This window comes from Bos taurus, chromosome 8, assembly GCF_002263795.3.
Source record: "Bos taurus isolate L1 Dominette 01449 registration number 42190680 breed Hereford chromosome 8, ARS-UCD2.0, whole genome shotgun sequence".
In the NCBI taxonomy this organism is placed as follows: domain Eukaryota; kingdom Metazoa; phylum Chordata; class Mammalia; order Artiodactyla; family Bovidae; genus Bos; species Bos taurus.
Window position 1 is genome coordinate 74,578,543 of NC_037335.1, and position 270,873 is coordinate 74,849,415.

Below are 270,873 nucleotides of genomic sequence, written 5' to 3' on the forward strand. Positions count from 1 at the left end.
TGTCCTATACAAGAGATTTAAATCAGGAGTTCACAACCTCCGGGATCTAATGCCTGGTGATCTTGGTACTGAAAGGTATGTGGGCCCAGCTGCTTGCCTCTCAAAAGCCAATAAACAAGCCAGATTGGTGGAAAGGAAAGTTTGTTTTATTTCAGATGCCAGCAATTGGTGGGGGAGAGTGGACACCTGTTTCAAGGGCGACTCCCCCAACCCCGCATGACAAGCAGGGGGTGAGAGCTTTTGTGGACAGAGTGGCAGGGGGCTACATGCAGAAACAGCATAGTCAGCTCTAAGAGCCACCTTCAAATTGGTTGTCGATGGTCTCACCGGCATCCTCTTGGTTGTTTTAGGTACACGACTTGATGGACATGAGTTTGAGTAAACTCCGGGAGTTGGTGATGGACAGGGAGGCCTGGCGTGCTGTGATTCATGCGGTCGCAGAGTCGGACACAACTGAGCGACTGAACTGAACTGAACTGAATCTTCAGTTTCAGGGTCTATTTGTTACCATTTCTCTGTGGTCATTTCACGGAATTGTGGCAGCTTATGTCATGGCTACAGTCTGGTCATCATGCAAGTAACTTCTCCACCTGGTGTTTTAGTATCTATAAGACAGCTCATAGGACATGGCTCAGAATATTATCTGTGGCCCTTGAGAAAGAACTAAAGATCTTTGACTATGTTTAATGACTCATTATCATTATTTGGTCTCCTTTGACTATTTGCCTTTGTTTTCACACGTTCTCACTTCTCTGATTAAACTTATTCTTTGACTAAAGTTTTCCAGACAAAAGGCAGGCAGAGGACTTGGTAGGACAAGGACCATATTGTCCTGTTCTGTTCCAATTTGAGATAGAGCTGATGTAATAATAATAGAAATAAAGTGTCCAATAAATGTAATGCACTTGAATTATCCTGAAACCATCTCCCCCGCCACTGCCGGGTCTGTGGAAAAACTCTTCCATAAAACTGGTCCCTACTGCCAAAAATGTTGGGGACTGCTGATTTAAATCACCTCTTTAATGTGTTCCTCATTCAGGACACCTGTGCTCCTCCCTGAGGGTGTATTTCTGTCTCACTTCTGCTCTAAATAAACAAACTGTTTCTCTGTGTGCTCTCCCACATATTATGCTGTGTCTCTAATAATAAACTTTGTAACTGTTTGTGGAGTTTTTGCCTCCTTGAAACTTTCTTGCTTTCAAACCAGGAAAGAGTTAGGGCTACTTGGCTTCTTCCAAAGATGGAGAAGCTCTATACAGTCAGCAAAAACAAGACCGGGAGCTGACTGTGGCTCAGATCATGAGCTCCTTATTGCCAAATTCAGACTGAAATTGAAGAAAGTAGGGAAAACCACTAGACCATTCAGGTATGACCTAAATCAAATCCCTTATGACTATACAGTGGAAGCGAGAAATAGATTTAAGAGACTAGATCTGATAGACAGACTGCCTGATGAACTATGGACGGAGGTTCGTGACATTGTACAGGAGACAGGGATCAAGACCATCCCCAATTATGGCAGCTATAGCCTTATGATAAAAAAATTTTTTTATAAAAAAAAAAAAAAAAGACCATCCCCAAGAAAAAGAAATGCAAAAAAATAAAATGGTGTCTGAGGAGGCCTTAAAAATAGCTGTGAAAAGAAGGGAAGCAAAAAGCAAAGGAGAAAAGGAAATATATAAGCATCTGAATGCAGAGTTCCGAAGAATAGCAAGTAGAGATAAGAAAGCCTTCCTCAGCAATCAATGCAAAGAAATAGAGGAAAACAATAGAATGGGAAAGACTAGAGATCTCTTCAAGAAAATTAGAGATACCAAGGGAATATTTCATGCAAAGATGGGCTCGATAAAGGACAGAAATGGTATGGACTTAACAGAAGCAGAAGATATTAAGAAGAGGTGGCAAGAATACACAGAAGAAATGTACAAAAAAGAGCTTCACGACCCAGATAATCACGATGGTGTGATCACTCACCTAGAGCCAGACATCCTGGAATGTGAAGTCAAGTGGGCCTTAGGAAGCATCACTATGAACAAAGCTAGTGGAGGTGATGGAATTCCAGTGGAGCTATTTCAAATCCTGGAAGATGATGCTGTGAAAGTGCTGCACTCAGTATGCCAGCAAATTTGGAAAACTCAGCAGTGGTCACAGGACTGGAAAAGGTCAGTTTTCATTCCAATCCCAAAGAAAGGCAATGCCAAAGAATGCTCAAACTACTGCACAATTGCACTCATCTCACACTCTAGTAAAGTGATGCTTAAAATTCTCCAAGCCAGGCTTCAGCAATACATGAACCGTGAACTTCCAGATGTTCAAGCTGGTTTTAGAAAAGGCAGAAGAACCAGAGATCAAATTGCCAACATCTGCTGGATCATGGAAAAAGCAAGAGAGTTCCAGAAAAACATCTATTTCTGCTTTATTGACTATACCAAAGCCTTTGACTGTGTGGATCACAATAAACTGTGGAAAATTCTGAAAGAGATGGGAATACCAGACCACCTGACCTGCCTCTTGAGAAATCTGTATGCAGGTCAGGAAGCAACAGTTAGAACTGGACATGGAACAACAGACTGGTTCCAAATAGGAAAAGGAGTCCGTCAAGGCTGTATATTGTCACCATGCTTATTTAACTTATATGCAGAGTACATCATGAGAAACGCTGGGCTGGATGAAGCACAAGCTGGAATCAAGATTGCTGGGAGAAATATCAATAACCTCAGATATGCAGATGGCACCACCCTTATGGCAGAAAGTGAAGAGGAACTCAAAAGCCTCTTGATGAAAGTGAAAGAGGAGAGTGAAAAAGTTGGCTTAAAGCTCAACATTCAGAAAACTAAGATCATGGCATCTGGTCCCATCACTTCGTGAGAAATAGATGGGGAAACAGTGGAAACAGTGTCAGACTTTATTTTTCTGGGCTCCAAAATCACTGCAGATGGTGATTGCAGCCATGAAATTAAAAGACGCCCCAATGTTCATCGCAGCACTGTTTATAATAGCCAGGACATGGAAGCAACCTAGATGTCCATCAGCAGATGAATGGATAAGAAAGCTGTGGTACATATACACAATGGAGTATTACTCAGCCATAAAAAAGAATACATTTGAATCAGTTCTAATGAGGTGGATGAAACTGGAGCCTATTATACAGAGTGAAGTAAGCCAGAAAGAAAAACACCAATACAGTATACTAACACATATATATGGAATTTAGAAAGATGGTAACAATAACCCTGTGTACAAGACAGCAAAAGAGACACTGATGTATAGAACAATCTTATGGACTCTGTGAGAGAGGGAGAGGGTGGGAAGATTTGGGAGAATGGCATTGAAGCATGTATAATATCATGTGTGAAACGAGTCGCCAGTCCAGGTTCGATGCATGATACTGGATGCTTGGGGCTGGTGCACTGGGACGACCCAGAGGGATGGTATGGGGAGGGAGGAGGGAGGAGGGTTCAGGATGGGGAACACATGTATACCTGTGGCGGATTCATTTCGATATTTGGCAAAACTAACACAATATTGTAAAGTTTAAAAATAAAATAAAATTAAAAAAAAAAAGACGCTTATACTCCTTGGAAGAAAAGTTATGACCAACCTAGACAGCATATTAAAAAGTAGAGACATTACTTTGTCAACAAAGGTCCGTCTAGTCAAGGCTATGGTGTTTCCAGTGGTCATGTATGGATGTGAGAGTTGGACTGTGAAGAAAGCTGAGCGCCAAAGAATTGATGCTTTTGAACTGTGGTGTTGGAGAAGACTCTTGAGAGTCCCTTGGACTGCAAGGAGATCCGACCAGTCCATCCTAAAGGAGATGAGTCTTGGGTGTTCATTGGAGGGACTAATGTTGAAGCTGAAACTCCAATACTTTGGCCACCTGATGCGAAGAGCTGACTCGTTTGAAAAGACCCTGATGCTGGGAAAGATTGAGGGCAGGAAGGGAAGGGGACAACAGAGGATGAGATGGTTGGATGGCATCACTGACTCAATGGACATGGTTTTGGGTGGACTCTGGAAGTTGGTGATGGACAGGGAGGCCTGGCGTGCTGCAGTTCATGGGGTCGCAAAGAGTCGGACACGACTGAGTGACTGAACTGAACTGAACTTTGCTTCTAGCTTCTAGCCCCTGGTAGTCTAGTGGTTAAGGTTTCTGGTTTTCATCCAGGTTGCTGCTGCTGCTGCTGCTGCTAAGTCTCTTCAGTCGTGTCCGACTCTGTGCGACCCCATAGACGGCAGCCCACCAGACTCCCCCTATCCCTGGGTTTCACCAGGCAAGAACACTGGAGTGGGTTGCCATTTCCTTCTCCAATGCATGAAAGTGAAAAGTGAAAGTGAAGTCGCTCAGTCGTATCCGACTCCTAGCAACCCCATGGACTGCAGCCCACCAGGCTCCTCTGTCCATGGGACTCTCCAGGCTTACCCAGGTTCAATTCCTGGGCAGGGAGTTAAAAACCTCTCTTCAGGACCCCTCACAGCTATCTTTCCAAGATCAAAGCTAGATGCTTCTGCCACTGCCAAGGCTGGAAGCAAGTTCCACCTCACACGGCTGTCACTTCAGCTTGCTCATTCCCTTACCCAACAGGCGAGCACATTGACTGGCACCACCCAAGTCACGTGATCAGTGGGAGGACAGCCTGACTACTGTGGTGTTTGTGTAAAATTCAAAATGTGAGAGATACCAAAATAGAGAGATGTTTGAAGAACATTGTGCATCTCTGACTGACAGATGTCCACTTTGGGGCAGAATTTTCTAAAGGTAGCAAGAGTTTATAGGTGTTGGCAGTCCAAAAAATGACAAATAAGAAAAAACAACTTAAATTTTAAAAAAGTCTGGCAGCTTTCAAAATACAAGTTTTACACTTCTATTAAGCTTATTTTTATTATTTTATTCTTTTTGATGCTTTTATAAATGGAATTGTTTTTTACATTTTGTTTTCATATTTTTCACTGCTAGTGTATAGAAATACAGTTGACTATTTTATATTGACCCTATGTCCTGCAACTTGTTCAGCTTATTAGTTCTAACAGTTTTTAGTGGATTTCTGTTTTTAAGAACATGTCTTCTGAAAATAAATACAGTTATATTTCTTGCTTAAAAAAAAAAAAAAAAAAAAACAAGTAGCTAACATCACTATTCCCAATGTCATTTTTCTCATTGCCCCACAAGCAACTGGCAACTCCTTAATTCATCATTACACTAAAAATGGAAACTTTTTGTTTCTATTTTTGATCTGTTTTATTTCCCACTTGATCCCAAGTGCTGAGAAAGTACCTGGCACACAGCAGGTACTTGATACGTATTTCTTGAACGAATAAAAGAGATTCATTTGCTGCACTGAAGAAAGACCAACCTTCAGGTGAAATGAGGGCTTAGAAAACACTTGAGACAGTTTTGAGCGTGATTCAAACACCTACAGCAGGAGAAACAGCACTGTGACCCTCTCTCTCAACTATTAGGAATTAAGCAGGGTTTTAAAATAGGGTTGGAGGATTTCTCTGGTGGTCCAATGGGTGAGAATCATCCTGCCAATGCAGGGGCCATGGACTCAATCCCTGGTCCACGCATATCCCACATGTCATTGAGCAACTAAGCCCATGCACCACAACTATTGAGCCTGTGCTCTAAAGCCCTCAAACCACAACTACTGAAGCCTGTGGGCCTAGAGCCCGTACTCCACAGCAAGAGAAGCCACCGTGATGAGAAGCCTGCACCCTACAATGATGAGTAGCCCCTGATGACTGCAATGAAGACCCACTGCAGCCAAAACTAAATAAAAATAAATAAGTCTTTAAAATAGAGTTGGAAGACCAATGTCCGACAGCAGGTGGGGAAGGGGTTGCAGGGGCAGGAAATCCAAAATAAAATCTGATAAGCTCATTACAAATTGAGTGATTGATAGCAGGTGTAATTTCTGAATTTTCACTACTACACTGGCCATGTTTTATGATCCCAGTGCTATCACCTCAAACATATTTATAAATATTAAGATTAGTAGACATAAGAGTTAGGATTTACATCTCAAAAAGGTATACCATTTCCATTGTCCACCTGAGTGAACTCGCAACTTCCTATATCTTGTGTGGCAGAAAACAGAGGGGGACAATGACCTATGAGAAAAAGTGGAACACAGAGAAATGCAATTGAGATCTCTCATCTTTCCCTAAGCAATTCATCCAGGAAGTCCTGTAAGGTATTATAAAATAGTCCAGATCAAATCAGTCTCCTAGTTTACAGCCCTGGAATAAACAAAGGGTCACAATTTCGTCTTCAGCAAAGATGATTCCCACCTAAAGTGGGGTCTCATATTCTAACTTTCTTATTTTTTTTTCTCAAAGGGGGTTTTATAAAATCTAATTCTGTTGATGTGACCTTCCTCTTCACTTCGCTGCATTTCACAAACACATATGTGTATTCCTAAACAGTACTGCATCAGTCAGGCAACAGAAATCACTCTAGTTAATTTAAATAGCAAGAGATTGAATACAGGAAATTAGGAACCTGTAGAATCTTTGGGGAAAAAAAATGGCAGAATGAGCTCCAGACAGGGCCTTTAAGAAAGCAATAACATATGATATTCCTCTTTCTCTGTCTGAACTACTTCATTCAGTATAACAATCTCTAGGCCCATCCACGTCACTACATATGGCATTATTTCATTATTTCTACAGCTGAGTAATATTCCGTTGTAATGTGAAATAAAATATTTCCTGCCATATTGGTGGTTAAGAAATGTCACAGCTATCCATGACCCTGGCCCTCCAAATGTGAGTTTCTGAACCATGTTGACAAGTGCTCAAGTTCCTACATGAGGAACGATAATCATCAGTGATTATCGCAATCCAGTGTGAGCTGCAAGGTCTTAAGGAAATTCAAGAAAGAGAAAAATGTCACTGTGCAGGATGCTGCCCCCAGATAGCTGAGATGCATATGAAAGGAATGACTTCAATAATCCCATAGTCTTGCATCTTTCCATGCATAGAAGAACGCTAAATTCCTTAACTTGATATCTGGTTTTCCTTACTTCATAATAATCTCTAATGTTCAGACTGCCTGCTCCCTATGTTGCAAACTTGTATATAGCCTGATTCCCTCTCCTGCCAATTCAGAGCAGTTTTCTCATGGCTACTGAAATGATATCTCCCAGGCTTGGAGTCCTTAACATCCCCACCAAATAAAATAAGTCTACTTTCAGGTTGTGATTAATTTTTTTGTTGACGGTGTGTATGTACCATATCTTCTTTATCCACTCTTCTGTCGATGGACACTTAGGTTGCTTCCATATCTGGGCTATTATAAACAGTGCTGTAGTTAACTTTAGGGTGCATGTATACTTTCAGACCATGTTTTTCTGCAGATATATGCCCAGGAGTGAGCCTACAGGATCACATAAATGGGAAAAGAATTTGAATAAGGATACATGTATCAGTTACACAATATGTATAGCTGAATCACTTCTCTGTACATCTGAAACTATCATAACATTGTTAATCGACTCTACTCCAAAATAAAATAAAAAGCCAATATTCTAGAGAGATAAATTGTGTATGTTGTCACTCAAATGTTCATGGTTAATTAATTTATATAACGATGATTAATAAAAAAGACTTTATTTACTTAAAAAATAGAAAGACTCCCAGAAAAACACCACCACTGAACTGAAAGCTGTCACCTCTGCCCCAGTCAGCCAGCCTCCACTGGGATTAAGTTCAAGGACACACTTAGCTGGGAACCAGAGATATGTAAGCCGCTCCAAGTTTCTTAGATTGAGCAACTGCCTGATCGGAAATACCCTTTAGTAAGACCAAGAGGTACATGACATTGTACAGGAGACAGGGATCAAGACCATCCCCATGGAAAAGAAATGCAAAAAAGCAAAATGGCTGTCTGGGGAGGGCTTATAAATAGCTGTGAAAAGAAGAGAAGTGAAAAGCAAAGGAGAAAAGGAAAAATATAAGCATCTGAATGCAGAGTTCCGAAGAATAGCAAGGAGAGATAAGAAAGCCTTCCTCAGCAATCAATGCAAAGAAATAGAGGAAAACAATAGAATGGGAAAGACTAGAGATCTCTTCAAGAAAATTAGAGATACCAAGAGAACATTTCATGCAAAGATGGGCTCGATAAAGGACAGAAATGGTATGGACCTAACAGAAGCAGAAGATATTAAGAAGACGTGGCAAGAATACACAGAAGAAATGTGCAAAAAAGAGCTTCATGACCCAGATAATCACGATGGTGTGATCACTCACCTAGAGCCAGACATCCTGGAATGTGAAGTCAAGTGGGCCTTAGGAAGCATCACTATGAACAAAGCTAGAGGAGGTGATGGAATTCCAGTGGAGCTATTTCAAATCCTGGAAGATGATGCTGTGAAAGTGTTGCACTCAGTATGCCAGCAAATTTGGAAAACTCAGCAGTGGTCACAGGACTGCAAAAGGTCAGTTTTCATTCCAATCCCAAAGAAAGGCAATGCCAAAGAATGCTCAAACTACTGCACAATTGCACTCATCTCACACACTAATAAAGTAATGCTCCAAATTCTCCAAGCCAGGCTTCAGCAATACATGAACCGTGAACTTCCAGTTGTTCAAGCTGGTTTTAGAAAAGGCAGAAGAACCAGAGATCAAATTGCCAACATCTGCTGGATCATCGAAAAAGCAAGAGAGTTCCAGAAAAACATGGTTTTATTGACTATGCCAAAGCCTTTGACTGTGTGGATCATAATCAACTGTGGAAAATTCCTCAGGAGATGGGAATACCAGACCACCTGACCTGCCTCTTGAGAAACCTGTATGCAGGTCAGGAAGCAGCAGTTAGAACTGGACATGGAACAACAGACTGGTTCCAAATAGGAAAAGGAGTCCGTCAAGGCTGTATATTGTCACCATGCTTATTTAACTTATATGCAGAGTACATCATGAGAAACGCTGGGCTGGATGAAGCACAAGCTGGAATCAAGATTTCTGGGAGAAATATCAATAATCTCAGCTATGCAGATGACACCACCCTTATGGCAGAAAGTGAAGAGGAACTAAAAAGCCTCTTGATGAAAGTGAAAGAGGAGAGTGAAAAAGTTGGCTTAAAGCTCAACATTCAGAAAACTAAGATCATAGCATCTGGTCCCATCACTTCATGGGAAATAGATGGGGAAACAGTGGAAACTGTGTCAGACTTTATTTTTCTGGGCTCCAAAATCACTGCAGATGGTGATTTCAGCCATGAAATTAAAAGACACGTACTCCTTGGAAGGAAAGTTATGACCAACTTAGATAGCATATTGAAAAGCAGAGACATTACTTTGTCAACAAAGGTCTGTCTAGTCAAGGCTATGGTGTTTCCAGTGGTCATGTATGGATGTGAGAGTTGGACTGTGAAGAAAGCTGAGTGCCGAAGAATTGATGCTTTTGAACTGTGGTGTTGGAGAAGACTCTTGAGAGTCCCTTGGACTGCAAGGAGATCCGACCAGTCCATCCTAAAGGAGATCAGTCCTGTTCATTGCAGGGACTAATGTTGAAGCTGAAACTCCAAGACTTTGGCCACCTGATGCGAAGAGCTGACTCGTTTGAAAAGACCCTAACGCTGGGAGGGATTGGGGGCAGGAGGAGAAGGGGATGACAGAGGATGAGATGGCTGGATGGCATCACCGACTCGATGGACATGAGTTTGAGTGAACTCCAGGGGTTGGTGATGGACAGCGAGGCCTGGCGTGCTGCGATTCATGGGGTCACAAAGAGTCAGACATGACTGAGTGACTGGACTGAACTGAACTGAAGACCAGGAGCAGACTTGGGAGGTGTGAATGCAGCAAGAACTCTGTTTCAATCATTAGAAATTCAAGATGCCTATGAGATATTCATGAGGAGGTATTGAATAGAAAATTGCATGTGCATATGTGGAGACCACAGAGAAGTCTAAATTGTAGATTTCAATTTAAGAGGTTTTAAACTACATAAGTCAGGCAGCCATTTTCTTTCCTTTTTTCGACTCAATTTTACTTCTGAGATCACCAACTTTTTAAAAAATTTTTCTGATGTGGATCACTTTTAAAGTCTTTTAGTGAATTTATGACAGTATTGCTTTTATTTTATGTTTTGATTTTATGGCCCCAGGCTTCCTGACCAGGGATGGAACCTGCACCCCCTGCATTGGGAGGTGAAGTCTTAAGCACTGGACCATCAGGGAAGTCCCTAAGATCATCAACTTCTTGAGTGACTACTGTATTTATTCACTTTAACTCTGGCTCAGTCTTCAAACCTAGGGTCTTTGAGCATGCATCCTAAGTTGCTTCATTTGTGTCCAATTCTTTGCAACCCTCCCTGTGGACTGTAGGCCCCCAAGCTCCTCTGTCCATGGGATTCTCTAGGCAAGAATACTGGAGTGGGTTGCCATGCCTGCCTCCAGGGAATCTTCCTAATCCAGGGATCGAACCCACATCTCAGCAAGTTGGAACATTAGGCCAGGTGTATGCTTTAACTCACAGAACTTACTACAAAGGCACAGAGAATCCAACAACCCATTAGTAAGCTCAACTCGGACACTCCTAAGGTTTAGGTTTTCCAAAAACACAAATGAGCCAAGAGTATAGTTTAAAATGAAGTTCAAACATTTTAAGGCAGCATTAGCATAAAAAGAATGTACAAAGGAGTAATCATAGTTCAAATGTGTGTCTTTTGAAGGAAATCAACCCTGAATACTCTTTGGAAGGACTGATGCTGAAGCTGAAGTTCCAATACTTTGGCTACCTCATGCGAAGAACTTACTCATTCGAAAAGACCCTGATGCTAAAGATTGAAGGCAAAAGGAGAAGGGGGAGGCAGAGGATGAGATGGTTAGACAGCAACACTGATTCAGTGGACATGAATTTGAGCAAACTCCAGGAGATCATGAAGGACAGGGAAGCCTGGCATGCTGCAGTCCATGGGGTCGCAAAGAGTTAGACACGACTGAGAGACTGAACAACAACGTCTTCTAAACCTCATTCCACAAGAGGCTGGGGTGGATGTATTCTGTTGGCATACCATACATGAGGCATTCTATTTTATTCTAGAATTACATTTTGCCTTGACAAACAAGTGTGACTAGAGGCACATGGTCAGGATAGTGAGGAAATCTGTATGTACTTAATCTAGAAAATTAGGGACACAAATCTATTATTTTTTTAGATATTCCAACTGAGATGAATATGCTGCTAAGTCACTTCAGTCGTGCCCGACTCTGTGCGACCCCAAAGACGGCAGCCCACCAGGCTCCCCTGTCCCTGGGATTCTCCAGACAAGAACACTGGAGTGGGTTGCCATTTCCTTCTCCAATGCATGCAAGTGAAAAGGGAAAGGGAAGTCGCTCAGTCATGTCCAACTCTTCTCGACCCCATGGACTGCAGCCTACCAGGCTCCTCCATCCATGGGATTTTCCAGGCAAGAGTACTGGAGTGGGGTGCCATCGCCTTCTCCGGAGATGAATATAGAAGATCCAAATATTGAATGAAGAAAGATTTGGCAACACACACACACTCTCTCTCTCTCTTTCTCTCTCAAAGGTTCTGTGGCCTCTGGCTTTTTCTCAGGTCCCCATCTTCACCCAGACTGGAAAGTCTGACAAGTACACTTTAAGCCTGTCAGCCTGTTCCCTGGCCTGGGTCCATCTTTTCAAGCAGCCACTGCTCCGGCCTGAGGCTTCTTGTTTAATCGCTCAGTCAAGTTCGATTCTTTTGTAACCCCATGGATTGTAGCCCGCCAGGCTCCTCTGTCCATGGGATTCTCCAGGCAAGAATACTGGAGTGGGTTGCCATTTCCTTCTCCAGGGGATCTTCTTAGGAATTTCGTTTTGGGGACAGAAGATGATGCATTCAGAAGCGAGATTCCAGCCCCAGATGCAGGCGCGAGGAGGCAAGGAGATGGAATCCGGGCCTCGGACGATGCTGCTGCTGCTGCTAAGTCGCTTCAGTCATGTCTGACTCTGTGCGACTCCACAGACGGCAGCCCACCAGGCTCCCGCGTCCCTGGGATTCTCCAGGCAAGAACACTGGAGTGGGTTGCCATTTCCTTCTCCAATGCGTGAAAGTGAAAAGTGAAAGTGAAGTCGCTCAGTCGGGTGCGGGTACATCAAAGGAGGGCTCATAGGACCTCCTGGCGACCCCAGCGGGGACCAGGACAGGGGGCGGGCGGAGATGGGTGGCAATAAAGTTTGGCACGGGGGGGCGTGGCTGAGGCGGGGCATGGGGGCGTGTTGGAGTGGCGGGGCCGGGGTCAGGGGACGTGGCGGAGGTGGGGCGTGGTCAAGCGCAAGTCAAGGGGCGGAGCGGAGGTGAGTCGCGGTCGAATCTGGTACAGGGGGTCGTGGCGGAGGCCGGGGCAGGGGCGGGGCCAGGGTCAGGGCAGGGGGCGGGGTGGAGGTGTGTCCAGTCTGAAGGCAGGGGGTGGGGCCGAGGCTCGGGCTGGAGCGGGGCCGAGCTCGAGTTAGGTAACCTTGGTGGCCTGCTGCTCCAGTCTGGCCGCCCGGTTTTCGTGCATCTTGCTTCGCTTGATTTCTGGTTGAAAGATCGCCATGGCGCTGCGTGCGGCCGTGTTCGAACTGGGCGGGATCCTGACTCTGCCTTCGGCCACCAGTTTCTGGGATCGCGCCGAGGAGGAGCTGGCGCTGCCCGGGTAAGGGACCCCGCATCGCTGCCAGTGCTCAGAAGCCTGCGTGGTTTGGTCCGGGCGGGTGGGGCGCCACTCCTTGGAGAAGTTGCTTTTCGAGACTCGCGGTTCTGATTTCAGATTGCTGTAGGGCGAGAGCGCTGGGTGGAAGGTTAGAACAATTATTCGGCCCTCAAATACCAGTGTGTGTAAGTAGATCCACTGTCTTTCTAAATGCTGAGTGTTTAAAGCTCTCTAAGGACTCCAATGGCAACCCACTCCAGTACTCTTGCCTGGGAAATCCCATGGACGGCGGAGCCTGGTAGGCTGCAGTCCATGGGGTCGCGAAGAGTCGGACACGACTAAGCGACTTCATTTTCACTTTTCACTTTCGTGCACTGGAGAAGGAAATGGCAACCCACTCCAGTATTCTTGCCTGGAGAATCCCAGGGACGGGAGCCTGGTGGGCTGCCGTCTGTGGGGTAGCACAGAGTCGGACACGACTGACGTGACTTAGCATCAGCAGAAGGACTCCAAAATTGACCTTTATATTGAAATCTCTTCTTAAAGTCAGAGAAATTACTCCCTGAGGTGTCTGCTGCCCACTTACTTCTCTGTAATGGAATGGGCTCGGGTTTTCCTTGTGGCTCAGCTGGTAAAGAATCCGTCCGCAATGAGGGAGACCCGGGTTCGAGCCCTGGGTTAGGAAGATCCCCTGGAGAGGGAAAGGCTACCCCCTCCAGCATTCTGGCTTAGAGAATTCCATGGACTGTATAGTCCATGAGGTCGCAAAGACTCAGACACGACTCAGCGACCTTCACTTCAGAGAGCTGCGCTGAAGGTTTTTAGAGGAAAACGTCGTGTTCCTGCACAATGTTAACAGCAAAGCAGAAACAGCCCCCAAACCTAACTACTGGGAAATGGTCAACTAGGAAGCATAACCAGTAACCGGAATGTTCAGGATGAGATTTCAGTGACATCAGAACATATCTATTATAATAAGTGCAGAAAAACAAACCCACCAGAATGTACAACTGTTTATACAGCATGGAAACTATGGAAAAACTATTTCAACTATGGAAAAACAGCTACCTGTTGAAGATGCCTGAAAGAAATGTTCCAAAATATCCCTGTGGCTGCACCAATTTACATTCCAGTCAATAGTGCAGGCAGGTTTATCATTCTCCACATCCTTGCCAAACATGTTATTGCTTGCCATTCTAACAGATGTGAGGTTGTATCTCACTGTAGTTTTGATTGCCTTTTCTTGAAGTCCTTTTAACCATGGTATTGTTTCACTTTTTTTACCCTGTAAGTTGTATTATTATTTTTTTAAAAGACATTAAAAGAGAGTAAGGTATGTCGTATGTTTATACCTGTGACCTCATCAGTGGGGGAGAGAACATGACTTGTGAATGTGCAAGTCACAAGAATACTTGTCAGTATACCAGTGCATATACTTGAGAGTATATCTGTGAGTGTACAGGTCACCAGTAGTCAAGTTTACAAATGTACAACATTTCAGAGTTCAGAGTGCTAACCATTACACAATGGAACCCACAAATGTACAGAATTTCAAACAGCACTGGACTTTGAGTCCCACCTAGGTTAAAATCTCAGTTCTAATACTTAGCGTTGGGCCTAATACTTGCTTAACCTGACTTATTCAACTCAACTGAGACCTTAGTCTTAAAATAAGAAAATACCTCCCCTCAAATTTCTGTATGGGTTAAATTAGATGACACGTAAGATAGGTGGGCCACTGTGTTCCTGATCCATTTTTTATTTATTCAGTTCTCATGCACAGGGAGAAGGCAATGGCACCCCACTCCAGTACTCTTGCCTGGAAAATCCCATGGACAGAGGAGCCTGGTAGGCTGCAGTCCATGGGGTCGCTAATAGTCGGACACGACTGAGCAACTTCACTTTCCCTTTTCACTTTCATGCATTGGAGAAGGAAATGGCAACCCACTCCAGTGTTCTTGCCTGGAGAATCCCAGGGACAGGGGAGCCTGGTGGGCTGCCGTCTATGGGGTCGCACAGAGTCGGACAGGACTGAAGCGACTTAGCAGCAGCAGCAGCATGCACAGGGAGAGCAATGTACTGGGATATTCTGTTCATCCAGTGTGGCACTGACTCACACACTATCTCTGTGACCATGGTGAGGATTGTTCCCAGTAGTCACAAAACAGTATAGCAAAGCTAGCTGACCCCGGAAGTCAGAGTCCATGACTTTGACCTTATTAGCCTGTGGACAGAAAATGAAAGTGCCTCTTCACTTTTCCTTGTTCCTCTCCACATCCCAGACATCATCATAGTTGATACATAAATCATTTAGGCAAAACCCAGGGTTTTATTTGTTTATTTTATAATCTTTTGGCAGCAAAATCTTACCTGGCTTCATTTGGTGTCAAATCTGACCTGAACAAGCATGAAGTTATTTATCACCGTTATCTCTCCTACTACTGTAAATAATCACCTGTGCATGTGCGTGTGTTCTCAGTCATGTCTGACTCTTTTGTGACCCCATGGACTGCAGCCCATCAAGCTCCTCTGTCCATGGGATTCTCCAGGTGAGAATATTGCAGTGGGTTGCCATGTCCTCCTCCAGGGGATCTTCCCGATCCAAGGATTAAACCGGCATCTCCTGCTTTTTCTTCGTTGGCAGGTGGATTCTTTACCACTTGAGCCACCTGGGAAACCTCAAATAGTCACACCTTTCACTATAAATATCTTCATGAATTTGATTACACAGGCTGCCACAGCCTCCTGGAGATGTTACTTAATATATGGTATATTCCCCATTTTACCTTTATAGTCTGAAAAATGCAGACACGTTTATGAATACATTGGTTGGTAGGTAGGTAGGTTGGTAGACAGGTATGTTTAAAACAAACAGAATTCTAGTACATGTATTGTTCTAGGTTTTAACTTTTTATTTAATTTTTTAACTTTTTATTTAATTTTAACCATTTTATTTCATTCAACAGTTGGATGTCTTTTTGTTTACATAGACCTACTTTTCTCTTTTTAACCACTCCATAGTATTCCACAATATGGAAGTTCCATAATTTATTTAACCATTTTCCCCTGTTGGTGGACATTTATTTGTTAGTGGTCACTATTACAAATAATGTCACTATCATATTTTCATAGAGTAGTTTTCTAAAAGTGGAGTTGCCAAGTAAAAGCAAGTAGTATTTACATTTAAAATATTGACTGATTCTGCCAAGCTATTCTCCAGAACATGCTGTACCTGCCCTGACAATGCTTGAGTAGGCCAGCCCAGATCCTCCCTAAGGTGGACATGACTCTCCTGAACTTTTGCCAGACATAGAGGGAAAAACATTATCCTGTATCAGTCTGCATTTTCCTCTCTGCTATTCATTTTTATTGGTCATCTGTATTTTTTTCCCTTGGTGTTTACCTTTTTATACCATTTGCCCTTTTTTGCATTTGATTATCACTTTCTTCTTGATTTCTAGGAACTTTTTATTTCTACCATGATGTTTTATGTTTTTTACTTACCATCTCTTCTGCTACTTCTTTTTTAAAAAATATTTATTTATTTGATTGTGCCATGGCATGTGGGATCTAGTTCCCTGACCAGGGATTGAACCCGGCCCCTGGCAGTGAAAGCTTCAAGTCCTAACCACTGGACCACCAGGGAGTTCCTGAAATTATTATTTTTTTTAAATCTTTTAAGGCTATCTTTTGTGTAATTTCAGTGGTATTTTAGACAGAGAGAGAAACAGATAAGTGCCCAGAGTGATGTCTTGGCACAATCCCCTCTTTCAATAGAATCAAGGCTGCAAAGAACAAAGCGCTTGATTTAAGAGTCTTAAGAATTGCAATTCGGGAGAAACAAATTTGGGTAAAACCGAGAGTGTTTTGGGGAAGAGAAAGAGTCAAGGGCTTATTAAGGCAAAAGCCACGAGGCTGTGCTCTGATTCAAGAAACGAAATAGTTGCCCTTTGGGGAAGGAACCTAGTACGTATCCTGAGTTTCTGGCAGGTATTCTGATGTCTCCTAGGACAGTACATAGGACAATACATGCTCTCACCCAGACTGAGACGTACATAAGTCATGTGTCCTCGGCAGCCTCCTGGCTCCATTCCAGACCGCTCGTTCATTATCATTATTGCTCGGTCATTCAGTCATGTCCGACTCTTTGCAACCCCATGGACTGCAGCATGCCAGGCTTCCCTGTCCTTCACCATCTCCTGGAGTTTGCTCAAATTCATGTTCATTGATTCAGTGATGGTATCCAACCATCTCAATCTTGGTTGCCTACTTCTCCTCCTATCCTCAGTCTTTCCCAGCATCAGGGTCTCTTCTGGTTTTCCTTTCACTCTATTGTAATCCGTGCATAACCTTGTGTGCCTTATAACTCTACTGCGTAAATGTTTGTGCCCTTTGTCAGTATAAAAGTTCTCAGTAGGTATACAATTTTTCTAAAGCAGTTGTATCAAATCCTGCTCCTACCAGAAATATAAGAGAGTTCTAGTTTCTCCACCTTGTCATTAGTACTTGATGTCATTCTGTTTAAATTTAGCAAATCTGGTGGGTTTATGGTGTTATCTCATGGTTCATTTGTATGTTTTTTTAGCCCTTGGATTTAAAAAAAAATTTTTTTTTTAATTTTTACAATGTTGTGTTGGTTTCTGCCATACAACAACTCAACTCAAATCAGAAATAATTATACTTGTATGCTCTCCCTCTTGAGCCTCCCTCCCTTACCCCCATCCCACAGAGTGAAATAAGTCAGAAAGATGAAAACAAATGCATATTTATGCCCAAATGTGGAATCTGGAAAAATGGTACTGACGAACCTATTTGCAGGGAAGGAATGGCAACACAGATGTAGAGAATGGACTTGTAGACATGGAGGAGGAAGGAGAGAGTGGGACGAATAGAGAAAGTAGCATCAACATATATACACTATTATGTGTAAAGTGGATAGTTAGTGAGAATTTGCTATATCACACAGGGAGCCTGGCCTGGTGCTTTGTCACCATGGCTTTAATTCATGTTTTTCTGATGAATGATGATGTTGAGCTTCTTATTAGGTGCTTACTGGCCATTTGATAATTCTCTTGAATGAGACAGTTGTTTGTTGTAATTTCTTTTAAACCATTTCTTTGCTCTTCTCAGGATTTTTTGATCTATCTTTAAGTTAACTGGAAGTCTTTCTTGTATTTTTTTTTCTTCCAGGAAAGGCATGATGGCAAACTACTATATTAGTTTTCCCTGCCTGAACCTGGTTTGTGTGGGTCTCAGCTTACCAATAACCAGTGTTCTGTTTGGGCCAGTCCTTGAGGTTCTTTTTGTGATTACAAGACATCCTTCAGCAGTAGCCATTGGGGAACTTTGAAAAAAATAAAGATTCTATTACTTATGGGACCTGGAAATTGCACAGCACACCTGGGGCCACATAGTGAGGATATGAGGAGACTGAGAGCACGTGGGCCTGAGTTCTGCTTTTATCAGGGTTCAGGATGTGGGCCATGGTTTCATGGGCTCACTCTTTATTGGTGAATTTCAAACAAGAGCGGGAATTTAAAGCATGGAAATAGAACAAATACCCCATTTGATCAGTTATGAAAATCAACCAAGATCTCTAAAACAAAGGTGCCTCCTTGGGCATAAAATAAGTTTTCTGGCAATAGACTTGGGGGGCATTCTTTCTTGCCATCTTTTTATCTCAGTGTCTAGTGTGTATTACTCCACCATTTTCTCACATTTAAAGCTGCAAGCATAAAAGGCTGTTGTCAGTCTGAATTGTTCTTCTTTTGTGTATAGTCTGTTTTTCTTTTTTGCCCAAAATGTTGTCTGTTAGACTTTCTTATCCCAAGAATTGAAACACTTCCCCACCCTCTATCTGCTGTGGTTATTTTTTCATTAATTTTGACTGGTGAACACTTTTTTTTTGGTGAACACCTTTGATTTAAGAACTCAGATTTTTCTTTAGCCTGGAAACATCTTCTCCTATTTTTCCTTTGACTATTGCTTTTTGATCTTTCCTTCTATGATTCTTATTGTTTATTGAAGGAATTTGGCCTCCATGGGCCTTATCTTTTTGTACATTAATTCTTTTTTTAAACTTTTTTTAAACATTGAAGTATAATTACAATGTTGTGTTAGCTTCTATTGTACAACATAGTGAGTCAGTTCTGTGTATAAATATATCCCCTCCCTCTTGGACCTCCTTTCTCATCCCCCACCTCTCTAGATCATCACAGAGCACCAAGTTGACCTCCCTGCTTGCACATTCATTTTAATTGCTTCATCATTTTACTCTTTGTCCTCGGAAATCTTGTTGGGTCTTTTGATTCACTAATTTCATTTCTGTGATAGCCATTTCACTGTTCCCTGCTTTTATTAAGCAACCTTAAAATTTGAAAGTCATACTTTCCAGTGCCAACAACTTATCTCCAATTGCTTCTCTGAGACACCAATAAAAATACTGCCTCCTTTTGTTTTATAGAGTTATCAACCTCTCCTTCCTGTACAGCTACATTCTTCCTTCAATTCCTCTTCTTTTACCTACCCCCAATGTCAGGCAGCAAAATCAATTTTCCCTGTACTTTTCCATCTCACTCATCCAGTGTGTAATAGTTATTTGTTTATTTGTTGCCTCACTTGTTCCCCTAGGAGCTCCCTAAGAATATATCCATATTTTTTCATTTTTCTATCACAGCACCAGACACAATGCCCTGATGCCTTAGGTCCTCAATGAAAGATTGTTGAGTTGAACTGTGTGTTGTTTCTTCAAAGTGGGTGGCAGCTAAGAAGGGCACAAGGGATCTTTTCGAGGTGATGCACCATGTCGTGCTTAGTAATTCAGTCATGTCTGACTGTTTGTGACCCCATGAACCCTAGCCCACCTCTGTCCATGGGGATTCTCCAGGCAAGAATACTGGAGTGGGTTGCCATGCCCTCCTCCAAGGGATCTTCCCAACCCAGGGATCAAACCCAGATCTTCCCCATTGCAGGTGTATTCTTTACCATCTGAGCCACCAGGGAAGATAGAAATGTTCTAAACTGCAACACAGTGATGTTTGCGCACCACTACAAAAATTACTACAAGTCATTGACTTGTACACTGAAAACTTGTGAGTTTGAGGACATGTAAGTATAATTTAATAAAGTTATATCTGAAAAAAGACAACCAATGGCAAAGATGTGCCAAAGCCATTGTTGATGTTAGAAAACTGAACAAGGCTATAAATAGTAGGGATATTTTTTTTAATATTATGTCTTAATGTTAATCACTGTTACCTGCAAGAGGATTCGTTGGGTAAAAGGTTGTTGACTTATCAGATATGAAACTCCCAGATGTCTGTCCTCTTAACATGGAATGTTAAATATTAATACTTTCAACTGGGTTGCCAATTCCATTCCATTCTAAGTTTTTGCCTAGAGCCCTATACTAAGAAGGACTATAAATCAATGTCTGAATGCAGTGGTATAGGATGTGACAGGTTAGAAAATCGGCCAGGAATTTGAGGGAACAGAGTTGTATCTGCCATCTGCTACCTGTCTGATGTCACCCAGCCTGCCATGGGAGGTGAGAAATTATCAAGAAAGTGGAATGGAACCTTTTGTTTTGTAATGTAGGAATGTAAGAGGGTAATGGCCTGGTCTCTCTCTGTCTGCCTCTCCTCTGGGCCACATACACAGGATGACCATGAACCAGTGTATTAATCAGCTAGGGTTACTGTAAAGAAGGACTACAAACTGGGTGTTTTCAACAGCAATTCCAGGAGCTAGAAGTCCACCATCGAGGTGTCTGTCCCCTGCCTGCTGCTGTGATGAAGTCATTGAAATGTTCCCAATGTTTCTTTGTGTCTTGCAGAGGCTTTCTGAGTAAAGCTTTCCTGAGAGGAGGCCCGGATGGTCCTAGCATCCGTGTGATGAAAGGAGAGATCACATTCTCCCAGGTGCAGTGACGTCTCATAGACCCCCTTGAGGAGATGTTCTGTGCCTACACCCATCTTCCCCTGCTACCCATAAGCTCCGTGAGGGCAGGACGTCTTCTGCCTCATCCATTTACCCCTTATAACACTTAACTCACAAGACTGGTGTGGAGACATTTCAGGCTGGTTTACTGTCTCTTTGAGCCAAACAGAGGGGCATGCCTCGGTGACTAGGAGATTCCCCAAGCCCTTGAAGATGTGTGCCAGGGAATTACAGCAGCCAGAGTAGCTTTTTTTCCCTCTTAAGCTGTAGTTAAATACACATCACATGAAATTTACCACCGTGATCATTTTTAAGTATACAATGCAGTAATGTTATGTATATTCATGTTAGGTAACCAAATCCACCATCCATCTCCAGAACTGTTTTTAAAAAAATTTTTAAGTTAATATGTTGTATTTTCTTTCTTTCTTTCTTTCTTTTTCAGTCACATGGAATGTGGGATCTTAGTTCCCCCACCAGGGATTGACCCTGCACTCTGTGCTGTGGAAACTCAGAGTCTTATCCATTGGACCACCAAGAAAGTCCCAGAATTCTTTTTATCTTCAAAAACTGAAACTCTATACCCATTAAACAGCAACTTCCCAGCCCTCCTTACCCCCAGCCCCTGGCAACCACTATTAAATTTTCCATGTATTTGGCTACTCTAGATACTTTATATGGGCTTCCTTGGTGGCTCAGATGGTAAAGAATCTGCCTGCCTATGCAGAAGACCCGGGTTGCATCCCTGGGTCGGAAAGATCCCCTGAAGGAGGAAATGGCAACCCACTCCAGTATTCTTGCCTGGAGAATCCCATGCATAGAGAGAGGTGCCTTGTAGGCTACATTCCCTGGGGTCACAAAGAATAGGACACAACTGAAGTAACTAACACTCATGCAATATTTGTCCTCTTGTGACTGGCGTATTTCACTTTGCATGAAGTCTTCAAGTTTCATCCATACTGTAGCATGTGTCACCATTTCCTTCTTTCTAAGGCTGAATGGTATTCCACTGTATGGATAGATCACACTCTGTTTATCCATTCATCTTTCAAAGGATGTTTGGGTTGCTTTCTCCTTTTAGTTATCGTGAACAGTGCTGCTATGAACATGAGTGTACAAATATCTGTTTGAAACCTTGCTTTCAGTTTTTCTGGGTATACATCCAGAAATGGGATGGCTAGATCATAGGGCAGTTTCACTTTTTAATTTTTTGAGGAACCACCATATGATTTTCCATAGTGGCTGCACCATTTTACATTTCTGTGCAACACACCCAAGGTTACCAGTATTTCCATATCCTTGCCAACTTATTATTTTCGTGTTTTTTTGTTGTTTTTTTTTTAATGGTAGTCGTCCTTAGAGTAGTTGTTTTCAGGCCAAGCCACTGGGTCAGAGGCAGTTTTGCTAATTAATAACTATGTGATGGGTGGACTTTGGAATCTAGGGACAGAATGTGGGTCACGGCTCCCACATACAGATGTGTGAGCACACCAAGTCACAGAAGCTCTCAAAGTCAGTTTTGCCATCTATAAAATGAGACAAATAACACTGTCCATCTCCTAGGTTGTTATGAAGATTGAAAAGTGCTTAGCACAGTGCTTGTCATGTAATAAGTGCTTAAGAAATAGTGGTTATTATTATTACTACAACCTTAACTTTTTAAATTTGTGCATGCTCAGTCGCTTTGGTCGTGTCCAACTCTTTTGTGACCCTATGGGCTGTAGCCCACCAGGCTTCTCTGTCCATGGGATTTCCCAGGGAAGAATAATGGAGTGGCTTGACATTTCCTCCTCCAGGGTAATCTTCCCATCCCAGGGATCAAACTCAAGTCTCCTGTTGTGCTGCCATTTTAAAAAAATGCCACAGACTAGGTGACTTAAACAACAAAAATTGATTTTCTCAGAGGTCTAGAGGTAGAAGCCCAGGATCAAGGTGTCAGCAGGGCTGGTTTCTCCTGAGGCCTCTCTCATTTGCTTGCAAATGGCCTCCTTTTCCCTGTCCAGACACATTGGTCCCTTTGTGTGTATCTGTGTCCTGATCTCCTGTTCTTTAAAGGACACCCATCAGATTGGATTAGGGCCCCCGGTGACCTCATTTTACCTTAGGGAAGTGAGTGAGTGAAAGTCACTCAGTTGTGTCTGACTTTTGGTGACCCCATGCACTGTAGTCCGCCAGGCTCCTCTGTCTGTGGGATTCTCCAGGCAAGAATATTGGAGTGGGTTGCCATTCCCTTCTCCAGGGGATCTTCCCAACCCTGGAATCAAACCCAGGTCTCTCGCATTGCAAGTGGATTCTTTACCATCTGAGCTACCTTAATAATTCTATAAAGACCCTCTCACCAACGACATCACATTCCAAGGTCCTAGGATTTAGGACTTCAACATGAATTTGGAGGAAACAAAAGTAGGCTCATAATAGGGATGTTTGAGTAGTTTCCAACTGGGAGCTCTTGGGAATATCACTGTTAGAACACTTTGGCTCATGTCTTTTGACATGTGTAGACAATTTCCACTGAGTATGTGTACAGGACCCTAATGCTGAGAAAAGACCCTGATGCTGGGAAAGATTGAGGGCAGAAGGAGAAGGGGGTGGCAGAGAATGAGATAGTTGGATGGCATCACCAACTAAATGGACGTGAGTTTGAGCAAACTCCAGGAGATAGTGAAGGACAGGGAAGCTCAGTGTACTGCAGTCTGTGGGTCTGCAAAGAGTCGGACATGACTGAGTACGAACAATAATGTGTCCAGGAACAGATCTGGTGGATCACAGGCAATGCGTGTCTTCAGATTAAGTACGTGCTGCCCAAAGCTTTCCCAAGTGGTTGTACCGACTGACAGTCCCTCATCAATTCACTTTTGCAGTGGGTGCCATTCATGGAAGAAGACTGCAGGAAGTGCTCCAAGGACTGTGGAATCTGCCTCCCAGAGAATTTCTCTATAAAGCAAATCTTTGAGAAGATACTTTCATCAAGAAAGATCAACTACCCCATGCTTCAGGCAGCTGTCACTCTCAAACAGAAGGGTAAGGATTCAATACTGGCCATTCTCTGACCTAATTGCAACGGAACTGTTGGGAAGGTCAGGTTGTAGTATGTTGAAATGTGGTTGGAGATCAGGAATTTTCTGGGCCTAGATGGAAAGCTGTTCTTCAAACACAGCTTCAAAGTAAGTTTTAGGAAATGGCCAAAATCAGCACTATCAGAATACCTGTAAGAAAGAATTTTGTTTAATTAGCAATTTATGCTTCATGAGCAAAATTCTCCCCCTACCATGGTACCAGTAATGACCTGAATGACCCAACCTCTTATCACAGTGATTAGAAAACAAAGCCTTTTTATTTTGTTTTGTTTTGATTGTGCCATGAAACACAGAAGATCTAAGTTCCCCAACCAGAAATCAAACCCACACCCCCTGCAGTGGAAGCCCATAGTCTTAACCACTGGACCACCAAGGAAGTCCCAAAAACAAGACCTTTTAAGCAACCATGATTTTCTCAACCTCTTCATGTCACAGTGGTTGAGCTATATGAGCTGGCTGACATGGGTTCAAGTGGTGTCAAATAGTCTAGGACATGCGGTCATGTCCACTCAATAGGCATTTACTTATTTATCACAGAAATTTTAACTGTTAATTACAAAGATGATTTAAAATATGGAGAAATGCTTTAAACAGGAGGTTAAATAATAAAAGCAGAATGGTAAAAGTGTCAGAACACTAAGATTACACTTATGTAAAAATGCAGTTGGGTATAAAGAAGGAAAGGGCTTCCCAGGTGGCACTAGTGATAAAGAACCCACCTGCCAGTGCAGAAGACTTGGGTTTGATCACTGGGTCAGGATGATTCCCTGGAGGGAAAGCATGGCAACCCACTCCAGTATTCTTGCCTGGAGAATCCCATGGACAGAGGAGCCTGGAGGGCTACAGTCCATAGGGTGGCAAAGAGTCAGACACAACTGAACACACACACACACACACAAACAAACAACACACACACTAACAAAGTTTGCAGTAACGTGGACTGGGAGGAGGGTGGAGGGTTGGAGTGGCAGTCAGAAGGTGGGATTCTAGGCCTTGCTTGGCTCTTCCTGTACTGTGTGGCTCTGGGCAGGGTAGAATTTGTCTGAGCTTTCATTTTCCTGTTGGTAAAGGTGGGATGGTAAGGCCTACCCTGCCTGCCCCAAAGGCGTAAGGATCAAAGGGGCTGATGAAAGTTAAAACACTTTGATCAGATGAGCTGACAAATGTCACAACTTCTTGCTCTGCAATTGCAAGGAATGAAGGGATGTATCATCTCCATCCAAAAGCCCTTGGTACACACCACTAGCTGGCTCTCATGTCTGCATCAGAAGGGGCGGATGGGTAAAGATGGTGCTTTTCCAACTTGTCAGTTGAGAAGCCGAGCATCAGGAGATTGATATAAGTGAGCAGAAACCTGTTTGGCCCCATCTTTGGGGCCCCCTCAGTGGGACACCCTGAGCTTCGCAGAGCAAAGTTCTGTAGCTGGCCGATTCATTGGCACCTTCTTGCTTAGGATTTACAACCTGCATCCTCACCAACACTTGGCTGGATGACAGCACAGAGAGAGGCAGCCTGGCCCAGGTGTTGTGTGAGCTCAAGCCACACTTTGATTTCCTGATTGAGTCATGCCAGATTGGAATGGTCAAGCCTGACCCTCAGATCTACAAGTTTGTGCTGGACACCTTGAAGATCAGCCCCAGTGAGGTATGTGGACACTGCCTTTCGATGGAAAAGAATGTTCTAGAGTGATTGCAATCAAGAAAAATTGAGGGACCTTCCCTAGAGAGTCCAATGGTTAAGAATCTGCCTTCCAATGCAGGGGACACAGGTTCAGTGATGTGGGGTAACTAAGCCCGAACACCCCAGTGGAGAGATCCAGGGTACCACAACTAAGACTTGATGCAGCCAAATAAACAAATTTTAAAAACATTAAAGAGGTGTGGACAGGTAGGGGACACCTGGGACTTGGCAGAGTGGTCCAGTGTCCAGTGGCAGGAGCGACTTCTCCCAGGCCAGGACTTCTAAAGGGTTTTCACCTGCCCCTTCAGCCTAGGAAGTTCTACCAGAGATGGCCCTCTGGTTGACCTCTGTGCCTCTTGCAGGACCTTGGTTAAAACAGGCATTATTGTCCAGACCCTTCAGAATGGCTTCCCAGGTGGCACTGGTGGTGAAGAACCCACCTGCCAATGCAGTGAGACGTCAGAGATGCGGGTTCAATCCCTTGGTTGGGAAGATACCCTGGAGAGCTTGGTTAAAACAGCTGCCAGACCAGCTGCCTGCATTTACCTATAAAGAAACATAGACCCTGGGAGACTTTCCCAAAACCACAGGCTAGTCAGTGTCACCCAACCAAAGGCTGTACAGGAAGGGGATCCAATACTGCAGGAGTCTCCTTGTAGGCACCCCCGCACCCCTAAATCCTGCCTTCGTGCCATCTCTAGATTATTTGGTCTGAAATGTTGTTTTTGTTGTATTTCACTACTCTATTCTCCACAAACGTGATTGGACCAAGACAAATTCCTCTCTGACACTTTCCTGTTGGCCCCTTTCACCCATAAGCTGTTTGTTTGACACACGGACTCTCTAGTTGTGGTGTGAGAGCTCAGCAGTTGCAGAGTCAGGCTTAGTTGCTTTACAGCATGTGGGATCTTAGTTCCCTGACCAGGGATCTAACCAGTGTCCCCTGCATTGCAAGGCAGATTCTCAACCACTGGACCACCAGGGAAGTGCCAAAGGATCTTTTTTTTTTTTTTTTTAAATTTAGATCTGATCTATTCAGAATTTATATAGAGAATAAGTGAAAGAAGGAATAACTTTTCTTCCCCCCAAACAGTTGAAATATTTAATCTTTTAAGTAATCCTTTTCCTTACCAACTGGGCATGACAATTTTATTAGAAACTAAATTCTCATTTGAGTCTCATATGAGTCTATTCCTAGACTCTTCTATTTCATTAATATGTTTATTCTTTTCTAGAACAAAACTTTTTCTTTTTATACCTTTTATAGCTTCATATTTTATGAAACCTTTTATTATATGACCTTATTATAGGTCTATTCCAAACATTTTTTTGGAGGGAGTCTATTCATACATGTTGATTTTCCTAGATGAATTTTAAGTTTCATCTAGTAAGTTTATATGCATCTTTCATCTTCTTACAGTTTCAGATTCAGGGAACATGTGTATCTAACTATGTGTTTATATGTATGCTTACATAATTAAATTAATTACAAAATTTATTTTAAGAGTGAACAGTTACATGGAGAGAAAAATACTCAATATTTTATCAATCTTATCATGAGATTACTAATCCTTTTTTTTTCTTTTAAGATTTTTTTATATGGACCGTTTTTAGTCTTTATTGAATTTGTTACATTGCTTCTGTTTTACGTTTTGGTTTTTTGGCTGAGACGCTTGTGGGATCTTAGACCCCTGACCAGGGATAGAACCCACACCCCCTGCGTTGGAAGGCAAAGTCTTAACCACTGGACTGTCAGGGAAGTCCTGAGATTACTAATTCTTAACCTCAGTCACTGTCCACATTGTAGCATATTTCAGGCTAATGGCCCTCGTGCTTCAGTTTTGCTTTGATCAAACTAACGCTACCATCCATGCTCTTTGCATTCAGGTGGTTTTCTTAGATAACTTCGAAACTAATCTGAAGCCGGCCCATGAGATGGGGATGGTCACCATTTTCGTCCACGACACTGATGCAGCCCTGAAGGAGCTAGAGAAAGTAACCGGGGTGCAGGTAACTTTCCAGCTGTGCCGAGTCGGATTTCCAGTCACTTGCCTATGTTCAGCCATGCTCAGCAAAACACACAGAGTTCCAGGCGAGGACCTCCTGGGTGGAAGACTGTTACCCTTCCTGTAACCAGCATGATGTCTGTGACAAACTTCCTAGTTCCTTCTCTGCAATCAGTGAACAGGGAACGGATGCTCGGAGAGCAAGAATCTATATTGGTCAGAGGCAGGGGACCAAGACTAGAGCCAGGCCCTCAGAGTCACATATTCAGAGTAAATACTAAGAGTGTCACTGCTGGGTCCTCCCCTGAGGTGGTCAGGAGCCCTGTTCTTCTCTCATCTGCCTGGTGATGCTACTGGCACTCAGGCATAGTGGTTTAGTTCCACCTGGGCCACACCCTCTTGGTAGTCAGAGGGAAGGCTCCAGAGTTAACCTGTTCCTCTCTCAGGAGGCAGGGAGGCCCACCAAGATGCTGCTGGGGGCTGCTAGGGGTTAGCCTGCTCTGCCAGAGAGGAGGTATCTTTTGTTCTTTTAAAAATAAACTTATTTATTTAGCTGTATCAAGTCTTAGTTGCCATACACGTTCTTTCTGACACTTAATACCACCAAATGTGTGAAGGTTTTTCCCCACATCAAGCAGTTCTCTGCTGTTGGGCTCCTTCAATGGACCGGAACCTGGTGGTCCAGAGTCAATGACAAGAAAGTGAAAGAAGGAAAGAGGCTAATATTCCCTGGGTTTGCAGCTGGCCTTCACGCTCCAGGGAATAAGCCAGAAATAGAGAGAGAGATGGGAATACCAGACCACCTGACCTGCCTCTTAAGAAATCTGTATTCAGGTCAGGAAGCAACAGTTAGAACTGGACATGGAACAACAGACTGGTTCCAAATAGGAAAAGGAGTCCATCAAGGCTGTATATTGTCACCCTGCTTATTTAACTTATATGCAGAATACATCATGAGAAACGCTGGACTGGAAGAAACACAAGCTGGAATCAAGATTGCCGGGAGAAATATCAATAACCTCAGATATGCAGATGACACCACCCTTATGGCAGAAAGTGAAGAGGAACTAAAGAGCCTCTTGATGAAAGTGAAAGTGGGAGTAAAAAGTTGGCTTAAAGCCAAACGAAGATCATGGCATCTGGTCCCATCACTTCATGGGAAATAGATGGGGAAACAGTGTCAGACTTTATTTTTTTGGGCTCCAAAATCACTGCAGATGGTGATTGCAGCCATGAAATTAAAAGACGCTTACTCCTTGGAAGGAAAGTTATGACCAACCTAGATAGCATATTAAAAAGCAGAGACATTACTTTGCCAACAAAGGTCTGGCTAGTCAAGGCTGTGGTTTTTCCTGTGGTCATGTATCGATGTGAGAGTTGGACTGTGAACAAGACTGAGCGCCAAAGAATTGATGCTTTTGAACTGTGGTGTTGGAGAAGACTCTGGAGAGTCCCTTGGACTGCAAGGAGATCCAACCAGTCCATTCTGAAGGAGATCAGCCCTGGGATTTCTTTGGAAGGAATGATGCTAAAGCTGAAACTCCAGTACTTTGGCCACCTCAGGTGAAGAGTGGACTCATTGGAAAAGACTCTGATGCTGGGAGGGATCGGGGGCAGGAGGAGAAGGGGACGACAGAGGATGAGATGGCTGGATGGCATCACTGACTTGATGGACGTGAGTCTGAGTCAACTCTGGAAGTTGGTGATGGACAGAGAGGCCTGGTGTGCTGCGATTCATGGGTTCACAAAGAGTCGGACATGACTGAGTGACTGAACTGAACTGAACTGAGAGAGAGAGAGAGAAGGAAGGACACGGGGACCCAAGTCTGATGAAACAAGGGTGCGTTATTGAATTCTGTGTGACTATATATACCATATTACAAGGTAGCTTCTTCAGATAAAGATCAAAAGACCAGGCCTTACAAGTTACCAAGGAAACAAAGAGCAGTAGAAGCCATAAGGCCAAAAGGCAATCCATATCAAGAGGGTCGTAGATAATCCCTTTCACTGCCGGGGTCCAGCCCTGGTGGATCCAGGGAATTCGAAGCGGGGACGGCATTGGCAAGGATCAGGAAACAACTGCTTAATTAAACTTTAAGGATATAAAGAGTAATGGAATAAGGATAGCTCAGTGAGGAAATTCAGTGGAGAAAAGAGGCTGAAATAAGGATAGCTCAGTGAGGAAATTCAGTGGAGAAAAGAGGCTGAATAATTCAGCCAGAAGGTAAGAGAAAGAACGACATGGTGAGACCAAGTTTCAGTGAACAAGGCCCGCACTTTAATTTCCAAAGTAGTTTGTATACCTTAAGTTATGCATAGAGGATAATGGCGGAAGGGGTAGAGTCATGCAGCAAGCCAGGCTTTCTTCCTGCAAACTTATCATATGCAAAAGCTTAGGTGATTTGCATCATCTTCTGGCCCAGAGGCCTGTTAACATTTTAAGATCCTTTCTTCAGAAAACTTAATTTTCTCTAAAGGTGGTAAGTCAAGCGCCACCCTCCAAAAGCATTAGATAGCAAAGGTGTGGTGGGCTATAACAAGAAAAAGAATTAACTCAAGGGTCCCAGGTTACAAACATTAAAGCTACTATTTACACCAATTATATTAATCAATACACTGCCAGGGACACAGCAGGTAAGGGATATGGAAACTTAGCAGCAAACATTGGCCCAAAAAGTGAAAATCCCTTCACCAATACAATTTCTAATCAATCTTTTAACTGCTCAAAGGAATCTGTATTTAGACAGTTTAGAACATCTCATGCCTCTCACAGTTTGGAGGCTCTGAGCAATCACATGTGGCCAGAAAAACCTATTCAGGCAGGCTAGAGGATTTCCAAAGGAGTTTGTAGGTTAAACACTGTCACACCCAGGAATTATTAACTGAGCTGTAAGCTAACTCTTTTTTCAGAGAGAGGTAGTGGGGGACATCCCTCCGAAAAGTCAGAGGTGTAGGTGAAAGCACAAAGCAGAAAGTAGGCAGACTCTGGTTTTGGGGGTAGATGCTCGAGAATTTCCAGGGGGACTCCTGAAGCTCGATCCCGCCTTTGCGTATGCCGAGCCTCCTTCCTTCCATGACCTTTGTCATGGGCAGAGTTCCTCACGCTGGCTCCTGGCAGTGATAGAATTCCAGTTGAGCTATTCCAGATCCTGAAAGATGATGCTGTGGAAAGTGCTGCACTCAATATGCAATATGCCGGCTCCCAGCATATTGCATATTGAGTGCATATTGCATATTGAGTGCATATTGCATAGTCCAAGCAGTAAACAGTCTAAGCAACATCCAAAAATCCTTTTCAGGAGGCAGGATGAAAGCCCAAGTTTGTTGGCTGACGTTTATGCATAATTCCCCTGGGCCCAGGCACAAGGGAAGGAGGTCATAGCCTAAAGAAATGTTAATTCTTTTTCCCTCCTCGCTAGAGTGTGAGGTCCCTTGCACATTCCAGGGAAGGGGTATCTGGGTAGAGCCACTGGTTGATATGGTTGGTCCTTTCTCCATCCATTCTGCGACCTGCAATAAAAGGGGGTTGGGTAAACCCAGTAACTATGATTTGTTAATCCAGCTAGAGTGGGGGTCGTGCAGGCCAACAGATCAAGCATAGCGATAAGAAGGTTTTCAGGACCTGAGGCATTCCCTGTGGAGAAACCAGATTTTCATCTTGATTAGTAAGGGTTTTTATCTGTCCCCAAGAGGGGCGGTCATAAAGTTGATGTCGCCCAGGGCAGTGCTTCCTGGAGATCTTTAAAGCCGACAGGGCCCGTATTGGAATTTCTTCCTCCTCGGGTTTTTGTTGTTTTGTCTCCATTTTGAATGCCGGGGTCCCCCTTAGGTCAAATTTTCCGAAGAGGGAGCCATGTGAGTTCGTTGGATCCATCTGGGGAAATACAAGCATAGCCCTTTCCCTGTAAGATTAATTTCCCAGATTTCCATTGTTTATTGAACCCGTCTTGATACCAAATGGGCAGAGGAAGAGAAGTGTCCTTCAGGTCCTCGAAATGTTTTTTAGCTCTTATCAAGATACCTCTTTGTGGTAAGTGTGAAAAACTTAAAACAAATAAAGCTGTATTAACAATAGTTATAGGTTTAGGGAATATCTATGTTGGAATCTAGTAGAGTCTGCTTTAGAAAGGGAAGATAGCAATGTTCCAGTGTACTCCCCTGTTGGGATCCTTTAATGGACTGGAACCTGGTGGTCTGGAGTCGATGATAAGAAAGTAAAGGAGAGAGAAAAAGGCTGATATTCCTTGGTTTACACAGAAAACCAATAAAGCTCCTGACATGGGGCTTGCGCTGTTCACGAAGGCACCTGGCGCCCTCTCGATGGGGTGAAGGCACAGAGCGCCTTCTTGAGAGGGTCTTAGAAGCCTGGGTGGGAAAGTGAACACAACAGGCTTCTGCGCTCCAGACAATTAGCCTGAGAGAGAGATAGAAAGAAAGACACGGGGACCCAAGTTCTGATGGAGCAAAGGTGTTTTATTCAACACTGTGTGAGTATTTATACTGTCTTACAAGGTAGCTATTTTCAGCAGAGCTAAAATCAAAACTTACAGGTTATCGAGGAAACATGAAGTCATCCATATGAAAGAGAGAGGGTTGTAAATAATCACTTTTATGGTATGGTTCATAAAAAGGGTCTTAAATAGTTACTTATCACCGTATGGAAAAACTAACGAAGGAAATGCATGCATTCCTAAGCCCCCGGGAGTAGTTTGCTACTCCACTTAATTCCTGAATATTCAGGAATTAATAAGGGACAGAGGACAGATCCAAAACAGCACACAGGAAGCCTCCTGTTAAATGCTTCCTGACAATTCCCCCTATTTTATTTTATTTGTAAAAAAGGGCCTGACCAGTTGAGTTTGTTTAGTATTAACCAACCTTATAGAAAGGCAACGATAAACAACAAATATAATTACCAAGACAATCAGCAAAGTTATAGTTCCAGACCCGATGCTGTGGGTAATTCTTTGCCTATGGCTATAACAAAAGGAAGTGGGACACAGGCCTATATAAGATATGACTGATTATAGCAAAAGAAATAGTTACTATGACCATGACTGTTCCCTGTGAAATGTCCGGTCCAAGTTCCAAGTTGTTCGGTGCTCACAGCAAGTTTCCAAATGTCCCATTGTTCAGGCCCACTCTGTTTATCGAGGATAATCCTAGGACGAGGTGGGGCTAATCCACCGTCAAGCCACCCAAGAAGTCCTATGTCATGGTAATGCTCCATCGTAGTGTCAGTGACCCTCCATGTCACTTGCGTAACAGTCACACACCATGCTGTTAACCTCTTCTGAGCAACTGGATCACCACTTATCATGGGGTCCCCAATCAACAATTGTATGATTAGCCACAAACATTAATTTTCCTGATTTGGCTTGACATTTGTCCCAACGAACAGGAGTATATGTAAAGTTCTTATAAGTAAACCTTTTGCGTAATGTTCTTTGTTCTTTCCCTAACTCTTTCCCTAACACTTTCCCTAAAGTCTCAATAGTATAAACTTGGTTCACAGACAAAGAAAGGGCAGTAAATAGTCCAAGCAACGTCTGAAAATTTTTGGGGGGAGGCAGGACAAAAGCCCAAGTTTGTTGGCTGACGTTTATGCATAATTCCCCTGGGCCCAGGCACAAGGGAAGGACTTCATAGCCTAAAGAAATGTTAATTAGTTTTCCCTCCTCCCCAAAGTGAGGGCCCTTTCACATTCCAGGCTTATTGGTGGAGTCATTGGTTGATATGATTGGTCCTTTCTCCGTCCATTTTACGTCCTGCAATAAAGGGCAGTTGGGTAAGTAAGCCCAGTTAAGTCTGATTAGTTAATCCGGCTCAACCAGGGGTCGCGCAGACCAACTGAGGTTTTCAGGACTACGAGGCATTTCCTGTTCAAAGACCAAGTTTTTAGCTCGATTAGTAAGAGTTTTTATTTGTCCCCAAGTGGGGAGATCATATGGTTGATGCCGCTGAGGGCGGTGCTTCCTGGAGATCTTTACAGCCGCCATGGCCCGTATTCGAATTTCTTCCTCCTGGTGTCCATGTTGTGCCGTCTCCATTTTGAAGGCCATGGGCCCCCTTGAGTCGAATCTTTTGAAGGGGAAGCCATGTGGGTTCGTTTGATCCATCTGGGGAAATTCAAGCATACCACTTTCCCTGTAAGATTAGTTTCCCAGATTTCCATTATTTCGTTAACCCGTCTTGGTACCAAATGGGCAGAGGAAGAGGAGTGTCCTCAATTCCTCAAAATGCCTTTCTGTTCTCGTTAAGATATCTCCCTGTGGTAAGTTTAAAAATTTTAAAACAAATAAAGCTGTATTAACAATAGTTATACGTTTAGAAAATATCTTATATTGGAATCTGGTAAAGTCTGCTTTAGATAAGGAAGACAGTAGCGTTCCTGTGTATTCCCTCTTTTTTATTATTTTTTTTATTTGTAACTTTAGTGTGTGATGTGTTCGTTCAACTATGTCTTGTGTCTGTGGATTATAAGGAATACCTGTAATATGTTTAAAGAAAAAGATTGTAAAAATTGTTTAAAGTGTCTAGCAATATAGGCAGGGCCATTATCTGTTTTTCTAGAACTAGGAGTTCCCATTACAGCAAAACAAGTTAATAAGTGGGTTATAACGTGTTGTGTAACCTCACCACGAAGAGGTGTGACCCAAATAAAAGAAGAATTCGTGTCGATACAGACATGCAAGGAAGAAGATGGAGAAAGTTCAGGGCAATGAGTTACATCCATTTGCCGTAATTCATTAGGTTGCAAACCGTGAGGATTAATACCTTGTGCGATGGGTCGAAGATGTAGGGGTCTTCATCTACCAGTAGAGCAATTACTAATAATTTCGTTAGCTTGGTGTTATGGGATTTTCCATAGCTGGTGTAGGGAGCCAGCATTGTTATGCAACAGAGCATGCTGTTCCTCTGGAGTAGCAAAGGAAACCAGTTTATCAGCTTGTTCATTACCATAGTCACGGGGCTAGGAAGACAAGAATGTGCTCCAATATGTGTAATATAAATGGGAGAATTGCAGTTTCTAACAACAGATTGTAGTTCGAAAAAGAGTTGTTGAATAATAGGTTGATTGGAGTTTATGGTGGAGGTTTCTATATTTTTTAATACAAAAACAGACTATAAAGAGTCAGACTATATTAATGGGGTAAGGATGTAGGCAAACAACTTGAATAAGAGCATATAATTCATTTTGTTGAGCAGAATGAAATTTAGTATAAAAGACTTTATATTCCTTAAGAGACTAAAATGAAGCTTTGGCATTTTTAGTCCCATCTATACAAAAAACCTCAGGCTATGGTATAGGCTGTGAGCTGATAATGCAAGAAATAATACATTCAGCATTTTTGAAGAAATTCCACAGCTTACCAGAAGGATAATGAAATGAAACTTCTCCAAAATATTCCAGAAAAGCTATTTGGAATCGGTAGAAGTTTGTAATGCATTCTCAAATTGAGATTTATTGATAAGTATTACAATTTTATGAGGATCAGAGCCAATTAGAGTTTTAGTCCTATTTCTTCCATTGATAATGATTAGAACAATTAAATCAAGGTAGGGTGTAAGTGACTTTATTCCCCTAAAATGGGTATAGATCCATTCTACTGGGTGTTCTTGATGGGCAAGAAGTCCTGTGGGACAATGAAGAGAGGGGAGTACAAATAATTTTAGAGGTAAATCTAGTTTAAGGTGAGTAAGAAATTGTTTTTGTAATTTACTTTGCACTAAATACAGTTCCTCTCGTGTCTCTTGAGAAGGTGAAGAAGGGCTATTTAAATCAGGACCTCCTTTTAAAGTATTAAATAGGTTATTCAGTTCATAATTAGCAATGTCTAAAGAAGGCCTGTACACATGGACATCACCAGATGGTCAACACCAAAACCAGATTGATTATATTCTTTGCAGCCAAAGATGGAGAAGCTCTATACAGTCAGCAAAAACAAGACCGGGAGGTGACTGTGGCTCAGATCATGAGCTCCTTATTGCCAAATTCAGACTGAAATTGAAGAAAGTAGGGAAAACCACTAGACCATTCTGGTATGACCTAAATCAAATCCCTTATGACTATACAGTGGAAGTGAGAAATAGATTTAAGGGCCTAGATCTGATAGACAGAGTGCCTGATCAACTATGGATGGAGCTTCGTGACATTGTACAGGAGACAGGGATCAAGATCATCCTCATGGAAAAGAAATGCAAAAAAGTAAAATGGCTGTCTGGGGAGGCCTTACAAATAGCTGTGAAAAGAAGAGAAGTGAAAAGCAAAGGAGAAAAGGAAAGACATAAGCATCTGAATGCACAGTTCCAAAGAATAGCAAGAAGAGATAAGAAAGCCTTCCTCAGGGATCAGTGCGAAGAAATAGAGGAAAACAACAGAATGGGAAAGACTAGAGATCTCTTCAAGAAAATTAGAGATACCAAGGGAACATTTCATGCAAAGATGGGCTCAATAAAGGACAGAAATGGTATAGACCTAACAGAAGCAGAAGATACTAAGAAGAGGTGGCAAGAATACACAGAAGAACTGTACAGAAAAGAGCTTCACGACCCAGATAATCACGATGGTGTGATCACTCACCTAAAGCCAGACATCCTGGAATGTGAAGTCAAGTGGGCCTTAGGAAGCATCACTATGAACAAAGCTAGTGGAGGTGATGGAACTCCAGTTGACCTATTTCAAATCCTGGAAGATGATGCTGTGAAAGTGCTGTACTCAATATGCCCGCAAATTTGGAAAACTCAGCAGTGGCCACAGGACTGGAAAAGGTCTGTTTTCATTCCAATCTCAAAGAAAGGCAATGCCAAAGAATGCTCAAACTACCACACAATTGCACTCATCTCACACGCTAGTAAAGTAATGCTTAAAATTCTCCAAGCCAGGCTTCAGCAATACGTGAACCATGAACTTCCAGATGTTCAAGCTGGTTTTAGAAAAGGCAAAGGAACCAGAGATCAAATTGCCAACATCCGCTGGATCATGGAAAAAGCAAGAGAGTTCCAGAAAAACATCTATTTCTGCTTTATTGACTCTGCCAAAGCCTTTGACTGTGTGGACCACAATAAACTATGGAAAATTCTGAAAGAGATGGGAATACCAGACCACCTGACCTGCCTCTTGAGAAACCTATATGCAGGTCAGGAAGCAACAGTTAGAACTGGACATGAAACAACAGACTGGTTCCAAATCGGGAAGGGAGTCCGTCAAGGCTGTATATTGTCACCCTGCTTATTTAACTTATATGCAGAGTACATCAAGAGAAATGCTGGGCTGGATGAAGCACAAGCTGGAATCAAGATTGCAGGGAGAAAAATCAATAACCTCAGATATGCAGATGACACCACCCTTATGGCAGAAAATGAAGAGGAACTAAAAAGCCTCTTGATGAAAGTGAAAGAGGAAAGTGAAAATGTTGACCTAAAGCTCAACATTCAGAAAACTAAGATCATGGCATCTGGTCCCATCCCTTCATGGGAAATAGATGGGGAAACAGTGGAAACAGTGTCAGACTTTATTTTTTGGGCTCCAAAATCACTGCAGATGGTGATTGCAGCCATGAAATTAAAAGACACTTACTCCTTGGAAGAAAAGTTATGACCAACATAGTTAGCATATTGAAAAGCAGAGACATTACTTTGCCAACAAAGGTCTGGCTAGTCAAGGCTATGGTTTTTCCTGTGGTCATGTATCGATGTGAGAGTTGGACTGTGAACAAGGCTGAGCACCAAAGAATTGATGCTTTTGAACTGTGGTGTTGGAGAAGACTCTGGAGAGTCCCTTGGACTGCAAGGAGATCCAACCAGTCCATCCTGAAGGAGATCAACCCTGGGTGTTCTTTGGAGGGAATGATGATAAAGCTGAAGCTCCAGTACTTTGGCCACCTCATGCGAAGAGTTGACTCATTGGAAAAGAGTCTGATGCTGGGAGGGATCGGGGGCAGGAGGAAAAGGGGACGACAGAGGATGAGGTGGCTGGATGGCATCACCGACTCAATGGACGTGAGTGTGAGTGAACCCAGGAGTTGGTGATGGACAAGGAGGCCTGGCGTGCTGTGATTCATGGGGTCGCAAAGAGTCAGACACGACTGAGCAACTGAACTGAACTGAAAGAGGGTCTAATCCAATTTATATCACCTAAGGGTTTCTGACGGAGAAGGCGATGGCACCCCACTCCAGTACTCTTGCCTGGAAAATCCTATGGACAGTGGAGCCTGGTAGGCTGCAGTCCATGGGGTCGTGAAGAGTCGGACACGACTGAGCGACTTCACTTTCACTTTTCACTTTCATGCATTGGAGAAGGAAATGGCAACCCACTCCAGTGTTCTTGCCTGGAGAATCCCAGGGATGGGGGAGCCTGGTGGGCTGCCGTCTATGGGGTCACACAGAGTCGGACACGACTGAAGTGACTTAGCAGCAGCAGCAGCAAGGGTTTCTGAAAATCATTTAAGGTTATCAGTATGAATCTGAGTTAGTTGGGTAGTAATATGTTGTCTATTAACAACAAATCCTAAGTAATGATAAGGTGTAGAGGCTTAAATTTTTTCAGGGGCAATAATTAATCCAGAGTATAAGCATTGTTGAGCTGTATCAAACATACGTTGAGTTTCTAAAACAGATGGAACCGAAAACAATATATCATTCATGTAAAGGATAACAGGGCTTCCCCGGTGGCTCAGACGGTAAAGTGTCTGGCTGCAATGCAGGAGACTCGGGTTCAGTTCCTGGGTCGGGAATATGCCCTGGAGAAGGAAATGGCAATCCACTCCAGCGCTCTTGCCCGGAAAATCCCATGGACGGAGGAGCCTGATAGGCTACAGTCCATGGGGTCGCAAGTCAGGAAATTGTTTTCTCACAGGCTCAAGGGCTTTAGCTACGTAGTACTGACGCATAGTGGGAGTTCATCATTCCTTGAGGCAATACAGTCCATTGGTATCGTTTATGAAGCCTGATATGATTGGGATAAAGGAGAGAGAAAGTGAATCTCATAGAGGTATATTAAAAAAGCAATCTTGCAAATCAATAATAATAATGTGCCAATTTTGAGGAATAGTGGTAGGTGATGGGATTCCTGGTTGTAATGCACCCATAGGTTTCATAGTAGCAATAACTTTTCTAAAGTCTGTTAAGAGACGCCAGTTTTTAGATTTCTTTTTTATAACAAAAATATAACTTGGAGAGTTCCAAGGAGAGTAATATTCCTCAATATGTTTCAATTCTAATTGTGTATCTATAAGTTCTTTAGCAGCCTGTTCTCTTTCATAAGAGGCCACTGCTCTGTCCAAATGGGCTCATCATTCTTCCAAGTTATTTTAATAATTGTATTATTTGTTAAATGAGCAGTGGCCCCTCGGAAAAATGTGGACTGTATATCTGAGTTTGCCATTGCATAAGTAAGTCCCTTCCTATTAGATTAAGGGGTGCATCTATCACATAAGGTTTTAATGTTGCAGTTTGACCTTCTGGTCCCTCACATGGGTAGATTTGAACACTTTGATGAACTTCTTGTACTTTGATTTGAGAAATTCCTGCAATTTGGCAAGAGATTTTTTGTATAGGCCAGGATTTGGGCCATAAATGTTTGGATATAATAGTAATATCAGATCCAATATCAAGGAGACCAGAAAATCTTTTACTGTTAATTTTGATATTTATATTTGGTCGGGCATATTCAGATACCAATGATGTCCATAAAGATTGTTTTTGATCTGTACTGCCGAATCCGCCTGTCCGTACATCATTAGAGGAGTTAATAGAAATGTAGGGTAAAAGAAGTAATTGAACAATTTTGTCCCCCCTTTTGAATTGCCATAAAATCTTAGATGACATCATAATTTGAATTTCTCCTTTATAATCTGAATCGATTACTCCAGGGTGAACAGTTAATTAATTCCTTTAGAAGTCAAACTAGATCGGCTGAGTAAAAGACCGAAGATTTGTGGGGGCAGACTTTTGGAGGTTTTTTATTAGCTTACTTAAGACAATCCCTTTTTAAATAGTTATTGTCCCCGCATGTAAAATATCCCCCATTTCCCTTTTTAAAGCAAGCAGCCATTGTTTCAGCTAGCATTTGCATTTTTTGAGTTTCTGATGCTAGATTGTGACAAGCCTTCAAATAATCAATAATAGTCCTTGTCTCACGAACTGGGGCTATAGCCTTTTGACATCCCTGATTTGCATTTTCATAAGCAAGTAGTTTCTCAAGTTGCCTTTTAGCTTCTTCTCTGATTACAGTACGGGAAATAGCAGTTTCTAATCTAGCTAAAAAAATCAGCATAAGTTTCATTAGGTCCTTGTAATATTTTAGTGTAGCTACCTGTAGGCTCCCCTTGAGGAGTAATTCCATCCCAAGCTTCAAGAGCCACTGTTTTTAATTATTCATGCAAGAAAGGTGGGCATTGTATTTGAGCTTCTATAGCGTCAAATTGTCCAGTGCCAGTTAACATTTCAAAAGTAATTTGGTTTGGGGGAGTGCCAGCTCGAGTGTTTTTGTTAGCATGATCTCTGGCTATATCTTAAAACCACATTGTCCACTGAAGATATTCTCCTGGTTTAAGGAGAGCTTTTATTAAAGTTGACCAATCATAGGGAATAAAGGTTCCAGTAGAAGACACCATAGCATTTAGAATTTTTCTAGTAAAAGGTGAATGTGGGCCATACATATTTACAGCCTTTTTCATTTGTTGCATGTGAGAAAAGTTAATACCCTCATATTGAGATATTGTTTGCCTTTGAGCATTTGCATTTCCTAAAACTGGGAAGGCAGAAAAAACCATCGGCTTCAGAGACATGTGATTGCAAAGCCAGCAAATCAGAGTGCCTCTGTCGCAAAGGAGAGTGAGTAGGTAGCAATTTTTTGCAAATATGAATTTGTGCTAAGGACATATCATTATTATCCAGAAAAGTATTGCCAGTTTTGGTGTCACAAAGTGTCTCAGGAGAGTCGTCAGAAGCATTAAGTTCTAGAAAAAGAGAGACTTTTGGATTCGCGCCTGTTGGCAGAGGAGGAGCATTTGGAGCAGCCGGGGCAGGGCTTGTAGGAAAATTCTGAAATATTTTATGTTGTTCTAATTGGGCCTTTTGTAAAATTTCATCATCTAATTCATATTAATGTAATAAGCGTTCTGTCTGTTGTCGAATATCGGGAGGGCTAGAATTGCCTTGAAATGGCAGATTACAGCTTTAATGAGAGCCCACAGGGGCCAGAAATCAATTGGAATGTTTTTTCCCCGTCTAGCGGCTTGTTCAACATTCTCTTTGACCCAGTGCCAAATTTCTAAATCAAAACTGCCTTCATCAGGGAACCAGGGATTATGTTCAACTATTGTTTGAAGGCAAGCCTCTACTCATTGGCACAAAACCGAAAGTCCCTGAACTTTAAATAGATGATGAAGTAGAGTAGAAAAGTGAGGGGGGCTTTCCAGCCGTTTGACCCATGTCTTTGTACTTACCGGCCTCAATAGGCCCTGAGTCACTCTGTCCGAAGTACCGCATATACCAGGCCCCTGTTCTGGGCGCCACTTGTTGGGGTCCTTCAGTGGACCAGAACCTGGTGGTCCAGAGTCGACGATAAGAAAATGAAAGAAGGAAAGAGGGTAATATTCCCTGGGTTATGCAGCTGGCCTTCACACTCCAGGGAATAAGACAGAAAGAGAGAGAGAGAGAAGGAAGGGCACAGGGACCCAAGTCTGATGGAACAAGTGTGCTTCATTGAATTTTGTGTGAGTATATATACCATATTACAAGATAGCTTCTTCAGATAAAGATCAAAAGACCGGGCTTTACCGGGAGTTACCAAGGAAACAAAGAGCAGTAGAGGCCATAAGGCCAAAAGGCAATCCATATCAAAAGAGGGTCGTAGATAATCCCTTTCACCATATGGAAAAGCTAATGAAGGAAATCCTATGCAAGAATCCCATCTCTTTGACCTCAGTCCTGGGAGTGGCTTGCCACTCCTCTCGCTCCTATTAGGAACTGATAAGGAACAGAGGGTTCAAGAGAGATAGGAAACAGCACACAGGAATCCTACTGTTGAACATTTCCTGACACTCTGCCACATGAGCCGGTGGCCTTCAGTTTAGCTTAGTTCTGACACCATCTACCTGGAGAGGGTATCAGAGCTCACAGGTTAAGGGCTCAGTCTGACAAGACTGACCCCTCGACTTCAGATGCCAACCCCACATTGAAGTCGTCACCTGTGCTTCCAACTGATTGGCTATAAATTGGAGCGTCTCAGAACCCCACCCCCCGAATCTATTAACTTGTTACAGTGGCTCACAGAACTCAGGGAAGCACTTTTGTTTACCTGTTTATAAAGTGTTATTCGGGCTTTCCTGGTGGCTCAGTCGGGAAAGAATCTGCCTGCAATGCAGGAGGCCCAGGTTCGATCCCTGGGTTGGGAAGATCCCCTGGAGAACCCTAACCCTAACCAGTTTATAAAAGAATTTAATAAAGGACACAGATGAACAGCCAGATGAAGGGAGGCACAGGGCAAGATCTGGGAGGGTCCCAAGCACAGGAGCCTCTGTCTCCCTGGAGTTGTGGCATGTTACCCTTTCAGTGTGGATTTCACCAGCCTAGAAGGTCTCTGAACTCCATGCTTCTGGAGTTGGGTGGATGTTCATGGAGACTTCCTCATGTAGGCACGATCAATTATTAACTTCACTTCCAGCCCTTCCTCCCTCCCTCCCCTTCCAGACATTGTGGGGAAGTGGGAGGTGGCTGAAAATCCCAAGCTTCTAATCCTGGCTTTGTCTTTCTGGTGACCAGCCTCCACCCAGGAACCCACCCAGAGTCACCTCATTAGAACAAAAGATGCTCTGAGCACTCTTCAGTTCAGTCCAGTTCAGTCGCTCAGTCGTGTCAGACTCTTTGTGATGCCATGGACTGTAGCATGCCAGGCCTCCCTGTTCATCATCAACTCCCGCAGTTTACTCAAACTCACGTTCACTGGCTTCCCTAGTGGCTCAGATGGTAAAAGCGTCTGCCTACGACGCGGGAGACCCGGGTTCGATCCCTGGGTTGGGAATATCCCTGGAGAAGGAAATGGCAACCCACTCCAGTATTCTTGCCTGGAAAATCCCATAGATGAAGGAGCTGATAGGCTACAGTCCATGGGGCCGCAAAAAGTCGGACACGACTGAGCGACTTCACTTCACTTCACTTCATGTTCATTGAGTCAGTGATGCCATCCAACCATCTCATTCTCTGTCATCCCCTTCTCCTCCTGCCCTCAGTCTTTCCCAGCATCAGGATCTTTTCCAGTGAGTCAGTTCTTCGCATCAGGTGGCCAAAGTATTGGAGTTTCAGCTTCAACATCAGTCCTTCCAATGAACATTCAGGACTGGTTTCCTTTAGGATGAACTGGTTGGATCTCCTTGCAGTCCAAGGGACTTGCAAGAGTCTTCTCCAACACCATAGTTCAAAAGCATCAATTCTTCAGCACTCAGCTTTCTTCACAGTCCAACTCTCACATCCATACATGACCACTGGAAAAACCATAACCTTGACTAGAGGGACCTTTGTTGGCAAAGTAATGTCTCTGCTTTTTAATATGCTATCTAGGTTGGTCATAACTTTCCTTCCAAGGAGTAAGTGTCTTTTTATTTCATGGCTGTAATCACCATCTTCAGTGGTTTTGGAGCCCAAGAAAATAAAGTCTGCCACTGTTTCCATTGTTTCCCCATCTATTTGCCATGAAGTGATGGGACCAGATGCCATGATCTTCGTTTTCTGAATGTTGAGCTTTAAGCCAACTTTTTCACTCTCCTCTTTCACTTTCATCAAGAGGCTTTTGAGTTCCTCTTCACTTTCTGCCATAAGGGTGGTGTCATCTGCATATCTGAGGTTATTGATATTTGTCCTGGCAATCTTGATTCCGGCTTGTGCTTCTTCCAGCCCAGCATTTCTCATGATGTACTCTGCATATAAGTTAAATAAGCATGGTGACAATATACAGTCTTGACATACTTCTTTCCTATTTGGAACCAGTCAGTTGTTCCATGTCCAGTTCTAACTGTTGCCTCCTGACCTGCATACAGATCTCTCAAGAGGCAGGTCAGGTAGTCTGGTATTCCTATCTCTTCCAGAATTTTCCAATTTATTGTGATCCACAGAGTCAAAGGCTTTGGCATAGTCAATAAAGCAGAAATAGATGTTTTTCTGGAACTCTCTTGCTTTTTCAATGAGCACTGTTACTACTTAAGAATTTACAAGGGCTTCATGAGCTCTGTGCCAGGCAGAGACTGAGATATATTAATATATTTTCTAATCTCTTACACAGTCATTGTAGATCTTCAATAATAGTGGTGCCTCCTTTGCACAAAGCATGTGGTGAAAACAAAGCCAGACCACAGTGGTGCCTTGAGGGGTCTTTTGGGGGAAGTTAAGTGGCTCAGTAGTAAAGAACCCACCTGCCAATGCAGGAGACTCAGGTCCATCCCTGGGTCTAGAATATCCCCTGGAGAAGGAAATGGCAACCCACTCCAGTTTTCTTGCCTGGAGAATCCCATGGACTCGGAGGAGGCTGGTGGGCCACAGTCCATAGTATCGCAGAGTCAGAGACAATTGAAGCAACTTAGCATAGCACACACAGCACAATGACTTCACAACGTTAGAGCATCTCTCCCAAGCTTGATTTGTCTTTCCGAAAGCCCAGAAGCCTTGTGCAGCAGAGAAGGAAGCGCCAAACCTGGGATTAGAGTGGCCACTTGCTGCTCCCACTTACGAGATTTATCCCCTCATCACATCTGAGCCACACACACCGGCCTTATTATAATAGGGAAAGTAAACTATGTCCCACTTGTCCTCCTAAGAGGCATGGGGAAGGTGTAAGGAAAAATGCTAATCACTCCTTTTTAAAGAGGGAAGTGCCTCTTATCTGTCAGAAAGGCTATGGGAATCAGTCATGAGTGGGCTTTATAAGCTGGACAAAAACATGGGAGAACCATGTGTGTGGAGGAAATCCCCACCTTCCCCACCCATGGAATCAGGGAGACAGCCCCTAGTGTGTGATCTGGGAAGTTGGGGACACATTAGAAAAAGGACTCCAGGGTACACTGGCCCTGGGGGCTGTCTTGACTCCCTCATCACTGTCAGAGGCACCCAGCTGCCCATCCCTGTCACCTCACCCTGGGTCCTTTCTGAACACTGCATAGGTGGAGACCCACCAGTCTCACCCTCTACAGATTCCCAGGCAGACTCTTCCATTTTTAAAAGGAGGTCAGTTTCACAGTCTACTTCCTCCATTATTTGCATGTGGATTTTCACAGGTCTGGTGGTCAGACCACGCTCTTCTTCTTTTATTTTTCATGCATTTTAAAAATCTTTTCCATGAGCTTCCTGATGGCTGAGCGGTAAAGAATCCTCTTGCAATCCAGGTGATGCAGGTTCGATTCCTGGTCTGGGAAGATCCCCTAGAGAAGGAAATGGCAACCCACTCTAGTAGCCTTGCCTGGGAAATCCCATGGACAGAGGAGCCTAGTGGGTTACAGTCCATGGGATCGCAAAAGAGTCAGACACAACTTAGCGACTACACAACAGCATTGAATATAGTTCCCTGTGCTCTATAGTAGGGCCTTATTGTTTATTGTCTGAGTCTGTTTCTCTTTCACAGATAGGTTCATTTGTGTGTATTTTAGAGTCTACCTATAAGTGACAATATGGTATTTGTCTTTTCTCTTTCTGAGTTGCTTCTCTCAGTATGATCACCTCTAGTTGCATGGGCCATACTCTTTTGTCTGCTACCCATTGGCCAGAACTCAGTTATCAGACTCCACTGACCCAAGGGGAAATGGAGGGAGTGAAGCCTGGCTATGACCCGAGGGGAGAGGGGGCCAGTAGGTCAGTCACCTCATCAGCTCAGGAGTCCATGGCACAACTTGGGGCTGTCTTGCAATACTTTGTGTGAACTCAGAGGTCTTGTGGACAGAAGCAGAGCCATCTCCCTTACTGTGTGTCTCTTACTTTCAGCTTCTCCAAACCTCAGCCCCCCAGCCCATCTCATGTGATCCAAGCACCATGACCCATGGATACGTGCCCATAAAGGTGAGTCCATGCGCTCTCGCTGTCAGCCGAGTCCTCTCCAACCAGCCCATGTACATTTGTGAAATCTCCTGGGGAGCTGCACACCCACCATTTATAGGGAAAAGGCCTTTCCCACAAGCATCCACCTTCCCTGGTGGCTCAGTGGTAAAGAATCCACCTGCCAATACAAGAGATATGGATTCGATCCCTGGATCAGGAAGATCCCCTGGAGAAGGAAATGGCAACGCACTCCAGTATTTTTGCTTGGGAAATCCCAAGGACAGGGGAGCATGGTGGGCTATAGAGTCCATGGGGTCAAAAAAGATTGGACATGACTTAGCAACTAAACAACAACACAACAAAAGCATCATTCCTCAAAACTTGACAACAGATGTGGGCCAGTGTGATCAGACTCCCACCAAACAACAGGCCATGTGGGGGCCTTGCTTGGCCTGCACATCCTGTGTGTCTGGCACTTAATTTCATTATTTCATCTGGCGGGTGTGATTGGGGCCTTCCTTTGTGTCAGGCATGAGCCAGATATGAAGGGTGCAGGGAGGCACCAGACCTGTCCTGGGGAAAATGCAGGGAAAAGAAAAAGAGGGAGATGGCCAGTTTTAAGCCCAGGGATCAGAGCTACGGCAAGACCAAGGCCATGTGCAGAGGGGCCCTGACTTCCGACCCAGTTGGCATACAGGACAGGGCTTTGGGACATCTACTCAGGTTCATTTTGGGATCTTTCTTCATTTGGCACTGTTACTACTTAAACTATAAAAGCAAGTATAGCTATGGGTTAGCTGACACACAACAAAAAAAACCCCAACAGTTGCTTTGGAGCCGGAAAGAACCAGTTAGAATCCTGCATTGGCACTTACTAAGTCTACACATATGTGTACATTTCTTAATGTCCTGAACCTCAGTATACACAGCTATGTGATGTGACGGTGCTAATACCTGGTCTTGGTGTTGTTGTAAGGATTAACTGAAATATCCTGTGTTGATCATGGGGTGTTGTGCCTCATGCTCCACAAAGAAGAGAGCTGAGGACAAAGAGAGCAGGTGTCCTGAGCTGTGCGGGTCTGGGACCTGGGTGTGTGTGGGGGGGTGCCTGATGTCCTGGAGGAGAGCCACAGGGATATTCAGGGAGCATTGCTGTTTGCTCGGCACCTCAAGAAACAACCTAGATGAATGGAGGTCTTCCATGACCTCGGGACTTGTGCGGTCTGCAGTCTGCCAGGAAAATATTTCCCATGGTGACATCACAGGATATGGCCCTACTGGCAGTGACTCAGGTACTCAGAATGGGTGCTATGGGGATGGAGAAAGTGACTATAATGTAATTGCTGGGGATAAGGCTCAGTGGCGAAGCAGGCATCAGAGAATGAGTGGGATTTGAACAGTGAGAAAGGGCGTTTCTGGTGAGCATCAGTGAGTGCGGTCCTGGGTACTCCTGGAGTGGTGAAGGTTTCATAAGCTCCCTCCAGACCTCATCTCTAATACTGAATCAGCATGAGGGCCTCCTTGCCTGGGGCTGGGGTCTGGGCTGTGACCCTGCGTCTCCAACCCAGTGGACAGTGTTTGTTCTCACAATCCTCCTGATGTTTGCATATCCAGCCAGTTTCAATAGATTCCTATTTGACCTTGAAGGAGTGTGATTCAGAGCTGCCTAACCACCTCCTCTGGCCTCACCCCAAACTTAAGGACTGGGGTAGTGGCCTCTGGGGATCCTAGGCTCTGAGGGTACTGTTGCCTTGATGCCAGTGAAACTCAAAGTGGGCTAATAATAGATCTCCGATTTCTGGCTTAATGACAGTTGTGTTAACAAGTTGTTCAAAGGATGGGAAAGTGCAGGTGTTTGCTGAGCTACTCAGCTGAAAGAACAAACCTTTTAGTTAAGATCCATTAAGAACAGAGGGCGGTTAGGATCATTTGACTGAACAAAAGCACTGTAATATTTTTCAATATAAAGGAGTATAGAATTTAAAGTTCAATTCCTGGAAAAGGAAATGGCAACCCACTCCAGTATTCTTGCCCGGGAAAATCGCATAGACAGAGGAGCCTGGTGTGCTATAGTCCATGGGGTCGCCAAAGAGTCCAATGACTTAGCGACTAAATAACAATTTTACATGCAAAAGTCAAGTTTTACAAATTAAAGTATATTGCTGCTGCTAAGTCACTTCAGTCGTGTCCGACTCTGTGCGACCCCATAGATGGCAGCCCACCAGGCTCCCCCATCCCTGGGATTCTCCAGGCAAGAACACTGGAGTGGGTTGCCATTTCCTTCTCCAATGCATGAAAGTGAAAAGTGAAAGTGAAGTCGCTCAGTCGTGTCCGACTCTTAGCGACCCCATGCATATTAACTGTTGCCTAAACAAAAAAGTTCAATTCCCTTTCTTTGCCAAGTACTGAAGGAAAGACTATAGAACATATTCTGATTTAAAAAAAAAAAACAACAACAACTATTGTCCATGAAATAGTTTGTGAAACATCAGCCTGATATTTTCTTGAGCAAAATAGCTCATTGGGAATTATGAGTGAAACTTCCAGTTTGGAATGCCCACCCTGGAGTTGTATGACCTGCAGTGAAATAGAGTCATTCCAAGTAGATTTCCATAAGATGGAGCTTATTTTTTTTTTTCATTTATTTCCATTAGAAATTTAAAGATATGTATTTTGAGGAGAAAATAGGGTGCTTTGACTATATATTGCTTTAGCTCTTTTGCTTAGACCCTGCTGTAATGGTCAGGGTAGGCTCGATGCTGTAATAAGTAGCCCCACACTTCCAGTGGCTTGACTCCCAAGTTTGTTTCTGTCTGGCAGCGAAATCCGTTGTGGTTTGGGAATGGGCTCTCTCCTCACAGTCATTCAAGCACCCAGGCTTCTTCTTTTTGCAGGTTCTTCCTTCCTCACAGTCCAGTCCATTCGGGTACAGATAGAAAAAGCGAGGGGGAACCAGGTGCGAGAGAGGTTTATGGCCCAGATGGAACTCAGGGCTCTTGCACTCAGGCAGCACTGGCTAAGTCACACGGCCACACCCACTGCAACGAGGTTGGGAGAGGCCTGGAAAATGTCAGCAGAAGCCAAGGAGTAGAGAAGAAGGTGGATTTTCAGCCCGAGCAGTCTTAGGCACACCTGTGTAGTCCACCAAAGACCAGAAGTATAGCAGAGCTGGGGAAAAAAATTCACATTCAAGAGACAAACGGCTTTTAACGTAACAATCACGGTGTTCTGCACCTTCATCTGAATATTATGCCCTGCACGAGAGCAGCCCCCAGTTTACTTTATTTTTAATTAATTAATTGATTTCATTTTTGTTTATGCTGGGTCTTTGTTGCGGTTCGAGGGCTTTCTTTAGTTGCAGCAAGCAGGGGGCTACTCTGTAGTTGTGGTGCTCAGGCTTCTTGTTGCCATGGCTTCTCTTATTGCAGAGCATGGACTCTAGGGTGCACGGCCTTCAGTAGCTGCAGCTCTTGGGCTCCAGAGTGCAGGCTCATTAGTTGTGGTGCACGGGTTTAGTTGCCCCGTGGCATGTGGGATCCTCCCAACCTCGGATGGAGCTGGTGTCCCTTGCATTGCAAGTAGGATTGTTAAGCACTAGACCACCAGGAAAGCCCCAGCCCCTAGTTTAAAATATGCAATACATATGGTACCAGAAACCCTGACAGGATATGAGGGCCTTTTAGGGAGGAAAGCAAAATCAGTTTGTTTTCCAACGTTCACTTCAATTCAGTTCAGTTCAGTCACTCAGTCATGTCCAACTCTTTGCGACCCCATTAGCCACCGCAGGCCAGGCCTCCCTGTCCATCACCAACTCCTGGAGCCTACCCAAACTCATGTCCATTGAGTCAGTGATGCCATCCAACCATCTCATCCTCTGTTGTGCCCTTTTCCTCCTGCCGTCAATCTTTCCCAGCATCAGGGTCTTTTCAAATGAGTCAGCTCTTCACATCAGGTGGCCAAAGTATTGGAGTTTCAACTTCAACATCAGTTCTTCCAATGAACACCCAGGACTGACCTCCTTTAGGATGGACTGGGTGGATCTCCTTGCAGTCCAAGGGACTCTCAAGAGTCTTCTCCAACGCCACAGTTCAAAAGCATCAATTCTTCGGCCCTCAGCTTTCCTTATATTCCAACTCTCACATCCATACATGACTACTGGAAAAATCTTAGCCTTGACTAGACGGACCTTTGTTGGCAAAGTAATGTCTCTGCTTTTGAATATGCTGTCTAGGTTGGTCATAACTTTTCTTCCAAGGAGTAAGTGTCTTTTAATTTCATGGCTGCAATCACCATCTGCAGTGATTTTGGAGCCTAGAAAAATAAAATCAGCCACTGTTTCCCCATCTATTTGCCATGAAGTGATGGGACCAGATGCCATGATCTTAGTTTTCTGAATGTTGAGCTTTAAGCCAAATTTTTCACTCTCCTGTCTCACTTTCATCAAGAGGCTCTTTAGTTCTTCTTCATTTTCTGCCATAAAGGTGGTGTTATCTGCATATCTGAGGTTATTGATTTTCTCCCTGCAATCTTGATTCCAGCTTGTGCTTCATCCAGCCCAGCGTTTCTCATGATGTACTCTGCATATAAGTTAAATAAGCATGGTAACAATATACAGCCTTGACGTACTTCTTTTCCTATTTGGAACCAGTCCCCAGTTCTAACTGTTGCTTCCTGACAGGTTTCTCAAGAGGCAGGTCAGGTGCTCTAGTATTCCCATCTCTTTCAGAATTTTCCACAGTTTTTTGTGATCCTCATAGTCAAAGGCTTTGGCATAGTCAATAAAGCAGAAATAGATGTTTTTCTGGAACTCTCTTGCTTTTTCGATGATCCAGCAGATGTTGGCAATTTGATCTCTGGTTCCTCTGCCTTTTCTAAAACCAGCTTGAACATCTGGAAGTTCACGGTTCATGTATTGCTGAAGCCTGGGTTGGAGAGGTTTGAACATTACTTTACTAGCGTGTGGATGAGTGTAATTGTGCGGTAGTTTGAGCATTCTTTGGCATTTCCTTTCTTTGGGATTGACATTATGATCTTCTTTTCATGCTTTTCTTGTTCCAGTGAAGCTGCCTATTTCTGTTGCACAGTTTGACCATTTGTCTCTTCTCAGACATTTTCTTCTAACATTGGGGGTTTTCGCTGAGAAAGCCAGGCCAGGCGCAAGTGATCTGGCAGCATACTGAAATGGCCGTGTGGTCTTGGGAAGAGGTGTTGGTTCCCTCTGGCCTGCAGGCTGTGATCACTCCCTGTTCCCCTCTCTCTTCTACAGCCAGGGGTACGTCTGCATTTTGTGGAGCTGGGCTCTGGCCCTGTCGTGTGCCTCTGCCATGGATTTCCTGAGAGTTGGTTCTCTTGGAGGTATCAGGTAAGGGAAACTGGGAGAAACACCACGGTCAGGTGAGGGGAGGGAAGCATCTAGACAGTGTGACCCAGCCTTGGCTATCGTTAAGAAGCTGACACCTTGCTGTGGAGCATCGTCTCCCAAGGATGACCGTGATATCTCTGAAATATTGGGGTTGGAGATGGCTTCACAGCTCAGAGCTGTGCTAGTTCCTATAATCTCTTTGCAGATTACATAAAGGTCGACTTCCTCAAGATGCTTTATGCCACCTGCTAGGAAGTGTCTGTAGTGATTATAAAAATCTGCAAGGTCTTTACTAGGAAAGCTACTCTCTCTCGTGTCGCAGTAGATGCAGTGTACAAACCCTACCACCATCCATGGCAGCCCCATCCCAGTGAGATTCCAACCCCATGGCAAGGATTCCAGGTAGTATCATGTGGCACTTAGAATCAAGCCATTTATAAGAAGCAAAGAGGGAGTGTCCAAAAAATACTAATGAGACCACACCAGAGGGGTTCTGAAATGTTTGTGCTCTAGATCCCTGCTCTGGCCCAGGCAGGTTTCCGGGTCCTAGCTGTGGACATGAAAGGCTACGGAGAGTCATCTGCTCCTCCTGGTGAGTTAGCTGTTTTACAGCTGTTCCTGTGTGAGTCATGCCCTCTGACTGTCTGAGCTCTCCAACTGTACTGTCTTCCCCTGGTCTCATGTCAGAGCAGGCAGCCCTTCCAGGAGGTCTGACTTACCCCATCCCCTCCCAGTTCCTGCAGTGTCCATGTCTGTGCACTTTGGGCCCCAGATGACTCTGGTCCTCATACTCTGAATGAATATAAGAAACTCAGCCGTCTGTGCCCCCAAGGGAGTCTCCTGTGAGTCAGTGAGGGTATAAAGTGTAATTGGTACCATCTAGCTTTTTCCAGAGAAGGCAATGGCACCCCACTCCAGTACTCTTGCCTGGAAAATCCCATGGATGGAGGAGCCTGGTGGACCCCGCAGTCCATGGGGTCGCTAAGAGTCCGACAAGACTCAGCAACTTCACTTTCACTTTTCACTTTCCTACATTGGAGAAGGAAATGGCAACCCACTCCAGTGTTCTTGCCTGGAGAATCCCAGGAACGAGGGAGCTTCGTGGGCTGCCGTCTATGGGGTCGCACAGAGTCGGACACGACTGAAGCGACTTGGCAGCAGCAGCAGCAGCTTCTTTTTCAGAGAAGGCAATGGCACCCCACTCTAGTACTCTTGCCTGGAAAATCCCATGGACGAAGGAGCCTGGTAGGCCGAAGTCCATGGGGTCGCAAAGAGTCGGACATGACTGAGCGACTTCCCTTTCACTTTCATGCATTGGAGAAGGAAATGGCAACCCACTCCAGTGTTCTTGCCTGGAGAATCCCAGGGACGGGGGAGCCTGGTGCCGTCTCTGGGGTCACACAGAGTCGGACATGACTGAAGCGACTTAGCAGCAGCAGCTTCTTTTTTCAGCTTGCAGAACTGAATCTCTGGACCATTAACCAGTGACTCCCCATTCTCCCTCCCCTCAGTTTCCATCAAGCTCCCTTCTGCTCTCTGATTCTATAAACTTCACCAGGTACCTCATCTAAGTGGATCATACAGTATCTATCCTTTTGTAATTGACTTATTTCACTTAGCATAATGTCTTCAGGGTTCATCCATGTTATACCCTGTATCACAATTTCCTTCCTTTTTAAGGGTGAATAATATTCCATTGTGGGAGGCTCAGTAGATCAGTGATAAAAGAATATGCCTGACAATGCAGGAGCCTCAGGAGATGCAGGTTTGACTCTTGGGTGGGGGAGATCTCCTAGATGAGGGCATGGCAGCCCACACTAGTATTCTTTCCAGAATAATCCCATGGACAGAGGAGCCTGGCGGGCTACAGTTCACAGGGTTACAAAGAGTCGGACACCACTGAGGGACTGAACACACACACACACAATATTTTGTTGTATGAATAGACCACAGTTTGTTTATACATGCATCCATTGATGGACACTGGGATGGCTTCACCTTTTGGCTATTGTGAATAATGCTGCAATTAACACGGGTGTACAAATATCTCTTTGCATCCCTTCTGTCAGTTCTTTGGCATATATACCCAGAAGTGGAATTGCTGAATCATACCGTAATTTGCAGGCCAGATTCTTACTTAACCCGGCATCTATGGGCCCTAGTGGGAGCCCATCCGAGGATGTCAGGGCCTGTGAACCCTTGAGACCACATGTGGGTTTATGAGCATTTCCCCTGGGAAGGGAGGAATCCATTATATTTTTAAGATTTTTTTTAATTAGGGCAATTTTTAAAGTCTTTGTTGAATTTGTTACAACACTGCTTCTGTTTTATGTTTTTGGTTTTTTGGCCACAAGGCATGTGGGATCTTGGCTCCCTGACCAGATATCTAACCTGCACCCCCTGCATTGAAAGGCAAAGTCTTAAGCACTGGATTGCCCAAGAGTGCATTGTCTTTATCAGTGTCAGAGGGTTCCTCAGCCCCCAACCTTTAAGAATGCCATGTGGAGGAGGGAATGAGAAGCAGTCAGGTGTGCAGCAGAGTTGCTGGTCCCTCTGTCGTCAAGGATGCTCTTAGCAGCTTAGTGAGCCCAGGCAGTGGCTCACCACCCCTTTCCTGAGCTGCTGCAGCCACATTCACATCAGCCCTGCTATGCTGAGTTGGAAACCCGCTGACATGGGCTGGGGCTCTTAGGCACTCAGGGGCCACCTCCAGGCCACTCAGCCTATCATGGCAAGAGTGTGCCTCTATGATTGTTCCCTAAATGTCATCATGTCAACTCAGCCTCAGCTTACTACCTCTTGAATGACACAGAAGCATTTTAGATAAAAGGAAGGATTCAGCTCTTTCTGCCGCCATCTTGGTTCCGCGTTCCCCGCACAAAATGCCTGGTGAAGCCACAGACACCGTCCCTGCTACAGAGCAGAAGTTGGCCACAGCCCCAGGCTGAGACAGGGTCTGGAACAGAATCTGATAGTGATGAATCAGTCCCAGAACTTGAGGAACAGGATTCTACACAGGCAACCACACAACAAGCTCAGCTGGCAGCAGCAGCTGAAATCGATGAAGAACCAGTCAGTAAAGCAAAACAGAGCCGGAGTGAAAAGAAGGCACGGAAGGCTATGTCCAAACTGGGTCTTCGACAGGTTACAGGGGTTACTAGAGTCACTATCCGGAAATCTAAGAATATCCTTTTTGTCATCACAAAACCAGATGTGTACAAGAGCCCAGGTTCAGATACCTACATTGTTTTGGGGGAAGCCAAGACTGAGGATTTATCTCAGCAAGCACAGTTAGCAGCTGCTGAGAAATTCAAAGTTCAAGGTGAAGCTGTCTCAAACATCCAAGAAAACACACAGACTCCAACTGTACAAGAGGAGAGTGAAGAGGAAGAGGTTGATGAAACAGGTGTGGAAGTTAAGAACATAGAATTGGTTATGTCACAAGCAAATGTGTCCAGAGCAAAGGCAGTCAGAGCCCTGAAGAACAACAGTAATGATATTGTAAATGCTATTATGGAATTAACAATGTAACCATCTGAAAAGAGGACCTTTTTTTGGTGTTTCAAAAGAGTAACTGCAGCTGGGTTTGAAATTTGTACTGTTTCTATCATTAATAAAGTTATGGCTTCTTGTTGGATGAACTAAAAAAAAAAAAAGGAAGGACTCAGTCCAGATATTCAGGAAAGATGTCTAAGGGTATTTTCTTTAATTATTTAAGTGTTTATTTTCATTCATCTCTATTGTAATCTTCCCTGAATCCCTTGTACAGACTGTATCAATCTAATCATGTAATAAGATACGTTTTTTTTTGCTAAGGGGCCTTTTTAGTTTGTTGGTAACTGGGAGGGATTGGGGGCAGGAGGAGAAGGGGATGACAGAGGATGAGGTGGCTGGATGGCATCACCAACTCAATGGACATGAGTTTGGGTAAACTCCAGGAGTGGGTGATGGACAGGGAGGTCTGGCGTGCTGCGATTCATGGGGTTGCAAAGAGTCGGACATGACTGAGAGACTGAACTGAACTGAATTTTTAATCACACAAATTAAATTAAATTAAATGTTTCTTTTATTTATAATTGCAGAAATAGAAGAATATTCCTTGGAAGTGTTAAGCAAGGTAAGAAGGGTCTTTGGGTAACATCTGTAACTTATTTTCCATCCTGTGTTTTCATTGATAAAAGACAGAAGTGTGATTTAAGTCCTAAGAATGCAGCATTTCACAACATTTGGGTATAAGTTCTTTCTGAAGGTTGAAATATTTTGAAATAATAGCCAACATTTACTGTATATCAAGTAGGTTTTCCCAGGTGGTGCTAGTGGCAAAGAACCTACCTACCAAAGCTGGCGACGTAAGAGATGCTGGTTGGAATTCAGGGTTGGGAAGTTTCCCTGGAGAAGGACATAGCAACCCACTCCAGTATTCTTGCCTGGAGAATCCCATGGACAGAGGAGCCTGGCAGGCTATAGTCCATAGGGTTGCAAAGAGTCATGACTGAAGCAACTCAGCATGCACGCACACCCTGTATATCAAGTATTTTTCTAAGTGTTTGATGGAAAAGGAAATTGAGTACAAGGAGTCATATAATTTGCCTGAGGTCAACAGTTTTAGAGCCAGGTTTGAATTCTATAGTAGCTCCCCTGCTCCTGCTCTTAACTGCTCCACCATATCAACTTTCTATCCTGAGAATTTTAAAAAATCACTTTATTTTGGTAAAGACATTTTGGTCAGACCCTGGGAGTGGGTGTGTGGACTGGAGACTGCAGTGGTCTTCCTATTCTAAGGCATAAGCACCATTAGGAGGGGGACCCTCATCTCAGAGCTTGCTCCCAAACCTCCATCAGCCCTAGAGCAAAAGCAAAGGCTGGAGGGACCGGGAGGAAGAAACAGCCTCCTGTGTGGCCTGGAAACTGGTGATGCCACTGATTATGCTAAAATTACAAATGCTTATTACTGGCAGGATGAGGGGACTGTGGCCTGCCCAGGTATAAGCCTACCTGTCATACAGAAAAAGTACACTTAGTGAGTTTTCCAGTGGATAGTTATCTGGGTAGACCCCTGAGAATATGTATGGATCCAGGACCTTCCTTCTGGAAATGATTTCCCCAGGACCAGAGATCCTTCAGGGAACTGTGAGAATGATGCTGTTTCTTGTTAGAAATGAAGTGGTCCCAGGAACAGCACAGGATTCTGGCTGCCCTGGAATTAGTGACCCTGACTTCACTCTAGCCTGTGAACAGCCTCTGTAAGTTGCCAAAAAGCAAAGCCCATGCTCTGAGTTGCTTCCAAAGCAGAGTTGTGGACTCGGCAAACAGTGCCCGTGCTCAGGCAAGTCTGAGGAACCAGTCTGAGAACCCATAAATTAAGGGAATGATAAAGAAAGAAGGAAGTGGAGAGATGCTATGAATAAAACTTTAGTGCTGAGGGAGTGGTATGGACAGTATCAGCTAGGAGGAGAAGGTAAAGGGGTTCCTGTGTTTATTTCATTTCCCACATTCCTCCTTAATCACTTTTCTTGCTGATGGGGGACTCAGTTCACCCCAGTCACTGTAGCTGGACCACAGTTCTGCACCCTTCACCCCTTGGAGATGCTCTTACATCAGACAGTCTGTTGGTTCCTCATCGGGAACCTCATGGGTGCTGCCACTTTGCACGTCATGGAGTTTCTGGGAATCTCTCAGCTAAATTCCCCATTAGTGTATGCATTAGTCGGCTCGAGCTTACATGACAAGACACCACAGACCAGAGGGCTTAAACCACAGAAATGTATTTCTCCTCTTTCTTGAGGCTGAAAGTCTGGGATCTGGTTCCAGTAGGCTCAAGTTCTCGTGAGGGACCCCCTGGCCTGCAGGTGACTGCCGTCTTGCTGTGTCTTCACATGGCAGGGAGAGAGAACAACTCTGGGGCTATTCTTATAAGAACACTAATCTTACTGGCCCAGGGCCCCACCCTTATGGGCTCCGTATATGCAGCTCTGTAGACTTACTGTACTGAGCAGAGGCCCTTTGTGTTGGCTCAGGCAGAGATGGTGTGACAAGTTACCTGGGAGTCTTTTTGGAGGAGCGGGGCTGAGAAACAGGAAGCCATAGTTGTTTTCCCTTTTATATTGGATTAAGGCTCATCCTAATGATCCCATTTAACTTCATCACTTTTTAAATGACTCTACTTTCAGATATTTAATACAGCCATATTCTGGGTTAGGGGAATTTGGGGATGGGATTGTGGTTGGGGAGGACACAATTCAGACTGTAAAAAAGGCAAACACAGTAATTCTAATCTTCAAACTGCTGAGTTGGATGGCTACAGTTCTGATTTTGCTGTGTGCTTTCTTTCTTAGGACATGATCACCTTCCTGGATAAGTTGGTAAGTTAATTATCTTGAACTGATCTCTTTGGAGAATTCTGTTTGGGGCTGGGCAGTTAAAGAAAAGATATAATCCTAGAAGATGTCATCTGTCAGAGCTCTCAAGGGAGTGGCACAGGCCAGGGAAGTGGGGGTGGTGGGTGGGAAGGGACCACAAAGACAGGTTTGGAGAATACACAGATGAATTTGTTTTGCTTCTTGTTTTATGAAAAGCATCTTCCGAAGGATAGGATATCTTTGTTGGCTTTAAGCCAGGTGGAGAGGCTTAGTGCCAAGTTAAGAAGTTTGGAAAATATCCTAATATTCCCACAGTGCTTCCCAGGTGGCTCCGTGGTAAGGGATCCGCCTGCCAATGCAGGGGATGTGGGTTTGACCCCTGAGTCAGAAAGATCCCCTGGAGAAGGAAAATGACAGTCTACTCCAGTATTCTTGCCTGGGAAATCCCATGGACAGAGGAGTCTGGCAGGCTACAGCCCATGGGGTCACAAAAGAGTTGGACATGACTTAGCAACTGAACAACAATATTACACAACTTTTTAAAAGTTACACCCCTTTTGAAATATTTAAAATCTAATGCCTTCATTTAACGTGGTTTAGAATGTTTGAGTGTATAATGAGGCTCAAGGTCTATTGGAGGTCGAACCTTTGCCATCTTGGGCCTAGTACATTCTAACAGATTTTTGTGATATCCTGATCTTAATGGTTGTATCATTCTTTTAATGATTGTGTCCTGCCCACTTCCTTCCAGTGAGGCTGGGAAGGATCTGAAGGCCCTAAATGTGATCAGTAGGTAGGATAGAGGAGGGAGCCCAATTTTAGGTTGGGGGCTGTGTGCATGCTAAGTCACTTTGGTAGTGTCCAACTCTTTGCAACACTATGGACTAGCCCACCAGGCTCCTCTGTCCATGGGATTTTCCAGGCAAGAATACTGGAGTGGGTTGCCATGCCCTCCTTCAGGGGATCTTCCTGACCCAGGGAAGCATCTCTTATGTCTCCTGCATTGTCAGGTGGATTCTTTACCACTAGCACCACCTGGGAAGTCCTTAGGCTGGGGGACCTGGGTCTGACCTCCACCTGGGACCTCCACCACTTATCATCCGTGCAGCATGGGCAAGTCTCTTGACCACTGTGAACCATCTTTCATTTGCAAAATGTGCGTTAGAAGACAAAGAGCCTGTGACACAGTAGGTCTTCCATGGAAGGGAGTGTGGTCATTCGTGGTTACAGCAGCAGAGAAGAGGAAGTTCCAGGGAGAAATCAGGAGATATAAGATGCTTTTGAGGCTCTCCTGGCTACTTAGGGGAGAGAAGATCCCAAAAGAATGGGGAACAGAATAATAACCACTCAGTGTGAGATGAGCACAGGAGGGGAGGGGAGTCATTCTAACTTTAAGACAAATAGGAGGAAAGAAGGTGAAAAAAATTTTGATTGGAGAGAAGGTAGAGAGGGAATTCATGGCCAGTGGCCTCAGTCTTCCAAGAAGATTTAAAAGGCCAATTGTTTGTATGGCAGGTCTGTGGGGCCCACACGTGGGGACAGAGGTTTCAAGACAGTGGACATTGGAAGTAGTTGCTATGGTTGGACCTCAAGGGAGAACCAGGCCTTCAGCTCTCAGCACCTATCCCCCATCCCAGGAACCTGCTCACACTCTTCCCCTTTCTTTGTCCTCCTAGGGCATCTCTCAGGCTGTGTTCATTGGCCACGACTGGGGCGGCATGCTGGTGTGGACCATCGCTCTCTTCCACCCCGAGAGAGTGAGGTAATTAGGCAATGGGCATCAAGAGTTAGGGTCAGACCGGACTTGAATTCCCTAAAATCCTTTCTCAGGTCTTGAGTTCCAGAAAACATCTTGAAAATGGTAGGTTGTTATCTGAGAAGGTAAAACCTTATTCCCTTAGCTCACTGGTGTGTGAGTAGAATTGAAAAAATTTTTCACAACTTGAGTGTTGTAAGTTTTATTTGCAGCAAAGTGAGGACTGCAGCCTGGAGACAGTGACTTGGATAGCTCTGAGAAACTGCTCTGAGGAGGTGAGCGGGGGCCAGGTTGTATAGCAGTTTTGCAGCAGATGGCAGATGTATGGCAGAAACCAGCATCATATTGTCAAGCAAGTATCTTCCAATAATTTTTTTTAAGTTGATTGTTAATTAAAGAAAACGAGATATCTCAAGTTAAGGGAATTGAGCACTTTCCCATGTATGGAAAGATGCTTCCCATGTATGGGAAGATGCAAGAGTCTGGGCTCACTGAAACCATGCCTTTGACGTGCACTTCAGCTGTCTGAGGCCAGCATGCTGTGTTTTTACATCCTGAGTTTTCTCAGGGCTCAACTTAGGGAGTAGCTTCAGTCTGATGGCTCCTAGATGGTAGGTATTCTTTCTTTCCTGAGTTCCTGAGTTCAGGGCTTACCTGCTCACTTTGGAGGGCTGCAGTTGCTGATGACTGCGACATCCTTTGTTTACTGATATGGCAGAAAATATTCCATTTCTTAATAGGGACAGTTTAATGAGCTAATGTCTTAGGCACCAGGCCTGTCCCAGTCACCAGTAATGCAGGGAATAATGCAGCACCCTAGTAGCCAGAATGCAGGACAATGAGGGTGGGCTTTGAGGGGAGTGGGTGAGGTAGCAGGGATGTCAGCTTCATAGAATTGAGGACCAGGAAAGACTTTAGCCCTGGTTGGAGTCAGAAAATGCAGCTTTCGATTTTGCCCTAAACTGGCTGTGTGACAACTCACTTCACACATTAGGCCCTGGTTTCTTCAACCACAAAGTGGTGATTGCCACTCCTGCCCAACTCTTCCAGGGCTTCCCAGGTGGCTCTGTGGTAGAGAATCTGCCTGATAATATAGGAGCTGCAGGAGACACAGGTTCAGTCCCTGGGCTGGCAAGATCCCCTGGGGGAAGAAATGGCAACCCACCCCAGTATTCTTGTCTGGAGAATCCCATGGACAGAGGAGCCTGGAGGGCTATAGTCCAGGGGGTTGCAAAGAGCTGGCACAACTAAATGACTGAACACATACACACACACATGGCTACTTCCCCTGCAAAATGCTGTACAGAAGTCAGGTTGGAGTGATATTTCATGATCATGATCACATCACTCATAATTGTTTTGAGAATGGCATTTCAGGGCACCCATGGGAGCTTTCAGATGACCTGTTTTGAACCTGGAGGGTCAGATGGTCTTTGTGGCCACACACCACTTGAGTTGGTAACTGCAGTTAAAGCCTGTCTGACCTCCCATTTCAGCCTTCTATCTTAGCAAATTAACTAAAACATTATCCTTAGGAGTCCTCTGTGTTTCCCTAACTAACCCAATTACTTTTTGTTTGGCAGACTTTATACAAATGGAAACACTTGAGAAATTTTAAAAATGTTTATGCTCAGTTCAACCCCAGTTCAAACGGTTGGGTGATCTCAAAGACCAGAAAAAAATCAAACATTTCCTAAAATAGTTTTTAAGTTTTTGTGCTCTGTTCTTCTGATCTCTTTAGCTTCTCTCTCTGTTTTTTCTCTCTCATTCAAAAGCAAGGTAAGAAATCAGCTCTCAAGAATCAGTTTCACCAAAAAGTTACTCTGCAGACCATGTTAGGGGCTTCTTCTTCTTCTTTTTTTATTTATTGGACTGCACCGGGCCTTAGTTGTGACTTAGTTGCCCTCAGCACGTGGGGTCCTAGTTCCCCGACCAGGGATTGAACCCACAGACCCTGCATTGGAAAGCAGACTCTTAACCACTGGGTCACCAGGGAAGTCCCTGGATGCTTCTTGAAGGGAACAAAAAGAAATAGAGCAACAACATATGGTCTCCACATTGCTGTTCTATTAAACTTAGTCTCTCTCTCTTTGTCTCTTTCTCTCCTGTGAGAATTTTAAAAGATTTAACATGAGCCAAGTGAAATTTTGTGCATAATAACATCAGATCTGAAACACGCAGGCGTGCTCTGGTTTCCTGTTTCTTTTCTCCCTGTGCTGTTTCCACCATGTCTGCTGTTGGTTCTGGGGTAGTAGCTTCTCCTCCATCTGCTCTCATCAAATCAGCCCTGTTACCTTATTCCTGGGAGGTTGTAAGGGAGCTGAGACCCTCTCAGGGTCTCACATCTCTGGGTCTCCAGAGAATAGGACTGCGCATCTCTGGGTCTGGGAGCATCTTTTATTAAAAAATATTGTTGATAGCACTGATCTCTGCCTTTCTATTCAGACAATGAGTGAAGGAAAAAGAAAAGGTAACATTTGATGTGGAATATTTCTTTGAATCATGGTTTTGCCATTCTACTCAAATAAGCTTTGAGGACCTATTTAAAATAAGGATGTACTCCCTTGTTTGTTTTATATCCTTTCTAAAGATGCTGCTGCCAGGAGGCTATGGTTCAGCTTTTTCTAATCTTAATGCAGTTTATATGTACTAAGTAGTCTTTAAGTATTTACGTGCTATCATCTCATTTAGTGATGGTTTTTTAATATGGAATAAATAGTGTGTCAAGGTGATTAAAAAGAAAACCCCATTCTGTCCAAAGTATTTAGTAAAAGTTATAGTTTCTTGACTTGTGACTTAAATAGCACTTAAAATGGGTTCACTATGGTATCATTAGAAACCTATAGGCATAAATATAACTTATTTGTACCATCATATCAGATCAGTCGCTCAGTCATGTCCGACTCTTTGCGACCCCATGAATTGCAGCATGCCAGGCCTCCCTGTCCATCACCAACTCCCAGAGTTCACCGAGACTCACGTCCATCGAGTCAGAGATGCCATCCAGCCATCTCATCCTCTGTCGTCCCCTTCTCCTCCTGCCCCCAATCCCTCCCAGCATCAGAGTCTTTTCCAATGAGATTTGTACCATAACTTGCACTAATAATGGCTATTGAACCTTTGAAATGTGGCCAGTTTGAATTGAGATTACTATAAGTAGAAAATGCCTTCCAGATTCCAAAGACTTAGTATGAAAAAAAGAATGTAAAATAGCTTCTTAATAATTCTTAATATTGATTACATATTAAAATTATTAATATTTTGATATATTAGGTTAAATATTAACGTTTCAGTTAACATTAAATTAAAATTAATATCAAATTAATTAATATTAAATAATGTTTAAAATTAACCTCACATATTCCTCTTTACTGGTTTTAATTTGGCTACTGTGCTGTGCTTAGTTAGTCAGTCATGTCCAATTCTTTGTGACCCTGTGGACTGTAGCCTGCCAGGCTCCTATATCCATGGGGATTCTCCAGGCAAGAATATTGGAGTGGGTTGCCATCCCCTCCTCCAGGGGAATCTTCCCAACCCAGGAATTGAACCCAGGTCTCCTGCACTGCAGGCTACTAGAAAATTTTAATCATGTATGGTTTGAATTATATTTCTATTGGCTGGTATGGAGTAAGCCTTACCAGTCTTTCCTCTGATTATTTCTTTTGCCCTGATTATCCCATTGCTCCTATTTTATATATAAAATATGTATATTTTTTATATATCTGTTTTTTAATAATTTCATATATCTGGTTTTTTTTAATGGGATTTTTTTAAACTGTTTATTTGGCGGGCGTGGGTCATGCCTAGTGGCATGTGGGTTGTTAGCTCCCTGACCAGGGGTCACACCCACACCCCTTGCATTGGAAGCACAGAGCTTTAACCAGTGGACCACCAAGAGAATCCCCTATATATCTGTTTCTTTCATAGGAAGTTTCCCCAAGGTAAGAGTGGGATATGGAATTCTTGCCAACCAGTCAAGCTAACTGTATTCCTGGCCAACTTCTGTTAGTTCTGCATTCATGGGGTCTTTCAAATTCACGCTCTCTTTTATTCCTATGGGAAGCCTAGTAATTCAGTTGGTAAAGAATCTGCCTGTAATGCAGGAGACCCAGGTTTGATCCCTGGGTGAGGAAGATTCCCTGAAGAAGAAAATGGCAACCCACTCCAATATTCCTCCCTGGGAACTCCCATGGACAGAGGAGCCTGGCTGGCTACAGTCCATGGGATTGCAAAGAATCAGACACGACTGAGCACACATGCATGTATCTGTCTAGGCTTCCTATTAGACCATAGTAAGCTCCTGGAGTATTGGTTTTATGTTTTCTCTCCCCTAGTATGTGGCATGGAATTGCACTCAACACAGAGGAAACAGTGAGTGAAGGAAGGAAGGAAATATGACTGTGTTTTTAAAATCTAGAGAAAGATTATGCTATGCACTTATTCTAATCAAGATAGATATACTGCATGTAACATACATGAGGGCATGCTTGTGTGCATGTCTTTGTCGAAGGCAAGTAGGTGAGAAATACTGCAGTTATGGTTGCTGGGGAGAAGGGATAGTTAGGAACTTTGGGAAGGTCGTGTACACACTGCTATATTTAAAATGTATAACCAACAAGAACCTACTGTACAGCACAGGGAACTCTGCTCAATGTTATGCAGCAGCCTGGATGGGAGGGGAATTTGGGGGAAAATGGATGCCTGTATATGTAAGGCTGAGCCCCTTTGCTGTCCACCTGACACTACCGCAACATTGTTAATTGGTCATACCTCAATAAAAAATGTCTTTGGTTTTGTATTGGGGTATATAAAATAAATAAAAATTAAATTTAAAAAAAAAGCACTGGACTGGAAAGTCAAGAAGGGTGGTTTAGTTTTAGGTCCTGTTGTCTATGCACTGCTGAAGTAAGATCATGTATGTGGCACTCCCCCACTCCGATCTACGTTTTGATACATAAGATCCTTTCTGGTCCTTGCAGACTGTCTTCTTATGGGGTCTGTGTCTTGACACCTCTTCTTCCCACAGGGCAGTGGCCAGTTTGAATACTCCCTTCATGCCGTCAAATCCCAAAGTGTCCACCATGGAGATCATCAAGGCCACCCCCACCTTCAATTACCAGCTCTACTTCCAGGAACCAGTAAGTTCAGGGCCCTGCCAGCCCACCGAGGGTTTTGTTCTTTCTCCTTCCTCCCTCCTTCTCCCTGATGGTCTGATCTGTGTCTGCCCTCTTGAGTTTTCTGTGGCTTCAGTGAGAAAGGTGTTTCACAAGAAGGCTTAGGTGAAGCTGAGCTCAGCTGGTCCTTCCTGAGTGATGGCAATTCTGCATGTGTGTGTGTGTGTGTGTATTTGGGATGTTGATGGAACAGCAGTGTGGTGGATGGGGTTCTCCTGCTTCTCTGAAATGGGGAAGCAGGGGGCTTGAGCATTCGTTTGGAGCCACCTCTTCTTAGTTCTCTGGCTAAGCAGCTGGTGAAACTCACCTCTAGTTGTGAACACCTCCTGGCTTCCTGCCTGGGACCTGATATTTCTGTGTACTGAGGAGTGATGTTTGTAGTTACAAACAGCACTGGAGCCTAAAAGATGGAGCCCCTGCAGATGTCCTTTGAGAGATGTGGGAGGCTTCTAGGTATCACCTGTGTGCCTCAAAGCCTAGGATGCCTTTCAGAGTTGCCTCCCAGGGTTTGGGTGCTGTGTGATCCATGTGGCTGCTTTCCACCTGTCCCTGGATTCCCTGAAAGCAACATCGTCCAGCCGGCCTGCCCCCCTGAAGCTGCCCTCATCTGATCCTTCTCCGTTTGTGGGCTCTGCACTCTGATGCCCAGCTATGTCTGGGTAATTCCAGAAAGGATAAAAATGCTCCCTAACACTCCAAAGAGAGAAGGATGGATCGAGTCTATTGATAAAGATCATGACAGCATCTCACCACATCTATCATCCAGCCTTTGCCTGTCTGCTACTCATGTGTGTGTGTTTGTGTGCGCGCGTGTGCGTGTGTGCGCTCAGTCACTAAGTTGTATCCGACTGTTTGCAACCCTATGGACTATAGCCTGTCAGGCTCCTCTGTCCATCAGATTTCCCAGGCAAGGAAACTGGAGTGGGTTGCCATTCCCTTCTCCAGGGGATCTTCCTGACCCAAGGATCTAACCCACGTCTCCTGGATCAGGCAGATCCCCTGGAGTTAGAAATGGCAACCCACTCCAGTATCCTTGCCTGGGAAATTCCGTGGACAGAGGAGCCTGGCAGACTACAGTCCGTGGGGTTCCAGAGGGAGACACAACTGAACATGCGCACACGCATGCAGTATCCCATTGTGTATTTGGCTCATGCATTCTTCCCTTGATGGACGCTTGGGTTGCAACTCCTGCTGTTTGGGTGCCTATTGGGCCAGGTAGTTCTGTTTGCATCATCACGTGGCCTTCTCTCCCATCTCTTCAGCTGAGCTGGCTCGAGGAGTCTTTCTCAGTGGCCAGAGACCAGATCCTCGACTGGGTCAGGATGCTGACCTTGCCTTGTTTGTCTTCAAAGCCCTCACACCTCCTCTTCAGCCACACTCAGAGGGAATTTGGACTTTATCTGTGCATCCTGTGCATCCAAGCAGGGAGGGGAGGGGCAACCCAGGATAAGCTCAAGGTCAGAGTGACCTCAGGGGAGGGGGAACGATGCTTACTAATAGCAGCCATTGTAGAGCAATGATTTTTGTTTCAAAGGTTATTACAGTCATTGTGGAAAAAATCAGTACCTTTATTGTTCTGTGGTCACTGTTTGGGGCTGGCTTTGTTCTTAAGGACAAAGCTTCTTGGCAGGGAAGTGTTCTATATTCAAATTAGTGATCTGACTACTAGAAGACCAGACTGAGTGAATTCGGTATCTGGGCCTGGTAGGATGGGCCCCAAGCTGGGTCTTAAGGAGAAACCATGGTGGCTGATGAGTCCCTCCAGCCTGTATACTCCCTGCTCAGTGAGGAAATGGACAAGCCCTGTATGCTTCTGTCTCTACACTCAGTTTTCTTATTTGAAAAAGGTGGGTCTGGTTGGATAGTTTTCATCCAGGTGATAGCTTTAAAGATAAGCTGAATTCAGGCCAATAAATAAAACACAGCATAAAGCAAGTCTTTGATTCAGGGGTGGGCACTGGGAGCCCTGGGCTTCCCATGTGGCACTAGAGGTAAAGAACCTGCCTGCCAGTGCAGGAGATGTAAGAGACTCAGGTTTGAACCCTGGGTCAGGAAGATCCCCTGGAGGAGGGCAAGGCAACGCACTCCAGTATTCTTGCCTGGAGAATCCCATGGACAGAGGAGCCTGGCGGGCTACCATCATAGGGTTGCAAAGAGTTGGACACGACTGAGTGACTCAGCATGCATGCAGGCACTGGGAGCCCCTCTTTCCCACCCTTTACCTACCCTGCACCACCACCACCACCCTCCTATCTCCCTACCACAGCTGCCACCTCTCTCCAGCCTGCAGGTGGCGTCTGTGAGCTCTCAGGTGTCCAGACTCCTGTCCCCAGCCCTCCCACCTCAAGTTCTTCGGAGCACCTCGAAATGTAGCTTAGACAAACGCCACGTTGAGATCCAGCTCTTTGAACTGTTAGCCAACATGTACTGTTCTGTCCTGGGAACTCGCCAAGTCTGGTGGAAACTCAAATCAAAAGCTGTGTTTTTCTTCTCAGGGAAGGGATTATAACCTTCACCTTTTTGTAGGAGGAAAAGGAGGAGGAGGAGAAGGCAGTGGCAGCTCAGGACAGCAAAGACAAATAGAATCTAGGTGACTTCAGTACGACCTGTTCCATTTGTTTTTAATCTTAAGATTCTGACCCTGGGGACATCTCAGCACGTCCAGTGTGTCCTGTTAACCCTGCCCTCTCCCAACCCCAACACTGCTTCCTCTTTATTTCTCCTTAGCAATGTATTTATATTTTATTTCTTTGGAGAAGATTTCATGGTGCCCAGGGGTGTCCATGTGTGTGTGTGTAAAACCATAGCTATGGGCAAATTTCAAGCACCAAACACACTTTCAGGTGTTTAACCAGCTGAGAAACTAGGGAATAGAGATAAAATGTGGGGGAAAATAATAGGTAATTAAGAGAGATGGTTTTGAGATAGAAGGAAGGAACCTTGACATCCACATCCACATTACTATCTACATCCACATTACCCTTGATGTTTAGAATCTTTCTTAATCCCTGATGCTGCTGCTGCTGCTAAGTCGCTTCAGTCATGTCCGACTCTGTGACCCCATAGACGGCAGCCCCCCAGGCTCCCCCATCCCTGGGATTCTCCAGGCAAGAACACTGGAGTGGGTTGCCATTTCCTTCTCCAATGCATGCAAGTGAAAAGGGAAAGTGAAGTCGCTCAGTCGTGTCCAACTCTTCTCGACCCCATGGACTGCAGCCTACCAGGCTCCTCCGTCCATGGGATTTTCCAGGCAAGAGTACTGCAGTGGGGTGCTATCGCCTTCTCCGTCTTAATCTCTAGAACACAGTAATTCCTTGAGCTACAGAGACTGCTTGTGGTTTGTTACATCATTTATTCTTTAGGTATTTCATGCTTGCTATCTGAAAAAAAAGTACCGAGTTGTCTAAAATAAAAAGTCAGATCCCGCTTCACTTCTGTAGAACTAGCTACTATGAATAGCTTGATGAGTATTTCCCAGATGTTTTAAAACTATGCTTTTAAGTGTACTTAAGCATATTGTTGTTCCCTCTCTCAGTCATGTACGACTCTTTGTGACCCCATGGACTGCAACACTCCAGGCTCCACTGTCCTTCACTATCTCCCGAAGTTTGCTCAAACTCATGTCCATTGAGTCAGTGATGCCAGTGATGCCATCCAACCATCTCGTTCTCTATTGCTCCCTTCTCCTCCTGTCCTGAATCTTTCCCAGCATCAGGGTCTTTTCCAGTGAGTCATCTCTTCCCATCAGGTGACCAAAGTATTGGAGCTTCAGTGTCAATCCTTCCAGTGAATATTCAGGGTTGATTTCCTTTAGGATTGACTGGTTTGATCTCCTCGCTGTCCGAGGGACTCTCAAGAGTCTTTTCCATCACCACAGTTCGAAAGCATCAATTCTTTGGCGCTCAGCCTACTTTATGGTCCAACTCTCACATCTGTACTTGACTAGTAGAAAAACTATACAGACCTTTGTTGGCAAAGTAATGCCTCTGGTTTTCAGTACATTGTCTGGGTTTGTCCACCATGGAAGTCCCAGAAATGCAAAATCTTATTCGAGTCAAAGTGAGGACTGTAATCCAGAAACAGTCTCTCAGAAAATTCTGAGAACTGTCCTACTGATTAGAGGTCTAGACACAGTTACACTTTTTGAGACAGAGGGCTGTATATTAAATGATGTCTTATCAACAGTTTACACAATCTAGTGAGTCATCATGGTTCATCGTGGCCCCTTACAAGGTCAAGGTTTTCTTTTAAGGAGTTGTCTTGTTGATGTGAGAAGAATGTTGTTCTTTATGGTTGAGCAGGTATTTCTGCTGATGGGGGTTTGTTCCATGTCTAATGCAGATACACAGTGCACAGTGTTGGGGGAGAGGAGGCTGAAAGTCACAGAAAAAAATTTTATGTCTAAATTATTCTTGTCCTGCCATCAGTTCAGTTCAGTTCAGTCGCTCAGTCGTGTCCGACTCTTTGCGACCCCATCAACTGCAGCACGCCAGGCCTCCCTGTCCATCGCCAACTCCAGGAGTCCACCCAAACCCATGTCCATCGAGTCGGTGATGCCATCCAACCATCTCATCCTCTGTCATCCCCTTCTCCTGCTCTCAATCTTTCCCAGCATCAGAGTCTTTCAAATGAGTCAGCTCTTCGCATCAGGTGGCCAAAGTATTGGAGTTTCAGCTTCAACATCAGTCCTTCCAATGAACACCCAGGACTGACCTCCTTTAGGATGGACTGGGTGGATCTCCTTGCAGTCCAAGGGACTCTCACGAGTCTTCTCCAACACCACAGTTCAAAAGCATCCATTCTTCGGCACTCAGCTCTCTTTATAGTCCAACTCTCACATCCATACATGACCACTGGAAAAACCATAGCCTTGACTAGACAGACCTTTGTTGGCAAAGTAATGTCTCTGCTTTTCAATATGCTGTCCAGGTTGGTCATAACTTTTCTTCCAAGGAGTAAGCGTCTTTTAATTTCATAGCTGCAATCACCATCTGCAGTGATTTTGGAGCCCAGAAAAATAAAATCAGCCACTGTTTCCACTGTTTCCCCATCGATTTGCCATGAAGTGATGGGGTCGGATGCCATGATCTTAGTTTTCTGAATGTTGAGTTTTAAGCCAACTTTTTCACTCTCCTCTTTCACTTTTATCAAGAAGCTCTTTAGTTCTTCTTCACTTCCTGCCATAAAATCTGCATTTTCTTTCACTTTCTTTGGTGAATAGGAGCTTACAGTAGAGGGCAAAAAAATAAAAGCCACAATCCATGTGGTCATTTAGAAGACATTCCCACCAAAGACAATTCTTATGCAATCAAATAACTTTTAACTGTTAGGTAGTTAGAATAGGAAAAAGGAGTCCAAAATGGTGGTGGCTAAAAGACAAAGAAAGGGAAAAGCCCTTGAAAATGGAACAAAAGAAAATCCAAGTCACTTTTAACTATGGAGGTAATAATAACAACAATAATAATCACCATTTATTGGCATCTCTCCTACGTATACTCTTCCAGGCATGATCAGAAACAGGCATTATCTCCTGTTATCCTTATAAAACTCCCATTTTACAGATGAGGAAACTGAGGCTCTGGAAGATTAAGTTGCCCAGTTAATAAGGAGAAGTAGTGGGGCTGCCCTGGTGGCTCAGACAGATAAGAATCTGCCTGCAATACAGGAGACCCAAATTCTATCCCTGGATTGGGAAGATCCACTGGAGAGGGGAATGGCAACCCACTCCAGTGTTCTTGCCTGGAGAACTGCACAGACAGAGGAGCCTGGAGGGCTACAGTCCATGGGGTTGCAAACAGTTGGACCCAACTAAGTGATTAGCACTTGCAGTGGGGCTTGAAACCTTGTTTGTTAGATTCCAAAGTTCATCCTTTAATTCTTCTGATCAGGAGCACAAAGGGAGGAGCCCCATACAGTGGACTAACAGGAGGCTTGTCATTGGTCTGTGGGACTTAAAAATAGAGTAACACCTTTTGTAAATTACAGAGAGCCCGAGAATATCAACAGACCACACCACCAGAGTACAAATGCTCTTATCTCCCCTTCTGGCCCTCACCTTTGTCCTCATCACCCCTGTTGATCTGATATGCTTTCATGTGGGTGGACAGACTTATTTACCTTTGTGTTCTCTTTGATTTTCTGGTTGACCCTTTTGATATTCATTTGCTCTTTTACGGACTGTTTGAGCTCTGCAGCCTGTCCAGACCTCTGACCCCGTGGAGATTCCTCCACATGCTGAGACATATCCCAAGCTCATGAACACCAAGCTGTTTCCCAGATGGGGGCTGTTCACAATAAATAAGAATGATGGGGCTTCCCTACTGGCTCAGTGGTAAAGAATCCACTTGCCAATGCAGGAGACACAGGTTCGACCCTGATCCAGGAAGATCCCACATGCTGCAGAGCAGCTAAGCGCATGGGCCACAACTACTGACCCAGCACTTTAGAGCCTGGGAGCCGCAACTGCTGAACCCACATGCTGCAAGCGTGGAAGCTTGGGCGCCCTAGAGCCTGTGCTCCACACAAGAGAAGCCACCACGATGAGAAGCCTATACACTGCCACAGGAGAGTAGCCTCTGGGGGCTTGTCGCAACTAGAGAAAAGCCTGAGCAGCAATGAAGACCCAGCACAGTCAAAAATAAAATAAATAAATAAGAGAGCAAAGAAACCAATAAAAAGAAAAAAGAAGAAGAAGAAGAATGATGACCTGTGGTAACATGCGGGGCCTTTATTGAGCACATAAAATGCACTGCCTTCCATGGCTATTTCTGGCCCCAACATTCATCACATCACTGAAGGCCACGATTGATTCTCCATCGTGATGGAATCCTATGCTTGTCAAAGGATTGTGATTAACATGCCAACATTGCTTTCATCAGAAAACCTCAAACTGCTGACGCAGCGCTGCTTGATGATAAATGTTTCCTTGCCTGTAGTGCCGCTCTCTTGTAAATCCAGAGCTCTCATGATATGCAACCTACAGAATAAACAAGTGCAGGGTAGCAGGACCTCTTTAAGTGTGCAGGGTCTGAGGGCCACCAGCACCCTTTGCCAGCTTGGCTTACAGGACCCTCCTCTTAAAACAGAGCAGGACCCTATTAGGGTCCTTGCCCCAAGCCCACCCATATCATCTGCCAGCCTTTTGTCTGTGGAAAACTGTAGTCAGAGAATAAGTTTAATCAGACAAGTAAGAAACAGTTAAAACAAAGGAAAAGAGTCAAAAGAAACCAAATAACAGTAATGTACTCATTAAGCATAGTTGAGGACCTTTAGTTCTTTCTCAAGGGCTATAGATAATATTCTGAGTCATCTCCTGTTAAGTTGTCTTGTAGATACTGAAATCCCAGGTTGAAGATGTTAACTACATGATGACCAAACTATAGCCATGACATAAGCTGCCACAATTCCAAGAACTGAGCTCAAAGAAATGGAAACAAATGGACCCTGGAACTGACTGTACCTAAAACAATCAAGATGATGCTGGTTGGACCACCGATGACCAATTTGAAAGGTGACTGTCAGAGCTGACTGTGCTGTTTCTGCATATAGTTCCCCCACCTTCTGTCTATAAAAGCTCTTGCCCACTGGTTGCCAGTGGGGGTGGGGGAGTCAGCCTTTGGACAGACATCTGCCACCCTCCCTCTCCAGTTGTCAACATCTGAAATGAAGCAAACTTTCCTTTCCACCAATCTGGCCTGTTTATTGGCTTTTGAGCAGCAAGCAGCCAGACCCCACACCCTCCTTTCGGCAACACTCTCTGGGAATGTTACTAGCAGGAGACGAATAAACCTTTCACCACATCCAGTTTCTGGTCCATCCAGGACCAGTCACAGATGCCCCCCGGAGTGGATGTTTTCCTGCTTTCTCAGGGTGGACCACGGAGAGCACATGAAAGACCCTGTAGGATCCAGGAAGAGCAGAGCTGTTTTATTGTGATGAGGGATGTGGGGCTTCAAGGAGAAGGCAGGGTTTGGTACAGGGTTTGATTTGGCCTGGAAATGACCAAAGAATCAGATATGGATGAAAGAGTCCAAGGTACAACTTGACCTCCCATGTGGCGGGAAGAACTGGGAGCACAAATGATATGCATCCCAGCTCCTTAGCCAAAGACACCTTACTGTCCTGTTCTTGGGGAGACAACCTGGGTCCAAATCAAAGGAGTTGGTTTTGACGTTACCATGGCAATTCGAGACCCGTGGATGGAACCGCCCTTGGCTTCTAGGCCTCCTCCAAACCCTCCTCTTCCCCTCACCACCCTTCAGCCCCCAACACTTCATTCCTGCCCCAGTCTATAATAATAAAGTGATTATTATAAGAACTACATTCTCGTTGTAAAAATTTAGAATAAGAGAAAAAAAGTGATAGCCATAAACCTATCTCCCAGGTTCAGGGTGGGGTGGAGGGGACCTCTGTCAGAATCTCATATTTTATTTGAAGCTTTAAAAAAAAATGTTTTCAATATGAAAATTCAAAATCATGCACTTCTGACGAATCTTGGGCTGAATGGGACAGAGGTCATGGGCTTCTTGCTTTGGGTCAGATAGGTTTCCGAGATCTCTGCCGCATCTTTCATTTTGCTTTCTTGATTGTTTTAGGGAGTGGCTGAGGCTGAACTGGAAAAGAACCTGAGTCGGACTTTCAAAAGCTTCTTCAGATCAAATGATGAGGTGAGGAATGCGGGGCGTGGGGTGGGTTTTCAGCAGAAAGTGGGAGCTGCAGGGGTGCAGGTCCCCAGATGCCTCCCGCGGGAGGATGCGGGGATGGGAGGATGGGGGTGTCAGGGTCTGGCAGTTAGCAACTGGCCTTCTTTTCTTTGACTTCTGTGGTCAGGGTGATTGGGGTCCTCACTCCCACTGGTCCCTTCATTATAATGGGGAAAGGTCTGGTCCTGACTGAAACACACCAGGAAGGCTTTGAAACATATGTATATATAGATGAGATGGTTGGATGGCATCACCGACTTGATGGACATGAGTTTGAGCAAGCTCTAGGAGCTGGTCAAACAGGGTTGGTCAGACAGGGAAGCCTAGTGTGCTACAGTCCACAGGGTCTCAAAGAGTCGGACACGACTGAGTAACTGAACTGAACTGATCATAATGGTGACAGTTAAGAAATTATTACCATTATCATTTTCATATGCATGATTGCTTATGAAGGTACAGAATGAGTTGATGCTTCTAACTCTTTTCTGGAGCAACGCAAGAGCCCAGACTGCTTTATCGTGGTAATCCCACTGTCCCGTCTTATGTGTTAGGAGTCACTGTTGCTTTGCCTGGTCAGTGCCTGCTCAGATGTCCCGATTTTTGCCAGTTTCTTTGCTGAGTACTTCTGGCACCTCACTCTTTGATATTCAGTTCAGTTTCTTTCTTCCTGAAGTACCTTCTTTTGTAGTTTTTTCAATAAGTTTGTTAGGAATAAACTCATCATATTTTGGCCTAGAAAATATCTTTATTTTGCTCTTAGGCCCGAGGAACAGTTTATCAGAGCATTCTAGGTTGACAATTATTTTCTTCTAGAAACTTCTATCACTGATTGTAAGAAATCGGTCTCAAGTCTACCTTCTGTGTATTATTTGTCTTTTAGTCATGTCTGATCCACAGTTTAACCCATCTTTGAGGTTTTAATTTCAGTGAACAGTTTTTTTTTTTTTTTTAATTTTTGAAAGTTGTATTTGATTATTTTTCAAAGCATTCAGATCTCTGTCCATAGAGTCTTGGTTCTAGTCTTGTTGTTCTGTTCCTTCTTCTATCTTAGTCTGACTCCACGTGACCCCATGGTCTGTCCATGGAATTCTCCAGGCAAGAATACTGGAGAGGGTTGCCATTGCCTTCTCCAGGGGATCTTCCCCACCTGGGTATTGAATCTGGGTCTCCTGCACTACAGGCAAATTCTTTACTATCTGAGCCACCAGGGAAGCCACATTAATCATCTTAAGCATACTCATTTTTTCTTCTCTCTCTGTTCAGGTTCTATTAGTATTCTTGAAGAGTCTTGTTTACTGTCTGCTTTGCTTTCTGTCTCTTGCAGTGGGGCCTTATTGTGTATGTGGGGGTAGTGGAGAGAGTTCCATAATTTTGGTTTGCGAGCTCATCTTCAGTAGCACTTAATCTGCTCCAACCTGCTTCAGATGACATGGAGGAAATGCCCTTCCTGGGTGGTCCAGCATTTATTGCTCCTGCCAGGCCTCCTGGTAGAATTTACCAGCCCAGGCTCCCTTTCGCTACTGTAGTGTTTTACATCACTTACTGGGGCTTTCCAGATCTCACAGTGTGGATTCAAACTCAAATACATGCAAAGGCAGACTTGTAGCTGTGAATTCCTAGGGAAGTGTTTTTAGCATCTTCTTAGTATCAAACTGAATAGACAGCTCCCTTGATTTCTCTCTATCATGATGGGTGGGTTTTTCCTGCTGCTGCTGCTAAGTCACTTCAGTTGTATCCAACTCTGTGGGACCCCAGGCTCCTCTGACCACGGGATTCTCTAGGCAAGAATACTGGAGTGGGTTGCCATTTCCTTCTCCAGGTTTTTCCTAGTCCACCCTTTAACTGATGACCCCAGATTAACTCTGTGGATGGTGGGGACAATCTCATTTTTAACTTCCCATCTGCCATAGACCTAAGGCCTAATCTCTTGTTCCTATTGGTTGGTACACCCAGGTTTTTACGTTACCAAGACCTGCAAGCACCCAGGAGCAGCTGTAACCTGGAGCTTGCTGGGAGCTGTCTCTACTCTGACCACTCAGGACCCGCCTAGCAATCCTGGGCATTTAGAATATTTGTGTGGTCTGCTGGCACTCACAGGGCTTTTAGATGCCCTGTTCATACGTATTTCCTTTGCTTGACCCATGACGTTGTTTCTAACTTTTCTCCCTCCAGACTTTCATCACAGTGAGCAGAACCTGTGAAATGGGTAAGAGACATTCTCAGGAGGGAAGGGAAACAGGAGGGGCCATGGCAGGAACCAGATGAACGTTTAATGATTGTTTCTCCATCTGCCGGCTGCGGGCAGAAGCAGTCACCTGCCAGCCTGAACTCTGACATGCTTAACATAGAACCTCTGCTGGTGAATCACATTTACCCTGACCCAGGGTGACCATGAGGCCCCAGCTTCCGTTTACCCACAGAGTTTTAGAGCCAAGAGCTTGGAGAACTCTCAGAGCTTGTCAAAGCATCCTCTACTGATTAGGACAGAGACCCAAGATAGAACCTGACCTCTGTATGGTCACCTGGTCCAGGTAAGGAGGAAATCAGGCCACACCCCAGCCAGGTCACTTCTGTCACAATTCCCTGGCCTCCCCTCCATCAAGCTCTGTTCCAACAGCCCCTGTTCTCTCTCCCAGTTTGGAAATAAGCAAGGAGCCAGAGCCAGAAGCAGACCAAGTGCTCATCCCCTCAGCTTCTGGATCCAGCACTGTTTCCAGAGAACCTTGCTTGACTCCAAGCCTGTGACTTTGCCATGATTCCCTTGTATTTTGTATTAATGATGATGATGGCTACCACTTGTTTGAGCACCTACTCTGTGCATCAGACACTGGGCTAGCCCTTTTTAGATATATTGTTTATCATCCTCATGACATCCCTGAAAACTCTCACTATTATCTCTGTTCTACAGATGAGAAAAATGAGTCTTACAAGAGTGCCAGAGTTTGTCCAAAGTGGCCAGGCTGGGGTTAAACTCCTGTCACTGGTCAGGAACACCTCTCCCTTCCCTCCCTTCACCCCTTTACTCATTCACATGGTCACTGATTCATTCCTTCATTCCTCAAACATTTAAAGTGTACACTTGGTGTAAAAGCAGGAGCAGGTATCCAAACCCATGGGAAAGCGTCTTTGCCCTCAGGGAGTCCCAGTCTGTTTTTTAAAATTTATTTATTTTTAACTGGAGGATGATTGCTTTACAATATTGTGCTGACTTCTGCCATATAGTCTCTTAAGGAGGCAAAGAGCACCCTAATAAGACAAGGAGAGGTGGTGGAGGGTCTCAAGAGACACCAAAGTGTTGTAACTCAGACATCTGACCCCGGGGAGGGGCTGGCGGTGAAGAACAATGGAAAGGGGATGGTGAAGAAACAAGTGGCTTTTTGCAGGAGGACTCCTTGTGAACACCCCAGAGGAGCCCACCCTCAGCAAGATGGTCACTGAGGAGGACATCCAGTTCTATGTGCAGGAGTTCAAGAAGTCTGGTTTCAGGTAAAGAGGACAGCACCCCGAACGCAGGAGAGAGAAGGTGGGCAGACAGCTTCTTCTACTCACACGGTGCAGGGCGAAGCCCGGAGATCCTCCAGCTCATCAGCCCTCTTGAATGTCTGGCTAGCCTCTGCTTGAATGCTTCCAGTGTCAGGAGGCTCTTTACTGACGACGCTCAGTCTGCTCTAGTTTGGAGAGTTTAGTTTGTTCTCCCTTATGCTTAGGAGTCCCTTCAGAGCACACGTTTTTAGCTTTTTTTCAGTCGTGATCTCAGTGAGGATCAGAAGACAGTTCTGAGTTCTTACTTCAAAAGAACACAAAAACCCACGTAAACTCAAAACTGCATACATATTTCTGAAGTGGGTAGCAATTTAGGAGCCTCAGACTGGGGCATAGATGTGCTATAGAAAGGAGCGTAGAAGGCTATCTGCTCCAGCCCCTCCTCTCACAGGAGGGAAACTTAGAAGCCCCGAAGTATTAGAAGCCCACTCCAGGACTCTTGCCCAGAAAATCCTCTGGACAGAGGAGCCTGGCAGCCTATGGTCCATGGGGTCTCAAAGAGCCGGACACAATTGAGCACACCACCCACACACACTTGGGGCTTCCCTGGTGGCTTAGTGGTAAGGAATCTGCCTGCAATGCAGGAGACTCAGGAGACATGGGTTTGATCCCTGGGTCAGGAAAATACCCTGGAGGAGGGCATGGCAACCTACTCCAGTCTTCTTGCTGGGAGAATCCCGTGGACAGAGGAGCCTGGCTACCGTCCATGGAGACAACTGAAACGTGCATGCTGAAAGGACACGTGGCTTGTCTAGGGTCTTTCCAGGCCTCGTTTACACTGGAGAAGTCTCAAGGGCCCAACAGCACCAACCGCTACTGTGCCTGAGGACTGGGAGAATGTTCCAGGCACAGCCCTGGGGCCACCCTGCTAGTCCAGTGGAGACGCCTCAGCAACACTCACTGGTGTCCCATTAGGAGGAAGCATCTCCTCGTATCCCTTTTCTGTGGGTTTCCTGGGGTAGGGGGAGTGGCTCTGGCTGGTGAGGCCACTAAACCAAGTTCCCCACCCTCTTCTGAGACAGCCCTGGGAGGAAGCGGAGAGTCCTGTGGGGCTGGCTTCTCTGTGTCCCCTAATGCTGGTTTCAGAGAGTGCCAGCTCCCAGTCCAGGGCCATGCCTGCACCAGGCTGTGCTCCACAAAGCCTGGCAGGCATATAGGGCACCAGGGCGTGACTCCTAGGCTGTGTTCTCGACCCCCTGCCAGAATCTTGGCTCTTCCTGGGAAGACTGGCTCTACGCCAAGCTGGTTGCTGGTGGGGTCTGTAACACAAACATCTACTAAAAGCTTTCCTTTTGTTATTTCCCAATCTGCCCCTCCCAGGGGGCCTCTAAACTGGTACCGAAACATGGACAAGAACTGGGAGTGGGGCTTCAAAGGCTCAGGGAGGAAGGTGAGTCCCACCCTGTTCTCTCCCAAGTCACCCTCGGGGCATCCATGGACACCACTTAGCTGGTCAGAGTTAGGGGTGGACAGACTGCCAGCTGCTCTGGGAAGCACCTCCACTGCAGAGTTTCTTCTTGGGACCTCTGTGTGGCTGCTTCTCTTGGAATGGCAGAGGGTGGGGCAGGGGGACAGGGGTCTGCCAGGTGACTTCACCCAGGTCTCCCAGTGGTGTCCCGGCTCAGGGTGCAGGTGGTCCAGGGCAACCCCCAGAGATCACAAGGTTGAAGCCCCCAGCTCACAGAAGGAGCATCATGTGCTTTCTGAGAGACAAGAGAGATAGGGCTTTAAGCCCTGGGTGTGTCACCTTGACCAAGTCAGCCTGAGTCTCAGTTTCCTCATTTGTCAAGCAGAAGACAGGTTTCCAATCTCCAGGTCAGCAAACGGAGTAATGGGGTCCCAGGTTTACACTCAGAGCATTAAAAATCTAAGGGAAATTGCATTTTCACCTTCCCCCGCTCATTCGGTAACCCCAGCCATCTCCTTGATTCAGGTGAAAATGAACATCCTCCATGTGCCAGGAACTGTACTAGACTTTGGGGCACCAGATGAATAAAACAAGGGCGGTCCAAACCTCTCGGGATCAGGTATTCAGTCAGGAGAACATGAAACATAGTAAAGAGCAGGTGGGGCAGGGATTTGCCTGGTGTTCCAGCGGCTGACTCCATGCTCCCAAATGCAGGCACCCAGGTTTGATCCCTGGCTAGGGAACTAGATCCCACATGCTGCAGCTACAAGTTCACATGTCACAACTAAATATCTGGGCTTCCCTGGTTTCTCAGATGGTAAAGAATCTGCCTGCAATGCAGGAGACCTGGGTTCTATCCCTGGGTCTGGAAGATCCCCTGGAGGAGCATGGCAACCTGCCATGCTTGCCTGGAGAATCCCATGAACAGAGGAGCTTACCAGTTTGCTGTTCATGGGGCTGCAGAAAGTCAGACTCGACTGAGCACATGTAACTAAAGATCCCATGTACTGCAACTAAGACCTGACAGCCAAATAAATAAAATTTAAAAAAAGAAAAAAGAACAGGATGGGCAGAAACTGCCTTGTAATCCCTGTGTGACCTTGGGCAAGGCACTTACCCACTCTGTTCTCTGTGGCTGCTTAAGATGGAAATGGCAAGAGTGGTGCCTTCCTCAGGATCTGTGTAAGGATACAGTGGGTTGATGCATATGAAATGCTGAGCTAGAACAATGCTTGATACATAGTAGTGGCTTAATTAATGCTCTTGAGCCAATCATCACTCTACTCTGTGATGGACAAAACCCCAGTGTGATCGGTAGATTCTCTCATAGCGTGAGGGATGAAGATGAGGTCTTTAGGGAGGTGAAGCCCAGGGATCTGAGGTTGGGGACCCCTTCTTCTGAGGTTTCCTTCCAGCTCTTCTCTCCCACCTCCTTCTACACCTCTACTATGCCTTCACATTTTCCCTTGGAACACTGTGGAGGGCGTCCCTCCACATCCCCCCACAGCAGCCTCAGGATTCATTTCAGCCACAAAGCCACCCCTGGGTCTTCACTCCTCAGAGGAGGGGGAGCAGTGAGAAGCACACAGCTCTGCATTGTAGGTAAAAAAAAAATAGTGCAAATTCCTTAACCAGAGACAATGAACACTGTCTGGAAGTTGTAATGGTGGCGTGAGAACAAGAATAAAGAGGGGCTCTCTCGATCTGGCAGTGCCCCATTTATCAGAGGACAAAAGTGAAGTCATTTTGCTGCCTCGAATGTCATGCTGGTCACCATGTTGGCTGCCCTTCTAAAGCATCCGTTCAATTCAAAGAAAAGAAATATTGATCTCCACCTATCCGAGGGCATCTTCCTCCTTCCTGGTGCCATTTGATTGGTTCCAGAAATATCAGTCCCTGGAGCAGACCACATGCATGTATTACACACACATACACGGAACCTGAGTGGTCACTACATGCCCAAATCCATCCAATTGAGAAAAACACAGTCTTTTCCTTCTCTGTGTCTCTTTTACTTTCACACAAAACACTGTCTTCTTTTTCAAAACAAACAAAATTATTTATTTATTTATTTGACTGGACCAGGTCTTAGGTGCGACATGTGGGGTCTAGTTCCCCAATCAGGGATCGAACCCAAGCCCTCTGTATCGGAAGCAGAGAGTTTTATCCACTGGACTGCCTGGGAAGTCCCCAAAACACTTTCTTTCTGACACTTACTACCACCAAATGTGTGGAGGTTTTTCCCCACACCAAGCAGTTCTCTGCCACACGAGCTAGGTGACCTACAATTTAACTTATTCTGACACTATCTACCTGGAGAGGGTATCAGAGCTCACAGGTTAAGGGCTCAGTCTGACAAGACTGACCCCTCGACTTCAGATGCCAGCCCCACATTGAAGTCGTCACCTGTGCTTCCAACTGATTGGCTATAAATTGGAGGGTCTCAGAACCCCACCCCCCGGATCTATTAACTTGTTACAGTGGCTCACAGAACTCAGGGAAGCACTTTTGTTTACCTGTTTATAAAGTGTTATTCGGGCTTTCCTGGTGGCTCAGTCGGGAAAGAATCTGCCTGCAATGCAGGAGGCCCAGGTTTGATCCCTGGGTTGGGAAGATCCCCTGGAGAACCCTAACCCTAACCAGTTTATAAAAGAATTTAATAAAGGACACAGATGAACAGCCAGATGAAGGGAGGCACAGGGCAAGATCTGGGAGGGTCCCGAGCACAGGAGCCTCTGTCTCCCTGGAGTTGTGGCATATTACCCTTTCAGTGTGGATTTCACCAGCCTAGAAGGTCTCTGAACTCCATGCTCCTGGAGTTGGGTGGATGTTCATGGAGACTTCCTCATGTAGGCACGATCAATTATTAACTTCACTTCCAGCCCTTCCTTCCTCCCTCCCCTTCCAGACATTGTGGGGAAGGGGGAAGTGGCTGAAAATCCCAAGCTTCTAATCCTGGCTTTGTCTTTCTGGTGATGAGCTCCCACCCAGGAACCCACCCAGAGTCACCTCATTAGAACAAAAGATGCTCTGAGAATGCTTACTACTTAGGAATTTACAAGGGCTTCAGGAGCTCTGTGTCAGGCACCAGGGGCAGAGGCCGAGATATATTAATACATTTTCTAATCTCTTACACAGTCATTGTAGATCTTCAATAATAGTGGTGCCTCCTTCGCACAAAGCATGTGGTGAAAACAAAGCCAGACCACAGTAGTGCTCTGAGGGGTCTTTTGGGGGGAGTTAAGAGAGGCTCGGTAGTAAAGAACCCGCCTGCCAATGCAGGAGACTCAGGTTCTATCCCTGGGTCAGGAAGATCCCTGGGAGGAGGGCATGACAACCCACTCCAGTTTTTTTGCCTGGAGAATCCCATGGACAGAGGAGCCTGGCTGGCTACAGTCCATGGGGTCACAAAATAATCAGACACGACTTGGCGACTAAACAAGTGGAGGAAGCTACAGGGCGTGAAAATAACATTTCCTTTCCCAGGTGATGGGGGAGCCCAAGCGTGAAAATCGCTTCTACTTCCTGTTAATTTCTCCCCAGATCCTGATTCCAGCCCTGATGGTCACCGCGGAGAAGGACTTGGTGCTCACTCCTGAGATGTCCAAGCATATGGAGGACTGGGTAAGGGAACAGTCCTGCTAGGGGTCATCGGGGCTTCCTGGCAGAGGTCTCAGGTGTCCCAGAGGATGCAGAGTGGGATGTTCAGGGAAACCACTTGCTTAATAAGTCCTTCCTCCACAGTGAGATAGTCACCTTTGGGGAGTAGCAATTAAGACCTCCTTTCCACCACCCTGCTGCAGTCTCTCATCACTCACTCTTTCATCTCATGGGCTTTTACAGTGCACTGAGACGCATTGGGACAGTGCTAGGTACCAGGGAGGTAAAGATGAAGAAGGTACGGAGCCCGCCATGCAGGAGCTCATGGCCAGCCGTTAATGCGGTACCCAAGAGGCTTGGGAGGATAGGGGCACAGCTGGGAGCAGGGGCTTCACAGAAATGCTGACCACCACTTCTGGGCTTGAGGAACTCTTAAGGCTTGCCTGGCAGAGAGAGAATGGGAGACGAGATGGGGTGTTGAGAGGTGAGGGTAGATGAAAGAGCTCAGAGCATGGTAGGAACCCGATAGGCATCAGGGTCTCCCTGAGCCTGCTAGGAGCTGCTGAGCTGCATGGACCTAAGCGCATGGAGCCCACTGAAGTGGAATTGTTGTTGTTGTTCAGTCGCTAAGTGGCGTCCGACTCTTTGTGACCTCATGGATTGCCACATGTCAGGCTTACCTATCACCACCTCCAGGAGTTTGTTCAAACTTATGTCCATTGAGTCAGTGATGCCATCCAACCATCTCATCCTCTGTCATCCCCTTCTCCTGCCTTCAATCTTTCCCAGCATCAGGGTCTTTTCCAATCTTTCCCAGCATCTAGTTTTTCACATCAGGTGGCCAAGGTATTGGAGCTTCAGCTTAAGCACCAGTCCTTTCAATGAATATTCAGGGTTGATTTCTGGGGATTGACTGGTTTGATCTCTTTGCTGTCCAAGAGACTCTCAAGAGTCAAAGCTGTGATTTGGAAGTGTTCTCTGACAAAAGCTTGGAGGTTGGTGGGAACTGGGAGGTCTTGAGTGGGGTCACCATGACTGCTCAAGTATTGGGGCTGGATACTGAGAGCATTCGCCTGCACTTGGCCGTGGCTTTGTTAGCATCATCTCGTGCGACAGAGAGACTGTGTTTCAAGGGCTGCTGCAAAGGACGCCCTTTGTGGACTGTGGAACCAGTCAAGAAAGGGCTGTGACCTACTTTGGGGGTTCAGGTGCCAAAGAGAGGCGGAACAGCCCTGCACGGAGACCACCAGGGAGGAGGGAGGCAGCCTGGGGAGGGGACAAGATCATGGCTGCAGGGCAAGAGTCAACCAAGCTTGACTTGGCCTTTTCCAGGTAGCGAATGGACCAAGTCCTAATGGTTCTGAAGGGAGGCAGTCTGTTGTGATGAGTATGGGTCAGCCTGAATTTGAGTCTTAGCTCAGCCACTTTCTGTGTGGCTTTGGGCCAGTCACCTAGCTTCTTTTCTGAGCCTTCAAGTTACCCAGAGGATCATGGTCAAGGTTAAATGGTGCAGTGTGTTTAGAGCACCTAATACATAGTAGGAACTTGAGCAGTGGTCATTCCTTTTGTAAATAATGTGGGGTTTTCAGCAGGGTGGCCTGTGGAGAGCAGAAAACTTGCCTTCTGCCATTTACTTTTCTGGGTGGGATTTTCTTCCAGATTCCCCACCTGAAAAGGGGACACATTAAGGATTGTGGACACTGGACACAGATGGAGAAGTAAGGAGATGGGGGTCCCTGGGTGGGGGACAGCAGGGCTCCCTGTTCACCTCCAATGAGCTGCTCGCTTCGTCACCCCTACCTTCCCGCGAGCCAGGTGAGTGGGTGGAGACAAATGGGAATTGCCTTCTGTTCCCTTTCCAGGCCCACTGAGTTGAATCGGATCCTCATTGAGTGGCTGGAGACTGACGCCCGGGACCTGCCGGTGGTCTCAAAGCTTTAGGGTGTGATGTGTCAGCTGCCAGCAGGCATTCTGACCTCTTCATCTGCTGGGGAACTGCTCTGGTACCCACATGAAGCTTTACATGTGTCTTTCAAAACCAGCAGCATCATTCAGAAGGGGTTTGCAGCCAAGAATGCTTTTCTTTCAATGAAATGAGTCAAGTCTGACCTAATTTTAGATATGGGAAAAATCACGTGTGATTAATTCTCTGGGTACAAAGGCATCAATTTGTCTCTAAGGGTGGTTAGTGTTCTGTGGAGGACAGAATGAGATGATCAGGGGGTGATTTCTCTTTAACGGATCAATTCACTATTTTGATTATGCAGAATCAGCAATTGCGACGCTTTTCAGCAGAGATGAGAGCTCCTTTATTCAATAAAGCAAAGGCAATGATGATACTGCTGTTTTCATTCTTGGGAGGAAGGCAGGGTAACTGTGAATCCAGTTCCCTCTGCACTTGTGTCTGCAAGACTCTGCATGGCCTAGAACAACGCTGTCGGGTAGAACTTTCTGATGTTATAAAAATAATCTGTGCTGTCGGATAGAGGGGCCACCAGCCAGCCACACTTAGCCTTTCACCCTGTCTCCCTGCTCCCCTGGCATCGGTGTCCTCAGTAACTTATGCTCACCTCCCTCGCTGCTCTTCCTGCAGGGCAGTCTTGTGGACAAGGTGGTGTCACCAGGCTGAATTCTGATGAATATAAATTAACTAGGAAAAAAAATGGCATGTGTATCTAGGTATATGTAGAAAGCAAGGGATAGGTTAGAAATGTTAGCAGCTATCATGCTTCTTTTAAAAAAAAATATTTATTTTTATTTATTTGGCTATGGCTGATCTTAGTTGTGGCGCACAGGATCTTTAGTTGCAGCATATGAACTCTTTGTTGCAGCATATGGGATCTAGCTTCCTGACCATGGGTTAAACCCAGGCCCCCTGCATTGGGAGCATGAAGTCTTAGCCACTGGACCCCCAGGGAAGTCCCAGAAGCTCATTTTTAAGTACTTCTGTGTGCCTGGAGCCCCATACAGACCATCTCTTATTCTTCCCATTTAGCAGATTAGGAAAACTGAGGGTCGGATAACTTGCCCAAGGTCACTGGGCTACTGTGGGACAGAGCCTAGATTCAGACACATGGTATCTGGTTCTTCAAGCAGAGCTCCTTCCAGCAAAAGCTCTTCTCTTTTCTAAATCTGGAGTCAGACTACCCAGATCAAACTCTGCTGGGCCACCGATCACAGTGTGACCTCAAGAAAGGGTTTCCTCTGCCTCAGCTTCCTCTGTTAAAAAAAAGGACATTAATAGCACTAAACTCTTAGTGGTTGTGTTGTGGAATGTGGAGTCACAAAACACATCTTGGAGGACACTCAAGACAGCAGAGTACAGTTTGTTACTCCAGCGGGTCCAAGGGCAATCAGACTTCAACTACAATCTCCATTTGCCATCTATAGGGAGGGAAGGAAACCTGGTTTTTGTTAGCAATGCTTTCCTCATTCTTGAGCAGAATTCAGGCCCAGTTCACATCCTTTCTTTAAGAAGTATGACAGGCTTTAAGATGGAGTCTCTCCTGCTTTCTTCATAGTGACCCCAACAGTTGTATTAAATGACTGAATACATGCAGGACCCCTGGAGCAGTGCCTGGCACAGAGAAAGTGTTCCAAGCATTAACTGTAAGTTTTCCGTTTTTAATTCTTAAAGAGATGGGAATACCTTACTACCTTACCTGCCTCCTGAGAAATCTGTATGCAGGTCAAGAAGCAACGATTAGAACCAGACATGGAACAATGGACTCGTTCAAAATTGGGAAAGGAGTACATCAAGGCTGTATATTGTCACCTTGCTTGTTTAACTTATGTGCAGAGTACATCATGCTGGGTTGGATGAAACACAAGCTGGAATCAAGATTGCTGGGAGAAATATCAATAACCTCAGGTATGCAGATAACACCACCCTTATGGCAGAAAGTGAACAGGAACTAAAGAGCCTCTTGATGAAAGTTAAAAAGGAGAGTGGAAAGTCTGGCTTAAAACTCAGCATTCAGAAAACTAAGATCATGGCATCTGGTCCCATCACTCTATGGCATATAGATGGGGAAACAATGGAAACAGTGACAGACTTTATTTTCTTGGGCTCCAAAATCACTGCAGATGGTGACTGCAGCCATGAAATTAAAAGACACTTGCTCCTTGGAAGAAAAGCCATGACAAACCTGGAGAGCATATTAAAAAACAGAGGCAATACTTTGCTGACAAAGGTCCATATAGTCAAAGCTATGGTTTTTCCAGTAGTCATGTATGGATGTGAGAGTTGGACTGTAAAGAAAGCTGAGCCCTCAAGAATTGATGCTTTTGAACTGTGGTGTTGGAGAAGACTCTTAAGAGTCCCTTGGACAGCAAGGAGATCCAACCAGTCCATCCTAAAGGAAAGCAATCCTTAATATTCATTGGAAGGACTGATGCTGTAGCTGAAGCTCCAGTACTTTGGCCACCTGATACGAAGAGCTGACTCATTAGAAAAGACGCTGATGCTGAAAAAGATTGAAGGCAGGAGGAGAAGGGGACAACAGAGGATGAAATGGTTGGATGGCATCACCAACTCAACAGACATGAACGTGAGCAAGCTCTGGGAGTTCGTGAAGGACAGGGCAACCTGGGGTGCTGCAGTCCATGGGGTCGCAGAGAGTCTGACACGACTGAGCCACTGAACTGAACTTTCCAGTTTATCCCAGGACAAGGTTTCTGAGGACTTTAAACTCCCAACCACTCCACCACCAGCTCCTCTCTTTTGGATCTGAGAATTAAAGGACTCATTTCAAATGCAAATGTGTGCCCCAGGGGGATGACTACAAAATCCAGATAACATTATTTCACTGTGTCCAGGCTTATTTGTCAGGGAGCAGTTGCTAGAAGAAAGTGAAAGTGAAGTCGCTCAGTCGTGTCCGACTCTTTGCCACCCCATAGCCCACCAGGCTCCTCCATCCATGGAATTTTCCAGGCAAGAATACTGGAGTAGGTTGCCATTTCCTTCTCCAGGGGATCTTCCCAAACCAGGGATCGAACCCAGGTCTCCAGCCTTGCAGGCAGACGCTTCACTGTCTGAGACACCAGGGAAGCCCAGTCACTGGAAAGAAAAATCTTAAAACATCTTTCATCAGAAAAAACACAAGTAGGCAAACCTCTTCAACCGGTTTGCGTTTCCAGAATTCTACGCAGAAATCTCCGTAAACTATTCAAAATGTTCAGAAATCTCTTTTGGCAAATAAGGGCCAGATGAATCAAGTCCATAGCACTGCAACACAAATATCACCAGTCGTACAAGACTGCAGGTCATTTAAAAAAATATTGCTTCATCGGGAAAAAGTTTTTAGGTCATTCCCAAAAATACTTTTCAGAGGCCATGTTAAGTACAACTTGTTTGATGTATGTTCAAACTGCTTTGATTTTTTTAAAATGTTATTTTTATTTCGGACTGCTGCTGCTGCTAAGTCGCTTCAGTCGTGTCCGACTCTGTGCGACCCCAAGGACTGAAGCCTACCAGGCTACTCCGTCCATGGGATTCTCCAGGCAAGAACACTGGAGTGGGTTGCCATTTCCTTCTCCAATGCATGAAAGTGGAAAGTGAAAGTGAAGTCGCTCAGTCGTGTCTGACTTAGCGACCCCATGGACTGCAGCCTACCAGGTTCCTCCATCCATGGGATTTTCTGGGCAACAGTACTGGAGTGGGGTGCCATTGCCTTCTCCCTTATTTCAGACTACGAAGGCATAAATAACAAAGTGTCTTTACCTCTGCGGAGGGAGCTAGTGCCCACTCATGTCCAACTCTTTTGGGACCCCATGGATTGTGGCCTGCCAAGCTCCTCTGTCCATGGGATTTCCCAGGCAAGAATACTATAGTGTGTTGCCATTTCCTTCTCCAGGAGACTTTCCCGATCGAGGGATCAAACCTGCATCTCCTACGTTGGCAGGAGGGTTCTTTACCACTGAGCCACCTAGTGAGCCTTTTAAAAGAAGCATGGCAGACCCCACATTCTCTATGACACCCACATCCCACTGGGGGCAGGAATGCCACACTCACTCACAGGCACTGTCCTCACACCCAGTGACTGTCAACTAGCAGTGTCCAAGGTTTCCAGGAGAAATGTCTTCTAAAAGTGGGTCTATTTAGAATATGCAACAAAAAGCTATTTTTGTCTCTCTTGGAGCATAATGAAGCCATGGTTTTAGGCCTGGCAGTGATTCTAAGGCCCACTGTTCACACTGATGTTAACATGAACACAAATTAAAACCAAACAATGGTTAAAATATGTAGGTCAGAGAAGAAAATATATAGATCAGAAGCTCAAAGATTTTAGAAACAAGAATTGGAGATTTCCCTGGTGGTCCAATGGTTGAGATTTCGTCTTCCAATGCAGGGGCTGGTAGTCTGATCCCTGATCCAGGACTAAGATCCCACATGCCTCGGGGCCAAAAACCAAAATGTAAAACAGAAGCAATATTGCAACACATTCAATAAAGACTTTAAAGATGATCCACACCAAAAAAAAAAAAAAAAAGGAAGAAAGAAAAAGAAAAGAAACAAGAGTTGCGTGGAAAACATCCTAACTCGCTATTCAAAGGAACACAGCAGGCCACAAATGATAAAATACTTTCTTAGCAATTGGGAAGTTTCTCCCCGATGTTAGCTAAATACACTTTGTCTAATTTCCATCCATATTTCCATATTTCAGATGTTGGGTGCATAGGCGTTTGCCCGCTGTCAGAAGAGTAAAAACTCCAACTGCAATGCGGGAGACTCAGGTTCTATCCCTGGGTTGGGAAGGTCCCCTAGAGAAGGAAATGGTTACCCACACCAGTATTCTTCCCCAGAGAATCCCATGGACAGAGGAGTCTGGTGGGCTACAGTCCATGGGATCGCAAAGAGTCAGATATGACTGAGCAACTAACATTTCTCTTTTCACTTTCAGTGCTGTGTAGATGGTGCCATTTAGATAAAATTTATTAAAAGAGAATGAGCTGGCTGAGCAGGTCAAGGAAGTAGTATCTGCCAATCAGAAATCATTAAACACTCTTCCAGATGTTCACGGTGTTTCAAAGAAAAGTGTTAAGTTGTGCAGTCACTAAGTCGTGTCCAACTCTTTGCAACCCCATGGACTGCAGCACACCAGGCTTCCCTGTCCTTCACTATCTCTCAGAGTTTTTTCAAACTAGTGTCCATTGAGTTGGTGATGCCATCCAACCATCATCTTCTGTCGCCCCTTTCTCCTCCTGCCCTTGATTTATTGTGTATTAAGGACTCATTTTCACTGATTAATAAGCATAGGAGGGGAAAAGATAAAAACGAGCTTCAGTGGCCATCAGGACAGTAACATTAATTTCCCTTGCCAGCAAATGTTTGAAAAAGTTAAGACTCAGCAAGTATAGAACAAGCTGAGTCCTTCAGACAAGGAGTAAGCAATAAACCATCGACCTCAACCATGAGATGGCAGCGACGCAGATTGAATTAACTGATAGACACCATTTCTGCTGATCTTATTTCTTTTCATGTCATTTTATTTCCTTCAATAAGGGCCATTTGTAGGAGTGATGTTCCTGGTTTAAGGGAGATGAGGAGGACGAGTTCCATGCAAGGGCTGCAGCTCGGAGTGAACAGAGCAAGCCTGATGGGTGACTCTAGGCTCCAGGGGGTCTCAGCAGAGCACAGAAGAAGGCCCCCAGGCAGTTTGGGGGCACAATCCAGGTGCACCCACACCCATGGCACCCAGCTTCTGGAATGTTCTGCCTCGGAATGCATATGCCCAAAGGAGAAAACCTGGCTTCAGCTGTAGCTGTAGGAGGCATTTGTGGGTGGGGGCAGGACACATTTTGCCTGAAGTGTGGGAAACAAACTCTTACATCCTGCATTGGCAAGCAGGTCCTTTACACCAGCAACACCTGGGAAGCCTCTGTGTGTGTGTCCTAATCTCCTCTTATCCACAGTTGTATTGGATCAAGTCCCATTCTAATGACCTCATTTTAACCTCATTATTTCTAAAAACCTTATCTAAACACAGTCACCTGTTGAGGTCCTGGGGATTAAGCCTTCAACTTAGAAACTTAAGGGTGGGGGAGGGGACACGATTCAGCCCATAACAGGGGCTCCATCTCTTGTTCCCAGTCAGCTCTGTTCTGTGGCCCTGAGCTCTGCAGATTCCTTACCCATCCCATTCTTTCCTCTCTGCTGTTGAGCTGCCTCTAAGCGATCATAAACAGCAGCATCTCCACTAGCTGGGATCTCCCTGTGGGGAGCATGTAGCTGCCACCCCTCCCCTCCCCCAGCACATTACATTTGCAGATGGGGAGTGTGATCATGTTCTCACACACACACACACACATGAACATGGATACACACAAGCGCCTGGCAGCTGTATGAGACCCTGGTTTTGAGAACACAGGTGCGACTCTGACCACCTCCATCCCAGAACTTATGTATGTGTCTGACCTCAAGCTTTGCTCCTCCAGCCCAGCCTCACCTCTCAAACCCCAGAGTTGTTGCTCTCACTTCCCACTAGACCCCAGCTCTTGGCTTGGACAGATCTGATGCCAAGGTACTCAGCGATGATTAATCTGTTCTGTTGGACAAACGTGCCTCAGAGGCCAGTGCGGCGCCAGGCATGGAGCCAAGGGGCAGTGACGGGGACAGGAGTGTCCCAAGGAATCTGCCACTGGAAGCTCAGAGCCGGGAGCAAATGCAAGAGCTTGATACCATGTCAGGCTCTGATTGTGTCCCAGTGCTTCTCAGACGTCTGCTCTAACCTTGATGTCTGCCCAGAGAAGTAGGCAAAAAAAGCCCACTTCAGGGCTTCCCAGGTGTCACTAGTAGTAAAGAACCCGCCTGCCAATGCAGGAGACCTAAGAAACGTGGATTTGATCCCTCGGTCAGGAAGATCGCCTGGAAGAGGGCATGGCAACCCACTCCCGTATTCTTGCCTGGAGAATCCCATAGACAGAGGATCCTGGTGGGCCACAGTCCACGGGGTCACACAGAGTTGGACATGACTGAAGCAGCTCAGCACACAGGCACATGCCCCCGCTTTACTGAAGAGAAAACTGAGGTTCATGGAGGTTAACCAGCAAAGCACGAAAGAGGAACCCGGGTCTGTCTGCCCTGAGGCCTGGAGAAGGAAGACTTCAGCTAGAAGGCTGCCTGGGCTGTCACTGGTCCCTTTCCTCCCCCGCACACCACCCCCCACTACAGCCACCAACATCCTGTCCTATCTCCCTGTAGCAGTGGGCAGCCTGGTGAATTCCTCCCCCAACTCTGACAAATGAACTGACACATGGGCCCCATGTCACAACCTCCCCTGATCTGTGGCATTAAGGACTCAGTTTCAAGGCCAGGGGTCCTTCAGCTCCAGAAAGCCCCCAAAGACCCTGTTGGGATCAGAGCTCCACAGCTTTTGGGGAAAAACCAGCCACCCTGCGAAGGCTGTCTCTTCACCCTGCTGCCTGAGAGGGGCTGAGGAGCGGAGGGCCGGCCCAGCGGCTGTTTGTCTGGGTGGAGCCTGTCGTCACACTGCTGATCCGCCTCCGGCGGGCCCCTCTGTGCCTCCCTGAGCTTCTGTGCTCACTGTCACCACACTGCTGGTTCCAGCCCCTCTGCTTTGCCCCAGGGCCCTGCTGCCCTGTGCTCTCTTCCCAGACGAAGCCGGAGTCAGCCGAGGCCACTGACCCACCACTGGAGCCATGGTAGGGCCAAATGGTACTGCTGGTCGGGTCAGTTCAGCCAGTCAGCCCCACCGGCTACATCCAGACTGAGCCTGTGAACCTGGCTTGGGGCAGGGGGCAAAACTGGGCAGGCGTGGGGCTGAGGGGTGGCCACAGGGAAGCCTTCAAATTGGACTCGAGGCTCTGAGGAGCCGTTGGGGTGCTGGGGAAGGGATAGAAGAGGAAGGCCTGGGTTGGGCTCCTGTGTCTTTACTCGGTTGCTGTGTGAGTTTGGGGGAGTTACTGCACCTCTCTGGGCCTCAGTTTCTGCTCCTGAAAATGACCGTTGATATCATCCATCCAGTGGTATCGCTGTAAGGCCTAAAAAGGTATGACATGTGGAGGAATCCAGGCACACAGCAGAGGTCCCTCAAATGGGAATCCCTTTCCCAGGGCTCCCTGCTTGGCTTCCAGGCCAGGAAAGGCTACCATGGAGTCTCCCAGACGCGCCCCTTCCTGCAGGAGAAGACTGGTGGGAAAGCTGAAGGCCAGTTTCCTTCCTTCTTGGGCCACTGGGCCAGTTCATGCAGCCCCTCCCCCATTGTCCAACTCAGCCCAGGGCACCTTATACTACTGGGTCTTTCAGAGGGCTCACCACACTGGAGCCGGAACCCAAACACTGCTTTCTCCAGCTGCACCCCTGATCTCATCTCCCTGCTTCTCCTAAGAGCGCTGAGTTTTCTGCATGATCTGCCCAACCCCCCAACCATCCCGTTCGGCCATGAGCTGATAGAGGAAAATAGTAGCAGGAAGCCCCCACATGGCCACTTGGCTTCAGAACTTCTGACATGTGTTTAGGCTTCCCAGGGGTGCAGAGGGGTGACAAGGGCAAACCGGAGGCTGGCTCAGTGCCGTGGCCTCAGCCTCCGTCTCTACAATGTCAGGGCAGTGGATGGATGGGGGTCAGGCAGCCTGAGACCACTCACTGGAGGTGACCCAGCTTTTGTCCTATCACATAGGTCCACGGGTACAAGGGGGTCAAATTCCAAAACTGGGCAAGGACCTATGGCTGTTGCCCGGAGATGTACTTTCAGCCCACGTCCGTGGAGGAGGTCAGAGAGGTGAGTATCTTGTCTCAGAACAGTGCCCGATGGTCCAGCCACCAGATCTCCAGTTCCATCCGGAGATGTAGATCAGAAATGCCCCCAGAGAGGAGGCTGAGAGGAGGACTTCCCGGCTAAGACCCACATCCCCACCCCAGAATTGCTAGCCGGGCAACAGCACCATGGGATTGGCTCCAACTGAACTCTGCTGTCACGTGACCACCTGGGGTGTCCACCAGTGACTGTCCGGTTGTTATTTCTGGCTCAGGCCTCTTCCCTGAGCTGCAAATTGGCATATGACTTCTTTCATCAGAGACATAACAAACTTTGATGCCCCGAAGGATGTTTTTGATGTTTCTTTGCTTTCAACCTATTCTATTGCAGTCTTCCTAACTCTGTACCAACCACCTGGTTGCTCAAACTAGAAGCCAGGAAGTAGGTCACTGTCCTTTCTTTACCCTTATCTGACTTCAGCAAGTCCTGGCTTGGAAGTTTCTAGAACCCACCTCCTTCTCTCCAGCACTGTTGTCACTAAGCCCAGGCCACCGCCCCTTCCCCACCTGCCATGGCCTGAAATGGCCTCACTACTGATCTCTGTCTGAAGCTTTGTGACCCCGTGGACTGTAGCCCACTAGGCTTCTCTGTCCAGGGGATTTTCCAGGCAAGAATACTGGGGTGGGTTGCCATGTCCTTCTCCAGGGGATCTTCCTGACCCAGGGATCAAACGCACATCTCCTGCTCTGGCAGGCGGATTCTTTACTTTTGATCACAGGAAAAACCAAGCTTTTTCCTACCTCTGTATCTTAGCCCTTGCTGTTCCCACTGCCTGGGATGCCTGTCCCTTCACTTTTCACTGGACCAACTCCTTTGCATCCTTTAGCACTCAGGGTAAATCACCTCCTCAGAGACTTCCAGACCACTTCATCTGAGGATGTCCCCATCTTCTGCATCTCAGCTCCTTGCTTATTTCTTTCACTGCATTCAAAACCTGCAGTTATTTCATTGACATGAACTTTTTCATGCTTTTTTCTCTCTCCCTCATAAGGATGTAAGGCCACATTTTTCCTGTTTTCCATTGGATCCTTAGCACACCTAGCCCTTTATCGGGCACACAGGAAGCACTTAATGAATATTGTTGAATAAATGAGTGAATGAATGAACAAATGGACAAGACCCAACCTCTGCTCTTGAAAGCCTTACCCCTAAGACAGGTTGCATAGGACTAACCCAGAGGATGCAGATGTTTCACTAGTATTAGCAGACCACAAAGAGGGGAGAGATTCACGTGTTTGTGAGCCTGTTCATACGTGTGTGTGAGGGCACTCAGAGGAGAGTGGTGGGAATGACATGGTCACCACTGGTGATCAGCACCACCTGCTTCATATCTGTGGTCTCACCTGTCCCCATCCACACCTGTGAGGTAGTGATTATTAGCCCATTTAACAGATGGGCAAACAGGCTCAGAAAGGCTTTGGAATTTCCCCTTGTTATTAAATACTAAATATCAGAGCCAGATTTTAAACCCGGATTCGAAGCCCCCAATTTCTTAAGCAGAAAAATGAAGAAAAATGATCACTGTGTCAGCCCGGAAAATGAATAGGAGCTCAAAAGGGAGCTGGGGTAGGGCAGTGGGAGATGAGGGGAGGACAGGTGGAGAATGATCAGAGTCTTCAATGGCTGGTGGGGGATGTTTGTGGAGCAGAGAGGGCAAAAGAGGAAGGCTAGGAGGTGGAGTGGCTTTGAATGGATCTGAAGTCCTTGAATGCGGAGAAAACAGGCTTCATACTGAGCTGAGGGCTGATGTTCTGCATGCGAAGTTTGTTCCAAGCCCTGCTGGCCTGCACCCCGCTCACTTTCTGGTCCTTCTCTCTAGCTCTTTCTTGGAGTGGCCTGCACAGCGGCTTCCAGCCAGGCAGCACCTGGGGGACTGGGGGTGCAACACCTGGGTTTCCCGGCTGCCTCGCAGAGAAAGGCCTGGGCTGAGGCTGATGCAGATGCTGCCTCCACAGGTGCTGGCCCTGGCCAGGCAGCAGAACAAGCGGGTGAAGGTGGTGGGCGGTGGCCACTCGCCCTCAGACATCGCCTGCACTGACGGCTTCATGATCCACATGGGCAAGATGAACCGCGTCCTCAAGGTACTCGGAGCGCTGGGCTCCCTGCCTCTGCCCCACCCCATGCCACTCCATCCCAGACTCCAGGGTGGACGCGGAGCCTTCTTTTCCCTCATGCATCATCCCCTCCTGGCCTCTGAGTCCCAAAGTGACCCCCCCCATTCCTGGTCCACTTGTGGTCACCCTCACCTCACACAGGCCTGCCCTGGACTCCTTCAAGCGTCACATCTGGTCTGTGTGCATCCTTGTGGCCACAGAGAAGATGTCCACAAGTCAGGCCCCCAAAGGTGGATTCATGACAAATCCAAGATTTGCACCTAACTTGTTCTGCATATAGGGAAACTGAAGATCAGAGAGGGGGAGTGACTTGCCTAAGGTCACACAGCTGACCAGTGGCAGAGCTGGCCACAGACTCAGGAGTCTGACACCAGCCCTGTGCTGGGATACATTAATCCAGGAGTCTCACACCCTCCCCTGCCCTGCCCACAACCAGGAGCCTGCCAGGGAGTGAGAGTGCAGGCATGTGCAGGGGTCTTGTTCTCACCTGCCAGGGCCAGCTCCTCTGAGCTGTCTTTTTTGCCTGGTACCCACCCCTCCAGCTCTGCTAGCAGAGATTCTAGATTTCTCTGTACTATGTATTTCCTGATTTGCTCAGGCCAACCATCTCCACCCCGTAGAAAATGCTCTGGTCAAAACATCAGTCATGGCAGGAATTAACTCTGATCACTAATTAGTGAGGACCGGGCTCTGGTAATTGATTTTGCCCAGGCTGTGTGCTCAGGGTCAGTGAAATGTGTGTTCCGGAGTCCACAGATGTGAATCCTTATCTCGGTTCCACTGCGGATGTTTGTGTGACCTTGGGCAAGTGACTTAGAGTCCCTGAACTTCAGTCTCCATGCTGTGAAATGGAGAGACTACTCCTCCCCTCCCTCCCCCACCACTCCTGGACAGCCATGGGGGTCTCAGGGCATAGAGCCACTCTCCCACATGGCTGAGGGGACCTGAGCACCAGTCCCAGCCCTAAGGTGACCTTGAGTAAACCTCTTCTCTTCCCTGCCCCTTATTTCTCTCCCCTGTGACTAGAAGGGTTGCACAGGACAGTCCCTGAGCCCCAGCATTCTAGGGCTCTGCCTGCACGCCCTTTTGGCTGCCTGCAGCGGGAGGCAGCTTGGGCTGACTGTGGGCTGGGACAGATATGCTTGTACTCACAGCCTTGCGTGGCTGCAGGACGAGTGCTGGGTGACAGCCTAGCTCACCCTAGCCTGTGCCGGTCTCTTGCAGGTGGACACAGAGAAGAAGCAGGTGACCGTGGAGGCCGGCATCCTCCTAGCTGACCTGCACCCCCAGCTGGACAAGCACGGCCTGGCTTTGTCCAAGTAAGAGCCACCTCGCCCATTCCCAGGGCGGGTGCCAGTGATGACCATCACTCCCAGCCCTGACCTCAGCCAGACACTCAAGGATCTGACAGGGGCCAGAGAGGAGCACATTTTAGGATAAACTTGTTTCTCTGGATCCCTGTACAGGGTACCCATCTCCCCATCCCCAGGTGTCCAGGGGCTATTATATGTGAATAGAAAGAAATTGTTGTTTAGTTGCTAAGTCATGTCTGACTCTTTGCAAGCTAAACTGGGGACAAGATTCCCAGGCAGATGAATCAGCTGTTCTGCTTTGAGGGGCCTCGCACCACAATCCTGGGAGGTATTGTCCCAGGAAGACTAACCGTGTCCCTCCTCCTCTCCCCAGCCTGGGAGCTGTGTCAGACGTGACCGCAGGTGGCGTCATCGGGTCTGGAACCCACAACACGGGGATCAAGCACGGCATCCTGGCCACACAAGTGAGTTCACTTGCTTCGATGCTGACCACCAGGGAGAGGGGAGGATGGGTCAGGGCCCCTTCACCCTTGTCATCGATGCTCCTGACAAGCAGGCGTTCCAGCATGGTGTCGGCAGAGCTCTGTGGGGGCCTTGAACACATCTGGGTCTCTCTTCTGATGGAGACTCTGCAGGGCCCTCCAGAAACATTGTCTCTCTGAACCTCATGAGTCCCCAGCAGACACAAGTGACAAAGGCACCCCCATGTGTGTTGACACAGCCCCATCTCTAGGGAGCTTCCTGGCCACCCCGGGGAAAAGGGCAAGCAGAGCAAAGGGTTCCATCCCCAGGGAAAGCTCTGAACTGGAAGCCAGGCAGGGCGAAGGGCCTTTTCAGGTTAGCAAGTTGGGGAGGAGCCAAGAAGGAGCTGAGCACATGGGCCTGGGATCACATCTGACCTTCACCCAAAAGCTTTTAAGATTTTTTGATGTGGACCACTTTGCTTCCCTGGTGGCTCAGATGGTAAAGAGTCTACCTGCGGTGCGGGGGACCAGTGTTAAACCCCTGGGTTGGGAAGATCCCCTGGAGAAGGAAATGGCAACCCACTCCAATATTCTTGCCTGGAAAATCCCATGGGTGGAGGAGCCTGGCAGGCTACAGTCCATGCGGTCGCAAAGAGTCAGACATGACTGAACGACTTCACTTTCTTTTCTTTCACTTTTTACAATCTTTATTGAATTTGTTACAATATTGCTTCTTTTTTATGTTTTGGTTTTGGGCATGTGAGATCTTAGCTCCTCAACCAAGGATCAAACCCCATGTCCTCTGCACTGGAAGGCAGAGTCTTAACCACTGGACTGCCATGGAAGTTCCCACCCAAAAGTATTTCTTAAACTTCATGGGAATCCAGTATGGGGCACAGATTTGGGACTCAGATGTGGGGCCAAAACCTGCCTCCCACATGCATTGGGTGTGCACATGTGTGCAGGTTGTTTAACTCATCTGGGCATCCCTGTTTTCAGCTGTTACCTCAAGAGAATCTTCCTCAACCTGTAGGAGGTTGGGGGTTAATGAGACAGTGTGTATGAGAGCCTGGGGGCCCAATGACAGTTCACGACACTTGGAAGGGAGCCACCCCTTCCACCTGCAATGCAGGAGTCCCTGGTTCGACTCCTGGGTCAGGAAGATCCTCTTGAGAAGGGATAAGCTATCAACTCCCCACCCCTTCCACCTGCGATGCAAGAGTCCTTCATTCGATTCCTGGGTCAGGAAGATTCCCTTGAGAAGGGATAAGCTATCAACTCCAGTATTCTTGGGCCTCCCTGGTGGCTCAGACAGTAAAGAACCTGCCTGCAATGCAGGAGACCTGGGTTCAATCCCTGGGTTAGGAAGATCCCCTGGAGGAGGGCATAGCAACCCACCCTAGTATTCTTACCTGGAGAATTCCATGGACAGAGGAGCCTGGTGGGCTACAGTCCATGGGGTCACAAAGAGTCTTTCACTTTCACAAGGGACTTTCACTTTTACTTTCTTTCCCTTAGGAAGCCCAGGTGAGTAAGACAGGCCCTGGCACATGGGGGTGAGAGCTCCTCTGTTTAATTCTACACTTATGCTGATGGCAGGGAGCAAGGGGAAGACACTGGCATCTTTAATATCTACTGTCCCCCAGGCACTTAACTGGGTGCTTCACCCAGTCTCTCTGAGTTGGTTATGACCCTCATTTCACAGATGAGGAAACAGAGAGGTTAAGTCACACATCCAAGATCACACAGCTGGTGAGTCAGTGCCCACCTTTATTATTGCTGGACCCCGCTGCTGTGTTTCACTGGCCAGTGCTCAGCTCATCCCCAAATCTCCAACAAAGTCTGTTTGTTTCTGTTTTTAATAAAAACCATCCTAATGCCCTCAGTCCCACAGCAGGCCACTGTGCCCCACTTCTGCCAGTTTCTCTTCTCTGGTTTAGGTCGCTGTTAACCAGAATTAGTTCAGCTTTATCTGTTCTCTCACCCTGGGCACCCTGCCACCAACCGCACATGTCAAAAGCAATTTCCATCCCAGTAAGCAGATAGCAGAGTGTGGAGAGGAACTTCAGCAGGCAATGAAAGAGGGTTCCTCTGGAAACAGGAGCCCAGGGCAAGGAGAGTGATGTTCATCACCTGTCTCCAACTGGGCGGCCCACTCTGCAGAGCCCAGAGATTCTGCGTTTGGTAGAGCCAAGTAGGGGAATCTAGTTCCTAAGGCAAGGGAGAGGTCCCCAAATGAGAAAATGGACTAGACTTGGCTGAGATGGTGCTCAGGTGGGCAATGAGCAGACAGCCTGCAAGGGACTCTGGTCCCCAGGGCTGTGTGTTGGGACAGCAGAGCCAGCTCCGGACCCCCAGATGCGTGCACACCCTTTGCCTTTATGAGCCATTTCCAGCCAGGGCCTCGTGCTCTTTGGAGTTGATTTCATCTTAGCTCTCTTCCGGGCAAAGGACAAGCTTGCTGAATCCTGACTTTGAAATCCACAGGATGAGCAAGGCAGCTGGGGGAGGGCAAGCCACTGGGGTGCCATGGAAATGCCTGTGATGGATGGGCCCCCTCCCTGCTGAGGGCTGATGCCACCCAGAAACAGCCCCCCTCACTCCATTTCTCCTCCTACCCTACCCCAAGACTGAGGCTCCCTCGGGCTGTGATTGGAGACCTAGCTGGGAAAGTCTCTGGGGCCAGAAACATGGTGGGAATCATGGCCAGATACATCTGGGAATCGGAGACACTTGGCCTCATTGGCAAGGACAAACAGGGAAGTGAGGGGTTTGCCAGAAGCCTGGGGATGCTGAAGTGTGGTTCTTCTCCCACCGGCAGGTGGTGGCACTGACCCTGCTGACAGCCAATGGGACCATTCTCGAGTGTTCAGAGTCCAGCAATGCGGAGGTGTTCCAGGCTGCGCGCGTGCACTTGGGCTGCCTCGGAGTCATCCTCACAGTCACACTGCAGTGTGTGCCCCAGTTCCACTTGCAGGAGACCACCTTCCCCTCAACCTTGAAAGAGGTACTGTCTCTCCTTTGCCACTGCTCAGCCTCAGAAAAGAAATGGAGGACATTAATAAGTCATGCTCCTCTGAGCTCCTCTGCAGGTCCCCAGAATGCGGCAGTGAGCTGACCTCACCAGCCCTTCCTTGACCCCAGAATACTGTGGCAGTATCCCTTTGTGAGCAGGTCAGTGGAGCTCAGAGGAGCTGGATGATGAGGGGCAGAAAGGATGGCTTCTGAATGATAGGATTGTTTTTTGAATGAATGAAAACCCATGTTGGTTAGCTGGGAAAATGGATGATTGGATGGATGGATGAATGGATACATGGATGGATGATGAATGGATGGATGACTAGATGGACAGATGATCAGATGGATGGATGAATGGATGATGGATTGATGCATGGATGGATGGATAGCATGCAATAGACCAGAAATGCCTGATAAACATGGATCTATCCCTGGTAATTGCTAAGCTACAGGACTCAAGTCTATGGTTCCAAGTCCCTCAGCATCTGAGCTCCTCCATAGTCAACTCACTATTCAATATGAGTAGACCCTCTGCACAGATGGAGTTGGTAGTGATGTGAACACTACTGGCCCCACATAGTTATGGTGGAATTTGGGGTCAAACTGAATGCTGGCAGTACCACCCCCAAGCTGTGACCTTGAGTCAGCCATTTAACCTTGCTGAGCCCGTTTCCTCATGCAAAAACAGAGTAAATCATGTTTACCTGAAAGGATTGAACCTGAGAATTAACTCAGATAACACTTGTAAAGTATCTAGTTCAGTACCAAAACACGCTCCCCAGGGTACCTAGTCAGTGAAAAATGGAAAATTCTGTTATCTAGCATCTGGTCGAAAAAATCCTTACCATTGGAATTTCTAATACATTATAAACCTTACAGCAAAGGATTTAAATGCAGAAGGTCCTTTATGCAGAGGCATGGTGTTTGGTGGGGCCTCCCTGGTGGCTCAGCGGTAAAATGTCTGCCTGCAGGAGATGCAGGAGACGCAGGAGATGCAGATTCAATCCTTGGGTTGGAAAGATCCCCTGGAAGAGGGTATGGCAACCCACTCCAGTATTCTTGCCTGGAGAATCCCATGGACAGAGGAGCCTGGTGGGCTACAGTGGGTGGGGCTGCAAAGAGTCGGACCCAACTGAAGCAGCTGAGCACACATGATGTTTGTGGAACTTTAGCCCCAGAACTCTCCACTGGTGGCTGACAAAGTGATTCCAGGGATGCTCTTGGGCAGGGGTCCCCATTCCCTGAGATCTAATGCCTGATGATCTGAGGTGGAGCTGATGTAGTAATGACAGAAATAAAGTGCACTTGAATCATCCAGAAACCATTACCCCTGTCCTGGTCCTTGGAAAACTTGTCTTCCATGAGACCAATCCCTGGTGCCAAAAAGGTTGGGGATGCTGGTCGAGGGGATGCGGCATTGATTCCTAGAGCATCAATGCTGAGCATGTGTGGGCCAGTCTTGGCAAATGAGTTGCCTGATGCTTTGGCCCAAGAAAGGATTACAAGGACATTTCGTGGAATTGTTTGGCAGTGATACTGTGTGGCTAAGCCAGGGAGCTCCAAGAGGGTAGAACCAGTCCACCTGGAGCCACCCCAGACTCTGAGCCACCTCAAGAGCCTGCTTCAACTAGTCACATCCCCAGACCAGTGTTAAGGGGCTGATCTAAGCTTCTTGTTCACTCCAAGCAGGCCCTAGCTTCAAATACAGTCACATGCCGAGGATGAGGGCTTCTACATGCTGCATTTTAGGTCGATGCAATTCAGCGCAAAGCAGAGGTCGACACTCCCCTCAGGCCGTGAGAGTAGATGTGGTCACCCACAGAGAGAGGGCTTGGCTGAGGAGAGAAGGGAGCCTTAGTGCTCAGTCCAGAGCAGAGCAGCCAGACGAGTCCAACGCTGTGAGGAGTTGGGGAGCAACAGCAGGGTCTGGTCATCAGGAGATCACTGCTGACTTCAGTGAGCATGGTGTCAATGGAGCGGTGGGCAGGTTAAGGGGTCGGCATCTCAGGCAGAGAAGGGAGATGGGCAGAGATCACCTTCAATAAGAAAGGGACCACCTTCCGGCCTCTCACTTAGGTCAGAACTTGTTCATTTTTAAGCTGAATAATTTGACCCAGAGATAAAGAGATTGCTTCTTCTTTTGCCAGTAGGATTGGCCCCAGGGCTCCTACCAGGGCATTAGAACCAAGTGGACAGACAGACTCCACCCTCTTCCTGCTCCTCCTTTGACCTGGCAGAGATGTATTAAGACTGACCACACCTAAGGCCTGGTTCTTGCAGTCTTATCTCAGGCTGTCCCCCATCCCCAACACACATACACAATTACACAGCAATGAATGCTCGGTGAGTATTTAGAGGGGCTCTGGGGAGGCAGGCAGCCCCAAGCCTGATTGTACAGCTCCCTCTGTGGAACCTGGACCAAGCCCTTCATACTTTTGGAGCCTTTATTTTTTAAATTATTTGTCTGGTCAGGTCTCAGTTGCAGCATGTGGGATCTAGTTCCCTGACCAGGGATCGAAACCAAGTCCCCTGCATTGGGGGCATGGAGCCTTAGCCACTGGACCACCAGGGAAGTCCCTTCTTTGCCACTTTAAAAGTAGGGTCAGATTAGATGAACCTGAGGTCTTTTCCAGCCCTGACATTACATAAACCAGTGCAGCACTTGGATACAAAACTGTGCCCCACCCTGGAGACAGAGGGTCCTTCTCTCCCCTGGAGCATCTGGGGATGTTCTTGGGTCTTATCCCTGGGGAGGGGCATGAATCCTGGTGTGGATTCCCCCACCGTTCCCCTGTGACCCCGGCCCATCCCTCGAGGGCTCACAAGGCTAGATGCTGCTCCTCCTCCTCTTCTGTGAGTCAGCAGGTCCTCTGTGGATTCTCTCTCTCTCCTCTGCACAACTCTGGCTGCTCTTCCACCCAGAGCTGCATGGGTCTCCACCAGGTCCATCATCAGTGTCCATCACACCCATGGACAAGCCTTCCCCGCCCAGTTTTGGCCACAAACAAGGACTGTGCAGAGGATGGGTGGCATTTACAACCCTATGATTTCCTCCCAGGGGCGTGTGCTGTCCATGGCCCTGCATTCAACTCTCTTTTACCCTCTCCGCTCAGAGCAGCCTTTAAAGGGCCCCTTCAAGGGGCTGGGAATGCTTGGGAGGAAGAGTAATATGCAGGTGGGAAGCTGAGTCCCAGGCTGCTCCCTGCTCCCAGTCTGCTCAGTGACTGATCAGAAAACTGTCACTGGAGCAGCTTCTCCTCACTCTTGCTCCCCCTGAATGTTTTCCTTCCGAAAAGAAAAATGATGAGACCTCATTTCCAGGAGCAGGCAGGTGCCTGAGAACCAATGTGTGCTTAATCACTTAGTCGTGTCAGAGTCTTTGCAACCCCATGGACTGTAGCTCACCAGGCTCCTCTGTCCATGGGATTCCCCAGGCAAGAATATTGGAGTGGGTTGCCATTCGCTTCTCCAGGGGATCTTCCCTACCCAGGGATCGAACCCGAGTCTCCCACATTGACAGCAGATTTACTGTCTGAGCCACAAGGAAGAATTTATTAACATCCACCCCTCTCTGAGGTTACCCTCTCCTGCCCACCCCTGTGCTGTGTGTGGTCCATCTCAGACGCAGCTCCCTGCTTCCCAGGTCTGATTCTCTTATCTGCACCTCAACACAGCTTCTGAAGGCCGCTCAAAGCCATATGAGGGGAAGGGAGAGTTGGAATCAGTGCTTCTGGGCAGAGGGGCCAAGAAAGGGGTGGCCTCCCTGGCTTCTTATGACAAGGTCTCAGCATTCCCAACTTTCTGCAGTCCAACTGGTATGAAATCACAGTCAGAGAGAAGACTGGAGGATTTTGGAAATGGCTGTCAACCTTTGCCCTTTATGCCATGCAAATCATAATGAGATGTGAGAAGTATAGCCGGCTGCCTGCGTCACCACCTCCCCCCGTGCCGCAGGAAGCAGGGTTGGTCCCTGGGACACACCAACCTTGTCAGCAGCATCCCAATGCCCGCCACTCTCTTGAGTGGCTGGCCAGTGACGACTAGGTAACCCCCAACCATGGGACAGGTAGCCCTCAGCTTCTGCTCACAGGCCTGGTAATCAGTTCTTGTGAGTCAGTTCAGTAGGGTGCTAATTTTGGAGGGGATGGAACCCTCTAGAACCCTTCCTGCCAATGACATTCCAAGGAAGACGTTCCTCTGGGGCCCACCCGCTTTGATGGTGCTTCCAGGAACCACCAATTAGACTTGAGGAAACATGATCCTGGGGACCCTCCTCCCCCAGATAGGATTGTTTGTAGGCCCTGAAGAGAGTCACAGTGGGATGGGTCCAGGGCAGGGGGCTCCATCCTTCAGTGACCACACAATGCTCAGTTAGGGACCACAGGGACACAGAGCTGGGGGTACATGCTGCCTGCCTGGAGGAGCTTGGAGTTTAGCATGGGAGGAAAGATATGCCTTGTCCCTCTGAAGCAGGGAGGAAAAGAAATGACAGATGCCAGGAGAGAGGCACAAAGTGTGCTGTGAAAGTGGCTCCATTACTCCATTCTGGTGGGAACCTGGGCGCCCAGAAAGGGGTGCCACCGTTACTTTTACTGCTGAGATTCTGGGCAACCTGGGAAGGCCCCGGAGGCTGGGACAGGAGGGAAGGGGGATTTTCCGCTCTCTCAGTCCCTTCCTCCAGGCAGAGCTCCAGACCATGTTCCTATCCTCCCAGGAGAAATAGTTCTGCCCAGAGGAGATGGGCCATGGGTCCATCACCCAGTCAGGATGGAAGTGATAGTGACAGGGACCTGGTGTTTCTTCCTGAACTTTTCACGGATCTACAGCCCAGCAGAAGAGGGCCTCCTCTTCCAATAAGGAATCATAGGGCGCTTTCTTTTCTTGGACTCCAAAATCACTGTGGACAATGACTGCAGCCATGAAATGAAAAGACACTTGCTCCTTAGAAGAAAATCTACGACAAACCTAGACAGCATATTAAAAAGCAGAGACGTCACTTTGTGGACAAAGGTCCATATAGTGTTTTCCAGGAGTCATGTACGATGTGAGGGTTGAACCATTAAGGCTGAGCGCCAAAGAATTGATACTGTCAGACTGTGGTGTTGGAGAAGACTCTTCAGAGTCCCTTGGACTGCAAGGAGATCCAACCAGCCCATCCTAAACAAATTAACCCTGAACATGCATTGGAAGAACTGATGCTGAAGCTGAAGTTGCAATATTTTGGCCACCTGATGCGAAGCCAACTCATTAGAAAAGGCTATGATGCTGGGAAAGATTGAAGGCAGGAAGAAAAAGGGATGACAGAGGATGAGATGGTTGGATGGCATCACCGACTCAATAGACATGAGTTTGAGCAAACTCCAGGAGATGGTGACGGACAGGGAACCCGGGTGTGCTGCAATCCACGGGGTCACAAAGAGTCGGGTATTACTGAGCGGCTGAACAACAGCAGCAAAGAACCCTGCCGCATTTACTGTGTCCAAGTCCCTATGGCAGCGGATAGGATGAGGGTTTGGGAAACTGGCCCACAGGCAAGATCTGGGTCACTACCTGCTTTTATAAATAAAGTTTTCTTGACAGACCACAACGATCCTCATTAACATATTGTCGGTGGCTGCTTTCATGCTACCACAGCAGAGGTGAGGAAACAGAGAGAGCAAAGCCTAATATATTTACTATCTAGCCCTTAACAGAAAAAAATGTGCTGATGTCTGCCCTCGAGAAGAAACCAAATGTGAATGAGAGGCTTGATGACTTTCAGGACAGATGTATGCTTCAGTACCTGTAATATACTTCTGGGATGGATGTAATATAATAAATAAACACCACTTAGAATGGAAAGAGACAGCATTGGTGGGGGTAGGGGTGGGGTTGAGTTGAGCATCTGAGTTACAGCACATCTGAATTCAGATCTGACCCTTTTCACGTGGTCACTTGTGGGCAGTGGCAACAGAACTGGACAGAGTGTGTGGAAGAAGTCCTCTTAGTGCTGAACTATTCGGGCTCGATTCCATTGGAAATGGAGGCCTGCTGGGGATTTTTGAGCTGTGTCTTGGAATGCTTCCCTGTAGATGTTGTCTGGAAAGATGAAAAATGGGGAAAATTATGAGGCTAGTGCAGAAGAGCCAGTGAGAGCTAAGAAGGGCCTGGACTAAGCCACGTTAGCAGGAGCCGATTTTAGGGGAAGGCTGGAGAGATATGAACAGAGATGCAATCGGGTGACCCACAGCCTGGGCTGACGTGTGGCAGGGGAGGTTCGGGATGGCAGCCAGGTCACTGGAAGGTGACAATGGTCCGCCCATTCCTGTATCTCCTGGGCCCCATCAAGCATCAGTTAACAAGTCAGGGGTCCTCCCTGAAATGATGACCAGGACCCAGAATCCTAAAATTCCACTGCTCCCAGGTGCTCCAAATTGAAGTTTTAGATGGACTCATTCCTTGGTGTTTCACCTTGGTTTTTCCTTCCTTTCTGGCCAGATATGGAAATCACAGGTGGTTTTTGTTGTTGTTCAGTTGCTGAGTTGTGTCCAGTTCTTTGTGACCCCATGGACTGCAGCGCACCAGGCTTCCCTGTCTTTCACTATCTCCCAGAGTTTGCTCAACTTCATGTTCATTGAGTCAGTGATGCCATCCAACCATTTCATCCTCTGCTGCCCCCTTCTCCTTTTGCCTTCAATTTTTCCCAGCAACAGAGTCTTTTCCAATGAGTTGATTCTTGGCAGCAAGTGGCCAAAGTATTGGAACTTCAGCCTCAGCGTCAGTCTTCCCAATGAGAATTCAGGGTTGATTCCCTTTCAGATTGACTGGTTTGATCTCCTTGCTGTGTTTACAGCTTGTAAACTACTTTCACATCCATGACCTCCCTTGGTTCTCACAAGAGTCCTGGAAGGAAAGAAGGAAGGAAGGAAGAAAAGGACAGAAAGCTATTTCTGTCTTGGTTCTACAGATGAAGAGATGCTGCTTCCTGAAACTCGCAGCTGGGAACCTGGTGGGGAATAGGGCTAGATCCCCAGATGTGTGCCAGGATTGCTCACATTCAGAACCTAAACTCTCCACTGGGTACATGCCACAGGCAGGCACTCTACTCAGGAGCTTCAGCATAGATTATCTCATTTCATTTGTACAACTGCCCATGTGTTGTTGGGGAGGGTGGGAAACCAAGGCTCCAGGGATATGGATCCGGCAAGGTTGTGCAGCTGCCAAGTCACCAGGCCAGGACTTGAATCCAGAACTTACTCCAAACCCAGCACTCTCCCCCTCCCTCCCAGCTGCCTGTCAAACCCCAAATCTGCATCTCCTTTGGCTCAGAATCTGTCATGTGTCAGCCTGATGGGTGTCAGGGAGAGATGACTTGCTCTGTGACATCTTGATGTATACGGATGAGCCATTCAGAGTCAGACACTCCTGTTCATTTTATTAAAGCCCACTGCAGTGTCAGGGGTTGTGGGAATAAGAGAGGATGACAGTGATGCTGCCAACGACAATGGAAGAATGATAGTAGCAGCAGCAGCTTACTCCTGTATGGAGCTTACCGTGCTCATGACACCACATTAAGGGCTTTCTAGGCATTAGTGTGTTTAATCTTCATAACAATCCTGACATAGATACTGTTGTTAATCCTATTTTGCAGATGAGGAAATTGAGGCACTTGCCCAAACTTATACAGCTAGTCTTTGTTCAAGTCAGGATAACCGAGAACTCATTTTTATCCTCTGCATAATTCAATGAAGTCAACCTATAAAGTGGACCATTTTAATGCCCGTGGCATGCGTGTGCTCAGTCGTGTCCAACTCTTTGTGATTCCATGGACGGTAGCCCACCAGGCTCCTCTGTCCATAGGATTATCCAGGCAAGAATACTGGAGTGGGTTGCCATTCCTTTCTCTAGGGGATCTTCCCAACCCAGGGATCGAAACTGTGTCTCTTGCATCTCCTGCATTGGCGATAGATTCCTTACTACTTGACGTCCAGCATCTTATAGGACACACCCCTTGTTATTTGGCAATGTTAGGACAATTTGGGATATTTTCTTTTGATGGGGGGCCCCAACTTCCAGCATCCCCACCATCAAATGTGACCAACACAATCTCTGCTCCTTTCTCAGGTTCTTGACAACCTGGACAGTCACCTGAAGAAATCCGAATACTTCCGCTTTCTCTGGTTCCCACACAGCGAGAATGTCAGTGTAATCTACCAGGACCACACCAACAAGGTAGCTGTGGGCATCTTCCCCATTCCCCCACACTGCCCAGCTCCCAGGGCACCTAACACTTATTATCATCCTGATGATCGGTGAGAGATGAGAGGAAAAGCAAAGGGTGAACATCCCTGAACATGAGGAGAGAAGCACTAAATGCCAGAGGGTGGAAGGAGAGGGAAGGTGGTCCCAGTAAGGGTCCATGAGTCTGTGAGCAGGGATACAGGAGTAGGAGGTCAAGGGACAATCCAGATGTGGGAAGCAGAGACAGAGGTGTTGGCAGGACTGGCTAATGAGTCCTAAGCAGTCAGGATAGACCTCAGAAGCCAGCTAGCGCATCCCACCTTCACTCCAGCACCCCATCCTTCCCACCCCCCAGGGGAAGAAACCCATGGTTCTGTCTCCTCACCACCATGTCCTTGGCAAACAGGCTGCTTCTCAGCAGAATAAAATAAAGCCATCACTTAGGAAGATGTTGGAGAAGGCAATGGCAACCCACTCCAGTACTCTTGCCTGGAAAATCCCATGGATGGAGGAGCCTGGTAGGCTGCAGTCCATGAGGTTGCTAACAGTCGGACATGACTGAGCGACTTCACTCTCACTTTTCATTTTCATGCATTGGAGAAGGAAATGGCAACCCACTCCAGTGTTCTTGCCTGGAGAATCCCAGGGATGGGGGAGCCTGGTGGGCTGCCATCTATGGGGTCGCACAGAGTCGGACACGAATGAAGCGACTTAGCAGCAGCAGCAGCAGGAAAATGTTGACCAGACAAGTCAGGCAAAGGCCAGAACACCTACTATGTGTATGGGGCTGGCATGGGGTTCATAAAAGGTGACTGCTGAACACCAGGCTCATCAGCTCTGCAGAGAAGAGACATAGGCATTTCTTGGTCTTGAGCAAAATGATCACATAAGCATGAAACAGAAGGGGACAGGACATGGGGATCGGCAGTGCCACCAAGAATGAGGCTTTCAATCATCCTGGCAAGTGGGTTCCCCCTCCCCCAGCACACACACTCCTGGGACACTCAGCTCCAGCTCGGAACTGACCACAGACTCTGCTTCCCAGCCGCCCTCCTCTTCAGCCAACTGGTTCTGGGACTACGCTATTGGATTCTATTTACTGGAGTTCCTACTCTGGATCAGGTAGGAATGCTACTGTATCTTTCCCCAGCACCTGCCATCTACTTCTGGGGATGCGGTCCATCAGGAGAACAACATCCCACCTTCAGACATGCAAACTGGGTCTGTCTGCATGGTCCAGAGCAGTGAATTCCAACGCTGTGGAGCTTTTTTTAAAAATACCCATGCCCAGGCTGCACACCCTGACTCATGGGTGATGTGAACCTTCCTATTGTCCAGTTTCTTACCTCCTTCCCAGCCTGAAGTCTGTGTTCAGGCTCAAGCACCAGACACATAACTATGAGTGATGAGGAAGGCCTATGGGTCCTTGAGCAGTGATGCTATATTCAGCCAAGACGTGGAATGGCATCTGATAAAAACTTTTGAAATGTTTCATACACATAAATAATATAGGCAACACATATTTAAAGTATGTTGCTGCTATTGTTGTTGTTCAGCCACTAAGTGTCAGACTCTTTGAGACCCCCTGGACTGTAGGCCAGCAGGCTCCTCTGTCCATGGGATTTCCTAGGCAAGAATACAGGAGTGGGTTGCCATTTCCTGCTCCAGGAGATCTTCTTGACCCAGGGATCAAACCTACTTCTCTTGTGTCTCCTGCATTGACAGGCAGATTCTTTACCACCTGGGAAGCCCTTATGGTGTATAGACATATTTAAACTTATTGTAAAGTGTATCCATCTAGTCTTTTATCTTGGAGACTTTGGTGTCTTATTAAAGACAGTGAGTCCAGCCTGGAGGCCATTGCTCCATCAGATGATGGATTGGGGGTGAGAGTGGAAAATGCCCAGCCAGACTTCTCTCCCCTTCCATCCCAGCAGCCTGGCAGCTTTATGTGCCTGTGTCTGTGGAGTCCAAGCCAGGAAGCATCCAAATAAATTGAGCTCTAAATCACAGTGGCCACATCCCGGGCCGGGACACATGCTCTGAGGGAGCTCCATGGCCTGTGAGCCCCGCCCATGTGGCTGTCATTTAGTAGCTTCTGAAAACCATGTCCACTTGGCCTCACCCTTGCAGCTCTGGGCCACTTGCTGAGCCATGTGCCCAAGGATGCAGTGGTGAAAGCTAAATGATGGATTGGGTCTTGGTGATTTGGCTTCCCCGGTGGCTCGGTGGTAAAGAACTCGCCTGCCAATGCAGTAGACACAGGTTCGATTCCTGGGTCAGGAAGATCCCCTGGAGGAGGAAATGGCAACCCCCTCCAGTGTTCTTGCCTGAGAAATCCCATGGACAGAGGAGCCTGACGGGCTACAGTCCACAGGGTCACAGAGAGTTGGAAGCGACTTAGGACGCATGCACTGTTGGTGAGAATATAAACTGGTGTAGCCACTATGGAAAACAGTATGAGGTTTCTCAAACAGTTAAAAACAGAATTTCCCTTATGACCCAGCAATTCCACCTCTGACTATATGTCAGAAAGAACTGAAAGCACAATTTCAAAGAGACATTTGCACATCTGTGTTCACAACCAAAAAGTGAACATAACTATCCAACTGATGACTAAACAAAATGGGACATATAGCTATGCAATGGAAAACCAGACAGCCTTTAAAAAGGAAGGAAGTTCTGACACAGGCTACAATGTGAGCGAATCTTGAAGACATGATGAAACTGAAATAAGCCAGACACGTAAGAGGACAAATATTGAGGATTCCACTTATACGAGGCAGCCAGAGCAGTCAAATTCACAGAGACGGGAAGTATGGAAGGTTGTGGGAGAAGAATGGAGGTTGCCGGAGGCTGGAGGGAAAAATGGGGAGTTAATTTTTAATGGAGACAAGAGTTTCGGTTTTGCAGGATTCTGGAGATCCACTGCTCAGTGATGTGAATATACTTAACACTACAGAACTGCACACTTAAACAATGGTTAAGAGGCTAAATTTTATGTGTTTTTTTTTCTTTTAAATCACGATTAAGATGAAACACTCTAACACTAAAAACAACCTAGTCATTAAAGAGGGAGAGAAGAATAAAACGTAGGCTAAAATCCATAACTGGAGCCCTGGGCAGCCACAGAGAGAGTGTTGCAGGGGGATCTTCAGGTTCCCTGGGGGATTTCCAGGCTGCAGATTAGCACATGTGGCACAGGATGTAGAGAACAAAGCCCCAGTTTGTAAAGGACTCGGTCCACTGCCCGCAACACAGCCAGTACTTAACCGCTGGATAATTTGATGATCATGACCCCTCTGCCCTGCCCCCCAGCACCTTCCTGCCAGGCCTTGTGGGCTGGATCAATCGCTTTTTCTTCTGGCTCCTGTTCAATGGGAAGAAGGAAAACTGCAACCTCAGCCACAAGATCTTCACCTACGAGTGCCGCTTCAAGCAGCATGTCCAGGACTGGGCCATCCCCAGGTAAGGGCCGAGTGGGCCACCCTGCGGGTGGGTCAGCAACATATAGCTCCCTTTGGGTCCTGCTCATAGCCTATGCACTGCCAACCAGGCTCCCCATCCTACCTGTTATTTCTGGGGGAAACGGAAAGTTCCAAATCCCCATTCAGTGTCCTTGCACCATTGTGCCTCTCGGGAAACCAGCCAGGGGATCCACTCCACTCTCCCCATTGGCCCCTCTCCAGCCATGAGGCTGGGAGAGCAGGTTTAGACTTGAAACATAGGGCTTTGTGGCCAGCATCTGGTTCTTCTAAAAGACTGTACCCTGTGTTCAGTCCCTCCGTTAGCAGAGCCCACCTGGCAGGCTGGGGGCCTCTTCATGGGGAGGGACCCTCTTGAGACGGAGGCTAGGTCTGTACCCGACTCACTGCAGCTTCCTCTCTGAATTGCCCCTCTTTGTCTTTCTCCAGGAAAAGGGGGATCAGTGCTCAGGGCTCAGGAGATCCCTCTGTCACAGTGTTCAGGGGCTGGGGCCACCAGACTCTCAGGGCTGGACTATTAGAAAACGTAGGAATCTTGGCATCAGAGTGGCTTGATCCTATCTGAAGAAGAGGAGGCCACGGCCTGGGACAGCTGTGGCCAGAAAAGAGACCTGAGGAGAGCCTCCAATTGGGTGGGGGTCCTGGGGGCTGGAGCAGGAGCAGGAGGTAGCTCTCTGCTTCTGTGAGAAGGACTTTAAGAGCAGAAGCCATGAGGAAGGGGCTTCCTGGGGGCCATGCTGAGCCTCATGGGACATCTCCGGAGGCCCCTTCCTCAGGTCTGGGTTCCATCCCCTCTCCCACCCTGGGCCGAGGGCAGAGAGAAGACCAAAGAGGCCCTGCTGGAGCTGAAGGCCATGCTGGAGGCGAACCCCAAGGTAGTGGCCCACTACCCCGTGGAGGTACGCTTCACTCGCGGGGACGACATCCTGCTGAGCCCCTGCTTCCAGCGCGACAGCTGCTACATGAACATCATCATGTACAGGTGAGTGGTTCGCTCGGGGCAGGGCGGGGCTGGGGAAGGCGGTAGTGAAGGGGCAGGGCTGCGGAAGCAGGTCCCTGCGCTTCGAAGGGCCCCTCCCTCCTTCCCCAGCTTTCAAGGCCAGTTCAAATGCCACCTTCTCCAGGGAGACTTCCCTGGTCCTAGCAGCAGAAAATAGTCTCTCTCCTTCCCGTTCCAACAACTACCCTTTCTAGCTGTACTGTGTTAATGTGGTTCATTAATGTTAATTAATATATAATATTATTGTTAATTAGAATTGTTTTATTTATACATAATAATTATAATTGTTAGTTATTATTGGAGATATTATTAATATGTACTATTAATTAATATGTAATACGTAATGGGCTCCTCTGGTGGTAAAGAATCCACCTGCCAATGCAGGAATCACAGGTTCAATTCCCTGGGTCCAGAAGATTCCCCTGGAAGAAGGCATGGCAACCCATTCCAGTATTCTTGCCTGGAAAATCCCAGGAGCCTGGTGGGCTATAGCCTATGGGATCACAAAGAGTCAGACACAACTGAGTGACTGAGAATACAGGCAAATGTTAAGGTTAATATGCAAAGCTACCCTTTGCAAAACTGATATTAAGGAATGACAAGTTTATGCTGTCTCATGTGCTGCCCTAGGCAATGATTCTGAGAGCCCGGAACATTGGGTTGAGAAGGACTGTGAGGCCAGGTTTCAGTTCAGCAGAAAACAGAGTTATGCCTGGACACGGCGCCCATCTAGCCAGCTCCGCCGGGCCATAGGCAGACACCTTACGCTCATACTGTGTTACTGTTTCCTGAGTTGGTTGGGCAATGACCTCCCATGTGAGGCTTAAGGACACACACAGTTTAAGAAACTCATCTTTTCTAAAACTCCTTGCTTAAGACACATCTATCTTCCTTCCCATCCACCACTGATACTAGTCCTTCCCTGACTTTGTAAAAGACAAACAGACCACCTCTCACCCAGCCTGAATCTTACTATGCTTTATTTCTCCCATCTGTAAAATACCCCCAAACTCAGGGGATCCCAAGGGACAATTTAAGAGGGCGCTGCCCTGGAGGGGGGTCCGGAAGCCAGAAAAGAGAATTTCAGAAACCCACACTGAACAGAAGGCAGCTTATTTCACGCAGGGACAAACTTAGGGCCTGGCTCAGTCCTCAAGATGTCTGTCCATTTTGTCCCTGCCTGTGAATGCAAATTCAGAAGCAAGAAAATTCGCCTGGGGGCTGCATCATAACATTTGAGTTTTTGTGAGTTCTGATTCTTCTCTGTCAGTAAGTCTGACTTTGCAGCAAGGACTGACCAACTAGGTTATATTGGCTGTGATTTCCATACATCAAATGAGGTGATTCTGATAGAAATATTTATATGTCTATTTATTTATTATTAAGATTTTTTGTATATATCTTTTAAATAATCTTTACATTAAATTTTTAAAATTTACATTTTAAACTATTTAGATTTAAAATTCAAATCTTTAAATAACTGTATGTGCTATGCTTAGTCACTCAGTCATGTCCAACTCTTATAACCCTATGGACTGTAGCCCACCAGGCTCCTCTGTTCATAGGATTTTCCCTCTGTTCATGGGATTTTCCAGGCAAGAATACTGGAGTGGGTTGCCATTTCCTCCTCCAGGGAATCCTCCCAACCCATGTCTCCCGCATCTCCTGCATTGGCAGGTGGATTCTTTACCACTAAGTCACCAGGGAAGCCCAAATAAGTGTGTGTGTATATATACACACACACAGAGGAAAAAATGTATTAATTTAAAATTATTCACACTCATACACATGGGGTTGCAAGGAGTCGGACATGACTGAATGACTGAACAACAACAAAAATACAGCAACTTTCAGTTGACAGTTAAAATATATGTAAGAGGTTGTAAACTTTTTCCAAATCTGTCTGAGCAAAAGCTGCAGGATGCTGAGTCACTGCCATCCGTGCTGTGTGGACAAGTGCTGGGCAAGATGCCTGATAACCATGGGTGAGACCACACAAGACAAGAGCATAGCCTCACCTCCTTCTGCCCCCTCCTCAGGCCCTATGGCAAGGACGTACCGCGGCTGGACTACTGGCTGGCCTATGAGACCATCATGAAGAAGGTGGGAGGCAGGCCCCACTGGGCCAAGGTAAGACGCGTCTGTTGGAGCCTCACCATGGGTGGGAGCTGGGCAGCTACTGTGAGCCAGGGCTTCCACCAGAGGGCGCCTCTCTTCCCTATTGTCCTGCCTGCCCAGGGCTCCAACCTCCTGGGGAAACTGTGAGCTGAGCAAGTCAGAGGAAGGAGGACCTCCCACCTCAACTAAACCAGCTTCTCTGCATTCATGTTCCAGCAGCCCAGTGACTGTAGTTCCCTTCGAGTTTTTAGTGCTCACTTTTCATTTTATTTAATTCTCATAGAAACCCTATAAGCAGGCTAAGGCAATGAGTCCATTCAGCAGACAGGAAACTAGGGGTCTCTCAGAGATGATGGGACTTACTAATTAGCAGTAGAACTGGGGCCAGAGCCCCCTCCACTGCCCGACGGCAAATGGAACGGGAACTTTAATACTGCATTTTAACCGCTTCCTTCTCTGCTTTCCAAGAACTTCCTCCCTCCTGTTTGGGTTCTTCACATTATATGTATGTGCATGCATGTATGTGTGTGCGTATGTGCACACACATAACACATGTGTTTGTGCATGAGCCTATATGCATGTATACATGTGCATACATGCAGACATGGGTGTGGTACACGCATGTGGGTTTATGAGTATGTGCATGCATATACCTGCACGCATGTGCTCTGTGTGTGCCAAGGGATGGGGGATCACACATGCAGGCACACAGACACAGGTTTGCAGCCCCGCTGAAATGCCGGCTCCGGGAAACAAGGCCTGTTGTCTCCGGTTGCTTCCTCAGGCCCACAACTGCACCCGGAAGGACTTTGAGAAAATGTACCCGGCCTTCCAGAGGTTCTGTGCCATCCGAGAAAAGCTGGACCCCACGGGGATGTTTCTGAACGCCTATCTGGAGAAAGTGTTCTACTGAAGCACAAACAGAAAACAAGTCTAGCCCACCTCATCCCACCTCCAGGCCCACCTCCCACAGGGCTGAAGGCTCAGTGTCCCGCTGTCCTGATGGGGAACAGACATCTCCCCTGGGGCCCTCTGCCAGGACACCCACAGCTTCTCTGACCCACAGCAAGGAACCTGGGTCTGGGCATCCCCTACCTCCTTCATCCTCACAACACCCTGGCTAAGGAAGAGCACCAAATCCCTTTACCTCTCCAGCAGCATCCTCTTGGCCCAAGCCTGCAGTCACCACATCCTGTTCCCAGGACACAGAGAAGCCCCCAAACATTCTGTGTATCTAGGAGGTAAGGATTCGGCCATTCACAGGTTCCACCTGCTAGCTGGATGTCTGGAGCTCCAGGGATCACCCTGCCTACCCTCATAAGGAGGAGTCCCACCAGCATACGTTTAGACATAGAGGTCGTATGTGCTGTGCCCTGCTTCCTTTCACCCTCCAGGGTCTTTCAGATGCTCAGAGGCATGTACCCTGCCCTGGGACTGTTCTCTTCAGGGGGTCCACTTGTCCACCTGACCTCCCATAGCCCAACCTGCAGCATGTCTATTCCAGGGATGTTTGGAAAGGGGGACTTTCCTTGCCTTCTTTTTAATAAAGGCCAAGAGTTCATTTAGTCTAGTCTCTGCTCCTTCCTCTCCATCTCCAAGGTAATCCTTTGGGAACAGAAGGCTCCTTGATTCCCCAGCTTCCCTCCAGAGTCTTGGACTTGCCTGGAAAATGCTCTTCATATTCCTTTTGCAGTTTCAAGTGGCCTCTGACCTCCCACATGTTGTGGCTAGTATTTCACAAAGCTTTTGTTGAATATCTACAAGGTGCCAAGTGCTTTGGGGGAAATTAAAAGAACCTTAAGACAGGCTCCTGGATCAAGAAATGTGTATTCTAATCATATGTCTCATAAGAGGTTAATATGCAGAAGATACAAAGAACCCCTACAATTTATCAACACAAAAACAAACTAATCAAAAATGGGCAAAGGACTTGAATACACATTTCTCCAAAGAAAATATACAAATGGTCAATAAGCACATGAAAAGATGCTCCATATCACTCATCATTCAGTTCAGTTCAGTTCAGTCACTCAGTCGTGTCCGACTCTTTGCGACCCCATGAATCGCAGCACGCCAGGCCTCCCTGTCCATCACCAACTCCCGGAGTTCACTCAAACTCACATCCATCGAGTCAGTGATGCCATCCAGCCGTCTCATCCTCTGTCGTCCCCTTCTCCTCCTGCCCCCAATCCCTCCCAGCATCAGAGTCTTTTCCAATGAGTCAACTCTTTGCATGAGGTGGCCAAAGTACTGGAGTTTCAGCTTTAGCATCATTCCTTCCAAAGAACACCCAGGGCTGATATCCTTTAGAATGGACTGGTTGGATCTCCTTGCAGTCCAAGGGACTCTCAGGAGTCTTCTCCAACACCACAGTTCAAAAGCATCAATTCTTCGGTGCTCAGCTTTCTTCACAATTCAACTCTCACATCCATACACTAATCATTAGGGAAATGAAAATAAAATCACAATGAGATGTCCCTTTACATGCATTAGGATTACTATTTTCCAAAACAACAACAGAAAATAACAAGTGTTGTCAAGGACATGGAGAAATTGGAATCTGTGTATATTGCTGGTGAAACTGTAATAATATGGTGCAGCTGCCAAGGAAAATAGTACAGGGTTCCTCAAAAAACATAAAACACGATCCAGCAATTCCACTTCTGGGCATACACCCAAAACAACTGAAAGCAGGGACTCAAACAGATATTTGCACACCTATACTCATAGCAGCATCGTTCACCATTGCCAAAGAGTAGAAGCAAGCCACATGCCCACTGGTGGACGGTTGGGTAAATAAAATGCGGACTCATATTCCACATACAGTAGAATATACTCAGACTTAAAAAGGAAGGAAATTTTGATATATCCTACAATTAATGAGCCTTGAAAGCTTTCTGCTAACTGAAATAAGCCAATCACAAAGAGACAAATCCTGCACGATTCCACTTATATGAGGTACCTAGAATTCAGACTCAGAAACAGAAAATAGAATAGTGGGTGCTGGGGGCTGGGAGAAAGGGAGGCTAGGAGACAGTGTTTAACTGGTACAGTTTCCAGTTGGGGAAGATGAAGAATTCTGGAGACTGGTGATGGCTTCACAATAAAGTGAATGTCCTTGGGACGTCCCTGGTGTCCAGTCTCAGCGCAGGGTGCCCAGGTTCAATCCATACCACATGCTGCAATGAAGACCCGGTACAGCCATATAAATAAATAAATATGAAAAAATAAAATACAGTGAATGCACTTAATGCCATTGAACTGCACACTGAAAAATGGTTAACACGGTACATTCTATATTATATATATTTCTACACCAATAAAAGTAAAGCAATGTATATTCTAATTCAGGGAAGCAAGACTAACATTCATAGGACATTAAATAGCCAAGCCAGGAAGTGTGTGATGAAGTGTCAGGGAAATGGCACAGCCATGGAGACCTGGTCAGTCCCCATGGACTCAGCTTCCCCAGAGAGACTGGTTCAAGATCCGAGGCCATGGTTTCAAGGGCAAAAACTACACCTTCAGTAGGACAGGCTATGTGAATCACAGGGCCCAGCGCAAGACGATAAAGAATTTCAAGAAGACAATTATACTTCAATTAAAACACAAATTTCAAGAGGGTGACAACAGAGCACTCAACCAAGCACAAGGGCCTTCTGGGACATTCCTGCTGGTCCAGTGGTTAAGGCTCCATACTCCAGTGCAGGCGCCATGGGTTGGATCCCTGGGTAAGGAACTAAGATCCCACATGCTGCACGGCACAACCCAAAACTAAAATATACAATTAAAAAGTGCAGGGACCTTCTAAGCACAGCACTGGCTGAGCTAACCCATGAAACCAGCCCTGCTCCCCACCACCAGGCATAGCTGGTAGGCACATGTCACCTTACTGGACAACAGTCTGAATCATTTCATCAAACACTAACCTAGGGGTTGTTCTGAAGGTATTTTGTGGAAGCACTGAGCATCTACAGTGAGTTAATTTAAAGGAATTACCCTCAATAATGTACTGATGCTGAAGCTCCAATACTTGTCTACCTGATGCAAAGAGCCGACTCATTGGAAAAGACCCAGATGCTAAAGATTGAAGGCAAAAGGAGAAGGGGGTGGCAGAGGATGAGATGGTTAGATAGCATCACCAACTCAATGGACATGAATCTGAGCGAGCTCCAGTGAGATAGTGGGGGACAGGGGAGCCTGGCGTGCTGCAGTCCATGGGGTCGCAAAGAGTCAGACACGACTTAGCAACCAAACAATAACAATGCACATGGGCTTCATGCAACATTAGAAAGGGCTTCAAAACACAAGTTGACATCTCTAAGAGAAGAATAAATTCTATTTCAAGAGCTGCTGGCTGAGTTTCCAGCCCGTGGGGCTGCCCTACAACTGTCAGACTTGAGCCAGCTCCTTGACATCAGTCTAACATAAACATGTACACTGGTTCTATTTCTCTGGAGGAGCTGTCTGATATATAAGGAAAGAGATAGACTGGTGACGTTAATACAAAGAAAAGCGTGGTGGACTAAACTCTGAGGCTCGGGAAAAGGTGGAGTCCAAGTCACTCCCTGTTGTACAGATGAGAAAACCAAGTCTCAGAGAGTTGAGGAAACTTGTTCAATGTCACAGAGCAATTTAGGAAATACAGTGCCCCTAAATATTTCAATCAAGGGTACATCTCAAAACCCATATTTTCAATAGCTCGAATTAAATGTTTAAAATCTGTGAATTTTGTCTTCTATTCCATTATGTAATTGTGTTTTAAACTTTTGAGCAGTGTTTTATTTCCCAAATTTTTAGATGGCATTTCCATCCTAGGCAGGAGTGCCACGTTTGCTGTGTGTTTTATGGCCCCTTTCATGAACCCCAAGGGGACAAGTGCAGGCTTTAAGGAATACCCACTGCAATGGCTTAAGTCCAAAACCTTGAGATTCAGTTAAACTTCAACTCCTGGAATGCTGAGGTCAAAGAATATTTTGGAAACAGACTTTCTAACTACCAGAGAACCCAAGGCCCCTTCCTAGATCAGGCTTTAGATGAATTATAATTTAGTCTTCCTTTGATTTGAGACCTTTTAAAGCCTGAAGGTCATTCCCTGCCCCCCAAATTTTCATTGCAGAGTCCTTTTGAGATTGAGTGTATACTGAGGCCATAAATTGTGCTCCTGAGCCACCACTGCTGCAGATCCACTTTTTCTCTCCTCCTTCACCTCCTGCTGGCCATTGCTGGTCCAGATTCCCACTGGCTGGCTTCCCCTCTCTCCCAGTGCTGTCCTCAGGCCCAAGCCTCGGGTCATATTGTGCCCCAGTGGCAAACACTGTCCTCACCTCGGGGGACTTGGAAAATCGTGGGTGCTGAGAGTCAGAACCTGTGCTTCTAACAGTAAACAGTGATCGTCGGCAGCATCTTTGAAGTAGGCTGGAAGGATGAGGAAAATTCCTCCTGGGCCAGTGTGAAGCTCAGTCATAGTACAGCATCAGAGCTGTTGGGTTGTGGGCGGCTCTCAAAGTTGAATTTGGGGTGAGCAGTCACCAGCCGAAAAGTAACATGCAAATTTCACCAAGTGGAGTGAGTGGACTGTGGGCAGCTTCTCCCCTCGAGTGGCCGCCTGGCCCCCGCACCCTAGAGGTGCATAGCAGAGAAAAGGAGGGTTCCAGGTGACCTCTGAGGGTCCCAGAAGGATGCACCACTGATCAGAAAGCCTCCCCAAATGCAAAGATGTGGGACATTTAAAAACCAGGACGGATGCCCCCTCACTTCACTTGCAGGTGTCTCTGCATGCGGATAACCCCAAACCGGCCAAGTCAACCTGGCCACCTGCAGGGGCTCAGACTGGAAGATAGACAAGGGAATGTGTGGGTCAGGTGACGGGAGCCGGCAGTGCAGCAAAGCCCAGCGTCTGCGGAGCCACAGCACAGCTCTGGTCCTTCTCAAGGTCAGCATCCACCGTCAGCCCTGGAACAGGGGCTCATGGCGCCCCCTGATGGCAGCTGTCGGGATCCTGCGAGGTGCAGGCTCAAGAGGAACAAAGCCTCCCTCTCTGAACCTAAAAGGCTTTCCAAGTGGCTCAGTGGTAAAGAATCTGCCTGCCAATGCAGGAGACTCAGGTTCGACCCCTGGGTTGGGGAGATGCCCTGGTGAAGGAAATGACAACACATCCCAGTATTCTTGCCTGGAGAATCCCAAGGACAGAGAAGCCTGGTGGGCTACAATCCATGGGGTCGTAAAGAGTCGGACACAGCTGAGCACACAAGAAGGCAAGCAAGGCTGACCCTAAAGGCGTGAAGCTGGCTAGTCTCAAACTCTGAAGCCACCAGAAGGGCCTCAGAAAAGGGAGAAAACCCTGGAGGATGGGGGTGGGCAAGAGGGAACAGATTCCTCCCTGCAAAAGTAGGTTTCAAATTGAGAAGGGGTGGAGGACATCCCTGGTGGTCCAGTGGTTAAGACTCCCTGCTCCTAAAGCAGAGGCCCTGGGTTCTATCCCTGATCAAGGAAATAGATCCTGCCTGCCACAGTGAAATCTGGTCCAGTCAAATAAATAAAATAATAAAAAAGTAAAAAATGAAAACAGAAGGCAGAAGGGTGGCGGGCAGCAAGGAGCGGCCTTGGGTACCTCCCGCTCTGGCCTCGGATGCCACTGACTAAGGTGAGGCTGGGCCATGAACCATCCCAGGCCTCTCTCTACAACACGGTCTCAGTCACACAGGGCGGCCAAGAGGACTGAGACCACGTATGCAGAGCGCATGCGCCTGGCCCCAGGTAGGGGAGAAATCAGTGGCAGAAGTTAGTCAAAAAAAAGTTGAAAATGACTTCAAGTGCCCAAAACCCTCTTGACTCAATATAGATGTGATCAGCACTGGAAAAAGATGCCAGCTTCAGCTGCCACATAGAAAAGAACAGTTTACAAACATCCCTCTGAGTACCACTACATGAAAGTCCGCCTAGAATTTCAAGACTGTGGGATTGGACTGAATGCTGCACAATTCAAACAGCTGCTTATTTCAGCCCTGAAGGACCTGTTTGGTGAGGTTGATGCTGCGTTACCCTTGGACGTTCTGACCTATGAAGAGAAGACCCTGTCAGCCATCCTAAGGATATGCAGCAGTGGTCTCGTCAAATTGTGGAGCTCTCTGACCCTGTTAGGATCCTATAAAGGCAAGAACTGTGCTTTCAGAGTGATTCAGGTTTCTCCACTTCTCCTTGCATTATCTGGCAATAGTAGGGAACTAGAATTGAGTAGTCTTCAATTTGAGAAAATATTTCTCACTCTCAAAAGTACTTTTTGGTGCCAGCATAACGTTTGGAGACTGAAGCAGCCCAAAATCTCCTGTCGATGGAATTTAAGAGTGCTGAAGATGCTCCCAGTAATGTCCAGCCATCGCCTTTGGTGGGGTTGGCTTCACAGGAGAATCTGCCTGAGCCAATCAGTACCGAACAGGCAGCCCTTAGAGCACACACACCTCAGAGTCGGAGACTGGGCTGAACTCAATAGGGCCTTCACACACAGGGACGTAGCCACCTTCTCAGAATTAACAGGGGATGTCAACCCTTTGCACTTAGACGAAGATTTGCAAAACACACTAGATTTAGGAAGACAATTGTCCATGAAGTTTTGATCAATGGACTTACTTCAGCTTTCCTCGGTACTAAAATGCCGGGGCCAGGCTGTGTATTTCTTTCCCAGAAAATTAACTTTCCAGCCCCTTTGTATGTTGGGGAAGTTGTTTTAGCTTCTGCAGAAGTGAAAAAGCTGAAGCGGTTCATTGCCATTGTTGCAGTGTCATGTTCTGTACTAGAAAGTAAAAAGACTGTTATGGAAGGCTGGGTTAAAGTTATGGTTCCAGAAACGCCCAAATCCTGAACTATGTCTTTAAAGATGCAAGTTCAGCCATCAGTGTTTTTAGTATTGAAAGTCTCTGGGGAAAACAGGGACTGCTGTTCTTCCCAAGGATGGGCTCACAGACCTATACTGGGGGAGGGGAGCAGGTGAAGAGTTGTTCCAGTGTCCACTTATGCTTCACTCAGGATTAAGTATATTCATCACCTATCTAGGTTTTCAAAACTGAAAAAAACAGGCAATTCCCTGGCGGTGCAGTGGTTAGGACTCCAGGCTTTCACTGCCAGGGCCAACCCAATGGATCCAATCCCTAGTCAGGGAACTACGATCCCACAAGCTGAGACCCACAAGCCATGTGGCACAGCACACACGTGTGCACACATACACACACACACACACACACACACACACAGAGGAAATCAGTGGTGATTCTAAGGTTGCACATTGTTAACCAGTCTCCCACGAGGTGCCATTGTAGAAGGGAAAAAAAAAAAAAAAAACTCTGAAAAGTGTTAGGAAAGTTATCATTTAGCTTAAATGTTCTACTTTTAGGATTTCAAACCTAATTAGATTTGCAGTTAGATAACACAAACCTGTCTATATCTGTGTAGAATAAGAATTTGTTAAAGTCACTGAATTTATAAGTAGCAAGCATTTAATTATTAAAGGCAATGATGGAAGATAGGTCCTCTTTAAACACCTATCTTTTACCAGTAAATATTCTTAGATCCTGTTCTCCAGCAATTTCTGAGTCAGAATTTATTATAATTCATTACTGTTTATAGCAAGACGGTGATTTTTTGACCCTTCAGTGTCACTGTCCCTTCAGATGGTTTTCCTGTCACTGGGGGAGGGCTTATATACATCTTTGGACTCAGTTCTATAAGCTCTCTTGGTTTCACTACAAAGCAGGGATAATGACACCACACAGGAGTGTTGGAGATGACAGATACAAACAGGTAAGCACAAAGCCCAGCCTCTACACAGTAGCTTCTGCTGTTGTCCATTCTCATCTGTGAGCAAGGTTACAGGTTTCCTGATTTGGGAGCTTTGGGCATTTGGAGATTGAGGGCAGGAGGAGAAAGGGACGCCAGAGAATGAGATGGTTGGATGGCATCACCAACTCAATGGACATGGGTTTGGGTGAACTCCAGGAGTTGGTGATGGACAGAGAGGCCTGGTGTGCTTCGGTTCATGGGATCACAAAGAGTCGGACACGACTGAGCGACTGAACTGAACTGGCCAAAAATTAAAGAACAGATGAGTCTTTAAAACAAAAAAAAAAGGAAACAAATTTAGAAGGGGTGGCGCTGGGTCCCCTACCAGGAAGATCTTACCCATAGATCTCTATGTGTGTTCAGTCATGTCTGACTCTTTGCGACCGCATGGACTGTAGCCCGCCAGGGTCCTCTGTTCATGGGGTTCTCCAAGCAAGAATACTGGAGTGGATTGCCATTTCCTACTTCAGGGGATCTTTCTGACCCAGGGATTGAACCTGTGTCTCTTATATCTTCTGCATTGGCAGGCAGGTTCTTTACCACTAGCGCCACACACAAAAATGAGGCCAAAAGCAGGAGCTACAAGAATGGGGCAGTGGAAAGTGGATAAATAGCTATGAAAATAGTTCCTTGAGGAACCCATGAACTAAAGGGGATGAATACAAGGCAGTGGCTGAGTAAAGCTGCACGAAATACCCAAGCTTGATTTATCTTCATCTCTACCCTGGTTTCTTCTCCATGTGACAGGGTCAAGAGAGACCCAGGCATTTCCAGAAAGTTCCCAAAGAAAATTATCAAACTTTTGGTTAGTTTTAATTTTTGACACACACAAATGGATACTTTTACGTACACAGAGTAAGAGAATGTTTTGCTGGGCTCTGGATAATCGCAGGACATTGTTTTAAAGAATGACGGCTTGTTCATTCCAGGCTGGTAGTAGGGGTGCAGGCTTGAATTTGGAGGACGAATATCTTCCTTTAATGCTGTCAGGGCATCTCTGTGATGTTGTCCACGTACACAAAGTCCTTCACAAAGAAGGCAAAAGTCTCTTCATGGACATGAGGCTGGAGTATGTGGTTCACCTGTCACCTCCACTGCTGAGTGACAGGCCTGCTTGGCAGTCAACCCAGGTCAAGTGCTCTTTTTTATTGAATTGGGCACCAAAGTGTCTGGAGATCAAGAGGAGATTGTAGAACATCTGGTACCAGTTGAAGATCACTGTCTTTATTCCTTTGATATTGGAGGCAACGTGCATGCTAAGTCACTTCAGTCATGTTTGACTCTTTGCGACTCCATGGACCTAGCCCGCCAGGCTCCTCTGTCCATGGGAGTCTCCAGGCAAGAATACTGGAGTGGGTTGCTGTGCCCTCCTCCAGGAGATCTTCCTGACTCAGGGACCGAACCTCATCTTTTAAGCCTCCTGCCTTGGCAGATGGGTTCTTTACCACTCGTGCCACCTGGGAAGCCCCGAGGCAAGAAGTGAGGGCAAGAAATGTGCTGACTTGTCTCCCTCTCCTATATGTAGCCTGACTCCCCCTCCCCAACCTTGCAGCGGACTTGACCTGGCTGAAGGCAAGTGTTGACCATTAGTGTGTAAGAGTGGTGGGGGTGGGGCAGGAGTCACTGTTATTGCCCACCCCCACCTCACGGAGATCAATGTCACCATCTGGGAGGATTGTGCCCGAGGGGCTGAGATATCTCAGAGGCAAACAGAGTCCATTATTAACCTGGTAAATTTGTTCCCTGTTGCCCAGCATTTCCTTGCTTTCTTATTGACTGATTCGGCAGTTGTCAGTTCTATGAATAAATTCTGCAGAGCTGAGTCCTCGAATTGTCTTTAGATCTATTCAATACTGATACTTCCTGGGTTTGCCAAGCCATTCTGTCACAGTGAGAGAACACCAGGCAAATGCTCGGTTGTGAGAGGACCCTGGGGCAGGGGCCTTGGACCCCAGAGTCAGACTTGGGTTTGATCCCAACTCTGCATTTCTGAAAATAAATGGTTCTTATTATCTCTATGCTTCCCGGGTGGCAATAGTGGTAAAGAACTCACCTGCCAACGCAGGAGACATAAGAGACACACGTTTAGTCCCTGAGTTGGGAAGATCCCCTGGAGAAGGAGGGCACAGCAACCCCCTCCAGTATTCTTGCCTGAAGAATCCCATGAACGGGAGCCTGGCAGGCTACAGTCCATGGGGCTACAAAGGGTAGGACATGACCGAGCAACTGAGCACACACATTATGTTTACACCCACACTTGCAATTACCTCTCCTCGGTCCACTTCCTTTCTGAAGCTCTTGCTCAACTGTGGTTGCGACTCTGGGAATCTGTTTATTGTGGAGTTTCCATTCCTTCAGAGGCACACACAAGAAGCAATTTTATTCATTCTGACCACTGTTCTCGTCACTTGATAACAGCTAGAGCAGATTGTTTTACTTCCTGAACATCTCACAGGTAATAAAAGGATCCATTTACTTTGGAACGTCACTCTCCCGTGCAAAGCCAGGCTCTTTCTCTCCCCCATCAGAGGAGGAGGGGTGCAGGAGGTGGGGGCACCAGGCTGCCCTCCTCACGTTCTGAGAACCCGGAGCAGAGAAGGGAGGGGGGCGTGTCCCACGCTGGACACCCCTCCCTCGTCCTCCTCGCTCCTGGTCAAGCTCCTCTGAGGCAGGGTGGGGTCTTGCTTGGTCTGTTGACCTGGGCTGCTACTGTTGGTCTCTTCTCATCACAGACAAGTGAACAGTGTCCCTGGGGTAGGCCTTAAACTTGGCACCTGTGTCCTCCATAGGCCCCTGCCAGCAGTCCGAGTCTCCAGCCCCCTCAGGGCGACCAAAGGCTCTGTTACGTGTTGACCACTTTCTTCTAACCCTGTCACTGTGACTCCGTGACCGTGTAACCCCAGGAGAGACGATGCCAGGAGGCTGGGGAGTCCTGAGCTGAGTGACTGTCATCCCCACCTCCACCACTTGGTGGCGCGCTCTCGCTCTCTGCATCCTTTTGGAGGGCTTCTTGGCTCCCACCACTCCCCTATTCCCTGCTACTTCACAGGGTAGGGCCGCAACCCGGGTCTCCTATAGCCTCTGTGGGCCACAAGGAACTGGGGCGGGGTCTTCTTCCCTCGAGGCACTTCTCAAGTGAAAGCTCCCCCCACCACTCCCAGCAGCTTTTATGCTGTGGAGGAAATAACCACTGCCCTGAGGGTAACTGTGGGGAACTGATGGGATCACACAAAATAATTGGCCCAGGGATTAGAGAATTGTGGTTGGTCCAGGGTTCCTGGTAACAGTTGCCCAGGCTGCACACTGCACAACTCTGGTGTCATTTCACATCATGGTCATCAGAGACGGTATCCAATCATAGGTTTCTGGCAGAAGACAGTCAAGTGGCATGCAGAGTCTGACAGCAGGCTTCGTGATTCCGCACCCCGTCCCCACCTCCACTAAGCAGAGGTCAAGCCCTCTCTTCTCAGAACATCAAGCCCTGCTCCCTCTCTGCCACAAGGATCCTAGAAGCTAGAAACCAAGGGCCCATTATCCACAGACCCCCAGCTGGAAGATCCCCACCGTGTCTCATCTAGTACCTTGGTGACTTCATCTCCTGCCTCAGGGCTTTCTGGGGCCTCGGGCTGGGATTTCTATCAGGGACGGAGGGACATCCAAGGACCCTCAAACCAGGTCACTGTGCAAAGAGGGAAACAGGAAGGGGAAAGGGGCATCCGATGAAACTCAGAGTCAGCTTCAGGCTCTCTCTCTTTTTGGGGGTGCTTTTATTGTTGTTCAGTTGCTCAGTTGTGTCTACTTTCGAATCCCATGGACTGCAGCATGCCAGGCTTCCCCATCCTTCACTATCTCCCAGATTTTGCTCAAATTCATGTCCATTGAGTCGGTCATACCATCCAACCATCTCATCCTTTGTCACCCCCCTCTCCTCCTGCCCTCAGTCTTTCCCAGCATCAGGGTCTTTTCCAATGAGTCGGCTCTTTGCATCAGGTAGTATTTTGGGCTGCGCAGGGTCTTCATTGCTGCATGTGGGCTTTCTCTAGTTAGGGCAAGCAGTTGTGGTGCATGAGTTTTTAATTGTGGTGGCTTCTCTTGTTGCAGAGCACAGGTTCTAGGCGCGTGGGCTCAGTAGTTGTGGTGTATAGGCTTAGCTGCCCCATGGCATGCAGGATCTTCCCAGACCAGGGATCAAACCCATGTTCCCCACATTGGCAGAAAAAATTCTTAACCACTGGACCACCAGGGAAGTCCTAGTCTCTGTCTTTTAAGGGGCAAGTCTAGAATTTAAAGGGAGTTGCATAAAAAGAAGCAACAACTGGGTATAGTGACTTCCAACATCCAGCAGCATAGTGGAAGACAGAAAATAACTTGTGAAATGTAGTAAGTGACATTAATGTAATATATAATTTACAATATGGTCATTTTAGCAAATGTCTTCTGAACCATAACCCTAATTAATGTATATCTTTAAGTGAATCACACACACTTACCTTCCTCTGAATTTCCTTGGTAGCAATACTAAAGTACTAGCTTCTATGGACATAAGCTAATAGACATTGTCGTGTGTGGCAAGTGTGCTTATAACTTAAGAGAGAAAAGGAATAGTAAACTAAGAATATTTTAAGCTTTTAATTTACATGTGGATCTTGTTACAGACCTGGGGTGCATCCAGATGGTTTTCATTTCCCTTTGATGTATGTTTGATGAACAGGATTCTTTAGAGAAGATTTATAAATGGAAAGGCTTCTTAATGTGGAGAGAAGTGTCGCAGTTAGTCAGTGCCACCTGCTGGCAATCTGGAGGTACTGCAGACCAGCTATATTTCAGAGGGGCGAAATTTTTAAAATTTTTAAATTTTGTTATTTTTCTGTCAAACCTCAACATGAATCAGCCATGGGTATACATATATCCCCCCTCGTTTGAAACTCCCTCCATCTCCCGCCCCATCCCACCCCTCTAAGGTTGACACAGAGCCCCTGTTTGAGTTTCCTGAGCCATACAGCAAATTCCTGTTGCTATCTATTTTACATATGGTAAGGTAAGCTTCCATGGTACTCTTTCCATACATCTCACCCTCTCCTGTTTATCCCAACCCAGGGATTGAACTAGTGTCTCCTGCATTGCAGGTGGATTCTCTACCACTGAGGCACCTGAGAAGCCCGGAGGGATGAATAGTTATCAGGAAAAACCCAGGCAGAGGAGAAATTCTTAAGGTTGGGGGAAAGATATAAAGGTGGTATAGAACAGACAGTAAACAAGCAATACCACAGTCAAGGTTTCACAGGGATGCTAAGCTCTCACAACTAAAAGAAAATTACTTCCTTTTGTTTTTTGGGGAGGAGTACATTTTCCAGAAGGAAAATATCAATTATATATCAAAATAACCAGTATGCCTTATTTTTACCCCTTACACACCCTAATTTTCAATGTATTCCTTCGGGAGATCATCCTCACCCCAATCATAGTAAGTATCCACTTTATAAGAAAATGGAAAAGGTTCGTTTTTCAGAAACATGCTTTAGCTGGCTGCTGAGCACATCTCTTCCTAAAAGCAGGAAATCCTTGAACTGGACCAACTTCATCATCCCACTCCTTTTATTCTCAACTATATGAGACTATACCATCTTAGCCATTGGTTTTTCTCTTCTCTTTTTTTCCCACATTCAAATGAAGACCTTCCGGGGTTAAAACAAACAAAACAACCAGCCTAAGGTGGACACACCAGGACTTCCCTGGTGGTCCAGTGGTTAAGACGCCACACTTGCAATGCTGGGAGTGCGGGTTGGATCCTTAGTCAGTGAACTAAAAGGGGCTTCCCTGGTGGCTCAGCGGTAAAGAACCCGCCTGCCAGTGCAGGAGATGTGGGTTTGATCCCTGGGTCAGGAAGATCCCCAGGAGAAGGGAATGGTTAGTCACTCCAATATTCTTGCCTGGAGAATTCCATGGACAGAGGAGCCTGGTGGGCTACAGTACATAGGTCGTAATAGGGATCAATAGAGACTGAGCGACTAATCAACAACAATAGTGTTGATCCCACATGCCTCAGGGCGCAGCCAAAAAAACAAACAAACAAAAAAAGACACAGCAAAGCATTCAGATTACAAGGCGATTTATTGAGTTAGTGGCATGTGAGCAAGCTCCTCCGGTGATCAGCAAACGCAGGCATCAGTGCGTTTCAGAGGAGTTCAGAGGAAAGAGAGGCTGGTGGGGTCAGGAGGGCCTCGAGCCCAGGCCTGGTCACCTGGTGATGTGCAGAACTCTCTAGAGGGGCCTGAAGCTCATCTCAGGGGCAAGTGGGTGCAGATGCCCCCATACTTAGAAAAGCAACTTTCACGCCTCACTCCTCCCTGAAAAAGAAACAGGGGAGGGGGAGGTGAGGGCTGATAATCACTGAGAAGCAGCAACCAACACTTTGATCCTCACCAACCCAGAAAGAACATCCTCCAAAGAAAGAAAAAAATTCCGAGTAGCTTTCCAACTTCCCGCGTGGGCTCTGGCTGTAGCTCCAGTGGTGCCTCTGCCCTGTGTTTTGGACCCCCAGGGAACTGCTCGCCCCAGAGGGCCCCAGGTGGGGCTGGGGGCGCACACTCATGGGCTCCTCTGGCGGTAGCGCTGCAGCGCTTTCTCCACCGCGTTCTCCATAAAGTCAGGACTGGAGACTTCCTGCGGGACTGTCACGGTGATGGGAAAGGAGTTGAAGAGCTTCACAGCCACCTTGGTGAGGCCAGACGGAATGCTGGGGTCGGAGCATTCACTTGGAAGGAGAAAAGGTAACAAGGGGGTGGGGAAGACGGTCAACCCAGACTCAGCTGGCAACTAAAGTAAGGCTTCATTCGGATCTGTGGACCCCTTTGCTTTTCCCTAACCTCCACAACTAGACAACTTGGTGAACGGAAATGCCCTCAGAGACACTACTTTTGGGGGGTAAATGCCTTCCATGAAGGACCATCCCAGGGGGAGCCCCACCAAGTAAAACATGGTTTCCCAGCTGCCATGCTTCCTTTGGGCAGCAGCCAGACAGACAGTGGTAGAAAAGGAATCAGGGAGAGAAAAAGAAACGTTTCCTGGTACTAGAGTGATGCTGCTTATCACTGGAGGAGAACAATGGGCCAGTTCATGAGGCATCCTACGTGGGACAGGGCAGCTCTCTGGAAAGAGCTCTGCGGCCAGGCAGACAGATTCAAACACCTGGGTGATCACCCCTCAGGTAGGAGATGCTGGGTAAGCTGTTGAACCTAGCCAATAAAACAGGATCGTGACACTCCGCCTCATCAGGCAATGAGGTCTCCGTGTACCGCTGTGCCTGAGTGTTTGCTTCCTGCAGTAGGACAAGTGCTCCATCAAAGCAGACATGCCCCCATGAACATCTTGATCCCGTTTCACCCCTGGGGGAGGACCATGCGACCTCCAGACTGCACCATGAGTGCAGCTGCCATGTGTGGCCAGCACAGACTAACCATGGAGACCTGCAGATGGTACTGGTCATCATTCTGCGTGAGGTTGGCCAGTTGGGACACCCAGGTGAACTGCTCGTTCAGCTGCTTGAGCAGGGCTGACGTGTTGAGCAGCTTCTGCTGGTAGGACTGGAGCAGCTGGTTGTAGAGCCTGCTGAACTTCTCCGCCAGCTGCAGGGACTCGTTCAGCTGCTGACGCAGCAGCGTCTGAGTCGGGTTGCTGGCAGAACAGTCTGCCCAGAGATGGAAAGAACACAAACAAATGACAGGAATGTGAAGGGAGAGCTCAACAGGGATGAAGACAAATGGCAATCGCGTCACACAGCCAGTACCTAAAGCAGAGCTACTCTGAACACCGTCTTTCCACCGTGTGTTTGCTGTCAGCCCAAGACAAAGCAGAGAGCTTGCCCTGAGTGTGAATCAGCACATACTATCTTCATCAAAAAAGTCTTGCTCTGGGAGACAGTGTCAGCTGAACTAAATTGTTTCAGTAACATCACTGATTTCTCTTTGGGTGCAAGATCCTGCCTCCCTGGAGATTGGCAAGGAGGGGCATTGTCCACACCTCAAGAAGCATGGACTTCAGGGCTCCGTGTGCAAAGACCAGGAGCTCCTCTTGCTGCCCCCGACCCCCCAGGAGTCATTTCCGGAAATGGTGGACATTACCTGTAGCTGCCATTTGTGTGGTACTGCTATGCCCCAGGCATCACCGAACGCTCTGGGTAGTGGTGATCTCTAATAGTCTGATGTATTCTGATGTCCAACAATGAAACTGAGGAGCACAGAGCCAAATCATTTGCCTAAAGTCATAGGATGAATTATTTGGGAGGTCAGGATGGTGAACTCAAGGCTTTAACTCCTAAACTTGGGCTCTTCCTATTGAGTCTGTGGCTCTCCCAAGTTCTCCAAGTTTGCCTATATATACAGAGTTGGAAATTCTGGCCCCAAGAACCTGGCTAGCAGAAGAGCCAGCCAGGATCCTCGGACCACGAGCACACAGGAAGTGAGGGGGTCCAGGTTTGCCCATCTGCCCAGTGTGGCTGGCTGCCAAGCTCACCAGAGAGTAGGGAAGTTCATTGCTTTTGCTCCCCCCACTCCCCCCCACCCCACCCACTGCAGGTGGTCAGGTAGACAGGGGTTGGAAACAACGCGCTCTCTCTTTAAAAACTACTGTTTTTCTCTCCCTTAATTGTTGAAAAATATCCCCAAAAGAGCACATGAAACTCAAGCAAGTCAGGGAAAAGGAGGAGTTCTTTGCACGCTTCATCATGCTGGTTGTAATCATTTCTATCGGTTTCGGTTTAGTCACTAAGTCATGTGAAACTCTTTTCAACCTTATGGACTGTATGTAGCCCACCAGGTTCCTCTGTCCATGGGATTCTCCAGGCAAGAATAGTGGAGTCAATTGCCATGCCCTTCTCCAGGGAATCTTCCTGACCCAGGAATAGAACCAGGGTCTCCTGAGTTGCAGGCAGATTCTTTACCGACTGAGCTATGACGGAAGCCCTTTAATCATTTCTATTAAATTAAAATAAAACATCAGGTGGAGCAAGACATAGGATTATGAACAATAACCTGGGTTGAGAAATATGTACAATGACTAACCTTAACTCTTTGTGCCAGACAGTCATTGAAAATAAGGACAGTCATTGAGAACCGGGATGAAGTCTAGAGCAGTGGCTCTCACCTGGGACAGTGCTGTCCCCATGGATATTTGACAAGGTCTGAAAACACTTTTGGTTGTCACAACTGGCAGGGTAGGGGATGGGAGGTTACTGGAGGCCAGAGATGCTATGAAACACCTTAGAGTGCACAGGGAAGCCCCCATCACAGAGAATGATCTGGTCTAGGGACTTCCCTGGGGGTCCACTGGTTGAGAATCTGCCTTGCAATGCAGGGTCATGGGTTTGATCTCTGGTTGGGGAACTAGGATCCCACATTGCACGTGGCAACAACTGAACCCACCCACTGCAATACATGACACAGTGAGGGTCACGCAGGCCACAGCTAAGACCCTAAGCAGCCAAATACATAAATAAATATTTTTTAAAAATTAATATTAAAAAATGATGAAACCTATCATAAAAAAAAAAAAAAAAGAATGATCTGGTCCAAAATGCCAGGAGAATGGAAATTGCAAAAGTTCAGTCTGGAGGTCCCAGGCAGCACACGCTCCAAAGGTTGCAAGCACTTTAGATAAGAAGTCATAAATCTTCCTCAGTGTAGAAAAGAAAACCAGTGTTTCAGGAAGTTGTGATCAGTGACGGTTAAGATCAGTACCAGGGGCACCAATCTGAGCTTGGGCATCGGTAGGTCTCTTCTTCTGGCCCTAAGGTGACTTTCTCACTGCAAGGTACTGTGTGATTTACGGTTTCCTACCTATGATATTTTATGGGCTAAACCCAAGAGGCGTGCTTGTGGACTCACCTCACTTCTTCATAGATCAGCCTCATATAGCACTTGTACTTTTGCAGTGGCTTCTAAAATCACAGCACTGAGATTAGGAATATTTAACCAGACTCTGAAGGCCTGCCCAGGCACCCAAAAGAATTAAGATCAAAGCCACAGGATCGATCCACTTGGGGTGGGGGTGGGGATAATTAACTCTTTCCTTCCGAGCATAAACTTCTGTGAGCCAGGAAGTGTGTCTCTGCTTTTATAGCTGTTACCTCCAAGTAGGAAGAATTCAGTTCCCAGATAAAACAGAGAGCAACAGCAGAAGAGAGCTATTTCCTTTGCCTCAGGGACCAACCAACCACAAGGAAGGTGGTCAGGAAGTGCAGGTACCACAAGGAGAGTCCTGTATGTTCAGGGCAGAGAACACAGCAGCACTGGTGGGGAACACACTCCAAACACCCCACAGGAGGGGTGTCCTGTAATCCTGAGCAGGTCACTGAACCTTCTCTAACTCAGTCTCCTCCTCTGTAAGATAAGTAGCCACCCCAGTTATCCAAGGGAGCAGAGTAAATATGAAGTGTGTAGAAGAAGAGTGTTCAGTAACAAACACTTGGCAAGAGTTTAACAGAGTTCACACTGTCGAAGGGTTTCCTCGATGGCTCAGTGGTAAAGAATCCGCCTGCCAATGCAGGAGACTCAAATTCAATCCCTGGGTCGGGAAGATCCTTTGGAGTAGGAAATGGCAACCCACTGCAGTATTCTCGTCTTGGAAATCCCACAGACAGAGGAGCCTGGCGGGCTATATATTCCGCAGGGTTGCAAAGAGTTGGACACGACTTAGTGACAAAACAACAGTAACAACAACATGCTATCTAAATTTTCATCGTCTGCAGCCCAAAATGAGGATGTCTACTGGGTTTGGCCCTTGGGAACAGACTAACTGGAGGAAGTCACAGGATGACAGCTTTTTACAAAGCACGGCTGCCCCTCCTACAGTCAGCCTGTTAACCATGAACTGATGCGGTAAGTATTGGGTTGGCCATAAAGTTCTTCAGGTTTTTCTACAAGATGTTATGGAAAAGCCTGAATAAACTTTTTGGCCAACCCAATACTTTGTATTCTGTCTCCCAACTTTGGGGACGACTCTGCATCCTAACCCTCGACCCCAGATGGGGATCCAGGCAGAACCAAGCAAAGGACCCCTCTCCCACCAAGAGCCACAGCTGGAAGGTAGCAGAGTTGGCGTTTGAACTCCTATCCGCTTGACGCCCTAAAGGCAGCCCCAGGGAGGTGCTGGGAACCTGAGGACACAGGAGACCAGGGGTCTCCGACTCACCCACTCCTAAGATCTCCTGGCACTTCTCGCACTGCTCTTCCATCCACAGGCATCCCGTGGAGTTGTGGCGGATCTCCTTGCACACAGTGCGGTCACTGTTTTCTGGGGACACACAAGGGAAGTCACATGGAGCAACATGGGCCGCCCCATCTCTCTGAGCCCTTCCACACCACTGTCTGGCCCTTTGAGATGGTTCTGCAGGCAGAGCAGGTTGGCATCTGGCTGTCTGCCTGCAGAAAGACACAGGCTTGGGTCAGCAGTGGGACTCCCTGCAGCAGGACCAGGAGGTGGTTCCCAGGGCCCCCTGAGCTGGGTATGGCCTCCCTCTCACCATTGCCACCTGCTGACACCTCTCCCACCTCCACATTTTCTGATCTGTCCATACTTCTCTTTGGCATTATAACCTGTTTTGCTCTGCATTCTGTCTGGCTCATTTCTCTCCCCCTCGCCAGGCAGCAAGCCCCTTGAAGGCAGGAGTAAGATTCACCTTGGAACCTCCTTATAACACAGGGTGCCCCACCCCCGACCTTAAGATATGCAGTAAATGCTTATTCAAGTCAATTTGTCATTTAGCCGCTAAGTCATGTCTGACTCTTTTGTGACCCCATGGACTGTAGCCCGCCAGGTTCCTGCTGTCCATGGGATTCTCCAGGCAAGAATACTGGAGTGGGTTGCCATTTCCTTATCCAGGGGATCTTCCTGACCCAGGGATTGAACCCATGTCTCCTGCACTGGAAGGTGGGTTCTTCACCACTGAGCCGCCAGGGAGGCCCATTCAAGCCAATACCCTCCTGTATTTCCAATCCATTACAAGCCAAGCACCAGTGCCAGTCAAACTGTAGCATTTAGGAGATGGGGTTGGCCAACCAGGGTCTACTGATTCACTGAAAGAAGACACTTCTAAAAGTTTTGGCTTTTCACGTCCATGTTAGAGTTCATTCATTCAAAAGATACTCACTGTGTGCCCATTCTCTACCAGACCCTAAGGTTATAGTCACGAACAGCTGAGCTGTTCTCACTCATAGCAGACATTACCAATAGATCACGACACTCTGGGCTCCAATGCAGCCAGAACTAATCAGTTGCAAATGGCATGTGAAATGAAGCTGTGATACTGTGATTTATCGTAAGAAACATATATATGGTCTGGTTCCTGACAAGGAGGTCCTAAATCTCTTGGAATTTCCCGTGATAAGAGCAATCAAGCTGTCTTTGCTTTGTTAGGGAAGTAACTTTTTGAAAGTTTCTGAACTTCCTGATGTTCAAGCTGGTTTTAGAAAAGGCAGAGGAACCAGAGATCAAATTGCCAACATCTGCTGGATCATGGAAAAAGCAAGAGAGTTCCAGAAAAACATCTATTTCTGCTTTATTGACTATGCCAAAGCCTTTGACTGTGTGGATCACAATAAACTGTGGAAAATTCTGAAAGAGATGGGAATACCAGACCACCTGACTTGCCTCTTGAGAAATCTGTATGCAGGTCAGGAAGCAACAGTTAGAACTGGACATGGAACAATAGACTGGTTCCAAATAGGAAAAGGAGTACGTCAAGGCTGTATATTGTCACCCTGCTTATTTAACTTCTATGCAGAGTACATCATGAGAAACGCTGGACTGAAAGAAACACAAGCTGGAATCAAGATTGCCGGGAGAAATATCAATAACCTCAGATATGCAGATGACACCACCCTTATGGCAGAAAGTGAAGAGAAACTAAAAAGCCTCTTGATGAAGATGAAAATGGAGAGTGAAAAAGTTGGCTTAAAGCTCAACATTCAGAAAATGAAGATTATGGCATCCAGTCCCATCACTTCATGGGAAATAGATGGGGAAACAGTGGAAACAGTGTCAAGACTTTATTTTTCTGGGCTCCAAAATCACTACAGATGGTGCCTGCAGCCATGAAATTAAAAGACGCTTACTCCTTGGAAGAAAAGTTATGACCAACATAGATAGCATATTCAAAAGCAGAGACATTACTTTGCCAACAAAAGTTCGTCTAGTCAAGCTGTGGTTTTTCCTGTGGTCATGTATGGATGTGAGAGTTGGACTATGAAGAAGGCTGAGTGCCGAAGAATTGATGCTTTTGAACTGTGGTGTTGGAGAAGACTCTTGAGAGTCCCTTGGACTGCAAGGAGATCCAACCAGTCCATTCTGAAGGAGATCAGCCCTGGGATTTCTTTGGAAGGAATGATGCTAAAGCTGAAACTCCAGTACTTTGGCCACCTCATGTGAAGAGTTGACTCATTGGAAAAGAGTCTGATGCTGGGAGGGATTGGGGGCAGGAGGAGAAGGGGATGACAGAGGATGAGATGGCTGGATGGCATCACTGACTCGATGGACATGAGTCTGAGTGAACTCCGGGAGTTGGTGATGGACAGGGAGGCCTGGCGTGCTGCGATTCATGGGGTTGCAAAGAGTCAGACACGACTGAGCGACTGATCTGATCTGAAGGATGGGGGCTGACTGATGGGAGAGCCAACTACATGATTAAAAGGTTAGAACTTTTAGCCCCAGCCCCTGATTTCTAGGGAGGGGAGAGAGAGGCTGGAGATTAAATCAATGACCAATGGTCAATGATTTAATCAACCGTGCCTCTGTAACGAAGCCTCTATGAAATCCAAAAGGATGGGTTGGGAAGCTTCTGGGTTGATGAACACATGCACCAATGAGACACAAGAGCCTGCTGACTCAGAGAGGAAATGAAGGCTCTCCAGCCCTCCCCATCCCTTTTTCTGGGCATCTCTTCCATCTGGCTGTTCTTGACTTATACCCTTTTATTTTTATTACTTTTTTTAATGGATGACCAATGGGCTAGTCACCCATTGGTGGCTTTTTTAAAAATGATTTTACTTATTTTTGATTTTTAAAATTTATCTCTGGTTGTGTCAGGCCTTAGTTGTGTCACGTAGGATCTTTCATTGCGGTACACAGGCTTAACTGCCCTGTGGCATTGGGATTCTAGTTCCCCAAGCAGGGTTCGAACTCATGTTCCCTGCACTGCAAGGTAGATACTTAACCTCTTCCCCAGTGGTCCAGATATAACCCAAGATATATCCTTTAAAAATAAATTGATTATCTAGTATGTAAAATGTTTTTCCGGGTTCTGTGGGCTTCTTGAACAAATTAATTGAACCCAAGGGGATGCTGGGTTCCACTTGCAGTGTAAGAGATATGGGTTTGATGCCTGGGTCAGGAAGATCCCTGGGAGAAAGAAATGGCAACTCACTCCAGTATTCTTGCCTGGGAAATTCCATGGACAGAGGAGCCTGTCAGGCTACAGTCCATGGGGTTGGAAAGAGTTGGACATGACTTAATGACTCAACAACAATAAAAGGAAGCGGTCATGGAACACTCTAATCTACAGCCAGCCAGTCAGAAGCACAGGTGACCACCTGGATTCATGATTGGCGGTTGAAATTGGGGGTGGGCGTGGTGGGGCAGACTTGTGAGACTGAGCCCTGAAGCTGTGGGGTCTGATGCTGTCTCTAGGTAGATGGGGTCCGACTTGAGTTGAACTGCAGGGCACCCGGCTGGTGTGGGAGAACCCCTTGGTAGGGAAATCCCCACACTTGGAACTCGGTGCAGAATCAAAGAAGCATATTCAGTTCTCATTCCCCTGCCCGAGACATGCTGTGCTGAAGGGGCAGGGCGCCTTGTCACCTGGTGGCCAACCAGTCCTGAGCCGCTTCTGCACACAGGAGCATAGAACTTCATGCAGATCTGCTTCAGGCAGGGCTTACACTCGTCCCAGAGGGCGGTCGTGGTCTTATTGCACACCCCCTGGGATGCCTTCAGCTTGGTTTCGGAATCCCTGGTGTCATTCAGGGGGTTCTGGGGGATGACACAGGCTGGCTTAGCCACAGAAACCACGGGCTTCCCCTTCCTGAAGCAGGCATGGGTGCCCACCCCCAACTCTGCCCAACCTGGCACATGGGTGCTTATTTCCATCCTGCTCTGGCTCACAAGTTCCCACATTTGCCACCAGGATGTCCCTTCTCATCTGGTTTTAAACATCCTCCCATCTTCATCCTGCTCGTTAGTCCTTTCTGGCCACTAGAGCCCATCTAGACATCTTTCTCTGATGCTGCACCTAATGTCTTTACCCCAAGACTTCCCCCTTCTCACTAAATACCCCACTTTATACTCTCAACTTCAGGAATTTAAATATCATCTTCCAAAGCTTCCTTGAATCTTATTTTTCTATGGCAACCACAGTCTGCAGCATGCCATGGGAATAGGTAAGTTTCTAAAATCAAATTCACACCTGCTACCAAAAGTCTCTAACATGACCATGACATTTGATCCAGTAATTCTGCAGGAATCTATCCCAAGGAATTCCTGCAATCAAGGAAAAATCTGTATGCCTGAAGATATTTTTTACAATCTTCATAAATGGCAAAAAAAAAAAAACAAAAAACAAACTGGAGTTAACTCAGATGTTCAAAACTAGGGGACAAGTTAAGGAAATAGTACTACCTACAAATGGTAGCTAGGACAGCATTACCAAGGATGTTTGTAATAAGTGTTAAATATTATAATAAGCATTTCTCATGTTAAAAAATTAATGAGTTTGAGTACAGCCACTGTCCAAAAAGTACAGAGGAGAAAAAATAGTAAGAAATAGATCAAACGTAGGTATCCTTAGATACCTAAGGAATTGTCCTAAAGTAAAAGGATTATGGAAAAACTTTTCTTCTGCTTTTCTATATTAAAATCTTGAAAAATAAGTGTTTTACTCTTCAAAGAATGAAGTAGACCATCTATACCCCCAGATGAAGCTGCACTAGGAATGTCTGAGCAGGAGGAGCCATGTGAAATCTTCTCCTGCTCCATGTCCCCTGTCCCCTGGTCTGTGTCCACTGCCTCTTGCTCCCAAATGGGGAAGGCCACCACACCTTCTATGAGGCCAAGTCACAGGCAGTTCCTTTCTTTCCAGTTCTCATATTTCTCAACTGAGAAGTCATGAAGTCTTTCTCCAAACATGATGTGCTTTATAGAACCTGGATTGTCAAATATTAAATTCCAGTGAGAAACAAGATATTCCAGTGAGAAACAAACATTCAAGAACAAGACTTGCCACTTCTCCGTGGAGTCTAGGAGGTTTCTCATAGCATGGCGGGAATTTCTACTCATACCAAGAAAGGGCATTAAGTTTCAGAGAAAGTTAGAGCTGCACCCAGGCCAACATTTCTGCAAGTGGCTACCATGAAATTGTGCTCCAAGCTATCAGGAAAAAAATAAATGGATTCCCTGGTCAATTGGATTTGGAAAGCACTTGGGTTAAATGAAGTTACATGTGTTTCTTTACCACAGAACTTCTCTGAGTCTTTATAATGATTTCACCCCACACATCAGGGACCATAGGCTGCATCTCAGCATCTCTGTCATTAGGGGTAGGGTAGCAATCAGGGTACAACTTGAGGATACCCTGACAAAGACTATTGATTTTTTAAATAAGCTGGGCTTCCCAGGTGGCGGTAATGGTAAGAACACGCCTGCCAGTGCAAGAGACATTTAAGAGACGTGGGTTTGATCCCTGGATCAGAAAGATCCCCTGGAAGAGGAAATGGCCACATGCTCCAGTATTCTTGCCTGGAGAATCCCATGGACAGAGGAGCCTGGCGGGCTACAGTCCATGGGGTCTCAAAGAGTTGGACACAACTGAGGGACTGAGCACAGCACAAATAAGCTGTTTGTCGAATGACAGTGGCTTAGTTGTGTATGCTGGTGTTGGACTTAGGTGTCTCTTTACAAAGTAGTCCAGAACTCAGACGTGGGCAATACAGTGTGTGCCTGCTATACCCCCAAAGGTATTACCCACACTAGATAAGCTTCCTGAAGGTAGGGTGCCATCCCCCTTCTAACCCGTGACAGTGACAGACCCTACCCAAAGCCGACGTTGGAGCTTGCACACAATCGGGGTTTAGAAAAATCTATTGAAATGAATCTGGCAGCAGGCTTGTAACGAAACCAGATCCAAAATCTCATCTCTTAAAGCTTTCAAAAGCAAATAAACCTTCCCTATTTGTTAACCACAGCCCCTGGTATCAGATGACACAGCGGGGAAGGAAGGAGGGCAGGTCACCACGGCAACCTGGCAGGGCACCTGGAGGAGCAAGGGCCACTCTCTCCCTCCAGCACAGAGGATCAAGGTTGGGGCCACGGAGCTCTTCCTTACCTCTTTCTTCTTCTTGGCTTCCTCTAGGGAGCTGTGCAGTAATTTGCGCTCTTCGTTGGTTTGTTCTATTTGGGTCCTTATCTGTTTCACCTCCTTGAGGGCATTTTAAATTTCTTTATTCACATACTTACTCCCCTCGGTGGACATTTCTGCAGGAAAAGGGCAGAGAGGTGGATGATGTGAGTGGGTGGTGCTGGGAATACAATCCTGGAACCATTTGAAAGGGTCAGAAAGGCCAGTGGATCTAGGGGCTGCCATGGCTGGGGTCCCCCTGGCAAGCAGCCTTCAGGGTCCCAGCTTCACTCTGACACAGGTTCCATTCCAGGTTCCATCTCCAGGGCGCACTAAAGACCCAGGGCCTGAGAATCAATTACCCAGCTGCTCAGAAATGCAAACATTGGAGCAGACACACCCAGAGAAATAACCCAGTCTGCCCCTGGGGCTCTGGAGGAGCAGCCTAACTAACTGCAGAAGAAAATGTTCAAGGAAAAAAAAAAAAATCCTGGAAGCATAATTTGATGTTTAAGCATCAAAATATAAAATAGTATCCTTTTGGATACAGTCCTTTCTGGAAAGCAGTTTAAGCAAACATCTGAACTTCGTCTTTGTTCCAATGCATGGTGTCAGGTGACAGGGACACCGAGGTGACTTAATTACACCATCCCACAAGGAGACTGATCAGACATACCACATCGTTTGACAAATACAATGAGACAATGTTACTAAAGTACTAAAAGTAATAGCCCACGCTTCTCTGGTGCTTATCCTGGGCCAGGCACCGTGCTAGATGCTTCATATGCATTTTATCTAAGACTCTCAACACTGCCTTCACCTCATTGCATAAATGAGGATGAAGAATCATAATGAGATCAAGATACTCACCCACAGTTATACAGCTGGGAGGGTGGAGATAGACTCCCACCCACCTCTGATCTCAACATTTGGTTTTCTAACTACTACCCCGGAGAGTTGGTCAGCTCGCAGGACAAGAGTGGAGCAGAGGGAAGATGGGTGTCAGGAAGGACCTAGCAGAAGAGCGGAACCAAAAGCTGGGTTCTGAAGGATGATAAGCCCTCCTAATGAATTATATTTTCTCTTTCCTGAACCCAGAGCATTGGTTTTGTAGGTGGAAAGGTGGCAGACACAGGTGGTAAGCGTTATGGAAACTCAAGGGGGAAGTCCACAGAGGCCCCAGTGGTCCAGGCTTCATGGAGCTTCAGGGGGAGCTGTGTGGGTACTGGGCCAAGCTGAATGGGAAGAGAACAGCCAGATGAGATACAAGATCCAGAAAGGGCTTGGGGTCCACTTGAAAGTGCCTGGAAGCCAACCTGACCACAAAGAGCCTTGACTAGCAACAGGGAGCTCAGAGAAGGACCCAGGCAGAGCAAACCAGACCTCATGCACAGGTCAGAGATGGGCTCTGACCCTTGGGGTCCTGACAGAAGGGCATGACAGGTCACTTATCCCGGAGCTCTTTGCCCGAGATTGCCCGGCCACTCTCCCAGCTGAGCAGCAGCCCCATCAACAGCAGGAGAGTCTTCAGCTTGCCTCCTTCTCCAACTCTGGAATCCCAGCAAGCCTCTGTTTGGAGAGAACAGGGGACTGTCATGGTAATAGCTAGACAGCCCGCTGCGTCCAGCCCAGCCTGCTGCCTGCTTTCCTGGAGCCCTGCTGAGGCCTGGCCCTCCACTATGCCCTCAGCTCACATCCCAGGGACTTGACAAGAAAGGATCACTCTTGCCACTGGGCACTTTCAAAAGAAAGTGGAGGCAGCGGGGTACCGGGAAGGACCCCAGGAAAGCAGCCTAATACAGAAGAAATAAGGATCTGGAGTTGGAACCACTGGACTCGGGTCCAAGCCACCCTCCTCCTGCTCCTCCTCCTCCCCTCTTCCTCTTCCTCCCCTCCCCTCCCCTTCCTTCTTCTCTTCCCATCATAGCTGACTATGCCTGCAAAAGACACATGAGATTTCTGCATCCAGAGAAGGCGTCTATCTCAACAAACTCAACTCTGAAAACACCTCTCTTGGGTCACTCATCCAGCCTCTCCCATCCCCCTAAAGTGGGGACTGCAGCCCTGAACACATCCAGTCCCCTGCTGTCGGCATCACCAATCAACCACAGCACCATTCCCCAACCAAGCCTCAACACCTCCCAAAAGTGCTTTTCAAGGGCCTGAAGCAGTGATAGCCTCAGACCCTCTGGGTCGACACAGGGAAATAAATCCATTTATCATCCCCAGTGTGAGACTCGAGGCAGGAGGCATGGATGGGAGTAGAGTGAGGCGAGGAGGACAGTGGTCTTCAGGGAGTATAGAGAGGGAGGGGCAAGGCCAAAGGGATTGGTGGGGTGTGGCACTGTGGGGGGGAAGGAGCCTCCCCAGAAGAAGTCCTGCTGGGAGCAGCGCTTCTCTGCTCCACCAGGTCCCTTTCACTTGGCTGGTCCCTCTAAGCCCACAGCAGGGCACCTCCCAAGGTCCTCCCACCATCACTTGGCTAGCTGCCCTGAGCCCTGGACCAGCTGGTCTTACACAATGGATCCTTTCCCCAAAGCTGAAGTTGTTGCAAAACAAAAATCCCTCTCCCTGCATCCCTCTCCCATCCCGCACCCCTCCTCCTCACAACTGCTCATCTGAACTTACCCACTTCACCCTAACAAGAACGGGAAGGGGCTCTCCCCTTCCTGAAACGATGCACACCCTGAAGCCGTTCTCAGCTCCTCCACAGGTCCGCTGGGACCCTTGGGAGAAAATGAATAAGGCAAGTCTCTCCTGAGACACAATTAGTAAGGCAGCTGGGCTGTGGTCCCTGAGTAGAGTAGCGTGGGAGAGGAGAGCGGGTCACTGCCCTCTGCAGAGATGGTGGGTGGGCAGCTAAGCCAAGGTGCTAGTTCAGGTCTGCCAGACACTGCTCCTGCTGCTCACTGAGGCCTGAAACGCCTGGAGCACAGACAGAGGCTTTGTCATGCCAGAGAGAGAAAGCCAGAGAGAAACACCCCTCCAGCAGAGCACTCCTCCCCCATAAGTGAAGGCTTTGTAGAAATCATACCCCAGCCTTTGAAATAGGCTGTGACTGGAAGACAGGGCATTGGGTCCTGAAGAAAAGAGACTCAGGGAAGCCAAAGGCAGGAGCGCTGGATGAGGAGTCCGGAAACCCAGGGGTCAGTACAGGATCTCCCATCAGGAGCCTGGGGACCATGGGAGTCATGGAGCTGAGAGCTGGGACAGGGACCTGTCTCCCACCCAATCACCTCAGAGGTAAGGCAGAACCCAGAAACAGGCTGGGGCTCCCCAAGGCCTGCAACAAGCTGGTGGCAACCCCAGGATGAGAACCCAGCCCTCCCAATCCCCCAGCCCAGTGTTCTTTCCTTGACACCAAGTCACTGATATCTGAGCCTCAGTTTCTCCGTCTGTAAAATGGACGTAATACAGATCTCAGAGATGTGAATGTGTTCTGTAAACACAAGGGTCTTATGTCATCTTTGCAAATTCTGACTCCTTCAAAAATAGACGTAGGACCAGTTGTGGGCACTGGCACAGTATCCTTTGGGGAAGTGGGAGGAGGTGGCACGTAGAGAGGGACAGAGGAAAGGAAGCAGGCACACAGAGGCCACCTGTGGTCCCTCCCTGCTGCTGACTCCTTTAAAGTACCTGGGAAGTAGCCGGGAGTCTTGTTATCACACTAGATTCTGATTCTGAGACTACTGTGCTAACACACATGCAGATGATATTGACACTAGCCCAAGGGCAGTACGGGAACAGTGGCTGTACAGCCAAATTGCCCTCCCTTTGCACCGACTCCCCTCCCCTCCCCTCCCATCTTCAGACTAGGGCACCTGGTTGCCAACTGCTCTGATTAAACAAGCCTCTCAAAGGCTCTCCTTTCCCCAGAGGAAGCCATGGGGAAGACACTGTCACGCGGAGTAAGCTGCAGGGTAAAAAGCCCAAGCTCCTCTCCTACTCCATCCCAAAATATAGCAAACTCAATCAAAAAGAAAAACAAAACAATTGCCAGTAATTCACACCTTCCAGAGGCAACCATTAGCACTGTGGTATCTCTCCTCTTTTCTGTGCATTTGCATACAATTGGATCCTTTACATCCACTATCTTCAAATACACTCTAAAAGCACAGTTTTGCAGCTGTGTAATAGTCTCTTATCTGGTGTACCTTATTTTGCCATCCCACATGGCTGATCTTTTAAATTGTCTGTAATTTCCAACTATTATTATAACGAAGTCTCAAAAGCATCCTGTTACAATACCAGTACTTACTCTTAAATTCCTAACCCCACTCTTAAATAGTAATAATCAGCTTCTTTTTTCGATAGGTCCAGAAATTCTGAAAGGTCAAGACTTGGGTTCTAATCGCAATTCTGATACCTGTTTTCTGTTTATCTTTGGAGATTTTTCTTTCTGTTTATCCTTCCAGATTTTCATTTATAAGATGTGACAGTTTGAATCAGATGTCTAAAACCTGATGGAGGTTGTGTGACGTTTCTCTGATGTACTCTGGTGCATTAGGAAGCAGCTCTGCCACTCCAGCAGCAGCGTCAGTTCTCCAGATGTCAGTTTCCCCATCTTCACAAAAGGAGGTTCACTAACATCTATCCTGTTTACCCCACAGAATTGTGATTGGAGTTCATAAACAAAGAGGGTCCCGAGTCCCTGCCTGTACGCCGACCCCACAATTTTCGGTCCCCAACTCGGTTCCCTGGCGATGGGGCTCCAGCCACTTCCCTTCCCTGGATCTTCCGACTCCACCCAAAGGGCCCCCTCTGACAGCCCGGGGACTACCAGCGACCATCCTCTCCTCGCCTGGCGGCCCCCGACCCCCAGCCCTACGCTCGTCTTCCCGGCGGCGGGGCTGCGCAGGGGACTGGAAGAGTGGGGACGTCTCACCCGTCAGCGCCGCCCACAAGCTTCTGGCGACGCCGAGTGCACTGCACGGTGAGGCTCCCGTGTTTATAGCGCTGCGCTGCGTATACACCCACTTTGGGAATGGCTCCAAACCTGCAGGACGCCCAAAGAATGCCGTAGAAAGCACCGAGAGCTTTCCGGAAGCCGGCGCGGGAAGCGGGCCGAGATGCAGGGGGTGGGCATTTGGGGAGGTGGGTGAGGTGCAGCACCCGGCGCGGGGCATAGGGGGGCGCTTTGGCACCGCGAAAGGCTCGGGCGGAGACAGACGCTGGGGCACGGGGTCGCACCCAAGGGGCTCAGAGCCGGGGCACGGCGCCCTAGAAGGGGAGAGCCTGAGTTAACATGCACGGCGAGCGCCCAGCTCCGCAGGAGTGGAGGGATGCTCCGCGCCCCTGCCTGGTCCCTCAGATCAGATCAGATCAGTCGCTCATTCGTGTCCGACTCTTTGTGACCCCATGAATCGCAGCACACCAGGCCTCCCTGTCCATCACCAACTTCCAGAGTTCACTCAGACTCAACGTCCATCGAGTCAGTGATGCCATCCAGCCATCTCATCCTCTGTCGTCCCCTTCTCCTCCTGCCCCCAATCCCTCCCAGCATCAGACTCTTTTCCAATGAGTCAACTCTTCACATGAGGTGGCCAACGTACTAGAGTTTCAGCTTTAGCATCATTCCTTCCAAAGAAATCCCAGGGCTGATCTCCTTCAGAATGGACTGGTTGGATCTCCTTGCAGTCCAAGGGACTCTCAAGAGTCTTCTCCAACACCACAGTTCAAAAGCATCAATTCTTCGGCGCTCAGCCTTCTTCACAGTCCAACTCTCACATCCGTACATGACCACAGGAAAAACCATAGCCTTGACTAGACGAACTTTTGTTGGCAAAGTAATGTCTCTGCTTTTGAATATGCTATCTAGGTTGGTCATAACTTTCCTTCCAAGGAGTAAGCGTCTTTTAATTTCATGGCTGCAGTCACCATCTGTAGTGATTTTGCCTGGTCCCTACTCCCAAATAAAACCTCACAGTTCCGCTGCCCGGTTGAACGTTAATTTTTCATATGTGCCACTCCTCCGGCTCCATTTAACAGCATCAGAAATATCAGGGGTGTGACGGAGAGGGATGTTGTGATGCAACACAGAAAGTATAAAATGATGGCTTCCCAAACCACTACAGTGACCTGGTGGTCCTTTGGCAGACCTGCTAGACTGCAGGAAACAGAAACATGTTCTTAGGGATGTACAGAACATTCATTTGGAAACTTAGAAGGCCTCCCTGGCTCTTTGAGTGCCAGACTTGAAGTAAATATTGTCCCCATCCACTTGAGACCCAGCCAAACCAGGTGGGCTTCATGAACACAGGACCCTGCTGGCCCATTTATTGTTTAATGAGCTACTGTCCAAGTCTTGAAATTCTCAATAGTTTTTGAACAAGGGGCCCTGCGTTTTCATCATGCATGGAGCCTCACAAATTATGCTGCTGATCCTATTTGCAAAGGGACTCACTGATCACCAGCCCCAAGTTCCCTCTGCTAGCAGGAGGAAGCTTGCCAACAGACTCCCTGTGGCAGGGGGCTTTGATGGGGGCAGAGGGGTGAGAGCAGTCATGCCACCCCATAGCAGGGAGAGGACCAACCCAGAAGCTTCACAGGCATAGCCATTAATACTTCCTGGGGAAGAAACAGTCAGGCACTCCGACCCAGGATGTTTGAGCCCTATGAGAAAGGTCTACGGGCTTGAGTGTGGTTCTCGTGCTGGCTGGGGGGAGATGGGGGCACAGGGCAGGTGTGGGCAGTATGGTTCACTCGCCAACTGAAAACCAGCAAGTTGAGGGGCTCAGAAGAGAGTTGTATGGCCAGGGGCTGAGTTTTCCTGCTCATAATTTTCAACATACAGCTTCAGATCCAGTCTCTGGTTGCTCAAGGTCCAGGCACAACTAGAAACCCCCCTCCCACCTTTTCAGGAAGGAGCACGGAGGGAGCTTCTAGGGATGTGAAAAACAGGGGGCAAGTGGGGGTGGGGCATTGCAAGAAATTCTGACGCAGTCTCAGCTCTGTCCTGAGGCTCTGGGTGACCGTGGCCAGACCAAAGATTTAACCCTCACATTCCACCCCCGCTCCTCAGTTGTCAGTTTCTTCCTTCTGGACAGTAAGGAATCTGGAATGTATCATCTCTGAGGTCTTCTTCAACCTCACCAGGAGCAATGCCAAGTGTGAGAAGATCATCAGCCCAGAAGGAAAAGAAAAAAAATCCAGCCAGAATTTGCAATAGTATTTCTCCTTTAAGGCTTCACTTTATCTTCCAGGAAAAGTCTAATTATCAGTAACAGCTACATTTTCTATGGAAACTGCCTCCTGTTTAGCATCCTGTCAATGCCCAAGGCCAAAAGGATTCTCTTTGAGCATGCTCCTTGTAACTTTTCTGTTCCGCGACTCCCCCAGCATCCGATACAGGAGGCACAAATCTGTAATAATTATATTTTAAAAAATCAGACTTTGGAGGACAAGGCAAGGAGATCTGCCTTAGTCAGCTGAAGTAGGGGAAGGGAGGAGAAGACAGGATTGGGAGAAAAGAACGTGATTCACAGCTTCAGCTGTGGTCCTCTGGGAGGAATTACTTGATGACTCCAGCTCTTAAGCGTACAAGGCTCAGAAGATAAAACTTGAAGGAAAAGAGTGTACCGTAAATGCATCACTGGATTTTCAATAGTCTAAATAGATCACGGAGGCCAGTTGGTGCAGCCCTCACCCAAGAGTTGATTCTTTCTTTTTAACTTTTATTGACCTGTAGTTGATTTCCAATGTTGTGTTAGTTTCAGGTGTGCAGCAAAGTGACTCAGTTATACATATTCTTATATCCACTCTTTTACATTCTTTACCCAGACAGGTCATTACAGAGTACTGAACAGTTCCCTGTGCTATACAGCAGGTCCTTATTTGTTACCTAGTTTATATATAGTGGTGTGCATATGTAAATCCCAGTCTCCCAATTGATCCCACCTCCCCTTAAACCCTGGCAACCATAAGTTTGTTTTCTAGATCTATAATTCAATTTCTGTTTTGTAGATGCATTTATTTGTACCCTTTTTAAATTTGTTTTAAGTCTTTATTGAATTTGTTACCATGTTGCTTCTGTTTTATGTTTTGGCCACAGGTCATATAAGATCTTAGTTCCCTAACCAGGGATCGAACTTCTACTCCCCGCTTTGGAAGGCAAAGTCTTAACCATTGGACCACCAGGGAAGTCCTCTTGTACCTTTTTTTTTTTTAGATTCCACCACTTGATTCTCAACTCCCCACCAACCACCACCACCACTGCCACATTCCCACCAGGTAGTCATCCTGCCTTTGTTTGGATGCTCCCAATAACTGGGAGCTCACTACCTACATGCACAAAATCATCTAGAAAACTGTCCATAGAACTTGGTGAAGTCAGAGCCTGGCTCCTGCAAGAGACAGTCTCAAACCCAGCTCTGTCCTCTGAAATCACACAGAGAAAACCCAATCCATCTCCCCACTGCTAGCCCTTCAGCTCTTTGAAAGCATTTGGTCATTTCTCCCAGCATTTCCCCAGGTTTGTCGCTGCCTGCTCTGTCATTGTTTGTAAATTCTTCCCCAACCCTTTGGCCTCCTGCATGTTACCACTCTTGAGCCCTGGGCTTGCCAATACCGGTGAGGACTGACCACAGGCCAGAGCAGGACCACCTGCTCCCTTGCCGGCACACTCGAGATAAGCTTTTATTTAGCTGCTGAGTCACTTGGTTGATTCATATAGAATTCATCATCTTTTTGGCAGACACTGCTGTTAAGACATTTTTCTTCTATCATGGACTTAGGCAGTCAGGTTTGGGGTTTGGGGCTTGATTTTTTTTCTTGGAGTGGGGGAACCATCAGGGAGGGGGCAAGGAGAAAGTAAAGAACTTTACGTTTATTTGCTCATCTCTTTCACTTTCATGCATTGGAGAAGGAAATGGCAACCCACTCCAGTGTTCTTGCCTGGAGAATCCCAGGGACAGAGGAGCCTAGTGGGCTTCCATCTATGGGGTCGCACAGAGTCGGACACGACTGAAGCGACTTAGCAGCAGCAGCAGCAGCAGCTCATCTCTTTCTGCTTTGCCCACCATCTCTCCCTGGCTAGGTGGTGTCTTTTTTCTGCACACCACCACCACCATGGTCCAGCTCTGTGCCAGCAGCGTGGCAGTTTAGCTACTGCTGATGGAAGTGGAACAAGCTAGAAATGGATGAGAGCAGTAAATACTCCATGGCCTATAATTAAGAATCACTCTCCAGGCTCTAATTATAATTTGGGTATATTCAGTCATAAAAAAATAATGGATAATAAAATTAGAAGTGATAAAATTAGCCTAGAGCTGATGCAGAGGCATCCTGACTGCTGTTTCAGGGCTTCCCTAAGTCCAGAAACATTCACTCCATCCACTGTGTTTCCCTTATTTTCCCAAATAGGATCTCTTTGAGAAAAGATCTGATGCTAGTCTCTCTTGAGTTGCTTTTCATGGACCTACAACTAGACAAATATTACTTAAACTACCTTCACTGTTAACCTTTTATTGGTATAAGAGATTCTGAAATTGGGATTGTAAGGTAAAAGAGAATATGTCATGTCAGTGTTAATATATACAGGCTGATGGTAGCAGCAACTCTCACTGTCTCCGAGAAAACCCAGTTCCCACGAGACCATCAGTCTGGATGTAGTTGTCCTTTTGAATGTTTGCCACTCTGGCAGGTAAAACTGACATTTTACTCTCTTACTGTCTTTGTTTATTGTTTTCAGCTACTCATTTTAAAATAAAGTTTCCTTTTCTGTGACTTGCTTATTCATATTATTGCTCGTTCTGTTGAGTTAGGCATCCTTTTTTAAATTGAAGTGTAGTTGGTTTACAGTGCACCCATTTTTCTACCAATGTAAATCCAAATCTTACTGGCGAAACAATGAAAACCCTTTGGCAAAGTGAATGGGGTTGAGGGGAGGTGGGATAAATTTGGGATTAAAGCCAAAGGCTTTCTCATTAGTACTGCTTGAGAACTGCCTGGAAGAGGGAATCCTAGAGATGGTCCTGTGGGCCCTAGCCTACAGTCAGGAAGACAAGAGAGGAAAAAGAGAGAGAGAGGGAGATGTAAGTTCTGATAGACACCTGGCAGGGCTGCCTCCTCTCTGATGAGTGGATCTTGCTATGGTGGACACAGCAATGGTCCCCACTGGCCTCTTTCTAGCTCTTGGACACTCCATGTCTTCACAAAACTCTTTGGGAGCAGCTGCAGTGCTAGACAAGTACAAGGTCTTAAGTTTCCAGGTATTTCTATGTAGGTATCCCCACCCAACCACCTGACATGTCTCCAGAATCTACAATTTGCATTCCTCCACCAAGAGAAGGGCCAAGACCCTCCCACTAAATTGTATGAAAAAAGCAAAAATGAAAAGCAGATGCCCCACATCCACACCCTCTGTTTCTGCACCCAGAACCTTCTACTGGATACACTGCTCAGACTTTAATGTCTACAGAGGGGTCCCGAAATGGCAAGGACAAAATGTGAAGTTTCATCTGAAAACTGTGCCAAATAGCTGCATGTTAGTCAGAGTAACTTATATAACATGCCAGAATTTTGGGAGGTTTTAATGCTGTCAAAGTACAGTTCACAGTGCTGAGACACTTACCTATTCCAGAGCAAGGGACCGATGGTAGGCTAGCTGCAACATGTGAGGGAGAGCAATTTTGCTTGGAAGACTTGTTGCCCTAACATCGGACCAGACCTGGAACCACTGGCATCTTCAAAAATCCCTTCTAAGCATTCATTACCCCACCAACAAATCAGATGCAAGAGCTGAGAGGTCATTCATAATAAATCTTGGTATATAGTTGGTATATGCAGGCCAAATGGAATAAATTCACCATAAATCTTGGAAGAAATGGTCTACTAACAGCTTCTACTTCTCCTTTACCTATAGAGGCACGGCCAGATCCATACAAGACCCACTTCGTCACCAAAGTTTGTGTTCACTGAACACTTAGTATCTCCCAAGCACTATGTTTACATCATTATCTCATGAAAGCCTTCCTACAACCCTGCAGGGTAAGTAACCACTGCTACCCCATCTCACAGATGAGGAAACTCATCAAGATTAAGCTCTCACCAAGTTGGTGGAGCCAGCATTTGGACCCATGCATTCTTACTCAAGAGCTTTCGTGCTTAGCCTCTAACCTACACTGTCTCCCAGGAGATGGCACAGGGTCAGTGAGGACAGATGCCAAAATAAGCACCTCATCCCCCACAACCTCCTCTGGAGAGAAAGAAATGGTTGCAACAGAACAGGGGAAATGGAGTTTCATGTCAGAAGCAGAGGAAATGGGACCTCTGGAAGCTCTGAGCATAACAACTCAATGCAAGTGCCTTTGATTGCTAAATTAAACTACAGGGTCTGCTGAGACTCAAGTACTGCAGCAATCATTTTCACTTAAAGCAGTCTATAACATTTGAAGTTTCTTCCTGAAAAACAAACATTTGTTCTTAAGAAAACATGTTCCAAATAATTTCTGGGGAAATGAAACATTTGAAAAGACTTTATCAATTGATCTCAACGCAGAGATACTTTTAAAATAAAAACTCTAAGCTCAGGGTCTCAGCTCCCTGCAAACCACCACCACACACACACATACTATATTCATCACATACACATACTACACAAACCATGCACTTACACCAAACGATACACACTCATCATCAAAAAATACAACATAAATACACACACACATGTACAATCCACATATACATAACACATATATACCCAACACGCAAACCACACACCCACCACATAAATACACATATACTACAAGACACCCTTGCCACACAAATCACACACACACATGCATACACATCCCACATACTTCACATACTAGTAGTAAGGCAGCACCTGTGTTTGCGATTCCCTTTTTGCATCCATTTATGGTACCTTTCTGCCATAAGGGTGGTGTCAGCTGCATATCTGAGGTTATTGGTATTTCTCCTGGCAATCTTGATTCCAGCTTGTGCTTCTTCCAGCCCAGCGTTTCTCATGATGTACTCTGCATAGAAGTTAAATAAGCAGGATGACAATATACAGCCTTGATGTACTCCTTTTCCTATTTGGAACCGGTCTGTTGTTCCATGTCCAGTTCTAACTGTTGCTTCCTGACCTGCATATAGGTTTCTCAAGAGGCAAGTCAGGTGGTCTGGTATTCCCATCTCTTTCAGAGTGAAAAAGTTGGCTTAAATCTCATCAACACTCAGAAAACAAATACCATGGCATCTGGTCCCATCACTTCATGGCAAATAGATGGGGAAACAGTGAAAACAGTGTCAGACTTCATTTTTTGGGGCTCCAAAATCACTGCAGATGGTGATTGCAGCCATGAAATTAAAAGATGCTTACTCCTTGGAAGAAAAGTTATAACCAACCTAGATAGCATATTGAAAAACAGAGATATTACTTTCCCAACAAAGGTCCATCTAGTCAAGGCTATGGTTTTTCCAGTGGTCATGTATGGATGTGAGAGTTGGACTGTGAAGAAGGCTGAGTGCCGAAGAATTGATGCTTTTGAACTGTGGTGTTGGAGAAGACTCTTGAGAGTCCCTTGGACTGCAAGGAGATCCAATCAGTCCATTCTGAAGGAGATAAGCCCTGGATGTTCTTTGGAAGGATTGATGCTAAAGCTGAAACTCCAGTACTTTGGCCACTTCATGCGAAGAGTTGACTCATTGGAAAAGAGTCTGATGCTGGGAGGGATTGGGGGCAGGAGGAAAAGGGGATGACAGAGGATGAGATGGCTGGATGGCATCACCGACTCAATAGACGTGAGTCTGAGTGAACTCCAGGAGTGGTGATGGACAGGGAGGCCTGGCGTGCTGATTCATGGGGTCGCAAAGAGTCGGACACAACTGAGCAACTGAACTGAACTGATGGTACCTTTCATTTCAGTTTGAAGAGTACAACTCTGTAGGGACAATTGCTTTAAATTTGAGAACGCTTGAATTAAATAACAATTTTAATTAATTTTATGGTATAAACTCCAGTTTATACTAACAAAAAATAGGTACAGGGCTTCAAAAATCATGCTCTAAAGTTTATTGGATCACTACAATTTTAACTTTTTGAATCTGCCATTAGAGGGGGAAAATACTTTGCAATCTGGCACATTCTTATAATGAGCCTCTTACTGTAATGAGACTCATGCCATAGATACCTTGTGAAAATGCAAAAGAAAATAACCAGACTAATATGTGAGGAGAATTTCAATGATGGGAGAGAGGCTGTTGGGGTGAAACAAGCCTTTCCCACCCTTCAATGACTTGTGGCTCCTTCAAGTGCCCACATCAGGCTAAAAAAAAGTATTCTCACAGAGTCAAGAAGAACTTCAGAACACACCAGTGGGAAAAAAGATTTTTCAACTTGCCCTGAGCTACACTCCCTTTGTCCACTGAACACTCTCTTAAACCTAACAGACTATCCTCTATTTCTTTTATTCTCCTAATTAAAAACCTAAGGCTAAACACAAGTGACCTCACCTGCCTTCAAGCTTAGCCCTGGGGAGGGCAAATGATGAAGAGGGAAAAGAAAGTCAAGGAAGTTAATTAATGCGAGATGAGGCCGAGTGGGTATCTCTGCAATTGAGTTTCTCATAGAGGAGGAGTGGAGTGAAGGGGGCGGGCAGAGCACAGGACTGAGGAAAGTGGGGGATGCCCATAACTAAGAAGTGTGCACCTAGTTCTCAACGTGAGCCAAATAAGCTTATACTAAATCCATTTTGTACACGGACTTAACGAGTTCAGTTTACATCGCAATTTGGTGTTGTCTATGAGCATGTAATTATTCACTCTATTATTTATTGCATTGTGTTTAAGTTTCAGAGGGCAAAGAGTTTTTTTTTAATCTACTGTTGAAGAAGAAATCAGGAATGTGTTTTTATATAAATGTTGGTTACAATTCACCTTTAAGGAAGCTCTTGGAAATTTACTGTGAATCATAACAACACTGAACAATGTTTGAGCCATTCATTATTTCTCTTCATAAAAACCACTAATAAATAATAAAATTTTCTGGGACTTCCTTGCCAGTCCAGTGGTTAAGACTTTGCCTTACAGTGCTGGGAGTGGGGGTTCAATCCCTGGTTGGGGAGCTAAGATCCCACAGGCCTCCCTGACATGTCTCATGGCCAAAAACCCAAAAACCACTAGTTAGAACTAATCAGACTTTTCACTAAGGGGCTAATTATGAAACAGAAGCAATACTGTAACAAATTCAACAAAGACTGTTATTTTTTTAATAAAAAAGTCCACATCAAAAAAAATCTTTAAAAAAAGAAATATGAGTTTAAAATAATAACAATATAATTTTCTAAACAATAGTTCATAGGTGCCAGAGATAATGATGAAACAAAGGCTTTATTGTGAGCTACAGGAAAAGAACTAACAGGATTTTTTTAGGACTAGAAAAGTTCTTATCTTCTCCTTGGGGCAGAAGCTGGAGAATACTTCAAAGCAAATGCACTTGTCTTGGAGAGTTTTCTTGAACCTTTAAAATCTAGCTAATGAGCACTTTACTGTTAAGCTGACTTCTGTTCTTAAAGGGGAAAATCCTATTTCTGTTCTTACAATTTTCCTTTTTCCTAATGAAGATCTATGTGATTTTCTAACACCCCAGAAGACATAATTTGAAAATAACACATTTTCAAGGTACAGATAATTTCCATGTTCTGTAATCCATTATAGAGCATTAAACTTAGAGAACAATTTCCCTTCATTTACCAAAAACTCATATATCCCTGAATAGAAAAACAGAAAATGAGAAATCAAACTTCTTATATAGATATGTTTTAGGGTGAAGACCTGGATAGCCAATATTACAACTATCATTTAACACTGCCTTGAATATTTTGACAAATGGCATCGAGAAGAAGGCAGTGAAAAACAAAAGTATTACTATCAGAGAGGAGAGAATTAACACATGACAGTCTGTCTAAAAACTTTGGAAAATCAATCAGAACTAATTAGAATTAATCAGACTGTTCACTAAGGAGCTAGTTATGAAACAAGTTACTAACTTTGTATTAGCAACAGATGAAAAATATAAATCACACTCCTATTACCAACAGAATATCTTTACATATAAAGAATAACCACTAGGAATAAAGTTAAGAAGAAATGTGGAGGATATAGATTGAAAGTTACAAAACTGTATTGGAAGTCATCAAGGAAGATGTGAATCAGACTATTTCCAGGAATTGCAAGAGTTGTAAGGCTGAAGTTTGCCAGGACATCTGAGACCCCATTCAAGACCAAAACAAGTGACTTAGTGATGCCCAAACCTAGAAAACTGGGCTTCCTGCAGGATTCTAGTCATCAGTCACTGGATTGGACAATAGGGAAGACACTGTGTCAAAAGTATCATCAGGTCTGTCTGTCAACACATTTTAGTAGTAATCAGATTTCACACAAACATAATCAAGTACAGCTGGACTATCTCCACAGATTTCCAGATTCCCTGGGGTAGGACTATGTTCCTCTATATTAGTGGAAGTAATACATTTGTAAAGAAAGAGAAATCTATTTTCTCAATAGCTGAACAAAATGAAAACTACTTTCTTGTTTATTTAGAAGTCCAATCAGCCTGGGATAAGGAGAAAGAAGAGAAGCCAGGTTGATGGAGGCCCTTGCTATTTACACCACTTGGCTTTTCGGGTTGCCCTGAACATCAGAGTCCCACCAGCAGACGAGAGAAAATGAAGAAGGATGTTGTTTATGAGCCAGATCTGATCAAGATGCCCTTTACTTCTGCTCACATTCCCTTGACTCAACTCAGTCTCAAGGCCAACCGAATTGCAAGGAAGCCTGGGAAGGGGGCTCACGTTGCTTCCCCACCCTGACCAAAAGAACAGCCGACTGGGTTTATAAAAAGAACAGACGATTGCGTTTATTCAATAGGCAAAGAAAGAATTTCCCTATTTACTTCTTCTTATAATGGGAGCTTGCCCTTTAAACACTTAAGTTTTTAATTTTACACATATTTATGCATATAATTTTTCTGTTTCAACAGAAAGATCAATAATGAAACATTTCCTATGGCTCAGGAGTTGGATGAATATAAGCTCTCTTCCTAGGACTGCCATCAGGAACTCTAAAAAACAACTGATACTTTCTCTCTATACTATCAATAAAATGCTCTAGATGACTTTTTTTTCAAACTGTTGGATCTTTTGAAATGTCTCTTTCTGAATTCTTCCTCCAAACAGAATGGCACCTGTCACTTCTTGCTGCCCTCATCACACAGGATTCTAGCAATTCATCTCCCCTCTAACTTCAACTAAGAGCTTATACTAAGGTAAAAAAAAACTGAGTATAAAGTAAAAGCAAAAAACTGGCTCAGACTAAGGTCCATTCCTGAGTAAAGATTGTGAATTTCTATCACCTGGACATGCTAGCACCGACTTTGGTTATCCAACATTTTTTTTTTTCTTTCAAGTTTTTACTGCTTTCAGCAGTTGCAAAAAACCAATTATGTTGCTTTAGAATACAATCCTTGAAAAGAAAACAAAATTATGCCTCAAAGAGAATCACTTTACAAATAGTTCTGTGAAGAAAATTAAATAAACATTTTAAAAATTTAAAAATTAAAAAATAACAAAACTAGAATAATAGCTAACAAGAAAGACATCTGAAATATATTGTTAGGTAGAAAAAAACAGCTGCAAAATGGCATTTATAGTGTAACCCCATTTTTGTAAAAAGAAAAGAAATAAGCATATTTTTGCATATGTCTAGAAAAAATATCTTAAGGAATCAGGAATCATTTTCCTAAGGTGTAGGACTGCTGAGACTTTTACTTTCAATGTCATTTACTTATGTGTTTGACTATTTTACAAGAAGCAGATTTTTCATAAGCATAAAAAACAATAACAATGTTAAAATAAAATTCATGCTGTCTTCTCAAAGAATGAGCTCCTGGAAGACATGAATGATAGATAAGCACTCCTCTATATACTATCTGCTGCCACAAATAAGGGGATTCTTAATAAACACTAACTTTTTTATAGACATAAAACACAAACAAACTAGAGTTTTGAACTCAGAGTTGATCTCATAGACAGGACAATTCCAGGAAAGTGCTGATACTTTCCCCTTGGAATACTTCTGCCTGGAAATCTGCTGGAAAGTATATTAAGCAGAGTTTCAAGAGCCCATCAAAGGAGTTCAACCTACACTAGAATCATGATGACAATGTACTCAGCAGGGGAAAACTCTGGATAATTACATGGTGTATAAAGGCTTTCCACAATCTGCTTCACTTCTCTAACAAAAATACTGATTATTTAGTGTGTGAAACCAGCATGCACATAGTAGGTTTTTGCCCCTTGGTATATACTGAGAGAACCCCAGAAAATACTTTCTGCTCAGCATTTTTTGCCTACCCTGCAAAGTGAAAGTGAAAGTTGCTCAGTCATGTCCAACTGTTTGCAACCCCATGGCCTATATAGTCCATTGAATTCTCCAGGCCAGAATACTGGAGTGGGTAGCTGTTCCCTTCTCCAGGGGATCTTCCCAATCTAGGAATCGAACCCAGGTCTCCTGCATTGCGGGCGGATTGTTTACCAGCTGAGTCACCAGAGAAGCCCAAAAGTGAAAGTCACTCAGTCGTGTCCAACTCTTTACGACCCCATGGACTGTAGCCTGCCAGGCTCCCCTGTCCATGGGATTCTCCAGGCCAGAATACTGGAGTGGGCAGCTGTTCCTTTTTCCAAGGGATGTTCTCAACCCAGGGATAGAACCCAGGTCTCCCGCAGAATCTGCAGGCAGATTCTTTACCATCTGAGCCACCAGGGAAGCCCCTACCCTGCAAGAGACTCTATGAAATATGCACAAAGATTAAGGCATGAACTCCAGAATACTCCAGTTTAAATGAAAATACATTTGCTAGAAAGTAATGTAACAGTTAAATATTGCCCATAAATGCTGCTTAACAGATTGACCCAAAACAGAGAGGCATGCAACAAGAAGCATTTATTCTCACATTCATAAGTCTGCAGGTGTGATGGGAGAGCTCAGTCTCATGCTGTGGGTATGTGCTATGGGGGAGCAACTATGCTCCACATGCCATCACTCTTCTGGGAAGAGTTTTCATATTTAGCCAGACTTAAAAAGAATACACTAAGGAAACAGCACAGAAGGAAAGGGGGAAAGTGGGGTCCAAAAATATATAACATTTTGGACACTGTCCATGAGGGAGGATGGGCTGGGGGAGGTGCCACAGTGGAGGTCTCTGGAAGAAAACAGAACACCCTCATGAATGAAATTCACTAGTGAAAATTCAGGAGTGAAGAAAAACAAGACAAGACAGCAAGAAAACATAGATACATGAGTGTAAAAGGAAATCCCACAGAAAGACAAGTTTTGAGAAACCTGCACATAGAAGTAAACCTGTTCAAGCACAAGGTGCTTCTCCATTCGAAACTGGCATTTCTTATATGGCCATCTTTGGTCTATTACCTGTGGCTCATGATTCATAATCTGAAAGAGGTTTTAAACCACTATGAGAATCTCTCCATAAGAATCCTTTCTACAAGAAAAACAAATGCCTGTGGAGGGAGAGGGTGATGTACACATTTTTTGTAAACCAGGCAGATCAGAAACTTCCTAGAATTGGAGCCTTGAACAAAGGGATACAATACCTTTTACATCCCTCCTCAGAGACAAGGGAGAAAAGGAGAGAGCACTAAAGATGCCTTGAAGTAAATAAAAAGGCATGCCATTATTCAAGAATCTAGTATCTAAAATCATTTCATGAACATCACTGTTACTATGGCAACTCTTCAATCTGCATTCAGTGATTTTATAATATATTAACACTTTAATGTAAATCAAACTATATTGGCTGATTTGGCCTTGACTCCTTTTTAAATATAGATTGTTTTGTCTCATAAAATTCATCAGAACTGACTCACCAATTAAATTTGCTTTTTCCTCTAAAATGCCTATTGAAATGACACTATAAAGGAAAGCCTTCCATGTTTTATCTCCCACCACCACCATCATTCTATACATACACACACACACATACCCATAATGTCCACTAGAGACCTAGCTCCTGTCATCAGAATCCATTCTGACAATCCAATATGGTTAATATGCTTCCCTTTAAATGATAAATTAAAAACCATCAAAGTCAAAAGCCTAATGATATTTTTTAAATAAAATCTGACAAGTTGGAGGGAAGGTTCATCCGGAAGAGTAACTGTGTAAGAGCCAATAACATGTATACTGGCTGGCTGCGGCACTGAAGGTAGATTATTTATCATCTGAGTTGGTCTTCCCCAAATGTTCACCTTCTCATTAAATAGATTGGTTTAGCTTCTCTGACTTCTTTTTGTGACCTCTCCACTTCTCTCATTACTTGAACTCTTTGCCACAAAGGATATCTAAAACCAAAATCTTGACCCTTCTCCTCCTGATGTTCAGGTCTAATTTGCTCCTCCACTTCTCATGATACTTTATGTCTGAAGTCTGGTTTCCAGGCCACAAAGCACTCACACATGAACTAATCTATAAACTTTATCACCCATTCCCACACCATCAAAAATGTCTCCTTGAGTCCAAGTCAACACTAAAAGTAGCCCTTAGGAACCAAGAGGATTCATTCCCAAAACTCAAGGATGGTTCAATACTTGGAAACTTAATATATTAATAATGTGCCACATCAACATAACACACAAGAGAGATCGTGGGACTTCAATGGCTGCCGAAAAACATTTGTAAATACAAAAAGGAAGTTGCTGTGTACAACAATTCTGAACAAAATGTAGTTGACATCTCTGCAAAAAGCGATTGTGGTTGTGGGCAAACAGAGAAGATCTACTTTTCTAAACCTAGTGATAGAGAAATCAGATCCAGAACGTGAATTACCTTCATTTGTGTCATTCTAAGGCCCAAGTGAACCTGTTAAAGGCTTGGAATGTGGCCCTGCAGGATGTTTTTCAGTCTGTAGAGGCCTGAAGAACTGATATGACTTGTTAAAATTATTGGCCATGTTTGGCTTTGCCAGCTATTAATATAAATAACTGTTGATTGCATTCCCTCGTGACCTATGACTCTTAATAAAAGTTGGTTTTTCTCACATCCTCAAATACATATTCACAATAGCTAATTAGAAATATGCACAACATAATGAAATTTAAGTTACTCACATCCTCATCATCCAGAGAAGATTACCAATTAATATTTTAGTATATATTGTCTCAATATGAGTTTAGGAATATAAACATTCTTGGTGTTTAGAGAATTCCCTGGAGGTCCAGTGGTTGGGGCTCTGTGCTCACAACTGCTGAGGGCCCAGGTTCAATCCCTTGTTGGGGAATTAAAATCCCACAAGCTGAGTGGCCTCAAAAAGAAAACAAAAACAGCATTCTTGGTATGTATAAAGACTTAAGTTTGTCACTGGTGTTAAAACAATTACTTCTGTGTCCCAAACAACTCAATGGGATATTAGAGGCTACTAGACTAAAGAATTTTAATAACTTCTTAAGGAAAGAGATTAAACATTTGTCTGCCTCCAAAATACAGGAGTATTAGATGTTTTCCCATTAGTAACAGAATGAATTTCTGTATGTGGTTTGGAAAAAGGCCCTACCAGATGGTTCAAAGCAATCTAAGGGATACACACACACACACACACACACACACATACACACACATACCCTAGCTGGGGGTCTAAAGGATACACACACACACACACATACACACACACACACACCCCAGCTGAGAACCTCTACCCTAGGAAATCCAAATATTTTTGATTTGTATAAAAAGTATGTACGTGGAGAGGATCCATAGCTTTCACCAAATTCTCAGAATTTGTGACTCCATCAAAGTTTCAGGAGCCCTGGTTTCTCAAGTTCTTTCCAGCTCTAATATTTTGATATTATTTGAGGTTGGGGCACCTATTTTGCCTGCTTAAAAGACAGAAGTAATGGAAGAGCTGGAGGACAGAGAGGAAGCTAGGTTAATTTATCAGAAAAAGGCTTTGAGGGAAACTAGCTACAGTCCATGGGGTCACGAAGAGTCGGACATGACTGAGCGACTTCACTTTCACTTTTCACCTTCATGCATTGGAGAAGGAAATGGCAACCCACTCCAGTGTTCTTGCCTGGAGAATCCCAGGACTGAAGCGACTTAGCAGCAGCAGCAGCAGCCTGTGAAAAATGCACAGATAGCCCTTCATCTTCTCTGGATCATTCATCTCACTTTGACAATGCTTCCTCTAATACTGAACCATCAGAGAATTAACATCACTGTAAACATGATGCCACTTTACGGAGATTGCTTAAAAAACTAGGAGTAAAACTACTGTGTGTGTGTGCTTAGTTGCTCAGTTGTGCCTGATTCTTTGCAACACCATGGACTGTAGCCTGCTAGGCTCCTCTGTCCATGGAGATTCTCCAGGCTAGAACATTAGAGTGTGTTGCCATGCCCTCCTCCAGGGGATCTTTCCAACTCAGGGATTGAAGCGAGGTCTCCTCCATTGCATGTGGATTCTTTATCATTTGAGACACCAGGGAAGCCCAAAACTACCATACGACCCAACAACCCCACTACTGGGCATATACCCTAAGAAAACCATAATTGAAAAAGACACCTGTACTCCAATGTTCACTGCAACACTATTTACAATAGCTAGGACATGGAAGCAATCTCGATGTCCATCAACAAATGAATGGATAAAGAAGCTGTGGTACATATATACAATAGAATATTGTTGTCAGTCGCTAAGTCATGTCTGACTCTTTGTGACCCCATGAACTGCAAAACACCAGGCTTCCCTGTCCTTCATTAGGTCCCTGAGTTTGTGCAAACTCATGCCCATTGAGTCAGTGATGTCATCCAACCATCTTACCCCACATCATCCCCTTCTCCCCTTGCCCTCAATCTTTCCCAGCATTATGGTCTTTTCCAATGGAATATTACTCAGCCATAAAAAGGAACACATTTGAGTCTATGCTAATGAGGTAGATGAAACCAGAACCTATTATACAGAATGAAGTAAGTCATAAACAGAAAAACAAATACATTAATGCATATATACGGAATCCAGAAAGATGGTACTGATGAATCTACCTGCAGGGCAGCAGAGGAGATGGAGACATAAAGAACAGACTTATCGACATAGGAGAGACAGGGAGGAGAGCATGGGATGAGTGGAGAGAGCAGCATGGAAACCTATACACTACCATATGTAAAATAGATAGCCAGTAGGAATTCGCTGGACTTCCCTGGTGGCTCAGAGGTTAAAGCGTCTGCCTCCAATGCGGGATACCCGGGTTCGATCCCTGGTCAGGAAGATCCCCTGGAGAAGGAAATGGTAACCCACTCCAATATTCTTGCCTGGAGAATCCCATGGACAGAAGAGCCTGGCGGGCTACAGTCCACGGGGTCACAAAGAGTCAGACATGACTGAGCAACTTCACTTCACTTCTTCAGGAATTTGCTGTATGACTTAAGGAACTCAAACCAGGGCTCTGTGACAATCTAGAGGGGTGGGATAGAGTAGGAGGTGGGAAGGAGGTTCAAGAACTCATTTTGATGTATGGTAGAAATTTACACAATAGTGTAAAGCAATTATCCTTCAATTAGAAATAAATAAATAGAAATAAAGACATTTTTCAAAGATACGCCCAGGAGAAGCGTCTATTTCCAGTGCTGCTTCCTGCTATATATGTGATAGGAACAAGAGTTACTAACCTTGGGATCAACGTAAGAAATGGGAGGAAATGAACTAGCATATTTTTCAGTGTCTACCATGCACTTGACATGTCCAAGATCCCCATCTGATAAGTGCCAGAATCAGACCTCAACCCTGACTCTAGCTAATTTTAGACTAGTTAACCCCAAACCAAATGGCCTCCCCTTATCAATCATGTGCATTTTATATTCTTACCTGTACCGTGGTTTTCTGTCAAACTTCTATCTTAAATAGGAGATCAGTTAAACACACACAAGCCTATTTTAAAAACCCCTCTATATTTTATTTTAAAACACTGATTCTAAAATATAAAAGAATTACAGAAAAAAACAGAATAAAAATAATTTTTTAATAAAATAAAAACAGAGAGAAAAGCAAACATAAAGTATAAAAGACTTACATAAAACTTCTTTCCCAAAAAGATTTGGAATAAAGGACAAATTAAAATTTTACTGTTCAAAGACTGCCCTCTGGTGGCCAAAGATAATAAACCCTCTAAAAAAACAACCCTTCATAGAAAAGATATGGAAGACCTCAAGAACGATAATCTGTAACATTATATGAGAAAACATTAACATGTTTATGTTCTGCTAATTATGATCCATGTGATATACTATGCTCACAGACTGGCAGCAGGATATCTATCAGAACATTTCCAAAAGCCAGACGCACAACAGACCACACACTTGACCATTAAACCCAGCTGCAGCAGCGGTTGTTTCCTCTGTGTTTTTCAGAGTATCACATGGTTTCATTCCTTCATCCCAATTTTATTGGGATCCTATTAAGTTGCAGGTACGCTGAATTTTATTGGGTACATAACAGAGAACTAAAGAAATAGCATCTGTTCTAGAGAACCTCATGTTCTGATGAGAAACAAGGTCCCCACCCTGTTAGGCTGCACATCTGTGACCTACATGAGCCCCAGAGTCAGGGGTGGCTGTGAGCTAAAAACTTGCATTTGCAGAGGCACCTTTTTTCATTCATGTGAGACATATGCTAATAGATTCTCAGGTGGGGTATTCAGATAGTGGTGCCTATTGGGAGGGACCTCTCTTCAAAATCTCGGGTATGTCTTATGCCTGACAAGCTGGAGGGATCACTCTTTAGTATGTGACCTATTTCCTCCCCTTGTTCTGTCACGAATATTTTCCCCTTCACGGTTTCTTAAAAGCAAAAGTTAAGGTTTTTCCAGTCTCTAGTCGCTAAGCAATCCTCTGGGTATATGCTAATGTAGAGAAGTTGTTAACAAGAATGGAAATGCAGATAAAAAGTAGCAGATAAAAATCCAGCTGCTCTACTGACTTTTTAGGCAACTCCCAAAGCCCCTTCCTCTGCCCTGACCCTGGCCTCCTACCCCAGAATACAACCAATGAAACAGCAGCAGAAGCCAGTGGTCTACTGGGGAGCCAGGACATGGAAGTGACTCAGGACCCTGGCAACGATAGCCAGTGTTTAGAGTACACCCTACAACTTCCAGAAAAGTTTCTGCAAAAGGTCCTTGGCTAGTAACTATTCAACTTGAATATGATAGTTTTTCCTCCAATCAAGGCAAATAGTACTGGCCAGGGGTGGGAGCAGGGGGTTGTGTCAACTTTCAATTTGTGGCTGCCAGAAGCCAGGACTGTGCCTCCTTTAGTCTCAGATGCCAGGATGATGGCATGTGGTGAAGGGAGCTATGAGTGTGCTGGGATGATGTGTGCAGCCCATGTGAGTGGTAAATACATACAGTTTTGTAAACTGCTCTTCCCTGTTCCTTTTAAGTCTAGTGGGCCCATCAGTCCTACAGCCCTCCGCCTCTCACGCCTCAAGATGGCCCTGTTCCTCAAGATGGCCAGAGAGCGTCATCCTCCTAAGAGATACAGTGGTTAGTCCAGAGACAAGTATGTGACCTAAGAAGAAGAGTCAGGGTCCTTTCTCTACTTTGGCAGAAATGTCAGGGAGAAGGACTGTGCTCTCTCTCTGAGGCCCATGGCTACTTTTGTTGCCTTCTGGAGAGAGTCATCACAGGAAAGCAGAACCAAACAAAGCAAAGTTCCAATGATGTCATTTAAACCCCTAGATTCGGCTATTCCCCATGCTCCCCACCATGGGTCCAGAATCAGCATAAGGTGAGGCAGATGTAGACTTCTTTTAAAATTTCCTTTAGGGTCAAGGCAGGGATGTAAAGAATCTCTGTGCTGTAGAAAATTCATCTGCCAATTTTGGTCTTGGAAAAAAAGGAAACCGTGGGGACACAGCAACAGGAGCTAAGTAGCCAGGGCCTAAAGCAAGCTGTAAGGCCCTCACACAGCAAATGCTAAATTGCTTGTGATTATGGATGACTTTTTTTGCTTCCTGTTTTTTTTTGTTTGTTTGTTTTCTTATTATGTACATGTCAGCTTTCAGAAATAAATGTTATTTTTAAAACCTTAAAAAAATGAAAATTAAATTAAAAAGTTGTAAGTCCCTCTTACAGCTAAGAGGGACTTTAGGTATTATCCAGCCCAAGGCTCTTGTTTTAAATATGAGAAACCAAACCAGAAGGGAAAAAGAAGTTACTCAAGAGAATACCTGTTAAAGCCTCACAGGTCAGGTGGGGGTCATAGTTTAGTAGAGAAAACTAGGATTGATGAGTGCTAGACCATCGGAGTACCTGAGCCTTTCACAATGATACTTGTTTAATCCTCACAGTCAACCTGGGATTATACTTTCTAGCTCAGTTTCATAGATGATAAAATTCCGACCAGAGAAGTTAAATAACTACCCCAGTGTCACACAGCTAACGTGGAACAGAGCTGAGCTTCCAATACAAGCCTAAATCCCTTTATTCCTATTCTACCTTTAGATAAAGAAAATATTATGAGGTAAGACAAGAAGCAAGTGGCATTTAGCACTGATGCCATTCCTTATTCTTAAATGAGATGTCAGTAACTTGAGAGCATCTGGGAAAAGTCAGGAAGACTTCCAACACAGGCCAAGATCTGGTTTAAACTGCTAAATGAGCCCTTTAAACCTCCAGGTCCCAGCAGCCTTCTAAAAAATGACAAAGTTGAAATAGATGGTCTCAAAATAAATTTGCAAAATGGAACAGGGAAAAGGAATTGAGTAGTGAGTGGCCCAGAATCCTAGAACTCCTTTGCCACTGCCTGGGGCCCAGGCTGTTTCCTTCCCTGAGGTCTGGGTGGAAAGCAGCTGCCAACATAGGAATTGGCAGGCATTTGAGGATGTCACTGATTTGATGAGTCATTTGATAATTGCTTACATAATGCTCACTTACCAGCCCCTCTTGAATTGAAAGCATCAGAACCCTAATCATTAGGAGACTCTACGACCCAAAGCTCATTCCTTGGTGATAGCTTGTTTGCTTTAAAAAAAAAAAAAAAAAAACAGATTAAGATATGAATAATAGATTACTCCATTTCATAGAGGCTAAAGGACTTTGAGAGCCCTTTCCTCAGGTTGCAACTTAAATTGGTTTAAGGCCTGTTCTTCACACTCTCATGTAAGACATTCACTTGCTCAGTTTCAGGTTCCAGTTCGGCTCTATCATATCTTACCTACCTTCTCCTACAGCAACAGAAGAACTTATTATAAATGTGACTTCTTGACTGACTAGTAAGGATCCATCCATATTCAATTGCTTTAACAAAACTTCTGCCTTGTCTGGCTATAATAAGATCAAGATAAAAGAGAACATTCTTAAGGGAGAAATTACTAAGATTTGGCATCACAAATGTGACTTACATGCCTGTGGTCTATTTTTTTCATGTCAGTATGCCCTGTACCTTGAGAAGACTCCACCCAATTGCAATGCAATGATAAATCTGGGTTAAATAGGCAAAGAAAGGTAATTTTTTTCTAGTGATATTATCAACAATAGCCCACCTAGGGGAGGGAGTGACATGGGACTTATACACCTCAATATTTTGCATCCTCTTTCTGGCCCTTACAAGTCATTATTTATATTTGTTCTTCTAAAAGAGCTATTATTCAAGCTCACCAAGTAGCCTAGCTGAAAAGAGAATTTAGAGGTGGTCACCTCACTTCCAATTTTCCTTCATCATACCTCACGTTATACTGTCTGAGACAGTGTCTCTCCTTGGTTGCAGTTTACCAGATGTTCTCATTTTGATTTTAATACTGATATGCTAACATTATTGATTAGGTAGAAAATTAAATTGTATGCTTCTGCAATATCTTTATTTTTTAAAGTTCACTGGGCACTTTGTCTGAAGTTTAGTTAAATGTTCCCTTAATTCTAAGTGCACTAGCTGGGACCCCAGTAGAACCTCTGCCTTGGTTTCAACAGTACGAGCTGCTACAAGCTGTACTGGGTCTTCAATACAGTTTGTACTATTAACAGGCTGTATGTAAATACTGCCACTCCCACTGTCTTCAGATACAGTCACGATGCAGCGGATCTATTTGTGCAGATGACCAGTACAGTTTTCCCTTGGACAGTGATTGTGGTAAAGTACATTCAATGCCTTTTAGACAGTTTATGATGAGCCTGGCAGCCGAGGTTTCCAAACCCCTCAGACCCACTGAGAATTTCCTTGTTTCCCAGGACTCCTGCAGGAGTGTGGTGGCTAAACTGAGCCAGCAGCTCCTGGGCCCCAATTCCATCTCTGGCCAGAGGCCCCCAGGATGTGCATGTACCAAAGGGCTGAGGGAGGAGCACTGACACCCAAGGGAGTATCCCAGAAACCTCCTCGAGATGGGGTCTGGCCCCTGGTCCTCCACAGCGATCCCAGATACCTCCTGAAATCACAGACACACGGTGATGACCCTTTTCACCACCCCTAGGGAGTCTATGGGAGAAGGCAATGGCACCCCACTCCAGTACTCTTGCCTGGAAAATCCCATGGATGGAGGAGCCTGGTAGGCTGCAGTCCATGGGGTCACTAAGAGTCAGACACGACTGAGTGACTTCACTTTCACTTTTCACTTTCATGCATTGGAGAAGGAAATGGCAACCCACTCCAGTGTTCTTGCCTGGAGAATCCCAGGGACGGGGAAGCCTAGTGGGCTGCCGTCTATGGGGTCGCCCAGAGTTGGACACAACTGAAACGACTTAGCAGCAGCAGCAGCAGGGAGTCTATGGAAGGGCTTCAGGAATTTTATAAACTCTCAATTTATATAAAATGTGTATATATACATTATCCTGGGGAGGGCCGCCACAGTGAAAGTGCAGAGTCCTAACCACTGGACCACCAGGAAACTCCCTGTCATATATATATTTTTTTAAATCTCATCTATGGAAGAGCTCTGTGGAAGTCTCCAAGTAGGTATTACTGGAACAGAGAGACACAGTTAGGCCAGTTCTATCACAGATGAGCCCTGAATCTCTGAAACCTAGCCATACCCAATGTATGTGATGGGCATCCAGATGCCAAGCTAAGAGATGTCCCTGAACTTGTAGAGACTCTTAATGATCATCCCAAGTATGGTCTGGTCCTTGAAGGGACTATTTGCCCCTGGATATCAAAGAGACAAACTCAGAAGAGGAAAAATATAAATGCTCTGAGTCTCCAGCTAGCTACATTCATCAAGGTTCCAAGCCAAGCCTCCAGGACTGACCTCTGGGCACAAAGAGGGGAGTGAGAGCCACTGAAGAGGAGTAGTCATCATCTCAACCTGGCCCTAAGACCCAGGGCCAGAGGGGCTCCCTCCAACTCCTGCAGAAAGGGAGGGCTGGTCGCTACAGCCAGTCACTCTCCCTCATCTAACGCCCAAGGACTTCCCGGATCCTGAAATAATACTGACCCTGCAGAAGGAAGCAAGGCCCACGACTGGCCCAGAAAGCCCACTGGAAAATGCAGTTTGTGTCCTGGCTGGGCACAGCCTAATCTGGAAGCTTCAGACATGGAATATACTTTGAAGCCAAGGGCTCTTTATACTATGGTTCTCAAACTTTATTATGAGTTTAATGTTTGTTACGTAGTGCAGATCCATAGGCTCAGGGGACTGTGATCCAATACTTCTGGGGTAAAACCCAAATATTTACATTAAAAAAAAATAAACTAGTAATTGTGATCTCAGGAGTCCATAGAAGGCATACTCTATACCTTTACAAACAGTTTCTCTGGGCTTAAAGGCTTCAGATGTAGAGACGGGGCTAGATCAAGCGAACCCCTTCCCCATCCCCACCACTCCCCTCAACAAAATAAAAGCAGAGGCTTCCAGTTATCTTCTCTGTGCCAGATATTATGCTAAGTCTTCTACATGGATTATTTTATTTAATCCTTGTCACCCTGAAGTTCAGGGAAAGTCAGTCACTTGCCTAAGATCCCTCAGCTCTGAGTACCTGAGCCAGGTTTGGGACCCAGATCTGAATCCAGAGTCTGTTCTTATCCAACAAGCATTACAGTGCCTAATAACCTGATGACTCTGAAGGAAAAGCTATGAAGCCACATCCCTTCCACAGCTGAGTCAGGGGAGAAGGCCATGGGCCACAAAGTATGGAAGCATCAGTGCAGCAGAGGACAACTGCACAGGCTCAAAGGTCCATAGCTGAGCCAGACAGAAGGAACTAAGGATAAGTTGGGCTGACAAGGTAAGGACTACACTCCTGGAGCGCAAGAGGAACAGAGGACATAGATGAAGAATGTTGGACAAACAGGGCTTCAAAGGAACTGACCGGCCTCAGAGAAATCAACAAAAGTCATGGAAAGTTATGATCAACACAGGCCCAAGGCCCCTGCAGGCCTATGACACCTGCTGGTTAGTACTACATTTTACTGTTCAGTTGAGCGGATGTGAAATGAGTTCTGTGCACTAGAATCAAGACCAACCATGGAGTCCAGGACCTTTTATAGATACTTAGATCTTCATCCTTTAGAGGGGCATAACAATAGGTCCTACCCGAGAGTTACACTCCGTGAGAAGATTTGGATAAAGGTACTAAGCATAATACCAGAAACAAAGAAATTGGACAAGTGTTAGCTGCTGTAATCATTAATTACTATTAAGTATAACTGTACTCATACTCACCAAAAAACCACTATGGCATCTTGTTTATTTGTGAAAGAAAACAAGGTCAAATGTGGTCTCCATGGATTGAGGTTTTCCTCTCTTCAGAGAGAAGTTATTGTTAAGAAGCTTTTTTTTGGGGGGGGATGGTTTACAAACAAGAGCAAAAAAATCACATCACCAAATAGATCAACAATTGTTCAAAAATGTTTTAGATTTCCCTTCACCTTTAGTTTTGATGTTAACCAAAAATCAACTTAATCCAACTATTCTACCCAAATCTGTTCTGAGGGAAAAGTGAAACCATGAGGTTCTATGCAACTTTTTCATTCAACAACTACCTTTTTGTGCATCAGAACTGACTCTGTGACTATTAGCTGAATTCCCGATAGTTTTCAATTACCTAATCAGACAACAGATCCAAGCAGGCCAACCAAGAAGACTTGACCCCTGAAATGGAACAAACATATTGCTGAGTATTTCTTTACCATCCAAGTACTCCTAACATTAGAAGAAAATTCCATCCCTGTACCTTGTCACCAGCTGTTTGCTCAGAGTGAAGGAGAACTGATAAGACAGGCTTCCTGAGAAAGAAGCATTTGGATGATGGAAAGGAATGAAGGGGACAGAAGAAACGAAGTCTCCCCTATGAAAGAGGGAAAGAGGGAGAATATTACAGACCAGATTAGGATCAGAGAACAATCAGTGCCTTCGGGGTAAACAAGAAATCATTATGTCTGCTCTGATAAAATGGCACCACCTACCTCTGAGGAGAGAGAATAAATGTAAAGAATAGGACTTTATAAGCAGCTCTCTGCTTCCGTATCCTGTGTTTGGTCAGTTTGAACAAGGCTTTGTCCCCCATTAGTCAGACCTGACGTGACTCCTGGAGATGGTGGGCCAGGACTATCCCTGCCACCCTCAGCAGAAAACACACCCATGACAAACTCTAATTCCTAATTCCTGAACTATTTCAGGTCACGTCATATTGTGGCCACTCAGAAATACAACAAGCTTTGTAAAAAAAGAAAAAATGCATGTTTTAATTCAAGAAATGAAAATTCGCATGCAATCCAGAACAGGTGCCAAGAATTTGCTCTAAACAATAAGGTACACGTGCTGCAGAAGGTCAGGCTCCGCAGAATCACTTGGACCAGTGCTTCCTGAGGTGCTCCTTCAGCTGAGGGATGGAAGGCAGCAGCTGCTGGCACTCGTGACAACGGAGGGGCAGCTTCAGGAGCTCGGGCATCCCGTCTCGGACGGTCACCCTGCCAGCCTCTTGCACCATCTCAATCACAGCTGCAAGGGAAAAATGTTCAGAGTCCAGCTACTCTGGAAAGTCAAGATACAAAAATTATCCTTAAATAGAGTAAACTTGAGGTTACATTAACTGTTGGGAAAATATGCTTGGTCAGATTCTAAATCTGAGCAATGGGTTTCGTTTGTTTGATTTTTTGGCAGCACCACACAGCTTGTGAGATCTTAGTTCCCCAATGAGGGACTGAACCCGGGCCCTCAGCAGTGAAAGCATGGAGTTCTAACCACTACACCATCAGGGAGTTCCCTGAGCAATCTATTTCTGAGATAATTACATTCCTTTAGGATACATTCTAAGCAATCCATGTTACTATGTCAAAGGCTTATTATCACAGGGCTTTACCACTAGTTAGCCTATGTCATCATTAACATTCCAGCATACTTAAGTTCCACAGTATACACAATGGAAAATTCTTCCTTTCTACATATAGACAGGCTTCCCCTATTAAGTAGCCACTCTTGACAGAAGGCAGCCACCAAGCTCCTCCCAGTTGCTGGCAAAAGAAAGAAAAAACTATTCAGAGCTTTCAGATCCATGAACTCCAATAATTCTCTGGACAACCTTTTAAGCCCCCCATTGATTTTTTCTGACTCTGATATAACAGCATTCTACATCCCCCAAGAAGGCTGCTCACAGCAAAGTGGCAATCCTACTAAAATCCAAAACAATCCAGTTTCTGTTAATGGGGTTCTCTGTATAGGCAACACAAACTTGTACATGAGTTTTCAAAGCCAAGTTATTATTTAGGGAAACAACTGAATCAAGTATAAGAACAGCTGAGAAACTAAAACAAATGTAAAAATTAAACAATACTGTTTACCTTGTGATTCAAGGAAGTACTCAGTATTGAAAGAATTCCAGTGTTTTTTGTTTTTAAGGCAAGGAGAATCAAAATCCTGGCTGATCACATGGAGGTGTACATGGCTAGTTGAGAGGAAACAAATATTTACAATTAAAGCTAGCATAATCAAAATGCCAAAAAGTAAGAGTATGAATATGCAAAATATTGACAGTGTTTCCACTTAACTCCATTCATTCATCTAGTCACTGAAGAATATTTACTGCTCATGAAGTACCTACTAGGGCCAAGCACTGTTCTAGCACTGGGAATTTAGCAGTGAACAAAATGGGAAAGGCCTATTCCTTATAGAAATTATACTGTAATGAAGGGAGATAAATAATAAGTAAACAAATAAACAAGGAAGATTCAAAATGTTACTGCAACAATGCTAAGAAAAAACAAAACAGGGAGATGGGATAGTGTGCCTAGGGGGTAGAAGCTGTCTCCTTAAGTAGCTAGGATGTTCACAAAAAACCTCTCCCAGGCAGAGATTTGAACTGAGAAAGCAAAGATCTGAAAGAGTTTCAGGGAGTGGAGAGACCACGTGTGAAGGCCCTGGTATGAAAAAGAGCTTGGTGCAACTGAGTGGCAGAAAGAAAATAACGGCCAGAGTGGCTGGAAACAAGGAGCAGGCACTAGGGAGGAGCTGGATCATAACGGGTCTTATAGGTTGACAGAGGGTTTGAATTTTATTCCAATCATACTGAGGAACCACTGAAGGATTTTAACCAGGGGAGTGCTATTATCTGGGCTTCCTAGGTGGTGCTAGTAGTAAAGAAGCCACCTGCCAATGGCAGGAGACATAAGAGATGTGGGTTCGACCCCTGGGTCAGAAAGATCCCCTGGAGGAGGGCATGGCAACCCACTCCAGTATTCTTGCCTGGAGAATCCCATGGACAGAGGAGCCTGGTGGGCTATAGTCCATGAGGTTGCATAGAGTCAGACACAACTGAAGTGACTTGGCACACACACATGTGCTATTATCTGCTTGTTACTTTAAAAGATTACTCTGGCTACTGTGTGGAAAAGGACTGTAGGAAGGGGAAAGATGGATATAGAGAGAAGTTAGGAGGCTGCCACAGCAGTCCAAACCAAAAATAATCATGTTTCAGACAGGAGCTATACAGGTGGAGATGACAAGAAGCAGTCCAATTTTAAATATATTTTGGAACAGAACCAACAGGAACAATTAATGGATTAGATATGGGTTTGGGGAGGTGCCACTTGCTGGGATGAAGAAGCTTAAGGGAAAAACAGGTTTGAGGTAGAAAACCAACAGTTCTCTTTAGGATTTGTTAAACCAAGAAGGATGACTTTCTATAAAGCTTTGACTCAGAATCAGTAATATTTCACATTCCTCCAATAAATCATCAAAACCAGTACCTTGTGGGAATTTAAAATGGAATACAAGCAGTAACAAATAAACTAACTGTATTACAAATAAAAAGGGAACTACACTGAAGGAGGTCAGGAAGAAAATAATTAACCTAATTAAGTTTGGAAAACAGTATTTTGATTTGATTCTGTAAAGATAAAAAGAACGCTATACAAATACTGTACTCTAGTGAGTAAATGTCTTTCTCACGTGAGTGTGGATAAGCAATTCTGCAACTATTTTATGTTTATACTGGGAACGAATACATAAGTGAATTAACTGTAGCTAATGAGAGCCAAATTTCTCACTACTGGAGAAAGAAATCACAAAAAAGGAAAGGGGAAGACAAGAATGAACCTGTGGAACAGGACTGGATCAGAAGTATCAGCATGAACTCACGTTTTTCATACACATGCACAGGTAGGTAAACAGAGAAATAAATAGAGACATGTATGTATCTGTGTGGGTTGGATTCATGCTTCTATTTCCTAGTTCCATCTGCTGAGAGAACCTAGAAGCAAAGACACTCTGGAACCAACCATTTCTCTCTATAGAAACCTCGTGATCTAGTCTTGGTTTATGTCATTCTCCAATAAAAGGAACTATGGCTCTTTGGAGAAGTGGTTCATTCCAGAGCTAGAACAGGAAAAATGTAAGCGCAGAATACCTTGTTACAAAAAGTAAGGGGCCAGAAAAAAAGGATGTGCTCAAAAAATGTTTGGGGCCTGTCAGAGTGATACAGGAACCAACCTAAAGGAATTTCCAATGATCAACGCTGGAACAATATGAGCAAGAAACTAAACAGAGACAGATTAAATTAAAACCTATATAATAAAATAAATATCCATTGAGTCCATACATGTATAGAATACATAATGGGGGAGAAAGAACAACTCTTCCACACAGAAAAATTCTGATTAATAAATTAGAAGGAAGGAGGGAAACATAAAGTTACCATGAAGTAAACACTACCATAATAACTGTTGCAGAAAAGATCCACCAGTAGATGCTAAAGTCACTGGGCCAAAGTCTGAGGAGAAAGAAATTTAGTAGCATAATCTTAGAACATCTCCCCCCAAGATACTGATCAATTACAAGGGAAAAATAGCAACTTTGAGTAGAAAAACCTGGCAGACACCACCTTAATAAAGTGATCAAGGTGAACATCAGGAGCAACAAACTGTCTTGATCGACATCATGCACTCCTTGATATGATGCACTGAGAAGACACAGTATCATTTCTGGGGTATTTTGGCAAAAAAAAAAAAAAAAAACCAACCTCAATCTAATCATGAAAAAACATCAAACAAACTGTAATTGAGAGCCATCCCATAAAACAACTAGCCAGTCCTCATCAAAAGTGTCCAGGTCATGAAAACCAGAAAAGGAGGAGGAATTGTCACAGATCAGGGAGACTAAGGCGAGACAACAAATAAACGCAATGTGGGATCCTGGAGCGAAAAAAAAAAAGGAAAGAATAATGGCTGAAATTTGAATAAGGTCTAGAGTTTAATTAGTGGTGATATTATGGAAGATCTTTGTTCTGCTTCATACTTTATATTTTCTAAACTGAAAATATATTACTTTTACAATAGAAAAAATATTTGTTACTTTTTCCTTCCTAGGTTTAACTTATTCAAACTTCTAAAGAGTGATCATAAAAGGATATGTGCCTGACAACTTACTGCTCATTTTGCTTCCCACTCACACCAGTCGCAGCTCTTGCCTTTAGCATTCTCCTTAGCACAACAGCATCCATTATATGAAAAAGGTGTGGACACCACGACTGCTATGTGAAAAAGGTTCTGTGGTCAAGGGCTGTCATCATGAGGTATGCAGCATAAGGGGAATAGGATCATGCGTGACTTTCTGCCCTATAGTTGTGAATAAGGTTTTAACAATTTAAAAATATTTTTTAAATGAGATACAACATACTTCCACCCTGAGACCTAGCAATTCCACTTCTAGGTATTTACACAAGAACAAAAAAATGAAGTATATCCATGATACACACAACATCATGCATGAGTCTCAAAATCTATTATGCTGACCAAAAAAAGCCAGACAGAAAAAGAGTAGACATTGTATGATTTCATTTATATGATGCTCTGGAACAGACAAAACTAATCTAGGCTGAAAAAAACGAGAACAGCACTTGGAGGTTAAGGGGAGGATTAAAGAAAAAGAAGCACAAAAGAACTTCCTGGGAGATGATAGAAAAGTTCTGTGTTCTTTATCTTGATCACAGTCATAGTTACATGGCATACACATTTGTCAAGACTGATTAAACTAAAGATCTTACTGTACATTTTATTGGATGTAAATTATGCCTCGATTTAAAACAAAGAGTATGGATGGGGAAAAAATGTAGCACAAAAATTTCATGTGTTAAAGTGTCCAGTAACCTAAGTCACAATTATCCACCTAATAAAATGTAAAGAATGTTGGGTGGTTAAATAAAACAAAAGAAATTGACACATGTTACAGTATGGATGAACCTTGATGACACTATCCTAAGTGAAACAAGCCAGCCACAAAACAATGGATACTATATAATTCCATTTACATGAGGTACCTGAAGTGAAAGTGAAGGGTAGTCAAGTTCATGAAAACAGAAAGTAGGATGGTGGTTGCAAGGGGCTGGGGGAAAGGGATCTGAGGGGTAGATGAGGAAGATGAAAAAAGGTTCTAGAAATACATGGTGGTGATGGTTGCACAACAATGTGAATTTACTTAATGCAACTGAACTGTTAAAATAGTAAATTTTATACTATGTATATTTTACACCCCCCCAAGAAAAACACCCCAAAATAAAAACTCAGAAATCCCATTAGTCCTCTTATCTTGTTGCTTAACTCAAAAGAATTGAAGATCTGCCTTGCTTGCATTCTTTGAAAAGCATCAATCATTCCTTTCTGAATCCTTCCAGGTATGAGCCAAAGGATAACCGTCTCTACACTTTTTTTCTCATTTTATCTTAAATCTGAGATCTAAGCTGTCATGAAAGAAGTCAGTGATGCTTGTCTCCTTCAAAGCAATGGTCCCTAATCATTTAGAGGGTATTGATACTTCTGAAAAATCTGATAAAAGTCACTTTATTACCGTCAAGTGACAGTTCTTCACTGAAGGTAATAAAGCTGCTTCATCTGGTTTGTAAGTTAGGCTCTCAGAGTTTACATTTGAGAAGAACAAAGAACTGTATGTTATCAAATTATAAGCAGAAGTAGGAACTTAAGGCTTGCAAGCAAGTCAGGCAAAAGCATGCAAGTTTCAGCCCACCTGCCTTGGAAACACCCCACCCAATCCCCTGAACCTCAGGGTGACCAGCACACTCAGCAGACCCAGGCTGAATTCATCTGTCTGCCGAGATGGAACCAGAACACACCAGCACTCCCCACAAGGTTTACCTCATGCTGGGAATGGCATGGTAGCCCAATCGGAAGCGGAGTTTGCTGGACCCAGCGAAGTCAGCAATCACTTTCTCTCCAACAGCGTGCATGTGTCTGAGGAGCTCAAGATGTTCTCTGGTCACAGCCTTCAGACTGGAAATGGAGGCCCAAGGTAAGACCAGCCAGTGGAAACGAGCCTTGGGGTATTTATCCTTTATCACCACCACCTGCTCATCTTTGTAAACCTAGCAGAGGGGCACAAGAGAAGGAAACAGACGTCAGCTGGACATCTTGTGTGTGCCAGGTACGGTCAGGTTCACTAACATACTTAACTCCTGCCACAATCCTGTGAAGAGGGTCTTATCCCAATGTTGACAGATGAGCGCACAGAGACTCAGATAAGCTGTGTCATATGCCAGGTCACATAGTTACCAAGTGGGAAGTCTAGAATCCCAACACAGACCTAGCTGACTCCTGTCTGTGTTTTCAGTCACCACAACACACAGAGCACAGAAAAGAGGCACACTGCAAAACAGTTGCTGAGGAACTGATGCAAAGCCCCCAGGTCTGAATTCAAATGCACTCTTCTCCACTCTAGCCCAGCAGACCACACGACTCACACACATGTGTTCCAAGAAGCCCTATCAGATCTTGCCCCCTGTGATCCCAGGATGTCATTTAAGAACTCAGACCCCTCCCAGGATGATGTCTATTAATCCCAGGGCAGCCATAACACCATACAGTATAGTCACCATACAGTGACTATACACTGTCACTAGTGTATATAGTCACCATACAGTAGACATATGGTCTATAGTCACCATACAGTAACTGACACTTTGTCGAAAGGGACTACACTAAGTTTAACACAACATCCCATAATAGTACCCAGAAGTTTAGGAGGGACAATGCAGAGAAGATACTCATTTGAAAAACTTAGCTTTCTCTCTAAAGAATTCCAGTTGTAACTTACTGACAATGAGACAAGCCACTTGATCTCACAAAACAGCCTAATAAAACAAATCTCATTCAGAAAGACTGATCTCCTTGGATTTCATTTGTAGCTCTGTGGAGTGATCATTTACAATGTGAAAAGTATTTTGATGCCAAAATTTATTCTGACCTGCATTTTGGGGTCCTCCATAGAAATCTTCAAGCCTTGACTCCAGTGGCCCAAGGATTCCTAAAACAAACAAAAAAAGACAGTGTACACTGCAAACAAGATGGCTAAATTTGGCATTAGTTAACACTGGATGTCAGCAACGTCCAACCAAACTTGGAAATAAGGTCAGTCTTTAAGAATTAAATTAATCCCTTTACCTCAATCTTTTCCTTTATAAACCATAAGCTATTCCCACTCTCTTCCCATATTCAGAGCTGCATGTCTAGACAGAAGCTGGACACACCAGAATGTGAATTGCATCTTCTTTCCCCTCTCCCACTTCACCTATAGCCTCAGTTTCCACTTTGACATCAGGATGTGAATCACAGGATCTATGAAGTGTGTTGCAATGTTAACCTTGTATAGAGAGACAGATGACTGTCCTATTTTAGTAGCTCAATGTGAAGCACAGTGCCATTTCACCCTACCTTCAAGTTGGCTTACTTCAGGAATTCAAGAGAAAAGTACACAAAGGGATATTCATCCCAATGACTGGTGACATAAACAAGTGACTCTCTCATCATAATAATCCCTCACACGTGTCTGGGCTTGACTGCGTACAAAACAATTAAGCAACATTACATTTTATGTACTCTCCATGCCACCTATCCAGCCAGCACTCTTCCCTCACCTTTTTGATGGATGCATCCTTTCTCCTTCTTTGGAGGCACAGAGCGCTGGTGAGGGTTGCTCCCAGGTTCCAGTCCTGTGCTGGGCTCAGCTTCCGGGTCAGCACCCCTTTCTGTAGGATCGCTACTACCTGACCTCTTTCTCTTCCTGTGTGACTCCAGGCCAGGGCTCTTTGTCTCTTCCTCAAACTCTATAATATACGGATAAAGTTCATTCACCAGGTAGAGGACCTGGCCAGGCTGCAGCTTCACCTCCTGGTCCTTCCCAATTATGACTGAGTCAATGCTGGTGGGATTGACCCCTACCTATGGAATAACCAGAAAATAATTATAATAGCAGTAACATCATTAGTAATATAGCTACTCCTATGTTCACCACTTACTACATGCCCAGTACTATGCTTAATATTCACTTCTGTTATTCTGTCATTTCCACACATGACCAAGGAGCCTTTACTGGCTGGCACAGACACTCTAAAGTCAACAGTGTAAGACAATCATCAAGTAGAACATGGAAGTCCAAGACACAAATAGACATACCTGCTTTACCTTGACATATCCTTTGTTACACTCTGCTTTCAACTGTACTGAAAGAGATTGAAAAAAGGTAAACCCAAATGCCATGAAGAACCAGCAACTTGATCCTATTATCCCTACAAGACAACGAAGCCTCCCTCTAGGAAGCAATGTGACAAGGGTTTTCCTCAAAGACCCATGAGCAAAATCATTCATTATTCAGGGGACTAGGGCTCCAGGTCCTTCCATACAGTACCCAACAGTGTACATGCTCCCTCAACCACTGCTAGTATCTCTATAAGGCAGAGTCACTGAATTCTCACAAGTCTCCCTAATTCAGAGCCCTTGACCCACTCGGGATCATAGGCTCTGAAATCAGGGAATGGAACCCAATTCCCTCACAAGCTCTTATAGCTCAGGATCAAATCAGACTTATCCTATTACATGACATGATCAGAAACCTTCAACAGAGAAAGAGATAAAAGATACATTCCTGGGAAACTGAAGTTCAGCTGGCCTTGGGTAGGAGGAGTGCAGAAACTATTCTAGAAAGAGGACTGCTGGGACAGAACAGTCTGAGCATGTGTAGGAAGAAGTTAACACCAAACATTTGGGTTCAGATATGTGAACAAAAAAAATTCTGGCAAGAGACAGGGAGCAAAGGAAAGACATCCTAGCTTCTCTCCAAGGAGAACAGGCAGTGGATGGGCTGACATACACACCCCTACAGCTGCTCTCATGACAAGGGGGACAGAGAGCAAGAAGCGGTATCTTTTGCCCATTTATATTAACATGTGGGGAAAACTAGAATCACTGCTGCAGACTCCAAGTCTCAAGAATCCCTGTCATGGGGAACACACTGCAGGGGGAGACCTGGTAGCAGTGAGCACGTCTGGAGTTTACAGGTTAAAAAAAAAAAATGAGGCACACAGTAAAGATTCTTCCTAAGGACTTTCATTTCATTAAATTCCAGAAAAGACATTCCAAGAGCCAGGCGCCATCATCTTTTAATGATAGTTCCCTCTGTGTATGGCAAAGTGTAAAGGATGAAACCATCACTTCTCAGACATGGTTTCAACCTAGAAATCCCAGAATTCAGCTGTCTCCCTGCCCAACGAGGAACCTCCCTGGGCAAAGCGGAGCAAGGACTCAGCTCCACCACCGCATAGAACAGGATGGAACCTGCCTGCTCCCAACACTGAATATGAACCCACTTTCAGAGGGTGGAATCAGGAGTGCACAGAGCCCTGTCATCAGCCAAAAGAGCTCAGTTGCTGAGTTTTGATTTGGGGCAGAAAAGGTTTTCATCAGTAGCATTCAGGAAAAGTGCATCTTTGATTATCACTATCTGAAGGAACCAAACACAGTAATCTCCACAATCCTGTGACCAATTACCTTGCTGTCGAGAACACTTCTTGTCGGCGATCTTGGTCTCTGGGCTGCGCCCAACCATGACTGTTTCCAAATGTGGAAGTTTGATTCGCTGGTGCCGGTTGTCCTGTCTCACCAACCAGCACACCCGCATCATTACTCTGAGTGACAAAACACGAGAGAAGCACTGGAAAAACTAGTACATGTCCTCCAGGGCCACACCCCAGCACCATCACATATGCCATTTACCAGCTGCTCATTCTCGAGGCAAGTGGCTTCACCTCACTAGTCTGAATTGCCTCACTTATAAAATGTGATAATAACAGGACTCATGAAGGTGTCATGAGGATTAAAGAAGGCAAAGTGGGTAAAATATTTACTTCTGTGCCTGAATCATGTTATGCAATCAAATATTTGTTATGTTTATTGACATACTCTACATGCTGGACACTAAGCTACCTGCTGAGGATTAAAGAATGATGAAACACTGTCCCTATCCTTCAGGGGCCTAGAGTACAACAGGGCAGACTCATATACCAATTATTACAACATAATGCAATGTCTACTATAAGAAGGGAGTAGCCATATGGCCTTAGCCCTTGGAAAGGAACGACTGACTCCTGTAGGGAGTATCAAAAAAAGGCTTCATGGGGAAGGTATATTTACACTTGGTTTTAAAGGACAAGAAGTTTGCCTGACCGAGAACTGAGGACACAAGAACAGAGGATGTTCTCCACAGGAATCAAGGTTTCTAGTCCTTAACTGTCATAACATACTGATGTTGGAACAATACATTGTACTGCCATCTGCCAGAAGATTGTCATAATAAACATACAAACCTACTATTTCTAAAGTGTGATTATAGCACCCTTATTCAATACACAACTTGCAGTGACACTACTACAGGTGCTGATACTTTTGTAAAACAACTTTCATGGTCACATAGAGTTATCAGTAGAAGAGCAAGAGAAGAAATTTGGGAGAGGGAAGAGGCCTGAACAAAGAGGATGAAGAGGAAAAAGCCAGGAAAAACTGTGAAGGGGACTTACTCCTGACTGCACTGGGGGAATAACAAGGGAGACACCAACCAAGATGTTTAATTTGGAAATACTCATTAACCAAAATAAGGAATACATAGAAGACATAATATGGGGATAAAAGACAAGTGAAGATATGATGATTTCAGATTGAAACACAATTAGATTAAGTTGTCTGTGGAAGATGCTAGAGTCACGCTGGGATATACAGTACAAAGCTCAAAGAAGGGACAGGACTGGGGAGGTAATTTTTTTTTGAGACTACAAAGTGTTTTATTTGGAGTCTTAGGAATTGCAATTCGGGAGACACAGTTTCAAGTAAACCTGAAAGTGTTTCAAGGAAGAGAAAGAATCAGAGGCTTATAAAAGCAAAGGTTGTTAAAGCTGTAATTATGACCAGCTCTGACACAAAAAGGAAATATTTGCCTTTAATTGAATGTATATATTTGCGAGGCATCAATATGTCATAGAATTTAGGGTGAAAGAAGAGGATGAGATCACCCAGGGAGGCAGAGCATGGAACAGAGAGGGACAGGACTAGATCTTTGGGATGCTTCCCTCAGTTCCAGAAGCTTACCGATGCTCAAGCCTCTAATGTCCTCTCTCCGAGAAATGCCTCTCGCAGGCAAGGCAGCACTTAATCAGCCCCTCTGCACAAGCTTTGTATCCAGAGGGAAGGGAAAAGAAACCACATTTTTAAACATCAGAGTTTCATTACCATTTACAAAGATAGGATAATGCTAGTCAGAGTGAGCAAATGAGTGCTGAGAACTTGCAGTCACAGAAACTGGATCAGTCAGGGAAGGCTTCGGAAACTGTGCAGTTGAAAAGGTCAAGAGCCAAGGGGACCATAAGGAAGAAAAGGAGTGGGAGTGGACATTCCATTTCAAAAAGCACATGTGACAGTATAGATTTCAACAGTGACAAGCCATGGGTAAGGGGCGAGCAGACCTTAGTTGGCCAGCCCGGAGGAAGTGCCCCAGAGAGTCACCAAAAAAAGGCAAAGGTGTTGAAAGAACAGGAACTAGGCCATGAGATTTAACAATCCATAGGAAACCACTGCCAGGGTCTGAGTTGCACAGCAAGGTGAAATGACGCTGTGTGTAGGCAGGCTGGAGTGGAGAAATCTAGTCAGCGATCATCAGGAGGCTGTTAACATAACGTGGGCCAGTGTTAGGTCTGAGAGGCAGCTCCTCTGTGAAGAAGCTGATGCAAGAGCATGAAGAGTCAGCTGTAAATCTAAAATCCTTGACCCAGAGTGTCAAGTGATGATGGTGCTACAGGCAAACCCCACTTTTAAATGCTATGTGCTCAGAGGGATCTTTGTTTGCACTTGATGGAAACTGATGAATGAGCAGTGAAGCATGTTTTCATTAAACATTGGGAAATAAGTCATGTGGTGACTGACGACTCACAGGAATAATAAAAGGACCCTGGAGAGAGAATAGCTGAAGAGCAAGGACAGGAGGGAATCCAATGGGCAGCTGAGAGCACAGCTGACTTTTGCAGGATAAGAGGAACTCCCCCTCCTGCCCTACAGACACACACTCAGATGCTTCAGTCTCCCTAAAGTTCTGACGTTATAATGCTCCCATTTACTATTCCTTGAGAGGCTGAAGCAGTGACGACACAATGCTTATATAACTAACCTTAAGCAGTATCTTGATCCATTTCAGCTTACAGTTCCAACTTGTAGGAACCAAGTATTTTAGAAAATGGGGAGCACAGAAAGACGGCTGTTCCTGAACTGTCAATATAAACCATCCAGTAAAACACCATAAACTGCAAGCTCTAAGACAGCAAAAGCCTCACTGTACATGATGCAGGTATAATACATCATACCTGCCTTCGAGATGCTCAGAGTCTTGTGGAGGACAGAGATTCAAAAACAAATGCAACAAATGTGAAAAGTATAATGACTGGTCTATGCAAAGGGTCGGAGAAGACAATGGCAACCCAGTACTCTTGCCTGGAAAATCCCATGGACGGAGGAGCCTGGTAGCTGCAGTCCATGGGGTCGCTAACAGTCGGATACGACTGAGCATCTTCACTTTCACGCATTGGAGAAGGAAATGGCAACCCACTCCACTGTTCTTGCCTGGAGAATTCCAGGGATGGGGGAGCCTGGTGGGCTGCCATCTTTGGGGTCACACAGAGTCGGACACGACTGAAGCGACTTAGCAGCAGCAACAGCATGCAAAGGGTGTTATGGGAGCACAAAGCTGGAATACCCAACCTAGCCTTGGAGAAAGGTGTCAAGGAAGGTTTCCTGTAAGAGATGGGCCTAAAATGAGGCTTATGTATGAACTGGTTAATTAGGTGAAAGTGGGCAGCCTAATCAGCTGAGGAGCAGGAAGTGGAGGAAGGAATCAAAGAGAAGATTCCACTCAAAAGGAACAGGACAGTGCACACACATGAAGAAGCAGTTCAGGGCTGCCACAACCTAAAGTATGAGGTCAATACGAGGCTGGAGATGCAGGCAGGTCCAGATGAAGCAGAGCCCTGGGTGACGGGTTGAGAAGCTCAAACTTTAGAAGCTCTAATGGATTTTGCAATTTAGTAAACAATAAATATTTGCTTAATGAAAGAAAAGATAGGATGAACGAAAGGACAGATCTTTAAATATTACTAAGATCTTAAATGATCTTAAATATTACTAAGCAGGACTTTGACTCAGATTTGTTTTCAAGGATCATTTGGGGGAGGATGGTAGGTAGTGTAAAGAATAGTTATGCAGGGAATTGATCTAGAGGCAGGGAAACCAGTTAGAAGGCCATCATACTTCAGGTGAAAGAAGGTTCAAAGTAAGACATTAATACAGATGAAAAAAAGAACACAGATTTGAGAAATACTTAGAGGGTAAAATCAACAAGACAGTGATGAATGTGCTAAGAGTAAGTACAGAGAAGACAATATTTGAACAGTCTGTGGGACTAGCAGGCAAAGGTATCGAGCAGGGTAGCCAGAGGTGAGAATGAAACTCAGCAGAGGTCTAAGCTGACACTTTAATTTGGGAGCATACATGAAGGAGTTAAAGCCATGCTAGTTGATGTGCTCATTCAAGCAGTGCGTACAGCATAAAAAGAACAGTGGGCCAAAGTCACAAGCCTTGGAAGCACCCAACATTTTAGATAAGGAGGGAAGACTATCCACAGGAGAAATTACTGGTGAGGGAAGCACTCGGGGGAAAAAAGCTAAAATGTAAGCTCTTCAAGGGAAGGAGGCACTTTGATGTGTTCATCTGTATCACAATATCACAATAAATGTTTGTTGAATAAATCAGCTTAGTGTACTGTCTTGAAAAGCAAAGGAATAAAGAGTAAAAATATCACCATGTTTTCAGCAAAAGGATCCAGTAATGATCGAAAGTGTTAAGTCTCTCAGTCATGTCCGATTCCTTGTGACCCTATTGTGACCAAGCAGCCTCCTCTGTTCATGGAATTCTCCAAGCAAGAATACTGAAATGGGTGGCCATTCCCTTTTCCAGGGTATCTTCCCAACCTAGTAATCGAACCCTGGTCTCCTGCACTGCAGGCAGATTCTTTCGTGTCTGAGCCACCAGGGAAGTGTAATGATTAAAGAATGTATATTTGGTTTGATAATAAATCACTAGTGACTACTGTATAAAACTTTAGGGGAATAATAGATCTGAAAGCTAGACCACAGAAGGGAATGAGAGGTGAGGAATTGGATACAGAATTTCGAATACTCTTTAAAAAGTCTGGATAAGGAGAAGAGTTACTGTATGCGAGCTAAAGGAAGATGGATCACCAGGAACTTTTTTCTGGCTTGGGGGATAAGGAGCAGGGATCTGAGTAACCTGACCTTGTTTATACATGACTGGGACATAAGACAAGGGAAGAAAAGACAAATGAAAGCCAGGTTTCATAGGTGAAAATATAAAAGAAAGGTCAGAAGCAAAGGTAAAGAAATTTGTTTTGATCAAGAGACAGCTCATCATCTGATACTGAAGGAAAGGTATAGATAGGTGGTATCAACCTTGACGAGTGTATGAAGAGAAAGCAAGGGTAGAAATTTGAGGGAAAGCACATCGGATGAACTCAATTTTCTCCCTAAAATAGCAGATAACAACAGAGTAGGGTGTCTGGGCACTTGAGAAACAGCTGAAGACAATCAATATAAATTAGTGGACAACATCCAGACCTCTGAAATCCAACTGCTCGAGTTCAAATCTTCCCTCCACCACTACTCACTGCATAATTTGAGGCCAGTTATTTAAGCTAAGTCTTCATTTCTTCAGCTGGAAAACGATATTAATTATGGCTCTACACCACACTGTTGTCACAAGGGCTAAATTAAGATATAAAAAGTTCAGCATCTGGCAAAAAACCAGCATTTAACACCATTACCACTCTCGTTAATAGTGAAGGTAGGATGAAAACAGGCGCTATAAGGAAATGTTAAAAGATCATCCGACAACACTGCTTGCAACGAAGGTGACAGGGCACAAATGTTCTGTCTCCCTGAAGAGAGTAATCCTGTCCTCAGTGTTCTAATGGCTCCCGATATATATAAAATTCTCAAAAGGCTCCAAACCTGGACCACATTAATTCCACATGGAAATTATCGCCTTGATTTGTTGAACCGCTATCACTGGTCTGCGTGAGAAAAGGCTTGACTCTTCTGGTCTTCCTACAAGGCCAGCTGTGGATGCTGTGAAGGCCCTCAAGTTCCTCTCAAGGAGCGTTTCTGGAGAAAACAAAGTCCCCAGGCTGCGAAGCCTCCTTGGGTCAGACAGTGCCCACTCTCTAATCTTTCTTCTGCTTGTGTTCTGACTAAGCTAGGTTCAGGTGTCAGGCGCACAGAAGAACCAACGCAAAGTGCAGTGGAGACCAACACGAGCGCCGCCAGCCGCCGAAACACGGCAGGAGGGAAATGGCCAACCCTGGACCTTAGAGCCCGAGGATGGAGCAACGCCTGCTGGCCTGCCGGGAAAGAGCCGTGAGAGCGTTATTCAGGGAACATTACTCAGGGGTAGCAGCGGACTCGATTGAGGCCCACACTCACGGCTCTCAACAAGGCAGGCAGACGAGGTAGGCCGACAACTGCCTTACCTCGAGACGGCTGAGGCCGACAAGCTCACGTTACTCCTCCACTTCCGGCGCTGAAGGATGACGTTGCAAGACAAACTGGAGCGCAACCTGTGACGTTTCCAGTGCCTGTCGGAAGACTGACTGAGGATCTCGCCAGATGCCCGGATAGGGAAGTGCCCGCCCCATTTGTTCCCGAACTGGGCCACAGTCCAAGTTTGGTTCCTGGCAGTTAACCAAAAAACGATGAGTTCTCCCAGTTCCCCTCTATCCGAAAGCCGCTCCCCAGCCATTACCTCTTAATCTCTGAATTGGGAGACACTTCAGGCAGCTATCCTCTCGGTGGCCGCTTCTAGGCAGCCATGCAGCATTTTGATTTTCCCTTCATAAGGAAAGCTCACTGCTTTTAAAGCCACCGTTTCCGCTGTAGACAGTACCTGCTTGTGGCATTGTTTTCCCGCACCCTTTTGAAGCTACAATCGGCTTTCCCCTTTTCTGAGTGAGAAAGTTCTGAACGGGCCAGAAGTGGAGAAACCTGCTAAGATTTTTTTTTAATGCTGTCTTCACTGAATGAACTGGCTGAGGGGCTGTCAGGGAGGAGAAAAGCAGGATGTTGGAATGAGATGTTTACTGATTTTTATGACAGTTCCAGGATGTTCCCTAAGAGTCATGAACTGCAAGAATTCAAAGGCATTCTGGCAAATGGAAAAACTGTGTCTCTTTTCGAATATCGTTTCCTTACATAGAGATTTAGTGGTAGGATGAAGATATCAGCTATCAAAACAGAATAGGAGGATCTTCCAGGAAACAAGGGAGAGCTGCCCTTGTTAGCAGAAAAGATGCAGGTTTATATTAAGGTCACACCAGGAAGTGCGGGAGCACAGGGAACAGCTCAGCGACTGCACAGGCCTCATGGCAGTGGAATGTGGTTCACATTGTCCCAGGTAAAGAGAGGCTGTTCTGGTGACCTGACCAGTTTTGTTGTTCCCTCAGAATTAAGCACTTTCCAAGCATCACAGTGGTAAAGAATCCGCCCGCCAATGCAGAAGACGCAATTTTGATCCCTGGTTGGGAAGATCCCCTAGAGAAGGAAATTGCAACTCACTCCAGTATTCTTGCTTGGAAAATCCCATGGACAGAGGAGCCTGGTGGGCTATAGTCCTTGGGGTAGAAAAGAGTTGGGCATGACTGAGCACCACACTCACACAAAGAATTAAGCTTCTCTTAGCCTCTGCTTCTATAAATACCTGACCTGCCTATGTGTGTCTTGCATTCAAAATTGGATTGAATTACTCTAATTGATCATTCAACATATATTGTGCAAAAATGTCCAGCCTATTAGGTCTAGCCCTTTCTCTATAGCATATTACTGGCCCAGGAAATGCACGGCTTAAGGGTATTTTCAAGGACTCCAGAACCAAAGATTTATCACAAACACATATATAGAAAAATAATAGCAAATAAGCCCGTGGTATTATCTAATGTGTGTGCTGCGTGTGTGCTGGGCTTCCCAGGTGGCGCTAGTGATAAAGAACCCGCCTGCCAAGGCAGGAGACGGTTGGATCCCTGGGTAGGGAAGATCCCCTGGAGAAGGGCATGGCAACCCACTCCAGATTATCTAATACAGTAGCCCTAAAAGTGTAATAATTGGATCAATAGCAGTAGCCTCAAAACACTTAGGAACTTATTAGAAATGCAAATTCAGTTCTCACACTAGGGTTACTGACTTAGAAACTGCTGGCAGGGCCCAGCAATATGTTTAACAAATCCAGCAGGTTTTCCTAATAGGTGCTTAAATTTGAAATTCACTGATGGATGGCGAAAGCATCAAACCATCAGTTCAGTGGCTCAGTTGTGTCCAACTCTTTGAGACCCCGTGGACTGCAGCATGCCATAACCCACAATAAATGTTTTGTTAGTATGCTCAGGGCTTTGGGGTTTTTTCTTTTATAAAAATTTTTTCGATTTTTACTTGTGGCAAAATACAAATAACATAAAACTCACCATTAACCACTTTTAAGTAGTGTACAGTTCAGTAGTGTTAAGAATATTCTTAATCTGACCCTCGTGGTCCAGTGAATAAGACTCTGAGCTTGCAATGCAGGGAACTCAAGTTGGGAAACTAAGATTCCACGAGTTGCATGGTGCAGCCAAAAAAAAAATTTTTTAAAGAACATTCACATTGTAATGAAATCTATTTCTAGAACTTTTTAATCTTGCAAAACCGGAATTCAAACAACTCCCTAGTTACTCCTACTCCCACCCCTGGAAGCCACCATTCTGCTTTCAGTTTCCATGAGTCTGACTACTCCACATACCTCATATAAGTGAAATCATACAGTATTTGTCTTTTTGTGACTGGCTTACTTCTTAGCACAATGTTCTCAAAGTTAATTCACTTGTGTCAAAACTTCATTTCAAGGCTAAAAACCATTCCGTTGCATGCATACACTACACTATTCCTCTGCTTCCACCTTTTGGCTATTAGGAATAATGCTGCTATGAATATCGTTATACAAATATCTCTTTGAGATCTTGCCTTTAGATCTTTTGGCTATATACCCAAAAGTGGGATTGCAGACTCACAATTCTGTTTTTAATATTTTAAGGAACCACCTGTTTTCCATAGTGGCTGCACCATTTTACATTCCCACCAACAGAGCACAAGGTTTCCAATTTCTCCACATTCTTGCCAATGCTTGTATTTTCTGATTTGGGTTTTTTGGATGTGAGGGGAGGTAATAACTCACTGTGGCTTTCATTTTGCATTTCTCTAATGATCAGTGATGTTGAGCAACTTTCCATATGTTTCTTGGCCATTTGTATATCTTCTTTGGAGAAATGTCTGTTGAAGTCTTTTGCCCAATTTTTAATCATGTTATTTTGTTGTTGTTGCACTGTAGAAGTTCTTTTAATCTTCTGGATGTTAACCCCTTATCAGATATATGACTTAGAGAGATATTTTCCCATTTCATAGGTTGCCTTTTCACTCTTATCAACTGTGCCCTGCACAGAAGTTTTTCATTTTGATGTAGTCCAATGTATCTATTTTTACTCTTGCCATCTGTGCTTTTGGAATTATAGCAAAGAAATTATTGGAAACCTTCCCCCTGTGTATTACAGTTTTAGGTCTTACATTTAGGTCTTTGATCCGCTTTGAGTTCATTTTTTAAATTAATTTATTTTTAATTGGGGGATAATTGCTTTACAATGTTGGGTTGGTTTCTGCCATACATCAAAATGCATCAACTCTGGGTATACATATGTCCCCTCTCTTCTGAACCTCTCTCCCACCTCCCATCCCATCCCACCCTTCTAGGTTGTCACAGGGCACAAGGTTGAGCCCCCTGTGTCATACAGCAAATTCCCACTGGCTATCCATTTTACACATGGTCCTGGATGTATGTTTCAATGCTACTCTCTCAATTCGCCCCACCCTCTCCGTCCACAAATCTTGTGGACGTGTGTCCACAAGTCTGTTCTCTATGTCTGCATCTCTCTTTCTGCCCTGCAAACAGGTTCATCAGTACCATTTTTATAGATTCCATGTATATTCAGTAATATATAATATTTGTTTTTCTGACTGACTTCACTGTATAACAAGCTCTAGGTTCATCCACCTCACTAGAACTGACTCAACTTTGTTCCTTTTATGATTAATATTCCATTGCATACGTGTGCCACTTCTTCTTTATCCATTCATCTGTGGTTGGAGATCTAGGTTGTTTCCATGTCCTGGCTATTGTAAATAGTGCTACAATGAACACTGGAGTACATGTGTCTTTTAGAATGATTTTCTCAGGGTATACACTCAGCAGTGGGGTTGCATTCATTTTTTATATGGTGTAAAGTAAGCATCTAATGTCACCCTTTTGCATTTGGATATCCAGTTTTCCCAGCACCATTTATTGAAAACACTGTCTTTTCTCCACTAAATGGTTTTGGAATATCTGTTAAAAATCGTTTGACCATGCATGTAATGGTTTATTTCTGGGTTTTCTATTGTATTCCATTGATCCAGTACCACCCTGTCTTGATTACTGTAGCTTTGTAATAACTTTTTAAATCAGGGGGTGTAAGACTTTTAACTTTCTTTCCCCCAATCCCAAGGTTGTTTTAGCTATTTCGCTTGGCGGAGGTAACTTTTTTAAATTCCAACAGTTAGACATTAGAAGACCTTGAATGAAAATCAGGATTCTTGGTCTCTTAGGAAAAAAAAATCAAGAAATGCAGCAAATTTGGGCAACAAATAACTGGAATTGTGAGTAGCTGCAAAGTGCTCTCAAGTTACCATTGTCTCCACCCACTCATTTCTGTAACCTGTCTGACCCCCTGAAGGCCCCTCTTTCTTTCAGACTTTGAGACTCCTGGCCTAAGGGAAAGGCAGTCGGAGCCAGAGGACTTAACTGCGGAGGCTGCAGTGATCTAATTCAGAGATTTTCTCAAAAGGAAAAATACAGAGTTCTTAGAGGAAATATAGCTATGAAAGTTTGTTTGTTCGATGCAGGAGAGAAGGTATGGTAGGAGGGACTATAGAGGAGTGTCAGGAATGTATTCTTGCCTGAAAAATTCCATGGACAGAAGAGCCTGGCGGGCTGTTACAATCCAAAGGGTCACAAAAAGTTGGACACAACTGAGTGACTGAACTCACACACAGGAAAGACCTATCTAAGGAAAGGACAATTAAATCGAGTCCAGAAGGATGAAAATGAAACAGACAAGAGAAGACGTGGTAGAAGAATACTATAAGCTAGAATCCCAGGGATGGGGGAGCCTGGTGGGCTGCCGTCTCTGGGGTTGCACAGAGCCGGACACGACTGAAGCGACTTAGCAGCAGCAGTAGCAGCAGCCTAAGGAAAGAGCATGTACAAAAGCCCTACCGAAGGGCCTTTAGCATTCTTTTAGGCATGACAGAAGTCCAGTGGAGCTGAAGCCTAGATAGTAAAAGGAAAATGGTGAGATCTGAGCAGGGGTCAGATAGTAAACCATTTAGGAACTGTATATGGGCTCATCCTATAGTCAATGAAAAAACCCTAGGAGTGACATTATTTGATTTTCGTTTTATGAAGATCACTGTGGCTGCTGTGAGGAAGAATGGATTTGAGGGGAGGATGAGAAGAGAATAGCTGAGAGCAGTTAGTTTACTGATGTAGCACAAAGGAGGATGGCAGCCTGGACAAGAATATAGAAGTGGGATGATTTAAGAGTTATTTTGGAAGCAGCATCAACTGGACAAGACATATTCTTCTCTAAGCATCAAAACCTAGTGAGCCATAAATGTAGTTGCATCTTTAACATATCTAAAATTTTGTCACTGTGCATACCTGCGACTGCCTGCTGGCTTCCTCTGGCCTGAGAGCCTTCTCTGAACTGCACACAGGCTGGAAGGGAGGGAATTTACACCCCTGGGAATAGTAGTAAGAATGATGTAAAGAGGTGGAAGCGTAACTTGTTTCCACACCTGTGGGGTGAAACAACTCTGAAGCATATACTACTTGACTCCAGGAGGCTCTCCCGCCCTAGTTGTCTAGAGGGGTGAGCTGCACCTTAACCTGTCCTGCTGCCCTCCCAGCCCTGTCTCAGGGCTCCACTCCCCTACTGGCGCTTCCTGGGATCATCTCCAAAACAAACTGCACGAAAATCCTTGCCTCAGTGTCTGCCTCTGAGGGAATCCAACCTAAACACTTCCTGAATATTTTCTAATGATATTTTATTAGAAATAAGTAATGAATACTTCTAATGATATTTTGTATTCTCTTTTTAGGTAAGTTAATAACTCCACTGCTTTCCAATTTATTGATGTCGTGGCATAAAGATAAAATTATGTATGCAGAGCATATTGGGGTCATCTTAAGTTCTACGAGGAACTTGGTGGAAAAAAAATATTTTCTTTGTAATTACATGCAGTAATAATTTTAAATAGACTACTTGAGAAAATAGTATTGATTTTGGCTAAATATCCAAATAAAATTTGTTTTTACTTTTATGAGAAACTTGACCGTGTTTCTGACATATTACCTGACATTAGGTTTCATGGTGAAATAGCGATGTAATTTCTGATTGTTTATAATGATAATATTTTTAAATTCGTAGAGTCACACCTATAATTGGCACACCAATAGAGAAGTTCTGTTCTATTCATCAAAGTATAAACATGCTAATGTATCTGTAAACTATACACTGCAATTTACTTTAAAACCTTCCACCTATAATTTATACTTTATTGTTTTCAACTCCTACTTTCTGTACTGGTTAACCTCTCCCACTCTGTGTTGATTTCATAGCTTAACTCTATCAAGAATCTAACTTTCCAAGACTTTATAGCATCATCATTGTAATCCCAAGTACTAGCATTCATATGGTTCCTGGTTAGAACTTTTATATCAATTCAGAAATTCTTCTGCGTAAATTGCAGATGTCCTGGTGGTCTCTTGTGAATGTCTCACACTAAGAAGAAAGTCACAGGAAGCCTTTCTAACTTATCCTGCTTACCTTCTACTATCTCTTCATTGCCAGCCTTGTACCAACAATCCTGAACTTCCTACCCTTCCACCGCTCCTCCCCAGCACTCTATAGAGAGATGGATGCGATTCCCTATGAAGCCCTGGCCTAACTGCAATACTCCACTGTGTTCCCAGATGCTCATGTTATTTTCTCTGGAATGTTCTTTATTTTCTCCCTAATTCACTTCAGCCTCCTCCAATCCATTTGCATGTAACTATAGAAAATATTTCAAAACACAGACCTGACTAAACTCAGTATGTGTCTACTTTTAAATGAGATATTATCTCTCTCTCATAATCCTATCTACCACTTTTTCCTTACCTAGCCATATATCCAACACAAGGGCTTTCTTTCCATTTTTTGAACACACTCAGTCAAGGTTCTCTGATTGGAAGCTGAAAAACTAACCTAAAGACTGATAGGCCTGCCCTTGGTACCATTCCCAAGCCATATGAATCCTGCACTACCTAGGCCCTCAACCTCACAATTACAGACAGTTAACAGTAACTCCAAACAGGAGGGCCTGGGCTCCTGACACAGTCAAGATGAGTTCTTCCCACTGGTCAAGTAGGAGGGACGTGGCTGTAGAAGCCCACATAGATACCTGCATTCCACAGTCTCCAGGGTCTTGGCCTCTAGCCGGAGGAAATCAGTGAGGCCTAGCCTTCCATGGCTTGGTACATTATTCATTCATTCAACAAGTATTTTTTAGCACTTTTGACATGTCAGGCATTGTTTTAGGTGCTGGGGCCTATACCACAGTGAACAAAACAAAGCTTCTGCTTTCAAGGAGCTTACAATCTAGTAGGGAAAGGCAGACCATTAAAAGAAATACAGGTCATGTAGGGATAAACGTTATAAAGAAAGGCAGGATAGGGACTTCCCTGTTTGTTCAGTGGTTAAGATCTACCTTCCACTGCAGGGAACATGGGTTCAATCCCTGTTCAGGGAACAAAGATACCAGATGCCACAGAGAAACTAAGCCTGTGTGATGAAACTAGAGAGTCCTTGCATGCCACAATGAAAGATCCTGCACGCCACAACTAGCCCCCTCATGCTCCTGCTGAGTTGCTTCAGTTATGTCCAACTCTTAGCAACACTATGGACTGCAGCCCACCAGGCTCCTGTCCATGGGATTCTCAAGGCAAGAATGCTAGAGTGGGTTGCCATGTCCTCCTCCAGGGGATCTTCCCAACCCAGGGATTGAACCCACATCTCCTGTGTCTCCTGCACTTCAGGGGAATTCTTTATGGCTGAGACACCAGGCAAGCCCAAATAAAAATTTTTTTTTTTAAGAAAAAGCAGGATAGAAAGTGGTGAGGACATTTTGTATATTGTGGAAGGCCCCCCCCCCCCACCTTTTTTTTAGCGCAGACTTAAAAGAAGGAAGCCATGTGGATATTTAGATGGGATGGGAAGCCATCAAGGGATTTTAATCAGAGGAGTGCTTTTTGAGCCCTGGTACCACCAATGATTTCCAGAGTGACAAATTTTTTTTTTAATGGTATGTATTTTTAAAAGGTCATTCTGATTATTTTGTGACACCAGGATATTAAAGAGAGGGAATGGTTTACAACCTGAAAGTTCTTCAAACCTCAATGTCTGCATCCATTCAACAACCACTTGGAGTGCCTCCTCTGTATTAGGCAGTGAGTTAGGTGTTAAAGACAGACAAGGCAACAAACCAGACCCAGCCGCTCCCTTTAAGGGACTGTCAGTATGGAGAGCTCAGCTTCAGCCCACATTCACCTTTCACTGACTTACCTTTGAGCTCTTCTACTCTCAAAGGTAAATCAGTGAGACTGACCTAGCTGCAATTTCTCCCATTTTGTCTTTCTCACTATAATTCAGACTGGATGCCCAGTGGCATTTTCCTGACCATGATTTTTTCGCTCCTCTTGACAACAAATTTGGGATTCCCAGATAGTGCTAGTGGTAAAGAACCCATTTGCCAATGCAGGAGACATAAGAGATATGGGTTTGACCCCTGGGTCAGAAAGATCCCATGGATGACAGCATGGAAACCCACTCCAGTATTCTTCCCTGGAGAATCCCATAGACAGAGGAGCCTGGCAGGCTACAGTCCATGGAGTCACAAAGAGTCAGACACCACTGAAGCAACTTAGCATGCATGCATACACAACAAATTTGTATGTCTACACTTTATACTATTCAGACAACCCTGGGACCCTCCTCCCTTATCACTCTTCACTAATAAAGATCCAGCTCTGCATATCAAAATAACACAGTTTAGTTAAATTTACTCTTTCTTCCTTCACCATATTTTCAATGAGAGTAAAAAATCTACTTATCATAGGATAGATCAGATCAGATCAGTCGCTCAGTCGTGTCCGACTCTTTGCAACCCCATGAATCGCAGCACACCAGGCCTCCCTGTCCATCACCAACTCCCGGAGTTCACTCAGACTCACGTCCATAGAGTCAGTGATGCCATCCAGCCATCTCATCCTCTGTTGTCCCCTTCTCCTCTGCCCCCAATCCCTCCCAGCATCAGACTCTTTTCCAGTGAGTCAACTCTTCACATGAGGTGGCCAAAGTACTGGAGTTTCAGCTTTAGCATCATTCCTTCCAAAGAAATCCCAGGACTGGTCTCCTTTAGGATGGACTGGTTGGATCTCCTTGCAGTCCAAGGGACTCTCAAGAGTCTTCTCCAACACCACAGTTCAAAAGCATCAATTCTTTGGCACTCAGCCTTCTTCACAGTCCAACTCTCACATCCATACATGACCACTGGAAAAACCATAGCCTTGACTAGACAGACCTTTGTTGGCAAAGTAATGTCTCTGCTTTTGAATATGCTATCTAGGTTGGTCATAACTTTCCTTCCAAGGAGTAAGCGTCTTTTAATTTCATGGCTGCAGTCACCATCTGTAGTGATTTTGGAGCCCAGAAAAATAAAGTCTGACACTGTTTCCACTGTTTCCCCATCTATTTCCCATGAAGTGATGGGACCAGATACCATGATCTTAGTTTTCTGAATGTTGAGCTTTAAGCCAACTTTTTCACTCTCCACTTTCACTTTCATCAAGAGGCTTTTTAGTTCCTCTTCACTTTCTGCCATAAGGGTGGTGTCATCTGCATATCTGAGGTTATCGATATTTCTCCCGGCAATCTTGATTCCAGCTTGTTTTTCTTCCAGTCCAGCGTTTCTCATGATGTACTCTGCATATAAGTTAAATAAACAGGGTGACAATATACAGGCTTGACAAACTCCTTTTCCTATTTGGAACCAGTCTGTTGTTATCATAGGATAACATTGGCCTAAATTATATGGCCTGTAATAGAAGTTTTTAACCACTTTCCAAATAGGGGAGATCTCACAGATAGAGGGTATAGCATATGTGATTGAGGAGGAAAAAAGGGACAAATAATTCTTTTAGAAAATAGAGATTTAGCCTTTCTCTCTATGGCAGTTCATGGACTTGATGGACATTCGTTTGGGTGGAATCCAGGAGTTGGTGATGGGCAGGGAGGCCTGGCATGCTGCAGTTCATGGAGTCACAAAGAGTCGGACACGACTGAGCAACTGAACTGAACTGAACTGAACTCTATGGCAGTCTATTACACTTCTAGGCCCTATTGATTCTTATGTCTCAGAATCCTTGCCCTTGTATAGTTCCCTCCCACGCTGACTTTGGACTTGGACGTGGGACTAGCTTTAGCTGATGGGAAGTAGAGTAGATAAGTAGTAGATAAGAAGTAGAATGTGAGCAGAGTCTTAATAAGTGTTTACACATTGTGGCTTATCCTTTCAGGGTGCTCCTCTTCAGAACTCAGCTGCCACGCTGTGAGAAGCCCAACTTAGCTATGTGGAGAGATCACATGAAGGAGCACAGGGGTCCTGATGAACAGCCCCAGCTAAGCTCCCAGCCAGCAGACAGCATGTGAGTGATCTAGCTTGTATGAACCCTCCAGCCCTAGTTGAGCAATCTCAGTAGTCACCACACAGAACAAACATGAGCTATCTCTGATAAACCTTGCTTTAAATGCAGAGTTTTGAGCAAATAAGTGACTGTTTCTTTTTTCTTTTTTTTTTTACTGTTTCTATTTTAAGCCACCAGTTTGGTGGGGAGTGGAGGACATTTTGTCATATCAGATCAGATCAGATCAGTCGCTCAGTCGTGTCTGACTCTTTGTGACCCCATGAATCGCAGCACGCCAGGCCTCCCTGTCCATCACCAACTCCCAGAGTTCACTCAGACTCACATCCATCGAGTCAGTGATGCCATCCAGCCATCTCATCCTCTGTCTGTCCCCTTCTCCTCTTGCCCCCAATCCCTCCCAGCATCAGAGTCTTTTCCAATGAGTCAACTCTTCACATGAGGTGGCCAAAGTACTGGATTTTCAGCTTTAGCATTCCTTCCAATTCCTTCCAAAGAAATCCCAGGGCTGATCTCCTTCAGAATGGACTGGTTGGATCTCCTTGCAGTCCAAGGGACTCTCAAGAGTCATATAGCATTAGAAAACTAGAACATCTACTTTATAAAAATAAAAACAAAAGAGGCACTGTTCCTAATGTATACTGGAATTCTTAAGACTAAAATGCCTGAACCTTGGGTCAAGGGTCGACTTCCCTAATAATAGAGATGCCGGTGCATTCATCTGTAAGTTCTGTGAGGAAAGGGATTATGTCTGTCATGGTCAACATTGTTTCAAGGACCTAGAAAAGACCCTAGCACATAGTAGGCACTCAATCAATATTTTAATAAATCAATATTATGCTGATGTACTAGCTATATTAGTTCTTCTGCTCAAATATGACAGGATTACTTATTTTATTATTAGCAAACATTATTATGTAATATTTACATACAGACACTGTTCTAAGCAATTTACAGGTATTAACTAATTTAGTCCTCACAATAACCCTATGAGCTAGGTACTATTACTATCCCTTTTTACAGATTAGGAAACTGAGGAACAAGAAGAATAACTTGCTTGTTGCAGGGCCAGGATTCAAACCCAGGGAGTCAGTTTCCAGAATCCATATTCTTTGCCACTTCACTCTCTCTCCAAGTTTCCTGTTCTAGGTCTGGCAGTGCCATTGCTATTGAAGCAAGAATAAGGTAAGGTTACACACGAGAAGATGAAGAATATCTTCACCCTGATGAAGACACCATTGTGATTATACAGGTGGAAAGTTGCACACAGGGACCACATTTCTGCCCTAAAACACCTTTACAACATCAATGACAAGAAGATGACATTCAGGAACGAGAGATGGTGACATACACCAGGAAGAAAGACACTTATACAAGGCCCTACCCTAAGCCTCTAACTCTACCAGCTAAAAGACTGAACCCCAACCTGGGAGCTCAATTCAATTCCAGCCACCCTATAGGACTATAGGAAACCCTGATTCAGGAGCTGCTAGCTCACCACTGAGTCCCTTTTAATTCCAGTGCGTCTGTGACTTGTTACTGGGTCTTCCCCATGCTCAGCTCAGAGACCAATGACAAAGGCCCGCTGCAGTACCATCGCCAGCCCTGCCTCTTCTCTGAAGAACAGCCTAGATGTGGGAATCTGGATCTAAGCCAGGAACGATGTGACGGTCACCAGCAATCTGACCTCCCAGTTTGATGAGTACAGTACTTTCTTAACCCAAAACTATCACTATCACCACCAGTAAGTGTGTATACCCACACATAAATGCTCCAGCCAAACTGAAATGGCAATTTACCCCAACAGTAGAAGAAATATTTCATGACTACAGTGCTTGATAGCTACAAAAGGAGTGCAGAGTTGGGGAGCAAGATTTTAAGTCTTGGTAATTAGTGGGGCCTTTTAGAGGGAATCTTTGAGCTTCATCTTCTGTACTTGACATTCACTCAACAAATACTTTTTGACATCTGCTATATGCCAGTAACTGTACTAGGTAGATGATCACTAAGAATGTTCCACCTCAGAAACACCGCTTTAACTCACTGAATCACTTTTTGGTGTGCTGCCATCAGGCTGTAAGAGACACCCTTGTGAACTAGACACCCTCTCAGGGATGCTGTCAAGGACACTGCTCCTTATCCAACACAATGTTCTCTTCTTGAGCATCCCTGGGAGACAGCCCAATCTGACCTCAATTCTGGGAAGTTTTACTTCTCCAGAATAACGGGTTTGTTTTTTTATCTATGGACACCATGAATTGTGGGACCAAGGAGGCTGTTAGCTTAGAGACAAATTCATGGCCCAGTTGTAGCAAATGTGAAGGTCATTCCTATCTGTACTTTTAGCTTTGTCCCTGGCTCTATTTTGTCTTATTTTTATTTCTTCACTCTTCCTGAAAACTATGTTTTTATTTATTCATTCTCTGCACTTTTTTTTTTGCACTTTTAATTTATGGCATCATGTATTGTGTGTATGTGTGTGTATGTGCGCAATTTTTTGTTCTGGAGGCTTTTCTAGTATCCTTGGAATTGGCTATGAACCCTTTCTAAAAGAAGACATTGGCATCGGTATTTATAATACATTATACACAGTTATGTAAATGCTCTGATAGAATTGTGTCTACAGCGTGATGCTGACAAACAGGAGAGCTTATAAATCATCAAGAGCATTAAAGAAGACTTTGCAGAGGGGTCATTTCTGGAGTTTCTTTTTTGTATTGCTCTTTGGTTTGTTGAGGCTATTGTAGAATTTATTCACAATGCAACAATTGTTAAACAAAATTAAGTTTTTACCTAGTACAAGATAACACTAAAAATCTTGCACAGTAAATTTCTACATCATATCATATCATCGATTTATGGGGCACCATAGAAATTGTTCACAAGAGATCAAGGCTACTTTCACAAGAGTTTCCTCTAATCAATTTTTTTTCTAACAAAAAGATCATGGGAAAAATAATTCATGCTTATAATGCTTATATCAAAATTTACTTGCAGACAAAGAAATTAAGATGGAATATCAAACTCAAGTTAGAAGATATTTTATAGCAAAGTAAGGTGAAGAATTAAAATAGTTATCTAGAAGACATATATATACAAAATGTTATCAACTGGATTATTCAAATAAATGAGGACAGACAGGATTTAAGAATTTAAATTATCAAAGTCAATAGTCTCCATCTGGAAGGGATATTAAAAATCATTTATTTCAGGTGCATACCTGTGCAGCACTGTTCTTCCTTAATTCTTTATTCTATCTTGTAGGCAGACACCCAGCATTGGACTTTCCCTGGATTGTGGTTACCTGAATGAGAAAAGGGTGAGAAAGAATAGTTGCAGGCATATTGTTTTAAGTGTGCTGGATCAGCAGATTATTTTTAAATACACTCAATTTGAGCTCCTTTTTTCCCTCTTTTCTTAAAAAAAAAAAAAAGATTTTTAGCAATATAAAAACTCATATTGACCAACTGCATATAAGGGACCTTAGGAAATAGGTCAGGATCTCATAGATGAAGCATTTCATAATTTTAAAAAAGACAGCAATAAACATGTTGTGCACACATGCTCAGTCTTGTTCGACTCTTTGCAACCCCACAGACTGTAGCCTACCAGCCTCCTCTGTTCATGAGATTTCCCAGGCAAGAATACAGCAGTGGGTTGCCATTTCCTCCTCCAGGGAATCTTCCTGACCCAGGAATCAAACCTGGGTCTCCTGCAGCTCCTGTATTAGCAGGCAGATTCTTTACCACTTAGCAATTTGGGGAGCCCCAATAAACATGTTTACTGCATATCTATTCATTCTTCAATAGCATGAAAAATTGCAACCACCTTTTTTATCCAGGTTGAAAAAAAAAAAGAACAAAAAAGTAACCCAGCTCTACTCCATGACCTCTTTCAACTATCTATAAGGCCTGGTTTAAAGGGGATACTATTCTGACTTGCATTGGGGAAAATTATTCACTTTTAATTTAGAATGACTAATGGTAAATAATCTGCCTGCAATGCAGGAAACTCAGGTTTGATCCCCAGGTTGGGACTATACCCTGGAGAAGGAAATGGCCACTCACTCCAGCATTCTTGCCTGGGAAATCCCATGAACAGAGAAGCCTGGTGGGCTATAGTCCATTGGATCACAAAGAGTCAGACATGACTGAGCAACTAACACAAAGAGAAGACATTTCTATTTTTCCCTCCTCTTCCTATTAGAATTTTGAAAAAAGAAAAAAAAAAAAAAACATAAAGGCAAAATTATCTGAAAAATGCTTACTGCTGAGAGGAAAGCCTGCTCTGAACTTAGCAATTAGTCACTCTGACATTTCCTGTAGGAGGGCAGCCCAGGCGGAAAAACCACTATAGTTCTAGGCTAGATATTCCATGAGGGCAGGAACCATCTTTGCTTTTTCACATCTACCTGGTGCCTGGCTTAAAATCTGGCACAATGTATATTCATGCATTCATTCACTCAATAAATATGTATCAAGTACCTAATCTGTACCAGGCAGTGTTCTATATGCCTGAAAAAAAGTAAGATGATGGTCGATTGCTGCTGGGCTGCGCTTAGTCACTCAGTCACATCATGACTCTTCTCGACCCCATGGCCAATAGACTGCCAGCCGCCTCCATCCATGGAATTCTCCGGCAAGAATACTGGAGTGGGTAGCCATTCTCTTCTCCATGGGATCTTCCCAACCCAGGAATCGAACCTGGGTCTCCCACACTGGAGGCAGATTCTTTACCATCTGAGCCACCAGGGAAGCCTGGGATACATCATAAAACAAACAGACAAAGATCTCTACCCAAATGAAATCTCATTGCTATTGGGAAGGGGGTACAGGAGGAAGAGACAATAGGTAAGGAATCTGTTCTGTTATGAGTGTGAAGGTGAGTAAAAGTTAAGTGGGAGTGGGGATGAAGAGCTAAAGAAGAAGAGCAGACTGCGGTTTTGAATAGGGTACACACTGTAGACCTCATTGAGAAGGTGATATTTAAACAAAGCCTTGAGGGGGGTGAGGTGCCAAGGCATGTTCAGGAAGTGGTAAGAAAACTAGTTTGAGAAGGAAGGCTGTGGGAGATGAAACTGGGAAGGAGATAGGAGGCTCACTAAGAAGGGTGCAGAGCTACATAGTATGAATTTACAAAATTTAGTGTTTACAAAGAACTTTTGCTTATAGTCCTATTTAATTCTCACATTCCCAGTAAAGTTAGTTTCATCTCCATTTTACCAAAGCGATGGCACCCCATTCCAGTACTCTTGCCTGGAGAATCCCATGGACAGAGGAGCCTGGTGGGCTGCAGTCCATGGGGTCACTAAGAGTCGGACACGACTGAGCGACTTCACTTTCACTTTTCACTTTCATGCATTGGAGAAGGAAATGGCAACCCACTCCAGTGTTCTTGCCTGGAGAATCCCAGGGACAGCAGAGCCTGGTGGGCTGCCGTCTATGGGGTCACACAGAGTCGGACACGACTAAAGCGACTTAGAGGAAACTACACTAAGAGAAACTTGGTAATTTTCCCAACATCACACAGAGATACAACATTAGAGTAAAATTTAATGTAAACTTTTAAAATTATACACCCTGTAGAGCAACCCATAGACTGTAGGTGCTCAGTAAATAAATTACAGAACAGGACACTAAGACCCTATTTTGAATTTTGTGTATTACTGGAAACAGAAAACATGTGGTTACAAATCTATTTCTATCATAAATGCCTTTCTTTTACTACAAACTTTAATAAATTTTTGCTTTCAGATTCAACCCATTTCTCTTACAAACACAATAATACTTTGTGACTTGATTTTCATGAATAAAAATATTATTTCTTAATTATACAAGAAACGTATGGATTCTTTCGTTAAAAGGCTAACATCCCCAGCCAACGACCACCTCCTACCTGGTCCTCAACATCAGAGATAAGTAAGTACTATCAGTTCCAATTGTATTCTCCTGTTCTTTTTCTATAGATACTTGTATATTAAATGTTACTATGTTTAAAACCAAACTCATTATTTTCCCCTCAAAGCTAACCTGGTTCTCTGATTTCCTTGTCAGTGAATAGCATTATCCCATCTGAAACTTAACATTCCATATTTTATCCACCCACTCACCTGCCACATCTAATCAATCAATTCCTTAGGCTTACCTCTTTAGTATCTTGCATTACAGCTCTGTAGTCTCCAATCTCACTTCCTCTGCTTTAATATTGGCCCTCTTTACTTACTATGTCTACTCAGGGCCAGTTACATGCTGTGTGATATGCTATCACACAGGGTCTCATGCTCAGAAGGGCCTCATGCTTGGTTTAATGCTCTGCTGTCACTATCCTGAAATTCTCAATTATTTTTTACCAACCATGCATTGCGGCTTGCAGTATTTTAGTTCTCCAATCAGGGAGTGAACCTGGGGGCCCAGGTTTTATTCCTGGTCAGGGAACTAGGGGGCTTCCCAGTTGACTTTAGTGGTAAAGAACCCAACTGCCAACACAAGAGACATAAGAGATTTGAGTTCCATCCCTGGGTCGCAAAGATCCTCTATAGGAGGGAATGGCAACCCACTCCAGTATTCTTGCCTGGAGAATCTCATGGACAGAGGAGCCTGGCTGGTTACAGTATGTAGGATCACAGAATTGGCCATGACTGAGGCAACTTACTTCCAGATGTTCAAACTGGTTTTAGGAAAGGCAGAGGAACTAGAGATCAAATTGCCAAAATCCACTGAATCATCAAAAAAGCAAGAGTTCCAGAAAAACATCTATTTCTGCTTTACTGACTATGCCAAAGCTTTTGACTATGTGGATCACAATAAACTGTGGAAAATTCTGAAAGACATGGGAATACCAGACCACCTGACCTGCCTCTTGAGAAACCTATATGCAGGTCAGGAAGCAACAGTCAGAACTGGACATGGAACAACAGACTGGTTCCAAATAGGAAAAGGAGTACGTCAGGGCTGTATATTGTCACCCTGCTTATTTAACTTATATGCAGAGTACATCATGAGAAACACTGGGCTGGAAGAAACACAAGCTGGAATCAAGACTGCCAGGAGAAATATCAATAACCTCAGATATGCAGATGACACCATCCTTATGGCAGAAAGTGAAGAGGAACTAAAAAGCCTCTTGATGAAAGTGAAGAGGAGAGTGAAAAGTTGGCTTAAAGCTCAACATTCAGAAAACTAAGATCATGGTATCTGGTCCCATCACTTCATGGGAAATAGATGGGGAAACAGTGGAAACAGTGACAGACTTTATTTTAGGGGGCTCCAAAATCACTGCAGATGGTGACTGCAGCCATGAAATTAAAAGACGCTTACTCCTTGGAAGGAAAGTTATGACCAACCTAGATAGCATATTAAAAAGCAGAGACATTACTTTGCCAACAAAGGTCTGTCTAGTCAAGGCTATGGTTTTTCCAGTGGTCATGTATGGATGTGAGAATTGGAAAGCTGAGTGCCGAAGAATTGATGCTTTTGAACTGTGGTGTTGGAGAAGACTCTTGAGAGTCCCTTGGACTGCAAGGAGATCCAACCAGTCCATCCTAAAGGAGACCAGTCCTGGGTGTTCATTGTAAGGACTGATGCTGAGGCTGAAACTCCAATACTTTGGCCCCTCATGCAAAGAGTTGACTCACTGGAAATGACTCTGATGCTGGGAGGGATTGGGGGCAGGAGGAGAAGGGGACGACAGAGGATGAGATGGTTGGATGGCATCACTGACTCGATGGACGTGAGTCTGAGTGAACTCCGGGAGTTGGTGATGGACAGGGAGGCCTAGCGTGCTGCGATTCATGGGGTCGAAAAGAGTCGGACACAACTGAGCAACTGAACTGAACTGAGGCAACTTAGCACTGCACACACGCAGGGAACTAGATCCCACATGCCAAAATTAAGGTCTTGAGTACCATAACTAGATGCAGACAAATAAAATTTTTTTTAAAAAAAGAAAAATTGTAACTTTGTATGGTGATGCTATGGTGATCACTTTTCAGTGTATACAATTATCAAAACATTCTGTTATACCCCTGAAACTATTTGTCAACTAGGTCTCAATTTAAAAAAAGAATGGGCTCTGGTTAATTAATAATGTATCAGTAACAATTTTAGATCATTAGTTGTGACAACTGTACCAGGAGAAGGCACTGGCAGCCCACTCCAGTACTCTTGCCTGGAAAATCCCATGGATGGAAGAGCCTGGTAGGCTGCAGTCCATGGGGTTGCTAAGAGTCAGACACGACTGAGCGACTTCGCTTTCACTTTCCATTTTCATGCATTGGAGAAGGAAATGGCAACCCACTCCAGTGTTCTTGCCTGGAGAATCCCAGGGATGGGGGAGCCTGGTGGGCTGCCATCTATGGGGTCGCACAGAGTCAGACATGACTGAAGTGACTTAGCAGCAGCAGGGTATTAGGTATACAGGAACTCTCTGTACTATTCTTGCAACATTTCTATAAATGTAAAACTGTTTCAAAATTAAAAGTTTATTTACAAACTAACAACTGGAGACCTGGAGGTTGGAAGGGAGAATAGTTCATAAAGAAGACTGAGACCATGTGTAGTCCTAGAGATAAAGAGGAAAACCAGAACAAATCAGTGACACTCAAACAAAAAAAAAATTTCCAATCCCACTAGACCTCACAGTCAGTTGAAACCTAAGCATTGTAAGAAATTTAATTCATACAAGCATTTAAAATTGCATTTTAGCTAGAATTCACTTTCCATTTTGTGCTTTCTAATAAAATTTTTCTTTCCTTTTTAAAGAAAAAAAGTATAGCAGTAATTCAACACACCCAAAACTCCCCTCATCTTTCCTCCCCTCCAACTCTGACCCCATCACAGTCTCCTCTTTCTCGTCTTTTAGGTCTCCCCATCTCAGAAAGGGCGTCCCCAACCATCCTCTTGCTCAGGACAGAAAGCTGGAAGTCAGTCATGACTCTTTCTTCATCAACTTGGCATCCTGTCACCATGCCCTGCAGATTCTACCTTTATATTTATATTTCCCTCGCTCTCCATTTCACTATATAGGCCTTAGGCCTTACTTTTTTTTTTTTTTGCCACATTGCACAGCTTGTAGGATCCTAGTTTCCCAACCAGGGATCGAACCTGTGCCCCCAGCATTAGAAGCACGGAGTCCTAACCACTAGACCACCAGGGAAGTTCCAGCCTTACCAATTTTAATCTAATCTCTCATCATAAAAGCTTCCTATGAATCCATCCTCCAAATTAACATCTAAATGGTTGTTCTAAAATATAAATATGATCAAATCATCTGTAAAACAAAGTTGCTGTGACTAAAATATGACACCAGTTATAGAGTTTAGCACAGTGCCTCACAGGTACTCCCCCTGAAAAATCAGCTGTTAGATGTTATAGCACCCTATCCCTAAACTCTTCCAGTATCTCTCAAGAGCTTTCAAGAAAAAATTCTAGCATAATTCTCAAGCCCTTATGAAACTGGCTCCTACCACGTCTCCAGTTATTTCCAGCTATCTCCATGGATACCTGTGATCTGGTGAGAGTTACAGAGCACACTACTGAAATAAATTATAATGGTAAGAAAGGAGACCAAAAGCTCATACAACTCATTGGTGATAGCAACAAAAAGCACCTTTAAGAAGAAATGATCAGGACCTGGTTTTTTTAAGTATACAGCAATCAAAACAGTGTGGTATTGGTATAAAAACAGACATACGGATCACTGGAACAGAATAAAGAGCCCAGAAATAAGTCCACACACCTACGGTCAATTAATCTTCGACAAAGGAGGCAAAAATATAAAAGGGGAAAAAGAGAGTCTCTTAAGCAAGTGGTGCTGGGAAAGTTAGACAGCCGCGTGCAAATCAATGAAGTTACAACACTTTCACACCATGCACAAAAATAAATTCAAAAATGATTTAAAGACTTAAACACAAGACGTGGTACCATAAAACTCCTAGAAAAGAGCATAACATTTTCTGACATAAATCACACAAATATTTTCTTAGGGCAGTCTCCCAAAGCTATAGAAATAAAAACAAATGGGACCTAATCAAACTTCCAAACTTTTACACAGAAAAGAAAACCATAAAAAAACAAAAAAAGACCTACAGAATGGGAAAAAATATTTGTGAATGATGTGACTGATGAGAGCTTAATCTCAAAATAAATTAACAACTCAAACAACTCAACAACAACAACAAAACAAACAACCCAATAGAAAAATGGGCAAAAGACGTTACTAGACATTTCTCCAAAGAAGACATATAAATGCCCAGGAGGCACATGAAAAGATGTTCAACATCACTAATTATTAATAAATGCAAATCAAACTATAACATGGGCTTCCCTGGTGGCTCAGTGGTAAAGAATCCACCTACCAATGCAGAAGACACAGCAAGATAACTTGTTTACAGAGAGGAAGATTCAACATTATGAACAAGTTACTTCTTCCCAAACTGATATATAAAAGCACTGTAATCACAATCAAAATCACACTGGGATGTTAGGGCAATCTGCCAGAAATATTCCTAAGCTCATGAAGAAGAAGAAAAATACTAAAAAATGCCAGGAAAATTGTAAAAAGAAGGAGCAATGAGGGGAAAGAGGCTTACCAGACACTAAAACGTATTTTAAGGAAATTTAGTACATGATAAAAATGGCATTTGACATGAATTAAGAGAAACTGAATATTAAAATAGACAAACCAGTTCACCATTTGGAGAAAAACAAAGTTCAGCTAATTACAAACAATCCTCAGTCCTTATAACAAAAGAACTTCCAGATGGAATAAAGATTTAACTATGAAAAATGAAACCATGAAAGTACCAGAAGAAAACCTGGGAGAACATATTTACAAGGTTGGATTGGTGAAGGCTTTTAAACATAGCAAATAAAGGAGAAGTATGAGGGGGGAAAGCAGAGAGAAGAAAAGAAATGAGAAGGCAAAAAGAAAGAATTGAAACTTACCTACATAAAAATTAAAAGCTTCAAGAAATTTCCTGGCAGTCTAGTGGTTAGGACTTCACTCTTTCACTGCACAGGGCCTAGGTTCAATCCCTGGTTGGGGAACTATGATCCTGCAAGCTGCATGGCATGGCAAAAATAAATTAAAAACTTTACATGGTCAAAGTATATATAGGTACTAAGTTGAAAGCTACAAAACACTAGAGAAAATAACTGCCACATATGACACATTAACACTACTATCCTTAATATAAAAGTGCTATCATATATCATTAAAACAGTGGAGGGACACCACAGAAAAACAGTCAAATGACAAGAATGGACACATGGCAGAAGAAGAGTCAGTAAACATTTGAACAATGCTAATTACTCTATTCAAGAAACTCAAATTAAAACAATAGATATCACTTTTTAATCTTTAAACTTAGGTGAGACAAAAAAAGATAGAACTCCCCACACTGGCCTGACAGGCACAAACTGATGTGGAAAGTTATTTATTCGATTTAAATCTGCATTCATGTTCACACAGCAATTTCAGACGTCTTACAGATATACTTGCAGAAGTGCCCAAAGCTGTATTTGAGAATCTCTCTGCAACACTGTTCACAGAACAGTGTAAACTGTCAACATGCTCATCAATAGCAGAATGGTTAAAGTGCTTGCATACTAGACATTACACACTCGTCAAAAATAACAAGCTAGACTTATTTGTCCTGCCACAATAAATGACAATAAATTAAATGAAAGGGGCAAATTGCAAGCAGCGTGTATGATCCTATTTCTAGGAAATTCCTTGTAATGATGTTTTTTAAGGCAAATAAGAATCACCTAACTGCTTCTGGAGTGACAAGATACTAGTTCAAAGCTTGAATTGGGAGGAAGAAATTTTATACTTTTTTAAGTTTAATTTTTTAATTAAGTACTATAGTCAAATGGGTTAAATACTTCAAAAGTATAAACAGGTATACTGTGAAATGTCTTCCTCTCTCATTCACCTCTCTCCAGCACCTAGCTCTCTCCACAGGAAACCATATTATTAGTTTGGGGGTATCTTTCTGAAATAATCTCTACACATACAGGCAAATAGTTTTCCTTTTTTAACCAAAAAGTTCTATTTTATTCTTAATAAAGAATTAACATAATATTCTCTGGGCCTTCTCTGGTAGCTCAGCTGTAAAGAATCCGCCTGCAATGCAGGAGACCCTGGTTCGATTCCTGGGTTGGGAAGATCTCCTAGAGAAGGGATAAGTTACTTACTCCAGTACTTTTGGACTTCCTTGGTGGCTCAGACGGTAAAGAATCTGCCTGCAATGCAGGACACCTGGGTTACATCCCTGGATTGGAAAGATCCCCTGGAGGAGGTCATGGCAACCCATGCCAGTATTCTTGCCTGGAGAATCCCCATAGACAGAGGAATCCAGTGGCCTATAGTCCATGGGATCCCAAAGAGTTGGACATGACTGACTAAGCACAGCATAGCAACCAGAAAGAAAAGGAGTTAAGCATACCAGATTTTAAAAATATTTTCAATGTCATATTTCAGTCTTACTGTTTCAGTCCCAAGAAGGTACCTTCAAGTTTGTAGTTATCAAATTTTCATCTTTCTAAAGGGGCTTCCCAGGTGGTGCTAGTGGTAAAGAACCCGCCTGCCAATGCAAGAGACATAAGAGACTCAGGTTCCAAGTCTGGGTCAGGAAGATCTCCTGAAGTAAGGCATGGCGACCCACACCAGTATTCTTGCCTGGAGAATCCCTTGGACAGAGGAGCCTGGTCAGCTACAGTTCATAGGGTCACAAGGAAGTAGAGATGAACGGACTGAACACACAGGCATCTTTCTAAAACTTGTGGGAGTTTCAATTGGTTTTCTCAGGCAAAAAGAAACACTAAACATGGTAACATTTAATAAACACTAGCCATGGCAACACTGATCATGGAAACTTGAAGTGATATGCTATATACCATCTGATGGTATTTCATGTGGTTAACCAGTGTTGGATTCACAAACACACAGATTACACTAAATCTGAACTGGAGGACTTCAAGGCCCACATAACACATGAACGATATTTACTGTTTACTGCTTTCTATTAATTGTTCATGTTTTCACAATTGTTGGCGTCTCTGCAGGGAATACTTATCTGGACAAGGCAAGATTCCCCCTACTTAGCACCTCAATACTCTTCTTTTTTTGACATTTATCTTTGAGGGGTGGGTAAATGACTTAAGTGATTTTTATATTATCAAGTTGTAGCTCACTTCCTCGGAGAAGGCATTGGCAACCCACTCCAGTACTCCTGCTTGGAAAATCCCATGGACGGAGGAGCCTGGTAGGCTGCAGTCCATGGGATCGAGAAGAGTCGGACATGACTGAGCGACTTCAATTTCACGAATTTGAGAAGGAAATGGAAACCCACTCGTGTTCTTTCCAGGAGAATCCCAGGGACGGCGGAGGCTGGTGGGCTGCCGTCTACGGGGTCGCACACAGTCGGACACGACTGACACGACTTAGCAGCAGCAGCAGCAGCTCACTTCCTGGCAATACTAGACTTTTAGTAATGGATGTTTAAAGAAACAAAACCCTTTATACATAAGGTGATAAAGAAGGTAACATCTAAAAATAGAAACGTTAGGTGTTTGTCAGCCTTAACACAAGCACAGACACGTGGAAAAGTGCATTTCGGAAAATGCAGAAAGCTACAATTTAAAGTGTTGTGTGGAGGAATGCCTCCAGGATAGTTTTTTTTTTTTTTCCTTTATAAAAACACCTTCATTTTTCTCAAAAAGAGCAATCAATAGATACAGAGAAGTCAAACTGAACAGCCTCAACAAAATAAAATTAACACCAGCAGCAAATCCTCTTGCTGAAGATGTGGGGTGGTGCTCGCGCACCAGAGTTCTCGGCTGTTGGTAAGGGGCACACCCACCACGGTCCGCCTCGCCATCTTTAGTTCAGAAACATACACCTGCGGGTGTTTGTCTACTGGTAAAGCATCTGCGTGCAATGCGGGAGACCTGGGTTCCATCCCTGGGTCGGGAAGATACCCTAGAGAACCCACTCCAGTACACTTGACTGGAAAATTCCATGGCTGGAGGAGCCTGGTAGGCTACAGTCCATGGGGTCGCAAAGAGTCGGACACGACTGAGTGACTTCCCTTTCACTTTCTGAAGCCTCACCTCCCGTCACTCCAGCTCTCAACTCTTGTCTATATTCAAGTGTCTGCAATTTCCTAAAAATATCATATTCTTTCACACCTTAACCTCAGCCTTCCCTTGCACTGCGTCCTTGCTGGGAACACTCCTTTCTTCACAACTGCGACTTCCCCACGGCTTCCTCTGTCCCATCAGAACTCTCCCATGCTGACCTCTACCTTGGGGTTCCCCTACAGTTCGTTGACTTGGGTGTCTTCCTACTAACATCTAAAACGACGTGAAGCGGGATTTTTCAACTTTGCATCTCCGTCTTCCTCGGTGCCAGGTCATCCCGTGTTTGCTGTTGAAGCACACAGAGCCCAATTTCCACTGTGTCCCAAGCTCAAGACTAGAAAGCCCCAGGGACTCATTTCAGGCTCCAGTTCCAAATTCACAGACTGGTAGCACTGAAAATTACATCAAATAATTAATGCTATTTGCTAGTCATTCTTTTGTGTTACTGTGTCAGGACTAACCAAACCGGAGGAACGACAGGCCAGAAACTCCAAGGCCTAAGGTTTGTACCATAGCATTGCAAACGTTTCCTCGTTTAGTGCTGCCTGAGCCCAACGTATGTTGAAAATATACCCCTATGTATGAAAATAAAGTGTATATAGGGGTCTAGACTCGCACTAAGAGCTCTTCCAACTTCGCAGTTTCGCGAATTACGAGGCCATGGACTGCGCGTCTGATTGCTCGGGGGCCGCAAGCCCGTCCTGCTTAGCATTTCGTGCCGGCGGTTTCCCAGAACCTCAAGGCTAAGAATCTAAGCCGGTTTGAGGCGAGGAAAGAGACGAAAGAGGCGCCGGCGGGGAGGCGGAGCAGCAGGGCTTTGTTCTGAGAGGTTCCATTGCAGCACACGGCCCCTGCCCGGGGCCCAGTTCCCAAGTGTCGCGCGCTCTAGCCAGCGGCGAGGGCCCCACTGATCTGGGAATCCGGAGCTGACCCAGAACTGCAGCGCTCCCGGGCAATCCCGGCTCCTGCGGGCCCACTAGCTGGAAGAAGGGGATCCAGAAAGTTCCACGAACGTTGAGAACCCAGGCTTGCGCCCATCCCCATAAGGCCCTTCCGCACAACTCCTCCCCACCCGAGCTCCCCCCGCGCCGTTGCCCAGGTAACCGCGGGCGGTGGCAGCGGTGGGAGGGGCGGGACTTCCGGCGGGTGACGCGCCTGGGCTCGGCTACAAAAGGAGACTGCTGCGGCGCGCCGGCCGGAACTTTCCAGAACGCTCGGTGAAAGGCGGAGGAGCGGCGGCTGCCCGAGCTGCGCACAGCAACGCGCTCCTTCCCGCTCCCCCACACCGGCATCGGCCCGCTCACCGGTGAGTTTCAGCTCTCCCGCGTCCCCTCTTCCTAAGTCTGGCGCCACAGGCGGCGCTGGGAAGCTGGATAGAGCCGCGGTCGGGAGGCGGTTGGCTCCGCGTGGGCGGGAGGGTTGTCGGTTCCTGTATCCTCGAGTCCCCTTCTGGAAGGCCGGGCGGGGGGGGGGGGGGGGGTGCCCCGGCAACCCTTGCCGGCGCGCAGCGAGTGGACCCAAGACCTTTCCTGAAGCTTTTTCCATCCCTCCTTGAGGTCTCCAAGGATCTGCTGCCTCCGGCTTTTCCTCTGCGGGCGCTCGCTGAGGGGGTGGGGGAGTGGGGGGGGGGGGCGACCCTGCGCGCACGCGCGAAAGGACCCTTGGGGCGAGGGGCTGCGGGAGGAGCCGGGCGGAGGCTGCGGCTTTCGTTTCTCTGGTCTCTCCTCCTCCTCTTTGTTGAGTGCTGGGTTTCTCCCACCCCTTCCATCCGGGAAGGGGAAGGGAAGGAAACCGTAACGGTCGGCCCTGAATGCAAGGGAGAACCTAACAACATGTAAACTATGCTGGCTTGTGGGGGCGATAGGGGTTCGGTCAAAACAGAGGAGCTACTCTCTTCTGTGATTGAGAAAGAGACTGAGCGGGGAGGGGAGCTAGTTTTCTTTATCAGTTTCATAAAACACTACCTCCCCCCCGCCCTATGCCAAAGTGTTTTTTCTTGGAAATGTGTGGTTTACCAGGTTTACCAAAGAGAATAATAGTGGACTGAACCTGTTAATACCCCTTTTCTTTGCTGCCCTCTGTCGCTACTTGGGAAGGGAAACAGAATCCAGATAGTAGTCGCGTTAGTATGGACCCTTCCAGGTGGAAACCAGCGCTACAGGAGGTTTTTGAATTATTCCCTGGTGATTGTTAGGTTATATTTAGTCTTTTAGGATTTACGGGTGAGTTACCAGAGGAATTGTTACTTTCTCTGTGAAACTTAAGGAAAGTGGTGGTCTTATCAGATTTGTCAAAGAACAGATTTCTCTGCCTGAACTCTTGATTTTATTAATTAAAATTATCAGTTGAAAGTCGGTTAAAATTGAGCTTTCTTGTTTTAGGCTGTAAAAAATGGTGAAAGAAACCACTTACTATGATGTTTTGGGGGTCAAACCCAATGCCACCCAAGAAGAATTGAAAAAGGCTTACAGGAAACTGGCCTTGAAGTACCACCCTGATAAGAATCCAAATGAAGGCGAGAAGGCAAGTAGTACACCCATAACATAGTTGAATTCTTCTTGTCAGGTGTATAGTATTTCAATTACAACGTGAAATTATGTTTAATATAGTAGCTGTCCTTTTTGAGTGAAATTTATCCCCTTTTTCTCAAAACAGTTTAAACAGATTTCTCAAGCTTACGAAGTGCTCTCTGATGCAAAGAAAAGGGAGTTATATGACAAAGGAGGAGAACAGGCAATTAAAGAAGGTGGAGCAGGTGGTGGTTTTGGCTCCCCCATGGACATCTTTGATATGTTTTTCGGAGGAGGAGGCAGGATGCAGAGAGAGAGGAGAGGTAAGAATAACCTAATCTACATGTACCAAACTAAAGTTAGCCCTTTTAGTCAAAGCAGATTCTTGAGAATTCAACTATTAAATGCTTGTTTATTTGTTAGTATAATGTACACTAACCTATGGTAATAGTTTTGATGAAACTAAAAATAGCTAAGCCAGTCAAGTACTAAAAAGTGTGTCTAAAGTTGTTGGGAGTATACACGGCTTCATGAAGTATAAGAACATAATTTTCAAAACCTTTTTCACAGATTTTATTTGATCCTCAACCCCAGTGGGAAGTGCAGTGGTTTTATCCTGTCGAAAGTAAATTACGTATCAGAATTCTAAATTTTTATCAAGGTCATATATAGCCGTGCCATCAGTCTTCACTGGAACACAGGTTCATTGCCTCCAAATGGCCTGCTGTCTGTTTAATCTTTCTTAAGTTTTATTACATCAAAATATGTGCCTTTAACGTGTGATTTCTGGACTGTAGAAATACTGCTCATAGGAGTACAGTGTTCTGGTTAGAGTTCATGTTACTCTGTTCCCATTGTGGTTTATACAAACTAATGGGTAGAAGGAATGGGCAGGCTCTTAAATTTCCTCTTTGAGTGTTCTTGGATTCCGAAAGACTGGGAATTGTGTGTGTGTGTTTAATGCTGCACAGGGTGTTAGTTGCAGCATGCAGGATCTTTTTAGTTGTGGCTTGTAGGATCTAGTTTTGCTGATCAGTGATCAAACCCAGGTCCCCTGCATTGGGAGCACTGAATCTTGGCTTCTGCACTACCAGAGATGTCTCACAACTGGACATTTTTATTCAGATTTTCTTGAAAGGGGTATGTTTTACTTTTTTTTTTTTTTTTTTAAGAAATTTAAACAATTTCCAATCAAAATCGATTGGCGAACTACTACATGTCTTAAATTGATGAAAGGTCATTTTCTGTAGTATGATATTGAAAAAAATTTGCTTAAATTTCAGAAGTTTTATTCCTTCCCTGTACTCTGAAGTCTATAAAGCACTGAAGTAAGCAGGGCAGCTTTTAGCATGGCAGAACCAGTTATGTGGTATTTGATACAGAAACAAAAGGTGGGTCCAGGAGCAGAAGGTTATAGTTAATGGTACTTCACTTTTGATTGGAAACTAAAAATGTTCATTATACATATTGTGGAGATAGTTCAAGATCTTCTTAAGCGAAAGTATTTCCTGGTGGATAAAGTCATTGTGAAAGAATCACTAGCTAGGAACTTATTAACTATTGACAGGTCACTATATTTCTGTAGCCTCTGTTCTTATATAATCTCCACCTTCCACTTCCCATTTCTAGATGAGATATGCCATTCCTTTGTAGCTCCTGGCAATATAAAATTTAGATTTCTTCAAAGAAAAATAAAAATTCAGTTTCTTAGTTTGTAATAGCCATATTTACATGCTCAGTAACCATGTGTGACTACTGGCTATTGTATTGGCTAGCAGAGGGTATAAACCTTCTCCCTTACTGCAGAAAGTTCTGTTGGAAAGCACTGTGGTAAAGAATGAGAAATCTAGCCTTTAAACAGTCAGCTCAGCAGTATGTGCTGTTCCTACTTCAGGAAGAAGTAGGAATTGATATTCTTTGGAGACTGAATAAATAGATCAGCTTCCCTGGCCAAACTTGATTAGTTTTTGGAACTTTAGTGTGCTAAAGAGTTTTTGGATGTTGTAATTGGTCATGTCGCTCAGTATAATACATGAGTCAAGGAATATACTAGAACAGAAAAGCAGTTTGGGTTAAACTATTGTGAAATGTGTCTATTCAAGTAACATGAGTTTTTTCAGATGATTTTTGCAGTTAATGTTTTTGGTTGCCATAAATATAGGAGGGCCACAACTGCATCCATATGTGTTACTTAATCTCACCTGATTTTCCTTATTTGAAGTTACACCACAGTTAGATTATGTGTGAATCTGTAAGGCTCATCTTTCATTTTCCTTTACCGTTTTTACAGTGCCTTGAACACAGGATGCAGCTTCCTAAAATTTTACTTATTTTTGGCTGTGCTGGGTCTTGCTGCAAGGGCTGTTTGCAAGCAGTATTCTAAATGAGGACTGTTTTGTTATAGGTAAAAACGTTGTCCATCAACTTACAGTAACTTTAGAAGATTTATATAATGGTGCAACAAGAAAACTAGCTCTGCAAAAGAATGTGATTTGTGACAAATGTGAAGGTATGTCTTAACATTCATGTTTCAAAATGGAACTGAAACCTTTCTGGGTATATAAAACTGGCAGATACTGTGCTGTGCAAATGTGAAAACCACCTGAACCTCTTTCAGAAATAACAGCAAATTATCAGCATTTTCATGTGTGTGTTTTGAATGCAGGGTGGAATTGATGTAATTTGGTGTCTTTCTACTCAGCATTGTTCAGAGATGAGTACTTCCTATCCCCTCTAGAACTTGAGGCACTCCAGTGGCTTCATAATCTTAATACTTAGCAATGTTCTCTTTTGGGGTAGTCAACTGAAATTACTGGCTGTGATATGAATCTTTTAAGTTTTTTTTTTTTTTTAATAAATGTTATTTGTTGAAAATGCAGTGTTTCCTAATGAGAGGGAACTGAAATGTTCTCGTTTCACAGTTGAAGTACTCTTAAGAATTGTGCTTTGGGGACATATGTTTAAAATCTAAAATACTGAAATAGTTTATTGAGAAAAATAGCAGTCAAGATGTTTATAATGATAACTGAAGCTGATGTGGCAATATTTTATCAAAAAGCCTGAATAGTAGTTTTTTAAAGCAGCATTCCATCAGACCTTGAAAATATTAATGAAGTGGCATGTTCAGGGGACTGTCTCACTAGAACATTAATCACTATGTCCAACACTAAATTCAAACATTGTTTTTAAACTGTTTAGGCCGAGGTGGTAAAAAAGGAGCAGTAGAATGCTGTCCCAATTGCCGAGGTACTGGAATGCAAATAAGAATTCATCAGATAGGACCTGGAATGGTTCAGCAAATTCAGTCTGTCTGCATGGAGTGCCAGGGCCATGGGGAGCGGATCAGTCCTAAAGATAGATGTAAAAGCTGCAATGGAAGGAAGATAGTTCGAGAAAAGAAAATTCTAGAAGTTCATATTGACAAAGGTGAGTTCTGAGCCACTTTTCTATTTTGATTAATTATATTCTACATTTTGTAATTGCTTAAAACTGTCATAATTGAGGATAGTTTTGAACTGTTGGGGTAAAGAATGGATGTGTATTTGATTTACTAATTTGTAAGAACTTAGACTTTCACTTTTCATTTTCATGCATTGGAGAAGGCAATGGCAACCCACTCCAGTGTTCTTGCCTGGAGAATCTCAGGGACAGGGGATCCTCGTGGGCTGCCATCTCTGGGGTCGCACAGAGTCGGACACGACTGAAGCAACTTAGCAGCAGCAGACTATAAATATTTATAATGATTTCTACAGATTAGGTAAACATACCTGTTTCTGCCTCTTGGATTATAACCTAAAACTTTCTTTAAATACTATTAGGATATACTTTTTTATTTTGCCTATTCCTTAATTTTGTCAGTTTATTTTAAAATCCTTTAAAATGTATTATAGCAGTACATATTCATTGTAGAAATTTGGAAACGTGTATACAGCCCCAGAGTAAATTGTGCTGTACTTAGTATGAAATAATCAACATGAATGGATCCTTCAGACTTGGCTATTTTTAAATGAAACTATTATTACATGTAATACATACATTAATTTAGGCCCCTGCAATAGTAGTCTCCCATGTGACTCAGTACTCCTTCCTCAATTTTGTTTCTCCTTAACTGGTCCATGTTTGGTAGGGTTTGAATGTCTCCCTATCTGGTAAAATCCCCTTCTTGATACCAACTATATGTACTCAGGAGGGCATTTAGTACTAAGTGAAACCATTTATGAATGTTACACTTGCCTATACCCCCCCAGCCCCCACCTCATGCCACACTATATGTGGGATCTGAGTTCCTCCTTTGCACCCCCTGCCGTGAAAGAGCGGAGTCTTAACCACTGAACTGCCAGGAAAGCCCCTGCCGGTAATCTTAACCTTGTTGAAACAACCGGTAAAACTTAGATCTGAGTTTAATTGCTTCACTAGTGTAGCAAGACAGTTACTTTACCTCATGCTGCCGCTAAGTCACTTCAGTCATGTCCGCTCTGTGTGACCCCACAGACGGCAGCCCGCCAGTCTCTGTCCATGGGATTCTCCAGGCAAGAACACTGGAGTGGGTTGCCATTTCCTTCTCCATTTGCCTCATGAATGACATGTTTATTTTTGTCAGTGTATAATATTGATGTTTTAGTGTAAGTCCATCTTTTCGTAGAGGTACATACTAAAGTATTTGGGTTAATTGGTATGTCTGGATTTTGCTTGAAGTATATGTAGGAAATGTGGGTGGAAAAGTGTGTAATACATGAAATAGTCATGAACTGGTAATTATGGATCTAGATTGATGTTAAATAGGGATTTGTTCTACTGTTGGCTATTGTATACATTTAATACTTTACATGATAGAAACTAAAACAAAGTTGCTCTTGTTGGGTGATGTCAGTGATCTTTCATTCAGGAAATCCAGAGCCATTACTGCAGTGTAAATGATCTGCAAACACACGAGTTCTTTGTAAAGGTTAGCTAAGTAAGCTCTTACTGAACTTAACTGAGCCAGAGGGAAGAAATCTCAGTAAATATGTTGACCTTTAAGAAATGTTTGCTTATTGGAAAAAGTTTTCTATTCTTGACTCTATTATAGACACTAACCACATGGTCTGAAAGTATCTAAAAAGGATTTTAAAAATTATCCTTTTTTAAAAGATTAAAAATCATTCAATGAAAATAGTATAGATTTAAAAAATTTTTTGTTTCATATTACTTCTAATACAATAAAGGGAAGAAAGTCTGACTTATGCTTGTTACATTTAGTAGACTTTTTTAAAATTAATGAAATTGAAATAGTAAAGCATTTATGGTTATGTTTGCCAATCACTGATTGGCGCCAGCATAGACCTTTTTCTTTAGTCCTCACAAGAGCTGTGATGGAGAGGTAGGTCTCTCTGGGAAAGCTGATGCTTAGGAAGGTGATGCAACTTGCTTCCCCAGGGTAATCCTGCCTAGTAATAAATAGCAGCTCTGAGATTTGAGGCTTGATTTGTTTGCCTCTAGATTTGTGTTCTCCATTATGATCACTTTCTTCAGTAAGAAGTTGGATTGATCTAAGCATATGTGCATTTCTGGTAAATTCTCTACAACTTGAGCATCCACAGACTTACACACAAACATGCATTTGTGTTTCTTAGTAGAGACCCTGACCTTAGTTAGATGTTAAGAGTGTAAAATTAGCCTTTTGTTTTTAGGCATGAAAGATGGCCAGAAGATAACATTCCATGGTGAAGGAGACCAAGAACCAGGACTGGAGCCAGGAGATATTATCATTGTTTTAGATCAGAAGGACCATGCTGTTTTTACTCGGTAAAAATTTATAAAATATTCAAACTGACATCTTGCCTATTTGGGATTATTTTTGTTTCCTCTAATTTGAATGAGCTTTTCATTAGGTTTAGAACAGTTTTTGGAAATAACCTAGAAAAGTATAGCAGAAGAATGAGGCTATGTATGTCTTTTGTAAATGATTTTAAATCATTAATGTTTCAAAGAATCAGATTGTTTTTGTGTCTAAATTTACATAAATTGTTGCCTGATCTGGTTTTTGAAGGATAAGCTTCAATTAGAAGATGTGTTGTATAAGCAGGTGGATTAGGGAATGCATCCCATGACAAAATTTAGCTCCCAGTTTTTTTTAATAAATTTTTTTCAAAACTAATTTTGAAGTATGTGCCTTAAAGCTCTTACCAGTTTCATTTCCTGAGTTTGTGATAAGCTTGGTTGCAACATTTGACTGGAATAGGACTGCAGCAGCTGTTGGGAGTGACATCTTAAAAGAACAAGTTTTGAATTATAGTGTCTCAACAGTAATGGGAAATGCTGTCAAGCTTATAATTTTGATGCTGTCATTTTGAGGTGAATCCTCAGTATTTCTGGAGAGTGATCTGTGTGATGAAAAGATATTACTAGTATGAATTGGAAAAGAAAGCAAGCACAAGGAGGAGGAAGTGTACTGGTATAAAAGGTTGAGTTCACAATGTGCCAGGCACTATAATTCATGTACATCAGTAAAGATCTTACTGTTCCCTTGAAATTGGCCATGTCCCCTTTTAATAGACCCTGACTTATCCAGGACCCAGTCTGAGATGTGTTTTACTGCCTAGAATGTGTGGAGGGATTCTGAAGCTTGTCCAGGAAACTCTGCTGGCAGGTTACATGTATTTGCTGTTCCCTGTTCTCAGCTCATTTTAAAAATCAGGAAGAAAAAAAAGGAAGAAAGGGCATCTTTTGAAATATACCATTTGTTTCTAAAATTGCCTATTTTGGTACTTGGAATCATTGGTGGTTTGAAAGCCCTAAGCATATGCCATATTTCCATTGTACAGACGAGGAGAAGACCTTTTCATGTGTATGGACATACAGCTGGTTGAGGCATTGTGTGGCTTCCAAAAGCCAATATCTACTCTTGACAACCGAACCATAGTCATCACTTCTCATCCAGGTATGGTAACTAGAAAGTGTTTCTATTTTGGTGTTCATTGCTAGTAGCTAGTATGGGCATAGAGGAAAGTGGCAATTCAGTATTGATCAGAACAGAACCATCCTTGAGCTGAGCTGAGATTGTGCATTCTTGACTCTCTTGTGAGCCCCTAGAAAATCTATAAATCAAATTTATAGAAACCAGGATTGTTTTCACATTAATGTATTCCTATCAGTGAGCTAGGATGTCCCTCTCTTTATTTTCCCTGCCTCATAAAAATGTGATTGTATTTAAGGAGTTTGGCTTTAATGTTTTTAGGTCAAATTGTCAAGCATGGAGATATCAAGTGTGTGCTAAATGAAGGCATGCCAATTTATCGTAGGCCATACGAAAAGGGTCGCCTAATCATTGAATTTAAGGTAAGCTTAGAAAGTACTTCAGAAATATTTGAGAATGATTAGCTTATTAAAATTTTATAAGTTTCTGAATTGCCAGAAGTGCCAATTTTATATTCTCCCTTGTCTAGATCTAATATTACTCCTGTCATGTTGAACATTCTTTGTATCAAGTTGGTTGGTTTGCATCACTGTGGTAGGGAAGGGGATGCATGGCAAGTGGGTATTTTACTAATGAAAGGCTATTACTAGTATCTTTTAAGTACAACAGAAGTATGTTAGCTAGTGTGGATTTCTGACAAAATACTGTAGTGCTCTGGTTCTTAAAGCATCCAACCATTTCCCTTACCTTAAATTGAGTCACCTCAGACCCACAAACTTAACATTTTAAAAATTGCTTTCTGATCAATAGCTTTCTTTAAATATCCATTAAAAAGGATGTGTTTTAGGCTGGGTTCTGTAGAAATGTATTTGCTGAATAGAAGTGATCGTTACAGTGCAGTTACTATTTAGTAGGATTTTTTTAAAGACTTTACCTTGAATTCTGGTTCAGAATACTAGATGATATATGTCGTCTCAGACCATTTGTTCTAACTAACCTGGGATTGGCTGATTTACCAAATAATTCTGTGGTTACAGGTTACAAGTGTGTTTTCTGGGGAAAATGGGTGAATGGTAATTTGTCTAAGGAGGGATAAATAAATCATTTAAATTTTCATTTAAACGGTAAAAATCTCATTTTATAGGTAAACTTTCCTGAGAATGGCTTTCTCTCTCCTGATAAACTCTCTTTGCTGGAAAAACTTCTGCCTGAGAGGAAGGAAGTAGAAGAGACTGATGAAATGGACCAGGTAGAATTAGTGGACTTTGATCCAAATCAGGAAAGACGGCGCCATTACAATGGAGAAGCATACGAGGATGATGAACATCATCCTCGGGGTGGTGTTCAGTGTCAGACCTCTTAGTAGGGCCTGTGAATAACACTCACTGCTGGTGTTTTATTTGCAGTAGTGATTGAGTGAAGGACTATAATCATATGCTCACTACTTGCTTTTGTTTTAATATTCAACTATAGTAGTGTTTAAAAGTTAAATGAAGAATAAACTCAAATATAAAAGCTCTGACTTTGCCCTGTATGTATGATGACTTCAGTGTGCAAGATAAGTTTAGTACTTGTAAAAATGACTTTAAAAAATTTCCCCTAGCATTTGTTAGGCCATACTTTGTAATTGATTTCAGCTGTGTACATGGAATAGCTTAGATTGAAATGCCAGGTATATGTATTGACTTCAGTGTATGACCCTTAATTGTTAAGCTATGAAATTAAAACTGTGTTTAACTGGCAGTCAGACAAAGAAATTAATGTAGAGAAGTGTTGGTCTGTATGTAGTAAGTGGGATTCATTGTGATGCTTCTGCATTTATTCTATTGCCTCAACTGTACTTGAAGATGGCATGCTGTATAATTTAATTTAGCCTGTGGTATCAGTGATAGAAATGATACCTTTGTAAAGAAGGGGTTTATCATAATATGCTGCTTATTGAGGGCTTGCACTTGTAGAATTGCATTCCCTTCTTTTGCTGTGCCATCTTTTATTAATATAGCTATTGGTCCTGGTTACTTTTTTTGCCCCCCCGCCCCCCCACCTTTGGACCACAGTAAGCCTTAGAGTAGTGACTTCTGGAGCAGGGAAACTTAGAGGTTAGAGTGATGAGACCTTTACATGGAGAAGTAATTTGCATGTATGAGATAGGAAGGTGTTTTTGTAGGTATGTTATAGGCTTACTTTAAACCATTTAACTTATGCTCCAGAGTAACTGTAATTTAATGTTGGTAGTATAGCAGATTATGATGAATAGCTTTAATTGTATGTTTAAAATCATATGTTCACAAGCTTAAATCTGGTATCAGAATTTAAGCAATTCTTGAAATGTATGAATGTCTCTTTAATATACTGATTACAAAGCATGTCCAGTGTGTCACCACAGGTTTTTTTTTCCCAGGTTAAAGCATTGGCTTTTCACTAGTTAAGATTACTAGTTTCATTTAACTAAAGTGAGTAACACCAGAAAAGTACTACTTAACCATAGTTCTGACGTTTAATACTAAATAAGGGTGCAGAGTGAAAGTGGAGGGATGAGTAATGAGCAACAAATGGGATGGGGGGCTTAAGAATTTTTGCACACTGAAGTGGAATGTGGGTTTTTGCTTGTTCTACTGATTCTGTCTCTCTCGTAATCAGGAGCCTTAAACAGTTCTAACATGGACATGTACTCCACAACCTAACTTCCCCTTACAACACGAGTTAAAAAGAGGAGACTAAAACTTGGGGTGAAGTGCATATTCCCCAAACATTCAGGTTTCTTCTCATACTGACAGTCTTAATTGATAGCTTCTCCCCATCCTATCATTCTTGCATTATCTCTTTTTAATCTGGCCAGGCAAGTGTTCAGAAAGGAAAATATTGGTCTAAAAAACTCGGCGATAAACCTGTCTTATAAATACATTGTAAAAATTACAAAAATCCTTACATGAGGCTTTAATATTTATTAGTCATGAGGGAAATAACATGAAAATTCGGTGAGATATACCACTTTGTAGCTAGTAATCCAAAATGGAAACAAGTGAGAATATGAAGAAATGAGAACCCTGTACCTTGTTGGTGCTTCAGCATCAGTCCTGAACATTGTTAGAGGTACTGATGCTGAAGCTCCAATACTTGGGCCACCTGATGCAAAGAACCGACTCACTGGAAAAGACCCGTATGCTGGTGTTTTAACAGGTGAATGAACAAAATGTGTCATACATGTATTTGTAACAGAAAGGCCTTACGTATTTATATGAACTACCTAGGCAAATTCATAGCACACAGATTACCAAGGGCTGGGAGGAATGGAAACTTAGTTTAAAAACAATAATGGTTGCACAACAGTTAATAAGGTTAGTGCTACTGAGATATATATACTCAAAAACGGTTGAGTAAGCTTTTACTTTTGTTTGACCACAGTAAAATATCTTTAGACATCACTAGAAGAAACTAGTAGTAACCTAGAGAGGCAGAAACTGACAGGTTTGTAATCTGTAAAAACAAAACACCAAAAGTTAGTTCTTTTTTAACTCTAGCCAAGGTCAACAAAGAAATAGTGCATTCACAGAAGTGTAGCTCCCTGGACCTAGCCCTAATGCCTCCTTAATGATGCTCCCCCTGTCCATTCATACTTGCAGGGAATAAAAAGCTAATTTTACGTCCCATGAGGGTCTTAGAACGTGGTGACAAATCTTGTGAAATTAGCATCAGATTTTTTTGTGTGTATAATACTGGCTCCCAACCTTGGCCAAAACATGATGTGTCTCAGGTATTTTGGTGTAGTTGAGCTGTGTGTAGCCTCAGCAACCAGGATGGTCATATATACAGCCAAGGCCGTACACCACCACCATGGGGATATAGTTATATTAAATCACCAGAACAGTAATACCATTGGTAGAATTGCTGTGTGGAGGGTCAAAGAATGGCAGCCCTTGCTATACCAAGTCTGTTCCAGACTAAGGGAGCTTCCCGTCTTTGACATACTGGTAGTTTCCTGTTTTGAAATAATGTGGGAATAGGAAGCATAGGTTCTAAAGGCACAGTGAGTAAAAAATGCTTGAGCAACAGTATCACTTCACTTGATTATCTCAGCCACCTTCAAAGACCAACAGAACAAGGATTGAAATACCTTGATGATGAAAAGGACCCCTGGTCTACTTACTGGTTCTCAAGTTTGTACGTGCTTGCTAAACCCCACTGCTGTACTTGGTCTCTTTCTACTCCTCTCACCGCCTGTGTTCAGTTTAGATAAGTCTTAACCAAATGTGGAGAAACACCCATGGACTCTTTGCCTCTATCCAAACCATAAGATGGAAGAAAATGACACTTTTTAAAGTGTGTGAGCCCTAGGAGTAAGTATAAAACCACGGTCAACCTGTTTCTTCACTTGTATCATGGGACTCAATAGGCTGGAGCTCATAAAGCAGTTCTGAGAAACAACACTGTTCACATAGGAAGGACTCAGTAAATACTGTTAATGGTAGAAATACAAGCTGAAAAATAACTGGTTAACACAACACTGAATTAGACCTAACTATACCTAAGACTCAGAAAAAAATAACTGCTGTGAAGTACTAGGTCATTAAATGTTTTCCAGAGTCATTAATGCAACAACTGAGTGGGAGATGGAACAACTCATGGAGTTTTGGGGGGCTGGGCTTAACTTGAATGCCATATATTTTGAATTCTGGCTTCCCAGGTAGTGCAGTGATGAGGAATCTGCCAACCAATGCAGGAGACCCAAGTGATGGAGGTTCAATCCCTGGGACAGGAAGATCCTCAGGAACAGGAAATTGCAACATGCTCCAATATTCTTGCCTGGAAAATGCCGTGGAGTCTTTAGGGCCCCGGTTCATGGGGTCCCTAAAAGTTGGGCACGACTGAGCAAGCACACGTGCATTTTGAGTTTCCAGTGCTAGAGAGGAGTGTCAAATACATGGGCTGTAGTGGCTCTCTAGGAACCCGGGTTGGGGTAGGGTGCAAGCAAGGGTCCAGGAGCCCTTCCTGGTTCCCACACTGCTCAGTCATGCCCGACCCAAGCTCTCCACCACTTCTGCCTCTCCCCAGGGCTCCCCCTGCCTTCTCTACTGCAGGAGATGACCAGGAACAAGGGACTGGAAGAAAAAACTTGGGAAAGGCAGATTTTTCCTCCCCAGTTATGAGCATTAACTCCCTTAAGAAAATATACTTTAAGGCCTGTAGACTAGTCCTCTCCTCTCTGCCTGTCTCCCCGGACCTTACCATTTGTGCAGCACGTGCCTTGCACCTGTAGCACACTGCAGGGCCTGGAAAGGCTCCCCCTAAGATCACCAAAGCCCTTTACCTTGAGTTCTTGATGGTCCTTTTCACAGTCAACTCCAGAAAACCTTTTCCTAACCCTTTAGATCTGCATAATGCTTCCCAGTCATCAAAACTCCAGATTTCCTCTTATCAACCACTAATCCTGTTAACTTGCTTCTTTTCCCCTATCCTGTGACAGAAATTGGTCTAACCATCCTGAGCATTAGATGCAAGAACAGAAGAGATGTTTGCTAAAAATTCGTAGAACTAAGTGCACCCATGCTGATAGATTCTTGTTCTCCATGAGCCTTGGCACAAAGAAAGCCTCTGAACTGCCAGTTCATGAGGTTGTGGGCTAAATCAAACTGGTTTCTTGATTTTTGTAAGGAATTTTTGCATGAGCTCTTTTTTTTCCACATTAAACTTCTTTTACTTAAATGAAAGCTGCTCTTCATTGAGAGGTATGGCAGGCTACAGTCATGTAGCTATCGTTCAACTCTCAAAATGACACAAATGACATTCTGTGAGAAAGTTAAGGTTTTGTGGCAAAAAGACCAAATTTGGGGAGTGTAACTGGGAAAGATGATTTCATAGTGCTGTTAAAGAATTATTCGGCCAGCATTAAGCATTTTTACATGCTAGGCATTGCTCATCTTTAATACAGATCAGACTGTATTTCAAGTGACAAAGGGTTTTAAGACTGCAAAATTCTCATTCACCTGTATCTAATAACTGGGGAAATGGGGCATAAAAGGCCTCCATAAATAAGCTCACTTTCTTGAAATGGTACCCACATTATCTTAACACATCAACAGGCATTCCACATATATTGGTTGAAACAGAAAAGACCCATATGCAAAATACTGCTGAGAGTTTGTTTCCTAAATCTCTTCTAGTTATTTTTTCTTGAACAGCACATTTTCAATGCAAAAACCTTCCTCTGCATACAAAGGAGATATGCCAAAACTGAATTCTCATAGTGGATCCTGCAATTAAGAAAAAATGAACGCCCCGGGGGAGGGCAGTGAAATGAGATCCTATGGGAAACTGACTTCAGGGATGATAATGTAGTGTCCTGCACTCTTCATCTGATTCTAAGTAAATGCCTTAACTAGATAGGCATTTATTTACATTTAAAAACAAAGCCTCCAGAAAGGTGTAAAATTTATTAACATCTTTAAAAAAAAAAAAAAAGGTGGGATAGTAAACAGCTAATGAATTTAGGATAGTTCCTAATTTACAAGTTTTACTGCAGGAAGCCCATTTCAATCAAAGCATTTCAAATAATCAAAGGAGTACAGTTTCTCCCTAGGAATACCAGTATTTTGCTCTTCAGGTAAAAGATGATTGACAGCATTAAGTGACTGCCCCAGTGAATACCTTGAAAATATATAAAAAGTGGTAACCGCTACTTAAACATGAATTTTCACAAAATTATTCTTGTGCCTAATTCAGATGATTTGCTTAGAAAAGCTGGCCTTAAAAAAAAGCAACACATGAGTAATATCTTCATTTTAAGTACGTGCTCTCAAGTTAGTTTAAAAAGAGAAGCTGAATTAGGGTTTCCAGAGCTTTAGCAGTCCATCTTCACTGTAAGTAGCAATCAGGTTCTGATGAGGGTGATGTGCAATACCAATCACATCCTTCTCGTGAACCTGGAATAGGGAAGCACAGAATCAGGGTACAGAGGTCACTAACAAATCACTGAAGAAGCTACCAGAGCTGAGTGGCGGGTAAGAAGAGAAGCTTCTACTTCTCACCAAAGGAATCAAACCTAAGGGAACCTCAAAGAGGGTTAACATACAAACCAAAAACTCGAACGAGGCTATCAGATGGCTGATCACATTTTCTGTACTGTTCTTCATAATGTGTGAATTATACTTTATGCCAAACCACTTTTGGTGCTATAGCTGGTCCCAGTCATCATCCATTTTGCAAATATTAGGCCAAGACAGTGGCTGAGACTGAACAATTCCTTCAACTCAGTGAACTCAGTATTTTCCTCAGCTAGAGGACACTTGCCACCTCATTCTGTTTTGTTCACATCTTTGCTTTCTACTGGAGGAGGCTTCACAAGGCTGGTGTACCACAAGTTCACTCAAGAATAGTTTGAGAGGAGATTATTCTCTAACAGGTATGTTTATGATTTTTTTATACATTCACACCATCTCTTCTTCCCAACTGTAGACTGCATTTTCCCTGTCCACTCCTCCTTTGCATTTGGGCTGCTGGCAGCACTAATTCTAATCAAAAAAGAACGATGGACAAAATAATATAAACCACTTCCAGATGTGAGTCTTTAAAACATCCAGTATAACCCCTTCAATTATCTTTTCTCCTAAGACTTTAGAGGCCACATTTCCCAAATGGCACAGCTAAAAGAGGGAGGAGGAGGATGCAATTTATATCACATTGTGACATAATATTCATTGTGTTAGGCCACTGAAATTTGAAGATTGTTACAGCAGCTGCATTAATTATTCCTTGTTACTAAACACTTAAAAAACCAATTTGATAGGGTAATATACAAGTAACTAGCCTTTGAAAACACATGCAGACTAGCTGTATCTGTCACTCCAACTACCCTGAAGAGGTTTAACTACTCTGGCTAGACAGGCACATTCCTTTTCCTCCTCCTTTGCTTTATGTACACTCATCCTATCCACTAGAAGCTGAGGGCTCACTGAAAGATGACTTTTCCAGATACAGGAGGTAATTCCATACAATTACTTATGGACCCTTTATTTTACTTGATGACACTTTTACATATTTTTACATCAAGATTCACAAGGACAGCAGTCTGAAAAAGGTTTACTTCTGAGTTCAGAAAGATGTAAGCATTAACAATTTCTGTAGATGGCCTTAAGTCAGTAATACTTACTGTCAAAGTTCTCTCCAGTTTGCCAGTGACTGTGCTGAAGCAGTAAAGCACAAAGTCCTCCCCTACACAGTATATCCATTCGCCACGGGGAGAGAGGGCACAGCAAACAAAGTCACCACCTTCTCTCTTACCAGAGCTGAAGCTTCTGACAATCTAAGAGTACAACACAGTCCAAGGTAAAGATAAAACATCTGGATTAGCAGTAGTTCCACTGCAGCAGGGGAAACGGACATCTTTATGTTATTTTGTACTCTGGTTTACTGTCATTTATAATTAGATTACCAATTCCATTCACCTTGTGCTAAATCCTCTTGACTGGGAAATATACAAAAGATAAGCTATTGTAAGTCAGTGGCAGATAGAAATTTACAATTTCCATGTCCCAGGTCACCAATCCTACTCTTTAATCTATTGAGTCATTTTATCCTGAAGCAAATTCATTACCATACACAATTTCCTAAATCATGCTACTGGTTCTCAATGCTCTGTGACCCATGCCCCCTAGTTTCCTCTTTCTAACAGAATGAGATGCCCTTCCCATTCATAATGGAACTCTATCTCTTTAAGACCTTGCTTGATCTATTTTACATACCACTTAAATCATCACAAATCAAGTGGAGAGAAACCAATCTCAAAAGGTTTAAAGGTTACATACTGTGTGACTCTTATTTACTATACTCGAAAGAATAGTGTCAAACAGATCAGTGGCTGCCAGGGGCTAGGGTTGTGAGGAGAGGATTTAACTATAAAAAGTACAGCACAAGGGAGTTTCTTTGAGGGTGGTGAAACAGTTCTATACCTTAACTGTGGTGATTACATAAAACAAGATGAAATTTCACAGAGCTGTTCATGTCCCACCTCAAGATGAATGCATGTAAAGACAATCTAAATAAGGCTCATATTTAATAGTCTTGTACCTGGTTTTGATGTCAATGTCCTGGTTTTGATAATTATACAATGGCTATGTAAGATGTTATCATTGACAGATGCAGGGGAAGGGTGTATAGGAACTCTGCCCTGTTTTTGTAACTTTATGAATCAAAAAAAAATTTTTTTTAACTTTTTAATTAAGTCAAGCAGAGGGCACCCTCTATCCCTCTTCTGATGTCTATGTCAGAAGCTTTCTCTCTCCTTTTTATACTTTTAATAAAACTCTGCTACACAAAAGTTCTTGAGTGATCAAGCCTGGTCCCCAGTCCCGAAGCTAAATCTTCTTCAGAGATCACGAATTCGAATCATTCACCACAAGCTATCATCTTTGGGGCTTGTCTGGGATCTTCAAAACAAGGTAAGGACATTCAGAGCTCTAGCTTGCCTCTTCTTTTAGTATACTTTTACTTTACTAACTCTACGATGTGCCTGTGTGTGTGACTGACTGAGAGCCTGAGACGTACAGAATTAAGTATGAAGCAAGTGTACAAAGCAGAGCCTTACTCTGCAGTTTCAAGGTGCCTCAAAATGACTGAAGGTTGCCCCCAAATTGGGAGCTTTGTCAGGCAGGGGTTTATACCGACTTGCCAATGCCAAAAGGCACCCAATGTCCCTGCGAGAGGAGCGGCCAGAAATGGGCGAAGCATGTGGACCAAACTTCCCTTTCTCAGTCACCTTTTCCTGGTCTTTGACCATTCCGTAACTGCCTGGGGAATTAGAACCCCTAACCTAAACTGTTGGATCATAGACTTTCAAGGGACTTGTGATCCATGTTGTTGCTGTGTACTTTTACTCAGACCCCAAGCTTGGAATAGTCATGAGAACCCAGACTTGCTAGGAGTGCAGTCGGGAATGAGGTGGAACTCGAGCTTCAGCAGCATCTCTCTTGGCTGCTTCCATATGGGGCCAGAGTCCTAAAAGAGAGTCCTTTTCATAGCTGTGCCTCCAAACTCTATGGATTGAAGCGCTGCTGGTGAGCATGAGGTTTCTAAGAACCTAAGTCAGGAATCCCAGATTGAAAGTACAGGGCTACTTCCTTTGAAAAGGAAGAAAATGACATTATTAAGAGTCTGCATAAGCTAACTCAGGAAACACAAGACAACTGGTTTAAAGTTTTACCCATAGCTTTAACGAGGGCTCGCACTGCCCCTAGAAGGGACTGTGTCTATGGCAGACCATTTTTGTGCACCAATATTGTCATAGATCCTGAAGCCTTAGAATTTACTATGTGACTCAGCTTTCAATCTTTCAACAGATATTACAAGAACCCTGGCAGGTGACCCCTGATCGTCTCCAAAATTGGTCTAATTGCTAGGTCTGCAAAATTCTCCCTTCTTCATCACTGGAAGACTTCACATGGTGGGTTTTTCCAATTCAAGAAAAGGACTTTCTTCACCTCTTCACCAACAACAATATATGTGGCACCTCTTCTTCTTAATCTGAAGACATCTAACAATCCTAAAATGGATTGGTATAACTCACTGTACCTTAACTATGGAAATAATGTGACTTTTAATTGTGATTACGTTTTAACTTGGTTTAATGACTATTTCGCCTTACATCAGTTTTGTAACTGTATAATGGGGTTTGTTTCTAGCCATCTAAAAGCTTTTAGGTTACAAATGATTGTTCATGCCGATACAGCTTCTACAACCTCCTCCAACTTTGGGTCCCCGGATTAGAAACCCTCAATATGCGGGTTAGGAGAATATGTTGCCTCAACAATTTAGGGGCAATACCCCCATCCCAGCAGGAAGTAGTTATGGAATGAAAATGCCACCTTTTTCCCTTGGCAACATAATTCTCCTAAAAGAAAAAGGGGTGAATGACAAAACTAATTCTTAGGTAGACTGATAAGGAGTCTGGGGCCCTCAAGGAAGGAAGGGGTCCAGGGCTCTCAAGGAGGAGAAAAGGACAAACTTTTTTTTTTTTTCCTACATTCCTTCATCTTAGTCCCATAAAACATTTTTTTTTTTTTAATCCCAGAGCTAATGGCTCAAGGGTTATGTTTTTCCTTAAGCTCTGTACTAATGATTATATAAGAACAATGTATCTCCTTAACAAGAACCTTCTGACTAATCTTGTTATCTTAAGATGTATGTTGTGGGGAGTGGGTCTGATAAAAGTATATAAGGTCTTGATAAGACTACACTCTCCATCCCCCTTCTGATGTCTATGTCAGAAGCTTTCTCTGTCTTCTTTATACTTAATAAAACTCTGCTACACACACACACACACACACACACACACACACACACACACACAAAAGGTCAAGCAGAAAACTAAGAAGTGGGCAGCTGTGGCTATTATGCAGTGTCCCAGCAGTACTGAGGATCAGCCATCTCAACCATGGGTTCGTCACCACCGATTTATCTTTTATAGGGACTTAAGCAATGGAAAGACAGTTCCATACACCAGCCCCTGGGTCTTCTCCACGCTCAGCAAGATCCCCAAGTGCCCAGGTCAACATTTCAGTAGCATCACAACACATCCAAGGGCTTGAGACCTCAACTTTGATACTCCTCATGTCCCTGGGGCTACAAAAGTGAGGTTCTTTGGGAACCAGCAGGTGTTCTGATTACGAACACACATCATGAAGACACTGTTGCTCTTCTACTGGAGTTCCACCTTAGATCATGTGGTAGCTAACAGATATCCCAAACTCTTAATCCACGTACTATGTCTCCTTCCCTCAGAGGGACTGTTATACCTTAAAATCTTCAGTGAGGTTCTGAAGAAGGTTTAAAGACAAACCAGGGGACTTCCCTGGTGATCCAGTGGTTAAGAATCCCCTGCCACCTGCAGGGGACACAGGTTCAATCCCACATGCCAAGGGGCAACTACGCCTGTGTGCCACAACTACTGAGACCTTGCTGCATAGCCTGTGAGCGGCAACAACTAAAGCTCAGCTGCTCGAGCCTGCGCTCCACAGCAAGAAGCCACCACAATGAGAATCCTATGCACTTCAACTGGAGAGTAGCCCCTGCTCGCCACAACTAGAAAAAGCCTACATGCAGCAACGAAGACCCAGAGCAGCCAAAAAAACAAACTAAAAAAAAGAGAGAATTTAATTTATCCAAAGGATGCAAAAGAAAGACCATAGTATACAAACATTCCAGGGAAAGGAGCTAACTTTTGAGATGCCAGAAAGATGCTTTGTAGACAGTAGAATTTAAAATTTAAATAAGTGTCTAAAAAACAGTGTATCTGGTTTTCTGAGTGGTGAACTGATAGCTGATACTTCACTGAAAGTGTAGGACCAAGTGTCTCTGACTAGGGAACTGCCCAAAGGGCCCAAGGAAAGGCACAGTCTGAGCACTCACCTGTCCCTGCATGTTCATGATGACCACTGTGTTGGATCTGTTGCAAACCACAAAGTGCTCTGGGTTTTTAGGAAGCAGGATCACACTGTTGACAGTGATGTCTGTCCCAGCAGTGCTGCCCAAGGATTTAAAGGTATTTGAACATTCTGTGGTCTTCATGTTCCAGATCTACAACACCGAAACATAAGGCATAAACATTTAGGGGGGGGAAGTGCAGCAATTTCTAAAGTCTGGGGGTTGAAAATTAAGTTACTTTAAAAGAAAAAAAAGGACTTAAAAAAAAAAAAAAAGCTGCTTACAGTCCAAATACCTAGCATTGCCATATATAAAAGAACTCCTCTATTTGCTGATTAACTGATAAAAATAACAAAAAATTAGAAAGCTAAATAATAAAACTCTTAAAATTTATGCTCTTTTCCTACAAAATTTCCCTTGGCTAACAAGCTTCCTAACTTTGAAATTAGCTATGTGTCAACAATGCTACTGTCATAAACAACCAGAAAGCTACCCGGTCTCTGGACATCAAAATGAAATGAGGGTTTTTTAGATTTGTATACTCAGGATGCTGAGATTCAAATTTGGTGGGTCTAGGGTGGGATGTATGTAGCTTTATTTTTTTAAAAGCTCCACAAATGATTCAGTTTGTACTGAGAACCACTCCACAGAAGTCACAATGTCAACAGCCACAAGCGAGGATCCATGAAGCGGAGGCTACTCTTGGCCACCTGTATGACCTCTCCCAGTCCAATACCTCTTCTAATAGTTCTCCACCCTAATGCTTTTTACCTTGCCCTTCTGAACTATTATGAACTGACGCAGATAATCAGACATCATAGTTACTGAAATCTGAGACATGCTTAGAGAAGGGATGAACCAACTGTTGCCTGTGTCTGGACACTACTCACATCATGAGTAGTGATGATATAAAAACCTCAAAGGCATGACTATGCTGTGTTTCTCCTGTGCCTTCAATGAAGCCTAGCACAAAATGGATGTTGAATAAATACCTAGAAAAAGGAGGAAATAGCTGCCCCACTAGTTGTCTCAATATTTATTTCCTTAATAAATACTGTTATCATCTCCCCCAATTGCCTCTCTAAAGCCCAGCGACCTAGGGGAGAAATGAACATTTCGGTGATCAAGGGACTTCTAGAGTTTTCTGTCCAAAAAGTCAGTGAGATATTTTACCCCACCTACTGCAAAAAACTAAAGGTAAAGACTACAAAACAAAGAGACCTGTACAAGCCACCTCACAGTCCTATAGGCTGTAAGGCCCATATTCACAGCACAGATAGGGCAAACCCCATGACTATAGCACCAAGAACTCTGTATTTCTGTTCCATCCTGAGGAAGGGTACATCTCCTACCTTCAAATTTCTGGTTCAATTCCCAAGCCATCACAGAAAGGGGTCTGACTGTTAGGGATCTGTGTTAGGATGTTTAGGTCTTCTGCCAGAGAACATTCACTTACAAAAGGCAATTCAAAAGCAGATGTACAATGTAAATGGAGTGTCTCAAAGATCTCTAGCAATTTTCAATTTGGATTGCCCATCTTTTCTAGGAAATGATGCCCTCTCTTGAAATAACTAAATCTCTTAAAACTGAAGATCTATTACTTTCAGCTGAGAGATGAAGATAGCAAGTAACTAAGAGGACTTAGTTCTACTCTACACCCATCTTATTCCTCATTAATGCTATCAGAAAGGTCCTAACGTGGGGGGCTGGGTGTGGGGTGAAGCTGTGCAATAAAAGAGACCTATTTATTCTGCCACTGAGCCCTTCGTGAATTTGACTGTTGCAGGCAAGGCCATTTGACTTTGTGGCAAAGTCACAAAGTCCTGTAAACAGGAGTTGACTTAAGTTTAGAACTCTACACCTTTTCCTACATATCATATAGCCTGTAGGTTTGAGATTTGAGGTCCTAGGCCAACAGGAATTACCCGCAGACTATGATTATTGTCACAGATCTCAATTATGGCTAAAATACAGTGTAAAGAGGTTTAGCCACCATAACTTTCACCTTATCACCACTGAAAACTCCTCAAAGGGCAAAACAGAAAAAATGGAATAGACACCCCAAATAACATCAGTAGCAAATACTTAACCTTTACAGTGCCATCAGAGGATGCACTGATAATATAATGTCCATCCTGTGTAAACGTGGCTTCATTAACAAAGGAGGAATGGCCACGGAATTCCTTCAGGGTTTTTCCAGATTTTAAACCATGAATTCTATCACAAATAAAAGCAAATGAAAAGAGCAATTAATATCCTATATACTGTGGTTGGAACCAAGTGTTGAAAGCATTTTAGATGAATTACAGAAGCTCATGTTAAAGTATTAAGAACAGGGACTACACAATTATGTATGGAGTAGTATTTTCCTTATGTCTAACAATCAAACAAAAACAAAAACAAAGCTTTGCAGAGAGACTGGAAAAAAATATGCTATTGATACCACAAGCTTCTGTTCAGTGACAGACTTCTAGGTCTCTACTGGGTCCGAGGAATCTGTATTTGTCACATGCTCTCTAAGGTGACTCTGATGCAGGTGGGTCCATAGACCACACTTTGAGAAACACGAAGCGGTGCTAAAATCCCCTTCTGATCTCTCTTCTGGGTAGAGACCCAAATGGACGACACAATAGCACTGTGTCAGCTGTATTTTGGGGAAATAAGGTCTCACATGTATTTATTACTCATTTATTCCCTCACTGTCCATATAAAGGAATCCTGGTGAAAACACAGAAATCACTAACTACTACCTCCCTCTGAAGTTTCATCATATCAAACAAAAGTGAGGGCAATTTGGAGATTCTTACTTACCTAATTGTCTGGTCAAAAGAGGCACTAAGGATCTGACTGCTATCCTTAGAGAAGCTTAGACAGGTGACACCTTTGCTGTGTGCCCTTTCAAATCTCCTTAAACACTGTCCACTCTGAATCTTCCATACCTTTATTTTTTTAAAAAGAAGAATAGTAAAAACTTATAAATACAGTGTCCCATGTCCCACTCCTACCCTGCAGAGCCAGGCAAAATACAAGGCTCACTAAGGTACTAAAAACAGCATTAAAAATGCATGCCAATGGCTGAATATGATATGTCAGGTTCTCAAAGTACAATGACAACTTGAATCCTCTGAAACTTAAACCTCTTTCCTTTTAAATTATTAAAGCAAAAATTTAGACTCTAAGTTCACTTAGCAGAGACCATTTCTGTATTTTATCTAGCCCAGGGTATTTGACCAGCAATTAAATACAAGCCACAGCTGATCACTGCTAAGCATTTGCAGACCACCACCCCAAAGCAAAACACACCAAATAAGGTAAGCTATGGTGGCACAGCAGAAAGGGCACGAGCAGATCTGAAGTCCCAAATCTATTACCAACTGTGTGACTTTAAATTACTGGGCCTCTGTAAGCAGAGTTATTATTGGGATTAAATAAGAAAAACTAAAGTGACTAGCATAAAGTTGATGCTCAATAAAGAGTAGGTAAAAAAAACCCTATTAGGGACTAACTTGTCACAGAACTCTCAAAATATCTACATATAAGAGTTCATGCCTCTAATTCATACCTTGATTTTTCCATCTTGGGCACCAGTTGCTAACATTTCTGTATCTCTGCTGAAGCACATACAGAGAACAGCATCATCCATCATCATAAAGTTATCCTGTGCCTGGTACTTAAGATCCTAAAGGAAACAATGATAAGCAATTATCAAAATATCACAAAAACACCAGTTATCCCAGGTCTCTACAAACTTACTGGAAGCAGGACGGTAGACTGCTGATTAAATCTCCAAAGCAAATAGCAGTGTCATGCACATTATCCTGATGAACAACTGATAACACTGGGAGTACCTTTTTTACACAATTCAAATAAGTATTATAAAAAATACAAATGTAACAGCTTACATCTTTTGCTTACTAATCCTTTCTCAGCAAAATTCCCCTACAGTTTCATATTGTACATCTTTAATAAATCTGAATTTATTTAACGGTATGACATGAGAAACATTTTTCTGTAGTCACCTACCTTTCCTAAAATCATGTATTGATTATTGTATTTGATATTTTTCTTTTATCATCCATTACTGTTCATAATGAAATATCTTTATTTTTTCTAATTATAAAGTGAGGCTGTTTCATGGTTTAAAAAAAAAAAGGCAAACTGTAAAGAATTATACAATGTAGAAAGTGAAAACCACTCATAAATCCACTACACATGGAGTGGAATTTAGTACTCTATCATAAAGATTACATTTTAAATCAGTGGTTAGTCACTAAGTAGCTATTTGGGAAAGTTAAGCTGGATCTATGCCAATTTTATCACCCTAATCAAATGCCAGATGGATCAAAAATTAAACACAAAAAGAAACACAGAAGTATTTGAATAAATCATGGGAAAAAAGATGGATAAAATATGATGATACAAAAAACTGTTACCTGTATAAAGCAAAACCATACATTAAGTCAAAAGACAAAAGTCAAAGCTGAAAAATATTTGCAATGCATATTACCAAAGTTGATTTCCTCAAACTACAAAGAGCTCTTACAAATCAGTAAGAAGTAGTCCAAAAGAGAAATGGGCAAAGGATATGTACAGACTTCACAGACTAGGAAATACTGGTGGCTTTTCACATATAAAGATATTCCACTTCATTCATGATGAGAGGAATGCAATTAGTACTACTAAAAGGTTAGACTACAAACAATAAGCAACTGCTTACATATACACATAGAATATTCCATAAAGATTACACAAGAAAGTGGTAACTCTGGGTGCACCAAAGAAGGGAACTGACTGGCTGAGGGACAAAAGTGGGGAACAAGAGCCTTTACTGAATAACTGTTCTGTTTTAGAAAATGTTTTATCAGATGTACATCTTACCCATTCAAAAAGTAAATTTAAATTGTAACTATAACAGATAACTTAAAAACAATAACAGATAATTCTCCTACTAGAAAAATTAATATATTTAAAATATTTACCTTTCTGATTTTTCCAGTCGTAAAGTTCCATACTTCAATGAATCCGTCAACAGACCCAGTAACCAGATATTGACCATCTGGAGAAAATCGAGCACACTCCACATGTGATTTCTGACCAAACTGTTTCAAATGAAACAATGAAACAGATGCATTTTTATCTAGTGGCCTTAAAACAGTTCCCATTTTAATCTTTTGAGAGCTCGGCCCTAGCACAGAGTCATAGCCAGCCTATATTATGGAGTTTGGAAGGGTGTTTCTGTACCCAGACACAAAGAAATGCTTGATATATTCTCTCCAACCAGTTTAACACTGAGGTTCACCACTGAAACTAATTTGATTTTTTTTTTAATGACATTGGTATTTCCAAAGAAAAACAAAAAAAAACTATTTTAGCAAGGGACTTAAAACAAATAATCCTGTTAACTCAAACAGTAAGTTTTTACCAGAATCAGTCACTGTTAACATGATTTTCACACTTAGTATGCCATATGTTCCTATTTTTTTTTTAATCTGGGGGAAAAATTCATTTTTTCAAAATAAATGGTTGTTTTTCTACACTATTTTTTAAACAAATTTTTTATCACTGTTTCTTTTCATGACCTTCATCTAAACAAGAGATAACGTGTGACTAACTCTAAGAGAACTAATTAGAGCCGATAGAAATGCTTGGGAAATGTATCTGGAGCATTTATCAGCATTGATTTTGCCATTAACAGATGGAAACTACAGTACATTAGACAGATGAGAACAGAGAAAAGCTCTATTATGAGTCTCATTTTAAATGCCCCAAAAGGAAGTGTTTAAAACAGAAAATCTTCGTCCAGCAGCATAATTTAATGGATTTCTATTTGTCGCAGGGTTTTGCCAAGGTAAATAAAAGTGCTGCTCAAAACTATCTTTATATGCAAGTCATAACATATAATCCAGAAAAGACAAATTCAAAATACTAAGCCAAAGATGTTATGAAATACTTTTAAATCTATAAACTCAATCAGAGCACAAATCCAAAAAGAAATTATAATAAAAAGGAATAAAAAGGAGATGGCGAAGTAGTAAATACAGTTATAATTCTGGGAACTGCAACAATTACTTCATTATGCTTTTTACTAGAAAAGTCTCAGAAAGAAAAAAAAAAAAAAAAACGCAAAAAAACACCAAGTACCAGCCATTAAGATGATAAAATTATTTTCCTCAAACACCACTGAAGCCCACTTTCCAATCCAGGCCTGGTCCTTTGCCAAACATATAGCAGGCAAAAACACAAATGTTGAACAGGAAAATTATGTAACAGAGTTCATGGTTTTTAGTCCCAGGCTTAACCTGAGAGCTAAAGCATTTTTCCAAATGCAGGATTCCTGGGAGAAAGTCCAAGGGCAGATGATGGGTCAACATCCAATGAATGTCCACTTGGTAATGCAGCTGAGGTGTGCCACTGCCAGGCCACAGGGGGACCTCAGTGGTCACTAGCAGTAACCATGAATGTTGTCAGAGCTGAAGAATGACTTCCACTCCCCAACCCAAGCTACTGGCACAGGGCCAGGCTGAGCAAGCGTACACTGAGTTCCCAACAAGTGATTACCAACTGGGCGGTCGAAGGATCCTACCTTAATATGCCTGCTCAGCTGTGTAGGAAACTTTTCTTCTTCTACATCTTTGACAGCTGCTTTGCCTCTGAACAAATCTATGGTCATGCCAGGAGGAAGCAATCCTTGGTGCTGCTGCCACTTCAATGCCTATGAGAAAAGAAATCCACTTGGGTGCTTTTAAAACCTAGTCCTGATTATTCAAAGCCTGAAAGGGTGAGGTTCACAGGAAATATGAGTTATCCAGACCCACCATCTCTGGCCATCCAAACACAACACAGCCTGGGCTATTCTGTGTGTTCTAGGACCAGAGGTTGATCTCAAGGTGGAAGGGGATTCTCAGAGCCAATGGGTCCAAGTTTCTACAGCCATTTTCTTAATAGATGTGACTCCTATTATAAATAAAATTTGAAAAACAAAAATTTCCCATAGTTCCCAACATCCAAACACAGCTACAATTAGCACTGCATATGTTACCTTTTAGTATTTCCCCCCAACATGTTTAATTTATATAGCTGTAATTATACCTTACGTAAAATTTTATACCCTGTTTTCACCTATCATTATATCATGCTATGACATAACAAACAAACTTTTTCTATTCTAACATTATATTCTCTACTAGTGGATGTTTCATAGCTTATTTAATATATTAATGGACATTTACATTGCTTCTAATTTTTGCACTCATCTAAATAATGCTGCAATGAATAGCCCTGGATGTAAGGCTTTTTCTATTATCAGGATATTCCACCCCCCCAGAATAGATTCCTAGAACAGAAATTACTGAATTGAAAAAAGAACACAAATGGCTAAGGCTCTTTAGACACACTACCAAAATGTTTTCCCAAAAAACCACAACTACAATAGCAATCACAACTGCATTATAGGGAATGGAAAAACCATGGACTTTGGAGACAGACGGCCCTAGTTTGTCAACTAAGCTATTCTGAATCCCTAATTTGCCAACTAAAAGTCCAGAAAAAAGCCTAATTCCTAGAGTTGATGAAAGGATGAAACAATATATGTTACATAACACAGGGACATGATCAGTGTTTATTCTCTTTTCCCTGTTATATCAACAAAACTCAATAATTTTGGATGTCATTTAAAAACTCTAACGAGTGGGAAATTATGCCCTACTTTAGTAAATTCTCTGATTAGTCTGACCTCTTCTATTAATACATGTTTGTTAATGACATATACTTCTTCTGTTAACTGTTTACTCATGCTCTTTGTTCACTTATCTACTGTTGGCTCACATTTTTTTTTAATCAATTTGTAAGCTTTTTAATGTGATCAAGATATTGTATCTTCGTATTTCCCAAAAAGAATTTTTTTTCCCAATCTACCTATTTATTTATTACAGCTTTTAAAGGTTTCATCTAAGTTAAACTCTCAAGTAATGAAATTTGTTGACATTAACCTTGGTGTCTACTCCCTAATAACAGGAAGTCCTGTAATAGGAGGTCTGATACATCACTACCTAACTTGATCTATATTCTTAAAATATATATCTGAAATTATGATTATAAAATATGAGAGAGGACTCTGATCTGACATTTCTCCCCTATTCTAAAGTAGGGGCCCCAATACCATACGCTAAATAATTCTTCCTGTCCGTAGATTCTCTGACAGTCTCATTACCATCTACTGAATTCTGATAAATAATAGGGTCAATTTCTTGTGCTGTTGCACTGGATGCTAACTATCAAAATGATTTAAACTATGAACCTCTGTTAAACGCTTCACTATTTCTAGGGCTAATATGTTCAACATTCTTCTTCCCAAAATTTCTTCGATGAATATACTTCTCTAAGTTTATATTTCCAGATGAATACTAGAATCTTTGTGATACATTTCTAAACCTATTGTGAACTGGTATCAACCGTCAGTCCTATCCAAGAAAATCAATGTTTTATCATCTTCTCAAATTTATTTCTCCTGGAAGCTTTGAAAGGATTCTCCTTTTTTAAAAAAAGGAAATCATTTTTTTCCCACAAAGTTAGGGCTAGAATTTTTATATTGTATAAACAAGAACTCTGTTTTCACTGAATATTTGAACTGGCTAGTGCTGATATACAGAAACGCAATCAACTTCTGAATATTTTATATCTCACAAATTTACTAAATTTTCAATTTAATTCTTTAACCACTATAGTTGAAATATTTAATGTTTCTACAGTTTTTTTCTTTTCAAAGTCCATATTTTGCTTATTTTTCATATTTTACTGTAATGACCAGAAGACTTGACTTATCTCCAATCAATGGGTACTCTCTGCACTCTTTACCTTTAGTCTACAGCAGTTTCAAATCACTCCCATCTTTTAAAGGAAAAAACAAAAACCCCTCTCTTACCCTCTGCTTTTCAGCTACTATGGCCCTCTTCCTTCTACATTACCCTCATCTCCTTCTTTTAACTACCAACCTTCATAAGTCACCTATACTTGCTGTCTTCACACCTCAGTTAATTTGCTTCTAACTTGCTATAACATAGCTTCTGTCCCCATCTTTCCACTGGAAGCGCACCTCAGATATCCCTGTGACCAAAACCAGACTCCCTTTGTGACCCTAATCTTCTCCATGCTCTTGGCTGCTCTCAACTACAATAACCTCTCATCTGCTTGAAACTCCTATTGCTTTTTCTAACCCTATTCTTCTTGGTTTCCCTTTTCATCTCTCTGGTTGTTCCCGTCTGTTTATCCTATGGACTTTAAGTGTTCTCTATGGCTTTCTTCTCAAATTTTTACTCTTCTTAGTCTACCTGCTTTTCCTAGGTAGTCATATTTTCATATATGGCTTCAATTACCACTGCAATTTCCAAATCTATAGCCATAGCCAAAACCTCAAAGTTGAAGTTCAGAGTCACAAATCCCAGCACATACACTGGACATCTCCACTTGTCTGATAGGAACTTCAAAATTAGTACATCCCAAACTGATGGTCTGCTTCATCCAGTCTCTTATTCCATCCTAACAAACTTGCCCTTCTTTTTATATTCTCTACCAAGTCAGTGAAGCCAGAATCCTAAAAGAGCACCCAGAATGAAAGCCTCACTCACTCCTCGTATCTAACCAATTAAATGTGGAGGACAACATGAGGTTATTTCCACTCTTTCTAGAAACCCCACTTGAAGTGACAATAATAAAGGAATAAAAAAGGTACATAACCCCAAAAGACACAGAGAATGAAAAAAGTAACAGCAGAAGAAAAACGTTAAATTTAAGAAGCCGCAAAGAGAATGGACCAGCTTGGAAACCAAGAAGAACAGATAAAAATGAAACCTAATTACGCAAGGTGGGAATGAAGAAGCCATAAGCAGTAAGCCAAACTACCCTGCAAATTCCAAAAAAGCTTAGGAATTGAAGGCACCACACACCCCCTCAAGGACAAGGCAGGGCATGTGGCAATGATAAAATCTGAATAAAGAGCAGTTAGCATCCAGAACCGATCTCAACCCTATGCAACAGGCGACTGCCTTGCCCAAGCCTCAAGAGAAACTGCATGGTCGATTTTCTGGAAAAGCTGAGATCCTGGGCTACGGAAAAAGGCAGAGCTGAGGGGCAGAGTGTAAGTAAAAAGCTACACGAAAACAGGGGGATTAAGAGCAGGCTTGCATGCTAAACAGGGAGATTTCTCTTAACCTCCACCCCCAGGCAGGAAACTAGAGGAATACTCTGGAAAAGTTGATCAGTCCAAGAGAAGCTTCACTCAGTCTTATCAATTCTCAAACTCCACCTTCCATCCCTTCCCACACAGTTCCCAGCTTTTCGGTGCTTCACTCTGAAATCTGAGGAAAGTTTTTTTTTTTTAACACTGGCACTAAAACAAATAGGTAGAAAAAAAGGAACTCAAAGAAAGTAGGGACACAATAGGGAGGAAAACAGTTTTAAAACTTGAATAGAGACCCACTGTATAGCACAGAGAACTGTATTTAATATCTTCATCTTATAATGACCTATAATAGAAAAAAAATCTAAAAATTATACATATTCAGTTATATATGTATATACACATATATATAAATATATATAGAGAGAACGAGAGAGAGGGGGAAACAGGGAGGGCGGGAGGGAAGGAGAGAAAAAGAAAACAGCATCACTTTGCCACAACCTGAAAATAACACATCAATGTAAAATCAACTATGCTTCGATTTAACACACCAACAACAATAAAAACAATTCAGGAAAAAAGTAACTTGCACTATCATCCTAGTTTTCCTATTTTGGGGGACTCAATTTCTATGTGTAAGAACTACAGACTGACTGAATAATGAACCAACTACCTTACCCATTATCCCATCCCCACCCCCTCCTTTAGTTTCTGCATAATTTCTCAACAAATGGAGCATGCTCTTGCTGCCTACACAGTTTGGGAGCTAGGCATGAAATTTAGCCATATTAATGGTGGAAGAGTATGGGGCACCAGATCAAATTATGCCATTCCCACCAGTGATAACTTTCTTTAAAACATTACCCTAAGCCTCTGTTCGGAGAAGGCAATGGCACCCCGCTCCAGTACTCTCGCCTGGAAAATCCCACGGACGGAGGAGCCTGGAAGGTTGCAGTCCATGGGGTCGCTGAGGGCTGGACACGACTGAGCAACTTCACTTTCACTTTTCATTTTCATGCATTGGAGAAGGAAATGGCAACCCACTCCAGTGTTCTTCCTGGAGAATCCCAGGGACAGGGGAGCCTGGTGGGCTGCCATCTATGGGGTCGCACAGAGACTGAAGCGACATAGCAGCAAGGCTCTGTTCCTGTTGTGTTCTTAACACATCCCCACCCATCAACAGAAAATTGGATTAAAGATTTACTGAGCATGGCCCTGCCCATCAGAACAAGACCCAGTTTCCCCCTCAGTCAGTCTCTCCCATCAGGAAGCTTCCATAAACCTCTTATCCTTCTCCATCAGAGGGCAGACAGACTGAAAACCACAATCACAGAAAACTAACCAATCTGATCACATGGACCACAGGCTTGTCTAACTCAATTAAATTATGAGCCATGCCGTGTAGGGCCACCCAAGATGGACAGGTATGGTGTAGAGTTCTAACAAGAACTGAGAAGGCAATGAATGGCAAACCACTTCAGAATTCTCGTCTTGAGAACCCATGAACAGTATGAAAAGGCAAAAAGATAGGACACTGAAAGATGAACTCTCCAGGTTGGCAGGTGCCCAATGTGCTACTGGAGATCAGTGGAGAAATAACTCCAGAAAGAATGAAGAGATGGAACTAAAGCAAAAACAACACCCAATTGTGGATGTGACTGATAATGGAAGTAAAGTTCGATGCTGTAAAGAGCAATATTGCATAGGAACCTGGAATGTTAGGTCCATGAATCAAGGCAAATTGGAAGTGGTCAAACAGGAGACGGGAAGAGTAAACATCGACATTTTAGGAATCAGTGAACTAAAATGGACTGCAATGGGTGAATTTAACTCAGATGACTTTTATATCTACTACTGTGGGCAAGACTCCTTTAGAAGAAATGGAGCAGCCATCATAGTCAACAAGAGAGTCCGAAATGCAGCACTTGGATGCAATCTCAAAAATGACAGAACGATTTCTGTTCATTTCCAACGCAAACCATTCAATATTACAGTAATCCAAGTCTATGCTCCAACCAGTAACGCTGAAGAAGCTGAAGTTGAATGGTTCTATGAAGACCTATTAAGACTTTGTAGAACTAACACCCAAAAAACATGTCCTTTTCATTACAGGGGGCTGGAATGCAAAAGTAGGAAGTTAAGAAATATCTGGAGTAACAGGCAACTTTGGCCTTGGAGTACAGAATGAAGCAGGGCAAAGGCTGATACAGTTTTGCCAAGAGAAGGCACTAGTCATAGCAAACACCCTCTTCCAACAACACAAAAGAAGATTCTACATACAGACATCACCAGCTGGTCAATACCAAAATCAGACTGAGTATATCCTTTGCAGCCAAAGATAGAGAAGCTCTATACAGTCAGCAAAAACAAGACTGGGAGCTGACTGTGGCTCAGTTCATGAACTCCTTATTGCCAAATTCAGACTTCAATTGAAGAAAATAAGGAAAACCACCAGACCATTCAGGTATGACCTAAATCAAATCCCTTAGGATTATACACTGGAAGTGACAAATAGATTCAAGGGATTAGATCTGATAGACAGAGTGCCTGAAGAACTATGGACAGAGCTTCATGACATTATACAGGATGCAGGGATCAAGACCACCCCCAAGAAAAAGAAATGCAAAAAGGCAAAATGGTTGTCTGAGGAGGCCTTACAAATACCTGTGAAAAGAAGAGAAATGAAAGGCAAAGGAGAAAAGGAAAAATACACCCATTTGAATGCAGAGTTCCAAAGAATAGCAAGGAGAGATAAGAAATCCTTCTTCAGTGATCAGTGCAAAGAAATAGAGGAAAACAACAGAATGGGAAAGACTAGAGATCTCTTCAAGAAAATTAGAGATACCAAGGGAAAACTTCATGCAAAGATGGGCACAACTAAGGACAGAAATAGTATGCACTTAACAGAAGCAGAAGATATTAAGAAGAGGTGGCAAGAATACACAGAACTGTACAAAAAAGATCTTCACGACCCAGATAATCACGATGGTGTGATTACTGACCTAGAGCCAGACATCCTGGAATGTCAAGTCAAGTGGGCCTTAGAAAGCATCACTACGAACAAAGCTAGTGGAGGTGATGGAATTCCAGTGGAGCTATTTCAAATCCTAAAAGATGATGCTGTGAAAGTGCTACACTCAATATGCCAGCAAATTTGGAAAACTCAGCAGTGGCCACAGGACTGGAAAAGGTCAGTTTTAATTCCAATCCCTAAGAAAGGCAATGCCAAAGAATGATCAAACTACTGCATAATTGCACTCATCTCACACACTAGTAAAGCAATCATCAAAATTCACCAAGCCAGGCTTCAGCAATACGTGAACCATGAACTTCCAGATGTTCAGGCTGGTTTTAGAGAAGGCAGAGGAACCAGAGATCAAATTGCCAACATCCATTGGGTCATCGAAAAGCAAGAGATGTCAGAAAAACATCTACTTCTGCTTTATTGACTATGCCAAAGCCTTTGACTGTGTGAATCACAATAAACTGTGGAAAATTCTGAAAGAGATGGGAATACCAGACCATCTGACCTGCCTCTTGAGAAATCTGTATGCAGGTCAGGAAGCAACAGTTAGAACTGGACATGGAACAACAGACTGGTTCCAAATAGGAAAAGGAGTATGTCAAGGCTGTATATTGTCACCCTGCTTATTTTAACTTCTATGCAGAGTACATCATGAGAAACGCTGGGCTGGATGAAGCACAAGCTGGAATCAAAATTGCCAGGAGAAATATCGATAACCTCAGATATGTAGATGACACCACCCTTACGGCAGAAAATGAAGAAGAACTAAAGAGCCTCTTGATGAAAAGTGAAAGAGAAGCGTGAAAAAGTTGGCTTAAAATTCAACATTCAGAAAACTAAGATCATGGCATCTGGTCCCATTACTTCATGGCAAATATATAAGGAAACAATGGAAACAGCGACAGATTTTATTTTGGGGGGCTCCAAAATCACTGCAGATGTTGACTGCAGCCATGAAATTAAAAGACACTTGAGCCTTGGGAAAAAAGTTATGACCAACCTAGACAGCATATTAACAAGCAGAGTCATTACTCTGCCAACAAAGGTACGTCTAGTCAAAGATATGGTTTTTCTAGTAGTCATGTATGGATGTGAGGGTTGGACTATAAAGAAACTGAATGCCGAAAAATTGATACTTTTGAACTATGGTGCTGGAGAAGACACTTGCGAGTCCCTTGGACTGCAAGGAGATCCAATCAGTCCATCCTAAAGGAAATCAGTCCTGAATATTCATTGAAGGACTGATGCTGAAGCTGAAACGCCAGTACTTTGGCCACCTGATGCGAAGAACTGACATTTGAAAAGACCCTGATGCTGAGAAAGATTGAGGGCGGGAGGAGAAGGGGATGACAGAGGACGAGATGGTTGGATGACATCACCGACTCAACAGATATGAGTTTGAGTAAACTCCAGGAGTCGGTGATGGACAGGAAGGCCTGGCGTGCTGCAGACCATCGGGTTGCAAAGAGTTGGACACGACGGAACGACTGAACTGAACTGAACACTCTCCCCTGGCAAACATCTGCAACCTGCCTATGTACTTACCATGCCTCACTTCTCCTAATCTCCTGTAAGTTTCTTAATTTATCCTAATAATTGTTGGGCTTCCCTTGTGACTCAGACAGTGAAGAATCTGGCTGTAATGCAGGAGACCTGGGTTCGATCCCTGGGTTGGGAAGATACCTTGGAGGACAGCATGGAAAGCCACTCCAGTGTTCTTGCCTGGATAATCTCATGGACAGAGGAGCCTGGCGGGCTAGTCCATGGGGCCACAGAGAGTTGGACACAACTGAGCGACTAAGCACAACAGTCATTACTTTCTATCATACCATAATTTACTAAATGCTGTTTACTATTTAGTGTCCGTCTTTGCTACAAGAATATAAACTCCTCCAAGAAAAACATCTTTATTTCATGGATATATCACAAGTATCTAAACAATGCCTGGCACATATCGGGTGCTTAATACTTGTAGAATGAATGTACACATGGCCTCTCCTGATATTATCTTCTGTAGAAATTCTGAATGTGACTACCTCTTAACTATAGTAAAAAAAAGTTTTTTTATTAGACCTTAACATTAAAAATATTTCATATATACATTAAAAAAGATGCACAAATTCTATGAAACAAAACAATTTGTTAACATGCATATGTAAACTCTGGGTGGTAGGATTCTTATGACTTTTCTTGTATTTCAGAATAAACAATTAAAACCTTCAAAAAAAAAAAAAGAGGTAAGAGACACTGCTTACACAAGCAAACTCTCAAAAATTTACCCCTGTGTACCCTTTCTTAGGAAGTTACCAGAAGTACTCCATTAAAACAAGGTTCTAAACTATGAGAAGGAAAACATATTTCTGAAAAATATGACCCAAAACTCTCAATATGAAGATGAAAGAACTCCCAGTACAATCACTATGCAGAAAACCATGAGAACAAGATAGAGAAGGGCCTCAGGGAAAATATCAGCAAGCAGGGGGAAAGAGAGAATTCTTACACTTATTGGAACGATACAGGATGAAGAAGCAAAAGTTACACAGAAAACTAGGCAAAAGAAAGAAATTAAGCAATTGCTGCAAAGAATCATCAAAATTACGTAAGAAATTAGTTATTTTTTTGTCTATGAGCAATATTGATGTAAAGATAATGTAAACATTGAAATGATTTAACCAAAAGTTGTCATATAACTGTACTGAAAACCCAGAGAAAGAAGAATGTGTGCATGTTGTGGGGAACAGGTAAGTGAGAAATCAACTTCCACTAAAGTCAACAGTTAATGTTTAAAACTTTTTCTAAAAAAAAATCAAACTATGACATTATAAGCATGATATTCAGCTACAAAGGTAAATGCCAGAGTTAAAAATGGTTGTGGGAAGTAAGAAGGTGGAAAACGGCAGATGGAACTATTTTCTCACTAAAAGCCCCGAGAAGTCAAAGTGTTAGTCACTCAGTCGTATCTGACTCTGCGGCCCCATGAACTGTGGCCTGCCATATTCTTTACCATTTGAGCCACCAAGGAAGCTCTAAAAACCCTGAGGTACTACTTCAATTATACCCATCTATCACTTCGATAAAAAGTAAATTAAGAAATAAAGCAGCTTATTTTTGAATTTCAGACACACTGTAAGCCTCTAACAGTAGCTTTTTTGCCCCTTTCAAAATGCAAATTGAGTGTAAACAGGATATTTACATCTCTATTAATGACTTGTAACTCTGCTATTTATGTAACATCCATCACTCTAGATAGCTTTAGAAATAATAATGACAATGCTACTACTACTACTACTGCTTAAAAAAATAAAAAAGAAACACCACTGGCAGCTACCATTTACTGCGTATTTAACAAGGTGCCAGTCAATATACAATTGCTTTAAGTACATTTTATCTCATTTAATCCTTAGTACAACACCATGATGAGTAAATGGGATCAAAAAAGTTAGGTAATGTGTCCAATACTGCATAGCTGGTAAGTGAGAGAGCTCAGATTCTAACCATGGCAAATATTTGTTCCAGTGTTCTGACACGATGATCAACAATGTCAAGACAGGACAATAAATTTTATTGTTACTCTAAATCTGTCTCCAGAGTGTATGCCCTTAACCACTAATCTGCACTACCACTCCCAGGAAAGATGAATGTGGCATGGCACAGCTATCTGTACAAGCAGTTCTATAGATAGTTCCCAGTTCTTAGGTTAATTTCTTTAGCTCATACATAGAGTTTATACACACGAAACATTACCAGGAGTTCACAGGAATTTCAGTTCCAAAGACTTTAATTACCTGACCCAGCAATGCCATGAGACGAGATGGAGGCACCACGCTGACTTCCCCAGCTAAGGCCTGGGCGATGGCTGCTCTTCTCTTCTCTTTGCTACTGCCATCGGGGTATGCCTGAAAAAGGAAAGGGGCATAGCATCATTTCCAAGAAATGGAAAAAGATATAAATGTGCTTATTTTTTAAAATTAACAACAGTAATGAAGCAGAAACATTCAAAAAACAAAAGATAAAAAGAAACTACCCAGTTAAACAGGGGATTAATCAATTAGTTTTTTAAAATGACATCTCAATTCTACCCACTTGCATTTCGAAAGTATGAGCTGAGACAGAACTGAGGTCAGCCAATCCACACTGTTATTTCTGAAGAGTCTCATAATAATAAATAATAAATATATGTCAGAGTCTCATAATAATAAATATATGTCAATAATAATAAACTATGTAAAAGCCAGAGTTGTTTTTTCAGTTTTTTAAAAATCTGCAAAGCCAAGGATTCTTTCACATTCTTTAGTAATTTCTTTCAATCAAATGACTCCCAGCCCAGAAGTTCTTTAACAACTCTAACTTAAATTCTATCCTGGCAATATAAACTCCTTCCTTTATCCTCATGGTTTTCTTGAGTTTACTCTAACTTCCTGTTACTCAGGGCCTATTAAATTCTTCTTCCTCCTAGTTAGACAAGCTTCTGCTAAAAGGCTGGCTGAGAAAGGATGAAACTATATCTAAGGGTTTTGAAGAATAAAAGAGTATCAATCATAATGCTCTACCAGGAGCATAAGCAGCTGAGAAGCAGAAACATAAGCTTTTAAGAAATAAAAGAACTGCAAGGAAACTGCAGTGGTTAAGAGCTAAGGACACAAATGCACAGTGAACACACCAACAGTAGAGCAGGGCTTCTGGGCAGGTACTTAGGCCAATAATGGAAACAACACCAGAATAAACTTTCTGCTGAACACATAATCCTATATGATAGGGTGTGTGCAGTAGAGAAGGCCTCAAATACTCAGAAAATTGAACAAGACTACCCTCTTTAACATATGCAAATTTCAACCAATGTAAATAAACAAAAAAGTATCATTGTAAAAATTATATCAAAATTACAAAAAGTATCCAATAACATAGTTTAAAAAAAGATCACAGTATTGCACATTTTCAAAGTTAACAGCAGTTTCTTTTCATTATCAGTCTTACCTCTCGAGGATCGAAATAAGACCTGGCCAAGAGGTTTTCCAGGTGAATATACCGCTCTGGCTGTGTTTGTTTTAACATGATCATGGGGTCAGTCTGTCTCAGAAGAGATCTGGCAGCACCCAATTCTCGGAGCTCTATCAATTCCAAAACAACCTGTAAAATTGAAAGAAAGTGGCAGTTTCAATGCATTCTCTTAGCTTGTTTTCTTTTTCAGTACAATTTCTGACACAGAAATGGTCTGCCAAAGTGATTTCCAAATCACAAACCAGGAAATGCCCCTTTCCCTTTCTATAGGCAATTTCACACAGACAACTAAAGTAGTTATACAATAATAACTTCCATCCTTCCCTTTTATCTACCAATCTCCCCTCCTCTCAGGTCTCTTATTCCAAATGTAAGATGCTAAAGAAAACTAAAGATGGAACTACATCCATGGGCTCCAGAGAAACTGTCCTTCTGTTACCAAAACTTTCTTTAGAATTACTAAACCCACATGGATTTTAAAGAAACAAACCCATTTCCCTATTTTTACTTCAAACCACACAACATTCTTATTTCCAGAAAGTCTACTTGGTTCTCTTGTACAGATAAGCAATTTTATGATCTATGTGCTGGTTTCCTGGCATAGAGCTTCTAAAAACCTTGGAATCTCCCCACTGATGAATACCCTTGCTATTCATGAGCCCTCTGCATCACACCTAGTTAAGCACTACGAAGATGGCTCAGAATAGGAGCTGGTTACCACTAGGACCAACGACATGATTTGAGGGTTGTTGATACTTTGAACCAGCCCAACCCCAAAGAAAGTCAAAGAACTGGGGGTTGAATGAAAAACTCTGGAGCTTCCTGGTTGATGAATACTTCAATGCCAGGCGACAGACTAACTCTAACTCCATGGGGAGAAGGCACTGGAAACTCTGGTTCAGTACCCTCCCAAACCTTACCCTATATGTCTATTTGGCTGGTACTGATCTCTTGCCTTGATAATAAAACTGCCATCATCACTGTATCATTTTCTGAGTTCTGCGTCATTCTACTGAAATATCAATTCTGAGTGGGTCATGAGGACCCTTAAATTTGTGGCCAGTTGGTCAGAAGCGTGGGTGGCCCAAGACATCAACGTACTCCTGGTGTGTGAAATAAAGACAGTCCTATAGAGGACTGAGCCCTTAACTTGTGGGGTCTACACCAACAAGTTAGTGGTTGGTTAGTGGAGGTTAGTGTCAGAACTAAACTTCAGTACACTATTTGGTGTACGAATGGTTGATGTTAGAATAGATCATTTAATGGTTACTTGAGAAATAATATCAATTTGGGGGAAATCTTGGCTTTTCCAAGAAGAGAGATAAAAATACGGAATATTGGGACTTCCCTGTTGGCCCAGTGGCTGAGATTCCACGCTCCCAATGCAGGGGGCCCTGGTTCAATCCCTGATCAATGAACTAGATCCCGCATGCCACAACTAAGACTCAGTGCAGCCAAATAAATAAATAATAAATAAAATAAACATTAAAAAAAAATAGAGAGTAACACTCAAGCTTTGAAAGTAAATTTTAAGGGCTGTGACAGCCCAAAAGACTTGCAGAAATCCTTACGGATGCTCTCTGGTCAGGGAGGCCCACAATAAACCCAGGTCCAGGAATCAGCATCATCCCCACTCTTACCTGTTCATAGAGGTCAATGAGGGTTTTGTCTGGCAATTTCAGAGACTGTATAGCCTGTAAAACAGTATCCCAATGGCCACTATTAATGTCAGCCACAAAACTCTCAATGCTGTCCACTGTATTCAGAGACACAGTCGTCTCTTCCTGCAAGGTGGCTAGCGCCCGATGTAGACTGTTCTCCTTGAGGTACTGCATAATGAGCCGGATCACACTGAAAGAAGCAAGCATGTCATTCAGCTCACGGATCCTCACTCACCAAAGGTGCCACAAAACTAGGCCCAGTTTATTTTTCTCTGCAGCCATCCTCCCTTCATTACCTGCTTTCCATTTATCACATGAGTAAAACCTTCCCTCCCTCACCCCCCACACCATAGAATCTGAGTTACAGAAGACCCTGGGGATCATCCAGTTCCTACTTCGAACTCGTAAGTAGAACTGGGGTTCAGTGAGGGGAAATAACTTGTCCCGTGTCTCAAAGTCAGTTAGAAAACAAGATAGTACCAAGAAGACTCTCATACTTGCAAGGTCAGAGATCTTTTTACTATGCCAAGTTTCTTGTTAATTCATATGAGTCCACTGTTGCACACTTTAGGAAAATATTTTAAACCTAGTCTAGTCACTGACACAGAATACTCTAAATGACTGGATGGTTTGGTCCATTTTTAAATGACAGCAAAAAAATATGAATTGAGACCTTTTTAACAGGGATTTGTTGAACACAAATAAGTAGAGCTATATTAGATGTAAATTCAAAACAAAGTTATGTGTCCTCACAAAAATAACACCTACCCACTGCCATTATTACCAAAATTTCAGGACAAGTGAAATAAAAACATGTGAATACACTTTCCCACGGGAAAGAGAACCCAGACAATCTCCAAATATTGAGAGAACAAGCAACATTTTCAGCATGTGACAGAAAACTTACAAGTTAAATATATATACAATTAAAACTTCTTAATCTTTGGCTTAGTATTAAGGAGTCTGGTGAATAATTTTCCATACAGACAGTAAAAGTTCATGTACATTGCTGTACTACACTGTTCTTCTCTTGCCTTAGAAGTACACATATGGCTCATGCAAATTTCTACTGGACAGCACGAGTATCAGGGGTCACACTGTCCAGATTGGAAGAGATTTCAAATTGGAATTTAGTCTATTCTCTTGCCTGGGAGAGAAATAATCAAAAAACAATGACCAATGTTTACTTGACCAGTGTTCACAATATATCAGGTACTGTTCTAAGCATTTTGGATTCAGTTACTCCTCAAAACAACCCCATGAGGATGGCATTTACTCTTATGTCCATTTTACAGATAAGGATTTGGCCAGGAAACAGAGCTAAATGGAAAAAGGAAGATTCAAAGTGGCAGTGTGGGAAGTGAGCATATCTTGTTATTGTTCAGTCACTCGGTCGTGTCTGACTCTTTGCGAACCCGTGGACCACAGCACGCCAGGCTTCCCTGTCTTTCACCTTCTCCTGGAGCTTGCTCAAACTCATGCCCATTCATTGAGTCAGTGATGCCATCCAACCACCTTGCCCTCTCTCATCCCTTTCACCTCCTGCCTTCAATCCTTCTCAGCACCACGGTCTTTTCTAATGAGTCGGCTCTTCGCAACAGGTGGCCAAAGTATTGGAGCTGCAGCATCAGTCCTTCCAATAGCCCGGATAGGAGAGCAAACCCCCTCTTCTTAAAAATAGTTCTTGCATAAGGGAACTAAATACTGCTACTCACAGTAGTCTTTTCTTTCATGGGCCTTTAAGAGACCCCACCTTGGATCCCTGCTGTTCCAGCACCACACTGTTCCCCACAGCACACTTCCATTTACACTCCCCAAATGAGACACGATGCTTGCAAAGAACTCGTATTTGCTAGAGCCAAAATCAAATTCACTTTCTTCTTTGTGTAATACATAAGAGTTAAAAGTTTTGGAGATAGATTGGGATTTGAATTGATATTGATAATAAAAAACATGCAGCAGCTCAGGGCTGGGAGAATGACCTGTTCTCACTTTTGATTCAGGGTCTGAAGTACGGAATCCTTTCCAACTCCTAGCTGTCTTCATCGCCAGCACTCTCCATCACCCTTCTTTGTTTTACTTTTCTCCACAACACTTACCACCATCTGTAAGCCTATTTTACTTACTGCTTTTGTCTGCTGTTTTCCTTCCTCTTTCTATAAGGGCAAGGACTTTGGTCTGCTTCATTCACTACCATATTTCCAGGGTCTAGAGCAGGTACACAGCAGACTTCAGTATTTCCTGAATGAATAAACCTCCGTTCCTCCTATGGCAGATCTTGAGGACAAGTCCTCTCCCTTACACTCATGACGCAAATGTTAAATCTGCCGATTTAATTATTAAGCGTTGGCAAGAGCAAGTAGAGGATGGAGTCCTGGAGAAGTTCACTGGAGACTTTCTTCAGTCACTCATTAGTACCCCTCTCCCGCAAATCTATCATTCTCCTGGCCCAATTTCACATTCTGTCCCTCCCTTGTGGCTACACAAAGCTCACGGGCCAACCAAAATTCAGCGCCACACGGAACCTGATAAAACAAGTAGTTCTTTCATTTCAAAGACAATTATTGAGCATCTACGATGTACTAGGAACTGAGACTGTGATGAAAAGCAGCCCCCTAGGCGCCGACATACGCTAGAAGGGTGGGCAAACGGTGACAATACCAGATTAAGAGCTAGGCAGAAGAAACCAGAGGGCCGTGTAAGCACAGGGGAGGAAACAAACCACCGTGCTCAATGGGGGCAGGAAGAGAGGGAAGGCTAAGCGTGCAGCCCCCTTGTGCAGATGAGACCGGAGTCCTAACTGGATGGCTCATCTGCTCAGTCTCAGGGCGCATCAGGAGTCGGCGAGGGCTAGAACTCAGATTTTGCAGGCACGTCCTACCCCTAGCCCCGTGCCGCCTTCCACCGGGCTTTGGGCTTTCCGTTCGCTACTTTCTTGTGGGCCCGCCCCTGAAGCAGTCAGATCCCAGAAGCTTCTTTGTGGGGAAGTAAATACCCCTCCACTCCCCAACCTCTCGGACGCCTCCCTCGAGCAGCTTCCACCCCTCAACTCATCGACTCCCGGCCCGGCCACTTCGCGAACATTCGACACCATGAGACTCACTCGGAGGACTCGATTTCGATCGACATAGCGTTGTCTTTCCGGGCGCAGGCCCCACTCCACTCTCAGGCCCAGTCGCGCAACGCACCAACGCCACCTCCGGCGACTCACGTACGTCACTTCCGCTCGACAACGACGCCCGCTCTGGAGGCGGTGTGTACGGAAGAGGAGTGAGGACTAAGTGTGGGGCGGGGCAGTGCGGGGCGGGGCTTGCACGCAGGGCTGTGCGGGGCGGAGCTTCGAGGGCCTTTCAGAAGTCTGAATCTAAGCGCCTGGTCCAGAGAATTCTCCATTCTCCCTAAAGAAAGGGTTGTTCTTAAAGGACTGCCTTTTAAATTTTTAGTTAGTTTAGATTTAAAGATAGGGCTGGCAGACATAGAGAACAGACTTGTGGACAGAGTGGGGGAAGGAGAGGGTGGGATGAATTGAGAGTTCAGGAGCATCATATATATTACCATAAACAAAATAGATAGCTAGTGGGAATTTGCTGTATGCTTCAGGGAGCTCAACCTAGTGCTCTGTAACAACCTAGATGGGTGGGATGGGGTAGGAAGTCGGAGGGAGATTCAAGAGGGAGGGGACGAATGTATCAGTTCAGTTCAGTTGCTCAGTCGTATCTCTTTGCAACCCCATGGACTGCTGCACGCCAGGCTTCCTTGTCCATCACCAAGTCCCAGAGCTTGCTCAAACTCATGTCCATCGAGTCGGTGATGCCATCCAACCATCTCATCCTCTGTTATCCCCTTCTCTGCCTTCAATCTCAAGACCAGCCTCAAGGTCTTCTCCAGTGAGTCAGTTCTTCACAACAGGTGGCCAAAGTATTGGAGCTTCAGCCTCAGTCCTTCCAATGAATATTAAGGACTGATTTCCTCTAGGATTGACTGGTTTGATCTCCTTGCAGTCCAAGGGACTCACTCTCTCAAGAGTCTTCTCCAACACCACAGTTCAAAAGCATCAATTCTGAATTGTGTTCGCAGCCGCCACCGCGCCGCCGTGGCTCTCCAACGCCAGCGCCGCCTCTAGCTCGCCGAGCTCCAGCCGAAGGAGAAGGTGGGTAAGTAAGGACGTGTCTATACCATGGCTTGTACAAAGCAGACTGCCCACAAATGACCGGTGGTAAAACACCGAGGAAGCAACTCGCTCGCTACAAAAGCCGCTCGCAGGAGTGCGCCCTCTACTGGAGGGATGAAGAAACCACATCGTTACAGGCCTGGTACTGTGACACTCCGTGAAATTAGAAGTTATCAGAAGTCCACTGAACTTCTGATTCGCAAACTTCCCTTCCAGCGTCTGGTGCGGGACATTGCTCAGGACCTCAAAACATCTGCGCTACCAGAGTGCAGCTATTGGTGCTTTGCAGGAGGCAAGTGAGGCCTATCTGGTTGGCCTTTTTGAAGACACCAACCTGTGGGCTATCCATGCCAAACGTGTAACAATTATGCCAAAAGACATCCAGCTAGCACGCCGCATACGTGAAGAATGTGCTTAAGAATCCACTATGATGGGAAACATTTCATTCTTTAAAAAAAAAAAATTCTCTTCTTCCTGTTATTGGTGGTTCTGAACGTTAGATATTTTTTCCCATGGGGTCAAAAGGTACCTAAGTACATGATTGCAAGTGGAAAATAAGGGACAGAAATCAGGTATTGGCAGTTTTTCCATTTTCATTTGTGTGTGAATTTTTAACATAAATGCGGGGATATAAAGCATTAATGAAAGTCAAAATGTTTCAGTGAACAAGTTTCAGCAGTTCAACTTTATAACAATTATAAATAAACCTGTTAAATTTTTCTGGACAATGCCAGCATTTGGATTTTTTTAAAACAAGTAAATGTCTTATTGCTGCAACTATATGGTGTTTGTAGCATTTTTATCATACAGTAGATTCCATCCATTCACTATACTTCTCTAACTGAGTTGTCCTACATGCAAGTACATGTTTTTTATGTTGTCTGTCTTCTGTGCTGTTCCTATAACTTTGCTATTAAAATACATTAAACTATAAAAAAAAGCATCAATTCTTCAGCGCTCAGCTTCCTTTATGGTACAACTGTCACATCTGTACATGACTACTGGAAAAGCCATAGCCTTGACTAGACAGACCTTTGTCAGCAAAGTAATGCCTCTGCTTTTTAATATGCTGTCTAGATTTGTGATAGCTTTTCTTCCAAGGAGCAAGTGTCTTTTAATTTCATGGCTGCAGTCAACATCTGCAGTGATTTTGGAGCCCAGAAAAATAAAGTCTGTCACTGTTTCTATTGTTTCCCCATATATTTGCCTTGAAGTGATGGGACGGATGCCATGATCTTAGTTTTCTGAATGTTGAGTTTTAAGCCAGCTTTTTCACTCTCCTCTTTCACTTTCATCGAGAGGCTCTTTAGTTCTTCTGCACTTTCTGCCATAAGGGTGGTGTCATCTACATATCTGAGGTTATAGATATTTCTCCCGGCAATCTTGATTCCAGCTTGTGCTTCATTCAGCCCAGCGTTTCTCATGATGTACTCTGCGTAGAAGTTAAAATAAGCAGGGTGACAATATACAGCCTTGACATACTCCTTTTCCTATTTGGAACCAGTCTGTTGTTCCATGTCCAGTTCTAACTGTTGCTTCCTGACCTGCATACAGATTTCTCAAGAGGCAGGTCAGGTGGTCTGGTATTCCCATCTCTTTCAGAATTTTCCACAGTTTATTGTGATCCACATAGTCAAAGGCTTTGGCATAGTCAATAAAGCAGAAGTAGATGTTTTTCTGGAACTCTCTTGCTTTTCGATGATCCAACAGATGTTGGCAATTTGATCTCTGGTTCCTCTGCCTTTTCTAAATCCAGCTTGAACATCTGGAAGTTCTAGATTCATGTACTGCTGAAGCCTAGCTTGGAGGATTTTAAGCATTACTTTGCTAGTGTGTGAGATGAGTGCTATTGTGCAGTAGTTTGAACATTCTTTAGCATTGCCCTTCTTTGGGGTTGGAATGAAAACTGACCTTTTCCTGTCCTATAGCCACTGCTGAGTTTTCCAAATTTGCTGGCATATTGAGTGCAACACTTTCACAGCATCAACTTTTAGGATTTGAAATAGCTCAACTGGAATTCCTATGTATACCTATGAAATTCATATGTGTACCTATGGCTGACTCATGTTCATGTATGACAGAAACCAACACAATGTTGTAAAGTAATTATCCTCCAATTAAAACTAAATAAATTAATAAAAGATAGGGCTGATTAGTACATTGCAAACCAGGCAATATTTGCAGGAAAAGTTTATTGAGTTTAAATAAATGAAAGATTTTGAAGCCAAAACACAGTTTAATTAATCTAATTAGGAAAACTGAGACTCAGGATTTGCATACTCACTTCTTGGAAAGATCTAAATTATTTGTAGCCTTTTTTTTCCAACCAAGTATTTAGTTGAAAATGGTTTCACAGCAGTGGTACAATTACTGGAAAAAGAATGAAACCAGATGCAAATGTGTAAAGGGAGATTTGAGACTTCTTTTAATAGACTTGAAACCATACATCATTAAATTAGTAGAGTCAAATGAAATGTAGATATATCAATGAATTTCATATAAATTACTTTTAAAAATATTTTATTGCCATCCTGTACAATTTTTTTTAATTTGCAGCACAATGATAAGAAATATATGTTGTGAAAATTACATATTGAAATGATTTATTTGGAGATTTTCTACTGGTTTTCAGTCTTATCTGATATTTTCCCCAAAGGTCTGCCACACAACTTCTCTGTAGACTCTTAAATACTTCTCCTTCTTTCAAATCTTCTCAGTTTCCCATCAACTTGTGAAAGACATGGTCTCCAAGATCTCAAAGGTCTTAAGAGTCTAAATATTTGCTCCAACATGTAGTCAGATATCTAGATAGGGGTATGATTTCTGACATATTTTTTCACTATCCCATCTCGTGATGCAACATAGAAAATTATTATAACAGCTTCCTTGAAAAGAAGACAGTACTCATTTTCAACAATTAACATATGCCTTCATTTTCTCTACCTAGTACTTAACAGGTTATTCTTACTTGCATTAAGTCTACTTCTCTATTTTGCTTATACAAGTAAGTCTTCTCTATAATTACTTAAAAAATTTTTATTGATTTACAATGTTTTGTTAGTTTCAGGTGTACAGCAATATAATTACTTAATACTAAGTTTTATTCTAGTGTCCATCACACCTCTGCTATCATTTTGAATGGAATGGCTTCTCTTCTTATAATTTATATTAAATCTAAACTTGTTAATTATACATACAGCAAGCATCTCATTGCTTCATTATGTCTTTAGTAGTAATGCCCAAGGATTTAAATATTGAAATCCATATCACTATATTTTATAACAAATTAATTTATTTTTATTTTCCTACATATTAGGCTTTATATTAATATTTTAAATATCTATATGAGTAGATTGTGTTATTTGAATTTTAGGATACTAAATAAAAAGTTACAGAATATTTGGATGGCCTTGAGTCTAATAGTACTCACACATGTTGAGAAGATCCCTGCAGAAATTATTCCAACCAAGAGAATGACTCCAATGTCTTACTATTGTCCTTACTCTCATCTTTTAACCTTGGAAAGATATTTTAGAAAATAAAATCTTTTGTAATAAAGAAACATTTATGTGAAGTATGGCAATTCCTTTGGTTTCACTTCAGTTTCTATTTGTTCAGTCAATTATAGGTATAATTAAATTGATTACTTTTTCTCTAAAAAATAGCATATGTTGTATCATCCCATTTTATGAAAATACAGGTCCACAATTCCTTATCTGTAATTCTGAAATTTTAAAAACTGTGAAAATTGAATATGTTTTATATACTTTATAAGTTATTTAGCAGCAAAATCTGTCCTGAATTTAAGTGAGGCTATTTGCAGTCTTTTAAAAATCTTTTAGTGTGAACATTCTTATGGAGAAGTGTTAATATACTAAATTATGTATCACTTAGATCCTGCTGGGATATATAAGATATACAATATATATACCATATTATCTTACCAAAATATAAAAATTCCAAACTCCAAAACATATCTAGACTCAAGATTTTCAAAAAGAGTTTCATTAGCCTATTCTACCTACCTATCTACCCGGTCTGCTATTATACGTGTACGCAAAGGTTCTTTCCGTATTTGGACAAATAGTATATTCTTTTCATTATTATACATCATTAAAATTCCTTTTTCATAAGCATGTAAACATTTGATCTTTTTTTTTTAGTTTTCAAGAAAAGTTACAGTACTTAAAGACACAAATGTCACTTATCTGAAAAATTAACGTGTGGAAAAATTCAACCTCTGATCATTCTAATTTCATAAAAAAAAAAGTCCTCCAAACTAAAAAAAAAAGGTGTGTGGGAAGGTGTTTGGTGTTCGGGAGGTTGTAAACTACGAACAGAGGAACCTGGCAGGCCACAGTCCATAGGGTCACACAGAGTCGGACACGACTGAGTGACTGAGCACTCACACACAAACTATATTCTAGCTGCACTGCTTTTGCTGCTTGAGAAAAACTCCTGGTGCAAAGTAGCCTGTTTCAAGTCAGAACTTATTATTTGTTATGGAGTCTGTGGTTTATGCACCCATGGCAATCAGATCCTCAGACGCCATTCTTGAGAAATGAAACTTTATGATTACAGGTAGCAGCCGCAGATGGATGCTCACTCTTCGCTTCTTTGATATATTGGATTTTTAATCTCTGATTGACAGCCAATGTCCCTGGCAACACAAATCCTCCTCCTCCACATTTCTTCTGTAAGGGACTTAACTATAACATTTGTTACTATTTGTAGCCAAACTGCAAGCTTTATGTAGTTAGGGAGTTTCCCCTCTAAACTAACTGCTTATGTAAGTCTTCTGTATCCAAGCTACATAATCCATCAGTTTCCACAGGCTTTCTATACCCAAAGCATAAGCTTTATTATCTTGCTAATCCCTTATTAGCAAGTTGATAAGCTTTGACAATTGCTAACCATCAATTTGTCTAGGAAGTTTTGTTTTTAACACTAGACAATTAATGAGGTCTCTTACCTCTTCATCTGTACATGAATAAAGAAACTCAGGCACACAACACACTCATTTTCTAACCTCTAAACCAGGCAGTTGTGTTCATTAGGAAGATTCCAAGCCCCACTCAGAGTTGGGTCACAGCCTCCCAGACCTAACTTCTGGTGAACCAATAGCCTAGAGTGAACCCAAAGGAAATCCAGTCTCCTGATCACGTCCTTTCTGGAGAGTTGGCCCATCCCAGAAGTCCACGTCTCTGCAACCCATCTTCTCAATCCAGCAGAGGGCAGGCCAACCACAGAAAAGCTGCCGTTGTTTGCTTTTAAGCAGGAGAGAGAGGTTTATGGGAGAGAGATCCTATGTCCAGTGAAAGCAGAAGGTAGGGTCAATATTTGAGTGCTAAAATGGGGCAACAGTTTGGCCCTTCCTATTAAACTACACAATTTCATCAAGATAACATGGCAAAGACTAGAGAAAGATTATTACACAATTCTACCTGTTTGTGGCAGGACATGGTTTAAAGATCTTCTAACTCAACCTCCTCTTTTTAAATTCCCAACTCCTACAGGAATTCCTGCATCATCCGTGATGAAGGACCTTTTCTGTATACCTACTTGAATAAAGGCCACCCGTCCCAACTTGGAACAAAACATGCTTTCCTATAAATCCCAAAGAGCAAGCCTGTTCTCTTCAGAGACTACAATGGGGCTCTCACTCTAGAGTCAGAGTGTGAAGGAGAGTGTCTTCACATGGATAGCTTGTTTTCTTTTTCTTTTTCTTTTTGGCCATGCTGCATGGCTTGCAGGATTTTAGTTCCCCAACCAGGTATTGAACCAAGGCCATGGCAGTGAAAGTACCAAGTCCTAACCACTGAGCCACCAGGGAACTCCCCACATGGATACTTTTTTACCAGGGACAAAAGCCTTTCCCAGAAATGCCTTCTTCAGCTGGTCTCTTGGCCAAGGCATCATCATATGTCCATTGTCAAGTGAAAGCCATCACTGGCAAGGACTGGAATTACCATGCATGGCCTAAGCATGTACATGTGCCCCCTGGAGCCGTGAAGGGACCACTTTTCTGACCATCCAAACACAATCGCATATCATCCAGCGAGGAAGAGTAGGTGGTGCTAGTGGAATGACCCTTGGGTGGACAGCCGACCCTGTCTCAATGAGGCTGGTAGGAGGCACAGAAATCCTGTCACACGAAGAGCCCCACCAAGACCTCACGGTGAGGGAGTCCCAGGCTCGTGAAAATTCAACTATGCTGGTCGCTTCCCTTCTTTCTTTGACCATGGCTGAGGATGCTGTCCTCAGTGGACTAGCCGAGACCAGGCGTATAGGACTGAAGGGAAAAGGAAAGGAAAGACGCCTTCCAAGGAGAGCGATGACATGGGGCTGACGGGGCACAAACAATAGTTCTAGCTTGAGGACACAAGGCTTGGCCCGGACCTCAGCTACACAAGCCTATCTTGGAGACACTTGTTAAGAAAACAGCCGCACCAACAGTGCCACCTAAAAGGCAACCATAGGCACTCATGTTTTATACCATGTAACTTCTATCCGCTTCCCATACCAGACCCAAGAGCAAACAAACCATAGGCTGACGGGCATCCTACAGCCTGAACTGGCTCAAAAATAAGTCAGTTATATGACCTTGAAAATGTAGAGCAATCAGGTACTTAGAAATAGAAGCAGCTGAAAATGTTTTCAGGTGGAGGAAGCCATGAGGTAAGCAAGGTAAAGTGTGAGGTAGCTGTAAAATAAGGATAATAATAGTACTACCTCAAAAGTCATGAGGATTAATGAGCTAATCTGTATAAACCACTTAAAGCACTGCCTGGCATGTAGTAAGCACTGATTAAGAGTTTGTTATACTCTTGTTTCTCTTCAGATTGTGTGAATCTTTTGCCTTTCACTATATGAATTTATTGTTATAATATTATTATTGTTATTGTTGATATATATATTAAGAATTGTAAAAGCCCAATTCCTTTATGTTTCTTAACACAATAAGAAAATTCATACTAAAAGTCAAGCTGAAATACTGGTTAGTTTTGCAGGGAAGTACTCCTCCCCTCTTTGATGTCTCTCACAGATGGGTTTGTATCCTTCTCCTGTGCCATCAGGGGGTGAACGGATGGTCCCCTGTAATCCTCCACTTTGTCTTGAGCCCAGGAATCATTGTCTGGTCCCTGCTGGCTAATTCTACTCCTGGGACTCAAAGCCACAATGGAGGTGTATGGCCAGCACTGCCTTTATTTACAAAGAAAGTGATCTTCTCACAAGCCTGAGGCTCAGATGGGAGGCCAGAGCTGGAGTTCCTGTCTCCCCACACCATGACTTGTCAGCACTTGTAGCTTCCAGAGGCTTCTCTTAACACGTTTTTGATCTGGAATCTATGCACATAGAATCCACAGGTCCAGGCCAGGACAAGCCCCAGCAGCTTCCTGTACTTTCCCACAGGGAGTTTCCACTGTAGTCCTTTTCTTAAATAAAGCGTCTCTGATCTCCTTATCAGACTAATTTCCATCAACCTCCAGGGACTCTAAGGCATAGAATAAGGATCAAATCTAGACACCTGGAATGCTTGGCTTTTATCTACTTTGAGGGAAAGGATCCAGGTTCATTCCCTGGATGTGTGTGGGGAATTTTGAGTTGACCAAACAACATCCTTGGTAGCTCTCAACTCTTTTCTCTGTGCAGCTGGTTTCTTTTCTTTTCTCTGCAATCTAACTTTCTTTGTTCCCCACACACCTTTTGGGTTGTCTGGTCAATTCACAGTTTTTTTTCCTTTCCCCTTCCAACTACCCTCACTCAGGGGTGAGCCGCCTACAGCTACGTTTTACCAGATGTTTCCCTTCCTGAATGGCCCAGTTGTGGACTCTGACCCATACTATGCTGATAGAATTCTCTCTTCCAAGTATTAAGAATTGGGATCAAATATTCTAGTTCTAACTGACCTGATATGCTGAGGAATTGTGGGTGGGCACTTTCTTTACTTGACTGAAGAAGAAAGAAAGTCAGATTGCAGAGAAAAGAATGAAACCAGCTGCACAGAGAAAAAAAGAGTTGAGAGCTACCAAGGAGCTGTCTGAGCTCTCCTTTTTTTTGGCTGGGTGCTGGGTCTTCATTGCTATGCACGGGCTTCTTTATTTGCAGCGTGTGGGCTTTGTTGCCCCACGGCATGTGGTATCTTAGTTCCCTGACAAGGGATTGAATCCATGTCCCCTGCATTGGGAGGTAAATTCTTAACCACTGGGCCACCAGAGAAGCCCCACTATCTGAGTTTATGATGGCTTCTATTTCTCACAAAAACTGTGAGTGGTCAGGACCACTAATATCCCATTTTACAGATGAGGAAACTGAGGCACAGCATTGTGACATTGTCCAGGCGATATCACATGAGCTCCTGGATCTAGCTGTTCCTAAATAAGATACAACTTTGGGCATCCTAGTTGTGTGAGCTGATAAAGGGTCCCTTTTTGTCTCCTTCAGCAGCTTTGGGTTGGGATTCTGTCACTTGACTAAAAGAGTACTGACAAAACAGAACTGAGCTGGATTCTTTTGGCTGGATCTAGCCTTGAATGGGGGCTTCCCAGGTGGCACTAGGTGTAAAGAACGCACCTGCTAATGCAGGAGACTTAAGAGACGAGGGTTCGATCCCTGGGTCGGAACAATCCCCTGGAAGAGGGCATGGCAACCCATTCCAGTATTCTTGCTTGGAGAATCCCACAGTCAGAGGAGCTTGGTGAGTTACATAGTCCATAGCGTCACAGAGTCAGACACAACTGAAATGACTTAGCACACACAGCACAGCCTTGAATGTGAGGAAGGACACGATAATACAGGAAAAGGAGGGGAGAATGGGGGCAGTTGCAGGCAAGTATGGAGGTGGGAGGGGGCAGGAAATGGAAGAGATTCACACCCACTGACCTCAGGCAGAGGGGTGTTCAGAGAGGTGCTGGGAGGCAAGGCATTTGCGCTGAGATCAACGGAAGCCTTTGGGGTGGGGGAAAGGGGTGCAGTAGGGAAAAAGCCATATCTGTAAGTGGGAGAGGGAAGGCAGTTTGTATCAGGTAGAGAAATCCCCAGCAGCAGTTACAGGTGACGCACTGTGGGTGGATTCATCCACCCCTCCCCGCCTCCTCCCCCCTCCTTCTGACTGTTTCTCCAGTGAGGCTCCACTACAGAGTTGAGGATTAGCCGGGTGGGGTAGAAGTGGGAGGCATTCCCCAACGGCTCAGTGGGTAAAAAGTCTCCCTGCAATGCAGGAAACATGGGACCTGTGGGTTCAATCCCTGGGTCAGGAAGACCCCCTGGAGGAGGGCACGGCTACCCACTCTAGTATTCTTTTGCTGGGAAAATTCCATGGACAGAGGAGCCTGCGGGCTACAACCCATAGGGTTGCGAAGAGTCAGACACAACTGAGCACGCGGCCGGGAACAGTGACGGTGCTGAGGAGGGAGCCACTGAAGAATACACCTGGAGGTCAAGGCTGGAAGAGAAGGGGAGCCAGGAACATTTTGCCAGAGACCCTGCCAAAGTAGAAGACAAGTGTGGTGTGAGAGAACTGGAGACAGAGAAGGGCACATCAGAGCCTGAAATACTGGATTGTTGAGACTTCTGAGGTGGCACCCTTTCCACTGCTGAGGAGACTCGGGACATGACCACAAGAGGGAGTGGCTGAAGCAGAGTGAAGAAGTGCTGGCGCGGAGCCTAGAATTTGGGGGCTAGGTACATATGAACATATGAAGGCTGAGAAACTCAAGCAAACTTAGGGCAGATACACCCCAGACACAGAATACAGACATACGTGCAGATAAACACAGGCATCACAGACGCACGGACACAGGACACAACGCAGACCTCACCTCCTCTCCCCCCCAGCATACAACACACACACGGACACACACGAGGCCACAGGGATGGGCACATACTGATGCTGAAAGCTCAGCTTCTCTGGACACCAGTGCTCAATCCAATCTCGGAGACAGAGCTTCGGGTGAAGTAGAAGAAGGTAGATTCATTATTTTGCCAGGCAAACGGGGACACAGAGGGCTAATGCCCTCAAACCATGTGTTCCCACTTGGGGAAGATGGTGAGGAGTTTTATAGTAATTGTTCAAAGAAGGCATGATCAGCTCATGGATATTCTTCTAAGAGGGGTTGGTTGGTGAGGTAAGCAGGAGTCAACATCATCAACCTTCAGGTTTAACTGGTCTGGGGTCTCCAGGCTTGTGGGCAGCATACCATCATTAATCATTAACTTCTCCCACCTGGAGGGGGGTTTCAGTATCTGCAAAACAGCTCAAAGATATTGTTGTGTGTATCCTTTGATGGAGATCTTGCCCCAAGGCTGCTCTTGACTGTTTTTCTCTGATTTCACGTCCCTAGTTACCTACCATATCCAGCAATCCCACTCCTGGGCATGCGTGTGTACATGCTCAGTTGCTCAGTCCTGTTCAGTTGTTTGCGACCCCATGGACTATAGCCCACGGCTCCTCTGTCCATGGAATTTTTGAGGTAAGAATACTGGAATGGGTTGCCATTTCCTCCTCCTGGGGATCTTCCTGACCCAGGTATAGAACCCACATCCTGCACCCCGTGCACTGACAGGCGAATTCTTAACCACAATGCCTCCTGGGAAGCCACTTCCCATCCCCACCCTTCCCTAATTAACAGCTGCTTGAATCTGCCAATTGTAACTCAGGGAAGGTCATGAGGCTGAATAGAGGCTGTTTCCTATAATCGAAGAAATGGGGGACACAGAAAGACCTTGTGCCCGGGAGCCCCACAGGGCCCTTCATGGTATCAATACTCAAGTATGAAATACATATAGAGAGACATAAAGTCATATGACAGACATGAAACCTTTGACACACACCCAACAATCCTGTGACTTAAGGGAATAGGTTTTTCCCCAGGGTATTGTTTTCTTTGTTGATTCGGGCCTCTGTGGTGCCCATGTGGCACATCCCCAGTTCTTAGGGAAAAAAAAAAAGAAACTTGAAACCTCTCCCAAGTTAGAAACAAAGGGCTTGGCACGGCCCAGCCCTGGCTCACCGGGCCAGGATGTCTGTTTCTACCTTCTTCTCCCTGGCACTGGAGTTCTGGCTCAAGTGCCACCCCAGGGGCTCCCCACCGAGAGAAGCAGAGCCTCCCTGGGGAACAGGGTAGCCCTGGGATAGCAGCCCAGGCTGGCCAAACAAGCTCTGACACCCAGAGCCCCTGCCTTCCCCAAACCAAGCATCCTTTTTCCAGACAGGTCAGCCTTAGCCCACACAGCAATCTGCTATGTGGGAGCGAGAGTGAGAGGGGTGAAGCTGGAGAGACAGGTAGGCTTCAGCCAGAAGAAAATAGGGAGCCGAGGAGTGTTACTAAGTGAGAAGTGACATGTTTAAATTTCCACTGCAGAGCTCCCAACACGAAGAATTTATTATGTCACATAATAAATATGAAGGGCTCTGGTGGCTTCCTGTTTTTAGAAGGGGCTGAAAACTGCTGATTCTCATGGCAGGAACCCTAGTTAGAAGCATCAGATTAGTTAAAGGGGCTGGGGACTTAGTCCAGGGCCAAGGATGATGTAGGAGTGACTAGAAGAAGAAATGAAAGCAACTATGGATGTGAAAAGAAAGGCTGGGCCAGAGCTGGGACTCCTAAAGTGGTAGGACCCATGCACTTTGACTCATACTGATTAAAACACATGAGGTAGGGAATTCCCTGGCAGTCCAGTGGTTAGGACACGGTGCTTTCACTGCTGGGGCCCAGATTTGATCCTTGATCAGGGAACTAAGATCCCACAAGCTGCACAATGTGGCCAAAAAAATAAAGTAAAATTAAAAAAAAAAAAAAAAACAACACATCAGGCAGATATGGAAAGCCAAGTTAAGAATTTACCTGTCATATGGGTATGAAATATACCTGTCATGATGGTGGTAAATATGTACTCATATATCAGTGCAAGCATACCCATCAACATACAAACATGCTCTGGTATCACTCACTCTCAAAGTTCTTCTTTGACCCACATCATCCCTGTTCATCTCCCACATCACTTCTCTGCTTTCCCTCATAGCCAGATTTCTAGAATAAGTTGCTCCCCAAATACTATTTCTACCCCTCACCTCATTCACTCCTAAGCTATTTCAATCTGACTTTCATTCCACATAACCTGCTCACGTCAAGACTGTCAATGCCTTCATGCTGCCAAATCCAGTGAGCACATATAAGTCCTCATCTTGAGAAAACTGGGGTTCAGAAGGTTAAATAGAGTTTCCAAACTTCTTGCAGTTTGGCCCAGCCCACCTACAATGGAAAACATAAAATGAATCTGCTATAAGGCACAGAAGAGATAATAAATTGGGGTTTGGGACCACTTTTTCCCTGCGTAGGGGTGGGGGATATGTTTTAGTTCCAGAATAGATAACCAAGAGACAGATGGCTTTTTTTGAAGAGAAGGCTAGGAATGGCCAAAGTGAGAATCCCTGATGAATCTCCTTTGGGTTAAGATACCGAAAGGTTGAACCTTAGAAGTAAGGACGAATTTTAAGTGCATGGGCTCTCATAGGGATCAGCTTTAAATCATCTCAATAGTTGAAATTGAAATAAAGTAATTCTGGAGTGCCAAGAGCCTGCCAGAAGCAAACTTAAATCCTTTCTGAATAAAGACATCTTAGGCCTCAAAGTGTTGCTATAAACAATTTTTTGCTTGTGTTTTTCAAGTACAATAGCCTGTGTACTCTGGATAAAGATTAAGTGAAAACCAACAAAAACAATAAACAATAGAAACAACTCCACAAGGGCTCCAAATATTAGAATTATTAGACACAGACTTTAAATTAACTATGTTTACATGTTGAAGGGCTTCCCTGGTGGCTCAGACAGTAAAGAATCTGCCTGCAATTCAGGAGGCCTGGGTTTGATCCCTGGGTTGGGAAGATCCCCTGGAGAAGGGAATGGTTACCCACTCCAGTATTCTTGCCTATAGAATTTTATGGATAGAGGAGCCTGGCAGACTATAGTCACTGGGGTCCTAAAGAGTCGGACACGACTGAGTGACAACACTTTCACCATGTTGAAAGTCAAGACTGAGAGTATCAACAGAGGACTGGAGAAAACAGCAAAACTATACAGAAATTCTAGCACTAAAATTTAATAATCAATAATAAGAAATCACAGACAGGATTACCAGACAACCTGACAGCTAAAGAAAGAATTCATGAATTGGAAAATGTCATTTAAAAATAACCAGAAATAAGTGCTGAGAGACAAAAGAATAAAAAATGCAGGAGAGGAACAATTCATAAAAGGTGTGATGAAAAGATCTAACACGTGAGTAGTTCAAATTCCAGGAAGTAGAGACAGAGAACAGGATAAAAGCAAATCGTGAAGGCTTAATGGCTGAAAACTTTTCAAAGCGGAAAAAAGACATTAAGCCAGAGATTCAAGAAGTCCTGGAAATACAAATAGAATAAGTACAAATCCACACCTAGCCAAATCACAGCAAAGCTACTCAAATCCAGTGAGTAAAGAAAATCTTAAAAGCAGCCAGAGGAATAAAGGCATGTTACCTTAAAAAGAAAGAAAGTGAAAGTCGCTCAGTCATGTCAGACTCTCTGCGACCCCATGGACTATACATACAGTCCATGGAATTCTCCAGCCCAGAATACTGGAGTGGGTAGCCTTTCCCTTCTCCAGGGGATCTTCCCAACCCAGGGATCGAACCCAGGTCTCCCACATTGCAGGCAGATTCTTTACCAGCTGAGCTACAAGGGAAGTCCATTAAAAAGAAAGAAGCAACAATTAAACTAATAAATAACTTTTTATAAGAAACAATGGAAAGCAATAATCAATGGAATTTTATTTGAAAGGACTGAAAGAAAATAATAATTTCTAGGTTCAATTCTATATCCAGTGAAAATACCCTTCAATAGAAAAGGTAGGATTCTGAAAAAATATATATATAAAAACATACCAAACAATTGGAGGGGCTTCCCAGGTGGCTCAGTGGTAAAGAATCTGCCTGCCAATGCAGGAGCCACAGATGTGGGTTCGATCCCTGGGTTGGGAAGATCCACTGGAGGAAATGGCAACTCACTCCAGTATTCTTTTCTGGAGAATCCCATGGAGAGAGGAGCCTGGCAAGCTACAGTCCTTAGGGTCGCAAAGAGTCAGACTGATCATGCATAAAACAACTGGAGGAATTTGAACAC

General features: G+C 44.1%; 8 protein-coding genes, 1 long non-coding RNA gene, 1 other non-coding gene and 2 pseudogenes across 18 annotated transcripts; 9 read left to right on the forward strand and 3 right to left on the reverse strand.

Annotated features, from left to right (window-relative positions):
• Nucleotides 1-12,436: 12,436 nt before the first annotated feature.
• Nucleotides 12,437-83,610, forward strand: EPHX2 (epoxide hydrolase 2). Of its 2 annotated transcripts, NM_001075534.1 has the most exon segments (19): nucleotides 12,466-12,645; nucleotides 20,477-20,561; nucleotides 23,442-23,601; nucleotides 25,111-25,301; nucleotides 27,225-27,347; nucleotides 45,314-45,388; nucleotides 50,634-50,729; nucleotides 51,243-51,321; nucleotides 54,812-54,846; nucleotides 57,065-57,091; nucleotides 58,765-58,850; nucleotides 63,871-63,982; nucleotides 72,613-72,684; nucleotides 74,893-74,926; nucleotides 76,104-76,206; nucleotides 77,584-77,653; nucleotides 81,215-81,295; nucleotides 82,931-82,989; nucleotides 83,134-83,608. In NM_001075534.1, coding segments are annotated over 19 exon segments (1,668 nt in total). In that variant the 5' UTR covers nucleotides 12,466-12,544; the 3' UTR covers nucleotides 83,213-83,608.
• TRNAR-ACG (transfer RNA arginine (anticodon ACG)) lies at nucleotides 42,299-42,371 on the forward strand. The gene has a single exon. It is a non-coding gene; the product is annotated as a tRNA-Arg (tRNA).
• On the forward strand, nucleotides 53,571-54,366 carry LOC781381 (nascent polypeptide-associated complex subunit alpha-like). The gene is given in 2 exon segments (XM_059889494.1): nucleotides 53,571-53,659; nucleotides 53,661-54,366. Coding segments are annotated over 2 exon segments (648 nt in total). The 5' UTR covers nucleotides 53,571-53,611; the 3' UTR covers nucleotides 54,261-54,366.
• Nucleotides 83,611-90,790: 7,180 nt separating the features above from the next.
• On the forward strand, nucleotides 90,791-115,346 carry GULO (gulonolactone (L-) oxidase). 2 transcript variants are annotated; one of them, NM_001034043.2, is given in 12 exon segments: nucleotides 90,824-90,934; nucleotides 91,912-92,013; nucleotides 94,005-94,130; nucleotides 95,388-95,482; nucleotides 95,850-95,940; nucleotides 98,762-98,947; nucleotides 107,062-107,169; nucleotides 108,224-108,300; nucleotides 110,497-110,646; nucleotides 111,481-111,645; nucleotides 113,703-113,793; nucleotides 114,566-115,346. In NM_001034043.2, coding segments are annotated over 12 exon segments (1,323 nt in total). In that variant the 5' UTR covers nucleotides 90,824-90,931; the 3' UTR covers nucleotides 114,695-115,346.
• RPP14-PS (ribonuclease P/MRP subunit p14 pseudogene) lies at nucleotides 120,353-122,355 on the forward strand (annotated as a pseudogene).
• LOC781261 (clusterin-like) lies at nucleotides 128,713-151,850 on the reverse strand. Of its 7 annotated transcripts, none has more exons than XM_015472606.3 (5): nucleotides 150,046-151,850; nucleotides 139,985-140,133; nucleotides 133,804-133,905; nucleotides 130,074-130,303; nucleotides 128,713-128,963 (listed from the first exon to the last, which is right to left on the reverse strand). In XM_015472606.3, exons 3-5 carry the CDS (start codon nucleotides 133,844-133,846, stop codon nucleotides 128,895-128,897), a joined length of 342 nt encoding a protein of 113 aa, XP_015328092.2. In that variant the 5' UTR covers nucleotides 133,847-133,905; nucleotides 139,985-140,133; nucleotides 150,046-151,850; the 3' UTR covers nucleotides 128,713-128,894. The 7 variants fall into 7 exon arrangements, with proteins under 7 accessions (XP_015328092.2, XP_015328094.1, XP_015328093.2 ...); XM_015472608.3 differs by lacking the exon at nucleotides 150,046-151,850 and adding an exon at nucleotides 144,882-144,970; XM_015472607.3 differs by lacking the exon at nucleotides 150,046-151,850 and adding an exon at nucleotides 144,363-144,613.
• On the forward strand, nucleotides 142,674-145,240 carry LOC132345911 (uncharacterized). Its single transcript, XM_059889326.1, has 3 exons — nucleotides 142,674-142,742; nucleotides 143,148-143,239; nucleotides 144,607-145,240. Exons 1-3 carry the CDS (start codon nucleotides 142,674-142,676, stop codon nucleotides 145,238-145,240), a joined length of 795 nt encoding a protein of 264 aa, XP_059745309.1.
• An 18,790-nt stretch (nucleotides 151,851-170,640) lies between the features above and the next one.
• APTX (aprataxin) lies at nucleotides 170,641-186,399 on the reverse strand. The gene is given in 9 exon segments (NM_182654.2): nucleotides 170,641-170,924; nucleotides 171,764-171,867; nucleotides 176,567-176,793; nucleotides 177,672-177,731; nucleotides 178,342-178,360; nucleotides 178,362-178,645; nucleotides 178,880-178,926; nucleotides 180,251-180,387; nucleotides 186,339-186,399. Coding segments are annotated over 8 exon segments (1,029 nt in total). The 5' UTR covers nucleotides 180,384-180,387; nucleotides 186,339-186,399; the 3' UTR covers nucleotides 170,641-170,769.
• Nucleotides 186,400-212,073: 25,674 nt separating this feature from the next.
• DNAJA1 (DnaJ heat shock protein family (Hsp40) member A1) lies at nucleotides 212,074-221,780 on the forward strand. Its single transcript, NM_001015637.1, is given in 9 exon segments — nucleotides 212,074-212,170; nucleotides 213,246-213,387; nucleotides 213,520-213,697; nucleotides 215,779-215,883; nucleotides 216,573-216,800; nucleotides 219,044-219,158; nucleotides 220,178-220,293; nucleotides 220,591-220,691; nucleotides 221,414-221,780. Coding segments are annotated over 8 exon segments (1,194 nt in total). The 5' UTR covers nucleotides 212,074-212,170; nucleotides 213,246-213,255; the 3' UTR covers nucleotides 221,633-221,780.
• Nucleotides 221,781-226,681: 4,901 nt separating this feature from the next.
• On the reverse strand, nucleotides 226,682-255,700 carry SMU1 (SMU1 DNA replication regulator and spliceosomal factor). Its single transcript, NM_001038573.1, is given in 12 exon segments — nucleotides 226,682-227,189; nucleotides 228,416-228,568; nucleotides 232,669-232,836; nucleotides 234,774-234,900; nucleotides 235,495-235,622; nucleotides 236,246-236,362; nucleotides 237,663-237,782; nucleotides 239,267-239,395; nucleotides 249,668-249,778; nucleotides 250,857-251,009; nucleotides 252,521-252,731; nucleotides 255,645-255,700. Coding segments are annotated over 12 exon segments (1,542 nt in total). The 5' UTR covers nucleotides 255,671-255,700; the 3' UTR covers nucleotides 226,682-227,090.
• LOC132345978 (uncharacterized) lies at nucleotides 228,568-231,613 on the forward strand. The gene is made up of 2 exons (XR_009495624.1): nucleotides 228,568-229,703; nucleotides 230,601-231,613. It is a non-coding gene; the product is annotated as an uncharacterized lncRNA (long non-coding RNA).
• A 962-nt stretch (nucleotides 255,701-256,662) lies between the features above and the next one.
• On the forward strand, nucleotides 256,663-257,440 carry LOC132345977 (histone H3.3A-like; annotated as a pseudogene).
• Nucleotides 257,441-270,873: the final 13,433 nt, after the last annotated feature.

What these genes read in the sequence shown, in the direction of transcription:
- LOC781261 (XM_015472606.3), bottom strand. Translation starts at nt 133,846, where the DNA reads ATGGAAGAGCAGTGCGAGAAGTGCCAGGAGATCTTAGGAGTGG. An exon ending in CCAGGAGATCTTAGGAGTGG is followed by an intron (nt 130,304 to 133,803) that starts GTGAGTCGGAGA and finishes ATCTCTGGGCAG; the next exon opens with ACTGTTCTGCCAGCAACCCG. An exon ending in ACCATCTGCAGGTCTCCATG is followed by an intron (nt 128,964 to 130,073) that starts GTTAGTCTGTGC and finishes TTTCTTTTTCAG; the next exon opens with GGAGGAGTGAGGCGTGAAAG.
- GULO (XM_059888966.1), top strand. An exon ending in CCGTGGAGGAGGTCAGAGAG is followed by an intron (nt 92,014 to 94,004) that starts GTGAGTATCTTG and finishes CTGCCTCCACAG; the next exon opens with GTGCTGGCCCTGGCCAGGCA. An exon ending in ACCAGGACCACACCAACAAG is followed by an intron (nt 107,170 to 110,496) that starts GTAGCTGTGGGC and finishes CCTGCCCCCCAG; the next exon opens with CACCTTCCTGCCAGGCCTTG.
- EPHX2 (XM_005210301.5), top strand. Translation starts at nt 23,454, where the DNA reads ATGGAAGAAGACTGCAGGAAGTGCTCCAAGGACTGTGGAATCTGCCTC. An exon ending in TCTTCAGATCAAATGATGAG is followed by an intron (nt 72,685 to 74,892) that starts GTGAGGAATGCG and finishes TTCTCCCTCCAG; the next exon opens with ACTTTCATCACAGTGAGCAG. An exon ending in TTCAAGAAGTCTGGTTTCAG is followed by an intron (nt 76,207 to 77,583) that starts GTAAAGAGGACA and finishes TGCCCCTCCCAG; the next exon opens with GGGGCCTCTAAACTGGTACC.
- LOC132345911 (XM_059889326.1), top strand. Translation starts at nt 142,674, where the DNA reads ATGCACACCCTGAAGCCGTTCTCAGCTCCTCCACAGGTCCGCTGGGAC. An exon ending in CTTGGGAGAAAATGAATAAG is followed by an intron (nt 142,743 to 143,147) that starts GCAAGTCTCTCC and finishes CCCAGGGGTCAG; the next exon opens with TACAGGATCTCCCATCAGGA. An exon ending in CCCACCCAATCACCTCAGAG is followed by an intron (nt 143,240 to 144,606) that starts GTAAGGCAGAAC and finishes TTTACCCCACAG; the next exon opens with AATTGTGATTGGAGTTCATA.